Source organism: Sorex araneus, chromosome 10 (assembly GCF_027595985.1).
Source record: "Sorex araneus isolate mSorAra2 chromosome 10, mSorAra2.pri, whole genome shotgun sequence".
Lineage (NCBI taxonomy): Eukaryota > Metazoa > Chordata > Mammalia > Eulipotyphla > Soricidae > Sorex > Sorex araneus.
Window position 1 is genome coordinate 14,129,794 of NC_073311.1, and position 288,358 is coordinate 14,418,151.

Sequence of the window (288,358 nt, forward strand, 5' to 3'; positions counted from 1 at the left end):
CTGAATCCAAAAGTTCGTTTTATTTCTTTAGTCCATTTGCCTGATTTCTTTAGATGAGGGAAATCATGTATTGCTGAAGGACTACTGGAAGTGGGAACAGGCCATTTGCACCCGCCTTAGGCAATGGTTGTCCAGAGCCCAGAGCCTCTCGCCCCCTGGAACTGTAGTCAGGGAGAGAACGCTAAAATACCTGATTGGATTCCCTTCATCCCATCCCAGCCCCCCCCGCCCCCTCCAAGAGCAAAAAACGGTCTGTCTGATCCGCATCATTTTACTAACGGTGATTTCCAGAGGTTCCTAGAACACTAAAGAGAAATAATTCCTCCGACTTCCCCCACCTACCACGAATTTCGAAGGCGGCCCTGGAGGGCTTGCTCAGGGCTGGATTTCTTTTGGCGATAAACCCCAGCGTTATGATTTTAGGGCAAAAAAAAAAAAAAAAAGACGAGCCACGCGTTGTGTGTCAGGGGTCCGATAATGCAAGTTTTTCAGGGTGTGTGTGTGTGTGTGTGCGTGCGTGCGTGCGTGCCTGTCTGTCTGTCTGTCTGTCTGTCTGTCTTTCTGTCTGTGGTATTCCCTCCATCCCATTCATTATTTGTTGTGGGTTGGAAGGAATCGTGCGGCATCGTCGGTCCCGGCTCTTGCGCCCCTCGGGTTGGATCACTCGGACACGGGAAGGGCAAGAGGGGGTCTCTGGTCCTCGGCCCCGGGCTGAGCTCTCGGGAACTGGCCCCGGGGCGGCACGGCGGGAGCTCCCAGCTCACGCCCGCCCCTCGCGCCGCCTGCAGCCCGGCGGCCGGGACTGGGGGGGAGAGAGGGCGGGGGGCGGAGGAGGGAACGTGGGGCCGGGCGGCGGGTGCCTGGGAAGCGGGGCTGCGCTGACGTCACTAGGCGCGCAATTCGGGCTGGAGCGCTTTAAAAAAACGAGCGTGCGAGCGGAGATGCTGCTCCACACGGCGCAGGCGGCCGGCAGCACAGCGCGCTCGGGCCCCTCCGTGGCTGCAGCGACGGCCGTTCGGGAGGCCCGCGTGGCGGCAGCGGGCACGGCCGGGCGCCGCCGCATTTCTCCTCGGCGCCCCCGCCGGGGGTCTGGAGCGCGGCTGCCGGAGCAGCTGGCGCCGGCTGAGCTGCAGAAGCCCGCCGAGCCGCGTCCCGCTCGCCACGGTCCGCAGCAGCCCCGACGCTGCCCTCTGCCCGCGTCCGGCTCGCAGCCCCTCGCCCGGACACCATGGACACCTCCTGGGTCGGCGTGCTCCTGTCCCTGCCGCTTCTGCTCCAGCTGGCGGCCGGGGTCGGCTCCCCGAGGCCGGGCGCGCTGCTGCGGGGATGCCCCGAGCACTGTCAGTGCGAGCCAGACGGCAGGATGCTGCTCAGAGTGGACTGCTCCGACCTGGGTCTCTCCGAGCTGCCCGCCAACCTCAGCGTCTTCACCTCCTACCTGTAAGTTTATCCTCCCAGCCCCGCTCCTGGAAAGGAGCCAAGGGGAGGTTAGCTCAAGGGCAGGCCGAGAGGGCTCCTGGGCTTGCGTCTTCTTTGGACGCGGGAGCACGACTTTGCAAAGGGCATCTTGGCCCGACGGTTCGGACTCCGGGGAGATGCACGTGTCGGCGCCCGGAGCATGCCAGCGCTCGGGGCCCCAGGGGGAAACTTCAAGTGCACCCTCGGGGAAGCGCTGGTGCGCCGCAGTCCCGAGGCTCCAGGGCTAGTTTGCCCGGGAGGATCATTTGCCTGCAGGGTGGGTATTCGGGTCCCCGCGTCTGGAACCGGTGCGCCAGATCCGCGCTGCCCACCTGCCTCTCTCCAATCTCGTCCCAGGTCGAAAAGGACTTTTTTTTTTTTTAGAAAAAAAAAAAAAAGATGCGTTTCCTCCAAGGACAAACCCAACTTGCCCAGCTTCAAAGAACTTCCTTTGCATCCCTTGCACGATCCCGTGATGTAACCTTTTTCTTTTCTTCTTCTTTTTTTTTATTTCCTTTAAAATGAAGTGTTAAAAATGTGGCAACCACAACCCAGGTTCAGAGCTGCCAGAAACGTTATCTTTACCTTTGGCTACCCGCGCCGCCCTTTGAAGTGCCCGCGGCCGCGGTGTAATCTTTAACCATCGCCTCCTCCCGCCGAGGTAGAGGGAAGTGGGCTGAAGGCGGCGGGGCGGGTAAACAGCGGCGCCAGCTTCCAAGAGGAGACCTGAAGCTCTCCGCCATCCATCCTTAGGGATCCACCCACCCCTTCTTTCCCACCGCCCACCCACCCACCCCCACCCCCAGCGCCCCTGTCTCGGGGAGGAGACTGCGACTCATTTCGTAACCCCCCCCCCCCGCCGAAAATCTAGGCTTGGAAGGTAACAGGTGGTTGGGTAGGAGGAATGACCGGAGAGGAACCGGATTCTGGGGACCAAAGGGGCTCCCCCACTCCAAGCCCGCCGACCCCCGTGAGGAATCTGGGGCTCGGTGTCTTCAGGCAGGAGAACCGAGAGACCAGTCTGGCATGCGTGCGCTCTGGGCCGCAAGGTGACTTGTTTAATTTTAATTTGAGGCATTGCGGTGAGCCCACCCCAAGCCCCATGCAATCCCAGTTTCGGCTTCTCTGATGTACCTTGGCAGCATCGAGTTCGGATCTTTGTGAACTCGCGGTTTCCTCGGTTGAGTTTTCTCCAGGGAAGACACAGGGCTAGGAGGCTTGCACAACGCCCTGCCCTGGAGAGAGTGATTCTAGAGACAGTGAGGAAGAAAAGTTCTTTCTCTTTCTGGGCTCTTAGATTATACTGAGCTCAAAGAGAAGGACCAAGCTGCTAATATTTCAGATTGTAGCTGACAGTCCCACTTCATTTGCCATAAAACTAGTTTTGGCTGATTTTCTGTACCTGAAAGGTTATACGGTGATGGGTCTCGATACCCTCACGCTCCCCCAACCCCAGCCCATTCACTGCGTGCATAGGGGTGTTTTTGATGGAGCGGTGGAGCTGTTCTCTCCTAAATGTCACATTTCTTCCTCCTATCAGCTGTCCCGCAGATTGAAATCCTCCTCATCCTTGTCTCATAGTCCCCTGTGCTCTGTATAGTGAAATTCTGAAAGCAGTGAAGGAAATTTCCAGTTGAGATCCTAGAACTATTTTTTCCTCTTCACTCTGGAGAAACTGACTTTATTACATATAAAGAAGGTGTTCAATTCCCCCCCCATGCCATTTATCCTCGTTAACTCTAGACTTGTACTACAGCATGCACTAGAACGCGGAAGATCCATTTATGAATTTGTGTCAGCACACTCTTTTTCCTCCCTCTTGAGAGAAGGAATATTTATTGGGCTTTTGTTACTCAAAGTTGGCATAAGAACCTGCTTCAAAACATTTTCCACATACCGCAAATGCATTTAACTGTATCGTCCCTCTGCTCAGGCCATCGTGCCACCGTCCCCGTTAGCACTGTGGGTACCCTCTGGAGTTGAGACACCAATAGAAAGTTAATTTCCGTAGGTTTTGTCTATTTGTTTGTTGCCCATGCTATTTAATGACAGCCTATACTCTACCTTGGAGAAAATTTTCTCAGTGCCTTATAAAATACTTAAGTATTTGTGTAAAGGGACATGGTGAATGTTACTTTTTCCTAATGGTTAACATTTCATGAATATGAGTTCTAAATGGAGAAATCTATCATGCAATAAATGACCATATCAATGTGCTTCATAATGTGTGACTTCAGAATTGGGTCTTCTTGTAAATTAAAACTGCCAGGGGTCATGAGGTGCCCTTCCATTGTAGATGGGGGTGGGGAAGGGAGTATTTTTGAAACCACAGTAACTGGAGACATGAAGGATAGATGGTGCCCTCTTTTGGTTAACCCTAGAATTAAGTGACCACTTCTTCCTTCACTTGTGCACTCATACAGTGTAAGAGAATTTTTTTTTTTACTCGTGTGCAAATGTGTGTGTGTGTGTGTGTGTTTTCTGGTTTTGTTTTTGAAGAACTTAAAAGTGCCCTCTGTTCATGAAAGGGAGCACCGAATTAGAGATCCATTCCACTGGGCCCAGGGGTGGTTAAACTTGGATGAAAAATCGGCTGTGTGCAAAAGCTAATGTAGGTGAAAGGCCAGACAACTATCTTTTAATGTTTATAGTAGGTTATCACCATAATTTTGAATCACAATGTTATCTCTCGATCTTCCTTCCCTCCCCACAAAAGAACAAGCATTTCATTTTCTTCTTCGGGCTGGCTGTTGATGGCAAGTTTCAGCTGTACACATTTGGCAAACAAATTTGCCACGATCTGATAGCGGGCTAGTCAGACTTGTAGGTGAAAAAAGTTTCCTAAACGTCTTCATAGAGGACTGGAGTGATTTGCATGACTCTTTCTTTCCCAGAAAAACCCAATCTTAAAATAGTGTACATATTAAAATATGAACTCTTTTCTTACTGAATTGCATTCCCTGGTAGATCCGTAACTGAACCACTGAGTCTGGTGGAAACCTTGGGGAAATCTCTATCTTAAATCCTCCCCCCCCCCCCATTGACATGTAAAAACAGACAGCTATTTCACAGTGTTTAATGCGTCTCAATCTGCTAGCAGTAATCTGTCAGAAATGAAGTACTTCTAGCATCTAATCTCATTATAGGTAAGTTATTTTAATACATCAAATGTGGACACACTTGCTAATAGGGTCTTAAAAATTAAGCTCCCCTGTGCTACTTTGATGTATCTTTCATCCAGTTTATGTGCCATCTACAAAGAACTAAATCCTAATGTGACCCCAATATTGGAAATACACTTCACATTGTTAATATCAAACAGCCATTTTATTTTTTTAAATGAAAATTGAATTTTCCGTGCTGTTGCTTAGAGACATGAACATTTCATCCACAAGCAAATTCTTGTCACAGGAGAACCAAAGGAAATAGGAGAAAGTATTTTATTCAATTTTAGATTGGTTACTTTTCCATATGTAACTTTGCAGCAAAATTTAATTTTGCTGATGATTACAAAATATTAGTATTTATAAAAACTGCTCAAAAACCTCAGCTAGCTAAAATGAGTTGGATATGGTATCATACATGTGTTTTGAAGTATTTAAGTTGTGATTTTAAAAATCGAGTAGCAGAATTTTCGTTGAAAATGGTTTAATTCTCCATCCCTTCAAAGTATTTCAAAAGAAAACCATTTTAAATGATGTATCTAAAAGTATTGCTTATACTTTAGCAATCCTTCCAAAAGACAGAACTTTCATACCGGTATTAAAACATTGATCAAGTTCAAAATTTATGGTTTCTTATACAACCTACTTTTATTTTATTTTGCTTTTTTGGATCACACCCAGCAATGCACAGGGGTTACTCCTGGCTCATGTGCTCAGGAATTACTCCTGGTGGTGCTCGGGGTACCATGTGGGAGGCTGGGAATTGAACCCGGGTCGACCGTGTGCAAGGCAAACGCCCTACCCGCTGTGCTATTGCTCCAGCCCCACAACCTACTTTAAAATTTACTTAAAATGCAATAGTGTACATTGCCCTGAGTTTAACCTCCGGTGCTTCAAAATTATATCTATCTAATACATGTTTTATATCTATTATGTCAGTGATTTTTCTATATTTTATAAAACTCTTCCCTCTCTCTGATTCCCATAGTTTGTTAATAGTGTTTTTGTTATATGGACAGTTATTGAAACTGACTCAGTCTGTGTGCTTTTTTTTTTAAATGTAGTGTTTCTGATTTAAATAGTTTGTGATAGAGAGATTTAGAGTACAGGTTTTACTGAGTATGTTTAATATGTACATGGAAAAATTACTGTGACAATAATAAATTTTTAAACATAATAAATATGGCCACCAATCTTTTTCATCATTATGTACTTTCTTAAAAATGAATCAGTCTGATAAGCAATAAAACATAGCAATCACAAATGAGTTAGATTGATACTAAAAAATAATTGTACCGTCATTTAATTTTTTATTTTTTATTGAATCATTATGAGATACAGTTACAAAGCTTTCATGTTTGAGTTTTAGTCATTCAATGATCGAATGCCTATCTCTCCACCAGTATACATTTTCCACAACCAATGTCCCCAGTATCCCTCCCGTCATCCCCACCCCATCCCACTCCCTGCTTCTGTGGCAGACCATTTCCTTATTCTCTGTACTTTTGGGCCTTATGGTTTGCAATACAGATACTGTGAGGCCATCATGTATAGTCCTTTATCTATTTTCAGCACACATCTCCCTTCCTGAGCGATCCCTCCAACCATCATTGACTTAGTGATCCCTTCTCTATCCCAGTTGCCTTCTTTCTCAGCTCATGAGGCAGCCTTCGAACCATGAAGCAGTCTTCCAGGCCCTTGTCTCTACTGAAGTATGGTCATTTTAAATTGTGCTTTATAATGGGTACATTCCCACTGGATCTATTTAAGGAAGTTCAGGAACACAAAGCTGTTTTATGATTTTCCTTACTTTTATTCATGTGATCACTGATTGGTCTTAATTTCCCATCATGACTGTCAGAGGCATAGAGATTTTGCCAAATTAATCAGGTAACCCAATAAAGTTACAAAATTAAAGACACTGCAGGATATCTATATTTTATAAAATACCTCATATCTATTTTAACTGAGTAAGACATATATTTGGTTGTTTACAATACGTGGAGATGCTTTTGGGGGTTTGCCTCTGGAGGTGCTGGAGAACCTTACAATGCCAGGGATTGAACCCCAGATGTCTCCATACAAAGTATGTACACTCGTCCTTTGAGCTATCTCCTTGGATCCTTTATGTTTCTTCTATTAAAGTCATACATTTAAGTCAATAGCCACATATTTAAGTGTGCCTCCAATTACTCCAAATCAGATGCAATAGATAGACATTTAAAAAGTAGTGAACTTTGTGTTGTTTTATAAAATAATTGAGGAGTTAATTATTTACATAATTTATAGTAATGTTAAATGACTCTCATTGTAAATACCCCACTAGCAGATATTTCTGCTAATTGAATTCTTCAAGAGAAGGCAAATTCCTTCCTATGAGATTCAACTGCCTTACTGACTACAGTGTTTTTCTTTATAGAACCTCACTTGTAGTAGAAAGATTAATCAGACCATAGATTATTTAGATCTATTGCTGTTTGTTGTATCTTGCTTAGATTTTATTTATAATTTACTTAGGATTTTGTTAAATCTACCCATGAATTTTAACCTACTGCAGTTCTTTCATTCTACGATCAGTTAGCATGAATCCACATTTTTAATCAGTTATTATGTACTCCAGCTATATGCTCACCATCACCTTTAAAGTTCATTATCATTGGGAAAAGGTAACATTCATAGACTATAATGTGGAGCTTTTCACAAAGTTTTCCTTACTTCCAAATTGATTTTGTTCTCCATAAGTTACAAGATAGAAAACAGACTCATTCAAATCCATTGAAATACTGACATTTTGTCACACTTCTTCTGGTGAAGTTTTTGTTGTTGTTGTTACATTGATTGAACCAAATGAGGATACCCTTTTTGGCATTGGTAGATAGAAGAATACTAATCATTCAATTTCAATAAATGGAATGTTATTAGAGTATAGTAATACTGAAAGACTGGCAAGAGGGTGCTATTAGTTAATAAGGGGACTGTTTAAAAAAGATGTCCTGGATATTAAGGGGATTCAGATCGGAAAGGAAGAAATCAAGCTCTCACTATTCGCAGACGATATAATGCTATACCTAGAGAAACCTAAAAGCTCTAGTAAGAAACTCTTAGAAACAATTGACCTATACAGTAAAGTCGCAGGCTATAAAATCAATACCCAAAAATCCATGGCCTTCCTATATGCAAACAACCAGACAGAGGAAAGGGACATGAAAAAAGCAATCCCATTCACAATTGTGCCCCAGAAAATCAAATATCTTGGAATCAGCTTAACTAAAGAAGTAAAGGACCTCTACAAAGAAAACTATAAAACTCTACTCCATGAAATAAAAGAGGACATGAGGAAATGGAAACATATCCCCTGCTCATGGATAGGGAGAATAAACATTGTCAAAATGGCAATACTCCCAAAAGCATTATACAGATTTAACGCAATCCCTATAGGGATACCCATGGCATTCTTCAAAGAAGCGGAGCAAGCAATCCTGAAATTTATATGGAACAATAAACGCCCATGGATAGCTAAAACAATTCTTGGGAAAAAGATGATGGGAGGCATCACCCTCCCCAACCTTAAACTCTACTACAAAGCGGTAACAATTAAAACAGCATGGTACTGGAACAAAGGCAGAGCTGCAGACCAATGGAACAGGGTGGAATATCCCCACACACAACCTCAAATGTATGATCATCTAATCTTTGATAAAGGAGCAAGAGATGTGAAGTGGAGCAAGGAAAGTCTCTTTAACAAATGGTGCTGGCACAACTGGACAACCACATGCAAAAAAATGGGCTTAGAACTCGACCTGACACCATGCACAAAAGTCAGATCAAAATGGATTAAAGACCTCAACATCAGACCACAAACCATAAGGTACATTGAAGACAAGGTAGGCAAAACCCTCCAGGATATTGAAGACAAAGGTATCTTCAAAGATGACACGGAACTAAGCAATCTAGTAAAAACAGAGATCAACAAATAGGACTACATTAAACTAAAAAGCTTCTGCACCGCAAAAGATACAGCGACCAGAATACAAAGACTATCTACAGAATGGGAAAGGATATTTACACAATACCCATCAGATAAGGGGTTGATATCAAGGGTATATAAAGCACTGGTTGAACTCTACAAGAAGAAAACATCCAACCCCATCAAAAAATGGGGCGAAGAAATGAACAGAAACTTTACCAAGGAAGAGATACGAATGACCAAAAGGCACATGAAAAAGTGCTCTACATCACTAATCGTCAGAGAGATGCAGATCAAAACAACTATTAGATACCACCTCACACCACAGAGACTAGCACACATCCAAAAGAACAAAAGCAACCGCTGTTGGAGAGGATGTGGGGAGAAAGGGACCCTTCTACACTGCTGGTGGGAATGCCGGCTAGTTCAGCCCTTTTGGAAAACAGTATGGACGATTCTCAAAAAACTAGAGGTTGAGCTCCCATTTGACCCAGCAATACCACTGCTGGGAATATATCCCAGAAAAGCCAAAAAGTATAGCCGAAGTGACATATGCACTTATATGTTCACCGAAGCACTGTTTACAATAGCCAGAATCTGGAAAAAACCCGAGTGCCCTAGAACAGATGACTGGTTGAAGAAACTCTGGTACATCTATACAATGGAATACTATGCAGCTGTTAGAAAAAATGAGGTCATGACATTTGCATATAAGTGGATCAACATGGAAAGTATCATGCTAAGTGAAATGAGTCAGAAAGAGAGAGACAGACATAGAAAGATTGCACTCATCTGTGGAATATAGAATAATAGACTATAAGACTAACGTCCAAGAATAGTAGAAATAAGTACCAGGAGATTGTCTCCATGGCTTGGAGGCTGGTCTCTCATTCTGGGCAACTCAGAGAAGGGACCACCAAGTAAAATGTGGTTGGAGGTCATGTGGGGGAAAGGTGATGCGGGCTGAATACAGACTAGAGACTGAGCACAATGGCCACTCAACACCTTTATTGCAAACCACAACACCTAATCAGAAAGAGAGAACAAAAGGGAATTCCCTGCCATAGTGGCAGGGTGGGGTGGGGGGAGACGGGACTGGGGAGGGGGGGGGATGTTGGGTTTACTGGTGGTGGAGAATAGGCACTGGTGAAGGGATGGGTTATCAAACTTTGTATGGGGGAAACATGAGCACAAAGATGTATGGATCTGTAACTGTACCCTCACGATGACTCTCTAATTAAAAATAAACTAATAAAAAAATAAATAAAATAAAAGAATAAATAAATAAATAAAGTTAAAAAAATAAAAATAAAATAAATAAAAAAGATGTCCTGGTCGCAAGAGTTTCCCTCCTATGAAAGCCCATTCTCAGTGTGTACGGTTAGGTTTGGAGGAACTGAGTTGGTTTTTTGTTTTGTTTTTTGCTTTTTGGGTCACACTCACTCAGCAATGCACAGGGGTTACTCCTGGCTCGTGCACTCAGGAATTACTCCTGGCGGTGCTCAGGGGACCATATGGGATACTGGGAATCGAACCCAGATCGGCCGCTTGCAAGGCAAATGCCTTACCCGCTGTGTTATTGCTCCAGCCCCGAAACTGAGTTTTATATAGAGTAAAATTCCAAGGCTACTCAGCTGGTATTCAAAGGAACCAGCTGAGCCCCCACACAGATCTTCATTAAAGTCCTTTGTAAAATACCCTGAATGTAACGAGGAGTTCTTTTTCTTCACGATTTATCCTTATCACTAGATGATGAGTTCCTTCAGGGTAGGAAATTTTCCAGGTTTTTTTTTTTTTTATCCTAACTGCCCACATCAGTACTTGACACTTAAGGAATATTTGGTGAATATTTATAATGTTGAGTGATTAGAATTGACTGAACCAGGTGCTGAAATCCCACTGGCTAAGCAAAGAAAGATAGATGAGAACTATTGTCTGCAAATAACAGAAGACAAGGCTACTAGTCTCCCACAACTTGAAATTCAATTAAATTTTGCTCAGCTGTAGTGATACAATGACTTGTTTAACAGGCACCACAGAATTTAAATATCTGAATTACCTTATTATTTTAATAGCAGTGATCCCAGTTGATATTTATATCATGCTTCCTCTGCCAGGCATTATGCTAATGTTTTACTCAGGGACTTGTCCCAGCCTGATCTTACAACAGAGATATTAGCATCCTTATCCTGAGAGCTTCTCAGTTTTTTTCAAGGTTATCTGTACCACTTAAAAATACTTGGGAGAGAGGGGTGCTGGATCGATAGTCGGTGGGCAGGGTGCTTGCCCTGCATGTCGCCAACCTGAGCTTGATCCACAGTATCTGATACGGTCCCCCTCCCCCCCACCCTGGCCAGTTCGCCACTAGTGACCCCTGAGCACAGAGTCAGAAGTAAACCCTGAGCACTGCCAGGTGTGGCCCCAAAACAAACAAATTTTTTTTTGACTACTTGAAATTTTTTTCAGGGTCAGTTTAGCAATTATACATGAAAAACTGCCTTTTAATTTATAGTCAGACCTCATATCAATCGTTTTGATACAGAAGTATTCCAGCACATTTTTTTCAGGAACACATTTTGTGAAGTTCTAATATCAAAACAATTTCTTCTGGGAATGATAGGATATCTAAACTTTAATTTGTAGTAAAATAATAATACATAGCTTAGGACCACTGTTTGACATTTGGTGGAGATCTTTTCATGTATGTTTTCTCACTACCACAGAAACAATTTTTCTTGTCTCCAAGTCAAAGTCAAATTGGGGTGGCTTCCACTGCCATCCCGTTGTTCATTGATTTGCTCAAGCGGGCACCAGTAACGTCTCCATTGTGAGACGTTTTGTTACTGTTTTTGGCATATCGAATAGCCACAATTAGCTTACCAGGCTCTGCTGTGTGGTTGGGATACTCTCGGTTGCTTGCCAGGCTCTCCAAGGAAGACGGAGGAATCACACCCGGGTTGGCCACGTGCAAGGCTAACCCCCTATTCGCTGTGCTATCGCTCCAGCCAATTTTAGAAGTAGTGTTGGTTTATGTCATTGTATATGTCTCAGGAGTGTGTTTACAGACCTCTTCAAAAGCAAGTTGTCACACCACCTCTGTCTCCTTCTAAGTACCAACATCCCTGTACCAGTCTATTGGGACTCCTTCCACCACTCGATGCTACACATTCCACTTCTTTTCTTGGTAGCCTCAATTTCCACAGCTCTCGGGTACCCATCTAAGAGTTATCGTGAAATTGATTTTCTTTCTTCCCTCCCTTTTTTTTTGTTGAATCTCACATATTAGCAAATCATCCTATGCTTGTATTTCTATTTATGACTTATTTTGCTTAACATGATACCCTCCAACTCTATTCATGTTATCAGAAATAGCAAGATTTCATCTTTTCTTATAGTCTCAGTAGCATTTCATTATGTGAGTATGCTACATATTTTTATTCACTCATTTTTCATTGGACACTTGGACTATTTCTTTATCTTGGCCACTGTAAATAATATTGCAATAAATAGAAGGGAAAATTACTCTTTTTAAATACATGTTTTTATATTTGGACCTATATCTCAAAGTGGATTTGCCATATTGTATGGAAAATCTTATTTTGTAGCATCTTTAGAAATCAGAATTACTGAATTCCACAGAAAGTTGACCTTATCTCTATGGAAACAGTACAGATAATGTATAAGGGTGATACATAAGGTTCCGTGTGTGTGTGTGTGTGTGTGTGTGTGTGTGTGTGTGTGTGTGTGATACCTGGCTATTCTCAGGGGTTACTCCTGGCTCTGTACTCGGGAATTTCTCCTGGCAGTGCTCAGGGGACCATATGGGAGGTCAGGGATCAGACTCAGGTCGGCCACATGCAAGGCCCCCACCCTACCTGCTCTACTATCACTCCAATCCCGACATGAACTTTCTTAACAGACCAAGTTTATTTGAGTTTATATTCAACTTTAAAACTAATAAATTTCAGTGCTATTTATAATAACCAAGATCTGAAACCAATCCCAGTGTCCAGTGATAGTTGAGTGAATAAAGAAATTGTGTACATAAAGGAATACTACTCAGTCATAAGAAAAGATAGAATTTTACCTTTTTCTGCAACATGGATGGAATTAATTCAAACAAAAAAAGAACATTTTTTTTTTGCTTTTTGGGTCACACCTGGTGATGCACAGAGATTACTCCTGGCTCTGCACTCAGAAATCACCCCTGGCGGTCCTCAGGGGATCATATTGCATGCTGAGAATCAAAGCCAGGTCGGCCTCCTGCAAGGCAAATGCCCTACCCGCTGTGCTATTGCTCCAGCCCCAAGAACATTCTTGGTTCATCAATTTAATTTCTTTGGGTCTTTCATTGATTTGCCACTACAAACCTACTCTGTAGTTCAAAGGTATATAGTCAGATGGAGACTAAGAGGTTTATGTCAGAAGAAGTATAAATACCAAATGATCTCACTCATATGTGAATTATAAATAAATTAACTAAATAAAAAATGTTTTAAAAATAAATTAAGCAAGGGAGTAGCCATTGCCCAGTGCTAATAAACCTGAGAACTGAACTGATATTATCTAAGAGAGCTGGGGGAGTCAATGAGATGGATCTTATGGACTGTATATAGTGGAGGGTTGTAGATACTTTCATGTGGTGCATTGTATGGGAATATTGTACCCCTCAAGCATATAAACACTGAAATAATGGTTATCACACTGTTATCAGATTGATGCCAAATGAAGAGTTATTTCAAAGTTCTCTCTATCAATCTGCTGTATTTCTCTGTTCCTTTTTCAGCTATGCATGGTTTAACAATTAAGCCAGTTTTATAGACTTCTGTGTAAATTAGAAATCTGAATAAGTCAGAGGAAAGTCCCCTCCTTCAAACAAAAAAGAACATTTTTTGATTCATCAGTTTAATTTCTTCAGGCCTTTCATTCATTTGCCACTATAAACCTACTCTGTAGTAATCATTTATTGTATTGCCAAGTCAATATGAAAACCATTTCCTAGATGGCCAATAAATTATAAATTATATTTAGTGTGAGCCCTCCGTCAAGAACTGATGTTTCAAAGCTCAGAATGTACTAAGATATACTCCCTAAAGTCTTTTAAAATAATATTTTCATGCTCTTGCTTTCTACTGAAATTACTAATTTTAGATTATTAATCAGTCCCTAATTTTCAAGTGTCACATTTTTCAACATATGCACATTTTTCCGTGTTTACTTTACCCTCCTTACCTTCAGCGAAGGAGTTTTGTTTTCATCTTCTAACAAGGACTTCAAGGAGGAAAGAATCTCATGCATACACCAATAAAAGACAGTGTCCCATGCTGGGGGAAAAGGCAGCTGAGATAGAGAAGGGAACACCAAGTAGAGGATGTTGGGAGGACCCATTCGTGTTGAAAGATGCGTGCCGAAAGTAGACTATAGACCGAACATGAAGGCCACTCAATACTTCTATTGCAAACTACAACATCCAACAGGGGAGAGAACAAAAGAGGATACCTTGCCACAGAGGCAGGGTGGGATGGTGGGGGATGGGGTGGGGATGGTGAGAGGGATACTGGAATCATTGGTGGAGGTGAATGGGCACTGGTGGAGGGATGGGTAAAGGATCACAGTATGACTGAAATGCAAACACAAAAGTTCATAAGTTTATAACTGTACCTCACAGTGATTCACTAATAAAAAAATTTTTTAAAAATAGACAGTGTCCATTATGGCATGTGGGATACCATGGAAATCTAATGCGTTTTGGGGGAGAGACAGAGGAGCCAGCTGAATGAAGGCACCTTCAGTCCAGTTCAGAAGACGAGATGTAGAAGACAATCACTCTGGCCAAAGGAACCCGCTCCAGCCAAGAATGCAAGCCCTGAGCTGACCATCCCTCAGCCTGCAGGACAGCAGCAGAGACCAAGCTTTCAAGTGGTCCTTGTCAGCCCAACCTTCTCCCCAGCATTGCTCATCTTTCACAACTGGAAGCCAAGTGTTCCGAACTGTTACTCAATTTTGCAGCCAAATTCCTTTATTTCCTCTTTCCACTCTCTTCTCTCTCCATCCCTCTCCCCTGCCCCACCTCCAACACACACACACACACACACACACACACACACACACACACACACTTTGATGGTTAATCCTCATACATGCCTTTTTTTCCAAAGTCTAGACTAAGAAGATAACTTAAGAATTGTCATGTTTTACTAACAGACAGGTAAACATTTTTGTGCTGATTTTTTCTTAAAACCTTGGTTAAATAGAATAAGGATGTCTACAAAAGATGTCTATTTGCAAAACTAACCTTCCTTTGATCAAAAAGCCACAAAAGTGTACTTCTCAGGAAAGTAGAAAACCACACATGATCTCAAGTGGAAAAAATATAAAGAATTTGCTGAATTTTTAACCTTAGTACATAACAAAGATATTATTTTAAAGCTGGTTGGTTAATGTGGGCTATGTTAGAACTTTCATTGTGTTGTGTTTGGGTTTACCCAATGTTATTTTAATAAGTTTATTGGTTTGACACACAAAATGGCCCTTGAAGTTTTAAAGTTGTAAGTTTTCTTGTGAGGCATTTATTTAAAGCAACTGTTACATAATCTATTCATCTTGCAGTCTATCAGCATAGAAACAATACTTCACTTTTTGTAAATATACAAGTGAATTATTTAATTATAAAAACTAAATTAAAATTCTCAGATGAGTTTTAATTCTTAACCACCTATTTTATGTTATTCATATACATGAGTGTGTTTCTATATATGCAATATATGTAGAGAGAAATTTTTCCAATAAATATGTATTTTTCAATGTCTGGTAAATGAATGTACAGAATGTATTTGGAGCCCTTTGGTAAATAACAACTAAGCTAGGAAATCTCTCTCTTTATTTTCTCACCATACTTTCTACTTTGAAGGTGACCTTTATGGGATGCCATCACTGGGCAGTGGGTTTACTCAATAATTGTAATGATGTTAACTGCCCAACAGAGTCAAACCTAGTTGGGGAAAACTGCAGGGGAGTTGGGAGGAAACCCAAGGAACAGATAAGGCAGAATTAAGAGACTTCAAGACTCCACTAAGTGCCCTGAGCCCAGATGGTCCACTTATTCTATGTCTCTCTTTATCCTTCTTCATCCTCTTCAAGATAACATCAGAGGAGAGCTAGGAGGATGCACTCTCTTATCTCAGCTGTGCCCCTGCCTTCCAGCACTTCTACCTACAAGATGAAGGCATATTGAGAAAGAAAGGTCTTTGGAATTAAAGCGTCAACTCTAAGCACACCAAAAATTGGGGACTTTGATTTTAATTTGGAGAAGTCATATCACTCTTCCTGTGGTAGGAGACCTTAATTCACAGAAGCCCCTCTCACAAGCAGCTGTTGTTCTCTGAGATTCACATTCATGTATAGGAGGAAGTTCAAGATCTTTTTTCATAGAGTCTTCAAGCTCGGGTGGCAAAAGGAAATCCTAGTTAAACCAGATTCTCCCAAAGTGTAAGCCTATCTCACTTGAAGATCTCTAAAGTTTTAGCTACATGATTAACTGACAGCAAGTATCCACCTTCCACCTTCCAGCTGCTGGCCTTTCCATATGAAGCCCACTTCCCCAGGGTCTTATAATTGTGAGAACTGATAGGTTGATATGTTCTGTTCCCAAATGACCATTCCATAGTAATTTGAAGCTCCCATTGCATGATCTGTAGAAACTTCATAAAATATAGATAATTTATATTGACTACTTTTACTAGATTTATTTAATGATAATAGAACAAATGAAAAGCTACAGCTAGCAGCTAACTATATTTAGGATAAATTCTACTGTAAAGAACTAAAAGGATAATCTTTTATCCACAAATTACCAGAATGACTAAGCTGTATACCTAAGGTCACATTACACAGTTTCAGACTGAAATTCAATCATGATTGCTGGAGCATTACCCTAATTGCCCAAATAAACGAAATTAAAATCATTTAAATGGGTTGCAGAGGCTTTTGATGAGTCAAAAGCTATGTCTACCCATGGGATTTAGAATGTAAAGAACCTTGGAGGTTACCTAATCCCACACCGTCATTTCACAGATGATGAAATTCACGTTCTTAAGAGGTAAATAGCATCCCCAGGTCACATAGCTGGCAAAAATGGAACTGGAACCTAGATCTTCTGAAAATCACAATTGACTGTTCCCTCTTGTTACTTTTTTGCTCCAGCACCAGATTCTCACATTTTAGAACTCCTGGTTGCTCTTCTAGATGTTGCTAGGTGTCCAGTGACTTGTGCATGTTATGTGTGTTGATATCTAGGTATGCGACTGAACTTTAACTTAATCTCTGGGGCAGAGCAGTTTTAGACACAGGTACAATGTATTTTATTTTTATTCACTCAAAGTCTGCAGGACAGAAGCATGCAGATTAAGTTTGAGAATAATTTCTGTTCATAAAACACTAAATTTGATTTGTGATTTTAATTTGGCTCAATTTAGGTTTTCTTGAAGGGCAGCAGGGCACACCCTTAGTGCTCAGAGGCTATTTCTGGCTCTGTGCTCAGGAGTGACCCCTGGCGGTGCTCAGGACCAAGGGTTAGAAGCAGGCAAGCCAAGCACTGATCCCTCTTAATGCTTCTCGTGTTGGTTCCAGCTCTCTTCTATCTCTGAAATAGCTCATGTCCTTTTCCTATTTTGCCTGGATAACTATGACAGTCTTTTGTCTTGGTTTGCCTGGATCCCCCAAGACATACATCCCCGCAACTACTCCAGTACTTTGTTGAAGATGCAACTCTGGTCACATCTCTTAGATTCAATCCGTCAACGGTTTCCTGTGGTTTTCATGATAAAGTTTAAAACTTTTAGCCACAAAGCCAACTACTCTCGCCTCACCCCACTCCCGGTGGGAGCCCTGCTGACACTTCCCAGCATATCTTCTCTCCAGTTCACCAAACTACACTTTCTCTCTATGTCTCAGCCTCCAGGGGTTCGTTCACATGCGTTCGTCTCTCTTCATGGATGCATTTCTTCTTTATCTGACTATTTCTGATGCTTGCACATCGTGCTGAACAAACCCATCATGAGATGCGCCTCCCTTGATCACCATAGTTGATCCACATGTCTGTTTCTACTCTATAGGGCTGTATATCCCTTTAATTATTGTGTTGGGGTCAAAGAAAAAAAGCAAGTTCCCTGGATTTGGAGCAAAGCACAGAATCCTTGTGTACTATATTGGTTTTTATTTCTGGGTTTATGATGCTTGGATAGTCTGGAGTCTTGCTAATCCAGAAGAAACCGACTTTCCCACAGATACGAACGCAAAGACTTAGCAAATGATTGTTCTGCCAGGGTATCTTCCAGCCAATCGAATCCACCTCATGAACCATCTCCTCTATGGATCTTGCAGGACTTGGGCACTTTAGGAGTATATTCTCTGTCCTAGTCAGTCCAGGACCAGGTCCTAGACAACTCAGGACAGTCCTATTCCCTGGACACTACTGAAATTACTGAAATAGCTCATTCAAAATTTTCTTTCCCTGTCTATTGCATGGAAACCACAATTAAAGTTCTTTCTCACGCTTTTCCCCAACTCCTCTGCCCTTCTGCCTCTTGACTGACTCTGGGGCTTCCCCATGTGACCTGATGTTCTCCATACTCTTGAGAACTGTTACTAATAAGTGATCTTTTCAGTAGTGTTTGCCTTCTCACCTATTGGCTGCATCATATCAACACAACATGAAATCTACCTTTTTAAATACCCAGTGACATTTGTGGAATATAAAGTAGCATAATATGAGATAAACACCTAAGGACAGTAGAGATAAGGGCCAGGAGGATCACACCATGGTTTGAAAGTCAGCCCCATGTGCTGTGGGAAAAGGCAGTTGGGACGGAGAAGGAATCACTAAGTAAATGATGATTGGAGTGATCGCCCAGGATGGGAGAAGAGTGCTGAAAGTAGACCAAGGTCAAACACGATGACCTCTTAGTATTTGTATGGCAAATCATAATGCCCCAAATTAGAGAGAGATTAGAAGGATGGTACCTACCACAGAGGTGGGTGGGGGGTGAATGGAAGCTGTGAACAATGATGGTGGAAAATGTGCACTGGTGAAGGGTTGGGTGCTCGAGCATTGTTTGACTGAAACACAATCATGCAAGTTTGTAACTATATCTCATGGTGATCCAATAAAACTTCTTTAAAAATAAATAAATAAATAAATAAATACCCAGTGTCCATGCATGTTGGTGACTAGGCATATTCAAAAGGAGTTTGTAATGAGGGCACACGAAGAAAAGAGTCAGTTTCCTTTTCTCTTTAGGAGACCCACTCTTGTCTCCCCAAATTCCAAGCCTCACACATTGTTCCCACTTTAGTGGTTAGAGAAAGGTGTCATTTTTCTAGCCACTCAATGTGTTTCAGGTGGTGGGATAGACTAATTTGATCCCTGGTAAAACCTTATAATGAAGGGGGGACAGAGATGTCCTTTCCATTCAACCTGAAGACTGCATTGTGAATGCCGGAGAATAGAAAAGCAATTTTTAAATGCTTTTAATTTTTTACCTAAATTTCTCATATGGCCATCTTAACAAACAGTAAAATAATTGCTACTATTATTACTTTAGAAACAAATGCACCTTGATATGAAAATCACAATTCTATTTGGACAACTTCGGTAGGTTATACTGTGCCTCCACTTTCTCATCTGTAAAAATGGCAGTAAATAATAATGTCATCTTTTCACTCTGCTGTTGTGAAGATCAGCACAATAATGCATGGGAAATACTTTATTTCAAAACTGCTGTATACATCAAATGGCAGGTGCTATTGCTTTTACTGATGATAAAGTTACAGTTGTTAGAACTATACTTTTCAGATATGCAATGTTTCCTCTTATTGCTAGTCCCCTAAGTCACTTGTCCTGAAATTCTACAATGTAATTTTTGTTATATAATTTTTTTTGTTTTTTGGGTCACACCCAGCAATGCACAGGGGTTACTCCTGGTTCTGCACTCAGGAATTACTCCTGGCAGTGCTCAGGGGACCATATGGGATGCTGGGAATTGAACCCGGGTCGGCCGTGTGCAAGGCAAACGCCCTACCCGCTGTGCTATCGCTCCAACCCCCTATTATATAATTTTTTTTTTTTTGGTTTTTGGGTCACACCCGACGATGCACAGGGGTTATTCCTGGCTCTTCACTCAGGAATTACCCCTGGCGGTGCTCAGGGGACCATATGGGATGCTGGGATTAGAACCCGGGTCGGCCGCGTGCAAGGCAAACGCCCTACCCGCTGTGCTATCGCTCCAGCCCCATAATATTTTTAAAATATTAGTAACAAGGAAAATAACAGAGTTTCCTAATAGGTAAAAGAACAGAGGAGGTAAAAAGAGTGGATATCTCAAATAAGTAGGGCCAGCATCATCCTGCCTTTATTTTAGAAAAGTATTCTAATTTTCCTTTCTGTATTCTATTTTTTGGAGGAGGTGGTCATACCCAGCAGTGCTCAGAACTTATTCTGGCTCTGTGCTCATGAATCACTCCTGGCCATGCCCAGGAGACCACATGTGGTGCCAGGGATTGACTGGACAGTGGCATGCAATACCACTGTGTTAAGGTTAAACTCCTTAACCACTGTATTATCTGTCCCATCCTGAAGTTTCTTATTTTCACATAGATGTAGAGCATCATGTGAGCAAGTGAGCACTGAACAAACATCTAGGTGATTGATAGCAAATGTCCACTTTGTGATATTGGAGACTGGTACTTACGGTTACGAGATTACTCCTTAGACACAACTTATTGACTCACCCATAATTTGTGGCCTTAGACTTGAATTTTATTTTTTTAAGGATTTAAAATTGATTTAGAATATACTAATGGCAGTTGATCACCATAGTGATTCAATTATTTGTATACGTTGCAAATATGTCTTATACCCTACAATAAGTCTAAATATCCCTCATCATTCATAATTATAAAATAACTTACCCACTGAACTATTGCTCCAGCCTCAATCTTGTCATTTTTCATCTAACCAATCCCCAATGAGTTGTTTCTAACTGTGGGAATAATGCATTTTGCTAACTTTGGGGGCTTCTAAAACTTCTAGTCACAGAAGAGAGAGAGAGAGAGAGAGAGAGAGAGAGAGAGAGAGAGAGAGAGAGAGAGAGAGAGAGAGAGAGTGCGAGATGAAAGATTGGAGGGGAGGCAGGACTAAGAGGAAAATAGAAAATCCAGCCTTTACTCACAGCCAAAGAGGCAACCAGGAAAAGTCAAGTTTTCAGCATATCAAAAATGTGTTTGATTTACTTTTTAATATTAACAACTGAAAAAACAACTGTTCTAAGACTCAAAGAATAGGCTTTAAACAACAGGCTTCTATCAATCGGAAATATTTCAAATCAATATAAAAAGCCAAATTTTTATGAGGAATTTCAGTAATCTGTAATAAGGAAATGGTTCTGCACAACCGCAGGAATCTTTGCTGTCAGGAATGATAGTAAGGCTGAAAGTATTCCCCCAGGAATAGAAGAAAATAGTAGGAAAGGAGACTCAGAGTTAAATAGGGGATCAGGAAGATCACTTGGCTTGTATTTGAACAGGAAACCTCTGGAATTCAACCCTGTGATCCCCAGCAGAGCGGAGAGCCAGATGGGCAGTGATGGGATGGAACAGTCTGTAATTCGGCTACATGAACCTGTGTTATCACCACTAGAGTCTCTTTGCTTCTCTGCAGAGGCCGTGAGCTGCCTCAGACATGATCATCGGAATCAAGAGAGGAAACTGGAAATGGACAAGGATATCACCCTTGTTGAAACACCTCTATTTCTTACTCTGTGTCAGAAGATGACTGGAATTCTCAAGTGTCTACTGAATTACTCAATGAGGAAGCTGGTTGATTTTACAGTCTTAAAGCCAAAAAGTCAAAGAACTTTTAAGCAGACATCTATAATGTGTTATCCAGCCACAGAGATTGAAGAAATGGAATCTAGCAACCCAGCTTTATTAAGTAATTTAAATACTCACCAAATCAAAGGGAAATAGAAGACAGCAAAAGTCAAGCTATTTCGAATGAAGAATTGCTCTCAGGCAAGGGGAAATTCTCTAGGAGGAGAAATGAAGCAAGAAGGAAGCGACAGCCTAGGGGAACTGTGGTCAATAAGTTAAGAATTTAGAAAATGATGGAAAAGGCCACTTGCCTTGCACGTGACCAACTAATCCCCAGCACCACATATGGTTCCCCGAGCACTGCCAAGAGTGACCCCTGAGGGGCTGGAGCAATAGCACAGTGGGTAGATCGTTTGTCTTGGACGCAGCCAACCCGGGTTCAATTCCCAGCATCCCATATGGTCCCCCAAGCACTGCCAGGAGTAATTCCTGAGTACAGAGCTAGGAGTAACCCTGTGCATCGCCGGATGTGACCCAAAAAGAAAAAAATAAAGAGTTACCCCTTAGCAGAGGACCAGAAGTAGCCCCTGAGCACAACTACATGGCTTCAAAAACAAACAGACAAAAAATGTCAAGAGGGATTCTCACTGTCACTGTCATATCGATTTGCTCAAGCGGGCACAAGTAACATCTCCATTGTGAGACTTGTTGTTACTCTTTTGGCATATCAAATACACCACGGGTAACTTGCCAGGCTCTGCCATGCGGGCGGGATACTATCAGTAGCTTGCCAGGCTCTCCGAGAGGGACGGAGGAATCGAACCCGGGTCAGCCAGGTGCAAGGAAAGTGTTCTACCCGCTGTGCTATCCCTCTAGCCCTATCAAGAGGGATTAGGAGGCAAAATGAACTGCAGGCCAGAGAGATGAATGAAGCAAGAATATAAACTTCCATGCTTGGCGTAGTGGCAAAAATCAGGTCTTGGCCACTGTCTCTGCTCTGGAGGTAGCTTATGCGATAGGCAAACTTCATTCTTTCCAGGGATTCATACCCACACTCACAAACACATGTGGGCACATCTGGGCTTATCTCTATACCTCTGTTTTAGATTTTGGTGAGGTTTTGCGGCTTTTGTGTTTGGTGGGGTTTCTGTTTGGGTCAGTTTGGTTTGGCGTGAGGGATTCAACCCAACGCCTTACACTTGCAAGACAAATGCTCAGCCACAGAGCCACCTACCTCAAGAGCTACCACTGCATTTTTGCATAAGAGAAACAAAAACCTCTTTTGAGGAAATCACCTGAAAGTCTCAAAATGTATGTTTCTATATACAGGCTGAAAAGACAACTATACACTTCTTAAGAACTGGTACATAATTAACATATTAGTGTTGTATACTGCATACACTCTCTCTCTCACATACAGAGAGAGAGAGAGAGGGTTTTAAATGCAGGAAAGCAATGTGACAGATTGGAAATCTAAGCGCAGATCATATACCAAACCAAATTATAATATTGGGGGGGAGAAAACTAGATACACACCCCAAGCAAATTCAACATGCTATTAAATTTTGAAAGTCACTGAACTAGACCGGGTTATCCCTCTAGTTAGCTCTAGAATCTCTGGCAAGATGCATAACCTCTCCTCCCCACCCGCCCCCACCCCCAGTGGTTTGCATCTATAAAATAAGAGAGGTGAGCACTCGCTCTGAGGGATCTCCTAATTCAGTTGTTCTATGAATGTATCAGCTTGACATTTGTGGGTATTGTTATAAGGCAGGTGTAGCAGGATTGTGGAAAATGGGAGGTTTCTACACACCCACACCCATTTTGTGCAGCAAATCTGGGAGTATTGTTTACTCTCCTGAAGTGAGCATTACTTAAAATGACTTTATTTGTTTTACAGTTTAGAGGGCCTCTGTAGGTAGCCTCAGGAGCCCATTCATTTCATTAACATTAAATCAACAAGCAGACCTTCTTTCTGCCCCTTTCCTGCAGGATTAATGGATTTTAGCCTGATTTGTGCATCTAGCAGCAAAACCTCGTGCTGAGAAAGCTAGCAGGCTTGACTAATTCCCAGCAGTGCTAACTTCATAAACTTACTTTAAGCTTTTAACTTTGACTGAAGATTAAAGATAATGACCTCATGCTGTTACCTTTGAATGCACGATATTCAGGATGCATAAGAAACTATATAAAATGACAAACTGATCCATTAACATATATGCTTGTGCTTATACATGCATACCATATAAATTATTTTTGTACTTATGAAAATTCTACCAATGTAGAAAGGGATCTTCCCTCCAAAACACTGAGATTTATGTAAAAATTATTAAATAACTAGAGGATTGTAGATGCATATGTAAAGTGTAAGCATGAGAACCTATTTAAAATATTATAAGTAAAAAATAAATAAATAAAAATAAAATATTATAGATATGCTAGTAGAGGGCCCAGTTTTATGTGCAGCTGTAACATTATGGGACTGTTGAACAGGAATAATCTTAAGAAGCAAAATTATTCCATTCCATAAGACCTATCAGTTATAAAGATATTACCTATAAAGGATTCCACATATGACCAGGGTAATAGTTTTTTTTCTTCCAGACAATCCTAAATGAAATAAAAAAAAATTCAGAGAAGTCTGCATGAAGAAGGGAGGAAGGGGGGAAAATACAATATTTCCAACCCATCTGACGAGACTACATGAAAAGGTTTTGATCAAAGGGTCTTAAGTACACTTTACTGGTGTGACAAACAACATTTTTATCCCTTTATTAGATTTATTTTTCTTCTGAAAACTGCAGTGACCAGGGTATGGTTTGTGAAAGAAGCTGGCAGGGTTGTGTTCTTTGATTCCTAATTAACACCTTCAGTCTCAAAAGAGAACCAACAGAAATACCATAAAATGTTGCAGCTGCATTGTGATTCCGCTTGGTTGGTTTGTTAAAAGTCGGCTGGGCATTGGCAGCTGCAATAAAGGGAAAGCTCAATGGATGTTTTGTATTGTACCCACTGGAGTGAAAGAAGGCAACCATTTTATTTTTCAAATGGGCAGCTGCAGAGGGAGGTTTAAATGGAGCTAAATACAAGATTTACTGTTAATTTATAAGAAATAAATAAAGAAACTAAAATCCAACTTTCCCACTTTGACACGCACATAACAAATTTTAAGTGAGAAAGGATTAAAGATAATCGTCGTGAACATTTTAATAACTGATGGGGGGGGTTGACAACAAGGAATAGCATTCATTTTTAAAATCAAAATTGCCCTTTTCAAAAGAGCTGAGTAAGCCAAAGCTTTAGAACTGGACATTTCCACTTTGAAAGGTAAAGGTATATCTTTCCTGTGTTTGGTAATGTAACCCTGTCCTCTGACTGTATTGAAATCCTAAAACTTGTACAGATCGGATTTGAGTACGAATCAATGCTCCCCCACCTCACTTGTTTTCTTAAGAGCTTGGAGTTGAATTTTGCTTTGGGTAGGGGAATAAAGGAGGCATTTAACTCTGGTCAGATAAATCTCACTCACATTCAAAAATGCAATTAAGGAAATATGTAAATCTAGATGTTTCATCAAATGCTAGCTAAGGGGTTACTAGTTCTTTTCAAACACAATGACTGAACTAAAGAACTTCAGTGTCTGTGTAAGAACCATTGTCTGAGTCCCAGTCCCTGTTGGTAACAGAGTCTGCTCTGGCCGTGGGAAATACCTACATATTTGACACAGGCCCTATTTCTGAGAGAAAGGGGATGGAAGAGAAAGTATGGCGATTTTACTGTTGCATTCTAATCAGCCATGATCTGCCTAATTTGCTTTGATCAGGAAGATAAACTAATTTTTCTATGGGGTGGATAAAAGTAATTAGCAAGCCAAAGCTTTTCATGTCCTTTCAAAAGAGCTAAAAAGTAAAGAGGATCAGAAATTGTAATGGTGGGAGCTAAATACATCTTTTCGGCTCATCTAAGAGCATTGTTAATTCAAAATAGGGTCCTGACACAGAAAGGGAACTTCCACTAAAGATAGTTTCATGCACTGCACAACCTTTGTGAACATCAGGATCTACACAGTGACATAACTTAACAGAATTGCCGAAGGGTGATTTATCACTGGTGTCTCTGTCCTCGAGCCTTTATCTTTTGTGAGGTCACCTTTTCCTTCCTGTGAAATGGTACCCCAAAGCTCATTATTTAAGGTGCTGAGTTATTTATTTGAACCCTAAGTGTTTGTACCACAAGAGAAGAGCCAGTTTGGGGTTCTACAATTCTGACTGCAGAACAGGACCTGAAATCAGACTCCAAAAGTTCATCAGGAGTCTGATCCCATAGATACTTTGATTTCGCAGCCTGCTTCAGCAGTTTTTTGATGCCAGTTACCAACTTCAGAAATACCACTAGCTGCTTTCCCACCGCCCCCCCAAACACTCAAGCACATGTAGTTATTAGATGAGAAGGAAAGATTTGGGAACATGGGGTTTTGTATCTGTTTTTTAACCTGCTATTTAGTGTTTCTTTTCTCCTGTTGATATGACCTTTGCATTATTTCCTTTTCCAAGCTGTTGTACTAGATATGGTATCTGTAACCCTCCTGTAAACTTAATTGCTTTTTTGGCTACTAATCTCTTTTACTTGGTTTCTGAGATACCAAGGTATGCATTTCATGTCACACTCAATGTGTCTTGTAAAATAAGTGGATGTTTTAAAAGGAGGGTAAATCCAAGTAAACTAGAAAGCATGATTTAAGACCCCTTTAAAATCTACATTGTTTTAAAATTACTGAAAATAATGTGCTTCGGAGGCTGGAGTCCAGCAGGTAGGGTGTTTGCCTTGAATAAGCCCAATCTCCAGCACCACATATGGTCACCCAAACCCATCAAGCCCCATCCCTGAGCACAGCCAGCTGTGCCCCAAACCCGTCACTCCTTCACCCCCAAATAATAATGTGCATCATTTTTTTTATCATGTTTTTCTCCTCTTTGGGGAAAATAAGTCAACAAACGTTTTAACTTTTTTTTTGCAAAGTAAAACAGATTTTACTTGGAGTTTTTTTGTTATTGTTGTTGTTTTTTGGGTTTTTTTTTTTGCTTTTTGTGTCACACCTGGCGATGCACAGGGGTTACTCCTGGTTCTGCACTCAGGAACCTCTCCTGGCGGTGCTCAGGGGACCTTATGGGATGCTGGGAATCGAACCCGGGTCGGCCGCATGCAAGGCAAATGCCCTACCCACTGTGCTATCACTCCAGCCCCGATTGGAGGTTGTTTTATTTTTTTTGAAGGGGAGCAGAGAGAGAGAGAGAGAGAGAGAGAGAGAGAAATGTATCCGAGGGAGAGTGTGAGCTTCCCCAAAGACAGAGAAGCCCCTACATATATCCCAGCATTAGACATGAAAGCATGAAAGTACACCTCTCAGGAGGGGAGATGCGGGCCACACATGTGCTCGGCCACATGGGCACAAGCAACACATGAGCTCAGGCAGCCTATGCGCCCATTTTAACTATTTTAGACAACGTTTTCAAAAGTCTTAGTTATAGCACAGTTTAAAATGCAAATTAAGGGGCCAGAAAGATCGTACAGGGATAAAGACTTGACATCTGCTTTTGGTGGTCACAATTTAGTTGAGGAAGACAGACGAGTGAGCCAAGCTAGTGGTGTATAGGGTATGCATGTACCAGGATGACGTAGTAGAGAGGAGTCTCAGGTCACTCTTTGTTGGAATCTGGTACTCTCTTCTTTTCTATTGGGCATGTTAATGAACTCTTCTGTAACTTGCTTTTCTCATCTGTCAAAGAGATTCTGTGAAACATTCTGTGAAAGAGAATGTTTCTCACAGACTAGTTCGTGTGGGGTTTTATTTTCAGAACAGTTAAAAAGGTGTCTGCAGGTAAAAAAAAAAAATGCAAGGCAAGGTTAGCTATTACTATTAATAGGTATCCTTACAAAGTCCTGCGGAAACAGAGAAGAAACCAGTTTGACTCCTGGCATCGAAAATAATCTGTAGAAAGGGATGCTTTTAAAGGGATGGAGAGAATTTCACCACATGCATGGGCTTGTCCCTCAGCATGAAGAAACAAACCACCACACAGCAGAAGTGCGGAAAACACCAAGGGGAGTTTACAGACTTGGTAGGCACGAGGCAGCAGCCACCGGAAATGAGAGCTCGAAGGAGAGGACACAGAAAACATCCAGCCACAGGAATTCATACTTTAAGACTGAGAGTTGAATCCCTCAGTTAGAGAAATTTGCTTAAGGGGAGTTCATGAAGACTTGGTGTTCTTCAAATGACTGGAACCTCCACAGTAGACCAAGTCCTTGAGTCCCAAGGCTGGCAAATGCTCTGCCACTGATGAATCATATGACTGAGATAGCATTTGTGCTTTCTGATCTATTTGGTTATCTGCTTGATGAGAGACTTAACCTAGTCGCCCATTGAGTGTAAATTTACCCTGGATTAACTCTGTGTGCTGGAGCGTTAGCACAGCAGGTAGGGCGTTTGCCTTGCATGCAGCCAATCTGGGTTCGATTCCTTTGTCCCTCTGGAAAAGCTACTGAGAGTAGCCTACCCGCACGACAGAGCCTGGCAAGCTACAAGTGGCATATTCGATATGCCAAAAACAGTAAAAACAAGTCTCACAGTGGAGACATTATTGGTGCCCGCTCGAGCAGATTAATGAGCAACAGGATGACAGTGATACAGTGACAGTGACATCATGGAATATTTGCTTACAAATGAATGCCCTATCTTATTTAATGCACAGACATTTTAAGTTCCCAAGTCAGTGAAAAATTGGAAATAGGAAACAGTTGGGGTCTCCTTCCTGTTCACCTTCTTCATAGTCTCTCTCCTTTCCTGACTGATAAGTGCTTCAGCTAAATCCACAGCTGAGCACTACCTTCACCCTCTGCTGGCGTGTCTGCCCTCCCTAGCCTCTTACTTCTGAGTGAAATGTCCTACCTCTTGTCCAAAGATGGGTCCATCATGGTTATTGGATTTGCCCATTCCCTTTTCCAAACTTGATTTTGTTGTTGTTGTAGGGGCAACACTCAGCCACGCTAGGAGTCATGAAGGTGGCAGGAATCAAACCCAGGCCTCACGCATGCAAGACTTGTGCTCTGCCACCAGAGTCCTGCCCGCCCCAGCCCACTCCATTCCCTCTGATCTCCTGGGTCCCAGGCTTATTCATTGTGAAACTTTCAGTACTTTTGGTGAGTGTCTGGGATACCAAGTGCTAAGGAAGGCCACAACGATAAGGACAATGATCCACTGATCTGGTGTTAGAAGTCTGAAATCTACAAGGATTATACCAGCCCATATTTATTAAATCTGAGCGTGGGTTTTCCATGAAAGATGCTTATTGCCACAGCATCCTCTACTTCTTCCTCTTTTATCCTTTTCTTCTCTACTACCTGACGTAGTTTTCGATGCATATAAATGTAAAATAAATGTTTCCTCTGAGTGGCACGAGGGAGCCCACAACACAAAAAGCAGAATACCTTCCCTCTGCTCTGACTTCCGCAAACCGCTTGCTTTTCTGCTTTCTCTCAAAGCCGAAGAGGAGACTGGATTCACTGTCATTTCTTTACCTCCCACTCACTCTTTCATTCCTTTTGCAACCAGCCGGCCACCCCCACCATTCAGCTGAGATCACTCTCTCCCAAACGCAACCAAGGACCTCCTGCTGCCAAATCCAAATGGTCTTTTCTCAGCCTTCCATATTCCGGCTGGGTCTGCGAATTAGACCCTGCTGACGCTCCTTCTCCTCCTTCCTGGGGGGGAACAAGCACTGCAAGGTGCAATCTCCAAATGCTCCCAGTTTGGAATTGGCCAAGTCTGGGTTTGGCAGCTGTCCAGTGCTCAGTCTCCTCCTTATCTATAAAATGGGGCTAATAAAGCCTGTTATCTGTGTCTGGAACACACACACACACACACACACACACACACACACACACACACACACACTCCAGCCCTGTGGTTGCTCTCTGCTCTCACCTCGCACGGGCGCTGCTGCCAGATGAATTTTCCTGAACTTCCTGATGGTCATGTCACTTCCCCTGCGCAGGAAGCTTCAGTGGCGCCGCTGGAGCCAAGAGCTCCAAATCCAGCGCCCCGTGCACAAGATCCCACCGCCAACGCAGCTAGATCATACAGGGCTGTGCTCCAACAGCAACAGCAGTCCCGTCGGAGTGGAAACTGGAGACCGTTCCCTGGTGGCTCTCACTAGTTGCCTTTTAACATCTCTTCATCTCCAGTGTCTTCATTAACAGATTGAAGTGGTCCCTTATTTAAAGCTAAATTTTCTCTTAGCCCTAAGAGTCTCCTATTTTTCCCCTCTGACCTTATTTTTCCACCTTTCCCTTCCGGTTTCCTCGTCTTCGGACCAGCTGGAGAAGGCCCCATCCCCCACCCCCACCCCCTCCATGCTTCTTGCTTCCGTCCTCTGGAACCTCTCTGTCCCCAGTCTGCCTGCCTGGACCGTTTTCCCATCCCCACCTGTCAAATGCTTCCATTAGGTACTTTTTAGGTGTCCTCTCCTCCTCTGGGGCCAGGAGTTATCATTCCCCCCTCCCCAACCCCTGTCCCAACGCACACACAAAATGATGCCTGCCATTCTCGTTTCAGTTGTAGTCACATTAGTAAGCCCTGATTGGACCACTTCGATTTTCCCTTCCATCTTTCCTTTGGTGCTACTGGTTTCCCTTTGTACTTTGGCCAGTTATCTCTTCCGCCTGCCAGCTTTGGCTATGCCTTGCTCAGGGAGCCCCATTTTACCCAGTGTCTCAGATTCAGCATCTGTACCCACAGCTTCAAAACCCTTCTGTACAGTCTCCCAGGCGGCTTTAGTTCTCTCGTCTCTCAACTATCCATCAAAGCAAGTTTAAGCCCCCGTCGCCAAGTAAGAGAGCTCACTGAGGCCAAGGCACTGTAGGGACTTGAAATATTTTCCCTTTTTTTTAAGTAGCATGGACTGGAGCGATAGCACAGTGGGCAGGGAGTTTGCCTTACACACGGCTGATCCGGGTTTGAATTCCTCCTTCCCTCTCGGAGAGCCCGGCAAGCTACCGAGAGTATCCTGCCCACATGGCAGAGTCTGGCAAACTACCCTGGCAAATTCGATATGCCAAAAACAGTAACAGCAAGTCTCACAATGAAGACGTTACTGGTGCTCAAGCAAATCGATGAACAACGGGGGAACAGTGCTGACAGTGCTACAGTTTAAGTAGCATTATTCCGTAGCATAATACGGATTTTGGGTGTGCATTATAAATCAACACTTGTGTCTATACAAAATAATGTTGAAATTTGTACTCTTATGCCATAGACAAAGTTAGTGTACTTACAAGAGAGTATAAAATTATCAAATAAGCAAAGTTTTATTTTTAAAAGATTTTCATTGTTATATTTTCTTAAAATCCCGGCTGCAGTTTTATGATCTTAGCACTCTTAACAATTTTACAAAAAGGGAAATTCTATAAATAGTCTAGTGCATTAAGATGCTTATTCCATAGTTTATAAGTGGGAAAAGTTTAGAATCACTTAGGGGCATTTTTCTCCCTACTTTTCTCTTGCTGGGTGATTGGGATTTTCACATGCACGTGCTAGTGGTGCTCCTTAGGGGTCACACACATTATTTTAGGTGCCTGTGCGTACCTACGTGTGGTACAGCAGGCGTCCTAGCCAACAGAGCTGCATGGCCTGTGGTCGGCACACGTCCAGTTTAGGGTCAAACTGGGAGTTGAATTTCTAGCCTGATGCTATCAAAGGAAGTGATTTTTTTTCATGTGCCATCCCCAGATCCCTAGGGATTTTTTTTTTAAGTCCATATGCCTGGATGGACTTTAAAAAATCCAGGAGATTCTGATTTGGTAAATCTGGGAATGAGCCCAGGTCACTGAGTTGTTGTTTTTGTTTTAACAGTGTCAGATATAATCCAAATTGCTGGGTCATGTAACTAGGAATTATGCAGAGCACAGCTGTGCAGTGCCAAGAAGCTTTCTGATTCATGTTACATATTCCTTTAGACTTTGTCTTTTCCCCAGACATTAGCATCAAGACACTTGTGTTGGAACCTTTGCTTAATCATTTTGTGTGACTGAGCAAATTATTTTTTCTGTCTAAACCCCAATGTACACCGCTGTAAGATGAAACAATGATAGTACTCAGTGTAGAAGAAGATAAAATTGAGTAAGAGTGAATCTACAAAGCCCTCAAGATAGCATTTGACATAACAGAAGCAAGTAATAAATATCAACTGATAAAAATGATGAGTATTTAATTCCTTCTCTCCAAATCTTAATTCAGGTTCAATTTACATACTATTACACTTGCTGCTTCTCTGTAGGTTACTGCAATAAATATTAGCATATGATGGTGATATGACATTTTGTATATGTAATTTTATTTTGTATGTTTATGTGTATATCTTTGTGAATATAATCTACAAACATCAAGTGACTAAACTCAATTGTTGACTATTTCTGGCTCTTGACCCAAATGTTTCTGAAGGCTTCTATATATTAATGTTAAAAATACTGGTTACTCTTCAATATGTCAGTCTTTAGCCAAAGTGATATAGAATTCTCTGCCAGAATATATTATTAGTAGTAGTGAACTTAGTCTTATTAAAATTTTGACCATATTTTGTATCAAAATACCTTTCTTTTAGTTGTACTTGTTAATCTGTATTTTCATTGCAGTTCTATTTTATTAAAATTAACCATGAATTCATTACATTGAAGACATTTATATCTGCTTCCATAACAAGTGTTTTCATGTTAGACTTCAGAAATACAGGTACTAAATGTTGAATACTTTTGAATCCCTTGCACCTGGCACAGGTGCCTGCCACATAGTACAATTAAATATTTATTGAGTGAGAGAAAGAAAAGAAGATGAGAGAGAGACAGGGGTGAATTTACATGTTTCCACATACTTTTCACAGGACTAGGATCAGTGCACAAAATAAACTTTGAATTCACACTTAAAATAAACTTTGGGTTCACGTATAGATGTGAAGTATTAAAAAGACAAGGCAACTCTACCCACCAAAGCCTACAACACACAATCTAGAGGCATCTGACATTCAGAAATATGTACCTTCCAGTCCACTTAATACATGTTTTTAAGAAGATGATGTCCAGGTGGATTAACATAAATAGAGGAGAGATTGTGCTCTGAACACAATCTAGAGGCAGAGTGAAAAAGACTGAATAAATGAGCAATTTAGAGCAATCAGAATTATATCATATAAACTATCATATAGCCCTCTGAAAGGAAATAGTCCTAAATCCATGTTATAGTGATTTTCAATAGGCCTGGTGGTATGAAGATATTTATGTAGTTTGAATAAGTACATCTCTATCATAATTGTCTTTCATTCTTATAATCATTTGAAATTCTTTGAGCTCTAAATTTTGGCATATGATTTCTGTGTTCAGAAAACAGGAATATAGACTGAAGAAAGTGTTTTCTGAGACTCTGGTTCAGAGTTGGTGATTTGAGTACCAAATGTTTCCTGGAGCATGTCCCAGTAGCAAACCTCTTGGGGCTGGAGCTATAGCACAGCAGGTAGGGCGTTTGCCTTGCATGCGGCCGACCTGGGTTCAGTTCCCAGCATCCCATATGGTCCCCTGAGCACTGCTGGGAGTAATTCCTGAGCACAGAGCCAGGAGTAACCCCTGTGCATTGCCAGGTGTGGCCCAAAAAGAAAAAAAAAAGAAACACCAGTAGCAAACCTCTAAGGAGAAGCGGGGAGTGAGAGTCAGGATTCAGCAGAGGGAGGTGCAGTTTACTACCAGGTCCTGGGCCAGTCCTCCCGGGAGCTCTGACTTGAGGGTGCTCTTCAGAAGTATCCCTTCATATCACACACGGAACAGTTATTGGATATAAGACTTCCTCTCTTACCTCCCCCCAACCCCAAAGTGTGGCCTTTAGCTAGGAGGCTCATCATAAGCTCTCTGTAGGGTGACTCAGCTGGAACCCCAGCTGAGTGGATGAGAGATTACTTTCTGAATGGTGGCATCTAGCCAACACACTGTACCATCCCCTACAGCTGGTAAAGAAGGATTCCATCCTGAAAATAAAGGGAATGGCAAGGCCACCATATTTCTCTGGAAAGAAGTTGACCCACTTCAATGAGGCAGTGCAACTCTGAGAAGGGCCGATCTCAGAAGGCTCCTGAAAATGATTTCAGATTTTAATTATCTTTCTCCCCTGTTTCCATTTTCTTTCCCCCCTATTCCATATTCATTTTACTTTCTAGCCATTTCCTTTCCTGTCTAGATTGTACATATCTATGTTTGTACATGCTGCTACCCCAAAGAATGTTTATGTGCTTTAATTTCCCTCCACCTGTCTTTTAAGCATAAATAACTCTGCCTCCTAGCTTTCCTTAGGGAGCAACCCAAGAGCTTCAGAATACTACCATACTAATCCATCTCCATCTCCCAATCAGCTGCATAAACTTCCTTTCTTCCTACATTTATATTCTGCTGGTCCATTGAGTAAGCCTCCTGCCATTGAACACCTGGCAAAAGTATGTTTCTCAGTTCCTCTATTAGAAACTTACCTCAAAATTCCCTTTTCAGGTAACCTAAACTGATTAACTGGAAATGAGAAAACAAGCAGTCCCTGATAATCCACAGCATTGAAGTTATCAAATGGCCACTTCCTAACCACTCAGACAAATCTAAATAAAAATAAGTCAGTGAAACAACAGCAGCAAAAACGTTTTGTTGGTCTTCAACTATGAACTCTTGAAAGGCAGTAATTGCACCTGCTCTGTGCTCCTTTCCATTGCACAATGTCTAGCACACTGTTAGAACTCAATAGAATGAGATAATTTTTTTATCCAATACTGCACCTGGGAAGACTGGCAGACTGCCACCAACTAGATGGCTGGTGTACTTGAGTGATTCCTGCGTCTTTATGGAGAAGTAGAAAGTCATGAATTACAGCCCCTAGACAGACTGCTATGAGGATTATCCATTGAATAGAACAGGTTTTTTGTTTGTATTTTTTAATGAGGACAATATATACTGGTATAATCTTTCTTTATGAATTAGGAGGAGAATTGGAGGAGTAAGGGGGATTATGAAATTATGTTACTTCTGTATCATCAACCCTGAAAGAACATTCCTTCATTTCATTTTAGCAACGATCATCATTTGTTAAGCAGAGTAGAAAATTTTAGGAGTTCTTGAGAAGTTGGTGGTAATTCATAACTTCTTGCTTAGTAAAATGCTAGATGATGTGCAATTGAGGGTATCATCTGGGGAAAATCATCTTGCAGTAATGCCTTTAAATTTAGTGGGAAAATCGTGAAATAGGAAGCTAATATAACTTCAGCAAAAAATATATTTAGTCGGTAAAAATTATATAATTCAAAAAGATTTCTGTAACTCTGATTATTATTTTAGAGTTAGGTTTCCTCCTAAAAACCAAAGTGGACTCTGCATATAATTAATAATATCCTCTGTCTGTCTTAGCCTTTTTTTCTTTTTTTCTTAGGTAGTAGTTAAAAAAGATCCTGCAGATTTTTTTTTAATTAGATAAGTAGAATGATTTCTTAGGTATCAAAGTTCTGGTTGTCAGGTTTTCCAAATGTAAAGAATCTGAGCAGATAGAAATATATGGTTAAGAATAAAAATATGTTTCTTTGAGGAGTTATTGCTTAATGAAATGTCCTTTAACAACCTGTTCTTGGAAATAAGGAGAATACAACTGATTTTTACTTTACAATGAATCTTCAGTAATGTGAGAATTATTATGAAATTATTTGAAGTGGGGTCTAGAATCTTAAAAAATAGGGAAGACAAAAAGGAGAATAATATAGACCATATTTTGCTGGGTTTATTTTTTTAACAAAAATAGCCACCATTTATGACTTGCCAGATTTCCCATGTGTTATCTTATTTACTCCTATATCAATCCAGTGGGATTTGTTATTTCTGTTCCATAAATAAAGAAATCAGAGAAAGTTAAGGAATGTACCAAGGTCATAAACCTAATAAATACTGGAGATAAAGGATTTGCCAAAAAAATCTCGATTCCAAAGTTGATGCTTTCCCCATGACACCAATAAGACATTCCAAATGTGAACCTTGCCTTAATATCAGTAGTAATGACTCTTTGAGTTTGCTTTCAAAAAGCTGAAGGTTTGGGGCTCGAACAATAGTGCAGCGGGTAGGGCATTTGCCTTGCACGCGGCCAACCCAGATTCGATTCCCAGCATCCTATATGGTCCCCTGAGCACTGCCAGGAGTAATACCTGAGTGCAGAGCCAGGAATAACCCCTGTGCATTGCCTGGTGTGACCCAAAAAGAAAAAAAAAAGCTGAAGATTTTATTTATAAAAACTTATTTGTGTGAGTTGATGGAGGCTATTGTCAGGATGGAGCCCAGTGGTAGAACACATGTCTCACATGGGTGAGATACTGGGTTTGGTCCCTGGAACCACAAAACAAAAATAAAATATACATGAGAACTTCTTATTCTTTCCTTCTCCCAGCCCCTGGAAACAAAAAATATATAAACAAATAAAAGGTGATGAAGTAAATTGTACAGATGACAGAGAAGTGACAGAGAAACTATATTGGAATGAGAAAGTGCTTTTGGAATTAATTTGTCTATTGTGATACATATTAGGGACTTAGTACTGAAGATACTTCCCATTTTTTGTCATTTTTATAGCAGCTATATGATATCATTGTCAAATCTTGTCTCTGTTTATCAAATTTGTTTGTTTGTTTGCCTGTTAATAGTGCCTTTTCCTGAGGAGAGTTCTTGCTTATAGTTATCTGCTTATAACTTCAGTGACAATTAGAAATATCAAAAATTTCTTGAAATGATGATAAAGATAAAAGATAATATTTTTTATTGAACCTAAGGAGTGAAATAAATGATTCCACTTTGGAACTACATGAAAGTGACATCAACAGCAATTTTAGGTACCATAATTCTAAGTACTGTTCTAAAACATTGTTCACATCATTATCACAAAATTGCTATAAATTCTAGAGATGATCCCTTAGAATTAAGCAGAGTCCTTCAAACGTGTGCCTCTGGCCTCATGAAAATCCAAAGTATTTTGTTGCTGAAACTTATAGTATACCACTGTATCCCAAAATCTTTCAAGACTTATCTGAATTTTTATTATTCTCTCAGTATTTCTATTGAGATAAAAAATTTTAAGAAATATTTAAAAATTAAATATACCAAAGTACTTTGTGTAAGCAGATAGATTTTTTTTCTAGGCATTATGAAGTTAAAAATGATTATCAAATATTTGTACTACTTTAGGCTTCATTTGTTTAACTTGTTCCTATGTTTGGTTGTCAGAAGCTATGATGTAAATTGATAAACTGGTAAGAAAAACAGTACTCAAGATAGTTTCATATACTTTGAGTAAAAATACTGGGTTTCTTAGAAAAACAAAATGAGATGTCTGTTTTAAATAGTAATAGTTGTAATGTTGTCACTCTAGGACTTCTGTTTGAACTGATTACACTTGATAAAAAATAACAAGCTATAACAAATAGAAGGGCAAGATTTCAGTAATTCACTAAAGAATGTCTTCACTCAAAGCTTTGTGGCAAAAAAGTCTTGTTTGGGGCACAATTGCAGAGTTGAAATAACAGGCCATGAATACCCTAGAGAAATGACTATGTACCCAAGGTGAATGCAAAAGCCTTCCCTCTTGAATGAGCCTTTTAATGAAGGCATTATCTAGGCTCTGAAAAAGTCTTCAGTGGTCCTACCTAAAGATTAATGGGAAATGCCGAAACTGAGTTGGCCTATTTGCAGAAACAATTTTAAAGATTTACTGATGGTTGACAAATGCCATTTAAGCTTTCAAAGCCAGCCATATGCTTTTGAAAAGGATTTAAAGGAAATCCTCCCACTATAGAAGAAGACTTTGAAGGGTCTCTGTGGTAGCCTCTGGTTTTTAGGTGTGTGGATGTTGTTCAGTTTTCTCTCTCCTAACTGCCCCCAACCGCCCCCCCCACACACACACATATCTTTGCTGAATTCCTAAAAACATGTAGCTTAGAAAAAGAAGTTGGTCAGCCTTCTGTTGACATATTTCTGTGTTCAAAAGGTCATCATATATGATTGTTTCTTACAGAAATTCTTGCCAATTATACCTATGATGTGTCTTTCTCAGCTCCTTTCTAGGAAATAGGAACTGTAAACAGCACCCGAATATTGAAATTTAATGTAATATCCAAATATGATTGATGCATTATAATTCTTTTTTGATGGGGACAACCAGTGGTGCTCAGGGCTTATTCCTGGCTCTGCATTCATAAATCATTCTTGACTGGTACTCAGGGGACCACATGCAACGCCTGGTATTGAACCTGGGAGGAAATTGTGTAACGCAAGTGCTCTGTCCACCATACTCTCTCTCCCACCCATAATTAATGCTTTTTAACGGTGTTTGAATTTTTCTTAGGTTTACGTCACTATGTAAATGCTTTAGCTTTCTAGAATGTCACTGCCACATACATTTTAAATCAAGTTTTCATGAAGATGGGCATCCTTGTTCTTCAACCTTTGTTCTCTAAGGCATCTTCACATTGGGTTTTTCTTCTAGCTAAAATTTATTCAGGCTGAAGAGTAACACATTTCCAGAAAGAGCCATTAAAAAAAAAAAATCCTAGTGTAATTTTAAACTCTCAGTCAATCATACATGGACTAGAATCAGTCCCACTTTTTTCTTTATCATCAGCTTCTTCTGACTTTAGTGGTCTCGAGGTGGTTTCCCAAGCGGGCTGAGCCTTCTCTTGCTGATCCCCAGACCAGGGGTTCAATCTCTTGGTGCAGGGCTTGGCCTGCCCCAGCGCTGGCCCCGGTCACCCCGAGTTCAGGGCCAGTCTTGTGCCTCCATTCCCCCCAGTCGCTGACAGTGATCTGACAGACAGTGACACTGACACAAAGAAGCCAAGAGGGACAGGAGATGGGGAGGTGAGGTCAAAACCGAGAAACTGAGAAAAATCCGGTGAAGCGGAAGCTGAAAGGATCAATGCTCGAAGGCTTAAGGCTGGTTTCCCTCAGCTCACTTCGGGCGGCCACACCTCCCCCAGACACAGGGAGGGAAAGGCCCCCACTTCAGTGCCTTGGTAACAGTGAAAGGCCCAGTGCCATGAAAGAAGAGTCTGGGCGCGGAAACCTCCAATCCCTCCCGCAGCAGCTAGGAAGCCTAGTAGTCAGTTTCCTGTTCTTTTCAAAGCTGGAACCTAATTAAGGGGTGATCACCCAGAGCCAGGGAAGCTTTGCCCCACGCACTACCGCTGTTGGTCCACCACGATTGCTCTTTTCTCACCTGGATTATCTGAATGACCCGCCCCCACCCCCTAGGTTGACTGTCCTCCAAAGATCTCACCACCAGGGAGGTCTCTCTGGAAATCTCATCCTAACACTATGAACCCTGAGTGAGGGCCAGACAATACAGCCATTAAGGGGCTCGCCTTGCAAGTGGCGAGCCTGGTCAATCCCTGGAACCTCATGTGGTCCTCCAAGCACCACCAGGAGTGACCCCTGAGCGCAGAGCCAGAAGCATGCCTCCAGCACCACTAGGTCTGACCCACTCCCCACTCCTACAGAAATCCTTCTTTGAGTCCCCTGGGCAGACCCCTTATCCCCAGAAATATCTGACCATTGCTGCTGGTGGTGAAATCACCACACAGTGAGAAAGTTACTCCCACCCATCACACAGTGAGAAAATTACTCCCCTTTCATTTTCCTTTGAGTTTATCAAAGAGAAAGCTGCATGGAGGACTGGTTGTTTTCACCAGCTCTCTCATGTGCGCTAAATTCCCTTTGCATCAAAAGAAAGATAAGTTTCAGGCTCAGTTTGACTTGGCAAATATAACTAGGAAATTAGAATTTAATAACATCATTTGGCTTGGGTTCGTTTATACTTGGACAGATTGTGTATACTTTTACGACAGGGAATATTGGTTTTCTACTTAAGGTAATGATAGAAATTGTCCAATTTAATTACATTTATTTAAGGTTTTGATGTTGTTTGGGGGAACACCTGACTGTGCTCAAGGATTATTCCTGACTCTGTGATCAGAGATCACTCCTAGAGAGCTTGGGGAACCATAAGGGGTGCCAAGGATTGAATCCAGGTAACCAGATGCAAAACAAGTGCATACAAGCACCGAACCCACTGTACTATCTCTCTGGCCCTTTATAGGTATTTTAAATCTGCACTGCACTGCACTGTCATCCCATTGTTCATCAGTTTGCTTGAGTGGGCACCAGTAATGCCGCCATTGTGAGACTTGTTACTGTTTTTGGCATATTGAATTTGCCACGGGTAGCGTGCAGGCGGGATACTCTCGGTAGCTTGCCGGGCTCTCCAAGAGGGACTGAGAAATCAAACGGGTCAGCCGTGTGCAAGGCAAATGCCCTACCCATTGTGCTATTGCTCCAGTCCATTTTAAATCAATATAAATAGGTAGATAGATACATCTCTATAAACATAGAGATATGTTCTAATATATATCATATTATATATATCATGTATAACATATATACAATATATAAAAGAGGGACGGAGGAATTGAACCCGGGTAGGCCATGGGCAAGGCAAATGCCCTACCCACTGTACTACCGCTCCAGTCCAATTTTCCTATAAGGGAAATCAATATAGACTAGTTTTTCTCCTCTACACTGTATAAAAGAATAGTTCCATTATATAGCAAAATAATGAGTATTTGGGAAAGAGAGCTATGAAAAAAATCAAGCTTCCCACAAGACTGCAAAATTCCACTCCAGCCTTTCTATTTCCAGGCAGCCCACTGTCTCCACTGCCTCATACCCAGCTTGCCTGTGACAAACCTGACAAGCCTTGGGTGGTACATACCAGGGTCCTTTGTAGAACATGTGCTATCCCTGCTTCCTAGATTGTTCCTGCTCTTCCTTCATCCCTCAAGATGCCACACTAGTGTCCCTCAAGGAACCCTGTCTCTTTTGTCATTACAGTCACCTTGCTCCCTGATTGAATTGAAGTCCCCATACTGAACGCACAGCATCGTGGCTAAATATTTATCAGCACATCCATTGCACCTGTAACTCTTGCCTCTCTTGCCTCCTATTCTATAAAGCTAAGAATAATTTATTATGAAGAATGAATGGTAGTAGAGCTTTGGTGATGGGTGATATTAATTCATTTAACAAGATGTGAAGCTACCAGAATGTACACAGTTTTGTAATTTTTCATGAGAATTCCTGAAACACCTGTTTGGAATACCGTGTTTACTCAAAGTTTGATGAATGAGCACATATGTTAATCTGGCAGGCATACAAGCAAGATGTTGAATAATCAAAATTTTAATAATAGTTCAATAATTGATTTCTAAATAATGTTCAAAAAAGCAGAAACAGGGCTAGGTACAGGGCTACAGTGGGTGCACCCTGGCCTTGCCTGCAGTCAACCCAAGTTCAACCGCTGGTACCCCAAAAGTGATCTCTGAATTCATAGTGAGGAATAAGACTTATACGCCACTGGTCATGGCCCCAAAACATAGAAAATTCAAAAAGCAGAAGCAACTCAATGTCCATCAACTGATGGATGGATAAAAAACACTGTCACTTTTCCACATGGAATATTTGTTGATAATTGAAAGGAATGAGGTATTCATACATGATACAGCATGAATAAATCTTGCATCAGGCTCCATTTATGGGCATCCCTTGCTTTACTATGTTTCCTTTGACTGCACTTCACAGTATCGAATGTTTTACAAAGTGTAAGTTTATAACAATGTTTCTGGGCTTTTTTGTAAATGGCAGTACTAAAGGCATGTGACCCACAGGTCAGTCCCCTTGCCACTCCCTGGTACAAATGTGCCCACACCCAACAAGAAGCGTAATCACCCCTCTAGAGGACGGGCTGAATGGATATGATGGGCTTCACAATGCTTTCCTTATATAAACACACCTCCCACATCAAACTGCCACAACAGGCCCTCCTGGCTTGTCTGAGGATTTACAATAAGAAATATTCTTTTGAAATGGAAAATAGGCAGAGCCTTTGTCTTGAGAAGGCTGTTAAACAAATATAACCTGAGAAAGGATAGTCCTGGGGGGTCTGGACCACAAGGGTGTGATCCTTGTCTCTCAACACCAGCACTACGACACTATTAAGAGGACTGGCTACACGAGTGCATCTAGCATCTGACTTCAATCACTGCAGTCAGTAGCAAAAAATGTTTTACACATGGCATACGCATACCACAACAGGAGTTGATTGTATGAAGCACATCTCATGATCAAAAAGGACAATGGAAAACCAATCCTAAGTGGGTAGCAGAATTTGCTTGGAACATCTGGAAGCAGACTTTAAGACTTCAGGTTAAAATTTCTCTTTCCAAGAGTATCTCGTGAATCCAGAGGTGAAGGCTTCAGCCCCTGTAGTCATACGATAATTAATTCGTATGTGAACACACTCATATTTTAGCATCCAATTCTCACAACGTCTCTGTCTTCAAAGATATTGCAATTTGGTCTAGGAAAAAATAAGATTTGGTTTTAGGGCTGCACCTCATTGTGCTGTGGCGTATTCCCAGCTTGGTATTTAGGGAATCATGTAGTACGAGGCAGCAAACCCAGGAATCCGCATGCAAGGTTCAGCCCTTCGGGCTATCTCCCCAGTCCCAGAAACATAGGTACAATTTCTGGGAATTGTGTTGTTGTTGTAGTTATGTGTGATACAGAAGGTCTGAGTCCTACCGCTGAGTCATGTACCTTGCTCCTGGCAGATTTGCAAGTGTCCATATACTTACCAGATTTGCATTCTCAACAATTTTTATGGATTTATTTTACGGAAGTTTCTCAAGAAATGTTGACTGAGTCAATAAATGACTGAATGAGTAAGTGAATTATGATCTGGGGAAATTACATAATTTATTAATTCATACTCATTTAACACTTATAAAAATGTTCATTCCTAATTTATTAAACACTGAGAATTGGCTTTTTATGAATTAATATATCAAGCTGAATTTTCAGAAAGATAAAAAATAAATAACATTTTCATTAACTTCTGCTGTCCTGTCTAATTCATTTAAAAAGGAATTTTGTGTGTGTGTAGGGTTTTATAATGTGATTTTTTTAAAAGAAGGGTAAATTTGGGGAAATAACATGTCATCCTTAATTTTTAGGCTAATATTATTTAAGTTACCAAGTTACTTGTGTTTATTCTATAATGTAAAACTAAATTATAAAGCAGTTTTTTTAATGTATATGTATATATCTTCTCACCCCAAAATTATGCTCTTCGTGTTCATCTTCAACTATTAAAAAGTCAGATAAATTCTGGATGAATGAGTAATGCCTTGCTTTCCCAGAGGTCAGTCTTCTAGTAACTTCAGCCTCTTAAAGTAGAGCCAAGAAATGAAATAGGACTCTGAGTGTCAAGTATTACTGTACAAATCCCATACACTTAAGCCTCTTTTAAATGGAGCCTTTGACTCTCATTCACATTCTATTTGTTTTCTTTTACATGTAATCTTGATAAACTTGATTACTTGGCTTCTGAATACATGTCTAGTATAAATTGCAATTACATAAAACCTAAACCACCAAGAAGTCTTTCAATGTTTATTGCATACTACAAGATTCACTCACTAGAAAACCCAGTTAATAGAAAAGGAGCAAAAATTCCCAAATTCGGTCCCTAAATAAAATGAATTTGGTAACTCACTTAATAATTTGAAAAAATATCCCAGGGCAGGTACTGGTGTTTATATAAAGCAAGTATGAGTAACCAAGAAAAAAATGTAAATTCTATTTTAAGGAGGCTGTGTTGAATAAACCATTTTTAAGTTCTTCTGAAATTTAAACATAGCAGAGTTTAGGCATTTTAAAAGATAAATTTTAATTAGGTTGGAACCCACATATATATAACATTTATTCTAAAATGGATCTAGTAAGTAGGGAGAAATTATTTATTTTAGCCTCTAAAGATGATAAATCAGTGGTTTACTTCCAAAATATTTTAAAATACCAGCATTAATAAAACTATTACAAGGCAGTAGAAAATGTTAATGCACTCTATGCTAGGTGGGTGTAGATAGCAAAACCAATATCTTTTGTGACACTGGAAAAATCAATTTACTTAGCTTTAAGCATGTAAGGTTTCTTTTGGGTGCTATTAAAAACTATAAACAATGTGGCAACTGACCATTTACAAGAATAAGGCTGATAAAACGTGAATTATATAATGCTGGAACTTGGAAAAGGAGGAAAAATACATCATAGCATAGAGTTACTTTAAAGCTTTAATGTTGGCCAAGAGAGATTAAATTGCCTTTGGGGTGTACAGATGCAGAAGATTCCGTTGGTGTGCTTTTCAAAGCAAAGACAGATGATATTAGGAAATAAAGCATGAGGCTTCTGCTTTAATCTATCCACATTAATGTTTTGATCTATGACTAATTGGAATTGCAAGTAGGGTTCAAGCAGATTCTTACAGCCAGCCTGAGACTAGCAGACATGTAAGCCTCCTAAAAATGCATCTAGGAAGATTGCTTGACCACAAAAAGAATGAACGTGTGAAGAATTGCACTAATTTAAGGCTTCTGGTGTGTCTAATTCAAATTAATATGGAATAGGCACAAAAATGACCTCACAAATCAGTATTTACTACCGGGAAAGAAACTATCCTACACAATATCCAAAAATAAAACATAGCTCCCATTTTAAGGTTTTATTTAAAAAAAAAGAAAAAGGAGTACCACACAAGAGATTTAGTAAATCCACAGATGACGTCATTTCTCTGCTTCAAATCCTGCCGTTGTTCATTCTCAGAGCCTCCAGGATAGTATGAACTTTATAGAGCAAGCTTGATCTGATTCTGGCCTATAACTTTCAGACCATTTAAAGGATGGCTCTTGTTGTTTCTCTCTCTGTCTCTGTCTCTCTCTGTCTCTCTCTGTTTCTCTGTCTCTCACTCTCGTTCTTGCTCTCTCCTCTCTGTCTTCTCTCTCTCTCTCTCTCTCTGTTCTCTCCGAATTTGACTTTTTTAACCTATAAGAGCTGTGATAGTAGAAATATTATGACTAAGTATTCGACGTATGCAAAATAAAAAGGGGGAGAAGGGGTCCTTTGAGAGTTTAGTAGAAGAGATTAATTTCCAGTCAGCTAAGATCTAGAATGGATCCTATGGGAAGATTGTTTTTCATTTTATACCCCTTAAGGAACTATGGCAGCAGGCAGGGGGCAATAAAGGGTAGACAGGGAGAAGTGGTGAGTCATACCCAGCCATACTGAAGGGCTTTTCCTGGTTCTGTGCTCAGCAGTGACCCCTGGCTGTGCTCTGAGGGCCATGTGTAGTACTGAAATGAAAACAGGGTTAGCCACATGCAAGGCAATTCCTTTCCATGTTGGACTATTTCTCCAGCGCCAGAACTAAGAAACTAACCATTTTTTAAATCTCACTTAGCAAATGAAGGCTTTTATTTTATTTAATTTCCTTTTAGGAGATTTTGCTTCTCCAAATGGTTCAAGCTTGAGTATTAATTTGCAACAGTTAGTACGACAAAAACATCACCAGTATGTCAGTGACTGAAGTAGAGACCCTCTATTTAGAAAATTATTCTCTTTGAGCAAAAGATCAGATGGAACACACTTGTCAGTGAGGGAAGAAGAGATCATTGTCCTATCAGCCACATCAACAGGTGGGCAGCAGAGCTGCCCAAACCCACTGTAGAATTTCAACCACATTCTCTGAACAGCCCGCTTATATGATGATGATGATGATGATGATGATGATGATGATGATGATGATGACACTGAAAAAAATGCTAGTGAATTCTCATCTTCTTCGAGAAGTCTTCCTCAATTAATGAGAGGTATGTTTTCTGGACTTGCAGTAATTGATACCTGTTCTGTGGAGGCATACACATTTATAAGTGGAACCATTCTGGGTAAATTATTTAATTTGTACCCAAATCATCTCTACTTTTGGTTCCAAGCAGGACTAGGAAAAGGTTATCTATCTCAATGACCCATACTCAGTCTAAAAAAAACTGCCCAACTGCAAAAGTTTGAGTCTAGAGCAATGGCGATAATGGTGGTGTTGATGGTGTTGGTAATAAGAGAGCCCTGGGAACTTTTTAGTATCAGGTACAAAATGCCTCTATTAAGCATCTGGGGCATAGTTTACCTATCACTGAGAAAATCTTGATATCACCATAGCAAGTCACAGCAAAAGAAGGCAGATCCCTTTCCATGGTCTAAAGAACTAGTTCCTGGTATACAGATGAGTCATCTCAGAAAGGCTGGAATTTCCAGAATAATTTGGGTAAAGCACTGCAGCACTGTCATCCCATTGTTCATCAATTTTGCTCGAGTGGGCACCAGTAACGTCTCCATTGTGAGACTTGTTGTTACTGTTTTTGGCATATCGAACATGCCATGAATAGCTTGCCAGGCTCTGCCATGTGGGATACTCTGGGTTGCTTGCCGGGCTCTCCGAGAGGAATCAAACCCAGGTCGGCCAAGTACAAGGAAAACGTCCCACCCGCTCCAGGGGGGTTAAAAAACTGTTTGAGACAAAAGTTCTTATTTGTGATTTGTGGGCAAAGTCATGTAAAAATATGTCATGGTGCCTGTTTTTCATCAGGCTGGTATGGATTAGAAAACTAAAACATTACACCTAGAGCAAGTAGCTATTGAATTAATTAGTAGATGGTTTGGGCTCAAGAAAATATCAGAAAGACTTAGCAGACTGAACACACCTATATTACATATGGCAGTAATTAATTGAGTCATAAACCTACAAAGATAAAAAGAACGCAAGAGAGAAATATAACGGACAGGTTGTGTTCACAAATTTGTGAAATGACCTGCCAGAGAAATTGTAAGGAGCATGTTAGGAAAGAAAAGGAAGCTAACTCCTTCATAAAACACCAGGAAAGGGGTTTGTTTGGGTATTTTTCAGGCCCCATGTACTGTTAAAACATCTCCCTTGGCTCACACAACTAGACAATTGTGCCCTTACTGTCTAACCTCCACCACAGACATCATCCTGGTAGCAGACTGGAAAGTCTGGCTGGTCTGAATAGCCAGCCTGCGGAGAGATGCCAGACTAAGAGGAGAAAGTACCTCTGGGAAGTGAGATTCGAGTTCGGGTGGAAGGGGTGAGACGAGCAAATTTACTTCTGTTTCTGGTTTTTAAATATAGGCCTTGTGGCTAACTAAGTATATATATATATATATATATATATATATATATATATGTGTGTGTGTGTGTGTGTGTGTGTGTGTGTAAACTCATATATATTGATAGTATATGCATCATCTATGTTCACATAGGCATGCATGCTTACATTGATTTGAAGTTTTAATTTTAGGGATGGAGAGATCATACAGTGGGTAGGGCTCTTGCCTTCTTGCCTTGCACACGGCTGACCTGGATTCAATTCCCAGCATACTAAATATGCCCTATAGTCCCCCAAGTCCCATCAAGAGAAATCCCTGAGTGCAGAGCCAGGAGTAAACCCTGAGCACAGCTGGGAATGGTCCAAAAACAAAGAAGCATAAAATGAATAAGTAAATAAAGTAAAGTTTTAATTTTAAAGAAGTGAGATGACTCATGGTAAGGTGCCATAAGTGTACATCAAGACCTTTAAACCATACTGCCTAAAGTATAATCATGACGTATATTTTATATAAATATTTGTTTTGGGGGACCACTCCCATTCTCAGTACTTATGCCCAGTTCTATGCTCAGGAATCTCTCCTGGTGGTACTCAGGGGACCATAGAGAGTGTAGGGGATGGAACATGGGTCATGGGTCATCCACGTGCAAGGTAAGTACCTAACCTATGGTACTATCTCTCCAGCCCTAATGGTTGTATTTGAAAGGAAAGAAGTGACATAAGGTTGGAGAGATGTACAGTGGGTAGAGGCACGTGACAGACATGGGTTCCACTCTGAGCCCTTCTAGGAGTCATCTCTGAGCAGAGTTAGGAGTAAACCCTGAGCATTGCTACATGTGGTCCCCAAACAAACAAAAATTGACATAAAGGAAAAATTGTTTCATACTCTTGAAAACTACACTAAGCCCAGAGGCACGGCTCAGTGATAGAGTGAAAAGATCATGAATGTGAGATCTTGGATGTGATTCACGGCAACACAACAAAGTATGTACCAACCCCCACTCAGAATCCCTGTGAGATCTTGGATGTGATACACAGCAACACAACAGTGTGTACCAACCCCCACTCAGAATCCTCACAACAAAAACACTACACACTACTGTCTGGATAAATAAAACTCTTACCTTGTCTCTGGGGATGTAATCCACTCTCTCCTAGGAAACTTTCTTTTTGCTACTGGCCCCTTTGCATGACACTGAACTGCCAGTTCTCAGGACGTAGTAAGCATGGTAGCCCCACACAGCCACACAAGCTGAGCTGCATCCCACACGCCACCCACCCCACCAGCTCCAGGGTGGTTGGAACTGCAGTGACGCATTAATGCAAAGTCTCATTCCATCATGGTAAGTATGTCAGAGCTTTCCTTCTCACTGCTCAATTGGTTGTTAGATTGGTAAACTCACTTCCAGAATTCTTCCAGCTTATTGATGGATTTTTCTACAAGGCTTTCCAGCAGTGCTCAGGGGATCGAGGGGCTATTTCTGGGGTCTTCAGCCAACAAATCTGAAGGATTCAGAGATGCTCAAGCCTAGTGGTGCTGGGGCCTTAGGGGCCACACCCTGTGTTGTTCTGGGAGCCTGTCCAAGCATTGCTCAGAGGGGTCTCAGGCTTCATGCCTGCAAGATATACACACTCCAGTTCTTTGAGCCATCAGCCCTCCTTAGCTCTATCAACCTATTATCAATGTGCTCTTATTATGTTTCCACCTTGGCACACAGATCTTTTTAAAAGAATTAACTGTAATGATTCATCGTAAAGATACAGTCATGGATTTTTCCAGTTTTGAGGTTTCCCGAATTCTTTTTCCTCTTGCATCTTTTCTCAGTTAATAATTATAATAATTATACATTTTATGCTCCTCACACTGATATTTTGAAATTCTGATTCTATAAAATCAAAATTGGTCTAAAACACACTACATGTTAGATTTATTTTTAAATTTTTCTAAACTTTGTAACTCATTAACAAAGAATAATGAATAACTGTGCCTTTGGTTATTTTTTAGAAGTTCATTGGTCACTTATTGGCTCTGGAGACACTTGTAAGCATATAAATGAATGTCCAATAGGAAATTTAAGGAAAGGCAGGTAGTTGTCTTTAGACCAGCAATATTTCACATGGTAAATGGATAAGCTACTTTTATAGGTAGCAAAACAGGCTCATACCTATTTTTCAAATTAATTCATCATTTGACCTTTTCACTGTTAGGTGTTTGAATTTTTAAAATCTCTCTTCTCTCATTGTTGACTTTGCTCCCTCTACTGGAATCTTGGTTAAATTGAATAGAAAAGCATCTGAAATTGAATAGTGTCTTTCAGCCTCAGATTGAAGACACATATGAAGCTAAAAAGACATTCTCAGAGTGTAATTTTAAAATATCACTGCAACCTGGATAAATTTTTTTCTAATGCAAGCCAGAGTTCACAGAAATATTTAAATTTGAAGAAATTAAATGTTAAAACTCTGAATTTATTCAGAGTTTATTTTGTGATATTTTGTTCTTTTGGAGAATTCCGTTTCTGTTTTTTCCTATGTTCCTTGGTGTTTGAAATGCTTGAGAGCGTGGCAAAATAATAAGAGCTAATTAACTATACTGTAGGCACTTCAAAGGATCTCAGAATATGTTTAATAAATATTGTATTCATGTTCCCTGTATTGTGAGTTAAAAGCAGTAAAGAATCTTCCACTGTGTGGAAGGAAAAAAACAATTTAGAGAGAAGTTTGTGTGTCTGTGCAGGCTCATAAATTTTATTCAACAGAAAAACAGGACTAGAATCAATTAGACCTCTGTTTTAATTTTAAGTACATTTCTGCATCTTCCATACTTAACTGGAAACTAGCTGAGAAAAGCTAATGAGATTCATAATATTCCTTATTATTTTTTCTTGTTCATCAATATGTTTTGATAAATGTGTTTTTATTATGGTTATTTTTTCAATTCATGTTAGCCTCTTACTGAAAGGGAACACAAGTAGACACAATAGTCTGTAACCTGCTTGCCCTATTCTCTTCCAGGACTCAGACAAATGTTCTTTGTAAAAATAATCCACCTAGAAATAAGAAAGCAAGGGACTAGTGCCAGAAAATGCCACATTCATTTAACTGATCAGTCAATCAGCAAGAGTATTTATTGACTGTCAACCAAATGTAGTGCTAAAAGTTGGTGATTTTACTCACCCCTAGTCTCATAGCATTCAAGGAGGAAAAAGTGAAGTAAAAAGAGATGTGACCATAGACTATTCTAAATAAAAAGAATGGAAATGGGTGGTGGGCAAAGGGAGAATTTGGAGAAAGCAGAAAGAAAATTAAGAAGCAGTGAGAAAGGACCTATTCTACGTTGGAAGAACAAAAGCACGCATCTTGTTCTTCCAAGATACAAATAACATTAATGAATAAAGAAGACCCAGAGGGAAGGGCACAGATGAGCATCCAGGCTTACTAAGTGCGTAGAAAATGCCTGGGAAAAGAAAAAATTATTTAATCACTATTGAGGCCACCTACTTATACTAGTATGTCTTTCAGGGGTGCTTTTACACAGCTCTTCCAAAGTAAGTTGCCACATCAAGCCCCACCAATGCACCCCACTGAGATGTCTCCTCCTCCCCGCCCCTGACGGCCCCTAAAATCTTGCCAAGGGAAAGCACTTGCCCTCTAAGAGGCACTGCAAGGTGGAATGTGTAACCAACGTGGACTGAGCCAGGAAACAGTAAGTCAGAATGAAAACGGAGGGTTCCGCAGGAGCCAGATTATCCAGGGCCTTGTCAGTCATGCTAATGCATTTAGATGTAATCAGAGCAAACAGAACCCACTGGAGGATTTCACAGACAGTGCCAGGGGACTTTCTAATTCTGTTCAAAAAGCTAAGTTTGGCTGCAGCGTGGAACATCTATGGAGGGGCCAAGAAAGGGGGCAGGAAGTGGCAGTGCAGCTCAGGAATGAGGAATGAGAGGGGCTCAGGCAGCGAGCATGACTAGGAGAAAATGATGACTGCTTCTCTGGAAGGAGTCTGCGCCAGGCACTCGACACAGAGATTCATTAATCTGTACCACCCCAAGGAAGCTTGAGTACAGGAAACCACAGGGTAGGTTTCCTCCAAATCCCTGCCCTTCACCAGAAATTTTATTAAAATATACCTCTTGTGTCAATCTGAAGGGTAAAACTTCAAGATACGCTGGGAGACTAAAAGGCAGTCTAGTGATACTGTAATGTAGACTCCAAAGAGGTATAGCAAGAAAAACCTCATCCCGAGGACTAGGAATCCACCATGGAGGCCTCAACCAACCACCAATTGGGCCCTTTCAAGTGCCAGGCTTTAAGCTAAGGGCATTCACTTCCAGTATCCCTTTTAATCCTTATCATTGCCACATGAAATACGTGTTATGATACAATGTTTGGAAAGAAAAACATGCTGAAGCATAAAAGTCTCAGGTGTCTCACAATGAATTGAGTCCCATCACTGTGACATTTAAGGCCCTGAATGTTTTTCCAGATCTCTAACCTGTTTTCCTTTCCTTGCACCACTGTAAATTGATAACATGGAGCATCCATACTGTGGCTGATGGGCTACCAGCAAAGACATCTTGAATCTGTGGGATGGGGTTAGAGGTTAAGTGGGGATGGGGAGGCTGGAGCAATAGCACAGCAGGTAGGACGTTTGCCTTGCGCACGGACGACCCGGGTTCGATTCCCAGCATCCCATATGGTCCCCTGAGCACCACTTGGAGTAATTCCTGAGTGCAGAGCCTGTAGTAATCCCTGAGCATCGCTGGGTGTGACCCAAAAAGCAAACAAACAAACAAAAAAAAAAGAGGATGAATCAGATTCATCTTGACAGATAATAATCCAAATCTTTCCGTGTGCTTTGGGTTAACAGAGGGATATGAATGGCAGAAAAAATTTCATCCTATCTGTACCTATATATTCATTGCAGCACTGTTCACAATAGCCAAAATATGGAAACCACCCGAGTGCCCTAAAACAGACGACTGGTTAAAGAAACTTTGGTACATCTACACAATGGAATACTATGCAGCTGTTAGGAGAAATGAAGTCATGAAATTTGCTTATAAATGGATAAACATGGATTATCATGCAAGTGAAATGAGTCAGAAAGAGAGGGACAGACATAGAGGGACTGCACTCATTTGTGGAGAATAGGGTAGCATCACATGAGGCTGACACCCAAGGACCATAGATACAAGGGCCAGGGGGACTGCCCCATAGCTGGAAGACTGCTTCATGAGCGGAGGGGAGAAGGCAGATGGAATAGAGAAGGGATCACTAAGAAAATGATGGCTAGAGGAACCAGTTGGGATGGGAGATGCATGCCTAAAGTAGATAATGGACCAAACATGATGACCTCACAGTGTCTGTGTTGCACGCTATAATGCCCAAAAGTAGAGAGAGAGTATGGGGAATATTGTCTCCTATGGAGGCGGGGGGGGAGGGGGGGTATACCCGGGATATTGGTGGTGGGGAATGTGCACTGGTTGAGGGATGGGTGTTTGATCATTGTGAGATTGTAACCCAAACATGAAAACTTGTAACTATCTCACAGTGATTCAATAAAATTTAAAAAATTTTAAAAAAAGAAAAAATCTCATCCTGTTGTTATGAAGGGCTACCATAGCCCACCACAATACCCTAAAGTGTTTTAGCATCGTGTGCTAGGTCTATGGGTCAAAGTGATGGGACACATGCAAGGTCCTAAATTTGGGGAGGTTTTTTGGTGTTTGTTTCCCCCAATGCCCAGCGCATATCTTTAAAAATTAATTATTTCAACATTTTATCCATTTCACAGGTTAGGGAAACCAATGGGAGCGTCTGCCTGACTGAAATAAAACAGATCTAGTTTCTTTAATGAAAGCTTGCATCAGTCTTTCTTTGAAATATTGCTTGGAGGTCCTCTCTGTATGATTATTGTGGAGCCATTAAGCACAGCTATAGCACCAGTACTATTTAAGACACTGCATGAGTCACTCTCTGCTTTAGAGATGCACTATATCTTAGTGCATTTTGTCTTTCTTTAACTTAATACTTTCGTTCCACTAATAAAATAATGAGATTATTGGCTAAAAGGGATTTGTGGTATACAAAAAAAATGTAGGAGTAAAAAAAGAAATCATTAGAAACTTACTTTTTCTGTGACTACTACCAGCAAAATTGCTAGTTGTCTGTGTGTAATTCTTGTGTTCTACTTCAGTGATTCTCAACCAAGGGCTTTTGAACCCTAGGATGCATTTTGGTGGGCAGTGTTTCCTATTAGTCTGTTAGGGCTGCCGTAACAAAGTCACACAGATTTGGTCCTTAAGCACCAATGGTTTATTTTCTTCTAGCTGTGGAAGCTAGTAATCTAAGGTTAAATTTTCTCCAAGATTGTTTTCTTAGGGCTCTCCTGGGCTTGTCCATGATCTCTTTCTTCCTAGGGATTCACATGGTCTTTCCTCGGCCCCTGGCTTCTTCTTTTCATATTGGAATAAGCCCATCCTTGCGGGCTCGATTTTAACTTCCATCTTTAAGACTCTATATCCAAGTAAAATCACTTTTTTGGTTGTTTGTTTTGCTTTTTAGGTCAGACCCAGTGATGCTCAGGGGTCACTCCTGGTTCTGTACTTAAGAATTACTCATGGAGTTGCTCGGGGGACCATATGGGATGTCAGGGATTGAACCCAGGTTGGCCCTACCTGCTGGACTAATGCTCTGGCCCCTCACTTTCTTTTTATAAACTATATTTAAGCACTGTGGTTTACAAAGTTGTTCATAATATAGCTGTTTCAGGCATTCAATGTTTCACACTAATCCCACCACCATTGTGACATACCCTCTACCATTGTCCCCAGTTTCCCACCCACTCCCCCAAACCTGCCCCCTTGTCAGGCACAAAATAACTTATTTTATATTGTTTGTTACAAATGGCAAATGGAACTATCAAAACATAGTTCAGGGGCTGGCACAATAGCACAGCGGGTAGGGTGTTTGCCTTGCATGCAGCCAACCCGGGTTCGATTCCCAGCATCCCGTATGGGCCCCTGAGCACCGCCAGGATTAATTCCTGAGTGCATGAGCCAGAAGTAATCCCTGTGCATCACCGGGTATGACCCCAAAAAAAGCAAAAAAAAAAATAGTTCAGTAAAAGAAAATTTGTGAAAATTGTTACATCTCACAATGGGATCATTAAAGTGTTTTTTTGGGGGGAGTCTGAGGGTTTACTGAGCTACTTGCTGCTAGTTGAGCCTTTTGTGGTTGGTTTGTTTGCTTACTGATCTTAGCTGGCTTCTATGCTACTTTCTCATCTAATTTGCCATGCTCCTATGGGGTTGTCTGTATCATGGAGTTTGAAAGTGTCCAGGAGCCCCAGTAGTCCCGGGATCTGGAGAACCGGGATGCTTCTCCTCCAACCTCATCATGAGGACACCCCCGAGTTTGTAGCCCAAAGATTGGTATGCCCATTGCATCTGTTTGACTTGGTGTCTCTTCCGAGCTTAGTCATAAAACTGACACTGGGGAGTGGCAGTTTAATGACTCCTCCACTCCGAGAAGACCCCTGAGTTCTCAGCTCAAAAATCAGTGTACCTGGGAGTTTCCTCACATTGGCATCTCTGCAGAGATTAGTCGTGAGCTGCACAATGGGGCCATTGGAAAGGCAGCAGCTGTGGGTTGTGGGTAGAGCTGCTGGGGCTTCGGCAGTGTGGGGTCCTGGCCTGCCCCTCTGCCAAGGCCTCCCTGGAGTTTTCAGCCCAAAGCCTGTACCCATAAGTTGCATCAGCTTGGCTTGGCATCTCTCCAAGTGTAATCATATTCTGTAGGTTATGAATCTACATACAAATTTAGGAAGTTCACAGGAGTCTTGGAGAGTTCATGGTTGTCACAACTGGCAGCGTGAGAATCCCCCTGGCAGAGAGTGGTTAGAGCCAGGGCTGCTGCTGTTCAACACACTATGATCCCCTCTTACCTTGGGTGGTTGTTCAGTCCTTGAAGAAAGTGGCCTCCAACCTTTTTGACATCTGTAGATTGGTATCAGTCTGGAGACCATGGTTGAAAACACACTATATTAAAATACATTTTTTTCTCAGACTAGTAGAAAATTTTGCAGGCTGGCAGTAGAAAATCAACTTTGAAATTATAATTAAAAAGATCCTACATAGCATTGAGAAGGAAAAAGCTATTGCTATGTGCCACACAAGAATATATCTCACAAATATAATGAACAAAAGAAACTTGGATAAGATAGAAAAACTATCACTGTCACCGTCATCCCATTGCTCATCGATTTGTTCAAGCGGGCACCAGTAACGTCTCTCATTGTGAGACTTATTGTTACAGTTTTTGGCATATCGAATACCCCATGGGTAGCTTGCCAGGCTCTGCTGTGGGGGGTAAGATACTCTCAGTAGCTTGTCGGGCTCTCCGAGAGGGGCTGAGGAATCGAACATGGGTCAGCTGTGTAAAAGGCAAACGCCCTACCAGTGCGCTATCGCTCCAGCCCAGAAAAACTATATTTTGTTTTACTAAGGAAAAGAAGTCAACGTTAAAAAAAAACCTGCATACCATAGTATTTTAAATATATGAGATTCTGGAAAATAAAATATGTAGGCATATTTCAGTAGAAAAGTTAAAAAGATAGAGAGTGAAGGGAGGAAAAGATGAATCACGGAGGATTTTAGAGTAGTGAGTACAGGGTTGCAGAGATAATACAGTGGTACAGTGCTTGCCTTGCACTCAAATTAGATCCCTGATAGCACATGTGGCCACCCGAACACTTGTAGGACTGATCCCTCATCATATAGCTAGAAGTAATCCCTGAGCACCAAAAACAAAGAAGTAAATAACAAAAATAGAGTATGAAAGTCATTTGTGTGATTCTGTAGTGATAAAATCTGTATCGTTAGAAATCTATCCAAACCCATAGAACATACCACACCGCTAGTGAATACTAACTACAAACTTTGGCTGAAAATGATGCATTTAGTCATCAGTTGTAGCAGTGGACCACTATAATGGGTGTATATTGATACTGGGGGAGGCTGTGCATATGTGGGGGGTGAGTTTTGCAAGTATAGGGAAAAATCTCTGTACCTTCCTTCAATTCTGCTCTAAATCTAAATTCTCAAGTATATGCTCTATATAGTTCCACTCACAGTCCAAAAACCAAAGAAAATAACAAAGTTTTGAAGTCAGTGAACTGGCTTCTTTTGTGGGGATTAGTGTGTGGAGGGGACTAAGAGCTCTGAGGCAATGGCCGAATTCTCATTCTTGATTTGCATTCTCACCCAAAAGTCAGAAACCTGGACATTTAGGACTCATACATTTTCCCATATAAATTATAGTTGAATAAAAACAATTTTTCAAAGACGCATTGTTTTACCACAGCATGAGAAAAGTACCTAGAAATGGTTCTTACTCTCTACGTCAACTTGCAGCTTTCCCTTTGTAGTTCATGAAAGGGCTTATCTCTTGTCTCTGATGCAAAAAGTGATCAATTTTAAAGTGTCAGAATGGCCCTAGTCTGGACCAGTATTAGCAAGGTATCTGGTGGAAAGCAAAATGCTACTGGATCTCCTAAAACAGATGTCAAATTGTTGTGCTCCAAAGAAATAGAAATTACATGGTGCTATTAAACAAGAAAATATTTACCTTCAACTGCAGCCTAGATTAAGAAAACATTTGTGTTGTTGTTTCATTTGTTTAGTCTAAGGAACGGCCTCTTTGTACTCGTTGATTTATGTGCTAAGTTTCAAAGATAGATAGTATGGTTGGATTTTAAGATAGAAAAACAGGTACCCACACTCTCAGAAATTATTGGAGAGCTATTTTTATAAGAGGAGGAGAAAAAGAAAATAGAAGGAAAGAGGAAGAAGGAAAAAGAAGGGAGAAAAGGGAAAGAAAAGGAGGAGGAGAGGGATGGGAGGGGAGGAAGGTGGAGGAGGAGCAGGAGAAGAATGTGGCTGTACGAGTTCAGGTATTCAAACATAGGGCAGAAGGGCCCTTTCATGGGATGGGAATATTTTAGGACTCCCTAGGAAAAAAAGCAATGAGCGAACTGAAGAGAGAAACCACAACCTAAATGTGATCATTGTGGAAGACAGGCACACACACAAAGTACATTTTGTTCCCCCAAGTGTTTTGTAACAGAAAGGTTGCATACCTCACATAAATCACCCTGTAGCTATTTAATAAGAAACATGATTTCCCCACCACCACCACCGCTGTGGATTGGGTAAGATCATATGTTCCCAGACAGGAAGGAAGAGGGCTTAAAGCAGAAGAGTTTTAGAAGAATCAGTTCACCATTAACTGATTATCTTCTATATGGCAAGACTTAGCTAGACATGCACAAGGATGAAACACTGGTCATGGGAAGTTTCTGCTTACTCAGAAGAAAGAAACATAATCTTATCATTTCAGTGTGATGCCATTCAACACACAGGGTGATGCAGAATAGCATTAGTCAGAAGTGGTGACACTCAACTGAATCTTGAACAATGAATTAGAACTAACATGCCAGAGTGGGAACAGGTCGTTGTGCTACACCAGGGAGCCAGTATGTGAGACCAATGAATACGGACCTCATTTGGGAAGTGATAGAGTAATTGAGAGGTTTTAATTGGAGTAGAGATTTGGTTAACACTGTATTTTGTTTTACTTGAATCACTGTGAGATTTAATGTTTGAGTTACATTCATACAATGATCAGACACCCATCCCTCCACCAGTACATATTCTCCACCACCACCAATGTCCCCAGTATAGCCTCCCTTTCCCACCCTCCCCTGCCTCCATGGCAGACAATTTCCCCCATACTCTCTCTCTCCTTTGGGGCATTATGGTTTGCAATACAGATACTGAGAGGCTATCACATTTGGTCCTTTTCCTACTTTCAGCACACATCTCCCATCCCGACCAATTCCTCCGACCAATTCCTCCAACCATCATTTTCTTAGTGATCCCTTCTCTATTCCTGCTGCCTTCTTCCCTCGCTCCTAAGGCAGGCTTTCAACTATGGAGCAATCTTCCTGGCTCTTGTGTCTATTGTCCTTGGTTATCAGTCTGATGTTATATTATTTTACACTCCACAAATGTAACACTGCATTTTTAATAGATTTGTTTTGCTGTCAGTTGGAAGGTGGATTTGAAGGAGCAAAACTAATGGCAGGGCTTGAGAGAGAGTTCAGCAGGCCCAGAGTCTAGCGCCACCACATGTTCCCCAAGTGGCTCCCAAGCACAGGGCCATCAGTTGCCACCGAGTACTGCTTAGAATGGGACCAACATAAAAACAATAATAATTATCATAATGGTTAATATTATTTTACTTCTTTGAAAAGAGACTGATAGTAGAGACCAGCCTAGAGCCCCTGTCTCTCATGTGTAAGTGCCCAGGTTTTGTTTCCAGCACCAAGGAAAACTAAAAGGATAATCCCAATAACAGGCAGCATGGAGCTGGAAGGGGTTTCAGGTAACTGAGTCAGAAATGGCTAAGCCTGGAAGGGGGAAGAGTGGCGAGGAGAAATGGATGGGGCGAAGCAATTTTTCAAAGGTAGAAGACTTAGGTAGATTTGGGCCTTTTGAGGAAGATGGTGGTTGCTATCAACTCAAAATCAGCTTATAGGGAAGGAAACAAGTTTGGAATAGAAAAGAATTATTTTTATTTTGGATGTGACACAATAATATTGCTGTGCAGGCTTGTCCAGAGAGTTATATATATGATTCTAAAATCTAGGAGAGAGATCAAGGCTATGCATATGGGTGAGATGGGGGCGAGAGCTGTCACCTCATAGAGGGGACGAGGCCCATGAGCTAGACAGAACAAAGAGGAAAGGGTTAGTAAAGCAGCAGAGAACAGAAGAGAAGAAGCATTTGACCTGTTTTTTGTTCACTGGTCTAAATCCCAGTCGTTTCTATGGAGTAAGAAGAATGGCAGAGCGTGGTTGTTGGTTAAAAGGCTTGAGACAAGTGGTAAAAGTTGAAAACTAGCTATGGAGTGAATTGAACAACCAGAATAGCAGAATTGCATAGTAATGATGAGAACTCCCAGACTATAAATTTATGTCACTAATCACATATGTAAATTTTTCTTTTCTAGCAGTGCTCTGTAACTTGGATTATTGACAGAGGTGAATCATGGTGTGTTTTTTCCCCCCAGAGCTGAGAATTGGCCTGGGGTCTAAAACAAAAGATGGGGGATAAGAGAATTGAGGGTGCTGGTGGGGGATAAGAGAATTGAGGGTGCTGGTGGGGGGGGCAAGTTGCAGGTGATCAGTCATGATCTTAGAGTCAGACAAAGCTTTGATAATGGAAGTATTAAAGACCCATAGGTTGAATTCAAAATAATAGTGGAAAAGGGCAGTGATGGTGGAATGGTGTAATGGTGATGGGATTGGAGTTGAAATATTGAATGTAATCAACTAATGTGAACATCCTTATGAAAATAAAATTTAAAGATAAAAAAAAAGAATTATAGGTTGAAATAGAGGAGGTGACATAAGAGGTGAGGTTAGAAACACAGTGGTCTGTTAAGTTAGATCCTGAAATGTGTGTGGGGGGGAGGTGATGGAGTCCAGGGGTAATTTGAAGAGAGAGTGAAGATAATACATTCTTCTGAATGAAATTTGCATATGTAAAGACAGATTCAAAGAGAAGTGATTACTGGTGAGCCTGCTGCATTGAGGAAAATAGCATAAGATCAAGATGGACACTGTATTTAGTCAGACTCCGCAGAAGTTAAGAAGTTACGGGCATTGTGAGGCCTGGAACCAATAGTTCTCAATGAGAAAATCAGGGCTGTCTCATAGCCTATGAGTGCTTAGGATGTGCTCTGCCTGCAGGCTCCTTTTGACTCCAGATCAAGATTTGCTCTCCAGACCATTCACTCCTCTCTGTGCTGCTGCTGCCACAGCAAGAAGAGTCAGCAGCCTATAAAGACCTGACCAGCAGTGGCAGCCGAGAAAGAAGTGAGGTCAGCCACAGAAGCAGGCCCTGCTGTAGAATTATCTATAAGGGACACCTTAGGGCTATAGGCATGGCGGGAAAGGAACTAGCCAAAGATGACTCAAATTTATTCCACACTGTGTCCTAGACCTAACCACACAACGAATTTCAATTCATATTTATGAAATGAAGAAATAATAGTAGATCTGCAAGCAATAAAATCATTTTCACAAACTGGAAGTATCTGGTTGGGTGGATCTCTCTGCTCCATCTAACTGTGCTTTTAATCATTTTAAGCCTACTAAATATTGTGCTCGAAGTGCACATCTACAAATTTTTCATCACTTCTCGGCCTTTTGGCTAAAATCAAGTGCAGTACAAATTTTTCAGTTGTTCCTGCATACCAATTCTTACCCTTGTTTGAAAATTTAAATAAATCTGAGAAACTTTTTAAAAATCTCATTGTCCATACTGAGCCTGTTAATTCAGGAACTATAAAAATAGAATTCAGGGGGCTGGAGTGATAGCACAGCAGATAGGCCATTTGCCTTGCACTTGGCTGACCTGGGTTCAATTCACAGCATCCCATATGGTACCCTGATTACCAATAGGAGTAATTCCTGAGTGTGGAGCCAGGAGTATCCCCTGTGCATCACCGGGTGTGAGCCCAAAAAACAAAAAACAAACGCACAAAAAAATAGAAGTCAGGCACAATATATATATATATTTTTTATTTTTATAATTTATTTATTTTTAATTAGAGAATCACCGTGAGGGTACAGTTACAGATTTATACACTTTTGTGCTTATACTTCCCTCATACAAAGTTCGGGAACCCATCCCTTCACCAGTGCCCATTCTCCACCACCCATAAACCCGGCGTCCCTCCCACCCTCCCCAATCCCATCTCCCCCCCACCCCACCCTGCCACTGTGGCAGGGCATTCCCTTCTGTTCTCTCTCTCTAATTAGCTGTTGTGGTTTGCAATAAAGGTGTTCAGTGGCCGCTGTGCTCAGTCTCTAGCCCTCATTCAGCCCGCAACTCCCTTCCCCCACATGGCCTTCGACTACAATGTAGTTGGTGATCGCTTCTCTGAGTTGCCCTTTCCCCGGAACGTGAGGCCAGCCGCGAAGCCATGGGGTCAACCTCCTGGTACTTATTTCTACAGTTCTTGGGTATTAGTCTCCCACTCTGATATTCTATATACCATAGATGAGTGCAGTCTTTCTATGTCTGTCTCTCTCTTTCTGACTCATTTCACTCAGCATGAAACTTTTCATGCCCATCCACTTAACTACAAAATTCTTGACTTCCTTTTTTCTAACAGCTGCATAGTATTCCATTGTATAGATGTACCAAAGTTTCCTCAACCAGTCATCCGTTTTGGGGCATTCGGGTTTTTTCCAGATTCTGGCTATTGTAAACAGTGCTGCGATGAACATACATGTGCAGATGTTGTTTCGATTGTACTTTTTTGCCTCTCTGGGATATATTCCCAGCAGTGGTATTGCTGGGTCAAATGGGAGCTCAACCTCTAGTTTTCTGAGAATCGTCCATACTGTTTTCCAAAAGGGCTGAACTAGCCGGCATTCCCACCAGCAGTGTAGAAGGGTCCCTTTCTCCCCACATCCTCTCCAACAGCGGTTGCTTTTGTTCTTTTGGATGTGCAGGCACAATATATATATTTTTAAGGTTCCTTATTGTGATTCAAAGTTACAGTCAAAACTGCTCCCATAGATGTTTGCGGCCCTATTCTAGATTTCTGCATGTGGTCATTAACACAGAATAGAGAAGAGGTGAAAGAGCAGAGAAAGAATGGGTAGCAATATTTAACTTTATTACCACAATAAATCTTCTACATATTTTTCTTTTTTCTTATTTTCCTTTTCTGACCACACCCAGCTATGCTTGGAGATAACCTCTCAGCAGTGCTTCAGGGATCACATGGTCCCAGGGGTCAAACCCAGGGTTCCTGCATGCAGAGTATGTGCGCCAACCCTTTGAACTATCTTACCAAATTATTGCTTCTACAGTGCAAGACACTGAACCCAGAACCCTGCATATGTGACGCATGCACTCCAGTACTTTGCCTATCTCCAAGGTCCTCTATTCTTATGAAACTTTTTTATGTGTGACCAGTTCTTCAAAATTAATTCCAAATCCTTGGCAAAAGATGAAAAAAAATACATAAATCCATGACATGGCTTTTTTGTCTCTAGGAAACACAATCATAGACAAATGTGGTAGAAAATAGGAACTTTTGCAAATACTCATTTGAAAAGTAAATAAAACACAAGCATCAACTGGCTATTAAGACCCCTCGCTCACTGCTAAGATTATGTGCCTTCCACAATCAGAAAGACCGAATACTAGGACCCAGGCAATAGAACTCCATGGTGCGACCCAAGTTGGAGTCAGACACCATATGATCCCCCAACACCACTAAATGTGACCCTGCAGGCATGGGAGCACCCCCAGGTATGGCCCACAGAGCTGGAGTACAGCTCCACTTCCTCAGACTCAAGCTAGAACCTTCCTGCCTTTGGCCAAATATCTCCGAGGGATAGTCCCTGAAGCCTTGAGCATAGCTCAGATTAAATAAAATGATTTTTTAATGGAAAGACCAATTACTATAGAAAATTATAGATTTTTTTTTAAGAATTTGACTTAGGATGAGAGTATATTTGTAATGGCTAGGAGGCTCAAAGAAAAGGAAAAGCACAAAAACCTAGCATAGGTAGAGAACTGAATTCAGGACTGGGCTTTCCCTCAACTCTGCCCTGTGCCAAGAGGCCTCTCCATGAGCCTCATCTGTATCCTTCATCAAAGTGCACCTCTAAGGGCCAGAGAGATAGTACAAAGGGGTAAAGGTACTTTCCTTGTATATAGTCAACCTCAGTTTGACCCCAGCATCACCGTTATCTGAGCATCACTGGAGGTGGCCCTGGAGGTCATTGGAAGTCCCAGAGTATCACCGGGTCCTCTGAGTACCACTTGGAATGCCTCCCCTCAATAAAATTAAGTAAAAGGAAATAAAATACCCCTGCCCTCTCAAATGCAAGTCTTCAATAGCAGTTGAAACTTCCTATTGTCTCTGAGCTGGTTAAATGTTATTGAAGCATCACCTATCTTGGCATGAAAGCAACTAAAGCTTTATTAATCAAAAAAGGGCTCAGTCATATCTGTTTTTACCCATCCCTAGCAGAAGAGAATTTGAGAATAAAACTGTAAAAACTTTTATAGTAGTTAAATAATCTCCATGAAAAAGCATAGCAAAATCTTTTGTTTTGCTTTTTTGGGTCACACCCAGCGTTGTTCAGGAATTACTCCTGGCGGTGCTTGGGGGACCATATGGGATTCTGGGGATTGAACCCAGGTCAGCCGAGTGCAAGGCAAATGCCCTACCACGTGTGTCCCATAAAAATCTTAAGACATAGTTTGTATTTGCTAGTGTTCTTTATTTAACTTTTCTAGTAATTGTTATGATTTTTATGAAAATATGACTACTGCAAATGAAACATTTTTTAAATTGATACATCTCTATGGATAGTTTGTGGGTGCTGAATTGAAAGGCACTGTTAGATCTGAACAGCAACACTAAATGTGTACACACAAGAGAATAAAAGTGAATGTAGGTGCTGGGAGGTATTCAACCCACTGGCGTACCACTATGAATGCAGGAGTCTCCAGCTCAGTCCCTACCACTGCACAGTTCCCCAGGCATACCAAAACATCTGAGCACTGAACTAGGAGCAGACCCAAGCATTGCAAGATGGAGCCCCCCCCAAAAAAAGCAAAAAAGTATGTGAATGCAGACAAATTAAGTTTTACCTTAACCAAGTTAAATTATTGTTTCAAAATCTAATTTTTTACCGTTTGTGGCCACACCCAGTGATGCTCAGGAGTTACTCTTGGCACTGCACTCAGGAATTACTCCTGGCAGTGCTCCAAGAACTGTATGGGATTCAGGGAATGCAACCTGGGTCGACTGTGTGCAAGGCAAGGGCCTTACTCACTGTACTATTGCTCTGACCCCTAAAGATCCATTGTTATTTTGGTAATTTGACTTTAAAATGTTATTAGAGTTGTTTTATGCTGTGGGCATATACATACATTACTAAAGGTTTCATAAAAGGAAACAGCCTTATAGGAAACCGGTGGTTTCACAGCAACCTCTGGCAAGCAGCACCAGCCTAACTTGTGTCTAAACTGGGCAGTGTGTGTGCAGTATCACAACAAAAGGAGGGTGCACATCCAGCGAGGTGCGAGCACCCCCCAATGTCTGCACAACCCACGCTGAGCTCCCCAGCTGATGATGTGAGACTGTTACAACCCCCCATCATCACAACAACAAACAATGAAGGGAAGGGGGCAAGAAAATGAAAAATACAATTTTTAAATTCTCCAGAAAACAGGTAGTGAAGGGTTGGATTAGCAATGCTGGTTCCTTTTCCAAAGAAACCACAATGTCAGTAGCACAGAGAAGTTTTTCATTCCTGTTGGGAAAGGGTGGTGCTCTCCTTTTTTAAGAAGAAAGTTAAGTCAGTCCCTTCTGATTTGGAAACAGCTAATCATAGGGTTTCAAAAGATTAATGTAGTTGTTTAAACACAGGGAAGCCTGTACAATGAAGTTAATTTTCCCAAGATCATGCAGCTAGTGAATGGAAGTACCAGGATGCAAATCTCAGCACTGGGCTCTAATCATTCCTGCTCCCTCTTTGCCCTTTGCCATCCCACCAACAGAAGAGGTTCAGTCGGTGCCTCAAAAGTGAACGCTCATAAGTGAAATGAGTCAGGAAGAGAGGGACAGACAGAGAAGGACTGCACTCATTTGTGGAATAGAAAATAACATAATGTGAGACTAACACCCAAGGACAGTAGAGACAAGGGCCAGGAAAATTGCTCCACAGCTGGAAGCCTGCCTCATGAGCTGGGGGAGAAGGCAGCTGGAATAGAGAAGGGATTGATAAGTCAGTGATGGTTGGAGGGATCACTTGGGATGGGAGATGTGTGCTGAAAGTAGATAAAGGACCAAACGTCATGGCCTCTCAGTGTCAGTATTGCAAACCATAGTGCCGAAAGTAGAGAAAGAGTAAAAGGGAAATTGTCTGCCATAGAGGAAGGGTGAGGCGGGGGGGGGGGGGGGTGATTCTTGGGATTGGTGGTAGAAAATGTGCATTGGTGGAGGGATGGGTGTTCAATCACTGTATGAATGAAACTCAAACATGAAAGGTTTGTAACTGTATCTCACGGTGACTCAACAAAAAAGGTGACTCAATAAAAAAGTGAATGCTTATATCAGTTCACTTCCAGGTACCTCAAATAGGAGTAATAGATATTAAAACACTATGGAGTGCTTATGAACCTTCTTAATATTTAAAGTTCCTTGTCCCTTTTGCACACAGACAAAATCCATATTTGGTCCAAACTGATTTGCACTTAAAATAACCTTTCAATTCATAGTACCTTTTACCTGTGAATTTTTTACATAAGCTTGGGTATAGAGATGAATATAAAATGGATATAGATATACAAATTAACACTTTACTAACAGTAAATCATAAGAAGTTTATTTTCACTTTTTCTCTTCTAGAGAAGCCTTGGTTCTCACTCTCCACACATTTCTATAAGTTTCTTTTAATGAAAACTATTTTGCTTCACTAAACAAAATTTTAAAATAATTTTAAGTTACATGACCCTATATGGAGTAAGTTTAAGAAACTCAGGGTTAAAACAATGAAAGAAAATAAACATATTTTATTACATTGATGGCACAAATCTTCAAGTCTTTCTAATGTGAATGACTCTTTAAAGGCCGAGTGAACATAATACTCACTTCTTAATAATACTGATTGGGGGGCCGGAGCGATAGCACAGCGGGTAGGGCGTTTGCCTTGCACGCGGCCGACCCGGGTTCGATCCCCGGCATCCCATATGGTCCCCCAAGCACCGCCAGGAGTAGTTCCTGAGTGCAAAGCCAGGAATAACCCCTGAGCATAGCTGGGTGTGACCAAAAAAGCAAAAATAAATAAATAAATAAAATAATACTGATTGGTATTTGATTAAAAAAAAAGCCAACCTACCAATATTGGAATCAGTATAGTGGGGGTGACCACCTCAATAACAAGAATGACTCGAAGTTTTTAAAAGCTTAATAATGAGTGAAAGCGGTCAAAAGATACTAACATCCAGTTATAAGATAAATAAATCCTGGAATGTAAAATCCAGCATGGCGACTATAGTTACCAATACTGTATTGTATTTGAAAGTTGCCTTACACGAGCACACAACACACACACACACACAGAGTAAACCTTAAAGGGTCTTATCCCTTAAAGGACATAATTGTGTAGCTCTGTGATGATGGAGGCTAACTAAACGTACTGTGATAACAATTTTGCATATATATGGGCATCAAATCAAATCATTATGGCGTACACCTAAACCCAACCGGATGTTACATATCAATGAGATCAATTAAAAATAATAACAAAAAGAAGGTCATTATCTTATCTCAAGTTAAATTTCAAGTATGTGCACGGTTTGAGATAACAATGGCCTCAGTCAAGTTTGAGCAATGAGTCATTTTTCAAGTCAACGTTCAGCCGCCTGTTATGTAAAGTCTGAGCTGGTGTTGATAAGAATCACCCAGCGGTCGGTCTTTTGCCTCTGAGATGCAGATGGCACATACCAGTGATGCTAAAGGATTATGGAGGAGACAGTAAAGAAATAGAAAAGTGAAAACAGAATAAAATCTAATTACACGGCGTTTCACTTAAAACAAAAATTGATTGAGTTCTGCCCAAAGTAGCTTGTTGTTTCCTATGCCGGGAACTACTGTGCGGCCCAGCAGGAAGTGTGTTACAGAGCAGGATCACATTACACCCTTGTTTTATGGTTCATTTCACTTATTTAATGCAATCTGAGAACCTGCAAAAGGAACATGTTAGAAGGAGGGAATAGGCTTTTTGTCTTGTTTTGTTTTTTAAGTTTCCTTGAATCAAAACATTTGTTTTTACAAGGTGCTTACAGTCCCAGAGAAGCCGGACGCCCAGCGTTACATGGGGAAGACATTTCTCTTTGTCACAAAACTCAAAGCAAGACACCGACTTGAGTTATGGCAAGGGTTGAGTTATGTCTTTTTCCCTCTGCGCTCCTCCTCCCGTCATTTTCGACATGAAGAATGGCAACCATACCCATGAACGGTTCTGAGTCACACTGAATTCCACAGAAGCTCCTGCTAGGGTCTCTAGGATTGGACTGAGAGCCAGTGAGGTTGGAGTGAGCTAAAAAGAGAGGAGGATATTTGATGCAAAACAGTGATTTATTTGTCAAGCCCAGGGCTGAGTTCCTTTGGCTGTACTGCGTGGAAAAGTGCGAAGTGAACAGCTGGTTTTCCTTGTGGTGGCACAGAGCACTCCTCACACACTGTCTGTTTCCCTCCCCAGAGACCTCAGTATGAACAACATCAGTCAGCTGCCCCCAGAGCCTCTCCACAGCCTGCGCTTCCTAGAGGAGCTGTAAGTACCACTGAAGTCACGGTGCATCCAGTCCGCGCCGGACACATTCCTGTGTTCGCCTTTCATACTTACTGTGGGAACCTGATAAAACAAGGCAGAAAAGCTGTCAGCACCAACAATTTGGGCACATGAGGAAACACTTAGTTGGGGGGTGGAGGGGGGGCGAATTGCTTATGATTCTGGAAATCAACTTATAAAAGAGTTTACCATGAGGCTACAACTTTCTAAGGTAAGACTGGGCCAAACAAATTAAAATGTTAAAACAAAGGTTGTTTAAAAGAGCTGGATGGTTCTTTGGAAATAGTTAAGCAGCAGGATATTAAAAGTTTGAATACCGGTTCATGTTTATTAAAATAGCAAGTAAGGCTATAATCAAAACCAAAAACTGCCACTTGGTTCAGTTTGTGATGGGGAGAATTGAGTCCACATTTCGTCGCACCGAAACTTCTTGTCCTAATCACTTTTAATTCCTAGTTTCCTATTTTTACATTTAGCTTCCCTCAAGGCTTGAACAGAAAAACATAAAGTCCACAGTACTTAAAAACTGGGCCTTTCCAAACTCACCATAAAATAAAATTGGAAAGGAGGAAGCTAAAATTAATTAATGGTACACAGAGGAATCTTGATTAAGTCTAGTAATCACTTTACAGAAGATGAAAAGGGATTGTATAAACCTAAAATCTGCCTTCAAAAATGTATTTGATCTTCTTCCCTTTCTGAATGATGAGGATGAAGGAAGTGATATAGCATTGTGGTCCTCGTGAAGCAAGTTGGACCCCAATCTGTTGAGTAAATCCTCTGACTGTTGATTAAAGGAACTATTTAGGCAATGACCTCTTTCAAAAATGTTTCCTTTATAAATGCTAACGTAATGGCCCAATTTGGGGAATAATTTATAGTATTGATAAACCACAAGATCCACTATGGGAGATAGAAAGAACAATCACACAACATTGATTTTTTTTTTTCAAGAGGATAAGATCCTCATGATTTTCCCATCTAGAGTTTTTTTTCTAAAAATTGGCATTTTAGTTTCTTGTTTGCTTGAGTTTTGGTTTTAGGTGTTTTTTTTTTCAGAGGGAGAATGCCTGGCAGTACTCAGGAGTTACTCCTGGTTCTGTGCTCTTGTATCACTCTGGCAATGTTCAGAGAAACATATGCAGTGTGAGGGATTAAACTGGTGTTGCCTGCATAGAAGGCAAATACCCATACTGTCTTTCAGACACAGAATTTTTTGGGAGGGAGGGTCACACCCAGCGATGCACGTGGGTTACTCTTGACTCATGCACTCAGAAATTATTCCTGGCGGTGCTCAGGAGACCATATGGGATGCTGAGAATTGAACCCGGGTTGGCCGCATGCAAGGTGCTACAGCTCTAGCCCACCAGAATATTTTCTTTTGGCTTTTTGTGTCACACCCGGCAATGCACAGGGGTTACTCCTGGCTCATGCACTCAGGAATTAACTTCTAGCGGTTCTCAGGGGACCATATGGGATGCTGAGAATCAAACCCAGGTCGGCCGCGTGCAAGGCAAACGCCCTACCCTCTGTGCTGTCGCTCCAGCCCCCCACAGAATATGCCCAGATTTGTTGTCAAGGAAAATTGTAGAGAAATTTGAATTCCAGTATTGTACAGTAAATTTTTAATCATTCAAAAAATAGCTTTTACTCTGGATTATCCAGTTCCCTATTTTCCTCTCTTCCTTCTGACTTTTTTCACTGTTAGAACTTAAACTTCACCAGTTTTGGGAGCATGCCTATCTTATTCATGACTCAAAATCAATGCATGTTTGACAAGTTAATGTATCAATAAGTAAGGGAAATATGTAAAAGAAGATTTTTTACTTGAGTTAGAAAACAGGACCTACACATTTATGTATGTTAGAAATATTTTATGTATTCTAGGAAATGTAACACATTTAGTTGACGTTAGTCAATATATATATATATATATATATATATATATATATATATATATATATATTTTGCTTTTTGGGTCACACCCAGCAATGCTCAGGGGTTACTCCTGGCTTTGCACTCAGGAATTACTCCTGGAAGTGCTTGGGGGACCATATGGGATGCCGGGGATCGAACCCGGGTCGGCCACGTGCAAGGCAAATGCCCTACCCACTGTGCTATCGCTCCGGCCCCAGTCAATATTTTTAAAGATTATTATTAGTAAACTTCACTCAGGGTGGGTTTTTTTTTGATAGTTCTCAACCAACATCCCATATCAGAATTAATAAATAATATTCCTGGTTACTCTTTTCCTATCAGTTTCTCCTTAATTTCCTTATAATTTGCTGTAGCAAAAGGCTTCCATTCTCCCTCAACACACACCTCAATTGTAGACCACAAACTGAATCAGTAAGTAATTTATTTCCCCGAGGACTTGATTTAATAGAGTTCCCCCCTCTGCGACCCAATTCATTCAAAAATAACTCCTCTTTCTTCATGAGGTGAATGTTAATTCTTTTCCAAGGCCAGTTTTTCAAAGCATATTTTAGAAAAACTAGTGGGGAGGTGGGGGCTGGGGGGTGGGGAGGGGGGAGGTACCCTTTGGAAAAAAATGCTATTTTTTGTATTGTCTTATTTTTGTGTCTGGAAATTCCATCAAGTATCTTGACCATAGAATCAGAGAATTTCAGAAATAGAGGGCACTTTTAAAGGCTATTCATTCTATTTTCTCATTCTGTTCTGGAATTCCCTCTGCTGAGCTAGCCAATTTGCTGAATTGAACACAAGAATACTTTCCCTGTATATAATTCCGTGTTGCATCTAAACGATGTCTTAAAGACATCATTATTCATTTAATTGCAACAGGGGATAGTATTTATAGAACCTGGAAAAATGATCAACTCTGCTTGGTTTATTCCGCTTCCAAGGCTAATTTAGGGTTTTGTATTTTTTTAAATCTATTCAACAGCATTTTGTTTATACTTTAATTATGTTGCTAATTATTTGTTACACCTAGCGTTTTTACATCCATATTATTTTTTAAAGTATTAAATATTTTAAATTATAGTATATTATTATTTTAATGACACTGTAATAACTTTCTTTGTACCAGGCAGTGTTCAAAATTCCTTACACAGATTATCCCATTGAATCCTCTTATCAACCCCATTGAAGTAGATTTGATTAGAATTTCTAACTCACAGTTTTTAAAAATCTGAAGTACAGAGAAAATAAGGAATTTACCCAAGACAGAGGAGTTGGTAAGAAACCAAAGTAAGATTCAAATGTGCTTTCAAAGCCACATTTTGAAAGGTGGAAGAGGAAAAGAGAGAAGTGTAAGAGGGAAGATAGAGAGCAGAAAGAGAAGAGGTGGAGAGAAAGAGAAGTGAGAAAGAAAAAGAAGTATAGAGGGGCTGGAACTATAACACAGCAGGTACGGCTTTTGCCTTGTATGGAACCAACCCGGGTTCGATTCCCAGCATTCCATATGGTACCCCAAGCACCCCAAGCCCAGGAGTAATTCCTGAGTGCAGAGCCAGGAGTAACCCCTGAGCTTTTTAAAAAGAAGTATAGAAAAAGACAAAGGGGAAACAAAGAGTCAAGAATTTGTAGTGGTTCAACTATCCTTTTCTTTGCCCCAATAGTTCTTGATCAAAACTTGATTGAACACAGTGTGGTTTAAACAGTTTTGTAATGATCATTGTGCATGTCTGTATCCTTGTGTGTGGGAAAATAAAAGAGAAAGAACACTATCTAGAAGGAAGAGATTGGACATTGCAGTCATTATTTCACTGACATCAACTACTTGATATGAAAAAATTATCACGAGGGGCTGGAGTGATAGCACAGCGGGTAGGGCATTTGCCTTGCATTCGGCCAACCTGGGTTTGATTCTCAGCAATCCATATGGTCCCTGAGCACCACCAGGAATAATTCCTGAGCGAAAAGCCAGGAGTAACCCCTGTGCATCGCCAGGTGTGACCCCAAAAAAAAAAAAAATGATCACGAGAATTTCTAAGGGCAAAAGTCATGATGGTATACCACCTTAATCAAGGTGGTATAGTTCAAACTCCTGGGAGCCATCAAAGTCTGAGAGGTATCCACTGACTTATTGTTTAAGAAATGTATTATGGCAACCCTGGAATCAGTGCCCGTCTGGAGAAAATATTTGAAAAGAAGAATGAAGTATTCACAGCCAATAGTCTCTTTCCCTATCTCCTAACATCCTGGGTCCCTTCCTACCTGTGTTACATGGTTGGGCATAGGCAGGTCATGTTTATTATTCTTTGATGTCAGAGGACACACCTGGTGGTGCTTAAAAATGTATCCCAACTCAGTGGTTGGGAGACCAGGAAGTACTGGGGATCAAACTCAGGACTCCTCCATGCAAAGTATGTGTTCCAGCCCATTGAGCTTTCTCTCAGGCCCTCGTTATTTTTTATAACTCTATAAGGTGAGCAGTTATGAATAAGTCAAACATCTTGCTAGTGTGATGTGAGAATAAGGAGAAGGAGAGTCTTATTCTTGTGAAAAAAAAAATGCTAACCCATATCTGAGTATAGTGAGTCTGTATTATCCAGAGAGAACAAATTAGAATTTCTGCCCTGGCTCTGTCATTTGCTAGTGGATAATCCAAAGTAACTTAACTGGCCTTCAAAATAATGATGAGAACTGCTCTGCCTGTGTTGAGATATTTCTGACGATGAAATGAAATGAAATGATGAAAGAACATTGGTAACCTATAATTCACATATTCAACTTCATTTGTCAAATGAAAACATCTTCAAAAAGGTTCTAACCTCACTCTTTCCTGTTTCATGAGCCTGATTTTGCAGTAATCAAGAATCTTGAATTAGTGAGGAAAAAGCTGCTTCTGATGATGAGTTTTAATGGATATGGGCAATTAGTAGAGATAGGTTTGGTTTGAATTTAACCAAATTTTAACATCACAAGCAGTGCATTTCTCTCCAGTAGTATCTCTTCCAGTGCTATTTCTTGAGTTCTACTGGGGACCATTTATTCCCTTTGGAGCTAATGTCAGATGGAGCTAATACTGACATCTACAAGAGCCACTAACCCTAGATAATCTGATTAAACTAGAGGGGAAAATAAATTGTTGCCATTTTTAAACCATCTAAATTAAAGGCCTTTATTTCCAAGTCTATTTTTATATCTTCCCAAATTTGAGTGCTATTGGAATGGAATACACGATTTAGGAAGGAAACTTGACACACTCTGGGGAGGTCTGTTTTTAAGTTACTATTGTTCCCTGGAACTGTTTGCTCATATTATGGTTGGACTTGAAGAATCTCTATATAAATAGCAGATATCTATTATTGCAGTTGAAATTTCTGATGAGAAGTACCACCAACTTCCTGAAAACCCAGTGCACGCTTGTTACTGCTCCTTCCTCATCATGTTGCTGACAACACTGAGAGCTGCTCTGTTGTCTCTGGGGATGTTTTGTTTGGTTTGTTGGTTGGTTTTATTTTCCTGAGTATCAAATGAAATGATGATGAAAGAACTTTGGAAAGCCGTAATCCTACTATTGGACTGTGTGAGTAAAGTGAAAACTCTTTCATGCCCAAGACTCATCTTCCGAGCCCTGGACTTTGTCACACTCTCAGTCTCTCTTCTTTGTCAATCTGGGAATTAACTGTGTATATGTGCATCACTTCTTGTTACAACACTTCAGACACTATTCAGAAAGTAGGTCCAGAGTGACAGCACACAGCAGGTAGGGTTCTTGCCTTGCACAAGGCCCACCTGAATTAGATCCTCAATTTATCCCAGGAGTCAGCCCTATGCACTGCCAGGTGTGTTTCAAAAGCCAAAAAGAAAAAAGACATTACCACTAATTCCTAGGGGATTCCAACACTGCTAGTTTAGAGATCACACTCTAAGATCATCAACAACCTAACAAATGTCTCTACCTCCCAACCAACACTTTAAAACTCAGCAAGCGCAAAATAAGAATTCAAGCTTCATCCCAACACATGTTCACTTCTCTTTCACTCCATTTGCATTTGTGATTCACTTTCTTTCCCCTCCTATCAGCCAATTTCCAAGTCAATTCACATCTCCAGGCCCCAACCCAGATTCAATGAATCAGCGTTTCTAATGCGGGCAGGATTTGGAAATCTTCGTCCCAAGAAACATCTGGGATGGCTTTTATATGGGTAGAGAAGCACACTGAGAAACGCAGCCTATAACCTGTTTCAAAGGTCCTCCTGTGCCCTAGAACCTTCCTCAATCACCTTTTTGTAAACAACTTCCGAATCATCTCTAGAACAGATTCATCATATCCAGGTTCACATTCAATTGTATAATTGTAATTTCCATTTGCGTGTCCTGCTGGCACCTCACAAAACAGAACCTGAAACAGAAGTTATCTCGCCAGAGACTGTCATCAGTTGTTCCCTTTGAATTTCCTGTTTCTATTGACAGTGGCTCCTCAGTCTCCTGGCACCTGTCTCATAACCTTGTTCTGAGTTGTCTCTCTTCACATCTCACTTTCAGTCGTCTCTTGGCTCAACCAACTGATGAGTCCCTGACGGTCTCCTCTGCTCTGAATGCTCTCTGTATCCCACTGGCCCTCAGTTCATTTACTGAGCTTTGAAAAGATGCCTAAGTCCCCAGTGAGACACATTGAATCAGAGTCTCTAGAAATAAACCTTGATAATTAGTAGATCAAAAAGGCTTTTCTTTTTTTTTAATTGAATCACTGTGAAAAATACAGTTGCAAAGCTGCTCATGATCAGGTTTCAGTCATGAAATTTTCCAACACCCATCCTCACCAGTGTACATTTCCCACCACAATGTCTCCAGTTTCCCTCCCCCACCCTTCGCCCCAGCCTTGGCAGACTCTTCTTCCTCTTCTTCTCTCTCTCTCCTTCCCTCCAAGGAATTCAAATGCATATTAAAATATGATAATCTCTGAAATAGTTCATGATTATACTTACTAGGAATAAACCTTGATAATTAGTAGATTATAACCCTTTTATACCTTCTGATCCCCATCCCCACTGACAATGTATCACTTCTTTTTTGTTTGTTTGTTTGTTTTGGTTTGGTTTTGGGTCACACCTCGCAATGCTCAGGGGTTACTCCTGGCTCTGCACTCAGGAATTACCCCTGGCGGTGCTTGGGGGACCATATGGGATGCTGGGAATTGTACCCAGGTCAGCCGCAAGGAAGGCAAACGCCCTACCCGCTGTGCTATCGCTCCAGCCCAACAATGTATCACTTCTTAATTCTTAGAAGAGTTAATAGAAGTGATAACTTTATGGATTTTAGTAGTTGTCAAAAGAAAGCATTAAGATCTTGAACTCAGTGTTGAAAAACGTTCTTGAAAAAATAGTAAGGCAATAAAAAAAAGATAGTAAGGCAATGTGGAATTATGTGCTCTAGAACTTATAAAATTAACTGGTAGGGAGGAAAGAGAAACAAGATGAAAATTACAGAGGGAATGATAGACACCATGATCACATGTTTGAATCATGATGATGGCAAACAGAAGAGGCAAGAGGAAAAGCTTGTTCAGGTGTTTGTGCGTGTACATTCGCACATATACATACATGAATTAATCCAGTTCTACATTTCTTAAATTTTAAGGTATTGGTGGGGTAAGTGGAGATGTTGCTTAAACTGATTATCTTAAATTTGGGTCCTCAAACTAGCAGAGTCAGTATCTCTTGAGAATTACTTATAAACACTATTTTTTTCATCCTTCCCTCCTACCCCAATCTGCCAAGTCAATGTGGTGGGTCCAGCAACGGGTGGTTGAACAAACGCTCCTGACAATTTTGGTGTCACTAAAAATCACTGACCCTGAACAGTAATTTCTCAATGATCAGGTATCTAAATCCCCTAAAGAACTTGTAAAAACGTTTTCCTGAGCCCATTCCCCATTGTCTGATTCACTTGATTGGATTAGGGCGCACACCTTGAGGGAGTAACCAATTCAGAGGTGGTGCCAATGATGGAGATTCAGGAAACACATTTTGAGAACTGCTGATCTAGTGAGATATCTGAACTAAAATATAGGTTTGGAGGTCAGTGAGATAAGAGAAATAGTTTATATCTTAGGACCTTCCCCAGATGATTGCAGTTGTCTTTTTTGTTTTCTTTTTGGGTCACACCCAGCAATACACATGGGTTACTCCTGGCTCTGCACTCAGGAATTACTCCTGGCAGCCCTCGGGGGACCGTATGGGATGCTGGGAATCAAACCTAGGTCAGCTGCATGCAAGGCAAACTCCCTACCTGCTGTACTACCGCTCCAGCTCCTGCAGTTGTCTTTTTATAGATCTGAACCACCCCCTAAATGGGTCTCTATGTTTCCATAAGTGCCCTAATTTACTTCATATGCAAAAATCAGATAAATCTTTTACAATAATAAGTGCTGTTGCTTCACTAGGTCTCATTTGAGTTCATTTGAACATAACCTGATTGGTTCCGTATGATTTGGTCTTTGCCTTCCAATGAAAAGAAAAACAGTTAATGGGATGTCATAATTCTTGCATCCAAAGCTGCTGAATAGCCTTCAACAAAGACTCCCAAAGATGAGGATCAAGAGAATTCAACTCAATATTTTTGCTTTTTCTAGTCTGGGCATCTATTGAAGAAAACCTACTCTGGTGGGCTTAATCAGTTTCAGTGATGATGCATTACTGCAGGGGAGGCAAGACTGGTAGGATACATCTGACTGATTTGTACACAAATAAGACACAAATCTTATTTGTGTCTAACTCTTCTTATAATCCATACCAGCAGAAGGTTCCAGTTTGGATAAATCCAGAATCAAATCTATAATTGTGATGATCCCTAAAGCAAGAAGAGCACTTATAAATTGAATAGAATTATAAATAATCAGTCTCAATAGTCTGTTATATTTATATTACATTCACATATAACATGTATTATATTTGTATATAATATATGCATATAATATAAAATGTAGATTATGGTTATATATAGTACTATTATATTTGTTTCTTATTTTATTTTAAAAGTCATTAATTGCAACATTGTCATGACTTTTGCTATCTTTATTTTAGAAGAAGTTTTACAGGAATATTTTTATGGAATAGGAGACTTCAGAAAATGTCATAAATAGCTTAACTACAATTATTCAGGTGAATTCTAACTCAGGAGATTGAAAAGAAATTCAGAAAGAGTAATAGAACCACCATGATTAAAATTGTTTATCACAGAGAAGAAAATATTAATAGAAAACTAAAAATTAAAAAGTACCCCCCAGATCTTTATTATGGCAAAATGGGGGAAACTGCTATTACTTAGATGTTTGTGCTTATAAAGTTTCTAGAACAAATTAATTTAGCATAATAGAGATTTTACACATACTGTAAGTGACATGCACTTTGTAAAGCTGTTGGGAAATGATCAGCAATTTCTAGGATCCAGTATGAGATTCTGGAATGTTTTTATGTTTATGATGTGAGATGTGCCAAGGAATGAGCCCAGAAATTCTTGTATGCAAGGCACGTGCTCCACCGCTGAGCCACAGCCACAAAACGTTTTCTTTTACTTTTGAGGTGCTAAAAATAGAACCCAAGACCTCAAATATGGAAGACAAGAGCTCTACACTGAGCTCCATTCCCAGCCCTTTGAAAAGATTGTCATATTCGAGTTCATTCTGCTTTGATTAAGTAGCACTGTGGGACCTGGAGCGATACAGCGGGTAGGACATTTGCCTTGCACAAGGCCTGCACAGGTTCAATCCCTAGCACCCCATAGGGTTCCCTGAGCACACCAGGAGTAATTCCTGAGTGCAGAGCCAGGAGTAACCCCTGTGCATCGCCGGGTGTGACCCAAAAAGCAAAATTAAAAAAAAATATAGCTCTGTGATTATATAGCTTTCATGCTCCAAAAATACTAGGCTATGTTTATGGACATGAGAGTTAGTATGAAGGTTAAGATGCTTGCCTTCAACACAGCCAACCCTAATTCAATACCTGGCACCATGTATGGTCCTGAGCACTACCAGGAATGACCTCTGAACACAAATGCAGGAGTAAACACTGAACAGAGCCACAGTGGCCCCAAACAACAACCAAAATACTATGTTGTGTTTAAATAAAATCAGGAAGGGATAATTTTTTACTTTATTCAAAGTCTTATGAGTTTTGGTATTTTTATCTACAAAATCTGGACAATAGTAACCTCTGATCTATCTTCTGATAAAAAGTATGTGAAAGTCGATATTGAAGATAAAGGTATCTTCAAAGGTGACACGGAACTAAGCAATCTAGTAAAAACAGAGATCAACAAATGGGACTACATTAAACTAAAAAGCTTCTGCACTGCAAGAGATACAGTGACCAGAATACAAAGACTATCCACAGAATGGGAAAGGATATTTACACAATACCCATCAGATAAGGGGTTGATATCAATGGTATATAAAGCACTGGTTGAACTCTACAAGAAGAAAACATCCAACCCCATCAAAAAATGGGGCGAAGAAATGAACAGAAACTTTACCAAGGAAGAAATACGAATGGCCAAAAGGCACATGAAAAAGTGCTCTGCATCACTAATCATCAGAGAGATGCAGATCAAAACAACTTTGAGATACCACCTCACACCACAGAGACTAGCACACATCCAAAAGAACAAAAGCAACCGCTGTTGGAGAGGATGTGGGGAGAAAGGGACCCTTCTTCACTGCTGGTGGGAATGCCGACTGGTTCAGCCCTTCTGGAAAACAATTTGGACGATTCTCAAAAAATTAGATATTGAATTCCCATTTGACCCAGCAATACCACTGCTGGGAATATATCCCAGAGAGGCAAAAAAGTACAATCGAAACAACATCTGCACATGTATGTTCATCGCAGCACTGTTTACAATAGCCAGAATCTGGAAAAAACCCGAATGCCCCAGAACGGATGACTGGTTGAGGAAACTTTGGTACATCTATACAATGGAATACTATGCAGCTGTTAGAAAAAAGGAGGTCAAGAATTTTGTAGTCAAGTGGATGGGCATGAAAAGTTTCATGCTGAGTGAAATGAGTCAGAAAGAGAGAGACAGACATAGAAAGATTGCACTCATCTATGGTATATAGAATAACAGAGTGGGAGACTAACACTCAAGAACTGTAGAAATAAGTACGAGGAGGTTGACTCCATGGCTTCGAGGCTGGCCTCACGTTCCGGGGAAAGGTCAACTCAGAGAAGCGATCACCAACTACATTGTAGTCGAAGGCCATGTGGGGGAAGGGAGTTGCGGGCTGAATGAGGGCTAGAGACTGAGCACAGCGGCCACTCAACACCTTTATTGCAAACCACAACAGCTAATTAGAGAGAGAAAACAGAAGGGAATGCCTTGCCACAGTGGCAGGGTGGGGTGTGGGGGAGATGGGATTGGGGAGGGTGGGAGGGACACTGGGTTTACGGGTGGTGGAGAATGGGCACTGGTGAAGGGATGGGTTCCAAACTTTGTATGAGGGAAGTATAAGCACAAAAGTGTATAAATCTGTAACTGTACCCTCACGGTGATTCTCTAATTAAAAATAAATAAATTTAAAAAAAAAAAAAAGTATGTGAAAGTACTTTAAAAATATTAGTCATATGTCACCCAAGGACAGTAGATACAAGGGCCAGGAGGATTGCCCCATAGCTGGAAGCCTGCTTCATGAGTGGTGGGGAGAAGGCAGATGGAATAGAGAAGGGATCACTAAGAAAATGATGGAGGAATCAGTCGGGATGGGAGATGTGTGCCGAAAGTAGATAATGAACCAAACATGGTGACTTCTCAGCATCTGTGTTGCAAGCCATAATGCCCAAAAGTAGAGAGGGAGTATGGGGAATATTGTCTGCCATGGAGGCAGGGGGAGGGTGGTAAATGGGAGGTATACCAGGGATATTGGTGGTGGGGAATGTGCACTGGTGGAGGGATGAGTGTTTGATCATTGTGTGATTGTAACCCAAACATGAAAGCTTGTAACTATCTCACGATTCAATAAAAATTTAAACATATATTAGTCATATGCAAGTTAAAAAAAAGTAAGTAAAAGGAAAATGAGGCATGATGGGATGAGAGATAAACAAAGAGAAGTAGGAAATGTAATAGCACTATAAAAAAAAAACATTTTAGGACTGAAAAGGCCCTTAATGGGAAAGCCCCTGAATGTAAGTGTAATGAGGCCCAAGGAGGTTAAGTGTCTTGCTTTAAGTCTCACAGTAAATCAATGGTGCAAAGAAAGAAAATGAAAAAGGGAAATGGGGAAAAGACTCTAAGAATTTGAAGTCAAAAATGTTCTCACAAAACTGACCCAGGAGGCCTGCTAAGAACTCGTCGGGCTTCTCGCTTTGCTTGGAAAACGGCAGTGAAGTGAAAGCCTTTGGAACTCAGCCAGGGGTCACATATTGGACCTTGGTTCCCGCAGTCCTTTGCCCAAGGGTCTCAGTCAGAAAGCCAGCGCAAGCACCCTTCCACTCTCAGTGCTCACCCTCGCTTTATCTGTGCAGCTCTCTTCAGTCCCAAGTCTGAAGAAAAATCTGAGGGAAAATCAGCACCCACAGCTTTGCTCTTCCCTTCACTAAATGAAGTTACACCTCACCCTCTCCAGAAAAACAAAGTTTCTTCAGATTACATCAGAGATTCAAATTATCTCAGAGATCCAAAGCAACATATATTCTCAGAAATATGTTCATTGATTGTTAAAGCAGTGAAACATCTACTTAATTGGTAATTTGAAGAAGAGTGCATCTCCTTGACTTGATCATAATGTATTTTTTTCTTTGTATGAGAGGTAAGTGAGTAAAATTAAATGGCTAGACAATGGTCTTGTATGGGGCGATAACTTTAAAAATAAAACCTTTAATATTTTATTAAAAAGAAGAGAAGTTTTCCTTATTAAGTTCTCTCTTGAAAAGATGTTGATGAAAGAGATATTTCCCTGAAATTATTATAGAAACAAAACAAAACATAATCTCTGAACCAAATGGTATGTGGGTCTCTAGAGTTGGAACATAGTTGCCCTGAGATTTGTTAGTTCGAGTCATCACAGAAAAGATTTGTGAGCAGTCAAGTAATTTGTGCACTTACTTGAAAGTCCTTCCCCTGTCCCCCTGTAGCCTATATGTAGTTAATTTCAAAATTACTAAAAACCATCCCATATGGTAAAGAAATAAGATAAAAGGATGCAATGATTTCCTTAAATTGTTGTTTTTGTCAATGAGATAGAGCTTCCACCAGTCCAGAAAATAGCTGATAGCACATCATAAATTCCTTTGCTTGAAGACAAACTCCCCTGATAACACAGGTCAGTGGTTCCACTCTGAAAGTTCTTGCCTAGAAAAGGAAAGCAATTTGTGTTAAGTGAGCTATTTCATGAAATGTACAGAAAATTATTTACCCCAACAATAAACTCTAAACAGCAGTTTAAAGAAATGAAATATATAAAAATGTTGTACTTCATCATTTCCAAAAGCAGTGTTTCTGCAACCAGAAAGCTACTTGCCCCTGAAGCAGCGGGAAGGGCAGATGAGCCCCCATCTGAAGACTATGTTCTAGAATTCAAAAAGCTACTGTTTAAGTCATACTATGAACAAGGTAGCACTATAGCATTGTTGTCCTGTTGTTCATCGATTTGCTCAAGAGGGCACCAGTAACGTCTCCATTGTGAGACTTGTTGTTACTGTTTTTGGCATATCAAATACACCATGGGGAGCTTGCCAGGCTCTGCCATGCAGGCAGGATACTCTCAGTAGCTTGCCGGGCTCTCCGAGAGGGATGGAGGAATCAAACCCGGGTCGGTGGCGTGCAAGGCAATGCCCTACCCGTTGTGCTATTGCTCCAGTCCATGAACAAGGTAGTCAGGGATATTATGGTTGAAGTAACAATTACTAGTAGATTTAATCTGATCAATTAAACCATCTTTGATCAAGCAACCAACTGAGTCTATTTTAAAAAGCAACTCTTTCATATCACTATCATACACGAGTTTTTGCATTTCTTTTTACCTGCCTTGGGAACAATAAGGGTAGTGATATGGTCCAAACTGACTTCACAAAGAATCAATGAGTGTACAATGAGTGGGAGCAGGGAGCCTGAATAGGAAGAAACAAATGAAAGTCTAATCTGAAGAAGGTTTTCAGCTAAGAGAATGCTATAGGAAATAAAGAAGTAACCATGATAAAATATTAGCTGAGGGCCAGGAATCTGGTTCAAGTAGCGGAGTATATGCCTTGTGTGTGAGGTCCTGAATTCAGTTCCTAGCCCCATATGGCCCTCTGTGCATCACCAGGAGTTACCCCTATTTAATATATATGCATAAATATGTATAAATATATGTAAATATATATTTGTCAGATTACATGTAATTAGCATATATTTCTAGAATGTCTATCTTGCTCTCGGCTAGATCTTTCAAATCTTTCTGGCCATATTCAGAAGAAATTCATTTCTTCCCCTCAATCTGGTTTCACAAATATATTTGGAAACAAAGATTTCAAAAAAAACAATGCTTTTCTAATAGAGTAGAAAATGCATCCTGTTATTTTTTTGTTCTTTTTTCTTCCCTAATTCCATCCTGAGGCAGTAAATTTATTTATAGCTTGAAAAACACTTCTTGAGGCAAGAGGAGAAAAGCAGGATGAATACAATTCAGGAGCTATCTGATTTTTTTTAATAATTACATCGTGAAAGGAAGGAAAATCAGGTACAAACACAAAACAAGGATGGGAAATGTTAGAGCCAAGGAGCTAGAAACCAAATGGTCTTAACATTTTACATTATTAAGGTGAAAATGAGACTCAAAAATATTGACTAACTTAACAGGTCAAAGCAAGTTAGTTCAATTGACCCAAGGTAAGCAGAGCCTCTTGGAAGTCTCTCTGTCCCTTCCAGATATTCATAACTCACATATGGCTTACTTCAGTCTTGTCAATGAGTCTTTGGGTTTAGATGACCTCTTATATGAAAACAGTATCATATATTTATACATGTATATATATAAAAATTTGAGGTGATAGGCCTTCAAAATAAGCTCTTATCCAATGGATCCTTCCCATGCTTAGCCCCAAGCCCAATATTCATCAGTGCATCATCGTGTCTTGATCCCCAGTTCTATTCACTATTCTAAGATGTGAGTCAGTCTCTAAAATAGTCTTCCCTCTTCTGAGTCAGCTCAGTTGTTCTTGAATTTTCTATTTTGTGACACCATGAAAAATTGAGGTCACAGCTTTGATGTGGCTGTTCAAAGTTCCAGAGGCTTCTAGTACCACACCTAATTAAACTTTGTGTCTATTTGAGTGCTTCCTGCTAAGAAAAAAAGGTAAAATGAATTTTTTAATTTTATTAGTTAATGATGTCAAAAATTTTTATCAAATAAGAAGTGCTAATATCTTCACACTAAAAACTTTTAGCTATTGTTTTTCGTGTTTTAAGGCATTGCTCAATAAAAACATGGTAAACTAATTAAGCTTCTCTACCTTTTTCTGGTCAAGTTTAAATGAAACTGACTTTGGTAGTCTACATTCTTATTTTCCAAATTTAATGTGCAAGTTGGGTATTTTATGGCATAATTGCCACAGAGATATTTATGATTATTTAGTTAATTTATGTCCATAAAGTATAGTTTACAAGTCATATGACATTTTGACATTATTATTGGGGGATTACTATCTGGTGTTAGCTTTTGTACAAATATTTTTTGTAACAGTTTTATATATTGGGGCTGCAGTGATAGCACAGTGGGTAGGGCGTTTGCCTTGCACGCAGCCGACCCGGGTTCGAATCCCAGCATCCCTTATGGTCCCCTGAGCACTGCCAGGAGTAACTCCTGAGTGCAGAACCAGGAGTAACCCCTGTGCATCGCCAGGTATAACACAAAAAGCAAAAAAAAAAAACAAAACAGCTTTATATATCATAAAGTATTAAATGATTTATTGCAAAATAGATACTATATTATAATATATTTCTTCTTTGGCACTTCTTTTTGCCAGCACTTCATTTAAGCAATTTATAGAAATGTTTGCAAACTATAACAAAACAAGGCTGCTTACAGTTGCTTTTTGCATTTGTGGTTTGAACATAATTGCATTGCATTTTTTAACAACTAAATGAATTCCCCATGAAGAGAGCTATGCTCACTCTCTCTCCTCTTCCTTGAAACCCACAGACGTCTTGCCGGAAACGCTTTGACATACATTCCCACGGGAGCATTTGCTGGCCTTTACAGTCTTAAAGTTCTGTAAGTAAACGGGGGATATTTGTTGTATTCTGATGTTAGTGCCAAATGGATGCTAATTAATTTGCAAAGATCAAGTCCCTGTTATAAGCTACAGAAAGACATGGGAATAAATCATCTGAATTCTTGTTTTCCTTAGTACCAATGAAACATGCTACATGTATGTGAAAACCATTTCATCTCTCCTTTTCTAACTATAATATCTAAAATTGCTTGCTCTTATATAGTCAACTTAATAACTCAAACTTGTATAGAAGTTCCTTCTTTTCTCTGTGTGTTCTAAAAAATGGGAAGAGTTTATGTATTTTGATCATTTACTAACTTAATCTCTGTGATGCTGACATAGTGAGAACCCACTTCCCCACTACCTTCAAAGTTTTCTTATGATGCACTCAGTAATACAGAAAAGACAGGAAAGGTCCTGGTTATAGGTAGTAGTAGTTCATGGCCAAGATACAGGTTCCTTATTATATTCTAGGCATGATGGGGAGCCAAGAAAGAGATGTGAACAGGAACTGGCGTACCCACATATCACAGCTGAACACGATCTCAATGTGAGGATGAGGCAAGATTTCTTGCCAGGAACTCTGTTTGCTCTTCTCTCTATTGTGCTGACTTAAAGACAACACTATAGAGGCAAATTCAGTTGTAAACCTTTTCAAAGTAAAACCGACTCTTGAGCAACTTGGGGCTAGGGATACCAGGAAAAATCCTATCACTTTTGATTTCCTAAAACAAACAAAAAATTGTTTTATTGGGGCCATACCCAGCAATGCTGGTAAGGAATAAGATAGGGCTTACCCTTGTCTCTGCACTCAGAGATCATTCCTGGTGAGTTTGAGAGACCATAGTGGATGCCGGGGATCAAAACCAGGTTGGCCACATGCAAAGCAAGTGCCCTACCCACTGTACTATTGCTCCAGCACTGATTTCTTCAAAATGTAACTATTAATCTAGCCCACTGAAGACCAGAAGTCTTCACCTCCCATAGTCAAGTAATACATAACTTGCCTCTTAAACTATTATCTACTGCATTCTTAAAATAAAGTGGGCTAGACAAAAAAAAGCATTATAAGAAAGAGAAAAACACATTTGCAGTACTTCCTGTCTTTATTGAAAAACATTTGTGTATACTTATACTCACACCGTTTGAATTCATGTTATTCAAACACCTTATTTCAGCATTAGAGCCAGGTTCTGAGCCATGGCTGCTATGCCTGCTGCAAAATGCTTTTGGATATTTGTAGGGATATCCTTGTATTTCTGGATGTTGGCTGTAGTAAATTGTCCTGTGAGCTGCTACACAGACCAGCATAAAGCATTCTCTTACATTCTCTCCTGTACTATGGCTCCCATGGAACATTTGCCTTGCATCACTCTGACTCGAGTTCAAATCCCCAGTACTACATATGTTTTCACAAGTACTTCCATGGGTCAGTCCTGAGCACAAAGCCATGAATAGCCTCTGAGCACTTTCTCTTGCTTTCTGTTTGACTTCTGACTATCCTTCATACCACAACAAATCACTGTCACTGTCACTGTCATCCCGTTGCTCATCGATTTGTTCGAGTGGGCACCAGTAACGTCTCTCATTGAGAGACTTATTGTTACTGTTTTTGGCATATCCAATACGCACAGGTAGCTTGCCAGGCTCTGCCGTGCAGGCTCGATACTCTCGGTAGCTTGCCGGGCTCTCCGAGAGGGGTGGAGGAATCGAACTCGGGTCAGCCATGTGAAAGGCGAATGCCCAACCACTATGCTATCGTTCCAGCCCACAACAAATAAAATCAGTAATATTTGTTATTAGAGAGAAAAATGGGTCTCATCAAGTTGATAACCACCAGTCAGGAGAAAATAATAAACAAGATTATAAACAAAACCTGTCTCTTCCCCCTCTTGGAAACTCAAATGTTTTATAAAGTCTGAAGTCATTTCGAGAAAGAAGTAACTGATTCTAATGAATATGAGAAAGAAAATGTAAAAGTAATACTTATCTGGGGCTCAAACCTGTATAAATAAAGAGGACATGAGGTTAAAGAAGAGAAAAATAATAATCCAATCCATCAAGGTGGAGAAGAAAGAGAGTAATAGCCATCCAGAGATAGGGTCGTTTGAGGACCACACCTGGTGGTCCTCAGGACTTGCTCCTGGCTCTGGGATCAGGGATCACTCTTGTTCAGGGGACCCTGTATGGTCCTTGGGATCAAAGCCAAGTTGGCTGCAAACAAGGCAAGTGTTTGCCCCTCTGTACTCTCTCAATAGCTCCAGGGCCATTTTTTTAATTTAAAATCTTGTTGCCATGGTTTTGAAGAGCCCTAAGATTTAAGATTATTCATCTCATAGTGTTAGCCATTAAAAAAAATATGCTTTGACTTTGTGTTATAAAATACTTAATCCTGTGAAGCTCTGAACCATGCAGTCCCCAGCAGAAGACTAAGCTGTTCAGGGATGGAGTTTGGCCCTGACATCCTCTGCCAGAACCAGAGCTTCATGGCCATGATGGATGAAACTAACCATACAAAAGTCACCACTACCCAAAATTCCCTGTCTCATGTAAAGTCCATGTAGACCCAGAATAGAGTATGAGTAGTTTAGTACTTTCTTGGTATCTAAACAAAGAACAATTGGGCTAAAGGAAGATCGAAAACTCAGGCCATCAATTCTAAAGTCCCCTTTCATCTCCTTCTACTTTTCTGTATTCTTAATTAGGTCAGTTGGCCAAAAATAACTCATACCCCCACCCAAAAAAAGTGTCAATAAAATAACATAAGGATACTGTATGAAATAGAGAAGATTTTCAAGCTCCTTCGTGTAAGAAATAAAGAACATATGAAGTCATCATTTGCTTCTAGAGAATGTGTCCCATTTTATTTTCTTGCCCATCAGTGAATGATAAACATTAAGTTCTAAGTATTCAGCTCGTGGTACAGTCTGCTAATATCCACTGGACTAAGTGAAAAAATATTTGCAAAAGAAATCAGCAGCCATGTTGTGGATGTTTTCTGTTTTAATTGCACCCCATAGTGCTATAAACCCTTTAATTGTTTTGTCCCCCATAGGAATATCTTAAACAAAAACCAGAATTTTCTAATTAACTCACTGGAGACTTATAAGGATATACTGGAGATAACTTGTTCTTATTTTGTCATTTGAAAGTAATTAAATAAAAGTTCCTTAGGAAAACATCAGAACTTAAGTATTTTTAAAAACACTGATATTTTTACTGCTAGAAGTAGTCAAAAAGGTCACTGGAAGATCGCTCAAGCTTGCTTTAAAAGTTATCATTATTAGGTACTCAAGCATTGTAAGACTGAAACACAAGCACGAAAAGTTGTAAGTCTGTAACTGTACCTCACGGTGATTCACTAATTAAAAATTTAATTTTAAAAAGTTATCATTATTAAAGCTAGATTAAGCTACATTTTCTGAAGCCAAACAAATAAAGCTACTGAAAAAGTTTACATCTACTAATAACAAGAAATGATCTAAAAATCTCTTAACCTCATTAATTGCTTGGCAGTAAATTTAAGCAAGATTTTTCATGGCTAACGTAATGTAGTTAATATGTATGTCCAATTATAATGCTGTTCAGATGAAATCAATATCATATTTGTTTGCTTGCTGTGCCAGGGATCAAACCCAGGGCTTCACATGGGAGACCATGAGGCGTGTGCTTTACCACATCCTCAGCCTTCTATAATGATTTTAACCAATGTTACTTCTATGAAAATCTTAAAAATGAAGAGGTAATAAGTATCTTTACCCCTTTACTCCAATTTTTTAGCTACTTTATTTTATTTTATTGCTATTTTTATTTTATTTGGAGTGATAATTTGGGCCACACCCAGCAGTGCTTGGGATTCGCTTCCAGTAGTGTTTCAGAGACCGTGCAGTACCACATGCAAGGTAAGCCCCCAAAGCACTGCATTATCCCTGTAGTCATTTCCAAATGTTTTAGGGAAATCACATTTTTTTTCGCTTCTTAGTGAAGCAACAAAGAACAATTCAATGCATACTTTTTATTGATGATACATTCCCTACGAATTGATATATGTAGACATCAATTAACTATATTATTTTTAATCTTACTTACGTTTATCATAATTTACATGTGAATTGGAGTACATTTTTGTGAAGTTTAAATTATTTGATATATTAAATTTTTTGGGAGAAACTAATATAGAAATGTAAATTTTTAATATTTTGGTAATTATGCAAAACATGTAATTCAAGTTATAATTTTCTCAAACTGGACAGTGAGATAATTGTGTCTCCGCTATAGTTTGCCTTTCTTCATAAGTTAGTTAAATGTTAGTTAAATTCAATTTTTAGAGGTTTTTAGGAAGGTAAGAAAGAGACTACCCGGCTGGGAGGAACTTACCATAGGACTAAATTCTGAATCCAAATTTAACATAATAAAACAACTTGAGTCAAACTAGTGGAATGTAAATGACAATTACATTATTTAGAAAAAAAAGAATCTCAGCACTGGTAAGAAAAAACATGACTATTAAGATCTCCAAATATTTTTCACAGTTCATTCGTCTATGAGCTCATATTGTATATATTAAAATGTTATAAAGAACCTTCATCTTTTAATCCTCACATGCCTTACAGGTCAAATGATTATTCTTTTTTTTTTCTTTTTGGGTCACACCCGACAATGCACAGGGGTTACTCCTGGCTCATGCACTTAGAAATTTCCCCTGGCGGTGCTGGGGAGCCCATATAGGATGCCGGGGATCGAACCCAGGTCGGCCTCATGCAAGGCAAATGCCCTAGCTGCTGTGCTATCGCTCCGGCCCCTCAAATGATTATTCTGTTTCCACTGTGTACATAAAGGACAGGAAAGCGAATGGTGTCCTTGTTAAGTCTCAAAACTGAGTCTGATCTCTAAATTCCATGAGTCCTCAAGTTCAGGTGAAAATGTTCTATTAGACATACTTCATATGGTATAGAGCTACATATACTTATATAGATTGTGTGTGTGTTTGTGTGTGTGTGTGTTTGTGTGTGTTACATCACCAGTACCTAGGAGATTACTAAAACTATAAATTCTATGACCCTTACCCAGATCTGTCGAACCAGAAACCTAGGGCTAAGGCAATCTATGTTTCAATAAGTCTTTTAGATTGGATGGAAACTCAAGTTTGAGAACCATTGACATTAATTTTTTCTTTTTTGGCAGTCTTAGTAATTGAAATGTCACATCCACTATATGTTCACACTAGTTATTTGAGAAGGCATACATCAATCAAATCAATTCATACAAAAAGGGTCTTACCTTTATTGAATGCTTCCCGTGTAGCACATATTGCTCTGTATACTCTCATTCATTGGATTTTCACAACAAGCCCCAAGAGTTGGTTACTATAACTAGTGACCGAGATTTAGAGAGATTGGGTGATTTCCCTAAAGCCTCCCTGCTAGTTTCAGGGAAGAGGCAGAGTATATGAGAACCCATTTGTGAATCTTAGCATTTGTATATTCAGCAAATATTCCCCAAGAGAGTGATCCAAAGTGTTATAAGAAGTTCATCAAGCTTTGGACTTAAATCCCAGCTGGTCACCTAATGAAAATAAATTTAACTGTGAAGATGAGAGAACCAGGCAAATGTCTTTGGAAATCCAAGTGCAAGTATATGATCTAATAAGTAGAAACATTTCTTTAAAGTGCCTGTTTTCCTAAACTAGTCGTCTACTTCTGGCTTACATGGACCATGAAATTTTAGGGGCGGAGTGGAGTAGAATGAGCTACAAAATTATAGTGTTATATAAGCATTTATGTATAAGGTAGCAAAGTACAAGAGATCTGCTAGGAACATTTCCCGTGTTATTTTTCCACTCACGTGATATATTTTTATTTTATGGCAGCCAGGTGTTTCCATTCTGTAATCCCCATGTTCTGAGAAAAAGCTATTGAACCTCGGAGAGGAAAAAAATGCAAATATTTCACCAGAAGAAGTTAATTTCTATCAAAACATGGCCATGTTCAAGAAGCGAGGCTTTAATTACTTCCTACTGTTCTCCTCATTTCCACTTTGTCTAATCTATGTAGTCATCGGAGAGTAATTCATCTTTTAAAAACCTGGGATCACCTCATTTTCCTTAGGACTTAAATCCTTCCAAAGTTTCTCCTCACATTTGAGATAAATCCTTACTGTGGCCTGCAAGTCGCCCCAAGATGTCCGAGGGCCTCTCTCCCAGTCCCTTGTTCTCACTTCCTCCTCTTCATTCACGACTAGTTTTGGGCTGCTCCTTTGATCAATGAAGTCAGCTCCGGCCTCACAGCCTTTGCCCCTATTCTTTCCTCTTCTTCGGCAACTCTGCCCAGATGTCCACAGGATTTGCCAGCTGACTCCCTTCTGATCTCAATTCAAATTCACCTCCCCAGAGATACCATCTCTCACCAAAATGAAATCTCACTCTTACTTGTCATCTAACCCAAATCCGTGTTTGTTTGTTTGTTTGTTTAAGTCCTACGATCTCTCAATTGCTTCATGTTCTGTATTCATTTGTTAATTCTGTTCCCCACAGAAATTTAATTTCCCCTGTATCAAAATTGTATGATTTGCTCTGTTATTTTCTAAACTTCTATAGAACTGCCGAGCAATGCTATGGTCAGTTACTACTACTAATTATTATCATAATTATTGTTAACTTTAATATTTTTTAAATTTGTTTTAATGTGCAGCATGCTACAGAATAATCATCTCAGACAGGTACCCACAGAAGCTCTACAGAATTTGCGAAGTCTTCAATCCCTGTAAGTATGGCTGAAATTTTAAATGTTCTCAGGATCAATTCGGGGAAAAGCATAGAAATGTTCAACTGAAGCTTGCCACAGAAGTGTGTGTGGAAGGGGGCAAAGGGCAGTTAGGGTAGAGAAGGGATCAGCATGATAATAATACCTGAAAATGGCCATTTTGGACAAGAACTGAGTGTTGAAAGTCGGTAAAGGGATATACCTTATAACCTTTCATTATCCATATTTCGAACCATAAGGCCCAAAAGGAGAGAGAGAGAGACAGAGAAATAGAGAGCGACAGACAGACAGAGACAGAGAGACAGAAAAACTAGGACCATTTGTGGGAAATGTACACTGGTGAAGGGGCGGGTGTAAGAACATTAAATGACTGAAATCCAATCATGAACTTCGTAAATGTGTTTATCACTGTGATTCAATAAAAAAAAATTTTAAGTGAAATATCCAATGGAGGGGCTGGAGTGTTAGTACAGCAGGTAGGGTGTTTGCCTTGAACATGGCCATCCCAGATTCAATTCCCAGCAATTCTCACATCCTGAGCCCACCAGGAGTAATTCCTGAATGAAGAGTGAGGAGTAACTACTGAGCATCACCAGGTATGGCAAAAAAAAAAAAAAAGAAGAACAAAATAATTCCAATTGACTCAGAGATAAATAGATGGATTGGAGTGCATGCAAGAGGCCTGAGTTTGATCCCTGGCATTGCATATGGTCCCCTGAGCACCACCAGGAGTGACCCCTCAAGAATGGAGCAAGAAGCTCTGAGCTTCTATCCAACTGTCCAATTTAGTAACTTCCTTACTTGGGGACCTAAGTAAGTTGTGAGTGAAACTTTCCATTAGAGCAACAATTCATATAATCCCTAAACAATACATGTGAATAGGACTAGCGTTAGAATTAAGAACAGAGACTTAATCATAACACTTCTAATCAGCAGCCTTTTCTATAACCCGGTATCTCAGAAAAAAAATATCTATTTCTATGATCATGTCCTGCATTCCTCTATAATTTTTAGTTCCTGAACTCAAATTATAAATAAAATTTTCATATGTCTATTAAAATGAGTGTCACAATCTAGACATCTTGACATCTCAAGTTATCATGTTTTAAATTAGCTGAGCTGCCGTGTGTTAAAATTTCCTGGGTCAAAAATAAAACTTGAGTTCTGTGTATACATTAGGGATCCTCACATCAGTAGGTCAAAATCTAATGGTCTATCTTTTGTGGGGTTTTTTTGCTTTTTGGGGGGCCACACCCAACAGTGCTAGGCACTTATTGCTGACTCTTTTATTTTCAAGTGTAGAGCACATGCCTGCCTATGTGAGATGCAGGGTTTGATCTACCTTCAAATGGCCACCGGTACCAGAACAACAACTCACAAACTCATACTCACAAACAATTTCACACATACATATACATACAGCTCAGGTTCACATACCACATATAACCACATACAGGCCCAGTTAAAAGTGCTGGTATTTCCTACTGAAACCACCCAGTTTTTCATCTTGAATTCCCACTCTCCAATGACTAAGGACCTCTGAATAAAGAAACAGTAGCTACTACAGAAAGAACTTTCATACCAGTTAGATGTTTTCAAACTTGGGCGGTAAGAGCTTTTCAGCAGTGTTTTATTAGAACTATCCCTTGAATATTTGGTCAATAGTCTTCATCTCATTGGTTGTGTGTTTTCAGTGTATTGCCTGATTTCTTGTCTATTTAGGTACAAATTCTGCTCTCATCTTACCTAGACTGTGATCTCATCTGTCAACAAAATACTGGGTTCTGCTTGAGAATGCTGTGGGACATAAATGCATTTTTAAAAGAAATAAATATTATAGATGCTAGTTGAAAGTCACTGTAAAGAAACCATTGGTTAATGATTACTTATAGTTTGCTTAATGCTTGTAACACACAACAGAAAAGAAGAAAGAATGTGAGATTTGGAAATGATACTTTCTTCCTTTGATCTTCCTTCTTCTTCTTCTTCTTTTTTTTTTTTGAAAGCATATCTGCACTTGAGATCATTTGAGCTTTTTGCTCCAAACAGGATCACTTCCTAGGTTTCACCACCTTATAGATAAACAAGCCCACAAGGGTCCCTTTGTAGCAATCAATAGGTTGTGGCATTTTCAGGAGCTCCTTAATGACATCACGGTATCATTCTCCCTTTGTTGCACAAGCCTTTTCCTGAAGGGAAGAAGCCACAGGCAAAGAATCTAAACTCTCCCAAGTAGGGTTGCCTGTGTAAGGACACAGGGTCTAGTGACTGAATTGAAAGCAAGATAATAGCTTTGGCCAAAAGGGACTTGAAACAGCTGTGAGGCAGGCAGAAGATAGAAGGATAAGAGTATGTAACCAAAAGCCACTATCAGCTGAAAGAAGATCACAAACAGAACACACACAGAAGTGAACTCTTTGAGAAAGAGAAAACCATGAATCTTTTGTTCACTCGAGCTGGGTGGTGCCTCTCTGATAAAGGTGTTCAGATTCAGTTTCTTACCGTCAAGATCTCTGCTGTTCACCAGGTGTCTCTTGAATTTGGTTTCTGGTTCACAAAAGCAATTACGCTTGAAACCTTATAAGTGTGTACTCCCTGTGAAAAAGCCAAGGGTTAACTTTCCAGTCTGTCACTTATCACAACCAAAATGAAGCATCTAGATAGATCCTTAGCCCCTAGCGTGGGTCACATCAGCTGGTCACGTAATATTCGTTAGAGGTCCCTTTGCTCAAGGTAAATATCTACCCATGTGAGATGATAACTGTTGGCAATGTGTGCTGCTCTGCCACTTTCCCTGTGGCACTTTGATATAAGAATTAGGATTTGGGACCTGGCGAGCACACAGCCTTGCACATGGCCAACCTGTATTTGATCTCCGGTAGCTCATATAGTTCCCCAAGCACTGCCAGGAGCGATCCCTGAGCACAGAGCCAGGAATAAGCTCTATTCTATCAAGAAGGAAAAAAATACCTTAAAGTTTTACTTTTGTTCAAAACATTTGGTAGTGCTTCTTCTGCTTCCTTTAAGCAATTTCAAATTCTAAAGCATTAAAGTCAAATGACCATTACAAACATGCATTTCTTCACCCAGTCTCCATTTTCTGTGCCATAGTTTTGTTTTCATTCTACTTCCTTGTCAGTGAGAATAGCAAAGACTATCTCATCCTTTTTGTCAACACTCAGGAGGTGTTACCCAGCTCCCTTCGTTAGCCAGCTCTTGTTGCTTAGACAATGTAATGAGCCATTTTACCAGTGGTTCCTCCTTTTCCTCTGTCTCAAATTTAGTCCATCTTAGAAGTATCTGACATTCCACAGAGGCTGTGAGCATATTGCTCTACACATAACCAGACTGTGCCCTTTTAAAGGGGGCTTCTTTACTCTGGGTGTGGAGTAACATCATCTGCTGAGTCCCAAAGCCAAGGTTGCATCCCAGATGAACTTGAATCAGAATCTCTGAGCATTGCTGTTGTGCAGCTGGTTTAGCTATTAGACTTAAATGCTTCTTCCATGCAAACCAAGAAGACTAGTATTCTGTAGCTTCCCTTGGTGATCTGAAAATAATCTGAACTCATCATATTCCAAATATTTTTGAAAACCTAAACCACAAAAATCATGCTTTGAATTTCAGTGTAAACAGATAATGCACATAGAAGATGAACTAAAACTCAGGCATCACCTTGTTTGTTTTAATTGATACAGTTCACATCTGCTTCATCACTCTACTGATTGCTGGGGCAGATAGAGTTAGACGGTCACCAATTAATCTTCCTCTGCCATCCATTGGTGCCCATGGACCACAGCAGCCTCTCAACTGCTCATGAAATGAACTTCCCCTCTGTCTCTCATCATCTGAAGCATCATTTTAAGAAAATCCCCAGGTTATTTGTCAGCACAATGCTTTTGAGAAATTAAAATAGTTTGTGTCCTTTGACACCAGCAATGTGGTCTACAAGACAAATGTGGTTGAGAACTTCTGAAATGGGTCACTAGTCTATTTTGCTCCTCCCAGCTAGACCTTGCTTCCTTGACTAAAGTTTCAGAAACTTGATATATTGACATTGGCAATATTGCTGTGAGGAAGAAATGTATTGTACTGATGTTTTAAGGGATGTAATTTTCCATGTATTTTCATATCAACAGAAGATGGTTTGCTTCATTCATCATGAAAGTATATAGGTGTATTTGTGCGCATTTAACTCTCTCCTGATGTTTATGAGTTACTCAGACAGAATCAAAGGACAAGCCATGGGCCAGAACCCAGTAGCCCAGAGCCTGCCCTGTACAATACATACACAACAGTTACTGCCCAGACCCCAAATGATTTATTTGTAATGTAATCAAATGTAACTTAATTTCCGTTCTATTTTTTGGAGGGGGATAGGAAATATAATCAGAAGTCACAGTGAACCACATTTTAGTAACAAACCTTGGGCCCTACAGTCATTTGAAGACTGTGAGATTATAGTGATTTGGTGAAAATTCAAAACAACCCTCCCATGCCCTCACACCTTTGTATAAATAGTTATGAAATTGGTCTATAAAAAAAGCATTGTTTTACTTGTTGCTAGTCATTAACAATGTTCAAACATCTGTCATTGGTTAAGTTCAAAATGATCAAAGAGAATAATCTATTCCTGTTTGTCCAGTTAACCAAAGTATTATTCAATGCAGGCTGGCATTCACTACAAAACAGCACTAGTACAGCTCATTGTGGAATATGCACAACCAAAGAAAAAAAAATGGGTGGATTGGTGAATGGCAAATGTGAGCAGCAAAAGTTTCTTTATTATTGACTCCAATTAACTAATATTCCTCTTCAGAGTTTAAGACTGAATTTAAAACCCCAAAGAATATTTAATTCCTACCTGGAACAGGATGTGCCCATATGTCCTATGTTGATATCAGTTTGAGAGCTGCACAATGCACCTCTGGACCCAGTGATTTGTCCTTGTCTGTGACTTCAACAAGACTCTTCATAGGGACTGGAGCCATAGGACAGTGGATAGAGTGTTTGCCCTGCACACGGCTGACCCGGGTTCAATTCCCAGCATCCCATATGGTTCCCTGAGAACCGCCAGAAGTAATTCCTGAGTGCAGAGCCAGGAGTAACCCTTGAGCATCGCCGGGTGTGACCCCAAAAGCAAAAAAAAAGAAAACAAAAAAAGAAAGACTCTTCATAGTTGTATTTTGCTGATAATTGGGAGGGAGGGAAGCAGGGAAGAGGAAAGGAGGGAGAGAGGGAAAGAGAAGGAGGAAGAGTTAGGGAATCTTGGTACTGAATAGAAAGAAAGTAAGGCAAGCCTAGAACCAGCAGCACTTTTTTCCTATTAATATCCAAGAGCCTATTGGGTTTCAGCGCCAGGATGTAGAAAGGAAAGGAAGTAACAGAAGACAAGGAGGTGTGAGCAGACAAAGAGAAAGCTAAGTGAGGTAACCAAGAGAATAAAGATTAAAGGATCAAAGGGGTTAAAAATACAATGGTTTTAGTATTAATGACATTATTCTTTCCACTAAAATAGTCTCCAGAAAAGGAAATTTACAAGCCACCTATACGTCTGTGGTCTTGGTTTGTTTTGTTTATTGTTTTTACAAAAGTGCCAACATATTAGGAACTTATTAGGACAGAACTGGATTAAGACATTCTAAAGGCCAAGGGTTTTATCTAATGAACTGTTTAAGAGTTGATTTCACAGACCCATGTGGGAACCAGTACCTAGTAAACTCTTATGAAGAGAAGTTTTGCCTTGGACTCCACTCCCAATTTAAACATTAGAAAAAAATTCTTTTCTGAGGCAAAGCCCCATCTACAGAGTGTTTGCAAGACAGAGCTCAAACTGGAACATGGTCTTTGAAATCATATGAAAAAACTATGACAGCTGTATGCAAAATCCCATACATGAAAAGTTTTTACATCAGGTTATCTGCCAGCAGTATGATAAATCACGTATCAGACAGTCAGATCGGATATATAAATAACTAAAAACATAACACGGATCATATGGAATGAGAAGTAAAATAAACTGTTTTTGTCCTGTGACCTGAAGTGAAGGTTAACTTGGAAAGTTGACTCTAGAAACTTGTAAGGATGAAGTCTGAGGAAGATCATTCATGACAATGATGTATTCCCCCTTGCAGTATAGAAGGGGTCTGTGATGAAATGTAAGAAGGCACATGGAGAATCATTAGAGCATGGAAAAATTAGCAGCATAAAATGAGAATGTGACTCATTCAAATCTTATGTTCCAAAAGCAGGAGCCACTGATACAAGTTGAGCTCATTTATCTGCGCCCTATCACCCATTCATCCTCGTAGCAACTTCTTTTTTTTTTTTTTTTTTTTTGCTTTTTGGGTCACACCCAGCGATGCTCAGGGGTTACTCCTGGCTTTGCACTCAGGAATTACTCCTGGCAGTGCTTGGGGGACCATATGGGATGCCGGGGATTGAACCCGGGTCGGCCACATGCAAGGCAAACGCCCTCCCCGCTGTGCTATCGCTCCGGCCCCACGTAGCAACTTCTTGAAGTAGGAACCCAAATGATCATTTCCTTACTGATAAGGAAGCAAGAAGCCCCTAAGTTAATCAACCTTTTCAAGATCACATGGTTTAAGATGGATCAGATTAGAATTCTAATCTTTCTAGTTCTAAACGCTGTCCATATTACTAACAAACTATCTTGTCTCCCTTAGAAATAGTTGATAAAGATAACTAATTCAAGATGCTAAACAGACAGCTTTAAATACAGATGTAGATTTCAAAAAAGATGACATTTGGAGTAAGTCCTCCTATTATCCATATTTCTCTTTATCCAAAACTCTATTGTAAGGATTTGATTAGCTACTGACCATTTAGGAAAATATCCTATAAAATTTGAAACTATGTTTTTCTAGTTTACAGACAAGTTCTTAGCACCAGGTACAGATTTTAGGCAAAGAAAGTATTCAAAAAGATACTGAGCTAAAGCAGAGTTGAGCTAAAGCCTCCAACTTTAATAACATTCTAAACAACTGCTCAGGTTCAGCTAATATCCCATAGTTTGACTGTGGCCTGAATCTACTGATTGCCCAGATCCTGGACTTTCCTACCTATAAAATCCAGTTTCCTTTCCAAACTGAATTGGACCCCACTGGTTCCTCTGGGGATTTGTGAAGTTGATCTGTCCATAAGATTTAGATTTCCATTGCCTTAGCTGAATATTTTCTACTACAAGAGTACAGTTCAGCTTTGTAAATCATGGCTCTTTAATTAAAAAAAATTAAGTACAGTTCAGGGAAGACTCTTAAAACTAAGTCTTAAAGGGCTAATGAGATGTTGATATGCAAGAGGCATGGATGCACATAAATATAAGACCCAGAAATTAGAGCTCAAAAACATGCTTGACAAGAAACAGAAATAAGGAAGAAGAAAAAGAACATTGATTATATCAGGTGTATGAAGAGCTTTGAAAATCATAATGGGAAGTTTGGGTTTGAGAATAGTGATAATGTAGAACTGTGTGTTCCTAACAGGTGAGTGATACAGTGCTCAGTTTTAGAGAGATTAATCTGGCAGCAGCCTACAGGATTAATTGAAGAGATAAGAGATCAAAGGCAAGAGGACCAGCTAGAGGGCTGTTACAGTAATGCAGGTGTGAAGAGATAAGAGACTTAACTAGACAGTGGAAATGGAGAGTCTGGGAGATGAAGATAAATGAAGAGAAACTGGATGGGAGGCAATGGAAGATCCAAAAAATGACCCCAGATTTCAGACCCTCCTGGTACTGGCGAAACTAATGATGCTCCTGACAAAAATAAAGGTCTTTGTTTTCTATGGAGAAAAATGAAATAGAAGATGTCAAGCTCATATTACTTGATCATCTAACTGTTAAAAAATTCACAGAAGTGATAATGTCCGAGAAACTGGGCACTTTATTGTAAGTTGGCTTTATATAGCGAAAAATATACATACACATGTTTTTTCTGTCTTGCTAACATAAATAGAGGCTTGATTCTGTTAGACCTTGTATCAGCTGCTGCCAAGTCAGGCTAGCAAACCAATCTCCAAATTACTGCACTTAACTGAAACTTAGGCTATCTCCCTCTTGAGTTGGATAGATGGGGAGACCCCCTGACCAAATTAATCCCAGGCAATAACTTTCTCCCTGGTTTATTTTAAGTTTACCAATAAAGAAGATGGAGATTATAAAGTCAAGTTCCGAAATTCCTACATAAGCAATCATAGTATTTATGTGAAGTCTGGTATATTATTTAAGAAGCATATATCTTCTTAGATGTGAGTGGAAATTTCTTTAAGTTTCCACCTCTTATCACTCCACAAATATTAAATAACAATAATAAAAACAAAAAATTAATACTATTAGGAATAATTTATATACATCAATATGAATCCAAATGATAAAAATTCACATAGATTAAACTCTATTCCAGTAAAATAGCACTGTAGCACTGTCATCCTTTGTTCATCAATTTGCTCGAGCAGGCACCAGTAACATCTTCATTGTGAGACTTGTTGCTACTGTTTTTGGCTTATCAAATACTCAATGGGTAGCTTGCCAGGCTCTGCCTTGTTGGCGAGATACTCTCGGTAGCTTACTGGGCTTTCCGAGAGGGACGGAGGAATCAAACCTGGGTCAGCCACATGTGAGGCAAATGCCCTACCCACTGTGCTATCACTGCAGTCCTATTTCACTAAGAAAATTATAATTATTCTAGTAAGATAATTATAATAAATTACTGACACACTTAATTCCAGTGACTGACTGGCTCTTATACAATCAGGTTTCCAAGCCATAAAATTTCACCACAATAAGAATTTAGGGGTCCAGAACAATAGTACAGTGGGTAAAGTGTTTGCCTTGGATGAAGCTGACCAAGATTCAATTCTCAGTACCCTGCACGGTCTCTTGAGCCAGCAATGATCCCTGAGCAGAGAACCAGGAATAAGGCACTGCAAGGTGTGACCCAAAATATATATATATAATTTAGGTCCCTGTTCAACTGTCTAGTACACAAGTGTGAAGTATGATTTTTATTTCACAACCAGAGAATAGTTGAAGATTCTTTCATTTTATAACTTTATAAATGAAATCACTTGTAAAGTCAAAGTGGTCCTTTAACTCTAGACATTTACTTCAAATTGGTCTTACAAAATAAACAAGTGTATATGAATAAAAGTTGATCATTTTTTAAAAAAATTGTGTGAATAAAACTGCTCACTCCATTGTAAAACAGCAGTACCAGTACGAGACTCACGTGCTTCATAGTTCTGTTTATTGCAAGAATCTCTGTGAACTGTACAATACCTGCAGCTGCAAGTTTCTTCACACCTTTGACTTTTTCTCCCCTTTGAGTCATCCATGTTAATAATTGACATTTTTACAGTCATCTCTGATAGGGAATTAGCCAAGATCAATGGCTTATCTTTTGACTAGCGCTTTCTTCCTTATAGTTAATGGCTCATCAAAAACATTCTCAAACAAAGAAACATGTTTGTGTGATACATTGGCAAGGTATCATGTACAAGATGTATATAAAGGACCATTTTCTGAAACAACAATGGCAAGAATGATCTCATAGATTTTATAATCCCTACAATGAGGCCATTTATAATTCAAAAATTCCTTTCATGGGTGTGAAGCAGATCTGCAAAACGTTTCGCTTTAAAAAGAAACTGTACAATTAACCCCTTGTATGTGAAAACATTAAAGAAAAACTTTTGAACAGAGGGCCAAAAAAAATTTTTACCATTATCTGACACAAACATTAATGGGTTTTTTCCCTATTACCTTCTCACTATCATGGAGACCGTATTGATATGACAGAACAGTATTCACATGACCATTCACATCTGTATAATAGAGAGTTTATATAGCATAGGTAGTATTCATCCCTGGTCATGTATAATCTCTATCTTCCCAGTGACCAGACTGGAATATCAAATCCCAGTCATGGCACATCTGACAGGACATCACATTCTGCCAGATTTATTTGATATTTGTCATATCAGATCTTCCTCACCATTTTCATGCTCCATTCAAACACTCTTCTTTTCTCACTCTTATCACTTTGGTCACTTCCTTTCCCACCATTCACCCACACACACTCTTCTTGGGGTAACCTTCCCACAGCACACCAATCAGTAGGGTGTCCCATCAGGAGATAGTACAACACCTCTGCCCCAGAGAAACATGTGTCTGCACATCTTAGAGATTTCTTGGGAGAAAGAAAGATATTAAGTAGCCTAGAAACTTTCTGGAAGCAAAGTTATCCAAGCTCTAAATGGTTCCATTGGATACATGATGTTACCATAACCTAGCAGGTGAAACGGATGGTCCTGACTTGTCCCAGTGGTAAGGAAAGACACCCTGAGGTCCCCTGAGAAGATGCCCCCCTCAGCCAAGCAGTGGGTGCGGCTAAATCCCTTGGGTCCTCCTTCCAGAGGTGTTATCATGTCCCCCAAAATCAGGACCAAATCCATTTCTTGCCCTTTGTAGCTTTCTAGGGAACATTACACAAACTCATGCCTAAGGAGAATTCTATTCTTACATCAGATGATGTCATACTTTTACTCGACAACATAAACCTTGTGGGACTGTTTTGTACTTCTGCTAGCCTAACATAGAAGGGGTGGGCCTCTCTCTTCTTTTTCTTTGTGATGGAGGCCTTCTGATAGTATTAGTCAAAACATGCAGTATGACTACTGAACATACACCTTCAAGGATGTCTGGTAAGGAGGAAATCAAAATTGTACTAGTTTATTGAAAGTGAGGGAGGGGAAACCAATCTCCTGTAGAAATATTTGAGTGTTTAAAGGTTCAAGAAACTTCCAGAAGAATCAGATGATTATTTTAGGGAGCTTGGGGTAATGATCGTATTTCCTAAGCATGAAGATTTTCCTTAAATAACAAAGCCCAACACATGTAGAATGCTTTACTCTTCACAAGACAGTCTTCATAAACTTTTCACTTAATTCCACGGCAATTATGTGATGCGTTGTGATTTGTCTTTATAGGTGTGAAAAGTTGCCCCTCCAAGAAAATTAATCAGCATTCCCATGTATTTCAGATTTAACTAAGAGGCCAAGTTTAGCATAAATTGTTGACTCAATTCTCTTAATTTAGCTCACTTTCCAGTTTATTATACATTCTTCAGTTATGTGGTTATAGACAGCACAGGAAGTGGGGTACATTTTTATTATATCACTTTGCCATCAATTGTGAGTAACATGAGGAGCATGAAATGGGTACCATTTCCCGTTTAATGATTATTTTTCAGATTGCATTTCAACATCATAATTAAGAGCTTTCATTTGTCTGAATGAAGGTAAGGCCACTCCCATTGCTCAAGTGCTTTGTTTTGCTGCAATAACTGTAGGCCTGTTTAGGTCTGCCTCTGTCATATTATTGATGGATGCTTAATTGCCAGGATCATTACTGGAACATTCTCTAAGAATGTGTTCTCTCTCACGTCACCACACTTCTGTGCTTTCTTAATGAAGATGGCATGAGTAGTAAGATATCGTGAACAAAACCACCAGCCTTTGTAAGATAAATACATAATGACACTAAAGCTTGCAAAAAAAAAAGGGGGAGTGATTTCTATGAAGTCTCTTTATTTCTGCTTTGAGGGATGAAAGAACTAGCCTGTATTTTTTCAAACTGAAATTCAATAACACTGAGCACTCATTTTATTCTTTTTTAATCTAGACTTATCTTTTACTGAAGTAACATTGGCTTTAAAATCTCACATCATTTCAAATATATTGCCAATCTGCACTCAACACCAAGTGCCACCCTTCCACCTCCTCTGGAGTTTCTGTCCAGCCTTTCAACTCCTCCCCTCCTCCCCTGGATCTCAGCACTTCCTCAGTAACTTTTCAGCAAACTAAAATTTGAGTTTTCTGTCTCTCTCTCTTTCTTTCTCTTCTTTTTTCTCTGTCTTTCCTTTTGAGCACTTTGCTTTGCAATACAGGTACCGAGAGGTTATCATGTATATCCCTTTACCTCCTTTCAGCACTCAGTTCTTGTCCAGAGTGATCATTTCTAACTACCATTGTCACAGTGCTCCCTTCTCTACCCTAACTGTCCTCCTTACCTCCCCACGCATGGCAAGCTTCCAACTGTGGACCAGTCCTCCCAGGCCTTGCAAAAACAACTTTTAATCGAATTCAAATAATACCAATTTCAAATGTTCAAGAGACTTTATAGTTTACAAAGCCCTCTTGTGTTATTTCCTTTAATCTAAGTAAGATAGAGAAGTATTATCCTCATTATACAGACTGAAAGCTGAGGTCTCACAGCTGAGGTCTATGACAGTAGCTTGAACCTGAGACTTCTTATTCCGAATCTTAATGCTAGTTCACAGATAATGGTCGATAATGGTCGGTCCCCACCCCCCATACACACACCCTTTGACATCTGCATAAAATAGAAAAAATAAACACTGATAAAGCTTTACTTTTAAAGCTACATGGTAAGCTAGTAATTTGTCCCTTCTAGTAATAGACTGTGTGTGTTTTCATGTACTGTTTTTCTTTCATATAGAGATGTTTCCCTTAACCGCATTGCTCAAGTGCTATATTTTCCAAAAATGAAAAGCAATTTTCTAATTTGTCAAAGAAGTGGATTGTGGGTTTACTCTCTCTCTCCCCCTTTCTCTCTCTCTGTCTCTGTCTGTCTGTCTGTCTGTCTCTCTCTCTATCTCTCTCCCAGAAGATTAACAACACACATCTAGCTGGGGTTCAATCCTGGCACTACATCACCTTCAAAGCATTGCTAGGTGCACCCTTGCAGCCGCTGAGTGCTGCTGGCTAAGGTCTCGGTGGTCCCTGGCATTGCAGGGCCCGAGCAGCATTCCATCCTTGGGTCTAGCACTGGTTGGGCAAGTATTGCCTAGAGCGGAGCCCTCAGCCTGCAAAAAACAAATTATTTTGGGGGAGCACCCCCCAAATAAAGGAAAACACAAAAGTGTATTGACAAAATCTACCAGGTGTGGCCCAAGCCCAAATTAAAAGCTCGTGTTTATTCACTAACTAGATATGACATGTGCTCTGCCAGTTCCTTTGCATACAGTATGAACCATGGTTCTAAGAACCCCTATATTAAGTGGCTGAGTAATTAATCTCATGTGCAATCTTGTCCTGGGATCTTCTGTTAAGATGAGGTCAGATAATGCCTTTGAGGACGACCAATATACCACTCTGATTGAAGCTTGGACCATGAAGAATAGGTGGCTGTGAACTTCAACACTGCACTTAGAAAGAATCTCATTTACTACTTATGTGAAGAAACTAGAGAGAGACTTTTTAATGCTGCACTTAGAGTATCCAAATATGACATGTGAAAGTATTAATATTTCCAGCACTAGGATGGTACAATTCATTTCATTTTAGATATCAAATTGATCTGGAATGACAGTGAAGAGGCAGATTACATCCTTTGGAGTGGGACTGAAGGGTATGGGGTGGGGAAGGAGGTAGTGTTATAAACCACCCATCTAGGGAAATGAACTGAGTTGCCTTGGAAACTGATGCCCAGTTTACTTTAAGAAACAGCTAAATCTTTGGTGGTTGTTTAACTATTGAAGGTCAGCCCATGACATGATACTGAAGGAGCCTTTTCTATCTCTGAGTCCCAGCATTCACACTGAACTTTGAGGGTGGTCATTGCTGAAACTCACAGAAGTCACTTGGAGCTTGAATGCATAAGCAACTGGCAGTCATCAGACAACATGTCAACTGAAACAAGGAAGCACATATTATTTAAATAAAGTCTTCATTCTTTAATCAGTGTGATCGTTAAGGAGAGTTTACATATGTGCTTTACCTCATCAAACAAAAATAATCACCTCCTCCCTCCCCCACCCTCAGTGAAATTATACCCTATTTGAACATGGACTGAGCCTGTTGTCATTGAAGAGAGAGAAATGGTGTTGAGTTTTCCTAGCATTTCCAGCTCCATTTGTTGCCAGAATCTTGAGATATTTGGAAGCAGAGTTTCTGCTCTCTACACTGATCATTATACTGATAGAAATTCGACTGAGTGCACTGAACTCTTAAAGTTTGTTCCAAGTGACCTTATCTCACAATCAAAACTTGGCCATATCTTGAAGGACTCATTTATGTTCCATTTGATTTGTGGAAATAGCAGCCAGAGGAGAATGGGGCAATTTAGGTGACCAAAGTGAGGAAGCCTCTTTCCACCGAGATGAATCCTCACCATAGAGAATTCTCTCCATCTCTAAATTGTATGAATTTGGTTTGCAGAAGATTATTTTGGGATCCTAGTGTGCTTCCTGATTCTGTTTAGTCTTATAAGCTTCTTAAAATGTTTCTCAAAATCCACTCGTGATTTTCTAATCTTTCCTCATACATGAACTGCAACTCTTCTGCTTTTCAATCTTAGCTGTGCCAATGCAAACAAATGTGTGAATCTTCAGAACAGATTGGGGGAAAAATGACAACTATATCGAGCATAGCTGAGATGGTGGTCCTACTATTCATGCACATCACACAAAATTGCAATTTGCTTGTGTAGGTTCCCTTCAATTTAAAAGAAAATAAAAAGTTGAGGTGTTGTCAGATAGCTATGATTTAGGTTGAATTAAGGCAAATTAAATGTCATGCACTCCCTCTGCTGGCTTTGAAACTACAGCAGCTCACTAACCAGGCCTATTTTTAGATGTGTTTCCCCATTAAAAAAAAAAAAGTGGTGAGTGGGGAAAGGAAGCAAAAACCAGGAAAGCTGTTAATTTTATTATTCATTTAAAATGTCAGGAAAAACAAGTATCAGCCCAACACAAGTGGTCAGGATGAGCAGAAATGCCAGTAGTTTTTAAGGTTTTCAACACTGTCTTGAGTAAAAAAGGGAGGCTCTGGCTCTCCTCTCCCCGTGGCTATTTCTAACAGCCTTTAAAAATTAGTCAGGCCTTCTCTAATAGACAATTCCAGAAATAGTCTTTTTCCCAGAGTGGAATGAACAAACTAGTAGATTAGCATGTTTAGTGTGTTCAAAACAACCCAGGAAAGCCAAGACATATATTTGGCATGGGGTGGAGGGGGGAAGGAGGGTGTCTTTCTCTTGGTGTCAGAAAAGAAAGCTAAAAGATCATCACCCTGAAACTTTATACCCTGGGGGAGGCCACTTGCGTGCAGGAAAGCATATTACCCACAAGCTTGGAAGAGAATCATAGCATCGTGGAATTTTACAGCCAAGGGGACTTAAGAAGCCATGGTTCTGCTTCTACCAAGAGCAAAATCCTCCAGATGTCAAAGGATTCAATGCAGGCCCACGCCATCTTCCACTCCTGTCAATCAACATGCTGAGGGATTTTTTGCCAGGCTCACCTCTTGCCTAGGCCTCGCTCCTTTTTCCATTCTTGCTTGTTTTCTTCCCCAGGCGTCTGGATGCCAACCACATCAGTTACGTCCCCCCAAGTTGTTTCAGTGGGCTGCATTCCCTGAGACACCTGTGGCTGGATGACAACGCTCTGACCGAAATCCCTGTCCAAGCTTTCAGAAGTTTATCAGCCTTGCAAGCCATGACTTTGGCCCTGAACAAAATACACCACATACCAGACTATGCCTTTGGAAACCTCTCCAGCTTGGTAGTTCTGTAAGTTTTATTGAGATCTCTCTCTCTCTCTCTCTCTCTCTCTCTCTCTCTCTCTCTCTCTCTCTCTCTCTCTCTCTCTCTCTCTCTGAGTTCTAAATTCACTATAAACCATTGACCTTATAGTACTAGGCCCTCAAACCTTCAACAGGTACATTTTAAGGGAGGTCACCCTTGGCCCCTCCCAAAATGACTCATACATATTTTAATTGTATTAGAGAATTAAATCACATTTATGGAGTACCGGTAAAGCACCAAGCATTGTTGGGTTGTCAAAAATAATAAAATATGACCTCTCCCTAGTGAAGTCCATTGTGTTGTATATAACCAACTACCACATTGTACGATGGTACAGTGACCCAAGTGAGTAAAAATACTTTGTTTCTGATAATAATTTATAATTCAGACCAAATTGAAATATGCCCTTGTTAGTATTGACCTTCTTGAATTCCTATCAAAGAAAGAGAACCCAAATGCCTTTGTATGGCATCTATCCATCCACTCCAACTGGTTTTAGCTTTTATTATTTTATAAATCAAAATGATTTTCAAGTCGTCATTAAAGGGTGTAACAATACAAGGGACCAGGGATGTAGCTTAGCATAGTGTTCATAGCTTAGCTTAGAACACTCCATCTTATTTGTGTGAGACGGTGGGTACAATATCCAGAGGGAGAAATGCAGTAAATAAGGAGGGTCAGAATATGCCCCCATACATTTAATAGTCAAACAAGCTGATCGGGAAGTCAGAAATTCCTTGATAGATTCCTGCATTAATTCTCCTTCACTTCTTGTCTGCCTACTGGCCCATGGCTACCTTTCATTATTCCACTTGACTTGTCTCTTGCACTGTACTATTTATTCCTCGAGTGCTGGACTGCATCTTAGCCATTATTTTCAATTCCCTGCAGCATCTTTCCCAAGTGTTAAAAAAGATCCTCAATAAATGTCACATAGCTCTCACATGAAAACAATATATATTTCACAGAACTAAAAATAAATAGTATGGAAGGATAAGAAATTTGTGATACTGTTCACAAATTTCTAAGCTGAATCCCACGTAGAAAGATCCTGCTACAGACCTACCATATTTGGGTAGGTGCTTTAATATTTTCTTCCACTAGAGGGAATAGATCTTTAGAGATTCAGCTACTCTTTCACCATTTTGATAAGTCCATTTTGGATACGTCCCTTTGGGATTGGGTCCAGTTTTCACTGTTGTACAGCCGTTTTCACTGGTCCTGGTATGAATGATTTATCCTTGAGCCAAAGATGACAATTACACACATCAGGACTATGTCAAAAGAGCTCATCTCTTTGGGCAGCTAAAAATATCTGGCCACCATTATCTGCAGTTGAAATGATTGTTTCCTGTTAGTCTGTGTCCTGGCCCTAGGGATGAAGCTATTGTAATACATCAGCTTTAATAGAAAATGCTCACCTCCATGCTCCATTTTCAATGATGATGATCAATATCTCTGCTTCACATCTCAATCCCAAAACCAGACTGAACAACATGAATTTTCTTCGGTCAGCCATATTGTCCAGATTATATATACTCCCTGATATCTCAAACCCGAATGGTAAAACTCTGTAACTACTTAATACAGTCTGCAGTAGACTTCACATGAAGAGTGAAAGAACTTAAGACCATTTTTAAAAAGTTAAACAAAGCATGTCTTCTTGCATATAGTCAGGGCATTCCTGGGGTATAAGTTTCCTTGAATTTAAGGGATCTAAATGTTGCGCCTACGTTTCTGTGTGCCTTCATGGCTGTCTATAACGTTCTTTTGCAGGCATCTCCATAATAATAGAATCCACTCCCTGGGAAAGAAATGCTTTGATGGGCTCCACAGTCTAGAGACTTTGTAAGTTGACCTTTTATTTGTTTCCCTTTTTTCAGTGTTTTCATGAGTATTCTGAAGGACTCAAAATAGCCTTAAAGTCAAAAGTGCTGTTTGGTTTGGTTAATTGCATCAGCTCTAAACAGATATTAATGGTGGCTTTATTCTACACATACATATGCACATACCCCACAAAGCTAAACAATAGAACTGAGATTTTATTTTAATCGAATGAGGCTGGTAGATTAGTTAGCATCATTATCACTAAATGAGATGTTCTCTACTGAGGGGTGACTGTTTGCTTAGGAATGTGTGTCTCCTGTCAAAGATCAATTCTGTATTGTCACTCAGGCTCACTATTCATGAGTCTAATCACCCCCACTGAATGAGAGGATTTGCCAGAGTAGGCAAATGCTCAATCTGAGATGAACAGGAATCTCATTAGCAAGCAATGAGGGTTCCCAAAAGCAACCAAAGACTGCAAAGTGTCATTTGCTACCATTTATTTAATAAGTATATCTACAATCAAATACTGCACTGATCATTTAGCATACATGCTTTTAGTTCATCCTTAGATCCTACCTATGGGAGAAACCACTACTTATCCCACGTTAGAATCGATTGATAAAGTTGTTATGCCAGAATGATTTGCTTTCTTCCCCAGTTTGCTTTTGAAATCCATGTTTACCATCTTACAGTACTTCCAAAGAAAAGGCTGGACATTCAGTTCTGAGTTTCTTACAACAAAAACAGAGTTGAGAGAGCTGAGTCACATCATAGCCCTACCCAGAGCCACTGTGAGAATGTTCTTAAGGGACACACCGAAGTCAGCCTTTTCCCAGAAAAGGTGCTATACCTCATTGCCATGTTGCCTGAAAGGGGTAGGGAGAAGGTGACAGGCATTGAGGGTCCTGGGTATATTGGGAGAGACTGTAATGATGTCCCCTTCTCACAACTCCTGTGTCTTTAAGACTCAAATACAGCATACCACACAAGGCTAGTGTGACTCTGCAAGGTGGAAACTGAAGAAGAGGATGAGCAGAGACCACCTCCAAAAATCTTGGAGTTCATTATTCAGTAACAGACGGAATTCAAAATGTGTAGCTAGCAGGTCAGCTTTACCACCAACCAAATCTGCATCCAAGAGTTTTTGAAGTATCATCTGTTGGTGGTCTTCTTGGAGTCAATGAGCACTGAGAGCTTTCTTTCTAGAATGAAGTGACCTTGTGTTTGGGTTAAAAGGAAAGAATCATTGTCCTGAGGAGATGCCCAAGATGAGCTTGTCCGGACTGGACTTTGATGTCAGTTGAATGGCCTAGGCCAGCAGTTCCTGGCCAAATGCAAGGAAAAAAATGAGAATATCCTCTTTATCGCTATGGGGCTGGGCTGGGGATCTTAGCCATGGAAAGCACCTTCCAGTCCTTTTGAACAAACAGGAACTGAAAATAAGATGGGCTTTGATAATTAGTTCCATAAATAGTCTTTCCCTTTTTTTCTCCCCTCCCATGTTTAAGGTGAGGACCCAGGATTGCATACAAATACCACAGAGCAAAATACTTTAGGATAAATTCATAAGCATCCACTTGTTCCCCACTCCCCCACCCTTCCCACCCCCTTCACCTAGCCCAGGGCTAAAGAAGATCAGTAAATTGGTTACTCCCAGCCTCTTCCTTTCCCTCACTAGAAATCCAAGTAATTTATAAGGCCCAATCCTCGTTTAATCAAAACAGAGCATCTGGAGAGATTTACAAACAGGAAGAAAATTTATGTCCACAAAAGACATGAGTTTCCTGCCTGTAGTATAGCTTAAGGTTGCTTTGTGCCAGACAAGTAGGAATCTTGATTCATGTTTAACTCAGGCAAATTATCTCTCTTAAAATTAAATAGCAATTCTTCTCCACAGAGGAAGATCTAACCACATTGATCTGATTGCCTGACCAAAAGGTTTTTCTGCGTCATCTGGGAAATCTGCCATTCCCAGAAACCAGGAGGCAATTATTTTTTCATACAAAAATCTAGATATGAGGTGAAGTAAGTCTACAAAGCGCTTGCGAATAGCAGAATTAAAGGCTGTTTGTGTCATAACAGAAATTAATTATTTGAGACTGGTCATTCCGTCTCTGCGGGTGAAGGATAGATAATAGAGAACCTTGCCACACGGACCAAGGAAAACATCATATTTCTGATCTGAATAAGTAGTTGGGATACTAGAGGAAATTTTAGACTTGGTCCTTCCTGAGAATGCACAGTACCACATGAACTTTCCAGAAGCCGGTCATTTTCACGGACCTCAGGCTGGGAGACATATGGGTCTTCTCAAGAGGAGCAGCTCTTCAAGATGTTCTCTCCATGGGAGTGAAAAGGAGAGCGGAAATGCCAGAGGGTGAAACAGGATGTGATTCAGCAGCCCCCAAGGGGCACACACACAAACCGGCCAGATTCAGGAGAAGAGCCACATTAGCGTGCACGCATCCCTGAACTCATAACCCAGAATTTCTCTGGATTCCTGCAGTTACTATTTGAATGTGATGATTCTGGATAGATGGTGGTCAGCGTCTAATTCCATCAAGGAAAGGATTGAGACTTTCCATCAGTTATACTGGTCTTTTGGAATAGCAAGTTAGCTTTCTTTAAAGATATTGTAGGGGGGCCAGAGCGATAGAACAGCAGGTAGGGCATTTGCTTTGCATGCGGTTGACCTGGGTTCTATTCCCAGCATTCCATATGGTCCCCCAAGCACTGCCAGGAGTAATTCCTGAGTGCAGAGCCAGGAGTAACCCCTGTGCACGCTGGTGTGACCAAGGAAGAAAGAAAGGAAGTAAGAAAGAAAGAGAGAAAGAAAGAAAGAGAAGAAAGAAAGAAAGAAAGAAAGAAAGAAAGAAAGAAAGAAAGAAAGAAAGAAAGAAAGAAAGAAAGAAAGAAAGAAAGAAAGAAAGAAAGAAAGGAAGGAAGGAAGGAAGGAAGGAAGGAAGGAAGGAAGGAAGGAAGGAAGAAAGAAAGAAGGAGCTGACATTAAAAAAAAGAAAAGAATGTAAACATGAACTTTTTGTAAAAAACTGAAAATATTTTTTATTTACTTCCAGGGACTTAAATTATAATAACCTTGATGAATTCCCCACTGCAATCAGGACACTGTCCAACCTTAAAGAACTGTAAGTATTTCAGGATAAATTAAGTCAGGAGAACTCTGTTCTTTGTGAATTTATTTCTAAATATGCATGATTCCTGTACATAAGATGACTTGCTGGAAAATATCCAAAGCTTATTTTAACTACTCATTATAAAGTTCATTACAAATAACTGCTAAATACACTTGAAATATACTTTAATGGATCTTATCACCAGCAAAATCAGGTAATATTTTTTAATTTTTTAATTTTGTAATGGATTTCTCTAATATGCACATATCAGAAAATATACATATTTATCTGAACCTTACTCTTTTATTTTTGTTTTTGTTTATTTGCTTTCATGATTATTTGGGGGCAACACCCAGTGGTAGTTAGGACTTATTTCTGATTTTGCACTCAGGGATCACTCCTAGTGGGACTCAGGGGACCATATGGGGTGCCAATGATAAAAAACAGGTGAGCTACGTGCATAGCAAGCACCTACCCACTATATTATCTCTCCAGTCCCCCTTCTTTCTTTTTCTATGTTATATTCCCCATCACTTATGTATTTCAAAATTTTTCTGAGTTACCTGAAAATTTAGTTATCTAATGAGTATTTTTAAGGATAAACTTTCCTAACTTCAAAAAACTGTATTACAAAATGCATATACCTGTAAAAAAATACAAAAGCGTGCACGCGCAGAAGGGTGATGTGTTGTTCGCGGGCTCTCAGGGTAGTGCTCTCTCTCTCTCTCTCTCTCTCTCTCTCTCTCTCTCTCTCTCTCTCTCTCTCTGCTTGCGTTCGGTGCTCTCGAGCTGCTGTGTATGGACTGGATCCAGATGGTTCCTCCTTGTGCTCTGCTTCTGTGTGTGCTGCTGTGCTCTCTTCTGCCTGTCTCTTTGTCTCTGACTCTGTCTCTGTAGTCTCCCCTCTGGTCTCTTCCAATCTCTCTTCTTACTCTCTCTCTCTCCAGAGACCTTCTGCTTCTCTCTCTGGAGCCCTTCTTGCTCTCACTTCTGACTCTGTCTCTTACTTCTGACTCTGACCCTTACTTCTGACACTGACCACTACTTCTGACTCTGACTCTCACTCGCTTTGTGCTCTTTCTTTCTCCTGATTCTGGCTCCGATGACAACCCGATTCTCTTTCACTTTGTGCTCTGCTTCTGTGTCTTCTCTCTCTACTTCTCTTACAGTTTATATAGCAATCACATTTGTATCACATGGTGATACAAAGGTGGGTTGAACATTAACAAATCAACAAAGAGGGGTAATACCACTCTCCCAGGAGATTAACAAAATCTCATCTAAGGAGATTACTCCAGATTACTAGGAGATCTGCTCAAGGGTGGGATCCAAACAAAGGTGTGTCGCTTTCTTCCATCCTCAGCTAGTAATTCACTTAAATAGTTGTAATAAATCTACTTCTAATATTTCTAGCAATTTCATTCAGTATGAGCACAGTAAGATATATATAAAACTTAAAGTTTGGTTCTTTGTGAGTACATCTCACTGTATATTCCAGACCACAGTCTTCAGACCAGGTTAGTCTTCCTAACCCCAGCAGGGTCCTAGTCTCGTTGTTACTTTTGGATCATAACAGCATTTGTCTATGACCATGCTCTCAACTTATAGTTGAGTACTTTGGCGCTTTGGCCTGGCCCATTTTGATGCCAGGGTAGCTCACAGCTTGCCCTGGGTCCATTCCATCCCTCGTTGGGACCCTGCTTTTGGGTTGCTAGGAACTAAAGGCAACTGAATTGAGAAAGCAGATGCCCAGGAGCAAATATTATTGGAGTCAATCAACTCCCAAGTTACAAAGCATAATATTAACTGTCTTCCTGTGACCATACAGAAAGGACATTGCTTTAAGGTAAACCAAGCTCCCTGCGGCAAGGCTAAAAGGACAAACCCTATGTTATCCTACATATACCTATGATTGTGCTTGTTGCATTTACATACTTCTTTATATCTTAATGACTCATAAGTCTAATTTTTTAATTTTTTATTTAATTGTCATGATTCACAAAGTTGTTCATAATACAGTTGTTTCCAGTATTTGTTTCCAGCATGTTCTAACACCAATCCCACTGCCAGTGTGATCTTCCCTCCACCAATGTCCCTAGTTTCCCACCCCCTCCCAAACCTTCCCCCTTAACAGGCACAAATTTACTTAATATTGTTTGTTACAAGATGCAAATGGAATTTCAAAGCAACAAATCAATAAAAGTCAATTTGTGATCCTTTTTATATCTCACAATGTTACTAAAGTTATTGTCTGAGGATTAGTTGAGCCTTCTGTGTTATTGTTCTCACTCATTGAGTTTGGTGAGCTTCTAGGCAACTTTCCCATCAAAAATGCTGTGCTCCTACTGGGCTGTTGGTACTGTGAAATTTGGGGGCATGGCACAGCTACATCTGTGGCTATGTGTTCCAGGAGCTACGGAGGTGGGATGATTTGGTGGCTTGGTGACTTGATGAAGTTCAGTTGTTGAGCAAGGTCATTTACATGCCGGAGGATGCTGGGTGGGGCTGGGGGGTGCTGGGCCTTCTCCCTGTTGCTCTCAGGGAGGGGAATCTACCCATCCCCATTCCTAGAAGGCCCCAGAGTTCTCAGCCCGAAGACCAGACTGCCTGGAATGATTCAGCAGCTTGGTGTCTTTTCATAAATATAATTCTTAAAAACAGAGCAAAACATGAGCCAAGGAAGATAGTACAGGACTTGGGTTGCATGCCTTGCATGTGACTAAACCAGGTTCCGTCCCTAACACCAAAGGGTGTCTCGCACATGCATCACCAGAATCACTCTGGAGACCCCAGGTACTGCCAGGATGGGGAACTGGTGTCCTCCAACGGTCCCTGGCACCATGGGGCTTGAGCAACATTGCATCCTCACTGAATTGACAGCTCCGTTGACTGACACAGTATCTCCTGGGCCCCCTGAACACAGCTTGCAAGCCATCCTTCCCCCAGAAAAAATGACTTTACTAAAATAAAGCTAACTTTCAGCTATTAGATGCATATATTATCATTTATGAGTTATAATTTAAGTAGCTTTTTTTGGTACTTAACACTATAAATAACCTAGTATAGAAGGGTCATATACTTGGAAAGGAAAATAAACATAGAGCTTAAGTCTCTTGGCAGAGGGAAATTTAACACGCAACTAAGGAGATAGACAGTAGGCTTGTTTATAAGAAAAAAGCTTTAGGTGATTTCTGCCTCCGGAAGCCCCACACGTGATTTAGTGAGAAGTCATCATTGTCATGGTCTGGGAGCCCTCAACTGCCTTTCACCTCGAGAAGCACAGGCCCAGGCAGGACCAACTGATTCTGTTCTCTGCCACTCAGGCATGAACACCAACAGATGAGAATCCACTTGCTAGTACAGATTCATTGAGCTGGGGCACCTTCCATGAGCTCAAGAAATTTCCTCTTCATAAGGAGATTATTTAAACCTCAGCCTCAGTGCAATTTAAGGCAATTTTCTCTTCTAGCTTCCAAAGGGGTCATCATAATCTTCCCCCCAAAAAAGGTTCCCAATGACTCAAGTTGCTATACAGTGGTGCCATAGTGGATATGAATTAATGAATTTCCTCTTTATAACATTAGGTTGTTAGTTTCCATAAGGCATAGTTACTATTTTCTGGTTCTTTACTCCTCTTTCAAAATTGTGGTTTGCATACTCTGGTTTCTCTTCAGATCATATAAATTTTTCGCCTTTTACAAAACAGTGGTTTGCAATTTCTTTTCTCCTAGAGAGTACATGAGGGTATGTAAATTTCAATATGCATAGAGAAATTAAGCTTGCCCTTAGATACTAAAGGTGTGCATTATCACCACTGGGGTTAGAGAGACGAATTATTAGATCATTTTACTCCATATACTGTTTTCTAAAAATTGGTTTTTGTCTCTTTCTAGAGGATTTCATAGCAACAATATCAAGTCCATACCTGAGAAAGCATTTGTCGGCAACCCATCTCTTATTACAATGTAAGCAGTCATAGATCTTTATAAATTTTTCATTCTGAAATAACATGTATTTTTTTTAAGGTCAGCATGCATTGTATGCTTGGTAGAGTCAGATGCCTTGTCAAACTCCACAGTAATCCTTTGACATTTGTGAATAAAATGAAATAAAAATTAATTTCTGAAGTAGAAAATTTATTTTTAAAGCATCAATGCCCAGGTCACTCAAAGTATTCATAACTTGGACCCAAGTAGCCTAGAAATATAGATTATTATAGTCAGTGTTCTTCCACAAAAAGAAAAAAGTTTGATGGATGTATCAATTAATTAGATGATGGGAATCCATTCACAATGCATGTGAAGATCAAATAATCATGATGATACTTTAAATACCTCATGGTTTTTATATGTCAATTATTCCTCAATCATGCAAAAATGTAAGCATCTGTCTTATTACATGCAAAGAGCACAGAAAAATAGACTCCAACCAATTTCTTTCTTTCTTTTTTCTTTTTTTCCAGTACCAGAGACTGAGTCTCGTACATTGAGAGGAATATTGCTATATGCTAAGTCTCTGTATCCATTCATTATCCAGCCCAAGCTTTGAGCCACATTATACAAACTAGGATATAATTCTGGAAAGGAGTTCTAGAAAAATACTTATAATGATTATTTATATGTTGTAACAGCATAAAATAGAGCTAAAACCTAAAGTATCTTTAATTTGATGTTTTACATTTAGTACAGATACAAGATTGATCACGAGATAAGTGAGAAGATGAAAATATCTAGTTAGTAAGCTGGGCGTTAGTTATAGAGCCTCGGGATCTGGGGGCATGTGGAGGTTTGGGGTCCTGGGATTGGGTGAGGTGTCTCAAACACAGAGGAGAGGAGAGAAGGAGCATGACTCTAGGGCCACCATAGAGTGGGCATTCATTCTGTGCCAACTTGATTGAGAGGCTTACTGGAAGCCTGTATCATTTGTCACAAATGAGCTAGAGTTCAAATTAGACCTGACAACTGGGGAAAAAAAAAATTAAACCATTCATCATTTTTGAAATGTTCTGGCGGTGTGTTGGCAAACTCAGGGTTTTAAAGTTTATTGGCAATAAACATTAGTCCTCATTAGAGTGCATTTACATAGTAAGAGGCTGCCAAATTGCTTTGCCTTTGCTCTTTTTCCCTGCAGTCACAGGACTATTTTCTTAATCACCCTTTTGATATGCTAATGCCCCTTGAGGAAAACTAGCAACCCTTAAAATTTATTAACACTTCTATCTGGATTTGATGCTGCCATTTTCTCCCTGCAACCTTCCTGGTCCTCTGCCTCTGTTTCGATCTTTGTCACTGTCGCCCCAAATTCTGTTCCCACCCCCATGTTCTTGGTTTCTATAAACTTCCCACCCACCCATCCAACCTTTCTAACTCTGTAGTTCCCATCATCTCCATAACTCCTTTTCATCCCTACTGCAACCCTCCACCCTGGGAGCCATTACCTCTAGCATTGACCAGTCTGTGGAAGGCTTTTGTCCCTGCCTCTCCCACTATCCTGGTCATCACTACAGCCACTGTACCTACATCAGGATGGTCTGCCCACATTGAACACTGACTCCCTATGCTGATAACCAAGGCCTTATGTGGCTATAAGTGAATCTCCGAGCCATCTAGGCAAATTCACACAGCAAAGCTCTTTCTTTGTCAACCCCTTCTCTATACTTGCCAAAATTCTTCCTGGGGCAGGAAGATCACTCCAGAAGGACTAGAGTACATGCTAAGCAGATTCCATCTAGAACATGGTACCCCAAGCACTAAACAAGGTGTAGTATTCAAGCCCCCTGGAGTGTTCCCATAAAAATAAAATTCTGTTTTCTCATGACATTTTTCTCATGAAGTTATTCTTTTCCTTGGTGGCGAGGACCACACTCAGCTTACGCCTGGGTCTGTGCTCAGGAATCATTCCTGACAGTGTTCAGGGGACCATATGTGGTACCTGGGATCCAAGACATGCAAAGCAACTCCTAACTTGCTGTGCTATCTCTCTAGCCCCATGAAGTTGTTCTTAATCTCTTGGGAGAATTCTCTCCTGAAAGCCCATAGAGTCTTATTTGTATTTGTGGTATTTGGGCTTTATCATACAAGGATGTGTATATTTGTATCCAATGTACATATATGTATGTATACATGGATGCAATTATACACATATAAGCACATAATCAGGTAAGGGAGAATGAATATTATGAGGAAAACTCCATGTTTTAATAACAAGATCTATATTCTAACTCTCATTCTCTTGCCATTATTTAGTCCAATGGGAAATAAGATACCAAGGGCTAGGATATTGCACCTAATTTTCATATGCTTTAGCTCATTTGATGTAACTAAACTCTATAGTCAGTTTAACAAATTAGAAAACTAAAGCTCTAGAAGATAATAAACTAGTCAGAGTACCAGAGTCTAAGGTTTTTCTTGGAAGAATGAGAGAAACAGCATACACCACACACACATACACACACACACACACACACATTATCAACTATAAAGTGAGATAATGTCATTTGTTTTATCCCACCTAATTTCAAACTTCTGTAAAGCTGGAACATTTTATCCTTCTCCAGACCTACAACCCAGCACCTCACAGTCCCCTGAGCACCTCTAGGAGCAATTCCTGAGTACTGCAGGATGTGAGGAAGAAACAGAGAGATAAGACAGAGATTAAGGCATTTCCCTTGCACGTGGCTGGCCTTGATTCATTTCCAGCGACACATATGGTCCTCTGAGCACTGCCAGGAGGGATCCTTGAGCACAGAGCCAGGAGTAACCCCTAAGCACTACTGGGTATAGCCACCAAAACAAAAGACAAAACAAAACAACAAATACCATTACAAAAGTAAACAAAATATTTTAAGTTCTAATAGCATCTTTTTTTTAGAGTAATAACTAATCTGTTTGTTGTAATATTACATAACACACTAAATAGCTCTTTTCTCTGTAGATAATTTGAGAAGCACCTTGTTTATATTATGATAAGATCCGATCAAAGAGGGACTGGGAATAGAGCTCAGTGGAGGAGCATTTACCTTGCATGTGTGAGGCCCTGGGTTTGATGACCAACAATACCACCACACCTCCCTCTTACATACATACACACACACACACACACACACACACACATAACACACACAATACAACCAAAGGTTTAACCTGTATGTAGATATATTGTACTTTATCTTTCTTTAACTAATGAAATAATTGCCAACATCTTAAATGACATTTTTACTACTCATCCATTGGATATTACACAGATGTAGGAGACAAAGAAAGATTGTGTGTGTGTGTGTGTGTGTGTGTGTGTGTGTGTGTGTGTGTGTGTGTGTGAGACCACACCCTGTAGTACTCTGGAGACCATGTTGTGCCAGAAATCAAACCTGGGACCCCTATGTACAAAGCAAACGCTCCAGTTCTTTGAGCCATCCTTCCCACACCCACCCCATCCACAGACATAGATCGTGTGTGAACATGTGTGTGTTTTGTTTGGGGGTCATACCCAGCAGCAGCTCAGGGTTTCTCCAGGCGTGGCACTTGGGAGACCAAACCTTGGGATGGAACCCAGGGCACCAGCATACAAAGCATGCTAACACCCTGGGTTCGGCCCAATGAACCATTATCTCCCTGCCTCACCTTACCCAAGAAATATGTTTACGTAAAACTATTGACGGTTTGCTGGCTTTTCTTCTTAGTAAATATGATCATCTGCCTTGATGTCAGAAATTATTTTATAGAGTAGGATATTTTACAAAAAGTGCCATAATATGTGTAAAACATTTTTGAAGACCAGAGAAACTGTTCCATGGATGGAGTGCATTCTTTGCATGCAGGAAGCCCAGGTTTGAGCCCTTCCCCAAGCACCAGGAGTGACCCCTGAGCACAAAACACAGAGTAGCTCCCCAGCACCAGTGGGTATGACCCAAAAAACAAAAGTAAAGTATAAAAAGCAAAAGAACCTTTTGAGGTTTTCCTGGAACCAAGTGATCAGTAATGTTTTATAGCATGCATATAATCAAAATCACATACATAAATTTAATGTATTTGTTGAAAATTTGAACAGATATTCATTTATCATTCAAGTTTTACACTCAGACATTTGTGTTTGAATTTTCTCAGACATTTCTATGATAACCCCATTCAGCTTGTTGGAAGAGCTGCTTTTCAACATTTACCTGAGCTAAGAACACTGTAAGTTTTTATTTCTCTTATAGATCAGTTTCCCTTCAGAGTGTTGCTATGAAGACCAAATGAATATTATAAGTTGAAGTACTTTGAAAATGGCAGTTAAAAAAGCACCCTTTTTAGAATCTTCTCCCAATAATACTCATGTACTCCTTTTTCTAGGACTTTGAATGGAGCCTCACAAATCACTGAATTTCCTGATTTAACTGGAACTGCAAGCCTAGAGAGTCTGTAAGTACCTAAGCAGGCTCCGACTCTGCCCAGAACTTGGACAGCCCCAAACCCTGACCGGGCTTAATGTCATTGATGAAAATATGCCACTGCCTGATGCCTGAATAGAAGAACTGTGTCTGGTTTGTGTTTCAACAGGACTTTAACTGGAGCACAGATCTCATCGCTTCCTCAAACCGTCTGCAATCAGTTACCTAATCTCCAAGTGCTGTGCGTATCAGTAAGGCAATAATGTTGTGTAAACAGGCAACTTCCATCTAGGGGTGAAATGGTAGACATTATTTCAATCACCCTTTAAAAGGGAGAAAGTTCTTTCCTTGCAGGTCTCCAGAAGGTCAGGTCTCTTGTGCCTGCTCTGGCCAGGGAAGTGGTACTCAGCTGTGACCTTGGCAAAGATGGCATTGCATCTTTTGTTTCCAAGTCCCAAACAATCTTCTCTTGGAAGATTTTCTTTCAGAAAGTGGACTATGAGCAACCCAAAATAGCTTTCCTTCCCCCTCAATGATTGTGCAGAGAAAGAAAAGGTAACTTAGTAGATCAAAAAAATCCAATATGGATTCAAAACAAAAAATCAAGTTACATACCCACACAGTCCTTCATAAAGGGCAACTAGACATTTTTCCAGTATAGTTGTGGGTGCTGTCTTCTAATATTTTATATAATACCTAAACAGCTTTCATATGTTATTTCGTTTAATCGGGGCTTTTTCTTCTGTCCTTCCCATGTTTTACAGAAAGTAGTCAATAGGAAATTGAAGAGCCTTGTTTTGCCTTTCATGTTCAGTTTCTTCCTCACCTCCCACTCAAGCATTTATTGGCCCTTAATGAAAGGACACGTAGTCTCTTACTCTGGCTCTATTCTCACATAACAGACCTCTGTGGTAGTTCAATGCCTGCAATTCTACCAGAGTCTCTGCGCAGTAGCAGGACTACAGGCAGCACCACAGATGTTAAGTGCAAGGATGGAAATGTCTGCCTTGATGAATCTGCCCTCCCCTCTCCCCAGCTCACTCCATCACTCCACCCCTCAGCTGTTATGTGATGCAGGATATTAGCATGAAATAACAACTTTGTAGTCTGTCACACACATATAAAGGAAGGGGATGCAGAGCCAATCTCTCCTCTTCTTCACCAATCAACCCATGAGGTACAGAACAGATGAGAAAACTGTGCATGAAGGAAGTTAATCTGTCAAAGCCACATGTCAAGAGTCCAAATTCAAATGCAGACTGATGAAATACCTGCCTGTATACCAGGTCATGGAAATCTTAAAGAGCCATCTTGGAATTCCACCTACCATACCCAGAATCGGTATAATTATCCTCATTTCTTTGAGGAAACTGGCTCCATATCATGACTAGAGCTTTGCCCTGTAATTAATCAATAGGGAACCCATGCTTAATTGCAGCTCCCTGATGCCACACACAGTGACCCTCTGGTCTCCCAAGTTTAGAAACGGTATCAGTGGAGGCTGCTTGGCAGATTAATCAAAAACAAAATCACTGGAACCCATTTTGGCTGGGTCAGAGTGTTGTTTGTCCCCTCTTAAGTGTGTTATTTGTTCCCTCCAGGTCTTCTTTTCCTAATCAGGACTGGGAAAATAGATTCGTACCTATTTCCTTCAGTCAGATGATCTCCATCAGGATTAAATGAGTTAACATATTTCCAAAACTTATACTAGCACGTGGAACATCAGGCATTGTTAATTCTTGTCATCTACCTACTGCCTGCGTGCCTTCCTTCCTTCCTTCCTTCCTTCCTTCCTTCCTTCCTTCCTTCCTTCCTTCCTTCCTTCCTTCCTTCCTTCCCTCCTTCCTTCCTTCCTTCTCCCAATTAGTACTGAGCAGTGCTCAGCTGGGGCTACTCTGAGTGGAATTGCTGACTGACCATCACTGTATTCTGCTTTACATTCTGGACATCTAAATTTGAGCACTCCTGGGGCTGGAGTGATAGCACAGCAGGTAGGGCATTTGCCTTGCATGAGGCTGACCCGGGTTCGATTCCCAGCATCCCATATGGTCCCCTGAGCACTTCCAGGAGTAATTCCTGGGTGCAGAGCCAGGAGTTACCCCTGTGCATCACCAGGTGTGACCCAAAAAGCAAAAAAATAAATAAAAGTAAAAATAAAATAAATTTGAGCACTCCCTCTGTCATAAACCATCCTCTAATTACTAAGATTACATGAGAGCATTTTACTCTACAGAAATGATTTTGCTTCAAGTAACTTTACCTTCTTGTGATTTACTTGGCAATACACAGCTTTTCACCTTTGCTAATTGGTGATCTTAGGCAGGTTATTTTGCATTGTATAGTGTCTCCTTTATAAGACCACAAGGATTCAATGAAAGTATTTCAGTTTAATCAAAATTGTGATGTCTGTGTGCAATGAAAATTTGATCAATGTTAGCTATGAAAATTATTAGAAGTTGTATCTTTACATAGGTTTGTATACCAGCTACTAAGAGGTATACAGGAAAGCTTTGTTCCCTTGCCATCTATGGAGAAGAGCAAGCCAAATTATGATGGACAACATGCTTCCACTTTATCTCATTCACTACTTTTCAAAAACACTCACATGTTGGTAGGGATAGATGTGGTAAGAGGTATGATTAGAGGTGTTCTGTCTTTGTTTATTTGGCTTGGTTTGCTTTGGTCCTTAACATCTCTAGTATATAAACTACAAATTTGCATTTGCTACCAGCTTCTGAAGAATTATTGATATGTAGCAAATGAACTATATTTTTATCTCAATTCCATTTATTCAATAAATGTAGAATTAAATGATCAACTATAAGAATAAAATAACTTAAAAGTCTCTTAGGCACTATAAATTTTTCAGTTGCATAGTGGTGATCTGGTTTTAAGAATTAGAATCAGGCATGAAAATGTGTTAGTTGATTAGCTGATAATTTTTAAAACATGACACAAGATTTTTTTTATATCTATGTTACTTTATCTACCAGATTTCTTCTCTAAGCTTTCTGCAAATTACCATGGCTTGTTTTAGATTAGTTATATTATACTCTAAATATGTCCAGATGTTTTTGTTACTCCAAAATTTGTTGAGTTTTGGCTGAAAACTTTCTTAGATTTCTTACCCTTCATAATGATTGCTTTCAAAGTTAGTGCTATATTCTAAACGGTTGAGCTTTTCTGGTTTTTGGGTTTTTTGGTTTTTTTTAAGTTGATTGGAAAAGAACCAACAATGATTCTCATAGCTGTAAGGACATAGCAGCTCTTAGAAACAGGGGCACAATTATTTAATTTAATTTGTATTTATTTCAGTAAGATAATAGCTAGAAAATTATAGATCATCACTAACAAAATATAAATAAAATCATCATAAATTACTTAAATTAATTAAGGACATCTAATAGTTACATTTCAGTAAATATTTCATTTTATTGCTTAATCCAATAATGTCTGGGATTACCTGCTGCATGCCAGGGTTAGGGAGCATTCAGACTTTTGAGACGATAGACCATCTTGAAAGGGAAAGAAGAGCATAGCATGTTTCCTTATGATTAATATGTAACAGACTTTCTGTATTATTCTTTGTTTTTCAGAGACCTATCTTACAACCTGCTAGAAGATTTACCCAGTTTTTCCATCTGCCAAAAGCTCCAGAAAATGTATGTCCATAAGGATCTTTAAGTTTCCTATGAAAAAAAACACAAGACCAAAACTCCATTTTGGGGAGTCACTGGTTTGCTTTTGATTCTCAGGAGACACTTTGCCTCATACACACTGGTGTGACTGCAGTGAATAGCTATAAAGTTGGGCAACATAGATAATATTATTTTACCTTATACCACACTTTAAGCAACTCATTTCTTACGCATTCAATTTTTTCCTCCCACCAAACTTGGGGTAATAATAAACTGGGTTAGTTTAAGCTTTGGAATTTTTTTATCCTGAGTATATAATGAGTAGTATTATTATTTATTAGGAGGAAGGCACTTGGGTTCATTTATAGGTTTGTTTCCAACAGTCATCCTTAGAGGAGGTCTGTTTGATATAACTGAGATGTCATTATGTGTGAAACATTTTAGCACTTCCTTTTTAACATTTACCTCCTCAAAATTTCACCTGTATTGTTATAAGGTCATAGTTGCTTTTGGTCAAAATGCTATTAATCATCTGTCCTTTCTCCCTGAAGCCTTTGGGTGATTAAGGGAGTAGGTAAAAATCAGTCTGTAACAGGAACTGGTTTGATTCTCCTAAAAACACTCAGAGAATATAAGAAAGGGTCCCCAGACAAAGCCATCAGAGCCATTCTCCAAGAGTCTGAATGGTGTTTGGGACAAGGTTTCAGATCCACCAGGCAAACAAACAGCTGCTGGGAAAGAGAGGTGTATACATGAGGGTGTTATCTTAAAACGAAACAAATTTGTTGAGTTTTTTTGGAGGGAGGGTGGGGAGCCACACCTGATGATGCTCAGGGCGTACTCGTGGCTCTGCACTCATGGATCACTCCTGGCGGGCTCAGGGGGAACTATAGGGGATGCAGGACATCAAACCTGGGTCAGCTGCATGCAAGGCAAATGCTCTGCCCACTGTTCTATGGCTCTAGCCCCAACAAAGCAATATTTTTTTGTTTTGATCACTTGATAGTCGGACTTCAGCTGTACCCTTGATTAGGAGTATGTAAGTTCTCTGAAGGGTTGGGAGGGAGGAGGTGTACTAGAAGTGACATGGGGACAGTGATGGAGGGTCTGGGGCACTTCGTTAGTGGTGAAGGTGCAGTAACTTTGCATATCAAAATCATAAACGTTAAGACTTAATTGTAACTACATTACCTAGACTACATTTTTATTTTTTGGTTCTCAAAAGTCTCTTTTTTTAAACTGGACATTCTGAAATCAGTCTTTGGACTCTATCGTTCCAGTGACCTCCGACATAATGACATCTCGGAAATTAAAGCTGAGACATTCCAACAGTTGTTTGGCCTCAGATCACTGTGAGTACTGCCTTCCTGTACCTTCCCAACACAGGGAAGTCTGCGGGGAGGGGTGAGGGGGAGGCTCCCCCAAATATTTTCTTAACACTATATATCATTTTGTGGGATTTTGTACAAGTGCTTGCTATGGAAACACCAAGCTTTTGCTCGTGATTCTGTCCTGGAATCAATTCCAAAGTTGTTCATCCATTTGCTGTCTGCCCGCTGCCAGTCAGTCAGCAGATGGTTCACTCAAAGAGGCCTAAAGGCCGGTGTGGCCCGGGAGCAGGCTGGGGTGTGGAGCAGAAACCCACAGCAAGACAAACACTGGCGCTGAAGGGACGCCGGGAGGAAATGGGATTTCCAAACTCCAGGACCAGCTGAGGCCCAGAGAGGGCAGGAACACAATTCCAGAACTGGGATAGTGAACCACATGTGCCCCACCCGGTCTCTCCTGGGGGGCTTTGCACTGGGAATCCAGCTGCTCGCCTCAGGGCCGGCCCTACGCAGCAAGCCAGGGGAAATGCCTCCTCCAGGATGCAGGCCAACGTGGAGCCAGGGAAGGATGGTTCTTTGAACAAGAAAGTTCTCCCACGTTTCCATAAAACCCTATTAAATTGAAACAAAGCCCCATGGCAGGACTTGACCTACACTGCTGGTATTACTCTCTCTGAAACTCACCTACGTATAACAGATGGCATGATTTGTGACACTCACTGGACACATGTTTTATGAACGGCTCAACAGAAGACAGTGTTGTCAGTCACCTGACTGCCATGTGTACTTCTCACAGTCTTTCCGTGTCATTCCCCTCGTTAGCTGCACTTTTCTTCTGTTCTGGGATCAATGAAAGGCTTAGAAGAATAAACCTGCCAGCTTCTTCCGCATAGGGGGCTCGGCAAATGAGAATGCCAAGAGTCTGTGAAAACCATTTCTCTAAGATAGTCAGAGGGCCCAAGGCCATAAATTAATGACTTGCCAGCACTACAGAAATGGAATTATATGATTACTTTCTATTTACTCAAATGTCTACACCTAAGTTACCCTTACTGAGCATTTTAAAATACTAGCTAGAAGTTCATTGCTCCTTTTTAAAACAAAGTGCAGATAGATATTCCAGCCAAATTATCTATATTTTGTAATATGCGTGCCAGCAACCGGTATTTATCCACAAATTACAGATTTTCTTTGTCATCAAAAAAGGTTCCTAAACATACATTAACTCCTCGGCTAAGATTTAAATGTCTATTATTCAGTGGGAATTGGGGATGGGGGGGAGGGAGAATATTTCTGTATTCCTCTTAGGGCCTGAAATACATGGGCACCGCGCACTAAGTCTTACTGAGTTTTATGACATATCTAGAGACTTCCTAGGGTTTAAAATTTACTTTCTTGTCTAGACAGAAGAAGACAAGGTCGCAGAAGTTCCTGTCTCTGTCCCTCCCTCCCCTCCCACCTCATCTCAGAACAACCCCAATAAACTTTTACAACTATGCTGAGGTTAACTTTTTAGCAAGAGTCAAGAAAAACTGATATCCACCTGAATAACTTTTCCTTAATTGGTTTAAACAAGGTTAACTAGAAATTTTCTCTTTAATCACTTTATACTCTGACTGTCTTTGTCTGAAGGGTGGTGACTTGCTAATTGTTCTTGCCCTAAATGGAAAGCAAATCTTGGTAGAAGATATATATGGAGAAAGAAAGAAGAATATATATATATATGTGTGTGTGTGTGTGTGTGTGTGTGTATATATATACATATGTATACAAATATATGTTAAACTCATATCTTTTTTTTCATTTAATTATTTTATTTACCTTTTTCTAAAAATAGGAATTTAGCTTGGAACAAAATTGCTAATATTCACCCTGATGCATTTTCTACTTTGCCATCTCTGAGAAAGCTGTGAGTATTTGATTACTTGTTTAATACATACTTTTAACAACTGGGAGCCATAGGTTTTATTTTTAAAACATATATATATATGCATTATATATATGTATATGTATATATATGTGTGTGTGTATATATATATATATATATATATATATATATGCATTGGTCCCCTCCCATTCTGGAGGGAAGCAGACACAGGTAGAGTTGGAACACTGTATGCATAAAACCCTGTCATTGAGAGCATTGTAAATCATGCCTCGAATAGAAAAATAAAACAAAAGTAAAAATACATTGGTTTTGCTGAAGAAGCCGAAAATACACTGTGCTCAACTCCCCTGACATTTTCAGCTCAAGAGTCCTGTTGGACCAGAGAAGATCCCCCTTCCCTGTCCGGCCCGACAAGGCCCTAGGTGGATCATTGAAGCTCTGTGTGACAGATCAATTATCTACCAGGATAATTCCATTTCCGCTGAGTGATCAGGTGGACTGGACTACAATGGCAATTTCATTCTAAAAGTTTTTGGGGCTCTGGAGAGATTGTACAGCAGGTTAGGTACTTGCCTTACATGCAGCCAGGCTGGATTTTATCCCCAGCACTATACAGAGTCTCAAGCCCTAGCTGGAGTGATCCCTGAGCATAGACCCAGGAGTCATCCCTGAGCACAACTTGGTGAAACCTGAAACAAAAAAAAATAAAATATAAGGCGTTTTGTCTTAGCATTTGCATCCTAATTGACAGAAAAGTTTTCTATTCCTCTTCTTTTATTTTCACCCCTTTCCACCTCTCTTTCTACTTCTCCCTCTTTCCACTTCTCTTTTATTTAATAGAGATAAGGGGCTGATCTGACAGATGTTAGAGAAAGAAGGAAGGGCATAGAGACACACACCTATATTCACCCCTAACAATCTAATCAGCATCACTCTTGGGTTTTTTTTGCTATGTTGTGTTTGTTTGTTTTATGGGTCTCAGCTGGGAGTACTCAGGTGCCACTCTTGGCTCTGCTCAGGGATTGATCGAAGAGGTACTTGAGGGACCGTGTGTTGCTGAGGATTGAACCAGGGTTGATTCTGTGCAAGTCAAGCACCTTAATTCCCCTACTACCTTCCCAGCCCAGCATCGCTTTTGAAATTAAGTATAATACCTTCCCGTGATTTTAGTTGTGCCCACCTAGGAAAATTAAGCTGAGTATTGCAGTATAAATCACCATTTAGATGCCACTGAAATGTTCCCCCAACTCTCCGCAGTTCTGATTAAATATTAAAAATTTTTCAGGAGCTAAAACCAAAATGGCAACTTTGACCAATAACAATAAGGATCCTGCTCAGTTTTTATTGAGCAGTGTAATCACCCTTTGGTTGCTTTTTCAACATAAACGTTTTATGCTAACAGACTAAAAGCCAATTGCTGTTTGATGTTTTGCAGGGACCTATCGTCCAACCGCCTGTCGTCCTTTCCTGTAACCGGGTTACATGGTTTAACTCACTTAAAATTAACAGGAAATCATGCCTTACAGAGCTTGATATCATCTGAAAACTTTCCAGAACTCAAGTGAGTTTGTCATTAAAACTAATAAGATACATTTGTGGTCATGTGAAATAACAGACGTGTTATAGTGGTTTTCAAAATTTATGAGGTCATAGGACCCTTTTGAATTGCATTTCATGCCCTCAAGTCCCCCCTCCCTTGGGCATTGTTAGGACAAGCCCTGAAGTGGGAGAATAGATCTTCCTGACCATATTTCCTTTCTTTTGCAAAGATGCCTCCCGGAATCAGAGGGTTCATGGAAAAAGTTTAAAAACCACTGATCCATGGGATCTAAACAAAGACATGTAATTAAATAACATTATAACATTATCATACTCCTGTTTACGTTTTCTAATTCATCTAGCTTGTGTGTATGTTCTGATAAAATGTACTGAATTAATATTTGCTCGAGGAAGTAATGCTCTTTAAAACCTGCTATGCTTATTATCAGTAAAGAATCCCTGAAAACTTCTCTCTATATAATTTTCTTTATATAACTATACATATATAAATATAAAACTACAGGCTGGCAAGCTACCCGTGGCATATTTCATATGCCAAAAACAGTAACAACAAGTCTCACAATGGAGATGTTACTTACTGGTGTCCGCTCGAGCAAATTGATGAGCAACAGAATGACAGTGACAGTGATACAGTGATACTTTTTTACATATTTTATATAACACTGAAAGAAATATTGAAATGAAGAAGGAAAAAACCTAAATGTACTTTCTAAACAATGTCCATGTTATTACCTTCAAGACTTTTTTTGTAGTGTGTTTGTGCTAGAAATACAGGGCTGGAGCGATAGCACAGCGGGTAGGGCATTTGCCTTGAATGCAACCAACCCGGGTTCAATTTCCAGCATCCCATATTGTCTCCTGAGCACCACCAGGAGTGATTCCTGAGTGCAGAGCCAGGAGTAACCCCTGAGCATTGACGGGTGTGATGCAAAAAAAAAAAAAAGAAAGAAATACAGTATGAACGCAAATTTACATCATGTTTCCTTCACTTGCATGTTGTTCATAAATATTTTTTACAGTTACTACAATTTTCTGAGCAATCATTTTTAACCTTTTTATTAAACTAATAAATTTTAAACACAAAGAATGTGATAAATAATCTAATATACCTAACACTAAACTTTAGCAATTGTGTTTCATACTAATAACTTTTAATTACTATTGTTACTATAATGAACGTCTTTGTTCACATAATTTATACTTTAGATTATTTAAGCTAAAATATAAAGAGATAATTAGTGAAATAAACTTTTTAGTGAATCTATCACAAGAAGAATATTATGTGGTGCGTCTACACCCAGCAGTGCTCGGGGTAATACCTAGCTTCGTGCTTGGGTGTCGCTACAGGCAGTGCTCAGAGCACCATGCAGTGACAAGGGATCAAACTCAGACTTCCACACGACCACTCCTGTGCTCAGTCCATTGAGATATCTCTTCAGCCCTGAATATTACACATGGTGATTTATATTTTTGTGTGTTCTTCATTTGCTCTTATTACTTTAAAGGGTTATCGAAATGCCTTATGCTTACCAGTGCTGTGCGTTTGGCGTATGTGAGAATATCTATAAAATTTCCAATCAGTGGAGCAAAGGCGACAATGGCAGTATGGATGACCTTCATAAGAAAGATGCTGGAGTGTTTCAAGTTCAAGGTAGGACCTACTATGTCATGATGACAAAATTGTATATGTAAGGTCATTAGAGGCCAGATCTCCAGATAAGCAAGTCCTGTGACTACCTAACCATGTTGGGAATTGTGAATCCACCCAACTTTTTAAAGCCTCAAAGACAAAGAGGAAGCTCCCTTGGGATTCATTCTAAAACTTTTCTTTTTTTCTTTCTTTTATTTAGATTTCCATCTCTCCATCCCCTTTTCCTTTGCTGCTATTGATGCTGCAACCCAAGGATCTCTGTTTTACTGTCTGTCTCTGTCTGTCTCTGTGTCTCTGTGTCTGTCTCTGTGTCTGTGTCTCTGTCTCTGGGTCTCTGTCTCTCTGTCTCTGTCTCTCTCTCTCTTTCTCTCTCTCTCTCTCTCTCTCTCTCACCCTGTATCTCTCTCTCATACACATCTATACACATGCTTGGCTGTGATGTTCACACATGCCTGGCTATGGTCCTTCCAGAGCTCACACACTTAACTGCTGTCAGGGAGACTAGACAGCAGTGCTACCAGAATCATGTTTAGCACATGCTTAGCAACAGATATCAAACTCATGGTCTTCTGCTTGCAAATCAGGCTCTTTTTTGCCAGTAAATCATCCCCTGGAACCCATTTTTTTGGTATGTGAATTCTTAAGCACTTATAATAGATCTCCCATAGCATATAGCAACCAGAGGAATCATTTTTCATATTGACATCAATACTCCCATAAAGTTCAAAAGGGATCTCATCCCTGTAGAGACTATTTTCAAACATGCATCTGGATTTTTTTTTCTTCAAAAGATAAAGTTTATTTCTATTCTTATGACCTTGGGGAGTAGAAAATAGAAGCATTTCAGATGCCTCTGTTTCAGCAGTAGATCTTAGGAATCCAACTCCTTACCCCACTAATTCTGAAACATTCTCTCCTCCTAACCCCCCAGAGGGGCATCTGTCAGGAAAGTGAAATGAGATCATGTCTGTAAAGCACTTGGCTTTCCTTGAAGACCTGACTTAAACACATAGCAATGCACCTCACACCACACCTGCGGTAATGAGACCTCCAGGCAGCACCCACCTTTCTTTCCTGCCAACTTTACAAGTTTGCACAGATCTGAACAGACCGGCTTGTCTTCCCTTGGACCTTAATGATTTGTTGATTCCAAGCAAGTATGATTTCATCTGTCTGCACATTTTCATAGCATCTCTTCCTGCACACATATCACTGATATTTTATTGCTTGACATCTTTTGTTTTAAGCCACAGTGCCTACTTTGTTCTTGTTTTTGTGGGTTTTCTTTTTCTCTCCTGCTTCACTGGCCCTAATTTCTACTATTTTTATTCACTTAAAAAAAAGAAAGGAAGGAAGAAAAAGGGAAGGAAATAAAGAAAGAGAGAAAGAGAGAAAAAAGAAGAAAGAAAGAAAGAAAGAAAGAAATAAAGAAAGAAAGAAAGAAAGAAAGAAAGAAAGAAAGAAAGAAAGAAAGAAAGAAAGAAAGAAAGAAAGAAAGAAAGAAAGAAAGAAAGAAAGAAAGAAAGAAAGAAAGAAAGAGAAAGAGAGAAAGATAGATCAGAGTTCCTTTCATGTCAGGCACTGTTCTAGACCGGGACATAACAGACAAGAGAAGCAAAGCCCTTCCTGGGGCTTATTTTGAAAGGCAGTGATTCTCAACCCTTGACCCCCTTACTGGAATCATATGGTAGCTTTTAAAAATACTGATCATGAGACCAGAAAAATGGCTCAGCTGGCCGAGCCATCATGTTTGGCATGCAGAGCCCCAAATCTGACCCCAATGCTATATGGGTCCTGCAAGTACAGAACTAGGAGTAGACCCTGAGCGCCAAATACTCTCTGCTGATGAGCAAGCTCCTCACCAGACCAATTATATCAGCATCTCTGGAAAGTTGTGTCGTAACACAAAAACTCCTGTTTCATGGAGAGAAATATTAAATGCCAGACAGCAGTGCACAGCAGAATTCCCCCAGGATGGACTGGAACTTGCTTATGTCTGACTCTCCCTTTCATGCTCAGATAACACCACCCAACACAGCTGAGCATTAGAAAACTGGCTCGGGGGGTTCTCACACTGAATAGAGGAGCTCACTGAGCCCTCGTTGAGCTCCATGCACTGTGGGACATTCTGAGATCCAGGGAGCAAGAACGACTAAAGCTTGGATGTTCTGAGCAGGGGTCTGGGATCACTTTCCCTTCTATGCTGCTGGGATGCTCTGTCGTGTAGTAGCACAAGCACATCCAAAGGCAACTTCATCATCAACCAGTTAGAAAGCCAGAGTCCAGGAAACAGGGGGATGCCTGACCAGCAGTTCCCTCTGCCACGCATCAGGGGCACTTCAGGGCTCTGCTCTCAGGGGCTTGGGCCCCTGGGAAAGAGAAACAGAACTAACTATCCCAGTCCTTCTCTTGCAGATGAGCGTGACCTGGAGGATTTTCTGCTTGACTTTGAGGAAGACTTGAAAGCACTGCACTCGGTGCAGTGCTCACCCTCGCCAGGTGAGAGTGGTGTCAGCAGGGCCAGAGAGATAGCCCTGTGGGGGGGGGGGGAGGGTAAGGCTTTTGCCTTGCATGTGGTCAACCTGAGTTCAATCCCTGATACTGCGTATAGTTTCCTGAGCACTACCAGAAATCATTCCAGAGCATCAGAGAGCCTCTGCAACAGAAACCCCACCCCCTCCCCACCACACGCCACCCACACACACATACTAACTTGGAGGCCATTGATCATATTCCAGCTATACAGCAACACAAAATCTGTGCATCTTTGGGGCTGTTCAGTGTCTATCTTCATGGGGAAACATAAATGTCACTAGTCATTCCATGGAGTAAACAAACTCATAAACAGGATGTTTGGGTATGGGACCAGAGCTGGCGCTCAGGTGGTAAAGTACATGCTTCTCATATACATGGCCTGGAACTCAATTCATGGCACCAAAATAAACATTAATGAATCGCAAATCAGAATATAGTGAGTTTTTTGCTTCCAATTTTAGGAAAACTAAAGACTCCAACATGTAGTTGGAAGAATAGGTAAATTTTCCCCTGGTGCCAGGGATCTAAGCCAGGGTCTCATATATGTCAGGTAGGTACTCTACCACTGAGCCTTGTCTCAGACCCCCCCATACTCTGATTGATTGATTGACAGATTGAGAAAGATGTTTATTGACAACAAAGGGACAGGTGGAAAAAAGTAACCATCTTGCCTATATAGTCACAGGAAGTGGTTTTTATAAGAAAAGAGAACAGAATAGCATATTTTAGGGAGAGTGGGCACCAGAGTGACCAATGAACAGCCACATGGGTTGGCCCCAGAAGGTGCCTTTCCATTGCCTCTTCTGCATCCATCTCTGAATGCTACAGAGATGGATCTGGCAGCCTGAAGCCAAGAGAGAGGACCCCACCTCTGTTCCCTCAGATTTGCTCACCTCAGAAAGAATTCAGAAGGGGAGTCTCAAAGACAGTTTAATTAGAGAGAAAAATAAAGGGCAACGGAGCGCTTGGGGAAAGAAAGTCCCTATTATTTCAAAATGACATTAGCAAGTTAGCCTGAACTCATACTCATCTTGTTTCGGGGAATCACTCATTCTTAAACATGATTTTTTAAGTATTTGCTAAATAGTTTTTGGTGAAAGTAAATGATAGTTTGTATAGATTTTTTAAAATCTATATATCCTGACTTCACTAATCATTTCCTCAAAATAGCATGAGTCAGTTTTTAAGGGGGTTGAGGGCGTGGAATGTAGAGAGAAAGCACAGGAGTTAAGACTTGGCATTTAGCTGACTCTGTTTCAATCCCCAGTATCATACATGGTCTCCTGCGCACCACAAGGAGTGACCCCTGAACAAAGAGCCAGCAGTAGCTCCTGAGCACCCCTGGGTATAGCCAATCCCTGCAAATCCTGGGAAAAGTTGATTTTTCATTTTCAACAACTAGATTTTCACTTGCTCCCATGCATCAAAATCTGATTTTTTGACTGGGAGGGTGAGGTTGGGCTTGGAAGCCACATAAAACAGTTCTCAGGGGCTACCCTCTGCACAGGAATTATGTCTGTCGGTTCTCAGGGAACATTATGTCATGCCCAGGATCAAACTGGAGTTGGCCACGTTCAATGAAAGTACCTTAATCCCTGTACTATCTCTGTTCCCCTGAATGCTAATTTAAACCTAAGAATGAACTCTCATCAGATTTATCCTCATGCAATTTATACTTATAACAATCTGGATTATTTCCTTTAGGATTCACTTACTCTGCTTTCCTGACTTTTTCAAAAACATTCTGAAAATATATCTATAATAAAAAAAACAGATAAGTTTGGGGGAATAGTATGAGGGTTAAGGCACTTGCCTTGAATGCAGCCAACCCCAGTTCAGTACCCAACAATGTCACCAAGTGTCACTGGATGTGGGCCCCCTCCCCAGGGAAAAAAATTAAGAAAGTAGAGCTCATGAGTTTCAGGTGGATATGCTAGAAGCCAAGGATGATTGACTGAGCCCTGAGCCAAGAGTAGCTCCTGAGCACCTCCAAATGTGACCCAAAAACAAAACAAAATTTTAATAAATGGCCCCAACATTTCTGTTGAAGGACCTTAAGCAAGTGATGTACGTGTCTCCAGTGCTGGGAAATGTACACTGGTGGAGGGATGGATGTCAGAATACTGTATGACTGAAATCCAATCATGAACAGCTTTGTAATCTCACAGTGATTCAATAAAAAGGTTAAAAAAGAAATAGAAATAGTGGTGTGGCTGGAGTGATGTACAGTAGATAGGGTGCTTGCCTTGCATGCAGACAACCAGGGTTCAATCCTCGGCATCCCATATGGTTCTTTGCACCCACCAGCAGTAATCCCTGAGCACAGAGCCAGGAGTAAGCCCTGAGTTCTGCCAGATGTGGCTCAAAATACAAAGGAAAAACAAAAGAAAGAAAGAAATAGTAACCAGGGACCAGAGAAATAACACAGTGAGTATGGTGCTTGCCTTGCACACAGCCTACCAATCTTCAGTCTGAGTCACCGGAAACACACCAGAAGTGATTCCTGAGCACAAAGGCAAGAGTAAGCCTTGAGTACCACCAGGTGTGGCCCAAACACCCAAAAAATGAAAGGGGGAGGGGGAGGGAGGAAGGGGGATGAGAGAGAGAGAGAGAGAGAGAGAGGAGAGACAGATACAGAGAGACGTGTGCACTGCATTACCACGGTTGCTCCTGGCTTCACTGTATTGGTGTCTTAATAGGAGAAACATGAAGGCAATTTAGCAAAAAACTGCCAACCCTAATTTGATGCCCGTTCTTCTTCCTCGGACCTCCAGGCCCCTTCAAACTCTGCGAATACCTGTTCGGCAGCTGGCTGATCCGCATCGGCGTGTGGACCATCGCGGTTCTGGCCCTGACGTGTAACGCGCTGGTGACCTGCACGGTGTTCCGGGCCCCGCTGTACCTCTCGTCCGTCAAGCTGCTCGTCGGGCTCATAGCGGCCGTGAACCTGCTCATGGGGGTCTCCAGTGCCGTGCTGGCCGGCGTGGACGCCTTCACCTTCGGCAGCTTCGCCCGGCACGGTGCCCGGTGGGAGCAGGGCGTGGGGTGCCAGCTGGTCGGGTTTCTGTCCATGTTCGCGTCGGAGTCCTCCGTGTTCCTGCTCACCCTGGCAGCCCTGGAGCGGGGGCTGTCGGTGAAAAGCGCCACCAAACTGGACCCGAAGGCCCCGCTGGCCGGCCTGAAGGCCGTGGTCGCGCTGTGCGCCGCGCTGGCGCTGCTCATCGCCGCCGTGCCCCTGCTGGGGGGCAGCGAGTACAGCGCCTCGCCCCTCTGCCTGCCGCTGCCCTTCGGGGAGCCCCGCGCCACCGGCTACATGGTGGCTCTGGTCCTGCTCAACTCCCTCTGCTTCCTGGTGATGACCGTCGCCTACACCAGGCTCTACTGCAACTTGGAGAAGGGCGACCTGGAGAACGCCTGGGACTGCTCCATGGTGAAGCACATCGCGCTGCTGCTCTTCACCAACTGCATCCTCTACTGCCCCGTGGCCTTCCTGTCTTTCTCCTCCCTGCTGAACCTCACGTTTATCAGCCCTGACGTCATTAAGTTCATCCTGCTGGTGATCGTCCCGCTGCCTGCGTGCCTCAACCCTCTTCTCTACATCCTCTTCAACCCCCATTTTAAGGAGGATCTGGGGAGCTGGGGCAAACAAAGCCACTTCTGGACAAGATCCAAACACTTGAGCCTGATGTCTCTTAATTCTGATGACGTGGAGAAGCAATCCTGTGACTCCACCCAAGCCTTGGTGACCTTCGCCAGCGCCGGCATCGCCTACGACCTGCCTTCCACTGCCGCCGCGCCCCCAGCTTACCCAATGACTGAGAGCTGTCACCTGTCCTCGGTGGCCTTTGTTCCGTGTCTCTAAGAAATAGGTAAAAGTTTTCAGAACCGTGAGAGTGAGGACAGCGAAAAGGGACTGATGGAAACTTGATGTTTTTGTTTGTTTGCTTAAAAAAAAAAAAATCTCACTAGGAAAAAGAGCTGAATCCCTATGATTACTGCAGAGTAAAGAGAAAATCTAGGGATGGAGAGATAGTACAGTGAGTAAGCCAACCCGGGTCCCATCCCCAGCACCATTTTTGGTCCCTCGAGTAACACCAGAAGTGATCCCTGAGCACAGAGCCAGGAGTAAGCCCTGAGCACTGCTGGGGTGCCCCCAAAATAGAAACAAAAGCAAAAATTCCCCAAATTTTCACTGATTCTCTGTAAATTCAGCAGTCTGATGATTCAGGTTGTGTGTTGAGGGCAAGAGGGCTTAGGATAGGCGGGTAACCCAAAGGAAGGGGGTTGAAACTCAAAACTGAAATGATGAGGGAAAATATTAAGGAACTTGACTTGAAGCGGTCCATATTTCTAAAGAAAGGTTGTGATCAGTAAGAATTCATCTGAAAGATCACACAGAGCTCTTTTCATCCTCTTTTGTCTCTGCTCAGGAAGAGTCCTCCCAGGTCCTCTGCTGGATGGACAATGTGAGACATTATTAACTCAGATGTGTCAGTTATTTTATTTACTGACATATTTACATTATTTTCAGAGATACCAGAGATATCAGTTCTAGATGGTTCACCCACAGTGGAATCAAACTAACAATTATTTTTAAAGGAAGATGAACTAAAAGTCTTACATGGCTACTAAAGCAATCATGTACAGGTGAGGTTTGCCTAGCTTAATTCATTTTTAACTGCTTGGTGCCCAGAGCTCGGAAGAGAAGTCCATTGCTGGCAATGGTAATACCGTGAAAAGTTGGTAAGCAACCTGGGATTTTTTTTCTGGGTGAGTGCACTTTCTTTTACAGGAGGTTGATTTAGAGAGATGTGCATCTTAAAATCATGACCAAATGCAGACGCAACATAAATGAAATCCACTGACGCCAATTCTCATAATTCCTCTAGTAACTCTAGCAAGCATGCCTGAAACCATTTTGGACTCAACAGAGACTTAGTGACATATTATCCAGTTTATTAAGCTTGGTTTTAGCTGTGTTATTTTAGATCAGCCTACCTGATGTCAAGAACATGACTTCTCTGCCTATTCCATATTTTATGCATGCATTAGGTATATTAAGAGGCAAAATTATTAAACACTATAGTGCGAAAAATGAATTCAGAGTGAAATCAAACTTCTATCGTCCTGCATTGGCTTCAATACAACTAAACCAAAAGATGATTAGGTAGATTTATTTTTATATAAGCATGTTTATTTTGATCAGATGTTTTAAGTTGAAATTGAAAAAATACATTTATGAGATGTTTTATAAGATGTGTAAATATAAAACTGTATTTATTACTACAGTGAGGGTCAATAACATTAAGGCCTGTAATAAACCGTGTACAGAGGCATTTTCTTCCCTATATATTGTTTCTCTGCCATTTTTCTCTAAATTCATTAAGTTGTGTAATATATGTAAATGTATAGTACTTGTAAATAAATTCCAAACTTCTTTTCTATTGGGTGCAAAGTAAAAGAAATTTGTAATAAAATGTGTCACTATAAAACAAAATATGTCAATGTCTTTATTGGATCCATAGGTAAATATAAAGTCCCCTAACTATTTTTCCTTTTTGATATGTTGGTATGTAATGTTAGCTATCTAAGTATCTGCACGTCAATGTTTTTGGTATTTTGAACTGAAAAAGTAAATATTTCATAAGAAGAAAAGTTGGGGACAAAAGGGAAGCTCCAGAGAGTTAGTACAGTGGTGAGAAGTTTTACAGGACAACTTGGGTTTGATCCCCATCATATATGGTCCCCAAAATCCTTCAGGAGTGATCCCTGAGCACAGAGCCAGAAGACAGCCTAAGAAGCACCAGGTGTGGCCCCAATAAAACAAAAAGCAAGCAAACAGAAGTTGGGTGTGTGTCGGGAGGAAACCACAGCTCACTTTATTACCAAAATCTAGTTAAGATATAGTACTTCTTGGGGCTGGAGCAATAGCACAGCGGGTAGGCGTTTGCCTTGCACGTGGCCAACCCGGGTTTGATTCCCAGCATCCCATATGGTCCCCTGAGCACCTCCAGGGGTGGTTCCTGAGTGCAGAGCCAGGAGTAACCCCTGTGCATCGCCAGGTGTGACCCAAAATGCAAAAAAAAAGAAAAAAGAAATAATACTTCTCACACAGAGCACTGCTCCATTATGTGTCTGATCTGCTTCCCACATTGGAATTATATTCACAAGTAATAAAGAAAGGTATAAAAGAGTGTTCAGAGGGGCCTGAGCGATAGCACAGCGGGTAGGGCGTTTGCTTTGCACGCGGCCGACCCGGGTTCGATCCTCGGCATCCCATATGGTCCCCCAAGCACTGCCAGGAGTAATTCCTGAGTGCAAAACCAGAAGTAACCCCTGAGCATTGCTGGGTGTGACCCAAAAAGCAAATAAATAAATAAATAAATAAATAAAAGAGTGTTCAGAGAATAAATAAAAAACAAAACAAAAAAGTTAATTGAAATAACAGGTGAGTCTAGAATAAGTGGTAAACAAATTTATTTTCAAAATTAGGATTATTCATTTGGGGCCAGAGCAACAATGCAGGGGATAAGTCACTGCTTTGCATGGAGTTAACCCAATATGATGCCAGCACTGACCCTTGAGCATCACCAGGAGTGATCCCTGAGTACTTCCAGGTGTAAACCAGCCCCCTCCAAAGAAAAAAAAAGGTGAGGGGTCACTCATTCAGTAAATATTGTATGCCTGCTGTTCTGTGCTTGGGATAAAAAAAAATCAAGGTGTGGGATTTATATCCCAACAGAGGGAAAGAAACCAATAGCAAACATAATAAGGAAATATCTGATAGCACCAATAACTAAGAAAATGACACTGAACAGCATACAAGGAGAAACTGGCATGTAAATTTACCACTCAAGAAAGATCTTTCTGGGAAGATACCTTCTAAACTAAGATCTTGGGGGCTGGAGTCATAGTACGGTGGGGAGAGTGTTTGCTTTGCACAAGGCTGACCCAGGTTCGATCCCTGGCATCCCATATGGTCACCCAAGCACCACCAGGAGTAACCCCTGAGCATTGGCAGGTGTGACCCAAAAAAGCCAAAAAGAAAAAAAATGTAAATGAAGATCTTATTGTCAAAAACAAGCTACCTTAGCATTCAATTACATTAAGAAAACTGATCACTTTTATTTCCTCTGCTGGTAAGTCACCTACAATAAGTTGAATGACTTTTTAATATAAAAGTATTAGATATCTGCTATTGCCACCAAAAAAGTTTATTTTGGTGAAAATCACACTAAAGTATGAACATTTTCGATTTAATTTTGATCAAAAATTGAAAAGCAAAGTAGCAAAAGGAAATTAGTAATACCCCATTTATTTGGAATTGGGTCTAACATCAAAAAATATATAACAATGTTTTATTATTTTCTGGTTCCCATTAGCCAACCAGAAAATAAGTACCTAGATGAATAGTTTTTTTTGTAAGCCCATACATACTTGTCAGCATCTGGGAATTTTAAGCAGAACTATGCAAATGAGGGTATCTTCTGGGTTGGGGAAAGCTGCGGCACATGCTTAGCAAGTGGGACCCCAGAGGTCAGCCTAGAATCATGTGGCACCCCAAGCACCACGGAGTACTAAACCCAAGAGGAACCCTGCTAGGTATGGCGTACAATAAGAGAGAGTACTTTTTTTTTTTTTTTTTGCTTTTTTTGGGTCACACCCAGCAATGCACAGGGGTAACTCCTGGATCATGCACTCAGGAATTACTCCTGGCGTTGCTTGGGGGACCACATGGGATGCTGGGAATCGAACCTGGCTTGGACACATGCAAGAAAAACACCCTACCCACTGTGCTATCGCTCCAGCCCCAAGAGAGTACTTTCTTCTAATTCACTAATCGGACAATTCTCTCTCAGGTCAAGAAGTCCTAAAACACAATTAGCTTCTGTAGCTTTTCTTCACAAGTGAGCTTTAGGAGCTCAATAACCACACACACACACACACACACACACACACACACAGACACACACACACACACATGCACACATATATACACACGCACATATATATATTCTCCCTATATATTCTCATATATATTCTCCTTATGAGCATTTCTAAAGATACGGAACTCAGATTCTATCTCAAGCTACTCATCTTAATTACAGGATGATAAAGCTTAGAAACTGGGACAAAATGCATATGAAAAACTAGAGAAACATTGTGGAATGTAGGGGCTGGAGCCATAGCACAGCAGGTAGGGCATTTGCCTTGCACGTGGTCGACCTGGGTTTGATTCCTAGCATCCCCTGAGCACCACCAGGAGTGATTCCTGAGTGCAGAACCAGGAGTAACCCTGTGCATCGCCAGGTGTGACCCAAAAAGAAAAAAAAAAAACATTGTGGAATGTAGTTTGAATGACACTAGGCTTAAATAAAAAATTTCTCTTCTATTGGCCTAGCAATAATGATGCCGAGTTGAAGTCCCCATTTCAAAGGTCTGTCAGGCTGATCCTCCTTGCTAAGGTTATCAGCTGTGCCAGGAGGCTCTGGAGACCCCACCAAGGCCCCACGTTCCTAGAAGTAACCTAGATACCCCTGCCTTATCAATTTGGCCCAGCAAGACATACATCCTAAGCCTTTGTCACCAAAACTCCTAGAATTGGCCACAATATTTTCTTGCACAAATAGGCTAGAATTATTTTAGTATCTTTATGAGGTTGGCTAAGAACATTTCACAGTTGATCCAAATGTATGTATTTCTTATGCTTCTTCTGTGATTGACTTAGAGTATTTTACATGCAATTTACTTTTTCCCCCAAATTGGATACATGTTTCCTGCTCACCCCCTCCCAGGACTAACAAATCTATAGAAGCAGAAGTTTCCCTCCTAGAGCCTCCCAGATAAAGAGCCTCCCCTCGGATGCTAAATGGGCCTCTCACTTCTGAAGCCTCCGCCCTGTGAGTGCACTTTCTTGCAATAAACTGACTTTTCTCTGCTTAAACCATCTCACTCCTGACAAATTCTTTTTTGAGTTTTTGTTTTGTTCTTGATTAAATTTTATTTCGTCACCATGGATTACAAAGTTATTCATGATTGGGTTTGGGGTACGCAATGTTCCAACTTCAATCCCTTCCCCAGTGTCCACTTCCCTCCACCAGTCCGCCCGTTGTGACAGGCACTTTTTTTTTTAAATTTCTGGCACTGTGGCTTACAGTACTGCTGCTGATAGTAATACTGCTTCATGCATTACACTTTGTCCCCTATCAGCACCCCTCCCCCTCCACCATGGCGGTAGCAGTCTCTTCCCTGTCCTATCCCTCACCCATCTCCACTCCCAGACCCAGGGTGACCTGAGCTTGAGCACTTCCTCTGTACATTTCAATTACTACATTTTAAGTGGGATGCTAAGGTTAATTGGAATAAAAATGTTTATGTGTTTTACTGGAACAAATGGCAGTTGAAATAAAACATTTGAAGTATTTGAGTACTTGAAATCTGGCAACTGTTCTCTTAAGTACCAGTTCATGGCAGATCAAATAGTAAAACAGATAAGGCCATTTCCTAGAAGACATCAAATGTATTTGAATGTATTCAAATCATAGTTCTACTACTACATGACATGACTTTTATCAAGGTAGCACTGTAGCGTTGTCATAGCACCGTTGTCCTGTTGTTCATTGATTTGCTCTAGCAGGCACCAGTAACATCTCTATTGTGAGACTTGTTACTGTTTTTGGCATATCGAATACACCACGGGTAGCTTGCCAAGTTTGCCTTGCATGCGACCAACTAAAGTTCAATCCCTAGCATCCCATAGGGCCCCTGAACACTGCCAAGAGTAATTCCTGAGGGCAAAACCAGGAGCACCCCCTGAGCATCGAAGGGTTTGACCCCCCAAAAGCTGAACAAATAAATAAATATAATATGGTCATCATTTTCTTCCCTTTTCTGACAACGCAGTGGCATGACCAAGCCAGGACTTGTCATCTTACAGATGAAGGAAGAGATCAGAACTATGGTCCTAAGGTCAAAATTGAGGAGCTGCGATGGAAACTTGGGTTTTATTTAATTACACTTGAAAGGCAGCCATCAACTGAGCTGATTTATGTTTTTAAGAACAAGAACCTTCTGGGGGGCAATTCTAGGAAAGGGTCAAGTTATCCTAAGTAAAATTCATCCATCAGATTTCTTGGATGCCAAAGGAAGTACATTTATATTGATTGCGACACTAAATCCAAATAACAGCTAGCTTCTTAATGCATCTTGTTTTGTTTTTACTTAATAAAGTTTTTGTTTTTCAAAATGTATAGTTAGGATCTGCTCAGGCCTCTTACCCTGCAGCTGGGGCATCCCCACCCTTGGTGTTTCTGGTGTTAATTACTTCAGCTCTGTGCTTTGAAACCAATTTTAAAAGTCCCTTACCAAGGAGCCCCTGAAGGCCGCTCTAGCCAAGGACGCCTGAATCCTCAGTCTCTTCTGACACAACAGCAGGGGTTATAGGCATATAGTTGGGGACTTCCTCGCTTAGCTTGTCATAGGTGATGAGGTTTCTGAGCTTGTGCTGAACTTTGCCTTTGGACCACTTCTTTTTTACCTTGCCCCTGGATTTGTTCACTGGGTCTTTGTGCTTCTTGGCTGATTTTACAGCATCTTCCTTTCTTCCTTTTTACCTTTCTTTCTTTCTTCCTTCCTTTCTTCCTTCCTTTCTTTCTTTCTTTCTTTCCTTCTTTCCTTCTTTCCTTCCTCCTTCCCTCCCTCCTTTCCTTCCTTCCTTCCTTCCTTCCTTTCTTCCTTCCTTCCTTTCTTTCTTCCTTCCTTCCTTTCCTTTTCTTTCTTTCTTTCTTTCTTTCTTTCTTTCTTTCTTTCTTTCTTTCTTTCTTTCTTTCTTTCTTTTTTCTTTCTTTCTTTCCTTTCTTTCTTTCCTTTCTTTCTTTATTCATTTATTTATTTCCTTTTTTCTTTCCTTCTTTCTTTCTTTTTTCCTTCTTTCTTTCTTCCTTCCTTTCTTTCTTTCTTTCTTTCTTTCTTTCTTTCTTTCTTTCTTTCTTTCTTTCTTTCTTTCTTTCTTTCTTTCTTTTGTCATCTTTGTGAGGCACTGTAAATCTTGGAGGGCAGCAGCCACCACCACAAGATGTCAGACCAAAAAAAGCTAGCTTCTTAATTCTTGGAAGGGGATGAAGGGAGAGGATGTTGGACCACACCTAGTAGTGCTTGAGGTCTACTGGCTCTGTGTTCAGGGATCATTCCTAATAGCACTTAGGGGATCCTGTGTGGTGCAGAGGAAAGAAAGAGAAAAAGAAAAAGAGAAAGGAAGGGAGTGAGGGAAAGAGTGTGAGAGGAAGGAAAGAAGGAAGGAAGGAAGGAAGGAAGGAAGGAAGGAAGGAAGGAAGGAAGGAAGGAAGGAAGGAAGGAAGGAAGGAAGGAAGGAAGGAAGGAAGGAAGGAAAGAAGGAAGGGAGAAAGGAAGGAAAGAAGGAAGGGAGGGAGGGAGGGAGGAGGAAGGAAGGAAGGAAGGAAGGAAGGAAGGAAGGAAGGAAGGAAGGAAGGAAGGAAGGAAGGAAGGAAGGAAGGAAGGGAGGGAGGGAGGGAGGGAGGGAGGGAGGGAGGGAGGGAGGGAGGAAGGAAGGAAGGAAGGAAGGAAGGAAGGAAGGAAGGAAGGAAGGAAGGAAGGAAGGAAGGAAGGAAGGAAGGGAGGGAGGAAAGAAGGAAGGAAAGGTCTATAAATATAGATATCTATACATCATATATATATATCCTGGCTCAGAATGCATATACATATATACAATGAATTTCCTAAATTAGGAGAACTATGAAAGGCTTGTTTGTTATGTTTCTGAAATGACTTTGGGAGTTACTAGGTCACCTAGTTACCATGCAATTTGAGATTTGGAATGTTCAGTGCCCTAACTCCAATTCCACACCTTGGGAGCAGAGAGGGACTAGAGAGTGGGCTCTGTCACCAATGTCCTGTGATTACTTATCCCTAAGTAACAAAAATCCCATAAAATCAGCAAAAGAAGACGATCAGAGAGCTTCCGTGCCGTGAGCAGGTGAAGGCTTAGGAGAACAGCCTGTCTGCAGAGGGCACACAGCACCCCACACCCTGATCTGCTGTATCTCTCCCACACAGGCCACTCCTGAGTTGTGTCCTTTACAGTAAGCTGGTCACCTAAGAGAAAAACATTTCTCTAATATCTGTGAGCTCCTCTAAATAATTAACAGAATCCAAAAATGTAGGGAGACAGATCTTTGGAACCTCTCAACTAGAGCTGGTTTGAAGTACAGAAAACAATCTGAGACTGGCACTTGGCATCTGAACCCGGAGGCAGTGCCCTTGAAACAGCACTTAACTTGCTCCCAGTAGACCCATATGCAATTCCTGGCACTGCATATGGTTCCCAAGCCAGCCTGAGTGCAGAGCCAAGAGGAAAACCTGAGCATTGCTTCATGTGGCCCCCAAAGAGGACAAAGATGTAATGTATTCCAGAACTATTGAAGGAATTTTAGAGAGTTAGGAAATTACCATGGAAAGGAAGGAGATTTAAATCAACGTTCTAAAACTAGAGCACAAAGCTATGAGTAACAGGCATTCAACCAGTTCAGTGATGATGACGGAGGAGAGAGTGGGACTTCCCTGAAAATCTGGCTAGTCCCTCAATTTCTCCAGCCCATCACTGATTTTGATGTGCTCATATACTACCACTAAAATGGCATGAACTTTAGCAGTTAGGCAAAAAAAGATATCAAGGGATAACAGATAGGAAGGGAAGCAGTCAAGCTATCACTATTTGTGAGTGATATGATACTATACTTAGAAAATCCTAAAAACTCTACAGAAAAGCTCCTAGAAACAATAGGTTTATATAACCTACAAAAAATTGCTTTATAGTGGCAGTCTACAAAATCAACACCCAAAAGTACATGGCTTTCCTATATACAATGAAAGAGAAGAAAGAGATATTAAATAAACTATCCTGTTCACAATAATACCTCAGGAAATCAAGTACCTCAGAATCAGCTGAACTAAAGAGGTGAAGGACCTATACAAAGAAAATTACAAAACACTACTTCAAGAAATAAAAGACGACACTAGGAAACGGAGACACATCCTCTGCTCATGGATAGGGAGAAGTAACATTATCAAATGGCAATACTTCTCAAAGCATTATATAGATTTAATGCAGTCCCTATCATTTTTCAAAGAAATAGACAAAACACTCCTGAAATTCATATGGAGTAATAAACCCTCAGGAATAGCTAAATCAATCCTTGGGGAAAAGAAGATGGGTGGCGTCACCTTCCCCAACTTCAAAGCAGTAGTAATTAAAACAGCATGGTATTGGACTAGAAATTGGACTAGACTAGGAAAGGGTTAAATATTTTGTCACAGACTCTCAAATATATAATCACTTAATCTCTGATAAAGGAGTAAGAAACGTGAAGTGAAACAAGAAAGCCTCTTCAATGAGTGGTGATGGGAAAACTGGACAGTTACCTGCAAAAAAATGAATTCTGATCTCTGTTTAATGCCAGGCACAAAAGTCAGATCAGGGGCTGGAGCAATAGCACAGCGGGTAGGGTGTTTGCCTTGCACGCAGCCGACCGAGGTTTGATTCCCAGCATCCCATATGGTCCCCTGAGCACAGCCAGGGGTAATTCCTGAGTGCAGAGCCAGGAATGACCGTTGTGCATCGCCAGGTGTGACCCAAAAAGCAAAAAAAAAAAAAAAAAGTCAGATCAAAGTGGATTAAAGACCTCAATATCAGACCTGAATACATAAGGTACATGGAGGAAAATGTAGGCAGAACCCTTCATGCTAATGAAACTAAAGGCATCGTTAAGGATGAAACACCACTGACCAAGCAAGTGGAAACCAAGCATAAACAAATGGGACTACATTAAACTAAGCAGCTTCTGCACCTCAAAAGAAACAGTGACCAAAATACACAAAATGGGAAATAATATTTACCCAATACCCATCTGATAAGGAATTAATATCCAGTATATACAAGACACTAGTAGAATTGTATAAGAAAAACACCTCCAACCCCATCAAAAAATGGGGAGAAGAAATGAACAGAAGCTTCCTCAGAAAAAAAATACAAATGGCCAAAAGGCGCATGAAAAAATGCTCTATATCACTAATCATCATGGAGATGCAAATCAAAGCAACAATGAGATATCACCTCATACCACAGAGACTGGCACACACTCAAAAGAACAGAAGCAACCAGTGTTGGTGTGGATGTGAGGAGAAAGGGACGCTACTTCACTCTTGGGAATGCCGACTAATCTAGCCTGTTTGGAAAGCAATACGGGCATTTCTTCAAAAACTAGAAAATGAGCTTCCGTATGACCCTGCAATACCACTTCTAGGAATATATCCCAAGGGTGCAAAAAAGAGCACGGTAAAAATGAATCTGTACCTGTATGTTCATTGCAGCACTGTTCACAATAGCCAGAATCTGGAAACAACCTGAGTGCCTGAGAATAGACGACTGGTTAAAGAAACTTTGATACATCTATACAATGGAATATTATGCAGATATTAGGAAATATGAAGTAATGAAATTTTAATCTTCCCCGGTGTTTAATCTCAGGCTGTATGTGTTGAACAATGAGGCACCAGATTCTATGAATGTGGTTAGTGTCTTATGCTTGTAAGCATGAGAATAAAGAGCAGTGAGGAGACACATGTGGTATGAAGAAAACCAGAAGTCTCCTAGAAAACCAGGGATAGGAAAACTGGGACTTAAGACCTCAGCATGATGGTGGATGATGGATTTGCTTTAAAGGAGCCCTGGGAATGCAGCACTCTTGTTACCACTTCAAGTCACAGCATTCTCACCCTTAGTCACCCAACTTTTGTTGCTTTTTTTGTTTTGTTTTGTTTTTTCGTTTTGGTTCATCTACTTCTATTCTGCCAATTCACCATCATTTCCATTTGTAACTTTTCTCTGTTTTGTAGCTTTATGTGCAACTCTGTCTGCACACTGTTTCACATGTTAGTAACTTTGTAAGCCCACTGAGCCGAACACAGCATACACACCCAGTTTCACTTTATGGCCCACATGTAGCCTTCTCTATTCGGGTATCTTCCAGTTTTACTCCAGAAAGGAAAGAATTTTATTTATTGTTGACCCTAAGGGGCACAACTTTGGGGCTAGGATATCCAGAGCTTCACCCAAGTGCTGGATAGACTTCAAATCCAATTAGTCTTGGTGGATATAGGGAGAAATTGGGATCACATGGTCAAAACCCTGACCATCGACACCACAAGAAACTGCCAACTTCACCTTCTCAACCAAGAGCAAGAATCCTTTAGAAGAATCTTAGCAACAAGGTCTTAATTGGCTGATTCATTTCACATGATGAATTTTTAATTTTCTTACTTAAAGAGACAGATTGAGGAATAACTGAGACAGATTGAGGAATAACCAGCCCATGGTTGCTCCCAAATTTACAATTGCTTCCCAGCCATACCTCCTGTCATGTTCTCCCACTTAAGCCAGATGAATCAAATACTCCTTCCAAGATTTTGGAATTAGACACTGAAAGTATCTTTCATTAGATGATAATGGAATGGGCAATTGAACTGAAAGAACAAACAATTTTGGCTAGCACTGACACCATGAGAAGCCAAAACTAAGTGAAATCTGGGGAAGTATAAAAGAGCTTGAAAGAGAAAAACAAATGACTTTCTTAGTTAGCAGAAAGGAGAGGTGCCAGCAACCCCTTGAAAAGTCGACTTTCTAGGAAGTTCCATTCTCTATGTAGTCTGGTCATGATTTTTGTCCTGTAAGAAGTCTAGGAAGTTGTTTTCCTTTTTAAGTAATCTCCTTCTCACTGAGCTAGATTTCTAGACTTTTTGTTCCTCTGCGAGCTATATTACAGATTCACCACCAGGATCTCACCATTCTACAAGGAAATTATCATAGATGTAAAGAGAGGGGCTCAGCAGGGTGATACCATTTCACCAAAACTTTTCAGTGCCACACTCAAGAACATCATGCGATGACTGGAATGGGAAGGAATGAGAGTGAAGATAGATGGTCGGCAACTACACCACCTCTGCTTCGCTGATGACATCGTTCTAATAACACCAAACATTAGCCAAGTGGCACAAATGCTGGCCAACTTTGACCGCAAGTGTGGAAAGGTCAAACTGCAGCTGAATCTCACCAAACCAATGTTCATGAAAAACAAACTAGTCCCTGACATTCCATTAGCTCTCAACAGAACAAACATCTTTGAATGCAGCAGCTATGTGTACCTGGGTTGAGAACTCAACATGAGGAACGACTTAGCGCCAGAACTGCGCAGGAGGAAGAGAGCAGCATGGAACGCCTTCAAGAGCAGCAAAGAAGTGGTTAAGAGGATGAAGAAACTCCAGCTCCAGGCACATCTTTTTGACTCCACCATTCTTCCCGCACTAACATACACCTCGTCGACGATCAAGAATCAGGGACGCTGTCTTGTTTGCCAAGGCATCGAAAATCAGATGGGCTGGACACGTAATGCAATTTAGAGACAAACACTGGACTAGAGCTGTTACCGATTGGATTCCACGGGACGTCAAAAGAATGTGCGGCCGCCCACCTACGAGATGGTCAGACTTCTTCATCAAAACCCTGAACGAACGGTTTTGAGGCTCTTCGCATTCCTGGAGCGAGCAGATACCATTGAGCTACAAATTCTTCCCAACTAAAATGCCCATCCCCAGTATCCAAAGTAATTTTAAGAACAACTATTTTGCTTCCCAAAGTGTCTGAGTAAGATCTTTTCCTCCATCTTCCCACTGAATCATAGAAGAAAAATTAGTATATTTTCTCCATTGGCATAGAAGAAAATATACTAATAAGCCACCAATTCCTTCTCTAGTAGTACTTTTTCCACCATTTAATTTGTTGTGGTTACTTTTTATTATTAGTGCTTATATATATGTGTGTGTATCATGGGCTGGAGCGATAGCACAGCAGAAGGGTGTTCATCTTTCATGAGGCCGACTGGTGTTCGATTCCTCCGCCTCTCTCGGAGAGCCCGGCAAGCTACCAAGAGTATCGCACCCGCACAGCAGAGCCTGGCTAGCTACCCGTGTTGTATTGGATATGCCAAAAACAGTAACAATAAGTCTCTCAATGAGAGACGTTACTGGTGCCCGCTCAAGCAAATCGATGAGCAACGGGATGACAGTGACAGTGACAGTGACAGTGTGTATCATATATATACAACCTCTAAAATGAAGTAAAAATTTATATTAAAATTTTTATGTATATACATATGGAATATTTTTTTCTTTTTGGGTCACACCCAGCGATGCACAGGGGTTACTCCTGGCTCATGCATTCAGAAATTACTTCTGGTGGTGCTCGAGGGACCGTGTGGGATGCTGGGAATTGAACCGGGGTTGACCCTGTGCAAGGCAAATGCCCTACCCACTATGCTATCACTCCAGCCCTTATATATGGAATTTTTACCTAAAACTCTAAACGATTTTTTGTGGCTTTCTGGAGCAGGAATAATAGCACAGTGAGTAAGGTGTACTTGACCCAGGTTTGCTCCCAAATCCCACCAGGAATGATCCCTGAGCACAGAGCCAGGAGTAAGCCCTAAGCACAGCTAGGTATGACAAAAACAAGATAAAACAAAAGTGCCTTTCTGTCCTCAAATAGGATTTTGAAGAAGGAGCCTAGTAGAGCCGCAGGTCCGATAGCCATACATCTGAGTGCTGACATATACCAGCTCAGGGGGCATCTTCCTTAATTCTGGATGGAAATATCACTTAGTTCCTCAAAACTCCCACTTCTCTAAAATAAATATAAGAATAGCATCTTCCTCCTAGCTTACCTTGAGAGATTTTTAATATGCAATAAGGGCTCAAAACCTGTTTAGCTCTTGTCTAGAGTTCAGGAGGTCTCAATAAATAAAACTTTTTCTGTTTTTGTTCTGAACCTGCTGAAAATCCAGAGACCAACAACAAGGAGGTCAAACATCACCTTTATTACTGATAAAGCTGATAAAAGGCAATAGGGCTGTCCTCTGCAGGCAAGCCGGCCTCCCCGCTCGGAATCTGAGAAATGGCTAACTTGTCTGAGTCACAGAGAGCATGGGACCTCTGCAGACCCTACCCCCACCCCCACAGGCTTGTTTGTGTGAATTCCAGCACTTGAGGACAGAACCAAATGTCCGCTTGTGGGGCAGTAACAGGAGAAAGAGAAGACCAAGTTCTTCTCAATTCCAGTAAGATAGGTCACTTATCCTTCCTGTGGCAAAAGTTAGTGAGACAAGGAAATGACACCAGGGGTATTACTCTGAAAGAAACCACTCTATGTGGGAGGAAACGGGAAGGGAAACTTTGCTGTGTTCTCTTGGTTTAATTCAATTCCCTTGGTTTAGTTTAACTCTCTCAGTCTTAAACTGGAAGTTGCAGTCAACCAGAGGTGTGGCTACCTCTCAGAAGAGGATGTTCGCCAAATCTCCTGGCAGCTTTATTCCCAGCTTCTTAAACCTGTTCCCTCCAACAGCAGACTGACAAATCAGTCTGGATATATCTCCTGGATATATCTTCCCAGGACTTTGGGGCAAGAGACTGGATCTCCAGGTAGAGTATTATCCTGTGATACTGTACTATCTCTAATACTGTCCTTTCCCAGCTTGTGAATGCTTAACTTGCTTAAGGCCAGTGAGTCTGTATGAAACTGACCTGGGGCCCCACACTGTAAATCTCAGTAATCTGCCAAGGACAGGATACCACCCTGCTGAAGGTTCAAACTCCAAACAGAACTTTGAGGCGCTTGGCAAGTGGCATCCTTTGTCTCGGCCTGAGTTCTAAGGTAGTGAGAAATTACTAAGAGGACTCAAAAACGTTCCTTCAAAAAAAAGGTTTTTGCACACCTATGTTTATTGTACCTATTTACAAGATCCTGGACTGGAGCTATAGCCCAGCAAGTAGGGCGTTAGCCATACATGCAGCCGACCCCGGTTCAATTCCTCTGTCTCTCTCAGAGAGCCCAGCAAGCTACTGAGAGTATTTTGCCCGCACAACAGAGCCTGGCAAGCTACCCGTGGCGTATTCGATATGCCAAAAACAGTAACAACAAGTCTCACAATGGAAACATTACTGGTGCCTGCCTGAGCAAATTGATGAACAACAGGAGGACAGTGCTACAGTGCTACATTTACAAGATCCAAGATCTGGAAATAATCGAAGTGTCCAACATCTTTAATCAAGATAAGCAGGTAAGGGAAGTGTAGGGTATGGGACTGGAGAGAGCTCAAAGGCTGGAGACCCCCACATGGGGGTCTGCACTCCACATCCCAAGGGCCTCCGAGCACCACTGGGAGCAGGGTCAGGAATAGCCTCCACCCAAAAGAAAGAAACCATAGCATTTTTACACAGCAGAATATTTCTCAGCTATATGAAAATATTAAAACTTCCTTGAGGAGATAGAAGTGGGTCACAGTTTTGTGCTATTGAGAGTTTACTCCAGTTCTATACTTAGGGATAACGCTGAGCAGTGCCCAGAGGACCATGTGTGGGACTGGGGATAGAATCCAGGTTGACTGCTTGCAATACTAGCACTTAACCCCTGTACTCTTTCTCTATCTCCCATAAGATAAATTCTTGCAGCTTGGAGGGTCTGTTAGGTTAAACTAAGTGAATCTGAAGGAGCAATACAAGTACAAATACCAAATGATCTCATTAACATGTGGGACATAAAGAAATACAGTAAGAGAATGGACAATGAAAACAAACTCTGAGATTCTACCAACAGAATTAAATTTGCCGAGCCCATGTGAATGGGGAGTGGGGCGTGGGGGCAGGCAGTGGAGGAGAAGTGCCTTGGGTCAGTGGTGGAAAGATATTGGCATTGTGGTAGGGCTGGTACATTGTATGCCTACCACAAAGATTGTTGTAACATGAGACCTCGATTAATAAAAAATTTTAAGGCTGGGGCTGGAGCAATAACACAGCGGGTAGGGTGTTTGCCTTGCACACGGCCGACCTGGGTTCAATTCCCAGCATCCCATATGGTTCCCTGAGCACCACTAGGAGTAATTCCTGAGTGCAGAGCCAGGAGGTAACCCCTGTGCATTGCTGGATGTGACCCAAAAAGCAAAAAAAAAAAAAATTAAGGCAAAAATGAATCAATCTGTCACAATTTCTAGAAATAATATAATATAAAGTAGCTTAACTATCTCACCAAGTGGGCTTTCCAGAGTAGCCGTATTCTCTCCCCATAGGCAGCATTGCACGACCACAGCTCCCACTGTGGACACAGCCCCACCAGAGTGATCCCTGAGCTGAGAACCAGGAGTAAGTCCTGAGCAACAACAGCTGTGCCTTCACCCAAAAAAAGAAAAGAAAAGAAAAGAAAAGAAAAGAAAAGAAAAGAAAAGAAAAGAAAAGAAAAGAAAAGAAAAGGAGAAAAAAAATAAATTCACATTTCTCAGATCTAATTAGAGACCCACTGAACCAGAAGTAGGAGTGAACCATTTTAACCAGTCTTCCAGGTGTTTCTGAGACAGTTGAAAATTTACCAAAATAAAACAACATTTTATTCACCTTCCTGAAAGAGCTAGGTCTTTTGGGGAAAATAAGCTATCCCTTACCCATATGGCAGGGAGAACTGGAAGCAAAAGGAAAAGATGAATGACTATAAGAATGAGAGCAAAAGAGATCATAGGACCAGGAAGATGGCTCAAAGGACTAGAACACATGTGTGAGGTCCAGGGGCTGATCTTCAGCATCACATGGCCCCCCAGCACAATCATACGTGGCTTTGGGAGTCCCCAAGCACTGCTGGGCCAAATAGCACCACACAGTGTGGCCCAAGCACTGAAGGCCAAGGCAGGCCAAGATGAGTATTGCTGGGAGAGACACTGGTCTTCGAGCCTTCTTGGAAAGGCAAAAATACAGCAAAAATCTAACACTTATGCACATGTACACACACACACACACACACACACACAGCAAAAGGAAAGTAGGGAACCATGAAGGCTGACAGGAGAAATTTCCTTAAATTTTTTTTAGTGATAATGTTGGTCAAAGTATCCACTGGGAGAAATATTTATAGAACTCTGGAAATATCTCCATCCTCTGTTTACATTAAACTTCAAGGAATTTACGTGGCACATATTTGTAGTCATTCAATTATTTAGTAAACATGCGTTGAGTGGTTTCTTCGAGGGGGAGTATCAAGTGGTGGTTGAACAACCAGGTGGCCTGGGTTTCAACCCCATCCCCATCTCTAACCCTTCATGGCTGCGTAGCCTTGGGCACTCACTTCTCTGCTTAACACAGGGCTTGAATATAGAATGAATGCATTAATTTGTGGTATATTAAAAAAGTATATATAGTAGAAGAATATCCAAGGCCAGGGAAAACAGGTGTTAGGAAGACTGGTCAATGGTTGCAATTAACCACAAGTGTCAGGGGGGAGGGGGGAGCTGAGGGTAGTTAAGATAGAGAAGAGACCGCTATGACAATAATAGCTGGGAATGGTCATGTTGGATAACTTTCAGAATCAATATTGCAAACCATAGTGTCCAAAAGGAGAAAGACAGAGAGAGAGAGAGAGAGAGAGAGAGAGAGAGAGAGAGAGAAGAAAAAGAAAAGTGTCTGCCATAGAGGCAGGCAGGGGGTGGGGGGTGATGGGAGGGAACCTGGGGATACTGATGCTGGGAAATGAACACTGGTAGAGGTATGGGTGTAGGAATACTGTATTTATGAAATCCAATCATGAACAGCTTTGTAAAAATTAATTAATTTTATTAAAAATTAAAATAAACCTAAAAAAAATAGGGCTTGAAAATCACCGTGCCCTGTCTGTCACCAACATTCATTTTCCAATGAATATAAAAAGGAAGAGTAAAATGAAGGAATGAAGAAATAATCATAGAAATAATTCACTGGAGAGATTCGCCGTTCCACGTATTCAATGTTTGTCAGATCAGCCCCTAAGAGTTGTCTTTGCTTGGGGCGCGGCACTGCTAGCAGTGCTCAGGGTCACCACTAGGGGTAAGACAGACAGATTATGGGCACCAGGGCTGTGAGCCATCTCCCTGACCCAGCTCCTCATATTAAAATCATCACTCTGCATATAAGTGTATCAACATGGAAAGTATCATGCTAAGTGAAATGAGTCAGAAAGAGAGAGACAGACATAGAAAGATTGCACTCATCTGTGGAATATAAAATAAAATAACAGAATAGGAGACTAACACCCAAGAATAATAGAGATAAGTACCAGGAGGTTGGCTCCAAGTCTTGGATGCTGGCCCCACACACTGGAGGAAGGGGCAGCTCGCAAAGAGAAGGGAACACCAGGTAAAGTGTGGTTTGAGGACCCGCACGGGATGAGAGATGCGCGCTGAAAATAGAATATAGACCAAACACGATGGCCACGCAGTGCCTCTGTTGCAAACCACAACACTCAAAAGGAAAGAGAGAACAAAAGGGAATGCCCTGCCTCAGAGGTGGGGGGTGGGGGAGGGCAAGGAAGGATGGGGTGGGAGGGTGGGAGGGATACTGGGAACATTGGTGGAGGGGACTGGGCACTGGTGGAGGGATATAAACAAAATGCAAATGTGAAAGTTCATACATTTGTAACTGTAACTCATGGTAATTCACTAATAAAAAAAATTTAAAAAATTAAATAAAATCTCTAGAGTTCTCTAGTCAGACGAAAAGATCCTGCCTGACCTTTTGCTCCAAACTTGCTAACCATTGAGAGATTTGTTGGAATCAACAATAAGGAAGCTGTCCACAAAATAGAAGAAATAAACACCCTTGTACTTTTACCAAGACTTTTTGTCTTAACAAGAGCAGAATTGGCCCTCTGGGGTATTGGAGGGGACTTTGATCTAAAGTAGAACAAATGTCATTCTTTCTGATTAGCATAACTTTATTTTTCCAATGGAAAAATGAGAATTCTTCATATGTTACTTTGTTGTAATAATTAGAAAAAGATTGTGTAGCTGATTTTGCTTGCTACAATCTCTAGAATATTTGGTAGTTTTCCTCTAGATACCTTTGTAATGAGGACGTTTCAATACATTTCGTGTATGATTGAAGTCAATTATCTTTCTCAGCCAAAATTCCTCACAGATGGACATTAGCTCTGCTAGACAACTGAGCCAGTTCCTCCCATCACCCCTGGAATGGCTGGCCCAGTGTTGGGCAAGAGGAAAATAGGGCAAGAGAGGATGTCCGCGCTGCAGGGAGCTCCTAACCTCCTGGGACAACCAAACAGCGTCAAGCCTCCTGCGGGTGAGGCAGTATCCCAGGTTAGCACAAGTAGGCAGTCAAGTCAGGGAGAACTTCTGAAGATGAAGTCTTGGTTCCAGCCAGACCCTCTGGAACCCGTGTGCCTGGGTCTGCCTGCAGGACTAATTGAAATTTTTGTTATTAATAGTTTATGGAAAATGGTGCAACTGTGGGGATTGGGTCTGTCATTTCATGGTTCAGCGTGGGAGGTTACAAAGATGCATAGAGCTCATCAACAAACCTTTGGAATCTCCTGGAGGAAGTCGGCTCGTTTCAATGACAAAGGGTAGCAAAGTGATGACAGAAGCTTATTTTACTGTCAGCAGGGCTGTTCATAGAGGCGTTGTGAAAGTTTTTCTAGCATTTGGTTATACTCATTGTTCATAACTTCTGTCTCCTCATCAAAAAGGCCAAACTTTAAACTGGAAAGTGCTCAACTGGATGAGAGCAGGCTTTGCATGCAGAAGGTCTGGGTTCGCATTCCGCATTGCACGGTCGTCAGTGCACTTCCAGAAGTGATCCCTGAGCACCTATGTGGGAATAGATTCTGAGCACCAATGGGCCCAGAAAACAAAAACTCAAAAAGGTCAAACTTTTATATGGAAAGTTTATAAACACATCATTTCTGTTGTGTTTAAAAGATTTGGGTTGTCTATGTTCAAGTAAAATGTTTTTCTACTTCTTGACACAATTTTTTTTGCGGGGGGAGGGGGTCACACTCAGCGATGCTCAGGAGTGACTCCTGGCGGTGCTTTGGGGACTGACTATATGGGATACAGGGATTGAACCTAGATCAGCCGCATGCAAGGCAAATGCCCTACCCGCTGTACTATCACTCAGGGTCCCTTGACACAATTATTGATTAAAGAATTGTTGGAACTGCTGTTTGTATTTTTCATCCCCCAAAACAAAGTTTCCACTGAATAAGCATTCTTTGCTTTTATGTCACCCCATACCCACTTCTCCTGCCACCTTATTATTAGACTTTAAACTTGGGCTTTGGCTTAGGAGCCCATGAAGGAGATTAAATGTGGGTATAAGAATTTAATGCCGGGGGCTGAAGCAATAGCACAGCGGGTAGGGCATTTGCCTTGCACGTGGCCGACCTGGGTTCAATTCCCAGCATCCTATATGGTCCCCCAAGCACCGCTAGGAGTAATTCCTGAGTGCATGAGCCAGGAGTAACCCCTGTGCATTGCCGGTGTGACCCAAAAAGGAAAAAAAAAAAAAACAAGAACTTAATGCCAATGTTTTAGTCTCCTCCTCTTCATGGGGAATGAGGTTTCCAGCTGGAGCTGTTGATAGGTCTCGTTGCTCGAAGGAGAGCTGTCCCTCCATAGCAGGAGGCAGGCTCTGAGACGGCCCCTCACCCATCTCCACCTGCTGCCATTCACACCCTTCCCGGCCTCTACAATCCCTGCATCACCTACAGCACACGGCAGAAATGACGACCTGTTGTTTCCAGTGCAAGGTTCCAAGAAATTGTAAGAGACTCTGTTTTGCTGTCCCATTTTTGTTTTTTCTTCACCTGCTCTGGAAGCCAGCAGCCATGCCACAAGCACGCTGAGGAGACGTACATGTGTTGAGAAACTGAGGCAAACAGTTGTGTGACTAAACTTGGAAGTAGATCCTTCAGCATCAGATGACTTGACTTCAGCCCTAGTCAGCAGCCTGACACAATTTCATAAGAGATCCTGCACTAAACACCTGGCTAAAACTCATTTGGATTTCTGGTCCTCAGAGACTGTGATAATAGTCTTTTGCTAAGCTGCTTAATTTGGGCATAATTTGTTACACAGCAAACCCTAATACAACCTTTCTGTGTTAAATGGGGAGTCATAATTCACTTAAATATTAGAGTACTTAAAGATTTCAAACCTGGGTGGCTGGAGAACTAGTACAGTAGGTAGGGTCTTGTCCTGCACGAGGCCAACTCACCCAGAATCCCTACCTCTACATATAGTTTACAGTTACCTGAGCACTGCCAGTAATGATCCCTGGGCACAGAGTAGGTAGTAAGCCCTAAGCAATGCAGGATGTGTCTCCCAAAGAAAACAAATAAAACTCGGGAAGCCAGAATAATTCCTTAGCATCTGTTTAGAATAAAGAGCATTCATGAGAATGAGTTGAGCGTTAGTACTGTTTCTGATAGCTGGTAGGTCCACACCTCATAATGAGACAGAATCTAAAAGAAAAATTTTGACTTGTAGTCACTTGGATTCCAGACATTGAAACAGATGTTCCAGTGTTTTGAAGCTACATTTCTTCATGCTTTTACGTTTTAAACAATTTAAATCCTCCATTTGTCCCAAGCCTGAAGCAGCCCTTCTTAAATTTTATTATACAGAGAACCACTAGGGAATGTTATAAAAATGCAGATGCTGATTCAGTAGGTCCAACATTTCTAACAAGTCCTCAGGTGTTCCCGAATCTGTAGATCACAGAACCACACAGTGAGTTTCACACGAGGGAATCTGTAACAGTTCATCTTCTTCCAAATGCCAGTTCTATCCATCAACACTATTTCGTTTCCAAATCTTCCCTCCTAGAATGTTACTTTGCCAAGTAGCCTTCCAAACAAAATCTTACATGAAACATCTATTCTTTCTCCCAACTAGTTCTTCAAGTCTTTCTGAAGCTTTAGTAATTTGACTCCATCCCCACATGCCTTCTCTTTTTACCCAAAGGCTACCTATCCGCTAGCACATTTTTAAGTCCCCTTCCTTCAAACTCCTTCAAGCTGACATCTGCTATAGCTAGCTAATGCTAACCCAGGCCCTGTACTATGACTTTAATCTGTTATTATAATGTGAAGTGAGATAAATACTTGTATTAGCCATATCTGACAAAGAAATATTTGTTTAAAGGTATTGAATATACACCCTGAGGCTAAAGGAGGATCCCCACCCCCAAGTACAGAAAATTAAACTTATTTTTCTCTTTTTTGAAGATTCCTTCTGCTGTCAGCCCTGGTTCCACATAGCTAAACATGCAACTCCCATGGTCTCTTATTCCATCTCCTAATTTCAACGTAGAGTTAGTTAATTCTCATAGTTCTAACATCTCATTCCATTTCTATCTTGTAATTGTTGATGAAAATCAGGCATAGGTCCACAAAAGTATAGCTGAATTCAGTTAACCTATGTTGAGAATAAAAACCTCTATTGACCTCAGAGAGTTATTTTTTTTTTCTTTTTGGGTCACACCGGCGATGCTCAAGGGTCACTCCTGGCTCTGCACTCAGGAATTACTCCTGGCGGTGCTCGGGGGACCATACGGGATGCTGGGAATCAAATCCGGGTCGGCCGCATGCAGGACAAATGCCTACCCGCTGTGCTATCCCTCCAGCCCCTGACACTTAATTTTTAAGGTGTGTGTGTGTGTGTGTGTGTGTGTGTGTGTGTGTGTGTGTGGCTAATGAGAATAAAATATTTGGGAGAGGGGCTTTGAAGCCATGTCTCGTTGTACTCAGGGATCACTACTTCTAGAGCTTGGGCAACTATATATATAATATATATATTACATATATGTACATATATGCATGTAATAGGGTGGTGCCAGGAATTGAACCTGGGTCAGCCACATACAAGGCAAGCACTTTACTAGCTGTACTATCTCTCCAGCACCTCAATTTTTGTTTTGGCTTTGGTGTCACAGCTGGCAGTGCTCAGGGCTCAGTCATGGCAGTGCTTGGGGGATCACATGTGGTGCCAGGGATCAAACCCGGTGATTCATGTGCAGGGCAGGCACCTTACCAGCTGTACTCTCTCCAGTGAGAATGAAAATTTTAAATACTTAACAGTTCCAGAAGTGTTTGATTTCAAATGCAGCGAATTCTTCTGCCACATATGGTTCCCTAAGAAAGGTTCGATAACACTTGATTTTTACAAAAGACCTACTTTACAGTCTGTTTGAATCAGCTCAGACCAAGGCTCTGGCAGCAGCACCCACTCCCCACCACTCTAGCTACACAAAGGGCTCAACTCCACCGCTCAATGAATATTCTCTGCAGACATTTATTCCCTGAATTATCTCAGCACCGGTGCCAGACACCTTCTGCTGCCACTTTGACTCACCTGCTCAGACCATAGATCTGGAGGTGTCTGGACTACCTGGCAACATGTGTGGCCATGTGACACCTCTGGAAACCTGATAGTTTTGGGGCCATACCCGGCAATGCTCAGGGATTACTCCTGGCTCTGCACTCAGGAATTATTCCTGGCGGTGCTCAGGGGACCATATGGGATGCTGGCAATCGAACCTGGATCAGCCACGTGCAAGACCAGTACCCTACCTGCCATGCTATTGCTCAGGCTCTAAAGCTCAATAAATTCTTCGGTAAGGACTTATCACCCCTACAATGAGATATAACAATGTTCACATAGATTCATTTTCTAGATTTATTGATTTTAACATTGCAACTTTGTTCTCTAAGCAATTCTAATCCTAGAATTCTATCACCAGTTGCCGTTTTATATTTTCGGAGCTTGGGACCACACATGGCATTGCCCAAGGCTTACTCCTGGTTCTGTACTCAAGATTCATTCCTGCAAGGTTCAGTCAGCCAACCATATAGAATGCTGAAGAGTGAACCCAGTTTGGCTTCGAGCAAGGGCAAGTGACCTAACTCACTGTACTCTCTAACCTCAGAACTGAAATTTTAGTGGCTCATCGTTAGTGTGTAAAACAAGCTATAGGTTTGACTCCAACCTCATCCTATTTATGATTTAGTGTGATGGCTGTGACAGAAATGGTTAGCTATCCCCATTTTGTACTCTTTCCTCCTTCCTTATGAATCTCTGCTGTCCACATAGTCACAGGAAATGAAGACGACTTCCCAATTTCCCTTGCAGTGACCAAGTGTCTATGTTCTGAGCAATGCGGGGAAAGCAGATTTAATACTCCGCTGTGGGAAGCACTCAGGAGAGGTTTGCCCATATTCTTCCTTCCTGCTACAGAGCATGAACAAAGTGGGGTAGAAAAGCCCCTTAGCAGGACCACACCCAGATTATGCTTGAGCAATCAGGGAAAGCCCTCCCCACTGCACAGGAATTAGGGTCCTGTTCAACCCTTTGTGTGAATTAGAAAAAGGGCCCTTCTGCCAGGTGCCCAGCCAATACTCAAGAAGGCTTGATAAATTAATAATGGGCTTAATTTCAGCCCTTAATCTTTTAGAGAAATCTCCACTTCGGTCTGTTTTGATTTTTCGGTTAAATTAACATAAAGCTCACAGACCAGGTACAGGAAGCCCCAGATTTTACTCTAGGTTAGGTCACGTTCTTCCCACATGGTGCTCTCTGCCCATGTCCCCCACAAACTCCATCACATAGCTTTTGTTATCGTTCTGATTTTTTTTTTTTTTTGGTTCCTGGGCCCCACCTGTTGCAACTGGGGAACCATATGACGTGTTGGGTACTGTATCCAGGTTGACCAAGGCAAGAACCTTACTTTGCTGTATTCTCTCTGCCCACCCCCTGCCTCCTCTGCCCCTTTTGATCATTTGAGACAAGGATTTCTACCTTGTCCCTAATTTAGTAAGTTAGCCTAATTACAGTAAAAAGTAAAATCAATTCCCATCTCTTTAAGTAAACTCCTGAAGAGCTGTCTTCCAGCTTGGTATCACACAAACTTTATGCAGGTCCTCTTGCCTAGCTAGGTCATTCTATTCAGTCTGGGAGCGGGGCGGGGAGTAAGCTCCAACTGCCTGTCTGTACTGCTGTGCTCTCCCATAATCTCAGCAAATGTTGAAAATAGCTTGGATTACTAGTTCATCTCTGCACTCAAATAAGATCGAATGCTTTGAGTCCCATAAATAAAAGAAAACTGAGTCCTGAATTAAAGTCTTTATCCTGTTACACCACAAGAACTCTGCTAACAAGATAAAAAGCATCAAAATAGAAAATAGAAGCTGAGCAGACCAGACTTTTGATAGTAATTTCTTTTGACTTAACCCAAACACCATCAACTAATGGGTATTTTTACCCTTTTTGGCAGCAACACTAGGAATGAGTCACTTATTTTTTTTGTTTTTGTTTTTTTACAGAAATGAAGAACTTGACTTTTATTATTTTCTAACAATTCCCTTTGCCATTCTTTTACGTTTGTTGGAACAAGTAATATGAAATAAATTTATTATATGCCTGCAAAAGGGGTAGGCTTGAGTGAGGGAGGGAACCTGGGGACATTGGTGGACAGAAATGGGAATAATCTAGGAGGTAAATAGAATGAGATTATTTTTTTTTAATTTTTTATTAGAGAATCACTGTTATGTATAGTTACAAACTTATGAACTTTTGTGTTTGCATTTGAGTCACTTAATTTAAATGATAGTATGCTACAATGAATTTCTCAAAGTACGGACTCATTTTAGTAATAATAGGACCATAAGTTCCAATTCATGATTCGGTTAAAAAATTTTTAAATAAAACTAGTTTCAAGCATCCCTTCTCTCAAAATTTTAGAAAATGATCCCAAACTCAAGAAATTACTCATTTTTAAGAGACAATTTATTCCCTCTCAACAACTCTGACAGGGAGGAATGAACTGGGCTCAATGTTAGTGACTGGGCTAAATCTAACTTCCAGATCTTTTAGATAAATGTGCTTTTCTCATTACTCACATAGGTTCACACTCCTCTATTTCCTGAAACTATTTCTTTGTAGCTCTTTTCAACAAGCATGAAGTGCCAAATCTATCTGCAAGGCAGTCTCATAATCTTGAGGCTATAATGTGCCGAGTGTTTGTTTTAGCTTTGGCAGCAGATGTCCTGATTATCTCTATTAATGCAAATAGCTCACCAGTCCTCTAATTACTCTTCCTAATTGGTTCAGCTCCCCTAGGCTATCATTGCCTATCACTGTTTCATAAAAGTTACATCATTAGGTAGGAACATTTTCAAGATTTAATTTGCTTGATCAACCAAGCAGTATCATAAACCCACCTCTGATTTTGGCAGAGTCGATAATCAATCTTGAAGCTTTTAAATTATCAAGTGAAGGGCAAATGCAATATATTCTCTTCCAGAACAGCTGTGCAAATAGTTTTCATGTTTGGGTTTAGGCTTTTACTTAATTTCTAGATGCCCCTTGAAGAGTTCTGTTCATTTATATTTTGGGTGATCTCCAAAATGTATTAAAATCTTCGATAAAAGCATTCAATTATTCTATATTTGTGGCACAACTGACATTTTCTCAACATTCTATTTATATGTGTAGTAATTTACATAGTAAATTGTGTCTTTAAAAGAAATAAGACCCACCAACACTCATGACAAACTATTCCAGGAATTGATCAGAGATATCGATCTCAAGTTCGTACACCAAAGGGACCGCAAGAGAAAGGCTCTGTGGGTGGTGGTGGACTGGGGATGGAGGGCAAGGCAAATGTCCTTCGATGGTTCTCTACTGGCCTCCAAGTGAAGAACACCTTGCAAAAAAAAAGGGGGGGGGACTTTTCTTATGTAAATTCAGCTAGGAAATCTGGCTGGAAAACTTATGGCAGCTTTGAAAGATATAGAGCCAACTGGCAAAGTATGGAGGAAAAAAAAGGTGCAATTGAAGAAATGTTCCATAGACACATGGCTTTTATAGTTCTTATTCCAAAATGTTCTATATTTACTACTTATTTGCACCAAGGGGCAACAAAAAATTCACAGGCATAATACCCAAATCCAAAAGGTCATAAAGTTCTATTTGTTTCTTTATCCCTCGCTCTGTTCACACACACGTATGAAAGCTGAATTAAGGAAATTATGACTTATCTGTGGATACACGATGGCTCTAAGCGAGACTATTGAACCTGTTCTGTATTACAGCCACATGTTCCTCTTTTTCAGCAACCTTGAAAAACAAATATTTGAACTACAATCTTCAATCAAGTCCCTCCACATTTGTTGTCAGTCTTAATCACCTTTTGCTTGTCTGCTTAGGGCCTTTAGCTCTTAGAAGTTGCACCTGGAGATTCTTGCTTACTTTATGATGCAGGTTTATATGCTCTTTAATTGAAAGCAAACCGCCTTAGATAATCCAGTGACAACTGTGTTACAAGGTCCACTTTCCGTTAAAAGGCAAATAGAAATATTAGGTTGTTCTTTAAAATGAAGAAAAACATAAAAATACACTGAAATCGGCCATATCATTTTCTTTACCAGAAAGGCCCCCACAGGTTTAAAAAAGCCTCTTTTGTACATCTTCCCCATCTGGAGAGAAGGCATGGGCATAAAAGACTGCAGTCTCCATGACTTGTCTTTTTTCCAGTGTGTGACAATTCTCTGCCCAAAGGAAGAATCAGTGATGTAATGTTAAATATTATAGTGTAGTACCTATAATACATTAAACAACTTTAACCAAGTTTTAACATCCTAATTACTACATGTATTTAAAAATAATCAAAACTGAGAGATATGATCCGGAGCTGCGGCGCGAGAAATGGACCCTCTGCTCCTAAAGACTTTGATCAAGAGGTCTTCTAACCCATTTTGGCACTCAGAGCGGCTTCTTGCAGCTATGCATCTAGACTGTGAACTGAGCTACAACCTTGTGCCGCCCGGGGAGGGATTTTCCCTCTCTGCCCTGTTTTTCTGAATGAAAAATGGCAGCGGCGGCAACATCCACGCGGCCAAAGCCACCCTCTAAGACCCCCCAACCCAGAGGTAGGACTTTATAGTGACGTAGCCTGTAGGTGGTCCTGGGAGAGGGGGCATTACCGGCACGCCTTCCGCCCAGATATGATCCAGAGCTGTGGCGGGAGAAACGGACCCTCTGCTCCTAAAGACTTTGATCGAGAGGTCTTCTAACCCATTTTGGCACCCAGAGTGGCTTCTTGCAGCTATGCATCTAGACTGTGAACTGAGCTAAAATATCAGAAACCCAAAACCACGCAGCCGCGACGCTCAGAATCTTCACTGTCAGCAAGGAAAAGAAATTATTAAATGATACCTTTTCAGCAGGCCTGATAATTGGGGAAAAATTCCAAACAATAATTGTGAGTTCTCTATTGAAATATTGAATATATTCAAAGTATAGAGAGAATAAAGTGAAGATCATTAGCTACTTAGTTGAGGAGTGGGTGGTGAGAGGGGTATACTGGGGTTCTTGGTGGTGGAACCTGTGCACTGGTGAAGAGATGGGGTTTAATCAGTATATGACTGAGACTTAAAAAAAAGAAAAATAAAAAAAAATAAAAGTAATCAAAACAATAGATTCAGGATGAATGACCGAAACATAGGCAGAAGTTTCTGTATTTTCGTGGAGACTAATACAATTTTAAAGTGACATAAAGAGTAGCATAGAGCAGGAGTGACAGTACAGTGGGTAAGGCCTTGCATGGGGCAACTTGGGTTCTACCTCCAGGTCCCCTGAGCCCGCCGGGAGTGATCCCTGAGCACAAGAGTCAGGTATAAGCCAACCATTGCCAGTTGTGGCAAAGTTATTATAATGAGTGGCTTAAGAAAGTGTCTTTAATACAATTTCTGTAAGATAGCTTCATGATTTTAAGTAGCAATATCACAACTATGTTTTTACATAGAAAGAGCTGTTGGGGCTTCTGCCTACATTATCATGTGAAGAGCACAGTGTGTGTAGCTGGATCTTGGAGCTGCATGTCCAGTTCCAAGCCATTTCTGCATTCAGCATATACATCATACATGGTTGTCTCTTCCTAAAATGAGGTATTAGTTCCCATGGATGGAGTCTATCAGTACCATAAATATACGAAAGCCTGAATCTCAGCATGGTCTCCAAAATTCACTAAGACTTCTCAGCTCTTATGATAGGATTACCCTGGTGGAGGGAAAAAGGAACAAGAAAGGCAGACTGAAAATATCTAAGTACCTATAAATGATTTTTAGATAAAAGCTTTCCAGATTATATGTATATGGTGAAGGGAGATCCTCTAGACCCAATTTTCTTTTGGTTTTAAAACTCATTGGACGTTTTTTGGCTTAAAGACACGAGTTCCATTCTTGAATCAACCTCATATACTCTGAAACACATACTTCACAGCAGGCACAATGAAGGGCTTCAGATCCTAAATTAGCTTTGGGTGTTAGCGTGGGTATCTCTCAGCAGTATTGGGGACCGCGACAAGGCTATACCCGACAGTGTTTGGTAGGCATGCAACGCCAGAGCTGAAGCAGGGCCTGCCTCGGGCAGGCATGGACTCCAGCTCTTTGACATATTTCCCCAGCCCACAAAACTAAGGATTTTACAAATATACAAGTGACCAATTTGTCTGATGTCCACTCAAATGTCTACTGCTCTGCCTCTAATAGCTGAACTACATTTTAACTGTAAGAACAGGTTTCTGGCAGTCTGTGTGACATTAAAAAGTTTCCTAGTAGATGAAAAACTTGTGTAGGCTGAGAAGAAAAAAAAAAGCCCACAAACAAGTCTTTATATTTGATTATACAGAAATTCAACATTAAGACAGTATACTGGGCCTGGAGTGATAGCACAGAGGAAGGCTGACCCGGGCTTGATTCCCAGCATCCCATATGGTCTCCCGAGCACCGCCAGGAGTAATTCCTGAGTGCATGAGCCAGGAGTAACCCCCGTGCATTGCCAGGTGTGATGCATAAATACATAAATACATAAATAAATAAATAAATAAAAATTTAAAAAATAAAGACAGTATACTACTAGGTATACTTTGAAATCATTCAAAGATAACACCTGTGTCTTTAAAGTGAGAAATTTAAAGGAGTTCATCAAACCAATCTGTTCACTGTCCTTAAAATAAAACAGGTTTTGGGGTTGGAGCAATAGTACAGTGAGTAGGGCATTTGCTTTGCTCAAAGACTGACTCGGGTTCTATTCCCGGTATCCCATGTGGTTCACCGAGCACTGCCAGGAATAGTTCCTGAGTTCAAAGCCAGGAGTAATCCCTGTGCATCATCGGGTGTGACCCAAAAAAAGGAAAAAAAGATTTTAATAAATAAATAAAATTAAAAAATAAAACAGGTTTCATCTTATGAAGGAGAAAGTCACTGGAATTTGAGGTGGGGTATTTGGGCCATATCCGGCGGTTCTTGGGGTTACCCCTGATTCTCTGCTTGGGGGTTACTACTTGTAATATTTTGGGGGGGCTCTGTACTTGGAACATTTTCATGGGAAAGACATTCATGGTAAGAATATAATGATAGTATGAATACATGTATCTCCTACTTAAACCCTTCCCCACCAGTGTAAAAGTGAATAAACACAGCAACATTTTTAAAAAAAGTTAACTTATATTAAAAATACTGTTTATAAACAATTTTAATACCATAAAGTATTTCAATACAAAGCAGTTCAAATATTAACTGTTCTTTAAACTGTTAAACTTTATTATAAATTAAAATTTCTTTACAAAAAAATTGCACATAATATTTGACCACTCTTAGGTTCTGATGCACTGGCATTTGCAATAGTTTCTTTAATCTTCAAGTTAAACAGTCTCAGCAAGGAGTCCAGAACGTAGAAAGGGCAATAAACAACCCTGTTAGAGCATTCAAGTGCAACTAGCAGACTTGTGGCCATGGCAGTTACACTTTCCTTAAGATGGACTGCTTAAGTTTTAAATCCTGAAATGAAGAATCTCAAAAGATTTAAAAAGGTAGAACTAAAAGGGACTGCCTGCTTTTTTACTGTAAACACGGCCCTGGAAAATAAATCCCAAACGAGAATCTCTCAGGCATCAGAGAGTGTCAAGTGAGTCAGGAATAGCACAACGTAAGGGAAAGGGGAGAGGGGAGGGAGTAAAAAATAAAAACAAAACAAAGTAAAATTAAAATAAAAGTCAGTCACTTTGAGGAACTATACTTACGTACATGATGTTATGAGAATCTGGCAGGGCCTAGAAGCAGGCCAAACAGGAAGTTCATTTATCCAACCGAAGAAGGTCATGTTCATTTGCTTCCGGTTTTGAGGATAGAATATTGTAGGGGACTTGATATGATCAGTAATGCTTGTCTGCCTTACACAGACCTTAGCCAGGGATCAGCCTAATCTTGAAGGATCATTCAAATAATTTTGGCAATTATTTTAAAGGACTTAGGACTGACTGCACCCAGTGTTCAGTGATTCTTGCTTTCTGTTTTGTAACTGTTTAAATTTAAGAGCTCATTTAGGCTGACTCCAATCTCTTGGCACTTGGAAACTAGTTTTCTCAGGTTATCAGTTTTACCTCCTTCTGATGCTTCAAACAAGAGATGCTGCAAAAGACAGGGAAGCATAGAAGTAAGACTTGGCTAGATTTTGAGCATTACCACATCAATGGATATGGCACATGCAGAAAATTTTTACGAAAACTTCAAGATAAAAATAAAAGATAAAAAAGCATTACATCTTTCCACAGTGATGCACAAAGAGGTAACTTCTGTAAGGCTCTCTGATATAAACGGTGGACCTACAAGATAGATATACACACAATTCCATCAGGAAATATAAAAAAAACTTCATAATCCTAAAGACTCCTAATTCACAATACAGTAACATAAAAAAGTCAAAACGGTTACTTTCAGTTTTGGAGTTTCCAAATAGTTTAGTATTCTTATGATGTTAATTTCCTTGCTTTAATCCTTTTAAATTGAGAAGCTGACATAAGAAAAAGAATTGCTTTTTAAAAATGAACACTCATCTGATATTCAATCATGGCTTACCTCTCTTTGCCCCTTTAGAACAATCTCAGCAGCAATGGCTCTAAGAAAAAAAAAAGAGGAATATAGAAAAGGGAAAAGAAAAATTTATGTATCTCTGAACAAAAATAAGGTACTACCACTGGCAGAATACTGACTGTGGGAATCTGAGTACAAAACTTCCTGAAAGTAACAGGCTAAACTTCCAAGGAGGATAACCTATAGTGAAAAGAAAAATTCAACAATTTTTATCAACTTTACAAGAATAAAGTAGACCAGTGTTTTGAACATAAATAACGTTCAGAAAAAATATTCTTAAATACTAGTTTAAAAACAAAAAAATAAAAAACCTGACACTAGCAGAAGAAATAGGAGTATAGCAGGGGGAATGCCCCATATCTAAAAAATATACATGAACAGACTTATCCGTTTTGTAACAAGTACTATATCTAAATAGTCTCCTTCAACACTTGATCTTAGCCAAAAGGCCGAGAAGCAGTATTATAGTCTCCTTCAAAGACTGTTAAAACTATTTTGCTTCTAGTGTGTATTATTAAAGAATACTCCCTCACTCTTTTTATAAACTTCAGCAGGTGCCAAAAACAAATCTAAATTAGAGTAGAGATCTGTCCAGGGGGGTGAAAATGTCATTTCAGATTTACCTGTCTGGAGCAAACCTTATATATAAAAGCAATAGCTATAAAAACAGGTACATGATTGTTGCATTACATTTTCCAGGTGGCCAGGCATGTTGGAATATTATATGTAAACATCTTGGCTTGGAGTTTCAGAATCTGAACATTGCTTTCTTCCCATTCATGTTGAAGTAGCCTGTAAAATATATTCAGGAAAATGAACAAAGTACTACAAGTATAAAGGACACTAAGTGTCCTCTATCAGCAGACAGATGAGTCATTAATTTCTGGTCAGATTCCATGAAGGTTATTCAACAAGTATTTGTAGAAAGCCTCTTACAAAAAACGCCCTAGGATAGGAATGTGCAAAGCTCCAAGAAGTTGAGTCAAGGCCCATGCTCTCTTTGAAAAAATTAAAATAAGGCGCATTTATTCCAACATGATTCCAAAGCATCCTCTCCAAACCACACTCCACACATAACCCTCCCTCAAAGTTTCAAAATTAACTGTATGATATATTAAGACCATTTCCTGGTATCTTTCTTTTTAAAACACAAGAAATACTTAAGAGTAAGTGTACCTGAGCTAAAATGTGAGTACAGTGGCTAATTTATAAGTTCTCTACTCTCCTGAAAAAAAGGACAAGGATGACCACATGGAAGAAACAATACAGAAACAGCTTTACCAACAAAGCCAACAATTTGACATTTTGAAATTCAAGTTATACTAATAGAAACTATTAAAATAATGTACTTTATCATAGATAATATCTTATATTACAAATTTCTATACCTAGTTTTTGTAAATCAGCATGCTTATTGATCCTTATTACAAAACACTGACAATATTTTTGTCACAAATGAGTATTTTTCAGTCTGGTATACCATTTTCTCACATACATGATAAATGGAATATAATTACTTTAAAATGCAAGAAATATTTGATAAATATTTTAAGAACCTTTGTGTCTGAATATTTTTAAATTTCTTGGATTATAAGGTTCTTAAATGCAGTGAATCTAATGCAGTGAATCTAATGCAGTGAAAATGACTATGCACCTACAAGCCAAAGTGTTAGCTTGATGGTGCCTTTCTGTCTTTAAAAAAAAGCACAAGTCCTGAGAGTGAAGATGGGTCTACTGTATCAGAGATACCACATGTATCTTACAAATTTCCTTTAGAAATTTTAGAAACATTTTGAAATTTCCTTAAACTGAATGCATGAAATCCTCAGATGAATGTTTCTCAAATAAGGGCTCAAGCTTAGAAATCAGAATTGTTTTTTTCTTTGAAGGGCTGGAACCAACCATATCTGGAAGAGCTAGAAATGGGGGTAGTGCCACTCCTGGCTCTGCCTCAGGGGACAGTGTGGTGATAGGGACCAAAGTAGGCCATGATGAGGCAAGCACCTGCTTTCCTATATTTCTCTGGCCGAAATCTGCACTTTAAATTAACATCCCCAGAGATTCTAACATGTTATTTGAGAATAACTGATCTCTATGAAAACAAGTTCTAGTGAACAAAATATGTATAGCTGCCTGCAATCTCTTTAATACCTTAAACCCCAAAACACTTATTTGACATGTGAAACATTCCCATCATTCATAATGCCTGTACTCAGGTCTGTCTTTAGGCAACATAGATGAACTTGACTTAAATTATGTGCCCCTTCGTAAGCTGCAGTTCTCTGAATTTTATATTGTTTTTATATAAAAACAACATACTATTCACTAACTCAGATATTAATAATATGTCCCTAAATACCACTAGGCATGACCCAGAAAAAAACATAAATGAGAAAATATGAAAGGAACACATCAAGTTTTCAAGGACTTTACATGAAGAGACTATACACTATATTCAATTATATTAAGGAACTCAAAAGAATTTTATATTTTCTTACCTCAGTGCAAGTCCAGAATTAGTTGGCATAATTGAGCAAAACCGTTCCAAGGTTTTGGAATGCTGAGTCTTTGGAACACAGCTCAAATAAAAGAAAATAACCTGTAAAGGTTGAGGGGGAGGGGAAAATGAATGCAACCCAAAATGTGAAATACAATTATTACCTTATGTGTTTTACTGATAAAGTCTAAAAGGTCTTAAGACACGGATGCATAAATTAGAATTCATAATGCAGTAAGATTCCTACCAGTAATTATACTAGGGGCTTTCCAAATATGAATTAGGAAACAGTCTACTGATGAGAGCCATGGACTGAGATCCCTGGCAAGAAGCCAGGAGTCCAGGTTTTCATTCCTGAGTCTACTTTTTCTTGCTGTATAGCTGGGCAAGTCATAGGGCTAATAATACCTGCTACATCTTGCTCATGGTATGCCCGTGTGTAAATGACTTAATGTTCATAAAGTGGTTTGAGATCCTGGGATAAAGAATGGCATAGAAGTATAAAGCATAGTAATTGGTTAATCTGGTTAGCAACAAAACCATCCCACCCAAAACCAAAAAAGCCCATGTTTTAGTTTGCACTGAAGTAGTGGCTTTAAAGGATCTTTGAGCATAAACAAAAAAAGTTCTGTTTCACTGCTAATATCATCAAATTTCATGCTTAAAATTCTAAACAGTGCCTAATTTCATGCTCATTTTTTAATGCCCTATGTCTAGTTAGCTTCACTTGCTTTAAAGAGTAGCTATACGGTATAAGCCCATCCTTTTTTTGCTTTTCGGGTTACACTAGGTGATGCTCAGAGGTTATGCTTGGTTCTGCACTCAAGAATCACTCCCGGTGGTGCTCAGAGACCAAATGGAAAGTCAGAGACTGAACATAGAAAACGCCCTTCTCACACTGTACTATTGCTGCGGCCCCTACGCCCACACTTCTTACGTTTTCATGTTATAGAATTTTTCTGAGTAAAACCTCCAGCTACTCAAGCAAAACACTAGATTACTGCAATGGAATCCTTTTGATGTTTCTTCTTTTCTATGTATTGAATCTTAACATCTCTTCTATTATGCTCCAATGATATATCCCCCCCTCCCAAAATAACAATCAATATGCACACCTTAACTGACCCTTAAAAATCTCTGTTCCTGGATTTTAAAGAGATAAGTAGGGGAAAATGATCAAAACAAACAGCAGCTGCTTGAAGGGTCCTTGGGATAGCTCTCCTTTTTAAGTTCTCTTAACATTATATAAACATTCAAAGGGGAAAAGTTTCAAATTCTTACCCTATTATGAAATTCATAGTTGGACCAGTAATCGGCACTGCTAAAAGGAATGGGGTATCGTACAGGGACTGTAACCAAACATCTATTTACTAAATCGGTAAAAAATTTGAATTCTTGGACTTTGTTTCTGGATCCAGCAGCTCTATTATTGGCAAACACAAGGTAACTGCCGAAAGGAAAAAAAAAAAAATGGAGTAATTCTGAATCACTAGTTTTCTTACCAAGAAAGCTGATCAACCCCCTACCCACCACATCTCCTTTATTCCAAATCCCATTCTTACTGAAAATAAGAACTGAACTTACTCCATCCAAATCTTCTGTACTATATCAGATCTCATAGTGACCCCTAATGCTGCCTCATATGACTCCACGGTCTCTTTAATACTTGACTGAAGAGGATGACAAAGGCTGATTTAAAAAAAGAAGAAAAATGATATGTCAACAGCTCAATTTTATTAACGAAAAAACAGTGAATTTAAGCACTATAAATATTATAATAAAATCATTTTTAAAATTTTGAGTTTGGCTAAAACTCAGCATCTCTTCAATTTTAATTTTGCTTCACTGATTTTAACATCAAGTTAGTTTCAACACATTGTAATTCAATAAAATAACAAAAGGTAGCCTAGTGGGAAGGATTTCTATCCACAGTAGATAATATCTCACCAGTAAATCAGCCACAAATAAGGAACTTGATGGTTAAACATCTCATCATCAAAGTTCTCTTTGCATAAATGGGCAGGAATGTCAAGTGGTCCTGGGATATTTAAGAGATACCTGAAAAATATGTTTGAAATTATATCTAGTACACATGAATTATTAATATTGACTTTAAAATTGTTTCCACTTAAATTTTCTTAGAATACAACATAAAAAAAGCAATTTCTTTTATTTTTTTGCTTTTTGGGTCACACCTGGTGATGCACAGGGGTTACTCTTGGCTCTGCATACTCAGGAACCACTCCTGGCGGTCCTCAGGGGACCATATGGGATGCTGGGAATAGAACCCAGGTCAGCTGCGTGCAAGGCAAACGCCTTACCCGCTGTGCTATCGCTCCAGCCCTGAGACTTTATTTCTATGTAGAGATCATAACCACTCTGGTTTTATCTTTAATTTCACATTTATTCTCAATTTTATTATTTTATAACTTCCCTTCTAAATGAAATTTTTACTCAATCCCCCAAATTTAACTAGATAATTATAATTAAATTATTTTAATTAACTAAACCTAATGAAATATTAACTAAGTCAACTAAATAACTAAAAAAAACTAATAAAAAATCAACTAAATCACCATAATCAACTAAACCTAATAAAAAGTAGACAATGAAACATGTATCAAATTTACCCATAAAATCTTTACTACCTTACCCCCCAGAAAGTCCAAAAATTACATATTTTCTACAACTTCTCAAACACACACATTCTTATCTCTAAGCTAAATTTTATATTCAACACACAAAGTACAATCTGTAACATATTGGTCATATGTGATAGATATATAACAAAGTGGGGTCTGTGGAGCTGGGGCTGGGCCTTAAGTCTACCAGATGCCTTCACATACCACATGCCCATCCCTCGGGCACTGTCAGGCATATCTTTGGTGGCCACTGGGAGAACCTTCTGAGAGAACCATGATTGAATAAGACTGGAAAATACTGCAAATTATAGTCCCCTCTGGAAAGTAGCAATACATATTAGGTATTAAAGGTTCTAAGAAGTTTAACCTTTGCCAAGATTGGTAAAGATACCCATTTGAATTTAACTAATTTAGTTCCTACCCAATATTTTCAAACTTGTATAATATTTACCAACATCTTTGAGAATAAAACTTCAAATACACTGACCTCAATAATGACAAGAGACAGAATGACTGCTTACCTTAACTTTTAAAAAACAAACAAAAGACACTGACAGTAAGTTTTAATGATCAGAGTGGCTGTAAGAAGACGGGGGATGAAGGGATGGGTGTTTGAGCATTGTATAACTGAGACTTTAACCTGAAAGCTTTGTAACTTTCCACATGGTAAATCAATAAAAGAATTAAAAAAAAAAAAAGACGGGGGAAGGGAAATCAGAAGAAAAGGAGGGAGAAATGAGATTTCTAGAAGTCAGATAATTAATTATACTGCTATATCAAGAGAAACCGTTGGGGCTGAAGAGAATACAACACGGAAGGTGCTGCCTTGAACATGGCTGACCCGAACTCAATCCTTGGCACCCCGTATATTCCCCTGGGCTGTCCAGAGTGATTACTGAGTAGAGGCCAGGAGGAACCCTGTTTCACTGTAGGTTGTGGCCCAACCCCCCTACCCAAGAAAAAAAAACCTTAAAAAAAAAAAAAGTTAAATCCATGAACTTCTGATTTTAGTTTGTGCAACTAAAAAATGAGGTAAGTCAGAAGAAGGATGACTTCAAATCTAATCCTAACTTCAGTAAATAAAATCCCAAAGCTAATGATTATCAATCTTCAGATTGACTAAAACACATAAAAATGATTTCATGTATTTATCTTTATACTAGTCACATAAAAATGAGAATTCAACTCCAGATAAACATTATCAATTCTAAGCATCTTGCTTAGAATATTTCACCTATTAATCCTTTCTAATAATTAACTCAAAATCTATTTCTTTTTGTTTTGTGGCCACACCCAGCAGTGCTCAGGGCTTACTCTTAACTCTGTACTCACAGGACTACTCCAGGGAACGTTGGGGAGCTATGTGGGCTGTCAAGGAATCGAACTTGGTCTGTTGAGTGAAAGGCAAGCATCCGACCTGCTGTACTATTGCTCCAGCCTCTTAAAATAGATTTCTTAAATAAGGGCTTTAGTATGATTTAAATACACTAATCACATAATATTTCTAATTTTTGATGAATTTAGAATTGTAATCATTCTTATGAAAGTAATTTATTTTTTAAATTTTATTTAATAAATTATTAAATTAATTTATTAAGCAAGACAGTTTAATAAACAATTGACATTTATTCTGCTTCATAAAGTTGGCATCAGAACAATCTGAAGATCTTTTATTAGTTACAATGGGCAGATACTGGCAGCATTATCTTTTAAGCTAAGCCAATTAATAGTTCCATGCCCAAGGGAAGACCAGAACCAACAAGTATGTTTGGCTCTGCCTTGGACTCGTCCTCAGCTTGAGTTTGAGAAGCTAAAGCAATAAAATTAAGAAAGAATGGGGAAGCAAAGCAATTCCTTTTACAATGGCTTAAACTATTACTCTGCATTTAAAATTACTATAATTATTAGAAGATAACACAAGTCAACACAATGTAAGTTATCTTATTTTTCTGAGTGTCAAATCTAGGGATCAAATCCAGGGCAGTCTACCACTGAAGTGTATCCCTGACCCCCTATGTGGTTTTGTTGTTTTTACACAACACTGCTGTAATCAGGAGATGGAAGGAGGACGGAACACCAAAGCACCAAAGAAAAAAAATTTGCAAGCACATTAGAATTACACAAATAAAGCCATTAATTTTTTATCTTTACGTAACAGTATTTTCCCTGAGAAAAATATTTTAGGAGTCATTTTTAAATTTAGGCCTTCCTCTTCAAATGTTTTCCGAATATTAAGTAGTATCAAAGAGGCCAGAGTTATAGTACAGCAAGTACAGGTTTGCCTCACATGTACCCAACCTGGGTTCAATCCATATGGTCCCCCAGCACCACCAGGAGTAATTCCTGAGCATCACTGGGGGTGACCCAAAAAAGAAAAAGAAAAGAAAAACACAAACAACAGTATCAAGATAAAATACTATACTACCTTCTGATTCTTTTTACTTAAAATTTCAAACTATGCCCTTTATAAAGTTTATTGGAATACAGTCATGTTTATTCACATATTTATGGCAGGTTTTTGCCACAATAGTGTAAGTTGTGACAGATGATTTATTAACTTGAAATACTCTAATAGTAAGCCTGAAATATCTGACAGTAAATATCTGATTTCTACAGAGGAGAGCCAGGGAAAAACCCCCCAAAAATCATTATCCATAACCTGCTCTGGTAGCCTGTAATGCCGCTACAACTCACAACACAGCAAATGAAGGCAGCAACTCTAGGACTCTACGCAAGTTACTGACAAAGTGATGGCTGAAAAACGAACCCTCGAACATAGTATTTCCCAACCTTTTTCTGTTGTGCCATCCTTCAAGTGTTGCTTCCTTCCTATACCCCTCCCATTACTTATTAGCCCCTATTCTCATGCTGTGCACCCCTCCCATTTGTGGAATTTTCACCTGTGGACCCTGTGGATTATCTTGGGAACCCACAATGGGCCACATGAACCCATATTAAACAACACTGCACTTCACAGTTAGATGAGGCGCACTGCCCCAAGGCTCCCCCAAAATAAACACTAGTGTTTATCAAAGTGGGAGATACCCCCCTTGAGCGCACTGAAAGGACAGAGGGAGGAAGGCAAGCGTAGCCATGATCATAATGTGTGGGGGTGGGGCAGTGGGGAGAGAGGCCCAGGTGCTTTCAATACTCTCACTGTGTGTGTGTGTGGGGGGGGCGGGTTGGACTTGTTTTTCTGAAGAAGGGGTGGTAGGCCAGTAAGTATGGGAACTTCTAAAGCCTCTTACTCAACAAAAAAGTAAAAAGTATACTGTTTTACATCTACTCTAGACCATCATTTAAATCATCTAAAACTCAACTCACTCTTTAATAAAAGCACTTAGATTGAGAATAATTCATCTCACAGTATAAAATGCTGAAATAAACAATATAGTAAAAGAAGCAGAATAAGTTACCACAGAGGAAGACACTCTTCCTGTAATACAGTAAGGAATATGTCACTTTACATCTTCATTTTTATTACGCTCCATTGCCCTCTTAACATTTCTGGAAAGAGGGTACTGAAGTATTTTTAAATTCTTTCTAAACGTAATCTACAAAAGTATGCGTACTCTTCCCATTAAACTATACTACAGCTGATTCCTTGACAAACCAAGAGTTCTACGAACTTACCGAAACAGATCCAAGTTACTATATTTCTCAAACCCAGGTTTAAAGAAGGATGCAATAAATTTCCGCAAAAATGGGAGAAGATTATCTCCTTGATTCTATTTTAAAAAAAGGGGAAGGGGGAGATACATTAGTGCTTTCAAAGGAGGTAAAGCTTTTTAAAAAATTCACTCATAAAGTTTCTTGAGCAGCTGAGGGTAGAGAAAACTTCTGCAATCTGATATTCAAATTAAACTCAACTAACCACTTAGCCACTTAATATCCAATGAACCACAGGCTGAAGTTTCATCCACCAATTACCTAGTAAGCTTCTATATTATATACTCAGCAGTGTGATAGATGTTGGAACGCCATATAGAACAAGATATTGTCTCTGCTCTCAAGTAGTACTTAGCATAGTAAATAAAGCAAATACTGACCCAATTCAAGGCAATGTAGGTAGTCTAATTGTAGAACTATGCACAGAGCATAACAGACTGGAAAGGGCAAAAGAACCATGAAAACTTACTGGAGCAGCTGACACCTAAAGTGTCTTAAAGGATGAATATAGAAACACAAAACACAAAAATTCCCTAAGAATGACTCCCTTTTATTTTACCTGTAAGATGAAGTATTTGCATGTATGATAAAAAACCTCTGCATTCTGAGGATTTTTTTCAAATGCAGCAAGCCACACTGCCCTGGCTTTATCAGGCTGATTTGTTTGCAAATATAAAGCAACAAGGGCTTCCAACAACTGGCAGTTCGTGGGACATGATTCCAATAAACATTTACAAAGCTCCACTGCAGCCTCATACCTTAACAAGGGGAAAAACAAATCTCAGTATGTGAGAAGACTTTTTAACACAAGGTTAACCATTTGGCAATTAACTTTTACCTCTCTAGGAGCTGGTGCAGAGCAATCATGTTTGTATACAGTGGAACACAGACCTCTATTCTTTCCTCGGTAGGAACACTCTCATCTGTGCAAGCTTTTACTGCATCTATTTAACAAATCACAAAGGGATGAATAAAACAAAGTATTACTCAAATAAGTTAAACTCCAGAGCATAAGAAAGATATCCCTTTACTCTGACCATTATCTTATGCTGATTGAACTTTATTAGCTATTCACACATATTTAGATAGCTCTAAACTCCTAAAATTAAATCCTATAAATCATACATCCTAGTATTTTCTGTGAGCACAGGCTATACACTGAAACAGTCATATGGCCTTTTATGTATTTAATAGTTATATCAAACATATTTTACCTTGAAGCAAAAAGATAGGAGATTTATAATTTATGAGTTCCTTAACTTACACTATTTGGAATACAGCAGCATAATCAAACTTAATAAGAAGATTATACTTACTTGAAAAGTTGTAATACTCTAAGTCTTCATCTTATTGTCTTAAAAAAAACTGATTCTGATTTAATCAACTCAGTTAATAAATGTAACCTGTAGTAATTATATACTTAGCAGATACCCTTTACCAAAAGCAGAACACAAATTACAGAATGATGAATAGTTCCCATCTTTCATAAACATCAATACTCATTTTTATCTAATTAAATCCTTCTCTTTCAAACTTACATATAAAACAGTGTGAAACTATAATTTGCAGTAAATAAAAATTTGTTCCCTGATTTGTGAAGAACTCCAAACAATCATAATTATTTGACATACTACATAATTCACAAATATTTATACTTACCTTCAAACAGTGCTAACAACATGTCAGGATTAGTTTTTACATCTTGAATTGCTTGCCATGGCATTACAAATGGTTCTGTGTTAACAATTCTTGAAGGATTGGCATTAGATGGATCATAAAATTTTGCAGGGAGAATGTTGAATTCAATTAAATGTATGTAGGCCAGCCATGCCAGACAACGATCACTTGTTTTAAGGTACTCGGCTACTATTCCATCATTAGCCAATTTCAATGCATTCTACGTTAAAAAAAAAAAATCCTAAGTATTTTGAATAATAATGCCCATTCTTAACAAGAATCAAATGTAAAGGCAGAAGCATTTAATGTTTTTATTTGAAATGGCTCTTTCAGTAACTGCAACAAAACTGAATCATCCTTCTAATTTAAAAAAAAAAAAGGTTCAATCCTGGGCTGGAGCGATAGCACAGTGGGTAGGGCGTTTGCCTTGCACGTGGCTGACCCAGGTTCGATTCCCAGCATCCCATATGGTCCCCTGAACACAGCCAGGAGTAGTTCCTGAGTGCAGAGCCACGAGTAACACTCCCGTGCCTCGCCAGGTGTGACCCAAAAAAGCAACAAGAACAACAAAAAAAGGTTCAATCTTATAAGATAAATAATTTTAACATAAAGATTAAGCTAGTTATATATTTTAAGTACCTTAACAGTTAAAATCCTGATAGTTAAAATAAAACTACATCGATATAGAAGATCTTCACTATGGGATACTTTTTTCTTTAAAGTTTGAATCTTGAGGATTAAACTGGCAGATAATATACATTATTTCAATTCAAACCTCATGAGCATTCCAACAATATCCCCAACTAAACAAATGAGAAAAGAATCATAAATTTACTCAACATCACAGGTGATTATTATATATGAAACAAGGATTCAGAACCTGTGCTCTTATCACTGAACAATGCTATTTTATTTTTTTTGGCTTTTTTCGGTCACACTCAGAGATGCACTGCACTCAGGAGTTACTCATGGTAGTGGGGGGAGGAAGAAGGGGGAACCATATGGGATGCTGGGGATCAAACCCAGGTTGGCAACGTACAAGGCAAACTCCCTACCCACTGTGCTATTGCTCCAGCCCCGAACAATGCTATTTATACATTTTGCTTTAGACCATTCACAAAATCACTATAAAATGTAATTAAATGTTACAGTAAATGTTTACCTGTAAAATTGCAAGTGCACTCTGGCATCTTCCGGTAAATATGTGCAGCTGAACTCTAAACAGAAGAGCCTCTAAAAGCTGAAAAGACAGAATATCTGATGCTTCCCGCTTGGCTGCTTTCATCAGAAATTCGACCATTCTCTCACATACGTAATCTTTTTCTTCAAAGGTGCTTTCTAGGTGTAGAAACTGCCCAAAAGGGTTCACATAATTAATCCTGCTTCATAAAAATAATTATAAAGCTACAGATCTTTTACTTTAAAGACTGTCCTATATTAAATCTTCAGTTTCTGTAAAAGAATAATTATAAAAATATATAAACTCATCTAGCTTCTCCTTCTGCGAGGAAGGGGGAGTTCAATTATCCTCAGAATTGCCACTGAAACAATAATTTCATCTCTTCCATCTTTCTTTAACAGATTAATGCCAGCAAGAGCACAATGCATCTCTGCAGGCTCACATGTTGGGACTAGGGATGTGGCACAGTGGCAAAGCACCTGCTTGCAGGTATGAGACCATGACTCTCTACCCCAGGACCCCGACATGCCCAGGCATGATGCCAGTGGCTCAACCATTTGTAATCCTTTGTGCCATAACAAAATTTAAGACATCCAGGGCACTATAGTCAAGTACATACAGCCTCTAGCAAGCAAGACAAGTAAATGGACAATATTTGCAATCAAAACAGAAAACACAAACAACAAAAAGAACTACAAAATTAGCTCAACAAGCTGGGCTATACGCATTATATGCAGGAGGCTCACGTTGAACTCTGTGCACTGCATGGTTCTCTGAGAACTAAGCCAGAAGTAGGCCCCAAACCACACACTCACACACCCACACACATCCTCCCTCAGACCCAACACACACACATATGGGAGGAAGTAAGATCAAAAACAAACTTAAAAAAAAAAACTCCACATATATGATTATATAAAATTTGTATTAGGCTAATGACTGTATTTATGAATACAGAAATACACAGCAATACAATTTTTAGAATCAAGAACTGAAAAGCCTTTGAAGATCAAAGTTAGAAAGTAAAGTGAAATTTATCAGTTACTCAGGTGGGGGTTGGGGGAGTGGGGGGGGAGGGATGGGAGGTATATTGGGGATTTTTTTGGTGGGCACTGGTGAAGGGATGGTTGTTTCACCATTGTATAATTGAGACTTAAACCTGAAAGCACTGTAATTTTCCACATGGTGATTCAATAAAAATAAACAAAATAAAATAAAGGTTGAACTAAAAAAAAAAGTTAAAGGAAAATATTGCATTTTTAAAATTCCAAACACATGAACTTTATGATGCTCCATTAGCTTCAACTATGCTGTATAGGCTCCAGGTGAAAAAATCATTAAAAATGATTAATTACTTAGCCAAAGTTTGAATATTTTCCCTATATATGAGAGACCCTGGGTGCAATCCCTAATACTCCAGGAGGGGTGAGCGGGGAGAATTCTCTAGCTATCTAGCTAAGTCTATGCTCAGGAGGTAGCTGGAAAGTTTAATAAGGGATATCATGTTTCTGGTTTTTAGGACCATTCCCAACAATGCTTGGGACTATGGGGTGCCAGGGATCAAACCTGGACCTCCAGCAGGCAAAGCATGTGATCTAACCCTTTGAGCTACATTATTCAAATAATGAAGTTATTAAAAATCTGTTCTGAATTTCAATGAGCAAATAAACAACAACAAACCAAACATGAACAGATGTATCTGAAAGCTTATCTAAATCTAATGGTTTCTGAGTTCTGGTAAAATTTCTTACTATTAATGATTATTTACTTTACAAGTCTGTTATTTTTAGTTTAAGCCTGGATAGGAAATATCCCACACTCAGGTTAACAAACCATCTGTTCCCCACAGAATTTTGTATCTTAACAAGTTTCTAAATTAGGATATTTCAACTTTGGGAGTGACCCAAATACTACTACTACTACTACTACTACTACTACTACTACTAATAATAATAATAATAAATTAACCCTGACCCAAAGAATATATTTTGAGATTACTAAACACCCTTTATTTGTGTGACTGTATGTGACTCTGTGCGTGAGTGTGCGTGTGCGTGTGTATTTGATGGGGGGTGCAGGAGTTTACTGGTGATCTCCTACTGAGTCATATCCCAAGTTACTAAACACTTTAAAGTTACTACAACTATATGCAGATAAATCATATGATTAAAACTGCAATGATGGAGGGAAGTGGGCAATCAGGTAGAGGGTAATTATTTTGGAATGTGGACACCTGAAGCCTCATCATGAACAGTAGTAAATCACAGTACTTCAAATAAATAAAATAAAACTCCCCTACTGATGAAAAAATAGTAATACATCAATATTTTCAATGATCTAAAGAATTAAGAACACACAGAGGGATATAGTAACTCTTTTCTACTCACCGTCCAAAAACTTTGATAATCAGGAGCATATTCAACAGCTGTTTCGCACATTTCCTGTACTTCCTCCTTGGTTCCTCTTTTCGAGAATAATCTGAGGTAATGACACCAAATTTCTGGATTGTCTTTGTTGTTTTCTAGAGCTCGAGCCAGAACATTTAAAGCAGAATCCAAGGATTCTGAACACAGCCTGTATGTTTAAAAGAAAAGCAGGAGCATCTTTTAAAAAATGCTTTAAAATATTTGTAAATAATCTCATTTTTCATTATTTAATGTCATTTACTGTTGAATCCTCTGAAGAAGTTTAAGTCACCTATAAATAAAGGATGATAGATTGAGATTTTTAATCATGTGTCTCCCCCCTGCCCCGAAACGATCCTTGATTCCCACAGACTCAATAATTTCTTTTTAAATAGATGTTCAATGAGCATTTATCAGATAAAAACACAGTGCTATAAAACTCTAGATTATAAAACAAAGGTTCAAATGTGCTTTATGTCCATAGCCAGCAATACCTTTTATGATTTATAGTGGTTCAGGAATTGGAAAAGTTTAACAACTCACTTTCAAGGCCGGCTATTGCCAGCACTAAATATCAAAGCATTCAATACAATAGTTCTTTTCAACAGTCAAGGGCTTGCTATCTCTTAGAGAAGATAATTGTCTCATGATTCTATTCATAAAATAATGTACAGTTCTTTTGGCTCTCACTCAGTAAATGAGTCAGAAGAGAAAACACTGTTATTTATTCCATTAACATGGAAATAACACACAAAGAAAGTTAAGTAATACCATACTAAAACATGTGAGGCATATACCATTTTGCACTGTCCCTTATTTTAATAAGGGATATCATGATTCATTCACAGTTTCTCATATAAAAACAAAAACATCCTGAATTATTTAATTGTTGTAACTTTAATAATAAAAATAAACAGCTGCTACTGATTTCTTACTTTCAAAAGGTAGGAACCAGGATATTCATATACAAAGGAGCTGCTTATTGTGATATAAATTACTGTTTATATTATTTGAATATGCAATATCACAGAAAACCTCAATTCATTAGGATTTAGTTCTTAGATGAATCTTCAAAATCAACATAAAATTTAAGCTGTTTTGTTACTTTAAGATACTTTTGAGATATTTACTTAACTTTTAAGAAATTATAATCCGAATGCCAACGTGAATTTATCATTTTTTACTAATCTTTGAAAGTCTACTGAAATGGAAAAAAAAAACTTTTAGCTAACTTATTACCCATATACTATGACATGAACGAAACTCAAGATCTAAAACTCTTTCTAATAGCTTTTAACAATAAAATTCTTCTCTTTGTAAAAAAAAAAAAAAAAACAAACACAAAGGCAAGGCTTCACTGATAATAAGAAAACCACAGGCAAAATGATATAATAACATTAATGAGCAACAGTTTACATAGGTTTGAAGTGGACGTACCCCTCATTCTGATTCAAATACTTGTATGCAAGCTTGAGCCACAGTTGTACGTGAGAAGGATTTTCAAGCACACTTGCTTCTAAATTAGCAATGTCATCCGTTTCATTTGTAAAATATCTGACATCATCTGGAGTGACAACAGTATCCAAAGCTGGTACATGTATTTGGTTCTCTGGCTGAAAGGCTATATGGGAAAGGTAGAATTAGCTTTATACTTTCTCTAAATTACATAAAGGCCCAATAAACAACTGACCTCATCTTTAAAAGAATCTTTAAATTCTAAGGGCATGAAGTAAAGTTCATAGTAGAGTAATCATATAATTTATTATTCAACCATGAATGACATTTCTACGAGTGAAAGAGTAAGCCGTTAAAAAATCATACCAGAACAAGTACAAAGACTCTGCTAGACAAACCGCAAGTATGATCTCCCTACTTTTAAAGGTAAGAGACATCACCTGTAATAAAGGGTTCCTTAAATTCTAAGAGAACATTACAATTAATGAACATGATTTAATCCACTAAATCTGAACTGAGAAAAAGTGTTCTATCAGTATAATCACCAGAATCTACACTAATTGGATATCTGCTAATTCCACAAATAGCAAACTATGTTATGTAAATTGAGGTTAAAATGCAAGCTGTACATGAAGACTTACTCTTTACCATTATTTTGTTCGTTAATACTTGAGCCTAACTTATGGCAGAAAAGACAGGCTCAAGGATGAATTAAAATAAAACACCTACCTCTCCACAAGAAGGATACAAGCTAGATAATGATCACCTTTGCTCCTCTCTCCTCAAATATTTAGCAATATTTATTTGTCTTTAGGGTCATGCCCAGCAGTGCTCAGGTTACTCCTGGCTCTGTACTTGGGAGATCAAACTACGGGTGGGGATCAAACTTGATTGGGCATCAAACTATGGCCTCCCAAAGGAATGTGCGTATTCTAGCCCATTAAACTAGCTCTCCAGCCCCTCCTTAGGAATATTTAAATCATCATATTTATTAAAGAGTGATCCTGTATTCACTGGGCAGAGACCATGACTATAAAATGTCCTGCAATGTTAGGGCAGTCACATAAAATAAACACTATTTCCTTAAATACCAAATGGCATCATGTTTTAAAAAATAGAAAAATGGGCTGGAGAGATAGTACAGGGGCAAGGTGCTTGCCTAGCACACAACTGACCTGAGTTTGATCCTGGCATCCCATTTGGTCCCGAGTACCTCCAGAAATGATGCCTGCATGCAGAACCAGGAGTAATCCCTGAGCATTTCTGAGTGTAGCCCAGAAACAAAATAGTAACAACGAAATAAAGAAAAACAACTAGCTTAGCTTGAAAATGAAAGAGATTACTGAAGAGTTGCTCAAAGATGGGGCTGGAGCCATGGTACAGCAGTTAGAGCAGCTTGCCTTACAGACAACAGAGCCAGGTTCAATCTCTGGCACCCGATATGGTTGCCTGCATCCCACCAGGAGTGATACCTGAGTACAGAGCCAGGAGTAAGCCCCGAGTAATACCAGGGTAGCCCAATAACAAACAAACAAACAAGTTACTCAAAGATGGAGCATCACAATTTGATTCTGGATCTTGTCAGTTTATTTTCTTTTACCGTATTTTATTGGTCCTGTAGACTGTTCATCATCACTACTGAAGCTATTTTCTGAAACAGGCTTTCTCCAAAACTTTGGTTTCCATTTTCTTTTATCTTTGTAGGTTGTAAATGGAGGTGCTAAAATAAACAGGATAGGACTGTTAGTTGATATGATTATCATCTACAAAATCGAGGAATACCCAAACAATACTTACAAAGAACTACATTAAGAAGCTCGGGGGGGGGGGGGGGCGGAGCGATAGCACAGCGGGTAGGGCGTTTGCCTTGCACGCGGCCGACCCGGGTTCGATCCCCGGCATCCCATATGGTCCCCCAAGCACTGCCAGGAGTAATTCCTGAGTGCAAAGCCAGGAGTAACCCCTGAGCATTGCTGGGTGTGACCCAAAAAGAAAAAAGAAAAAAAAAAAAAAAAAGAAGCTCGGGGATAACTTAGTGGGCAGAGTAAATGCCTTAGAAAGTGTGAGGATGGCATTCCATATGTTCCCCCAAGTACCGACAGGAGTAATTTCTGAGTGCAAGAGCCAGGAATAAACCCTGAGCATTGCCAGGTGTGACCCAAAAACATTAACAAAATAAAACAAGAAGCATAAGGCCAAGTAAACCATGAGTGCAATCCATGGCACTGCCCCATGATGCCTAAGTGTAAACCCATCAGCTCTGCTATTTTGGGGATTCCAGTGCCACAATGGTGTGCAGTCTCTAGCACACTATTCCACTGTAACCACAACTGGGTTTATCTGACCACCATGACTAAGATATACAGTCACTGGAAAGCATTACAAGCAAGTGAGTCTAAACCCCATCACTGCAACAACTACCAAGGAAAGAAAGGGAAGGGAGAAGTTAAAACTTAAAAGAAAAACTACAAAAACTCAATTTATTCTATATGATAGCCAGAAATCACACATTTTATAGAAAACATGATGCCAAACATTTGCAATCATAAACAAAAATGTCTGACTACATGTGTATTTTTAGAGGGAGGGAGAGAGAGAGAGAGAGAGAGACAGAGAGACAGACAAACAGACATATAGGACAGAGGGACAGATACTTACTATGGCCTTTACTTTCATTAATATTGCTAACAAGGAGAACAGCCATCTGGTCCATAGACATTCGATCTTTGTTTACACCAAAAAGTTTCTCAACATATTTTTCTGAAATTAGAGAAACAAATATTCGTTAAAAATATATAAAAGCAAGAATTACAGAGATGAGACTAAGAATTACGAAGTCAAGACCAGTTTAAGAAGGAAAGTAGATGGTATTAGACAAAAGCACTACAGTCTTTTCTTAGTGGGCAAAGACTACATCTTGCACCCAAATGAGGCTAGAAAAATTTGTTCAGAAACAAACTAAACAGTCAAATGAACAGTAAAGTCCTACATTGGAAATGGCTAGATTTAGTGACGTTATAATGATCTGAACTATGTTAGCTTTATCTGGATTGTGATAAATTCAGTAAACACAAGTAACTTATTTATGAAAGATGTACAATTTTTAGTTTACTATTAGACAAAATCTGGAGGAAAAATTATTTATTCACTATGTCTGACAGTAATCTATTATAGTGTCTAAGTATATGAAGTTCTTTTTATTTAATTGCATAATTTGAAGTCACTCTTAACTTCCAACCCTACTTTACTTTGAAAATAATAAACAAAATCAGAAGTTGATATTAAATTCATTTGTAATATTTCTATGCAACTATTAATATGTTACTCAAAATAAACCAAATTATTTAGATTGAGTTCCAATCTAACCTTTCCTGCAATAACCGAATTTATCTATACTGTCCTATTGGTGAAATGCACAAGTGGGTTTGAGCACTTGCAATGTGGCTAGTGTAATGGGGAAGAAATTTTAAATAAATCTAAATAGCAACATACCATTTATACTAAACAGGGTAGATTTAATAAAGTATCATATGTGAAGGTACTGAATTACTATAGCTGTTTAAATATACCAACATCACCTAAAAGTAAAATTTTCAAATAGTCTAAATTCAAACTTTCACTTGGGGAAAAACAAGAGGTATTTAAAAACCTGCTGCAGCAGCAATTTCTTCATCAGTGCTTGTCTCTGAACAACCAATCAAAGACAGATTATATGACAGAATGTCTTGGAAAAGCTGTTTTCGGCTAAGCGTATAGTCATGTGTATGCTGCCTAAAATAAAATGACAAAAAAAAAAAGAGACCATCATACACAGATCCAAAGCAACTAACCAAGACTAACTTATGACTTTTTCCTTTGGGGGCAAGAACTGGCAGCGGGCTCTGTGCTCACTCCCAGCTGCGTATCTGGAACCATACAGGCAGGATAAAATATGGGGTTCCACGTGAAAAGCATTGCTCCAGCACTTCGAGCACCACCCAACCTAAAACATACTGTTAAGTTACAAAATGTTCACATAAACTACTCACCACTGACAATCATCATCGTTACATGTTCCTGTTAAATCAAAACGGCAGAAACACTGATCCGGTTCGATCATATGACTGTAGGATACTGAGCTGAGGGGAAGTTTTTCCTTGGTTCTATAGTATGGACTAAATCTAAGGAGAAGAAAGACAGATACATTATGCTCCATAATCCTCAGATTTTTCATTTTCCCAATTATTTCTCACTGATATTTACCTAATTGTTTAATACCAAAATGAACAACAGTGACAGGAAAAGCTATTTTCAGTTTTCCTTTTTTTCCTTTCTCTTCTGGGCCTCCAAAGTGCTCAGGGGCCCAGTGTCACGAGGGACGCCTAGCAACGCTCAACCCAATGTGTGAGCCAGACTGTTCAATGTTCAGGCCGTCTTGCTTCGGTCCAGAAGTACTGGGGGTCACGGGGGCTACCGCCAAGCGGTGCTGGGAAGGCAGGATAACCTAAGTAATGCTGCGGCCTAAACACAGGGCTTCTGCATGGTAGGCGTGTGCTTCAGCACTCTAAGCCAATGCCTCAATCCAGAAAAGTACTTTTATACCCCAAACACAGGATCTGAAATGGGGGCCGAAGAGAATTAAGTATTCAGCAGGCAGGACGTTCGCCTTGAACAGTCGGAATCAGCCCTGAGTGAGCACTGCCAGGTAGAGGCCAAAAGCAAAGCAAAATAAAACAAAAAGATCTAAAATGGGAAAAAAAAATTATATGTCAAAGTGGCATTTTGACAGTATGTTAAAATGCTACATAATATTAATATTTCTTATGATTAGCAGCCAATACAAAAATAAGTAAAGCAAAGGAAAAAGTCTGTACTACCTTGTAGGAGCTTAATAATTAAATCACACATATTTAAGTCTCACAACTTCTAGAAACCTAAAACAAAGTTAATTATCTGTAAAAATATAAATTCATTTTTGAAAGCTGTCCAATGCATTGCTTAGACTGAGTAAGAGGATGAAAGAAAAACACCAAAACAAGACCAGGTTGGGGAGATAGCCCCAAGGGCTTGAGGGAGAACATGCTTTACATGTGGGAGCCCCAAGTTACATTCCCGGCACAGTACAGTCCCCTAAATGCAGCCAACAGCAACCCCAAGCACCAAGACAAGTGTAACCCAAAACACAAAACAAAGCAAAATTAAAAACAGAAGGATTCCTAAGACTCCAGTATTCTTGGGCTGGAGAGATAACACAGCAGGTAGGGTGCCTGCCTCGTACACAGTCAACAGGGGTTCAGTTCCTGGCATTCTATGTGGTCTCATGGCCAGCAAGGAGAGATCCCTGAGCATAGAGTCAAGAGTAAGCCTTGAGCACTGCTCGGTGTGACCCAAATAAAAAAATAAAAACAAAGAAACTCCAGTATCCTTCCAAGCAATCTTGACAGTACTGCAGAACACTACAAATTCCAACCGCCAGAAATTAGAATTACAATCAATAAACCCAAATATGAGCTATATACATAAGACAGAAAAAAAAAGCTTTCTTTTCCTGCCTTAATTCTGATAACATACTATAGACACCATTCCCTAAAAGAATAAGTTTAATTTTTTACTTACCACAAGGCAATGCTATTCATTATCATCAAATAATTAAGGTTAAAATAGTATTAAATAGTATTAAAAACAATGACTATTTATAAAATTCAAGATTGCAGACTTTTTTCCTCCTTGCAGTGCTAGGAACTGAACAAGGCTGTCTGCATACCAACAGATGAGCACAGCTCTGAGCCATATCCCAGCCTCCCAAGTTTATCGAATTTTTAATACCTGTAGGACCTGAAAACTAGAAGAGGACTATGGTACGGTCTAAATGGACAGGGCTTCACCTCTGTTGTTTTACTCTGTGCTATGACAAAATCCACATCCACAGAAATCTCCTACGAAATAAAAAAATAGTTTCCTAAGAAACATAGGCAAAGGTGAATTTCAGCTTTGAAGAACAGTATGAAAAGCTCAATTACCTGACCATGCAAAACATTTTCTGTACTGCCTGTGGTACTTTTTAAAATCAGTTGTTTTAAGCTATCAGCTTTTAAATATAAATTTTGCAATTCCCCAATTTTTAACCCTAGAAAAAGTTCTGGCTTTTCTACAGTATTCTTAGTAGGTTTGTTTAAGCATTCTTTGTTAGGCGTATCAGTATGCTTAAGATTAGGTTTAGTAAAAGAATTGGACTCTATAAAAGATCTTCTTCGTTCTCTGTTTGAACCAGATGAAATTTCATCATCAACATCATTTTCTTCTGTGTCTAGAGTTAATTTATCCTGTGTCAGATCATGAAGTGAGGGTTGAGGTAAAGAAAATTCAGGTTCTTCTTCTACAACTGGAGCAATATTTTGTTGTTCTTTTGCTTTAAGAGCTCGAGCTTCTTTTAACTTTTGAATTTTAAGGGCATATTCATATTCAAGCTTTTGTAATCGTCTTTTTTCCATAGCAATTAGCTCTGCTGAATGTTTTCTTGGACTTGATAATGGAGAACTGTCTAGTCTCATCATTTTGTTTGGCTGTAGAAAAAAAACATAATCCAAAGTAATTTTATATACAATTTTTGATAAGATAAGAAAGTTTTACAAATGTACAGTTTTGCTATTCAAAATCTGCCAAAAAACAAAGAAAAAATAAGCAAAAAAACAAGCTTCCCCAAAATGTGACTGTCATTGAAAAAATAGCCTTACTGTTATTCTTCTTTAATATGCAAGAGTGAACAATTTCATACATCTTAACCCCTGAAGAACCATAAGAACCTTCCACTTGTGAAAAAACAAAATATTTCTACAAACAACTTACTCCAAGGCGATCCTGTTCCAGTTTCCGTTTTCCTATTTCTTTACTAGCCACTGCTTTTGCCCGAGCAAGCTCTTCTCCATACTTAAGAGTCAAAGCTTTCTTAACTGTAACACGCTGTTGAACTCTGTGAATCTGAAAATATAGGATAATTTCAGAAAAATCCTGAAAATATAAATAAAAACCTTAGATCTTCTTCCTTCATACTTCTACAGTACTTACTTTGGAGGAGCCACAAAGGCCGTGTTCAGGGCTTACTCCTGACTCAGAGATCGTCCCTGGCTCCCTGGCGGGATGTTGGGGACGCCAGGAGGCTGGGGATCAAACTTGGGTTGGATAAGTGCAAAACAAGCACCCTTCCCACCGTGCTATCTCTCTACCCCCAAAGTCTGATTCTTAAACTATATTTAAGAGCAACAGCTTTAAGGAATTCACCCGAAAATTAAAATTTACCAACAAGTGTCTTAATGAAAAATAAGGCATACATATTTTGATAGCGTTAGTGTATTTTTAAAAATAGACCCTAAAATGCATAGTGAAAATAAGCAGCATTTTAATTTTTTAATTACTTGTTCTTGAAGCTTTTTCAAAAACATTCTATTGACAGTGAGAATTTTCTCTGTTGCTTGAAGCTGTTCTGTAAGCTTTGTAATCTTCGCTTCAGCATTTCGAACAGATTCTTTCTTCTTCGCTTCCTGTTGTATTAGATTCTTTAAAACAGATTCATCTTTCATCAAGAGAATCCTAATTGGAAAATAAATTTCTAATTAATACATGCCTAAACTAGTATATTAAACAATCAGAACTTTAAATGTATGTACAAAGTAGTTGCTCACTTAAAATATGTGCTAATAGATGAACATCAAAGCGAAAGAAAATTTCTGTCTTTGTTAGACACTCAGATATTCAAAATGCCACTGCTACACTGTATAAAATCAAAGTGGTCTGATGTTATTTTTTTAAACAAGCTACACCCTATGATGCTGGGATTGTACACACCCTAAAAACAAATCCAGGGCATTGAAGATATAAGGCAAGAGTTCTAGTTCTAGTTCTTGAGCCCTATCACTAACGCCAAAATCTGATTTTTACTTGGGGAGTAGAGGGAATAAGGGAATAAGGAGTTTGGTCTATACTCAGGGGCACTCAGGAGCTACTCCAGGCTCTGTGCTCAGGGGGTTACTCCTGATAATGCTTGAGAGACCATGTAGTGCCAGGAATCTGAGATCAAGGGAATGCAACATGTATCATAAGCCCTGCACTGTCTCACCAGCTCAACTTGATCTGTCAACAAATCAGAAGATTTACCTTGTACGAAGCTGACCTGGGTTTGATCTCTGGCACCCCATATAGTCCCTGAGCCCACTGGATGATCCCTGAACATAGAAGCCAGAATTAAGCCCTAGGTATAGCTGACTGTGACCCACAACCCAAACCATTAAAAAAAAAAAATCTTTTAAATCAAAAGAAATATGTAGTGGAAAATTACTAACAACAAATCTTTACTGATGGCTGACATTAACCCTATGGTTCCTAAAAATGTATTAAACAGAACATTGCTGTCCAGCTTCGTTTATGCTCGTCTTAATATACATATAGTTAAATGCCTAATAAACATAACCAGGTATATTTAATTAACTACAAGTCTCTTAATTCATTTTCTGAGTAAGAGCAAGGCAATAAAGGAGAAAATGAAGGCTAATTTTTAAATAATTACATAAATGCAAAGTTCAGGATTAAGTAAACAAAATGCAAATTTATTGATGCAAATTAACTTCTTTGCGACTACTAATTATTTGGTTAAAAAAAGAGAGGCAGGGCAATAGTACAAAGGTAGGGTGGTTGCCTTGCATGCGGCAGACTAGGTTTTATCCTCAGCATCCCATGAGATCCCCTGAGCTTTCCGGGAATGATTCTTGAGCATAGAGCAAAGAATGTATGCTGAGCACCACCTGGTGTGGCTCAAAAACCAAAAGATCATCTTTGGGCCAGGAAGGAAGTACACTGGTAAGGCGGTGCACCTTGCGTGCAGCCCACCCAGGCTGGATCCCCAGATCTCCTTATGGTCCCCAGAGCCCAACAGGAGTGATTACTGAGCTCAGAGCCAGGAGTAAGTACTGAGCACAGCCAGGTGTGTCCCCCAACAAAAAACTAAGCATTTGGGTACCCTGGAGGTGGGTGGGTCGGCGCAGCAGTACATGCCCAGACGAGAGCCCTGGCAACCAAAAGATCCCATACCCACAATCCCCACCATACTCCCGGAATGTTCCCACTGCTCAGGATAAGTCCCATCCAGAAATCAGTCTGCTAAAATACTCAGATGTGTGGATTTTATGGCTGAAATCTCCAGGCTTTCACAGATTCAGGGTGGGCTAGCTCCCCCCCAATATCTCCCTGTACTTCCAGAAGCCCTGGTAGCCACGCACATATCCCAAAGCTGCCACCCAGTTAAAAAACTTAACTGCAGCTGTATCACCACATTAAAAAAATTGCCTTCCTGGAGTGCGCAGCCGCATTTGCAGCTGTGCAACATCTCAAGCTCTACTGATAAACCAGTGGAAACATACCAGATTTAATAGGATATAATGTAGAAGGCAACCAGTCTCAATTAGCAAAATAGAAACACCTGCAACATCTTAGTCATCTCTGATACAAGGACTTAATGGTCCAAAGTGAGATTCAACAATCTTCACTAATTTTCTTCTAAGGACACATTTTTGGATCATTCTTTTAGCAAATTATTGATAACAATTTTAATAATATTAAAATATTATTGAGGGCCTAACATGGGGACAGGTTCAAGGCATGGTTGGGAAAATTGGAGACAATGGGGGAAAAAAGGTGTAACGGTGGTGGGATTGGTGTTGGAATACTGAATGCCTCTAACAAAGTGTTTACATAAAGTCTAAGGGAAAAAAATGGGGAAAAGCAATTTTTTTTTTAAGTGCGTTTTTTAGAATAACACAATTTCAACATTTTATCTTAAAATATGGTAGGATAGTCAAAACAACTGCTATTTTTGAATCATAAAGTCAGAAAATATGTAATGGGGGATTAGAAGCAAAAAGAGTATTTTTTTAAGTGCTATGAACATTTCTAGAGAATTAGAACTCAAATAAATGTATTTCAATATCTTTAATACACTACACAATACAATTTCCTACTGATAATTTTAGAGATATATAGTCTACTTACTAGATAACAGTGTTCATAAATGGAGACAGAACATATTCTGAACATTAAATATGAAAACTTAATTACTACTTTCCTCAAATATTCGTTCTTATGAAAAACACTTCAAATTACCTTCAATTCTCATGATTGGAAAAATAGACTACAAATCCTGCTAAAATGTTAAAAATGCGGGGCTGGAGTGATAACACAGCAGGTAGAATTCATCAGATAAGACCTTAGGACCTGGAACAGTTTAGCAAACTCATTCTGTGTGCACGTAATGCCTTGGCCATAAAGAAGGCATCAGATATATGTAGGAAGGGATCAGACAGAAGTAAATGCTGCAATTAAAGATAGTTTGAGGACCAGAGGAAATAGTACAGTGGATAGGGCACTTGCCTTACACCTGGTAGATCGGGGTTTGAAACGAGCATCCTATATGTTCCACCAAGCCCAGCAGGAGTGATCCCTGAGTGCAGAGCTGGGAGTAAGCCCCAGGCACTAGGTGTACCACCTCTGCCCCCCCCAAAAAATGTTCAAGAGAAAATTCTAGAAGTTCATATTGAGAGTTATAAAAAAATGGCCAAACAGTAACCATGCATGTTGTAAAGGTGACCAAGAGCCAAGACCACAGCCAGACATTGTCAGTTATAGATCAAAAGAACTGTACTATTTTTAGCAGGTGAGATGACCTTTCCACGTTTATGGACACACAATTAACTGAAGACTATGTGGTTTCCAAAAGTCAGTTTCTAATCTTGACAACCACCTATAGTCATAACCTCTCATCTAGGTCATATTTTCAAGCATGGAGATATTAAGTGTGTGATAAATGAAGGCATGACAATTTACTGGACACTGTGTAAAAGGGATGGCTGAGCAACACTGGGTCGGCAGTCTACAAGGAAAATACCCTAACCACTGTACTATATTTTTGACTCCCAGGTCAGCTGCATGCAGTACCAGCCGTACTATTTCTCTGCCCCTCCCCCCCTTTTTTTTAAATGTTTTTGAAAATTATTTCATTCATTAAGTTTTGGGGACACAAAATACTTTTATGATTGAACTTAATAGCCACATACTTTATTTCACAAAATGTATCGAATTTTTGATGTGGTTTTGTGTTTCTTTGGTTTGGGGCCACACCGAGCGATGTTCAGGGGTTACTCCTGGCTCTGTACTGAGAGGTGCTTGGGGAACCATACAACACAAGGAATCAAACCTAGATCAGCCACCTGCACAGCAAGCGCCCTACCTGCTATACTATCTCTCCAAGCCAAAACCAGAGGTTTTAAAGAAAAATTTTTACAAAGAAAGTTAGTTTCATCAATGTTTTCAAGCATATGTATATAAATCTGAAGAGAAAAACTTGTCTTTGAAGTCTTGATATTTTCACTTAAAAACTACTACTTATATAACTATAATAAAGTTAATTGGGGGCTGGAGCGATAGCACAGCAGGTACGGCATTTGCCTTGCATACAACCAATCCGGGTTTGATTCTGAGCATCCCATATGTTCTTCCGAGCATCACCAGGAGTAATTCCTGAGTGCATGAGCCAGGAGTAAGCCCTGTGCATCGTCAGTGTGACCCAAAGAGCAAAAAAAAAAACCAAAAAAAGTTAATTCACAAAATTTACAAAGTATGAAATAAATGTGCAATATACTTCTGAAATACATCACAAAAATAAATTCCACTAATATTTGACCAATTAGATAAAAGCAATATTAAATAACTCACCTATGTTTTTTAAGTTTTGCTTCAGCATCTGTAACCTGCTTAGTAACCATTGCTATTCTGCCAATCCCATCTATTTCCACATCAGAACTTGCAGGAGATGATGAACTTGTCTTCAGCTGGTCTGATTTAATTAAACGCTGTTTCTCTCGACTAAAATAATATGAAAATTAACTACATCAGAGAAGAAACTGCAATTTAAAGCTGTGCCACAGAATTTTAAAAAATACTGTCTTTTATTGCATAAGATAAAACTAAAGTCTGTATTAAAGTGAGTATGATGAAAACCAATAAGCAGGAACCAAGCTTATTGAACAATGAACAGTACTGCTCTCCTTTTCTTATTATATCTCAGTGCATCAATAAATTCAGCCCTGGACATGTTCACCTTTGTTTACGCTATAAAAACTAACTCTGGGGGCAGAGAGATAGTACAGCAAGTAAGGCCCTTACCTTACATACAACCAACAAAGTTCAAGCCACAGAGGGGCCTAGAGCCCCACCAGGAGTTCCTCGAGCACAGAGCTAAGAGTAAGCCCTGAGCACAACTGGTCATGTATGACCTCAAACTACTCCCTCCTAAAAACATTAACTCTGCCTAAGACCAAACCTTTACTCCCTGACAAATGCTAATGAACTGGTCATGTATGACCTCAAACTACTCCCTCCTAAAAACATTAACTCTGCCTAAGACCAAACCTTTACTCCCTGACAAATGCTAATGAGCTATATAGAAACCAACGTATGTTTTTTAATTCATATACCTGTAGAGCTCTAGTAAGGTACTATGACCTGTATAGCTAATTACAAAAATAACTTACTTGGCAATCTCTTCCTTTAACAATCTATATTCAATTTTCTTTTCTTCAGGCAATGCTTCAGGTGTACGCATGGGATCATTTTCTTTTTCAGATTTCGGTGGTACTTTTGGCTTTGAAGCCTGCTAGAAAACATGTGTAGCCAACCAAATTTATATCTTTCAATAATCTAACACTGATTTACACTATTACATTGCAGTTCAGTGCACATTTACATATTTCAAAATAACTGATAGCTTCCATCTTTTCTATTCTTATATTTAAAATAATGCCAACTATTAATCACCAAACTAGTTGTACTTAATTGTAAAAGTAGTCAAGACCTACAATTTAAAAGTCATGAAACTATTTGGCATCTATCCCCAAGACACAAATACGGACTGGAGAGATAGTACAGGAGGTAAGGAGCTTGCCTTACATGAAGCCAATCTTGGTTCAAATGTTCTGCAACACATATGGTCCCCTGTCAATCCTGAGCACAGAGCCAGGAATAGACCCTAAGCACTACCAGGCATAAACCAAAAACAAAAATAAAACACACAAAAAACATTAAGACATTAATTCAAAAGGATATGTGCACCCCTATTTCCACTATGTGCACCCCTATTTCCACTGTAGTTCTAAACACAGTAAGCCACAATATGGAAGCCACCAAATACCCAACAACAGATAAAACAGATTTTTAAAAAAAGGTTGTGGCAGATAGACGCAATGGGATACTATACAGCTGTATAAGAAAATCTTGCAGATTACTGCAACAGATGAAACAGGAGGACATCATGTTAAGGAAAATAAGTCAATGGGAGGACAAATACCAGATGATCTCAATCATCTGTGGCATAAATAGAACAACGGAACAGACAGTATCAGATGATGACAAACTCCCAGCACTGGATTACAAAACTGAGATTACAAAACGGTGGGGGTAGGAAATGGGAGAAAGGAAGCTAGAAGTAACATATGGACAGCAGCAGAAAGTCTTGGGCAGTTAGTTGATTGTGAAAGGCCAGAAATAGCACAGTGGTTAAAGTGTTTGCTTGCATGTAGCTGGCTGCATTTAGATTCCTGGCGCCTGATGGTCCCCCAACCATCACGAGAAACAGCCTTAGAGATCCCCCAAGCAGTAGGACGACAGTTCCAAAACTGAACTGTCAGTTCAGTTGACCAAGAATTTCCAAAAGGGGCCTCCATGCCGCTAAACACCACTTGGGGGAGCCAGAGACATAGTATAGTGGGTAGGGCATTTGTCTTGTCTTGCATCAACCCAGGTTCGATCCCTGGCATCCCATATGGTCCCCATGCACTGCCAGGAATAATTTCTGAATGCAGACCCAGAAGTAACCCCTGAGCATTTCCAGGTGTGACCCATAAAGCGAAAGATAAAACATTAAAAAAAACCACTTTGGAAGTGATAAAAACCCAACCCTGATGCTACTGTAATCAGATTGATACCCAAAGTACAATAATTTAAAAAATAGTGCTGGAAAGAACAGAAGTTGAGGTGCTTGCCTTACAGGCAGTGAATCCTATCCAATCTTCAGCACATTATCCGAGTACTAATTAATGAGAGTGAGCCATGAGCACAGCCGGGCACAGCCCCTAGAACTGTCATATGTGGCCCAAAAATCAAAACAAGAATTTTAAGTAAACCAAAAAATAAGCATTTATTAAAATCACATAGCTTCATCATATCTAAATAACTGTTACTATAGGTATAGGGATAATAGTTATATAAAATATTTTAATAAAACTATTTTTTGGGGGGCCAGAGCGATAGCACAGCGGGTAGGGCGTTTGCCTTGCACGCGACCAACCCGGGTTCGATCCCCGGCATCCCATATGGTCCCCCAAGCACTGCCAGGAATAATTCCTGAGTGCAAAGCCAGGAGTAACCCCTGGGCATCACTGGGTGTGACCCAAAAAGCAAAAAAAAAAAAAAAAACCAAAAAACTATTTTTTGGTATTGTAACAAACAATAAATTTCATGAGTAAAAAAAGACAGCAATTTCCTTAATTACATCCCATTAACTCCCCCTTTAAATTAATTTTTGTTAATTTTTATTTACCTCAGCAGTTCGTCTTGCTTCTTTAATCATGGACTCCAATCCACCAAAAACACTATTTGTTGACTTGGAAGCCTCTCCCTCAGATTCACTGTCATCTGAATCATTTAGCGTTACAACCACTGATTTATGTTTTGGAAGCTGCAAAGCAATATCTATTTATAACTCTTAAACATAAAGATATGTCTACTCTTAAAAAAATATATATGTCTTCTCTTGAACTGGCTCTACCTCAATTAACCACGTGCCCTTGAGTAAGTCACCTTGTTTCTCTGAATTTTGTTCTGTAATAAGAAGTTCCAGGAACTGGAGTAATAGTACAGTAGGTAGGGTGCTTGCCTTACACACAGCCAACTTGGCTTCAATCCCTGGCACCCCAGATGGGCCCCCAAGCCCTGCCAGGTGTGATTCCTAAAAGCAGAGCCAGAAGTAATCCCTGAGCACTGCCAGGCATGGCCAAATTCAAAATAATAATAACAAACTGCAAGCAGAATCTTAGAGTAATATACCTAACTTTGTCCCACCTTCACTAAAACTGATTTATATTTCAAAAATATACTTATTCTATTGTCCTTCTAGATAATACTATGTTTTACTTTCCCTTTCTCCAACTTTACAAAAAGTTGGTTTACCTAAATAAAGCAAGATTACAACATGATTTTGCTCCATTCTTTGTACGCCAAAGCCATTAAAAAACAAGATACTGTCTTTTTTATCTCCTTAGTAAACACCTAAATTCTTCCATTACAGCAGGGTGATAAATTTTTTTAAAATATTAGCTAAGTATAAATAAAGATGGGAGAAATAAAAAAATACAATTTACTTTGATTATAAGACAGAAAATTTAAATGGAATTAGAGAAATAAAAATTAAGGAAAGAGCAAAGAAGGGTATGTCACCATAATGAAAATAAAGCTTCACAAAAAAAAATACCACTAAATCCCACCAAATTTTCAAGAAAAGCTGTTCCCAGCTTAGATTATCTACAGGCAATATTATCAAAAGTAAATTCTATCTGCACATAAATCTATGTCTATACAAACAATCCAGGAAGTGGAAAACAAGACAACAAAACTTCAAACAAATATTTCACAGAAGTTTGAGTAATCACAGAGATTAAATATTTTATCTGTACCGATATTACAGTTCGTGGAAGGCGAGGTCCTCTGTGAAACTTTGGATTCTGTATTCTAGGCTGAGAAACTGTGTTAATACTGACAATAGATAGATTGCTTCTTGGCACAGGCTGTGAATTGTTCAGAACTGGAGGTGAGGGTGGGTCACTGTTACTGGATGTTTCCTACATAAGAGATACAAAACATCTTTAAAGAAAAGGAAACACCTGTCACATTTTAAAACAGGTTAGTCCGAACTTATCCCTACTTTACTGAAAGGTCCAATGAATCCCAAACAGTCAGTAAAAGAAAAGTGATCTAAAAATAATAATAATAAATAAGCTCAAGAGCACCACCTAGAGTTTCAAATATCTCAATTACCTCTGGCTTAAAAGCTCTTTTACTGGCTAGAGATTTAAGCAGCTCTTCTCGAAGCAGCATTTCTTCCTCCTCCTCCTCATCTGCAAAAGGTGGTTTCGGAGGCTGCTCGGGATCCTCGGGAGGGAGAGGCGGTAACGGTGGTGGAGGAGGTAGAGGCTCATGAGAAACGCACAGGCCTTCCACATAGGGCTGGCTCAAAGGAGGCATAGACTGGTAATTTTTAAAGAGAAATAAAAATTACAATGTAAATTTTACATGAAATCCAAATGTTTATCTCTGAAACAATAAAATTATAAAAGGTCAATTTTAGGTTTAAATTTTATTATAAATAAGTGCACTGTACATCTCAAAAAATTAACAGAACATTCAGTCAAGAAAAAAATTACAGGGGCTGGAGCGATAGCACAGCGGGTAGGGCGTTTGCCTTGCACACGGCCAACCCGGGTTCAAATCCCAGCATCCCATATGGTCCCCAAAAAGCAAAAAAAAAAAAAAATTTTACAATTTTGGAAAAAATACTTAAACCATTTATGAATTTCAAGGTAATAATCATTACAAACTTCCCACTTGGCTCTTCCTTAGCATTTTTTTTATTTATTTATTTTTGCTTTTTGGGTCACACCCGGCAATGCACAGGGGTCACTCTTGGCTCTGCACTCAGTAATTACTCCTGGTGGTGCTATAGGATACTGGGAATCGAACCCGGGTGAGTCTTGTGCAAGGCAAATACCCTACCTACTGGGCTATGGCTCTAGACTCTCACTTAGCATTTTAAAAGGTAAAGAATTCAAAGTTTATTTGGGCTTTCCCACTAAATGTGTAAAAATAGATACTGAAAACAAACACCTAATCTTTTTTTAAGTAAATAAAAATTATAAACAAGAGATTCTGGAGAATACTATAGAAAATTTTAAGAATTAAATGTCAAGGAACATGGGGCCGGAGCGATAGCACAGCGGGTAGGGCGTTTGCCTTGCACGCGGCCGACCCGGGTTCGATCCCCGGCATCCCATATGGTCCCCCAAGCACTGCCAGGAGTAATTCCTGAGTGCAAAACCAGGAGTAACCCCTGAGCATCGCTGGGTGTGACCCAAAAAGCAAAAAAAATAAAAAATAAAAAAAAATAAATGTCAAGGAACAGGAGCAATAGTCCAGTGGGTAGAGTTTGCACGTGGCCAACCAGGGTTTGATTCCTGACACCCAAACCTGCCAGGAATAAGTCCTGAGCACTACCAAGGGTGGCCCACTACTACTTCGTTAAATCCCTATAAATTACCTATTAGAGATTATCTATAAATAATCTAATCAATCCATAAGTTTAGATGTGTCTGCTTCAAAGACCTTGTATTTCTCATTTAGCTTATACATTCTCCCATTTCCCAGAGGAACACATTCCATGAAAGGAAAAACCTTCTTTCATCTCCAATAGTTTTCTTATCCTAAATTTCCTATAAGGGCACCTGTCTAGGAATTGTCAGAAAGCAAGGTCCTGCTAACCTACTGAGAGAGATTCCTGAATATGTCTCCAAGAATATGTCTTGGAGATTCAATCTAGAAATAATCCAGAACTTTTATTCTGTGATTCCACCACTTCCTTTTTTTTCCCTAAGAAATGGGGGTGACACATGTAAGGCACGAGCTCTAGCACTGACCCACACTCTCAGCCCTCCCTCCGTATTTTAAAGGTAGCTCTGAATGGAAACAAAATATGGGAGATAGGAAACAAAATATAGAAAGATACAGTTATCTTCCATCAGCCTATTTACTTCCAATGACAATGTTTTTTTTTTTTTTGCTTTTTGGGTCACACCTGGCTCTGCACAGGGGTCACTCCTGGCTCATGCACTCAGGAATTATCCCTGGCGGTGCTCAGGGGACCATATGGGATGCTGGGAATCGAACCCAGGTCAGCCGAGTGCAAGGCAAATGGCCTACCCGCTGTGCTATCGCTCCAGCCCCAACAATGCTCTTTTTGAGCTGAATTTTCAAATTAATATTAACTGTGTTAGGGCAAGGAATGCCTTAAATGCTTAGGGCTCTGAATTCTATCCTTAGCATGATGAATGTCCCCAGTCCCCAGGCACAGCCAGGAGAACAACCAGGAGTTGTTCAAAAGAGGAGAAAGTAAAGAATTTCTAGAAGCATCCTAAGATACTAATTCCAATTCCCAGAAAGGTAACCGAGAATAGTAGATAATCCTCACTCTGCTTTGGAATAAACCTTTTATATAACTACTGACAAGGAAAAAGAGTTCACTTTTCAAGCCTGTTTTTCCTTGAACACATATTTTGGTTGCTTGTCTCTGTCTAGTTCCTAGTCTTTTTAAGGGAGTGGGAGGAGGTTGGGGCCACACGTGGCGGTATTCCGAGATCACTCCTGGTGGGCTCAGAGGACTGTATGTGGTGCCAGGGATTGAACCAGGTCTGACACAGCAAAGCAAGTGCCCTAGCATGGTACTAGTGCTCCAGCTCCACATGACTGTCTGCTTTATCCACTCAGAGCCTATGCTCTCTCTTGAAAATGTACTTTCTCTCCCCTCAAATTTCAATAAAAACTATCTTGCTTCACAAACACACACACACAATAAATGAACACATTAAATACTGAAAACAGGAAGAAACTGAAAATTAGCTATCGATTTTGGCAGAAAAAAAAAATCTACCAAATAAAACAAACTCAAATAAATTTACTTCAAGTTCAGGGAGGTTCTCACAGGTCCAGAATGCAAGCTTTGACTGTGGAAACGCAGCAACACATGGTTCCCTGAGCCATCATGAGGAGTAACCCAAGCCAACAGCTGGGCATCATACCAACACCAACAACCCCCAGCCCTGAACCCCAACACCACTGGGGGTGGACCAATTGTCCCTCCCAAAATTATTCCTTTCACGGGAATTATTTTTACTAAATAATTCTGATTTGATAAGATCTTTTAATAGCATTATTCAATAGACAAGTCCGTTTTCAAAATAAATTAAAAAAGAAGAGCAACACCCTTTTCTCTGATATATTAATTCTCACTTACAGAAACCTGAGGTGGTGGAGGCAAAGAAATAGATGGTGCTGAAGAAAAATACCCCAATGAACATTCCGAGAAGAATGGTGGTTGCACCGGTGAAGGAGCTATAAAAAAACAAATTAGTTTAATAACAGAGAATTTTACAGGAATATGTTAAGCTTATGGATATTTTAAAGAAACATAGATCTAGATAGAGTACAGATTAATTTTATTCATCTCTATTAAAATCTTTATGCTCTATGAAACGATTTCCATGTACTTAAACTTGTCCTTGAGTCTTCATAAAATAAGTCTTCCACTTAAGCTGACAATTAGATTCTCAACCCTGTTCCCTTTTTCAAATGATTAACAAGTAACGGAGCAGAAAAGGCAAGAAGCATATTAAAAGAAAAAAAAAATCCTCTGAATCTAAGAAAAAGTTCTACCCAAAGGAAAATAATGCAGTGGCTTCCTCTCCTCAAAAGTGAAGAAAAAGACTATCATGTAGAAAGTAAGTAGAATAAAAATGAGATCTACTCAATTTGATCAATGAAATGTACATTCACATTTTAATATAACTCTGAATAGCTCTGATGCAAATCAGTTAAAACTATTAACACTTCTTTGATAGATGAAAATAACTATACATTTATTTTCAATCGTTTCTTAAGATGGTGAAATACAGCACATTCGAAGATTATTCTTGCTATCCAGTAACTATATACTTATTCAAGCTAAGATTTCTTCACTGTCCTAATAATCTCACAAGTCAGCAAAATATATTAACCACATTTTCTGACCCAAATAACACCATCTGAATATATATTGACCTTTAGAGTATTTTACCACCTCAAAATATAATTATTCAGGGGTAGGAGTGGTAGTAGAGTGGGTAGGGCGCTTGTCTTGCATGAGGCCAACCCAAGTTTTATCGCCAGCACTCCATATGATCCCCTGAGCCCTGCCAGAAGTGATACCTGAACACAGAGCCAGGAGTGAAATCTGAGCACTGTCAGATGTGGCCCCAAAACAAACAAACACATACACCACATACAGACACATACACCACATACACAGACACAAACACACACACTCACAATTATCCATAATAAATATGGCAAAAAAATTAAATGAGACAAAACTGAGTAAGGAGCATATTCTCCATACATTGAACTTTTTCATACATTAATTTTTTTCAAAATTCCTCAAGGATTTTTATAAGTACAGATCACAAAGTTATTTTCTGGAAATAAATATATAAAAAAATAAATATAGATAATAATACTATCAAAATTTGGAAACAAATAATTCATCTCCAAGAACATAAATATAACAAAATTCAAGATTAACCAAAACATTAAGTTATGAAATCAACATAAATAAGATTATCAAACATAAATTTAAAAGCAACAACCTGAAAATAGAAACCTAAATCATGAAAAGTTTACTTTTATTTATATTAGAAACACTGAAAATTGTTTCAAGTTCTAATCCAGCAGTCTAATCATAAGGAGAAATACACTCATCACGTAATCTCTCAAGTACAGCATTCCAGGTCCTGGAATACCAGCTGAACTCAGCTGTCTGCATCAACAGTGTATGTTTTAATTGACAGAACAGTTCCTCACTTCCAAGAGCACCTGATTATCCACTAAAGAAAACCTATCCCCTGGGGGGCGTTACCAGCACGCTCTCCGCCCAGATAAGATCCAGAGCTGCCAGCACAAAAGGAACCCTCTGCTCCTTAAAGACTATGATCCGAGAGGTCTTCTAATGCATTTTGGCACCCAGAGCAGCTTCTTACAGAAATTCAACTAGACTGAACTGAGCTAAAATATCAGAAACCCAAATGAAGAGCTCATGGAGACTTCATTCTCAGCAATGGAAAACAAATTATTAAATGATGACTTTTCAGCAGGCTTAATTATTGGGGGAAAATTCCAAATAATAATAGTGAGTTCTCTATTGAAATATTGAATGTATTCAAAGTATAGAGAGAATAAAGTAAAGATCATTAGCCTCTCAGGTGGGGGGTGGGAGGGGGGCATATTGGGGTTCTTGGTGGTGGAACATGTGCACTGATGAAGGAATGGGGGTTTAATCGTTATATGACTGAGACTTAAACCTGAAAGCTTTGTATTTTTTTCACAGTGATTCAATAAAATAAAATTAAAAAAAGAAAGAAAACCTATCCCCAAGGAGAGTTCACATCCTAGAATATGCAGTCTGACTGATGTCCAGTCCTCATCAATTCTGATGTGGCTTTCCAGAGAAGCTATTAGTATTCTCTTCACAACTCAAAATTCTAACAATATTTTCTCTACAAAGCAGATGGAAACTAAAAGTTATCTTCTTTTTGACTAAAGCAAAAAAATATCTTAGAAAAAAACAGGATCTTCTTTCACTACCTTCACTATTTAAATCAAATAGGGAGAAGTTTAAACACGTTTATTTAAACACTATCTGGTGTGTGCCGAAAGTAGACTGTAGACCGAACATGATGGCCACTCAATACCTCTATTGCAAACTGCAACACCCAAAAAAAGAGAGAACAAAAGGGAATGACCTATTGCAGAGGCAGGGTGGGGTGGTGGGGGATGGAGTGGGGGTGGCGGGAGGGATACTGGGAACATTGGTAGAGGAGAATGGGAACTGGTGGAGGGATGGGTAATCGATCTCTGTATGACTGAAATGCAAATACGGAAGCTCATAAGTTTGTAACTGTACTTTATGATGATTCACTAATAAAATAATAAAATAAAATAAAAAATAAACACTATCTGGAAACACAAGATACACTATAAATTTTATGTTCCTTCTCAAAAGTATTCACAGTAAGAAATGTCTGTAATTATACAATGCATCAGCCAATAGCACTCTCATTATGCATTTATTTGAAGGTTTGGGGTATCTTTATGAACATTTTTCTATTTAGTAATTGTGAATATGCAAATTTTTAAAGTTTTATTCATACCTGGAGAATTGGTTTCACTATCTGTATCCATAGCAACTTCTTCATAGTTATCATACTGATAAATCCCTCCTCCACTATCAGTAGGTTGCTTATCTAAGGATCGTCTTAGGTCAGGATCTGAAGACTAATCACACAACATTTTTTTTTTACATTTAAACCACCTTCTGTCTCCATTTATACTTAAGAAAAGACATTATAAAGCAGTATCTAACTTTTAGAAAATAGTATCAAAAATCATGGTGATGCTCACCTATCTCATCTGAGAAATCAAAGTACATGAAGAGTATAAAGTAATAGACAGTTTTAGTTATTAGCTGAAACGGGGCGGGGAGGGGGAGGGGGCCACACCCAATGCTCTACCAGGGGCCAGAGCAATCTTGCAGTACTAGAAGGGGCATGAAGTGCCAAAGATCAATCCCAGGGGCTCGAATATTCATGTCATGTGTCCAATGACTTGAGCCACATTCCCCAGGCTCTTTTAAACAAAAGTTAACCATAGACTATGCTAGACATAAAATACTCCAATCAGCTGAGACACTAAATTGATTTCTCTACAAAATAATCTGAATACTTGAACAGTCCTGAATACTTACAGCCTCTTTCTACATAAGAAAGCAAATTCGGATTTTTTTTCATGAAAGTTTCATTCACAGACATTAGTTTCATACTTAGCAAAACCTATCCAGATGGTTTTAAGAATAATAGAAGATATGACACTTTCATTGGTGGAGTGTGGAGGGGGGTGGGCAATATTCTACTAACGTGCTTTTGAAAATTCAATCAGTTATGCTTCTTGCTTAAGCAAAACCAACTCCCTATAATCAAGGAGAGGCCAGAGATAGTATACCAGGCAAGATAGTTGCCGGGTACACAGCTGACCTTGGGTTCGAACCCTCAACCACATTTGGTCCCCTAAGCTTGCCATCAGTGAGCCCTGAGCTCCGAGCCAGGAGTAAGCCCTGAGAACCACTGGGTGAGGGCCAAAAACCAACCAACCAACCAAAACACTCTTCAGTACACTCATTCTTTAAAACACTCAATCCTGTCATCTTCAAGTTCAGAATTATGGTGTCATTGATAATAGCACAAGATTAGCAGTTTTGGTTTTGGGGGTCATACCTGACAATGGTCAAGGGTTAATCCTACCTCTGCACTCAGGAATCACTTCTGGTGGTGCTTAGGAGACCATATGGAATGCTGGGAACCCAACCCAGGTCAGCTAGGTCAGCTATAAACAAGGCAAGTGTGCTGTACAATCTCTCCAGCCCAGCACAAACTTAATATTTGTTTTATTTCCTGACACCAATCCATAGAGAACAATGATTGATCTTTTTTTAAAGTAGTCCGTATCACCTAATCATGAACGATTTCAAGTTCTACATTACTAAACAAAAACATTACTAAGGAATTCTGCCCATGTTCTTAAGGAATAGTCATTTCTATTCCCTAAGAATGGTAGGACTTATAGAATATATAGAATATATACAATAAGAAGAAAGCAGGATTACTAACCATCCTTCCATTACTTAGTAATCCTAAGTAATCTAATATTTATAATTTTGTTTTTGTTTGGAGGCCACACCCAGAGGTACTCCTGTCTCTGCACTCAGGGATCACTCTTGATGGGTTCAGGGGACCACACAGGATTCCAGGAATCAAACCCAGATAAGTCTATGCAAGGAAGAGTTTTACCAGCTGTATTATGTTTCCAGACCCCTGCTTTCTTATTAATAAAAAGAAAGAAAAAAAGAAAGGAGGAAAGAAACAGGAAGAGGAAGGAAGGAAGGAAGGAAAGAAGGGAGGAAGGGAGGGAGGGAGGGAAGAAAAGAAGAGGGAGGGAAAGAGAAAGAAAAGAAAAAAGGAAAGAAACAATGAAAAGAAAGAAAGAAAGAAAGAAAGAAAGAAAGAAAGAAAGAAAGAAAGAAAGAAAGAAAGAAAGAAAGAAAGAAAGAGAGAGAGAGGGAGGGAGGGAGGGAGGGAGGGAAAGAAAAAGAAGAAAGAAAGAAAGAAAGAAAGAAAGAAAGAGAGAGAGAGAAAGAAAGAAAGAAAGAAAGAAAGAAAGAAAGAAAGAAAGAAAGAAAGAAAGAAAGAAAGAAAGAAAGAAAGAAAGAAAGAAAGAAAGAAAGAAAGAAAGAAAGAAAAAGGAAAGGAGGGAGGGAGGGAGGAAGGAAGGAAGGAAGGAAGGAAGGAAGGAAGGAAGGAAGGAAGGAAGGAAGGAAGGAAGGAAGGAAGGAAGGAAGGAAGGAAGGAAGGAAGGAAGAGCTAAGAACAGGCATCAAACTCAGGTCAGCCGTCTGCACGACAAGCACCTTACCTACCATACTATCTCTCCAGCCATGTATTCTTCTTAAAAATAAACAATAAATAATAATAATGATGATGATAATAATAATAAAAAGCAGCTAAAAGCAGGCATCAAACTCAGGTTAGTCATGTGCAAAGCAAGCACCTTTCCCACTGTACTATCTCTCCAGTCCCCTGCTTTCTTATTAAAATAATAAAAATGGAAAAGCTAAAAGCAGACACTTGCCAATAACATCTTTAGTCTTTGTGTCTCCTACTTCTAATATTTATAGCTATGAGAGATTCATTCTCAATTATAAGTACAATTGTAAGAGTTGTATAACAAACACAAAAACCTTAACCTCCTCTTAGCCAAATGACTTAATAAAAAGCATAAAGACATTTTGACCAATGCTTTATCATATTTTTGCTTTTCTTACTTTACTTCTTGATCTCCTCTTTCCACCAACTAATTTCATGAATCTATTATATTGCTCTTCCTGATTTGAAAGATCTCGAATTTTTCTGATTTCTTCTTCTCTTTTCCTCCGCTCTTCTTCTTCAGCTTGTTTCCTCTGATCCTCTTCTTTTTGTCTTTCCTGTTCTTTTTGTTGCTGCAATTTCTTCCAGGCTTTTGTTTGCTGTTTCCTCAATGCTTGCTTAGCTTTAAGTGGGAAAACACAAAAACATCAGTATCTATAGTGTTAGAATTTCCCAGAGGATTAAAAAAAAACCTTTAGAAAGTATTTTCATCACAAAGAAGCAATACTTAAGCTGCCTGACCCTGCACATGGACAAGCCCTGCTTCACCTCCAGCACTGCTAAGTCCACAAAGCACCCCTGGGAGTCACCCCAGCACAAAATGAGGAATAGTCCAAACACTGTCAAGTATGGCCCAAAAACCACCCTCCTCTCCGGAAAAAAAAAGGGGGGGGGGCTGGAGCAATAGCACAGCGGGTAGGGCGTTTGCCTTGCACACAACCGACACGGGTTCAATTCCCAGCATCCCATATGGTCTCCTGAGCACTGCCAGGAGTAGTTCCTGAGTGCAGAGCCAGGAGTAACCCCTGTGCATCGCCAGGTGAAACCCAAAAAAGAAAAAAAAAAGAAACCTCATTAAGTCATATATGCAGCCATTCCTCCAAACTGTTAATGTAATATTAGCCTCTAATCAGGTCCCTTTTATAGCCCAAAATAAACTTCCTGGATAAAAGTCTACAAGCTTGGGGCTGGAGCGATAGCACAGCGGGTAGGGCCTTTGCCTTGCACGCGGCCGACCCGGGTTCGAGTCCCAGCATCCCATATGGTCCCCCCAGCACCACCAAGAGTAATTCCTGAGTGCATGAGCCAGGAGTAAACCCTGTGCATTGCCAGGTGTGACCCAAAAAGCAAAAAAAAAAAAAAAGTCTACAAGCTAAACTAACATGTAGAATAAATAAAAGAATTTAACAGAAATCATCACCTGTAGTGCTAACTTTTTTGGCTGAATGCGTTTTTGTGCTAGTTTTAACTTTTTGCTGGACAGTTTTCATCTTCGTCAACTTTTCTTTGCTTTCTTTCATCACCTGCTGTTCTTTCTGTTGCCATTTTTTACTGGCTGACTGAAGAGCCAAAAGCCGAAGTTGTAGTTCAGATAGTTCCTCTTCATCTTCACCTAACGTCTTATTCAAAAAGAGAAAGAAATTGTTATACTTTTAAAATTCCAATACTTGACCTTAAAAAAGGTTTTTTTTTTTTTTTAAGGTCAAGTATTGACTTCAAAAAAAAAAAGTTTATCAAGAGACAAAGATATGGTTCAGTGGTAAATCACATAGCTTACATGCTAGGTGAGTCCTGAGCTCAATCCCTGAGAGTGAAAAGAGAAATTTTTCTACCAATTCAAATCTTTGAGATGAATTGAAACCTTTCAGTTTAAATGAGTTTTAAGGCAAATGTTCAAAAAGAACATAAAAATATTCTAAATCATTTACCACAATCCTATACCCTACTTGATCTGTGTATAGTTTACATTTATATAATTTAAATGTGTAGGGTTGGGGGAAGGGGAGAATAATAAAAATGATGATGCAAAAACTGGAAATTTAGACTTGCTATCTGCATTCACTGGTCTTCCCAAATGAGAGAATGAATAACTGATGGCATCAAATTCAATAAATCAACCCAGGAGACGAGAAATAAAGAATAAAGTGGTTCCATAACCACCTGCTAACCTCAGAACTGTGCTGCTTTCTACATCTCTACTAAAATATAACTACAAACACAAAGCAACCTAAGCAGACATTCTTAATTTGACTTCTTGGACTTGGGAGAGAGTTGGTGATGAAGTAAAGTGGCTCTCAGACCTCTTCAACTCTCAAAGTCTGCAAAGCTTTGTTTTTCCTCTCTATTGTGTGTAAAGGGAGAAAATGAATCTAAGTCTCAAAATGGTGTTGGCGTAATCTCTAATGAAATATTCTTAGGTAAGCTGTAATCAATTTTTCTAAAATCCAATCAAATTATTAAGCAAAAAGAGGCTAATAGATCATACTGAATTGTTTCACTTTAAAAGAAAAAAACAAAGAAAAGAAAAAACAAAGAAAAAAAAGAAAAAAAATGAATTGTTTCACTTTAACAACTGAACTACCATATGCTAGTGCTTTAGTTTGCCCAAACTATAACTACCCTTTCCACTACTGAAAAATATATGTAACAAATGACTTGAGAATTATGACGACTCTGGAGCAAAGAGCTAGTCCAGGCTAAAGCCATCTGCCCTGCATGTGGTCAACTCTGGTTCAATTCCCAGCATATGGTCTCCTGATCCTCACTGGGAGCACCCTAAGCACTGAGCTGGGAGTAGCCCCTGAGCAAAGCCAGGTGTGGTACCAAAATACAAACAAAAAATTAGTCATTCTTTTCCCCTCTACGTCTTTTAAATAAACTAAATTCTATCGCCTGATCATGTTCTAGAGTCCTACTCTATACAGTGGTATGAGCCATATGTAGTTATTTACATTTATTTGAATAAAAGGTTTAGTTTCTCATGGGGCAGAGCCATAGTACAAGAAGTACGGCACACCGTGCACACGGTAAACGTGGGTTCAATCCCAGGCACCCATACGGTCAGTCCCCTAAATCCCCAGGAGTGATTCCTGAGCTCAAAGCCAGGAGTAAGCCCTGAGCACTGCCAGGTGTGGCATGACAGTACAGCAGGTAGGGCATTTGTGTTGCACGTCACCAACCCTGGTTCTATCCCTGGCATCCCATTATGGTACCCCGAGTACCACCGGGAATAATTCCTGAGTACCAAGCCAGAAATAACCCCTAAGCATAACCAGTTGTGACCCAAAAAGGGAAAAAAAAAAAGTTTTAAGGTCATACTAACCACATTTCAAACGCTTGGTAATCAAGCTTTGATACTAAAGAGTACAGATACAAACCATTGCCACTACTACAGAAAATTCTAGAGCCAAGGAGAGAGCTTAAAGGGGTAGAGAGCATGCCTGGCATGCGGAAACCTTGGATTTAATGCCCAATACCATGTGTTTACTTAAAGTAACAACCAGGTCTCCCTTGGGGCCCTCAGAACTGCTGGGGCCAAGCAGTGCTCAACTGAGTATCATGGAGTAGCTTCCAGGCTCTCTGAGCACTGCTGGGTAAGCCTCCCTAATCCCCTCCAACCCCACAGACATTCCCAAATGCAGCAGATGAGGATTCCTTTCTCCCCACATCCCTGCAACACTGGTTGCTTTTTAATCTTTGAAGTGTATTCCAGTCTCATTGGTATGAGGCACCTCAAGGGCCCAAACACTCTATTCAGAAAAGATATCTGTACTCCTAAGATCATTGCAACACTAGCAGTGGCTACTGTGTTCATTCACAGAAGCCAAAATCTGCAAACAACCCAAGTGTCTGAGAACAGATGACAGGATAAAGACAAAACCATAAAATTTGTTGCCATGGGCGGAACTAGAGAGTATCATGCTGAGTGTTAGAAGTTAGAAGGATAGGGACAGATAAAGACAGATAGAGAGGGACAGATATAAATGATCTCGCTCAAGTGTGTGACATAGTAAGGAAACAACAAATACCCAAAGGCAACAAAAACTGAGCAGCGTGGGATGGAGGAGATGGGGGGAGAATAGGACACTGGGACAAAGGTAAAGGAAAGTTGATTCTGTGGCAGAGGGGGAGTATTAAAATATTTCATGCACAAAGCCCTGCCATTATCAGTACTGTAAATGAGTCTAAAATTTTTTTTTAAAAAAAGTAATACAAGGGGGCTAGAGCGATAGTACAGGGGTAGGGCGTTTGCTTTGCACTCGGCCGACCAGGGTTTGATTCCCAGCATCTTATATGGTCTCCTGAGCACCGCCAGGAGTAATTCCTTAGTGCAATGCCAGGAATAACCCCTGTGCATCATCAGGTGTGACCCAAAAATCGGGGGGGGGGGGGGACAACAACCAATAGAAATCTTCCTATGTAAATGTTAGTGCTACAGTAATTATGCTACCTAAACTCTTAAAAAATTTTTTAATTGCAATTATGTCAGCTCTCTATGTGAGCAAAAGCAGGCTTGCGCTAGTAAGCATAGTATATAATTCTATACACTAGCATCCTGGGTTTCCCAAAAACCTAACAACAAATTACTGAATGGGCTGAAGCACACACTCTGCACACAGGAGACCCGGGTTTCAAACCCAGCATCACAAAGTCTCCCAAGCATCTCTAAGAGTGATTCCAAAAACAGAGCCAGGAGTAATCCCTACAAACCTCAGTTTGTGACCCAAATAAACCTCCCACCCCTCTCAACACTGAGTCCAACAAAGGTTAAATAGCTTACTCAAGATCTTTCAGCTAAACGGAACTAGAATTTAATACTGTCTAAACCAAAAGACTTCCAATGCAGGATAATGCCCCTAAATTTAAAAAGAAAAAAAATTTATGGATAAAAATTTGAAGTTTGAGACAGAACAATAGCTCAACGAGTTGAGTATATGTTTTGATGTGAAAAGTCAGGATTTCATTCCAGTACCACATGGTACTCCAAGCACCACTGGAAATAGTCCCTGAGCATCATGGGTATGGCCTAAAACCAAACATAAAAAAAATGGTGGTGGGGGGGAGGGTTGTTCTAAAAGATCACCTGTAGATGTGTATCTACATATATATTTATATATATATATAAATATATTGTGTACGTGTATGTGCATACACTGGGTTCATGGAAATTATATTTAATTGAAACATTTTTAAACATATGCATAAATATAACATTTCAATTAAATATAATTTCCATGAACCCAGTGGAAAGATACTCTAAAACTTCTTTCCAGATTAAGAATTGTGTTCAAATGACAAAACAAAGTGAAAAGCAAGAATTTCCTTTTAAAAAGAACAGCATAAAGCAGCATAAGAGTCAATCTTACAGGATATCCCATCATATAAAGCCGAATCTTACCTTTTCAGATAGAATATCTGAGCTACTAACTCTTCTTGTTAAATGTTGTTCTTTATCTTCTAATCCTTTTAAAACAAAAAGCATACTTTGAATACTCCTTAGGATAGCAATAGTAACCAGTCTAAAATATAATAATTAGCAGTAATTATTTTAAAGGGTCTCATTTTTCTCACTCTCTCAACTAAAAAAATACAGCTAGGAAAATGAAAATCTGACTAAAGATCTTGCTATTAGTCTCCTTCTAGAAAAAATGTGCAAAAATGGTTCAAAATTATTGAATTAAAACTGTACTTTGGGGGTTGGAGCGATAGCACAGTGGGTAGGGCATTTGCCTTGCACGGGGCCAACCCGGGTTCAATTTCCAGCATCCCATATGGTCTCCTGAGCACCGCCAGGAGTAATTCCTGAGTGCAAAGCCAGGAGTAACCCCAGCGCATCGCCAGGTATGACCCAAAAAAAAAAAAATTAAAAGTCTACTTTGACAAAATCACTTCTGTATTACAACTATTTAAAACAAAACATGTGTAAACAGTTAAGAAGCAAGAGTTATTACAAAATAAATAATACACACTGATGAAATGATTAGTTTATACCTCTGAAGTTTAATTCAACATTTAGAAGTTATAATAGAAAAATGGCTCTACCACTTATTTAGAAAAGCGCCAGCAAAAATAGTTTAAATGTCAAAACAGGGTTGGAGAGATAGAATAGCAAGTAGGGAGCTGTCTTTGCACACAGTAGATCCAGGTTTAATCCCCAGCACCCAGTATGGTTCCCTGAGCCCAAAAGGAATGATTCCTGAGCCCAGAGTCAAGAGAAAGCTCTAAGCACTGCCAAGTGTTGCCCAAAACAAAACAAAAATCAACGTAAAATCATCCACATATATTACCTACTAAAAACCTAGAGCCCAAATTTCTGAAAGTAATTTACAAAATCTTATATATAAAAATCTAAGAGAACCTGAGGCCAGAAAGACAGTGCAGAGATTAAAGTTCCTGCCTTGCATGTAGTACATCCCAATTTTATCCCTGTCATCACTTGGTCCCCCAAGCACCATCAGTAACAACCCAAAGAGTACACGCTTGCATGTGGAAGCTCCAGGTTTAATCCCTAGCATGGTCATGGACCACCACTTGGGTGTGACCTAAAAAAAGAAAGTTGAAAAGCTAAGGCACAAACTAAGCTTAAACCTCAAACCAAGTTTATTTTATTTATATTACATCTTTCTATGCTACAAATACCCGAGTTTGACTGCTCAAGCTGACCTCTTATAAACTTATTCAATAGAGAAATTACTAGAAATATTCTAGACAAAATATATAAAACCACCACCAGTTTTTTATTTAGATCAGTAAGGCTTATTCTGAATGTGACTTAGCTGAAACATGATTGACAAATTAGAAAATAGCTTCAGCATAACATAATTTTAATGTTTGCTTATGAGCAATTCAGCTCTAAGAAATACTAAATAAATGCAGAATGGGCACCAAGGGCATCTATCTGTGCCATTCACACTTTGAGCATCTATTAGCTACTTCAGTACGTGGTGATGAAGTTACATCATACTATCCAATTTCAGATAATCTTCCCTTTTAAGCTTCAATCTTCCATACATCGACTTCCCACACACTTGCTCTTCTTCAAGCAAAATTACTATAATATATTGAGCATTTTTATGAAATTCCCTCCTCCCTTCTTTTTTTTTTGTCATCGCAGTAACGAAGGTCACACACTTTAATTGTGGTGTCTGCACATACTTGGTTGTGGAAATCAGATCCAATGTTGATCATACTGGAGTCATGTGGGATATTACCCCAATTCAAACTTGTGGTTTCTTGTTTACACACGTGTTTGCTGCTGAATCTTAACTCATCCCAGAATTTTTAAAAACTTACAAAGCTGCACGACTTATTGGTAGTAAGTTCCTTTTTTTGCTTTCAGCAGCTTTTGAGCTATATACGCTTCAGTGCCAGAGATCCAATAGGAGCCAGCTGCCTATAAGACAAGCACCTTCTCCCTAGTACTATCTCTTCAGCTCCCATGTGTCTTTTTTATTTTTTATATGCCAATGACAAAGTTTTTGAGTGTCTTATTTCCCTAACTCCATTTCCCCCAGAAGCCCTATAGTTTTATACTGTGAAATACTGTGGAATGTATTTTTAGGAATGCTTATGACATTGAAGAAAAACTGCTCACAGTTCAAAGAACACCAAATAGTAACTATCAGGAAAAAACAATTTAAGACAAATAAACTTCAAATACTAAGTTCAGAAAAGGTTAAACATCTCTCTCTGATCTGAAACCTGAGTTTTAGTAGGGCATTAAACGTCTATCATTTGAAGATTTCTTAGATATAAAAGGCGGGAGCACTGCTCTGAGGTAGCAGAGACCAGGATCGATTAAGCAGGCAGGTACATGAGGAGCATAACACTACTTTAAAAATAAGCAATAACCACACATTACAGATAATGCAGTTTATATAGATCATGAAATATCTATAACTACCCAAACATGTAGATTTAGGTAAGCACTGTTCTCCCATAGATCTCTATAATAAAATTACTTAAATGTTTCTTTTTTGTAGGGGGTCTTGCAGTTCGGTAAACACCAGCAGTGACTAGGGACTTCTTACATCTTGGTACCAGGGAGTCCTTGGAGCTCTATTGGAGGACTGAAGTTCAAGCTACAGGGATTGAACTTGGGACTCTCGTATGCAAAGCATGCATCCAGGCCCTCTGAGTCATCTCTCAACTCTTCTTTACCCTGGGGTGGGGGGAGAAAAACTACTCCCCTGCAGTGCTCAGAAGACCCGCAGACACTCCAGCAATACTCAGACCATCTGATGCTAGGCCTGACAGGTGCTCAGGCCAACAGTTCTGGCTGGACTCAGTGATACTTGGAGCCACCAGGGTCACACTCCATGGAGCTTGGGAGACATATGATGCTGTGACTCAAACTCAGAGCCTGACACATGCAGTTTAAATGCTCCAAAACATTCTGAGGCAACACTTAAAAACCGGTCTTGTGCGGTGATGAAAAAATTTTAAATTACCCAAAATTCTAGACTGCTGGTTGGTCATCAGGATATAGGTGACTGTGAAAATTGTAATTAGAAATGGAAAGAGAATGGAAGACTAAGGGCATAAATAGTAAAGAAATCATAAAGTATTTTTAAATGAAAATCAGTTATAATAAAACCCACACATGAAGCTGAAGAGACAGCTCAGTGGGTAGGGTGCTTGCCTTGCACACGGCAGACCCAAGTTTATACCACATATGATCCCCCAAACACCACCAGGAGTAATTCCTGAGTGCAGAACCAGGAATAATCCCTGAACACCAATGGGTGTGGCCCGAAAAATAAACAACACCTTCCCCAGCCTCCAAAACATAAGTATTGTTTAAAAAATCATATACACTATATATCAGTGCTGGGGATATAGCTCAGTGGTAAAATACAGATCTCACACGTAAAAAACCCACAGCAGAAATCCTCAAAATTTCAATCCTGAGTCAAAATTAATTAAACAAATACATAAAATAGCCTACCTACAGCTTAAAGAAAACCTGAATTCCTCTGCAAAACATTCAAGGCTCTTAGGAATCCAATCAGTACTGCACTTTTTAATTTGTACTCGGTCATTCCCAGAAACATACCATTTACACTAGGTTACACTTTTCCCATCTGCTTGCCGGGAGTCACGGTGCTGAATTAAAGAGGAAAAACCCTCCCTGAGAATGTGTAACTAGAGTCAGTCACCACTCAGGTTAGACACTGGTACCACTTGAGTGGTTCTGCAGCACTACAAATATAAAGTATTCCCTGGGCAAGACGCTCCTCAGCAGCTTGGCAGCTGCAAAAACAAATCTGCTCTGCAGATTCCACCTTTGTCCTAAGACTCGACCAATTCCAAGGAAAAAAATTGAAAAGGAAAATGAGCATGACAAGAAAAAATTAAGTCAGTCACTAAATATTTAAGAAAATAATATTAAAATGTCAAAAATATCAAATCACCTCACGGTGATCCACAGATATTGGGAGGAACAAAATATCTAAGGTTAACATGAAGGGGGGTTTTCTTTGTTTTGTTTCGCTTACTCCCAGCAGTGCTCGGGAGACCGTATGGGGTGCCTGGTGCTGAAGGCGACTGGCCACGTGTAAGGTAAGCATACAACCCGCTACTCTATTGCTCTGGCCAATGTTAACATGCCTGAAGAAATAAAATTAAATCTAAAAGTGTGAAGCAGGGTTCGGAGTGATTACACAGTAAGGAGTTTGCCTTGATGCCGCCAACAGGGGTCCAATCCCCAGCATCCCATATGGTCACCAAGCAATGCCAGGAATAATTCCTGAGTGCAGAACCAGGATTTACCCCTCAGCATTGTCGGGTGTGCCCCCCTCAAAAAAAAAAAGAAAGCCTAAATAAAGAGTAAAGCAAAAAAATTTATTTAAATGATTTGAAAACAAAATAAAACTATTGTTTTAACAGCTTTGCATTAAAGCTGGGGGACTGGAGTGATAATACAGTAGGTAGGGCATTTGCCTTGCACTCTGCAACCCATATGATCCCGAGCACCACCAGAAATAATTCCTGAGTACAGAGCCAGGAGCAACCCTGAGCACTGCCCGGTGTGGCCACCACTGAGTGTGACCCAAAAAGACTAAATAAATAAATAAATAAAACTGGGGCGGGGGGGGGGGTGGCAGAGAGTACAGGGCTTAAGACACTTGCCTGGGCATGAGGCTGACCTGGTTTGACCCCAGCTCAATTCCTGGCTCTGTATGTCTTCTGAGCACATCCAGGAGTGATCCCTGAGCACAGAGCCAGAGAAAAAGCCCTGAGTGCCAACAAGTGTTCAAATAAGTGCATGAAAAAGTAAAATGATAAAAAACTGTACACTGCATCCTTGGGCGTGATTAGCTGAGAACTGCTTGGGGCCCCAGGCCCCTTGCAGCTCCCCCCCCAAAAATATATATATACATAAACTGCTAACTGAATTTTTAAGACATAATCAGTAGGCTGGAGAGATAAAGTAGCAGTTCAAGTTCTTGCCTTGCATGCTGCCAATACAGGTTTGATCCCCAGCACCACATAGGTCCCCTGAGCATTACCAAAAAGAAGCTCTGAGCAGACAGGTGTGGCCCAAAAGTTAACAGCAACAAGATAAAAATAATTGATGAGCTTATGCACATTAGACACAGCTAAAGAATCGATGACCTGAAAAATGCCACATAAGAAACTTGTTTTCAAAGAATACAAAGTTACAAGAAGCTAGAAAGTTTAAATAGAAGATAAACTGAGAAAATTTAATATAGCATACATCTATAGTTTCAGAAGGTAAAATATTACTTTATCATTGATTTCTCAAAATTAACAAAAAGTACTGCAAACTCAACTCCATGCTAGTAAGCAAAAAACTATAATCAACACAGCCTGGTAAAAGGCAAATTTAACAAACTCAGTAAAATACTGAGCTGTTTGTTAAAAAGGCGGCTGGAGTGAAAGTATAGTGGTAATGTGCTTTGCCTTGCACATGGCTGACCCAGGTTAAATCACAGCCACTGCATATGGCACGCCAAGCCCTGTCTGGAGTGATCCCTGAGCATAGAACCAAAAGCAAACCCTGAGCACACCAGGTATGACAAGGAAGGAAGGAAGGAAGGAAGGAAAGAAGGGAGGGAGGGAGGGAGGGAGGGAGGAAGGAAGGAAGGAAGGAAGGAAGGAAGGAAGGAAGGAAGGAAGGAAGGAAGGAAGGAAGGAAGGAAGGAAGGAAGGAAGGGAGGGAGGGAGGGAGGGAGGGAGGGAGGGAGGGAGAGAGAGAGGAAGAGAGAAGGAAAGAGAAAGAAAGGAGGAGAGAGGGAGAGAGAAAGAAAAAGAGAGGAAAGAAAGAAAGAAAGAAAGAAAGAAAGAAAGAAAGAAAGAAAGAAAGAAAGAAAGAAAGAAAGAAAGAAAGAAAGAAAGAAAGAAAGAAAGAAAGAAAGAAAGAAAACAGACTGGAGATATGGCCCAAAAAAGGTGGAGTGCACACCTTTACATGACAGGCACTGTGCTCAACTTCTAGCCTGGCATGATCCCACACAAGAGTAGATCAGCTGTAGCCTGGTAACCCCCACTGGGCTCAATCAGCAGAGCAGTGAGCCTCAACACTGGACCAAACTTCACTGGAACTGATCTGTTTCCACCCAACCCCACCAAATGAAGATCATGAAAATTTAAAACAAACGATCTAATAATCTACACATTCATTTCAAAGCATAGAACAGAAAGACTGATCACCTACAAGACCAGCCAAAAATTCCACAAATATTTAAAAGGTTAGTATCCTTTTGTGGTGAGAGTTGATACAATGGATAGGGCACTTGCCTTGACATGGAACCTGGGTCCATCCCTGGCACCACATATGGCTGTACCTTCCTACCCCCAAGCCCTGCCAGAGGCGACCCCTGACTGCAGAGCTAGGTACCCCTGGGTGAGGCCCCAAAAGCAAAAGAAAAAAAGAAACAGATTGGTATCCTTTAGATCTCATTCTCTAACAATATCATTGACTTAGAAATCTTTTTGTTTTTAAAGAAAAATATAGATAGAAAATCCATATTTGGGAGTTAAGAGACACTTTCAAATGGCCTACAAACAAGTAAAACTAAAAATACATAGAATAAAAGACACTTTACACATCAAAGTGATGTAGTTAAAGTGAAATTCGTATAGCCCTAAAAGATATGAAAGGCAAAAAGAGTTAATGATTTTTAAATGCTATTATGCATTTATTTCTAAGGAAACTTTTGGTAGGGAAGGCACTAAACCTGGAACTAATTTCATGGGGCAAAAAGGAATTGACTAATAAATGATATAGATGATAGAATTAGGGGGAAAAAACTTATTTTGCTTGATTTGGGGCCACATTGGGCTGTGCTTGGGGATCACTCCAGATGTTGCCAGGGTTCAAACCCAGGTTGGCCATATGCAAGAAAAGCGCCTTACCTGCCCTACAATCTGCCCCCAGATTGTATACTTAGAGACAATGAATAAACAAGATAAATACATTTTACCCAAAATACACTACCCAGAATTTGAAAGGAACAAGTAATTTAAAACCTTCCAGAAAAAAACTATATCCAGGTTTTCACCAATAAGCTGTAAGATGTACCAAGAATGATTCCAATCTCACTATTACAGAGGATAGAAAGGAAACCACTCAAAAATACATTTTGAGTATCACATCCTTGTATTAAAACTAGGCAAAAATGAAAACCAGCTCGAGAGAGATAGTACAGGCGCTGAGAGAAAGGGATGGACTTATGGTGCTTGCCTTGCCAACCCTGTTCCATTCATGGCACTGAATATGGTTTTCTTCCCCCACACCCCTACCCTCAATACCACCAGGAGTGATCTCCGAGCACAACTAGGAGTAAGCACCTCCAGATTAGCACCCCCTGCCCCACTCCCCCAAAAAGAACAGCCACTGAGGTGCAGAGAGAGCTCAAGGGCTGGGTTCAGTCCCCAGCACCGCATGTTCCTCCCTGCACTCAGCTGGAAGAGACCCCATCACTCTACGCACAGCTCCTCAGAGCACTGCCAAGATTACACACGCATTACATGCACCTAGATGAAGATCCTTAAAAGAACATCAGCAAAATTTTACTTAAAATCACACCAAACTGGAAAAACCTATGATGATGATGATGATGATCACCAAATAAGCTAAAGGTTAGGAAAGGGAGGAACTGGCCATCATAGAGCGGTAGGTAGGGTTCTGAGAATTGATGAAATTGTTGTCCATCTTTATGTGCTATTTCTATAACCTAGGAAATTAGGCAAAACATTCATTGTACCACCTAATTATACCTCTAGCTCTTGTTTCTCTTTCGTAACTGGGCGGCAGGTGACATCTATACAACTGTTTGGTCAAAAGAACTAGGGGCCAGAGCAATAGTACAGCGGGTAAGCCTTTCACACAGTCAACCCGATTCCCCAAGATGGTTCCCGGAACACCACCAGAGTGATCTCTGAGCACAGAGCCAGAAGAAAGCCCTGGGCATGCCTGGGTCTGACCCAAACACCAGAAAGTTAAAAAAAATTTTTTTTTAAACTCAAAGACCTATAATAACTAAATGGGGTAAGTTTTACTGTACATAAATTATGCCTTCAGAAAAATAATTAAATCTAATCCATTAACTTAAAACAAATCATAAAATCCATTATGGTAATAAATTATAGATGAAAAATTAAATGCCCTTCTCAGTTATGAAGAAAATAGATTTACTAAATTTCAGCATCTATTCATGATGAAAATTGCAAACAAAAAATACTGGGCAAAACTCCATTAAATAAATTTTTTTAAAAAGTTTAAAATATCTCTCTCCCCTCCGGGAGAAGGCGTGGTGTCCGACATTTTGTGGGTCCGTTGAGAAGGTACGAACTTGGTGGCGCGGGGGGAAAAAAAAAAAAAAAAAAAAATGTGTGCTTTGAACTTGAAACAGCCGCAGGATACAGAGCCAGCCCTAGTCGGGCCCGTGCTCGGCTCCGGCCGGCCGGGTTTTCGGCCCGGGCGCCCATGCCCCTGCAGAGCCGGTGGATGTGGAACAAGCGGGAACCAGAGACAGCTTTAGGAACTGGTTTCTGGCAGAATTTTCCCAGGACTTTATACAGAAATCCAAAACCGCGCGGACGCGTCAGCGTCCGCGCGACTTAACATTTATAATTGTCATCAATGTGAAACCGTTCCATTTGAACAGGTCAGACTTGGGGGGGAAACTCCAAATAATAACAGTAAGTTTTTGTTGAAATATTGAAGATTCTTAATGTAACAGCCACCTCTGGACTATGAGCTAAGCAAAAGCCCCACGCTGGCCAACGTGGCGTGGAGTACACCATACTATGAGGCGCAGGAAGGGGGATGAGGGGGAAAAATTAAAAAAAAAAATGGAAAAGGAAAAAGAGAAAAAAAAAGAGAGAGAGAGAGTTATGTCAACTATAGTGAGTTTTGTGTTGAATTATGGAATGTAATCAAGGTAAAGAAAAAATGAAGTGAAATTCATTAGTTATACAGTAGGGGGTAGGGGGTGGGGGCGGGGGGTAAACTGGGGTTTCTGGTGGTGGAATTTGGGCACTGGTGAAGGGATGGGTGTTTGAATATTGTATAACTGACATATAAACCTGAGAACTTTGTAACTTTCCACATGGTGATTTAATAAAAATTAAAAAAAAAAAAAAAAAAAGTTTAAAATAACTGTCAAGGAGCCAGAGAGATAATACAGAGGATAAGCCATTTGCATTGCATGCTGCAGGCCTGGCTTCAATCTCCTGTACCTCATTTGGTCGCCTGAGCATGCCAAGAGTGATCCCTGGGCAAAGAGCCAGGGGTAAGCTCTGAGCACCATCAGGAGTGGCACAAAAACCAAAAATATATATATATAAATGTCAAAATACCTTTAAGTTAGGTAACAAAGATATTCATTATCATTTAAATTTGGAAACAAAACTTGTCAATATTCAATGACTGTCTACATAAAAAAAAATTTCACAATTAAAATAAGTTAATGAAATATACTAACAAAACGAGTTACCCCTAGAATTTTATAACTAATTTAAATCTCTAATTCCATTACCTTGGCTCGATTCTGTAGTGTCCGGTTTCAGGGAAAGCTGTTTTGTTCCATCTTTAACTTTTTTCAACCGGTTCTTATCTCCTGGTAAAGTTAATTTTTGCCTGAGTGGTTTTAATTCAAATGCCTGAAAAGTTTTGACTTGGGTTTTCTCCTCAGGAGCTACTTCCTTACTTGAGTCCTTTGTAATACTGACAGTATCAGTGCTAGTTTGGTCCTCACAGTTCAATGTTTTAGGATCTTCCTGCACACTCTCTTCTTTGCTACTCAAAGCTAGTTTTTCATCCTTATTGATACACTCTAGTTCCAACTGTATTTGTTTATACTTCAAAAGTAAATCTTCAAAAGTTTCTTCCCCACAGTTCTCACTTTTTGATGAGTAGCTCTGTTTTCTTGATGGGGATCTTCCAAAACTTTTGGCTGAACAGCACATTAAGGAAATCAGTGTCCAAAAATTTTCCAGTTACTTTAACAAAAACACAGTAAGTTACAGATGAATTATTTCCCTTTCTAATTTGCTTTTCAATAAAAATTGACATTTTTAATCAGATTCCATTTAACATGTGCAATTAGTGACCATTTTCACTAATGTGACTATACTTCAAAATTTAATAGGTATACATATAAACACCTTGCTTACAAAACCAATTAGTAATTAGCTACAGTATCCAAAAGTATCCCCGCTTATTTAAGTTATAGCATCTTTCCTTTTTAGATACCAGGAAGGCTTATAACAAGCTGGATATTACAAGATTTTCTCCTGAAGGAAGAGGGAGAAGGTGAATGGCTTGTCACCAATGTGGGTAATTTTCTTCTTTTAAATTTCTTCTCATGTTTCAAATTGGAAAAAAAATAAAGGTTAAAAAGACGACACTGACAAAACTTATTTACAAACAAGAAGCATTTTCTTAAAAACCTAATCATAACAATCATAACTCACAAACTAACATTCCACACATGACAAACAATGAACAGTTATATAATTTTTAAAAGTCTTTTTAACAAGGACTTAAAGATTTTTCATCACTTTTCTTCTCTAACATAGAGGAACAGCAACAGGATTTCTTCCTTGGGAATGGCTACAATATTTTTAATTATAATTTTTAGACAAAATAAATTACTTAAATCATTTATGAGATTTGTTACATCATTTTCCAGCCCCAAAATTACCAAGTAAAAGCACTTTAGAAAGTTTTCACACAACTTGTCATTTAGCGACTTGTAGACCAATTCCCAGTAGGCTAGAATAGTATAGTTCCCTAAATATACTTCTCTTTATGACAATTTACAAGAACAATTTGTGAAGATCTCGAACTTCCCTAATTCAAGAATGTAAATCACCAGCAAATACTACAGAAACTGTTCACTGCAACTGAAAATCTGTTAAGTCTACAATGAAACTTCTAGAAAAGTTTTGGTTCTCTGAGCTCATCTATTTCCAAAGAAGTTTCTTGAGATTAGTTTCTGATTACCTATCCTACTCTTGAACCAAATATAATCTGGCTTCTGCTGGTATTATTCACCAGGCTTCCTAAACCTTATTCCACCTGCTAATCTCTGCTGCACTGAATACTAAATCACTTGCCTTGGCTTCCTTACCACTTTGTTTTTTCTTTAAGTCTTTATGATTCCTCCAACTGCTGCAATAATGGTGCTCTCCAGGGAGCTTAATTTAGCTAACACTTCTCTCTTTTTCAATTTTATTTTAGGCATCATGATTTACAATAGTGTTAATGGTAGGGGGTTCGTACACAAAACATTCCAGCATCACACCATCCACCAGTGCATCCTGCATTCCTATACTTTGTCTCTTCATTTTGAGCAATTATAAGTATTTCCAATAGTTAGACACACAACAACTTGTTTTTGAAAGACATGGAATTCTGCCTTCCACAAACCCGTTCCCTCATATTTGTAACTAATCTTTCTGGTATATAAATCTGATCAGATAACTTCCATTGTTTAAATCTAAGAGCCCAAAATCCTTAAATCGCATAAAATGACTTACTTCAGGGTTTGACCTATACTTCTTTTCTAATCTCAGTTTCCTTTTCATTAAAGTATAGTTTTATGTTAGATTTTTCTGCTCTTCAAATTGACTCAATCCAAATTTCACCACTTAAAGAAGAGGATTACTTGCTTCCCTCATTCCACTGTTATGTACACTTGCATATTAATTGTGTAAATAACCAGCATTTATCTTTTAGTGGAGCTATCTAAAGTCACAACCCACAGGAACTAAAGAAAAGAACCAAAGTCTTCCAGAAAAGTTTGTAAAGGCAAGAGTAAATACACCAACAAAAAGGGGAAGATGAATGTAACTGAGTTGTGCCTACAACTTATTTACTTCAAGGTTAAATAAATTTTATTACTGACAATATAAAACAGCTAGGATGAAACTAACCCTCAAAAGATTTGCTTTTAAGCTGTAATTTCTAATTGAAACCTGGTTTTAAAAACAGCTATTTGACCTTTACAGCTGTAGGTCAAACCTGAAGGATTTTCTACTGATGAGATGCTGGCATAATTGTCAGTTCTTATCAGACTTAGAAGTTTAAAACAGCAGTCCATTCAAAAGTTAAAATAGATTAACAAACATCTTTTGCTATGAAAAAGTAAGAAAATAGAAAATAGGAACTGGGGTAGAATCTTTTCTTCAATAGCTTTAGTTTTATCCATGTACATTATTACAGAAGAAAAAAGCTTAAAGAGTAAAATAATTCACTGAGGCAGGGAAATAATTCCAAGGGCTAATCACTCGCTTCGCATGCTGGAGGCTAGAATTTTATTGGAACATGTTCCCCAAGCACTGAGAGGCAAACCCTAAGCACCTGAGCTTGCAATAGCTTCAGTACCTGGATGTGGTGGGGGGTAGGGGGAACCACACCAACTACCTGTACTAATGTACTTCACACTGTTAGAAATGAGCCACAGAGTAACTCTTATTCACTCTTTTTTTTTTTTTTTTTTTTTTTTTTTTTGCTTTTTGGGTCACACCCAGCGATGCACAGGGGTTACTCCTGGTTCTACACTCAGGAATTACCCCTGGCGGTGCTCAGGGGACCATATGGGATGCTGGGATTCGAACCTGGGTCAGCCTGGGTTGGCCGCGTGCAAGGCAAGCGCCCTACCCGCTGTGCTATTGCTCCAGCCCCTCTCTTATTCACTCTTTATGCAATGTTTGTAAAACAATATTATAATAAGCATACAGTAGACATGACTATAAGTGAGTATGATTGATTTTGAAAGAATTTGTATTACAAATTTTGTTTGCTCACATTACACAAAGTGTCTGGTAACTAAGCTTTCCTTCACAAATTCTTACAAAGAATACCACCTCAAGGATGGATTACTGATACTTCATAAGGAAAACAATGGGCAGAGGATCAAAATAAGCATCCTTAATTCTTAAGTGCAGCACCTGTGAAAAGAAAAACAGCAAACAGCTCATTCTGAACAGTTACTATAGCAATTAAACTTAATATTTTCCAGTACTTGTTTCACAGTATAAGCCTGTTTCTGTGTAATCTTAATAAACTAATACAGCAGAGGCCAAATTGATAATATATTAATGGACGAAATAAGACTGCATTATAAGCAAACCAACTCATGAACTCCCTTCTCTAACGAGTAAATAAAAAAAATGATTTCTTACATGGCTCAATTTAAATTTGTTGTATTCAACTCGAATTTCTTTCTGCTCCAATACAAATTAAAAGTCTGGGGGTGCTCAAAGTAATAGCACAGTAAGATCCTTGCCTTGACACCACAGACCAGGGTTCCAAGCACCAGGGGCAGTTATCTCTCAAAGCAGAGCCAGCAATAAGACCTGAGCAAAGCTGGGTGTGGCCCAAAACAAGTTTAAGCTTTGCATTAAAAAATACACATATGTATGTGCTTAAATAGCCCTTCTGCTTTCAGACTCAAGAATACTCGCTTTAAAAACAATCCTGGGTCTAAGTTTCATAACTTGATGGGCCAGGGCAACAGTACAGCGGGTAAGGCATTTGCGTTGAACTCAGCCGACTTGGGTTCAATCTTCGGCATCCCATATGGTCCCCCCCAAGCACCGCCAGGAGTGATCCTGAGTGCCAAGCCGGCCGTAACCCCTGAACATCGGTGGTAGTGGCCCAAAAGCCAAAAACTAAATAAATAAAATTGTTGTCCAACCGTTCTCTTCCCGCCCCACACTGTTCAGCACTTCAGAGTTGCAAAAAAGATAACTTCAGGAATAGGGAGGCTAAGGAGCGTCAGGTTTCCCAAAAGGACAAGAATTTAAAAGCTCAATGTTACTAAGAGCCAGCCTGAGACACAAAAAGAAACAGGCTTACACAGAATGAAGCTTCACAGTTTTCAATGCCAGACGGCAACACAATACAGGAACAGGATTCCCAAACGTCTGATGATTACACATCCCGGTTTAAACCAAGTTCACGTAAAAGCGAAGTTCCAGACCCGCAAAACCAAGAACTGCGATCTGGACTTCAGAACCAGATCTCCGTTTGGGCCCCCCTAAATTTAAGCCCAATCCGTAATACTTGGGGGGTGAGAGGGAGAGAGACAGACAGAGAAAAAGGGGGGAGGGGGAAGCATCGTATCCAAACCAAGTCATCAGCAGGCACCACCCCACAACGTGCGCCGCGGAGAACACGGAGAATAACTCACTTTCTGCTGACACTGCCAAACCAGCGGTTCGGGCGGTTCAGAATAGTGACTTGTCCCCGGGACCTAGGAATGACGCTACGGGGAACTTTAGCAAGTGACACACCCAGGGCGGCCCGCCACGTTAAGGATACAACTCTTCCGAGGCGGAGAGGGCTCTCGCCAGTTCTGGCCGCCGCCGAATCCGGATCCCGCTCCTCCTCCCAGCGGAGGTCGGCCCCCGGGCTTGCCTCCGCGCTCCACCCCGCCGCGCCCCCGACTCCAGCGACTCCCACCGCGGTAAGGCCGGCCGCGAAAGCGGAAACGGTCCAAGGCGAGGTGGCTCCGCTCCCAGAAGGACGGCCGGGGGCTGCTCTCGGACAGCGAGTTCGAAGGCATCCGCACCGCGGGCGGGTGAGACCGGAACGGCTCTTTGGGTCGGTAGCTGCTGTGTCCCCTGAGGTGGCCCCGCTCCGACGCGTGCCGCGAGCGTGAGAAATTTCTCAGCTGCTGCTGCTGCTGCTGTTGCTGCTGCTGCTGCTGCTGCTGTTGCTGCTGTTGCTGCTGCTGCTGCTGCTGCTGCTGCTGCGAGGAGGACGACGACGAGGAGGAGCCACCGCCTCCGCCCGATCCACCGCCCCGGGCCGGGTGTGGCGGCCTTCGGCGCGGGTACGGTAACAGCCCGCCGCCGCCGCTGCTGCTGCTGCTGCTCCGGCTCCGGATCTGACTGTTATTATCGTCGTCGCTGATCTCCCCATCTTCCAGCTCCCCTTCTTCCTTAGGCGACAGGCCGCTGGAGGCGGGGACCGGAGGGTCCGCGGTCGCCATCCGGGGAGCAGCGCCTGGCACTCAACCTTAGCCCTCCGTCCGGGGATCCGCCCGACAATTGCCTCCCTCCCTGGTTCCCTTCTTTTCTAACGGACCCGGTCAGTGCGGCCTTACCCTATTTTCGGATACCCAGCGGGCTCTGCTCCCCAACTTCCCCGCACCCCAGCTCTTTCTCGCCGGGCCGTCGCAACCCAGTTCCTTTCCCTAGCGCCCCCTTGCTCCTCCGCGATCGGGGCTCTTCCGCCTCGCGAGAAAGGGGCTCCGAAAGTGGCCTGTCCAAGGCGTCACTTCCGGCGGCTCGCCGGAAATAAGGCTCCCAGTTCTCGCGATAACATCGGGATAGCGTGATGTTGTCTGGGAATTGCAGTCTCTCTCTCTCGCTCTTCCCTCGCTCCCCGAGGCGCCCCTTTCCAGCCTATCGCCGACGTCCGCTGCGGGGCCCGGCCCGGACATTGGCGAAGCGGGGCTCGGCGGGCGGGGCTTACTCTGAATCTCCGCCTCTTGGGAGTTTCGTAGTAATCGAAGTCGGGAGTGGGGGAGGCCTCTTTTTAATTGCTCGGAGGGCCGCGGCCGAAGAAGCGCGGGTGTGCCCTCCCTCTCCGAGGGGCCGGGGAAGGGGCGGGCTGTGTCCGCCATGTTGGTGAAGGGAAACGTAGGCGTCTGGGGCTCTAGCGGTGTCGGCTCTGCTGGCCCGAATCCGCCATATTAATAAAGAGAAAGCAGGTTGACGTCCACACACACACACACACACACACACACACACACACACACTCACTCACACTCACACACACATACACGACCCCTCCTTCCCACCCTGTCCCCCCGACTCAGCTCGGTAGGTGCCCCCCGCCGGCCCCCTCACGCCCTTCTTGCCCCTCTGCCCGAAGGAACGGTAGCAGGCTGCGCCGAATGAGGGGGCGAGGGAAATGCCGACCAATTGCGCCGCGGCGGGCTGTGCCACCACCTACAACAAGCATATTAACATCAGCTTCCACAGGTAACGCGGGCAGGGCGGCGGGCGGGGGCGCGGGGGCTGCTGCGGGGCGGCGGGGCCGGGGGCGCCCGCCCGGCTGCCCAGCCCGGAGACGCGCTCGCCCTTTGTGTGTTTCTCAGTCTGTCCGGTCTCTCCTTGCCTCCGGGGACGCTTCCTCGCTTTCTGAAAGAAACCCAAGCCCTGTTCCGTGGTGTTTCTCCCCTAACCAGGGAAGGTGACTGGAGGATGCTCTAATTTTTTCCCTTTTTACTCCTCTCTATTAGACCGAGTCTTGACATTAATTATGCCATAAGAGGAAGAGAGGCGTTCCTGTGCACGTCAGCAATCGTCTTTAGAGCCTGCTGTGTTCCCGTTAAACTTAGCAGATGCTCACTAGCTGAATTTACGTGGGAAGTGTTTGAATTTTTTTTAACAGGCACGGTAACTCGGATAAAATGTCACTAGTAGCCATGGGATTAAGCGATATTAAGGCAGATGACAAGCTTTCTAGTACAAGAGTAATGGGATTTGTTTTGTTGTTCCTTTGTTTGCTGGAAAAGCAATTAAAATTCTGTAGTTCTGTCAAAGCATACTTCTTGAAAGCACTTTGATCACTACAAGTAAATGTGCGTCTTCTCTGCAATTACCTGCCGTGTACCTGAAGAAAAGAAGCAATAATTTAAATGAAAACAGTTCTGGTTTATATACCTCTCAATTTAAGGAAATTACATCCTTGACCTTTTCCCCACTTCGTTATATCCCCATATTAAAATCTGCCTCTTTAAAGCAAACACAACAACTTGTGATGTTTCTGTTTTTCAGCTGCTCCATGCAAATGTAGTGCTTCATCCATCCATCAAAAGTCTACAGATTATTGCCTGACTTTGTGTTAGGGATCCAGAAAGTCCTTAGCCTCCTGGTGTTTAGTGTTAATGGGAAAGAAAGACATAATTACTGTGAAGTGTCAGAGAAGAGACATTCAGGGAGATATAAAGTGACCTTGGAAAGTCAAAGAACAATTTACTTCTCAAAGATGTGAAATGTCAAATGGGTTGAAAGGTTGACACATTTGCTCCTTTATGCTACTTTGAATGGTTTTCTATTTTATATGAGTATTGAGAAGCTTTCAAAGAAGTTTTTTCAAAACTGGTCTTTTTCGATGTACATGTTTTTTAAAAAACTGACTGCCAGTACAGCAATAGTACAGTGGGTAGGATGCTTGCCTGTGGCTGACTCAGGTTCTATCTCTGGCACCCCATATGGTCCCAAGATGGCCAGAAGTGATCCCTGAGCACAGAGCCAGGATTGAGCCTTGAGCACTGCCGGATGTGGCCCAAAAACTAAAAATAAGTTAAAATAAATTAAAAACTGTTTGCATTATACACAATTATTGTGCTAAAATGTTGGTCAGGCATCATGGAGAGGATGAGTCTGATGAGAAAGATTATTACAGAATGATAATTTACCTATTTTCTCCTTCACAGAGAACTCCCACTACAGTGTCAGCAGAACTAAACAGTGTATTAAGTTGCTGGCACAACTAATTTAGAAGATGTGACAGTTGATAAAGGAAAAAAAAGTTAGAAATACATGAAAACCAGTGAGTTTTCATATGGGAGAAGGAGTCAATATTAAATCTTTAAAAGAGGGGCTGGAGCGATGTACAACATGTAGGGCATTTGCCTTGTACATGGCCGACCCAGGTTCAATCCCCGACATCCCATATGGTCCCCCAAGCACCGCCAGGAGTAATAATTGAGCACTCTGCCAGTAGTAACCCCTGAGCATCGCTGGGTATGACCCAAAAAGCAAAAAATAAATTTTTAAAAATAAATTTAAAAGATGCATAGTGTATACCTTTATGTACTTGACTGTTTACTTAATATGAAATTAATTTTTTCATGTGAAGCCCCTGCAACATTTAAAAATTTTATAATAAAAATGCATTCCTATCTCATAAACACACCTAACTTTTCTCCCAGGACATTAGTAGACTTATTTATTCCTACATGCAAGTTGTGTTGCCTAAGTTTACTGTCACCCTTTTTCTTCTTACCTAGACCAGTCCAGTATAAATCTTGTTAGTTATCTGAAATTGCTCTTGTTAAGATGAGTTGTTGCTCTGAATTCACTTTCATAGCATAGCATGTGAACATTTTTCCTTGAAATACTCTCTACTTTCATATTATTTGAACCATTGGCTATAACCTCTCCACTCTCCTTTGCTAGCCCTTCTCCCTATATCCTGACCTAGGTCTGTCATCAAAGAATTGCATCGGTTCCTCTGGTTTCACTATCCACTTGCCTATGTCTCCCAAGTAATTCTTCAAGTAATTCTTCAGAAATTCCCAAACTTATATGTCCTACCGCCCCTTAAAAAAAGTTCAAATATGAAGGATTAATGTCCTCCTGGAAATCTGCCATCTTTTTTTTTTTTCTTTTTGGGTCACACCTGGCTATGCACAGGGGTTACTCCTGGCTCTACACTCAGGAATTACTCCTGGCAGTGCTCGGGGGACCATATGGGATGCTGGGAATCGAACTCGGGTCGGCCGCGTGCAAGGCAAATGCCCTACCCGCTGTGCTATTGCTCCAGCCCCAAAATCTGTCATCTTTAAATAAAGTGCACATCAATTGCACTGGTGTCTTCTACTAACACCCACCTGGATCATGTCAGTACTTACTCACCCCTGCCCCAAGTGGTACGCCTACTTTGGGGCACACTGCACTGACAGGTTTTTCATTAGTTCCTCACTTTCACCAAATCAACACTGTTAGTGAGGGACAGAGACTGAGGCTCAAACCATAGGGCATATGCCTTGCATCTGCGGCCCTACATTAAAATCCCCACTTCTAGCACCTCAGTAACAAAATTATGTACTTATTAATCTTCCAAGCCTGCTCCACTTCCTATATGCCTATTCTCTGTAGATGAAATCACACAGAAATTTGAAGGTCAGTTTCCCTTCTTACAATTCCCAATAATTGTTTGGGGTTTGTTTTGTTTTGTTTTGTTTTTTAATTTTAGTGAATCACTGTGAGATAGTTACAAGTTTTCATGTTTGGGTTACAATCTCACAATGATCAAACACCCATCCCTCAACCAGTGCACATTCCCCACCACCAATATCCCGGGTATACCCCCCCTCCCACCCTCCCCCTGCCTCTAAGGCAGACAATATTCCCCATACTCTCTCTCTACTTTTGGGCATTATATCTTGCAACACAGACACTGAAAAGTCATCATGTTTGTTTCATTATCTACTTTCGGCATGCATCTCCCATCCCAACTGATTCCTCCAGCCATCATTTTCTTAGTGATCCCTTCTCTATTCCATCTGCCTTCTCCCCTCCGCTCATGAAGCAGTCTTCCAGCTATGGAGCAATCCCCCTGACCATTGTATCTACCGTCCTTGGGTGTCAGCCTCATGTGATGCTACCCCACACTCCACAAATGAGTGCAGTCCCTCTAGGTCTGTCCCTCTCTTTCTGACTCACTTCACTTAGCATGATACTCTCCATGTTTATCCATTTATAAGCAAATTTCATAACTTCATCTCTTCTAACAGCTGCATAGCATTCCATTGTGTAGATGTACCAAAGTTTCTTCAACCAGTCATCTGTTTTAGGGCACTCGGGTTGTTTCCATATTTTAGCTATTGTGAACAGTGCTGCAATGAATTATATAGGTACAGATGTCATTTTTATTGTCATTACCCAGATGTCATTACCTATCTGATAAGGGATTAATATCCAGGTTATACAAGATACTTGTAGAACTGTAAGAAAAAAAAACCTCCACCCCCATCAAAAAATGGGGAGAAGAAATGAACAGAAGTTTCTTCAAAAAAGAAATACAAATGGCCAAAAGGCACATGAAAAAATGCTCCACATCACTAGTCATCAGGGAGATGCAAATCAAAATAACAATGAGATATTATCTCACACCACAGAGACTTGCATACATTCAAAAGAACAAAAGCAACCAATGCTGGTGTGGATGTGGGGAAAAAGGGATGCTCCTTCACTGTTGGTGGGAATGCTGACTGGTCCAGCCTTTCTGGAAAACAATATGGACAGTCCTTCAAAAACTAGAAATTGAGCTTCCATATGATCCCGCAATACCGCTTCTGGGAATATATCCTGAGGATTCAAAAGAACACAGTAGAAATGACATCTGTATCTATATATCGCAATGATTGTTGATTGGATTACTGCCTTTTTAACGATACCGTTCTGTTCATGCACTGCTTTGCAACTTTTTCGCAATGAGCAGTGTGTTGCTAAATGTTTAACAGCTAGATCTCCAGGAAAGAGGAAAAGTCCTGATTTGTAATGAATGTTTAGCCAGTTTTCATGATATAACTGATTTTCAGGATACCAACATGACACTGATGGTGAATTTAGGAAGAAATGTACAAACTAGTCTATAGTGTTTACAGCATACAGTTATAGTAGACATAATCTTAAAAGTAGAAGCAACAATAAAGAAATAGGGTTTTATTATCCTTGTTTTTAGCATTTTGTATTTACGTAATTTAATTTAAAAATGGCTGTGTTTAGCAACCACTTAAAACATTTTTTGTTGACTGTCGGCTTTCTAAATTTGGTCTTTCAACAGCTTACCAGTGTCATTTTGGATAAACTTCAAAATTACTCAGCAACTTAGAAAGCCCTCCAACATAATTCTGTGTCATTCTTCTGGGTCTATAGGATACCAGGCACTTTACTACTCCTAATTTTGTTTCCCTAGTTCCTGCTCCCTTAACACCTTTCTAGATTAGACTTTCTGTTTTATGGTTCTATGTGACCCTATACATACTAATTTGTAACACGCATGACACTTGTAATTATTTAATATCAAATAACATGTCACTATCATTTACTGTGCATTGGGCTAAGAATTCACTTGCTTTCAATTCAAAACTTTGAGCCACACTAGAAATCATTATTATCTACTTTATAGGTGACAAAACTGAGATCTAAAATCATTCAGCCAGATTACCATGTGGTTTTACTCCAGACACTTTTCTTAGACAATTTTCTACTCCATCAGATATTCAGTTCTGTACCTTTTATATAGTATAATAGGAAAGGTTCAGAAGTAGACAGTAAGTATACTTCCTATAGTTTACTACTATACACAGTAAAGTATAAGAAAGTAGACACTGTAAAGAGTTTAGTATGAGAAGGTAGGCTCTGTAAAGAGAGATTAGTTTTCTTTATCACTATATCTTCAGCCCTTAGGAGAGTAAGACCCAAGCAAAATAGCATTGTTTAAACTGGCAGATTTTCCAAAGCTTTTAATGTTCTGAAAGTCTGGTTCTAATATTGTATAACCATCTGTTACCACCATGTCAATTTTGCAGTTTTGCACAGGATGATTTTTTTATTGAAGTCGGCTTATCAAGTATATCACCCTTTGAAAGTGCCAATAAAATCTGAATAACATGCAAAAATGACTATTGTTAAAACTATTCAAATCAAATTACAAAATTAACTGGGTATTCCAATATAGATCATCTAAACATTATTAATATCAAGCCCCATTGGTTTTTCCATTCATTCATTGAGAAATATTCATTGAGTACTTACTTCATAGGATAAAGTATTGAAAACAAGAGCTCCTACATAGGAGAAATTTACCACTTAGTCACAGAGACAGAGAAAGTAGTGATTATAATACAATACATTTAGTTCTATGTGATATAAGAACATCTAAAGTAGTCTTCTGATAATTAAACACTTGGTTTGGAAAGTGAAATTTCCAAACTAAAGGGTTTTATGGGGGGAGGGGCTCTTAGGTGGTACTCAGGGTGCCTGGGGCACTTCCAACAATTCGTGACCAATTGCCAGATGGTTGAATGTTAAGGGCTTTGGATGCAGTGCTGCTCAGAAGGATGCTCAGGGCTATACCAGAAGTGTTGCAAGGGCCTCATGGTGCTGAGGATAAACTGGGATCCAGTACACGCAAGGCATTTGTACTCACCTTTTTTTTTTTTTTTTTTTTTTGGCTTTTTGGGTCGCACCTGGCAATGCACAGGGATTACTCCTGGCTGTGCACTCAGGAACCACCCCTGGCGGTGCTTAGGGGACCATATGGGATGCTGGGATTCAAACCCGGGTCAGCCGCATGCAAGGCAAATGCCTTACCCACTGTGCTATCACTCCAGCCCCTAGAAGCTTGATTTTTAAGCTCTTACTAAGGCTTATGAAAATTTTCCAACCTATTAAATATTGAAAGATATCTTTGAAATGAGAATACTTGACTATTAATAGTAAGAACTAAGCAAATAGATAATTCACTTTAAGGGGACTATAATGAAATAGAAATCCATATGAATTGTGGAATGACAGGCAAATGTTAATATCTTCAGATCACAGTGAGTTTGCAGTTGGAAGGCTAGGAATAGAAAGGTTGAATTCCCAGTACCCGATATGGTTCTCCTAGCCCCTCCAGCAGTGATCCAAGAGTGCAGAGTCAGGAATAAACTCTGAGCATCACTAAGTATGACCCAAAAAAGAAAGGAAGATGTTTACCAATAGATCTGGACTTCCATTTCTTTGTGTCCATGTAACTCTGTGAGTTAAGCAAACCTATCGTATTGGATATACCTGAAGCTGATACCTGCTGAGCTACATGATCTTCTAACATGAATGTTTCTTTTCAAACCCTAGTCAGTACAAAATTTATTCTTCAAAGAAAACTGTTGACTGAGGAAGTGGCTTAATGGGCTTATACATGCTTTGCATTGCAGAATCCTGGGTTCATTCACTGACACCACTTGGTTTTCTCTCACCACCCCCCACAATCCCACACACAGCATGTGATATGACAAAAAAAATACTAAAAAGTTAAACAGTACATGTTAATGATTCTCACACTGCCAGATCAGTCAACACTCTTAACCACTAGCATTTTCAGACAGCCTTTATTTGTCTCAACAGGTATACAGGGGCTATAAAACAGTGTGTTCTTCATTTGAAGTAAATATGAAAGGAAAAACATTTCTTCTGTATTCGTCAGCATTTTACTTTTTGTAATAACTACACTTTCTACTGTACTGTGTAACTTGAGGGTGGTGGGGGGGATGAAATGCTGAACTAATTTCAGCCACATGAAAAACAAGCACCTTAGCCCTTGTACTATTTTTCTGGCCCAGCTGGAATTTCTTTCTTTGTTTTTCCCCTTTTTTGTTTGTTTGTTGTTGTTGTTTATGAGGCACGCTCTACAGACTTGGGGCTTACTCCTAGCTCTGCTAAGCGATCACTCCTGGTGGACTTTGGGGTCCATGTGGGGTGCCAGAGATTGAACCCGGGTTGGCCACATGCAAGGCAAACAGAGTCCCCAGTTACACTGAAGTATAGAGTAATTTAATAGTCTACATGCATAGTACCAAATCTTTCTAAGACTGCTAAGAGTTAAATATGTGAAAACAAAATAATCCCTTGTTTTGTAAAAGCAAAATCATGTATTTCACTGGATACTTAATAAAATTATAAAACAGTGGTATCATAACAGGAACACAGGAAGGAATTTCAGAATCTTCCTCTAGGCTTTTCTTGATAAAATTTAGTCTGTAGATAATCTGATTAATAATCTGGATATTGTGGTTTTATAATGGTTTCTTTACATTTTATTTTATTATGTTTGATGTCAATGAGAAACACTTAGTTAGCACCTTTTAAATTTTTAGGTGCAATCAGTGTGCTATCTGAAATTTAAGTTGCCTTTTTTTTTTTTGGTAAAGGTTTCCTTTGGATCCTAAAAGAAGAAAAGAATGGATTCGTTTAGTCAGACGCAAAAATTTTGTACCAGGAAAACACACTTTTCTTTGTTCAAAGCACTTTGAAGCCTCCTGTTTTGACCTAACGGGACAAACTAGACGACTTAAAATGGATGCTGTTCCAACCATTTTTGATTTCTGTACTCATATAAAGTCTATGGTAGGTGGTGTTACTTTATATACTAATCTTTATCAGTTTTAAACTCTGACCCCTTTTTCTTTTTTTTTTCTTTTTCCCCCCTACCCCCTGACTCTTTTTTTCTTTATAAAGTGGAATAATTTTGCATGCATTAAAATTGATATATAATCATCTACCTCGCAGAAGATGCAAAATTTCATTTGTGAAGTGAAAGTACAGTCTAGAATTAGTGTGCGGGTCTCCTGACTTTTATTCTTTCACCAAGGCAAATTATTTTATTATAATGATACTTTTCACTACTATCAGTTATTATCAACAGTTGAACTGTGGTTTTAAAAAAAAGAATAATGAAACCTCTGACATTACTCTGATTTTGAGAAGATCTGAAGGTCATTTGTGCTTCTGTACTTGGAAAATTTGGTCATTTACTGATTCAACAAATATTTACTAAACTTTACATTATGTCAGCATAATGTAAATTAGATTCTAGAGTATGTTGTACTGTAGTACTGTAGTCCTGTTCATCGATTTGCTCGAGCGGGCACCAGAAAAGTCTAAGGAGATATAATGAACAAAAATAGAAGGTTCGCGCGACCTTTTCTAAAAACTGAAAACATACAATCTTTTAATGAAAAACTAATTATCAAATGCTTCCTTGGTAGTAGGGCTGTCTTTCTTGGGGGGAAACTCCAACAACAATAGTGAGTTTTGTGTTGAAATATGGAACGTAATCAAGGTAAAGAGAAAGTGAAGTGAAATTCATCAGTTATACAGTTGGGGGCGAGGGGGTGGGGGTGGGGGGTATACTGGGGTTTTTGGTGGTGGAATATGGGCACTGGTGAAGGGATGGGTGTTTGAATATTGTATAACTGAGACATAAACCTGAGAACTTTGTAACTTTCCACATGGTGATTCAATAAAAATTAAAAAAAAAAAAAATAGAGGGTTTTACACTGAAGAGGAGGACAGGATCCTTTCTCAGAGGAAAAACCACTACTTGAATTATTTGTTACAGTTAAATTTTAAATTCATTAGTAACAACTTGGGAAGGTTGTGTAAACTAGTTACCACAGATTCTGAAAGTTTCTAACAAGGCAACATTGTCTTTTTGATGTCTGAGAACCTCCTGTACTGATTAATACCTACAGTACCCTGTTGAAATTGACCTATACCTATTTTTGACAGGAAAGTGGAAAATTTGGTCATTTACTGATTCAACAAATATTTACTAAACTTTACATTATGTCAGCATCTAAATTAGATTCTAGAGTATGTAGCACTGTAGCACCAGTAATGTCTCCATTGTGAGACTTGTTGTTACTGTCTTTTGCATATCAAATACACCACAAGTAGTTTGCCAAGCTCTGTGGTGTGGGCGGGATACTCTCAATAGCTTGCCAGGCTCTCCCAAGAGGGACAAAGGAATTGAACCCGAGTCGGCCACGTGCAAGGCAAATGCCCTACCCACTGTGCTATCACTCCAGTCCATTCTAGACTATAAAGATCAAAAAAGAGTGTCTGCCCTTTCGGCCAAGTAGAAGCAATACCATTTGTAGGTTTCATGAGCACAAGAACCATATTTGTCTTAACTCTTCACCATTGTATCCCTAGGAATTCATAAGTGAATTCCTATATGTTTCAAAAACAACAGATGTTTTCAAAACAATAAATGTTTATTGACTTAAAAATAAAGCATGAGGGGCTGGAGTGATAGCACAGCGGGTAGGGCGTTTGCCTTGCACGCGGCCGACCCGGGTTCGATTCCCAGCATCCCATATGGTCCCCTGAGCACCGCCAGGGGTAATTCCTGAGTGCAGAGCCAGGAGTGACCCTTGTGCATCGCCAGGTGTGACCCAAAAAGCAAAAAAAAAAAAAAAAAAAAAAAAATAAAGCATGAGGTTATAATATAGTCTGGAAACTAAACACAGTTTTAGTATTGCTGAATATAATTCAAGGTAATAAATGGTCAAATAAGATAAGGTACTAAATGGCTTAGTCTGATGGGGGAGGGGACATTTTCTCTTGATAATGAAGTGCAAAGAGAAAGTTTTCAAGTGTAGAAGCATCAAATCTGTTAGAAAAATTATTCTCATGGCAGAATAGGGATAGTTGGGAATCAGAGTGAAGCAAAGATCAGTAAAGTTTTTAAAAACATATTAAAGCTAGATATGATATGGGCCTGATGCGGCACTGACATGAAGAATAATGCAGAGGCCAGACAGATGGTACAGTTGAGTCCACTTGCCTTGCCTGAGCTGACCTGGCTTCTGTAGCCAGCACCACATATCCAGCACCTGAGCCCCACTTAAAAGTGTTCCTGAACTTAGTACCAGAAGTAAGCCCAGAACACAGCTGGTAGTGACACAAAAATGATGGAGTATGTTAGGGACGTAATTCAGTGGTAGCATATATCTTACATGACTGAGGTTTTAGAGGTGGAGGGGAAAAATCCATGCTACAGATATTCAGGAGGTAGAATTAATGGAAATTTGACAACTAGTTGAAAGAGTTAAAGGGAAGCCATTTCCTAAGGTTTCTGATTGGTGGAGGAGGACTGGAAGAAGTAACTGAACAATTAGTAAAATTCATTCAGGAATTTAGTATACTGGGAGTATTTTTTATTAAGCAAAACTCCTGGCATGAAATATAAGTAAAACTGAGAGAGTTGCATTTGCTTAAGAGAAAACTTAAACCAGTATTACAGATATACACAAGATGTATAAATACATCTTATATTGGACTGAGTGAGAACATTGCAAAAAAGTTTTAAAGACGCCACAGAAGTATACTCAGTAATCTGGAAGAGACCTAATATGTCCACTGTCTTATTTCAAAATTAGTGTTTTTATCTCTGAGAGGAAATGGACAAAAATAAACATAACTAAATATTAATTTATCTAGTTGAGAAATATTAATCCATGAAAGCATGAGATAGGCTTCTGAGGTTTTCTCTCAAACTTTGATTTTTTTTAAGATAAGTTTAATTACTATTATCCAGAAGTGGACAAATTTACTTTTTGGGTATATTTCATAATTTATGTTCAACCCTCTAATTTTATTTGGCTCAGAAACTGAAGTCAAGGAATCTTCTGAAGAAAAGCAACAGTTGTGTTCCAACTGGACCATCTAATTTAAAATCAAACGTTAGTAATCAGCAAGTACTGCTTGAACATAGTTATGCCTTTAGGAATCCTACAGAGGCGAAAAAGAGAATAATTAAGCTGGAAAAAGAAATAGCAAGCTTAAGAAGAAAAATGAAAACTTGTCTACAAAAAGAACGTAGAGCAACTAGAAGATGGATCAAAGCCACTTGCTTGGTGAAGAATCTTGAAGCAAATAATTTATTACCTAAGGGCACATCAGAACACATTCTTCCAACTGCCTTAAGCAATCTTCCTGTGGAAGGTTTTAAGATTCTTGAACAAGATCAGCAAAATAAAATACTACCAATTCTTTAGGACCAAGTACCTTCATTAAACATTACTTTACATAGAACTTGATGCCCGTTCTTCATTTTATTCAAAAGAAAAAATATTTAAGAAAATTATGTCAAAATTGGGTATTTAATAAAGTTTTACTTGAAGCTACACTATTACTGTATAGTTTATGAAGACTTGAATACAAAATAAAAAGGAACTTTTGGTGAAATTTACATTTGAAAAGGAATGAAAGTGCCTTATATAGGAATTATGAGTTTAAATTTTTTCTACAAAATTGTGCGTTTACAAAGTGTTTTGTGTTTCTGTCTTTTAAAAATACTTATACGGGATAATCTATGACAAGTAATGTGTTTAGCTTATTTTAGAAAAAAAATCTCTACATACCAAAGTTGGCATATTACATTCTAAATAAGATGCTAAGTAGGAGTTAACCAACATTAAATATGATTGTAAAATCACTGGATTTTATGCTAATTATTATTGGAACTATGATTTGGAAATTTACTTAAAATTCTGAGGTTTACAGAAAGTTCTCTTATTTAAAATTTTTGTACTTTTTTTTAATCAGTAAGAGTGGCCTCCAAATATTAGCTTTTAAGAAACATTATAAAATAGTTTGACCTAACAGTTATAAAAATATATAAAATATCCTTCAGTCATCCAAGCTAAGTAAGGCATCAAGTAAATCTGGTAGCTGAATATATACACTATCTCAGATAGCACATTGTGTTAATATAAAGATTGTGATCTATCTTTAAACTTAATGAACAGTTAGATAAATATATGCTAACCTTTATCTCATAAAAATACATTTTCAGTTTCAAAATTGATGCATTAGGAGCAGACACCCCATATTAAAAATTAGTCCAACCCCTTTCTACTCTCATATTGATACCAAAACTCTAGCTTTTTTCCCCAAAAAATTTCATGGGCAGAATTTAGTCACAGAAAATCACTTACAGTATTTTATCTTCACAACTTACAACTTAAAATGGAACCACTTTATCTTACACATAACTTGCTTCTGACTCCTTTTTTAGAAAAAGTAAAATAGAACAGCTGGAGTGCATAAGAGAAATAAAAAACAGTTCTCTAAAAATACATGTGTCTGTGATTAAGCTATGCAAGTGCTAATTATTTTACAAAGCAGTTTATTACAATTATTCTTGCAGCTGTTACTTAAACAAGTAAAGGCTTTCCCTTTTCACTAGATAAACATTTAGTGGAATTCCGTTCCTTCAAACACTAAGTCAAATCATGTAAAAATGAGTACACGTGGGGCAGACCAGTGTACAGTAGGTAGGGCGATTGCCTTGCGTGCAGCTGATCTGACTTGCATCCTCAAATCCCATATGGTTCACTGAGCACCATGAGAATTCCTGAATGCAGAGCCACAAGTGACCCTTGAGCATCGCTGGGTGTGCCTTCCCCACCCCCACCCCCTGTCAAGAATTTTTTAAATGAGTACCTGCAAAAAAAAATTTTTTAATGAGTGCATGCAAAATTAAGTAATTTGGTCCTCCTGATTGGAGCTTCTGACTCATTGATATGAAAATATAACAATATGTAAATTGTCACAAATTTTTCCTGTAAATTAATGGTTACTTTAATGATTTTTTTTTCTTTTTGGGGTCACACCTGGCGATGCACAGGGGTTACTCCTGGCTCTGCACTCAGGAATTACCCCTGGCCGTGCTCAGGGGACCATATGGGATGCTGGGATTTGAACCCGGGTCGGCCGTGTGCAAGGCAAATGCCCTACCCGCTGTGCTATCTCTCCAGCCCCTACTTTAATGATTTTAGAGTTGTTGGTTTATTTTTTGCCTAAACCCAGGACTTCACATGTGCAGGGCAAGTGCTTTCACACTCACCTGCAAAATTAAATCATTGACCCTTGTTTTTGTTTTTGCCAACTATTTAAATTGCTGTGGTTTTTTATTCTTTAAATGAATATTTGCTTGGATCCTGAAATGATCTTCTTACAATAGTAGCACCCATTCTTTTAGTAAGGAATACCTTCTGTGCAACTAGATTTTGCAAAAGCAAAAGAAATCTGTTTTAGTTTTCAGACACTTAAGATAACTATTAAAATCTTTTTATGCATACCTTGTTAGTCATTTTATATTTGTCTTAATTTTTGAATATACTACCTTGAAATTGATTTTTTTTCTAGTATCTTCTTTGGGGTTGACTTTGTTTTTTGGGTTCTTGAGACACACCCAATGGTGCTTGGGGCTGCTCCCAGCTCAGTGCACAGGGGTCATTCCTGACAGTCCTCAGGAGACCATGCAGTGCAGGAGATTGAACCTGAGTCTTCTACGTGCAGTGTATGTGCTGCAGCTCATCCAGCTATCTCTCTGGCCTGTTTCAAATATCTTTGCACTAGTATATAATCACCAGCACACTAATTATTTCTACTTCATAACTGAAAATATTTAGTAAAATAATCATTTGACTATAAAGTATGTTTTCCAAGTATAATTTCCATGTAGTTCAACATCCTTCCCCAATACAAAATAAAAGATTAATATCACTGGTTTCTACCTTCAGTAAGTAATAGCTTGCCACTATAACATTATAGTTTTATTTGGGGGGAGTCAAACCCCACGATGCTTGGGGGACCATGTGGTTCCAGGGATCAAACCTCTGGCTCCTGCAGTCAAAAAAGCAAGTGCTCCAACCTGCTGAGCCACATCCAAAGTCTGTCAACATTTGAAAAATCACAAAAGTAAGACATAGTAAAATACATAAGCCTTGATGCTTAATCATCATGAATTATAAAACTATTAAATACACTGGCACTCCGCAATTTGGATTTGGGAGGGCCAGACCTGATGGTCCTCAGGGTCTGTTCCCAGCCAGTGCTCGGGGGACTGTGCAGTCCTACCTACTGAATCCAGACCTCCTACACACAGATCTCCGTCCCACTGAGCGAGCTCTCCAGCCCTACATTCAGTCATTTTTATATTTTTCTTTTGATTTGTTCATACTATTTTCATGTTACTGACCTAATAACATGTTCCAAATTTTCTCTGCATGAAATTGTTTTTTTATGAGCATAAACTGTCTCTACCTCTGTTCATTCTGTGTTTGGTCATTCTTTCCTTATGTACTAGGTATTAATCTCAAAGACCCAGTCCAAGGCAAAGACTTGATAAAAAGGTGACAATGACACGATTTTATGCTTTTCAGTTGCCCTAAATTCCTGAGAAGCATTTTAATTTTAAATGTAATTTTTTAAATGTTGTAAAGAAACTAATGAGAAGTAAATGGTGTTAAATTGGAAATTAATGAGAACATACAGGCTTTAGATTTTCTAATAAGTCGTTTCTTTAAAACAAACAAAAAAAAAAACAAACAGATTTTGGGAGCCCAGAGCAGTAGTACAGTGGGTAGAGTGTATGTTTTTTTTATTTGTTTGTTTTATTTGCTTTTTGGGTCACACCTGGCGATGCACAGGGGTTACTCCTGGCTTTGTACTCAGAAATTACTCCTGGCGGTACTCAGAGGACCATATGGGATGCTGGGAATTGAACCCAGGTCGGCCGAGGTGCAAGACAAATGCCCTACACACTGTGTTATTGCTCCAGCTTCTAGAGTGTATGTTTTGATGTGACTGATCCGAGTTTGATCCCTGGTATCCCATATGGTTCCCAGAGCACCACTGGGTGTGGCCCCAAAAATGAACTAAACAGGTTTTATGAATGCCTTACCAAAGAATGTAAAAGACATTGATGACATCTGAATTACAGTGTTCACTAAAATTGGTTGTAAGGTAATTTTCCCTCTAAGATGTACATAAATTTTTTCTTAATATCTATCTTTATTGAAGGAAATTGTAACTGAAAAATTACACTAAAACAAAGGAATTGAGTTTGATATTTTGTACAAAATAACCCTACTAACACAGGTTTTTTATAGGGTTTTTGTTTGTTTGTTTGTTTGTTGGTTGGTTTGCTTGCTTTTTGGGTCACACCAGCCATGCTCAGGGGTTACTCCTGGCTCTACTCTCAGGATTTACTCCTAGTGGTGTTCGGGAGACCATATGGTATGCTGGGAATCGAACCTGGGTAGGCCGTGTGCAAGGCAAACTCACTACCCGCTATGCTATCGCTCCAACCCCTATAAAGATTTTTTAACAGCACTGTGGAACCTACATGTTCTCGTTCTTTACAAATATTCTCTGTGTTAAATGATATTAGCTTTAATTTACAGATGTGAAAATTCTCTTAATGAGTAATTTACTCATTCAGATATTTACTATGTACCAAATGGCTGCAAGAAGAGAAATGCCAATAATATAAGAAGTTTTATATTTAACAAATGTTCATGCTCCAAATTTCCTCATTTGCTCTCAAAATTGTAACCCTTTGTTAAACAAATTATCATTATTTAGTAGGACAAGTAGATATATAAAATAAATTAAGAACCAGATCACTCAACAGAATGGAGCATATGGTTTGCATGAAGGAAGCCCAGGTACAACCCCTGACATCTCATGGTTCCCCATGCACTGCTAGCAGTCCCTGAGCATAGAACCTGCAATACCTCCTGAGCACTGCTGGGTGTCACCCAGAAGCAAAACAGAAAAACTGTAAAAGATAGTCTGTGAAGTCATTTTTGATGTCTAGGTAGGTGTAATGATGTTTTGTCTCATTCCTCAATGTTAGAACATGGGTAAATCTTCATTTTGGTATAACAGAAATAGGTTCATTTCTATGCCACAATATGGAGTTCTTTGGGTATTAGAACAGTTGAAACTCGCTAAAAGTTATTTTATAATGTGTGTTTGAAAATTGAATATTGTGTTTACAAAACATTCCAAGTATGTTGATATTAAAGATTTTTTTCTAAGAAAATTTCTGTCATGCCTGTTATTTTCAAAATATGTACATAAACATCTCTGTGGAAACTCTATTCATAAATTGAACCCCTAAAATACGTGAGTAGATATCTACCTAAACTGAATCACCAGCAGTGCAGTCCCCAAAGCTCTCTAGGAGTTTCCAAACCCCCACTACACCCCCACCAAGCAACAGGCCATGAGCAGCCCTGAGCACTCCGGGTATAGCCCAAGTAACAAAAAGAAAGAAAAATTCTTCCTAAAGTGAAGCAAGTGTAAATGAAACAAAGATGGGAGCCTGAAGAGGCATTTTTTGTCTGTGTGTGTGTGTTTGTGTGTGTGTGAGTGTGTGTGTTGTTTGGGGGTCACATCTGTCAGTGCTCATGGGCTACTTCTGGCATAGTCCTTGGGAGTCATTTCCAGTCGTGTTCAGGGGATCAAACCCAGGCTTCCTGCATGTAGATCATGTGCTTAGCCTCCCGAGCTATCTCTTCAGGCTCTAGTTTTGTGTTTGTGTATATTTGTTTTTTATAGGCTAGGTGGGAAATACATAGAGAAATAACTACTATCCAGTCATCTCTCCCAGCCCCTGTCTTACTGTCCCCAAGTTTAATTACCAGAACAGGGTAATTACCAGAACAGTCCTGAACTATGCTCAACACCTTGGTTAATTTTTATTTTTATTGTCTGTTATGTACATAAACGGGCTAGAGCAATAGCAGAGCGGGTAGGGCATTTGCCTTGCATGCAGCCGGCCCAGGTTCAATTCCTCCATCCCTCTCAGAGAGTCAGCAAGCTACCGAGAGTATCCCGCCTGCACGGCAGAGCCTGGCAAGCTACCAGTGGTGTATTTGATATGCCAAAAACAGTAACAATAAGTCTCACAATGAGATGCATGCTGAAAGTTGACTAAAGACTGAACAGGATGACCACTCAAAACCCCTATTGCAAATCACAACACCCAAAAAGAAAGAGAAATATCAAATTGGAATGCCCCACTACAGAGGCGGGGTGGGGTGGGGGGATGGGATTGAGGGGGTGGGAGGGATACTGGGTTCATTGGTGGTGGAGAATGGACACTGATGGAGGGATGGGCTCTCAAACATTGCACAAGGGAAAAACAAGCACAAAAATGTGTGAATCTGTAACTGTACCCTCACTGTGACTCACTAATTAATAAATAAATAAATTTTTAAAAAAACAATAAGTCTCACAATGAAGACGTTATTGGTGCCTGCTCGAGCAAATCAATGAGCAACAAGATGAGAGTGACAGTGACAGTGATGTACATAAATGTATTTATTTGTGCTATTTTAGATACTGTTTATATCTGAGGGATGAACAACTAGAAAAATATTTGTTCTGACAGTAATTTGAGGCTCACACAAAGATTTATTTGTAGGTCAGATTATCAAAGTGTTTTAATAAATTACAAAATATACATAAGATGTGACTGTTATAATTATAAAACATTGTCTTGAAAATTGGGGGCTGGAGAGCTAGTACAATGGGTAGGATGCTTGCTTGCCTTGCACGTGGATGATGTAGGTTTGATCCTGGCATCCCATATGGTGCCTAATTATCATTTTTGCTTGTTAAAAGAAATTGTCACCCAAAAAAGAGAAAGGCATCTTATAGTAAGGAGTGTCAGAGGTGAAATTATTGAACTGAAAATTCACCTAAGACAGAAGCTCAGTGATCCCTGAGCACAGAGTCAGGAGTAGGCCCTAAATACTGCTGGGTGTGGCCCCCAAACAAAAACAGATTCAAAAATCACATTGAAAACTTCTCTGAGAAAAGTTTACAGCAAAATGCCAGTTATTTTCATAACTTCAAATCATATATTTATTCCCAAATTACTCCATGATTGCACAGTCTGAATAGGTGTAAAGATAAGCATAATATTCTTATCATTTTGGTCAGCGGCTATATTACTTCTAGAATTTTCCTTCATTTGGAGTTCTGCATCTCCGCCCTACTCACATGCTTCTCAGTATGCCAGTCGCAATCTGCAGGGCAAGGGGTGGTTGGCATCTACTGTAGAGGCCTTGGTAGCTTTAACCGCTCTGGAAATGATGAAAGATGTTTCTGATATATAGCTGAATATAATGTTTAAAAGCCTTTTTGATCTGGTATCTAACCTCAGGTATAAGAATAAAGGTATCAAGAGATAATAAAGGATTATTCATGTATTCTGGAAAGTTTAGCTTGTTAGAACCTCAATTTAAATTGCTTTTAGTTGAGAAGCCAGGAAGACAGGTGAAAGGGCTGGAATGCACTTTTGAACATGGGAGGCCCAGGTTTGATTCCTGTGACCATGAGAACTTAGGTTTGATCCCTGCACTGTAGAGAAGATCTTTGAGATGAAAGTCAAGAAACTAGACATATGCTTCCATCTCAGATGAATTTTCAGTTGAATAGTTTTGAACTTGGCTCTGACACTTCCTACTACGTGACACTTTCTTCTCTTTTTGTGACACTTTAACAAACCAAAATAACAAGTACTTTTCTCCTTGAGTTCTATTTTATACATAATTTGGATTAAATCACCATTTACTGTGTAATTTTCTACATACATATTTTCATCCATATTCCTTCAATGTTATGATTGTGTTGGTGAGGAAAGATCATTTTTATTGAAACCACATAGAAAAATGTGAGGAGAGAGTGGGAGGGAGAAGTGTGTGTTCAAGAGAGAATTTCTCTAGAGTAGGAATAAAAAGGAAACAAGAAAGTAAGGTACATGTCCAAGGGATAACAGGGGCTTGAAGAGCAAGCCAATGCCTGGATCTATTTTTTCTATTGGTGCCTCAAGGATCTAACAAATATACCTTAGACATTAAAATATTAGATTCTAGAAAGTCAAAACATTTCTTTGTCATAGATTTAAAGGAATCAAATGGAGTCTTCAGATATTTGCCATGTTTTTCTAGCAATGGAAAGTGTTTTTGTCATTGGGTTTCTTTTTACAATTATGTTAAATGCCAAATGTCTATGCCAGAAAAATTCAAATTTGGAGGCTGGAGTACAGTGGGTAGGGTACTTGGACCCAGGTTCCATCCATGGTATTCCATGTGGACCCCAGCACTGCCAGAAGTGATCCCTGAGCACAGAACCAGCAGTAAATCTTGAACACTGCTGGGTATGGTCTAAAAGCAAACCAAATAAATACAAACTCATTTATATTAAAGAACAATTAAACCTGAATGGTATACCTATTGTAAAATTAATTAAAGATTACTAATGTTAACAACACTTGTCAGTAGAAATTCTTTAGTTCATGATTTCTCAAATAGAAATCTGATTGAACTGCTGCAAAGAGTTAAACAAAGGTGTTTATGTTCCTTGACTTTTTGGAGCCTTTTTAATGCACTCACAGTTTTATGAAGATGAAATTTCCCTCCTTCCTTCCTTCCTTCCTTCCTCTTTCCTTCCCTCCTCCCCTCCCTCCCTCTCTAACTTCCTTCCTGGGGGTGGAACACATGGCAATATGATTCCCTGCTTGATGAGGAATAAAATAACTATATATTAAGGAATATCATTTAGGAGATGCTTAATCAGAAATTCTAAGTTGCTAGGAATTAGTTTTAAGGAGAGAAATTCTTTGGTCAGGAAGAGGCTGAAAGTGCTCTGTATGTAGAAGCCAGTTTGGACCCCCAAACAATGCTAGGTATGGCCAACTCCAAAAACTAAATTGATAAAGTAGAGAAATACTTGAAATTTCCTTTCCTTGGAGTCAGAGAGTGTGGGAGTTTTAGAATCAAGGCCCTTGCTCGGCACATAGCCAACCCCAGGTTGACTCCCACCCCACCCCAACTCCATACTTCATGTGGTTGCCTAAGCACTCCAGGAGTAATTCCTGAGCACAAAGACAGAAGTAAGCCCTGAACACCATTAGGCTGGCAGCCCCTTAACTCATTCCCTTTTCCTTTTCCTTTTCCTTTTTTTTTTTTTTTTTGATGTGGTGTTGGGGATAGAATCAGGGCCTGACATCTGCAAGGCAAGGCAAGTGCTCTACTGCTAAGCTATACCCTTGGTGCTGTTGAAAATTTTTTAAATTTTTGTTTGTTTATTTTGGGGTCACAGCCAGAGGTGCTCAGAGCTTGCTCTTAGCTCTGCACTCAGGGATCACTCCTGGGAGCCTCAGGCACTATATGAGGTGCCAGAGATTGAACCTAGGTCTGCCATGTGCAAGGCAAGTGCCTTATCACTATACTATCATCCAGTTGAATTTTTGTTTTGTTTTGTTTTGTTTGTTTTGGGGACACACCCAGAGATCCTCAAGGGTTAGTCCTGTCTCTTGCCCCCAAGGAATCACCCCTCGTGGTGCTTGGGGGACCATATGGATTGCTAGGGATCAAACATGGGTCAGCCAAGGCAAGTGCCTTATGTGCCATATTATCTCTCCAGGCCCCCTGTTGAAATTTTTTAAGATCATCAGTCACTGTCACTGTCATCCCATTGCTCATCAATTTGCTCAAGCGGGCACCAGTAGCTTTCCACTGTGAGACTTTTTGCTACTGTTTTTGGCATATCAAATATGCCATGGGTAGCTTGCCAGGCTCTGCTGTGCAGGTGAGATACTCTCGGTAGCTTGCCAGGCTCTCTGAGAGGGGCAGAGGAATCAAACCTGGGTCAGCTGCGTGCAAAGTGAAGGCCCTACCCGCTGCACTATGGCTCGAGTCAAGATCATCAGAGTCTGTGAAAATATCAAACCAGGGCTAGAGAGAGACCTTGATAGACTTAGTGAATGCTTTGCATGAGGGAAGCCTGGATGTGTATCCCAGCATTGCATAATCTCAACCTTAAGCACAGAGCTGGTAGTAACTCCTGAACTCTGATGAGCTTGCCCCAAAATGAAATAAACGAAGACAAAAAAAAAATACCTCAAACATTAGGGACCAGAAAGATGCACAAAAAGATCTAAAGAGCGAATGCTCAAGTCCCAACTTCTATCCTCATGATCACATGATCCTCTGAGCTTGGCCTAGGGTGATCCCTGAGCCAGGAGTAGCCCCTGAGTCACACCCGGCGATGCACAGGGGTTACTTCTGGTTCTATACTCAGGAATTACTCTTGCCGGTGCTCAGAGGACCATATGGGATGCTGGGATTCGAACCTGGGTCGGCGGCGTGCAAGGCAAACGCCCTACCCGCTGTGCTATCACTCCAGCCCCAAATCCACAGGGATTTTTATAGCAATCTTTTACTACTAATGCAGACACTAAAGCAGTATCTACAATATTTTTAATATGGATAAAATACTTCACTTTTATATGCCTACTCAGATTTTACCCGTTACATTTCCTTAATTCTTTTCACTAACTAAATTTTACATTTGCAGGTTTTGTGCATTTAGTGCTTACGTATTTCACGTAAGCACTAAAATACCTTAGCATAGAAATTTTCATTTTAAGCTTTGCTTATGACAGGGAAAACATGTAATTACCATGATAAGAACCACATACAAAATTAAATGGAATGCAATATATTTTAGATGCCAGAGTTGGAAACTTATCTCTGTAAATGAGAATAGGGTTTATATTCTATTGTATGATCTTTAATTACACGGCTTAAAAATTACAAAACAATCATCAAAAACCGACTTTTAAGAATATCTTCTGACAAAAAAGTACAATCGAAACAACATCTGCACATGTATGTTCATCGCAGCACTGTTTACAATAGCCAGAATCTGGAAAAAACCCGAATGCCCCAGAACGGATGACTGGTTGAGGAAACTTTGGTACATCTATACAATGGAATACTATGCAGCTGTTAGAAAAAAGGAGGTCAAGAATTTTGTAGTCAAGTGGATGGGCATGAAAAGTTTCATGCTGAGTGAAATGAGTCAGAAAGAGAGAGACAGACATAGAAAGATTGCACTCATCTATGGTATATAGAATAACAGAGTGGGAGACTAACACCCAAGAACTGTAGAAATAAGTACCAGGAGGTTGACTCCATGGCTTCGAGGCTGGCCTCACGTTCCGGGGAAAGGTCAACTCAGAGAAGCGATCACCAACTACATTGTAGTCGAAGGCCATGTGGGGGAAGGGAGTTGCGGGCTGAATGAGGGCTAGAGACTGAGCACAGCGGCCACTCAACACCTTTATTGCAAACCACAACAGCTAATTAGAGAGAGAAAACAGAAGGGAATGCCTTGCCACAGTGGCAGGGTGGGGTGGGGGGGAGATGGGATTGGGGAGGGTGGGAGGGACACTGGGTTTACGGGTGGTGGAGAATGGGCACTGGTGAAGGGATGGGTTCCAAACTTTGTATGAGGGAAGTATAAGCACAAAAGTGTATAAATCTGTAACTGTACCCTCACGGTGATTCTCTAATTAAAAATAAATAAATTTAAAAAAAAAATATCTTCTGATTATTCCCTTTGCCATTTCCTTACGTTTTGCTGGAGCAAGCGACACTGAAATTAATTTGCCAAGGGAGCAGGGTGGGGGTGGGAGGGAACCTGGGGACATTGATGCATGGAACCGAACTGGTGATGGGACTATTGAATGCCTGAAACCAGTCTATTATGAACAACTTTGTAAATCACGGTGGCTACTAAGAATAAACTTATGAAATTTTAAACGAACAGACCTCTGTGCCCTAGATGAGCCAACCCCGACCGCCTGCCCTTGGGGCCGCCCTTTAAGCGCTCACGTGAGCGACGTGGGCGGGCCACTACGGCGCATGCGCGTCGGGGCTGCGCCGCCCGGCGAGGTGATCAGGGCCGCGGGGGGCCGGCGGCCGAGACTTGGACACTGTGACCTGAGCCGGGCGGTCGTGGGCGGCGACGTGACGGTACTCCGCCGCGCCAGATTCGCGGCCAGGGGTCACCTGGATCTCGCTTACCACCCAGCCCCTGGCCAGCGAGCGGCCCGCAGTCGGCGGTCCCGGGGCGGCGGGGGCGGAGCTCGGCCTGCGCCGACAGCCCATTGGCTGCCTCCGTTTCCCCTTCGGCTTCCTGCGGCGGCGTTCAGGTGTGGGCTGGAGCCGCCGGGTGCGCGCCGTCTGGGTATTCGGGATGCTGCCGAGCGCTCGCGGGAGGCTGTGAGTCTCGCCTCGACCACTTAGTGCTCCACCCGCAGCCGTGTCCAGGAATAGTTTGACTCCATCGCTACTTTGTATCAGTCCTTGGAAGATGGCACAGTTTGTGTACGGCACTTATGTTCCAGTGGTTTGCCGGCGGCGTAAATCGATTTTATTTATTTGATTCTCTCAGAAACGCCTTGTGTTTTCTCCCCCAGGTGCTTGTAATCCTTGATTTCCATGGCCAATATTGACGACGGCATATGCAAAAAATACATAAAGATGATAACTAATATTGTTATATTGAGCCTGATCATTTGCATTTCCTTAGCGTTCTGGATTATGTCCATGACTGCAAGCACCTATTATGGTAAGTCTTAGTGTTCACGATAGATTTTTTTTTTTAATATCCTAATAGGTGAAACTCCAATTTGTACAATTGTGACATTTGGAATTCACAACCTTTAAATAGTTAGGAAGTGTTATGCTCACAATCTGAATTTAATTTACCAATTAGAAAGTCGAATCAGTACCTGGAACATTGTAAACCATTCCTCAATCTGTGTGGTTTTGTTTGGTCCGTCTTTTTGTTTTTTGTTGTGTTAAGGTTGGAACCCAGGCACTCTTCTCCTTCACAGCCCTGGCGCACCACCGTATATGTCTTAAACCAATTCCAAAATTAAAGTAATTCCTAGTGATTACATCTCCCTTGGTTAAAAATAAGGTGAACAAGTCTTGAAATGCAACTGCAGTGGTACTTTTTAATGAAGTTTTAATCGCGTAGTTTATCAATGTCAAAAAAAACTGAAAATAAAATGTGGTATGATATTTATATTGGGAGATGTGGAGTATTTGTCTGCTTTTCAGTTAACTGAACAGGCTAGTTTTTGCATATATATAAAGTATTAAAACACTGTGTCTTCAAATCTTTAAGGTTTTGAAGCTGCATCAGGATGTAAGTATGCCAGGACTAGAGCAATATAGTATATATATTATATAGTATATATCAATATAGGATAGGGGATCAGGCCCTTGCTTTGTATGGGTGCGACCCAGGTTTTATCCTGGCACCCCGTATGGTCTCCCCAGCCTGCCAGGAGTGATCCTGCCAGGAGTGATCCCTGTGTGCAGAGCCAGGAGTCAGCTCTGAACACTCCCCTTTAGCAAGCAAACAAAACAAAAAAGTTATTCAGGGTGCTTTTGCCAGACTTCCCTGCTACTTTATAGTAGTTTTGTTCAGCTTACAGGAAAAATGTGAAAAGTAAACAGAGAAACTTCTTACATGTGGTTATGTGATAAATGATTACCATTTCAGATCTTAGTCCTTTGGCCAAGAGCCATATGAACAATCTAGTGGTTGTTCTCCAGTGTTCAAAAGCTTCCTGAATCGTTCGTGATGAGTAACAGTAGGGGATGAAGTTTTGAGGTGGAGAGGTATGAGAGTAGATTACCTTTAATTCCAGTTTATCTAAGACTCGAACTAAATCAAACTCAGTATTTGTCAACTGAAATGTTTCTCGGGGCTCAGAGTCTTAGTGCAGTGAACTAAGGCACCCAGCTGTGTCTATTAAAGCACGTGGAATAATATTCACTACTAGAAACAGAATTTTCCCCTTTTGTTGTTGTTGTTGAACATTAGGCCCTCTTTGTTTTATATTTCACCATTTTTTCACAAACACCAGCACAAACTATAGTTTCCCTTCCCACCCGCCCACTCAGCTATAAACATTCAGGCTGAGTAACTTTATTTTTTAATTTTTTTGGCTTTTGGTCACACCTAGTGATGCTCAGGGGTTAATCATGGCTCTGTACTTAGGAATTACTTCTGTTGATGATCCAGAGATCATTAGGCATCAAACCCAGGTCCCCCGTGTGCAAGGCAAATGCCCTACCTACTGTACTATGGCTCCTACCCCAGGCTGAGTGGCTTTTTTTTTTCCCTATTTTCTTTTTTGGGTCACACCCGGTAATGCACAGGAGTTAATCCTGCCTCTGCACTCAGGAATTGTTCCTGGTAGTGCTCAGGTGACCATATGGCAATTACTCCTGGTAGTGCTCAGGAGACCATATGGGATTCGAACCCGGGTTGGCTGTGTGCAAGGCAAACACCCTACCCACTGTGCTAGCGCTGCAGCCCTTTAAGTGGGAAATCTACACTCTGTATAAAGGAATCAGTCTGTCTTCAGAAGTTCTACCATGTGGCCTGAGCTCCCCGTCTTCAAAGCAGACACCAAGAATGTGATTTTTTTTAAATATCTCCTAATCTTGAGATAGTGACTCAAATAATTTGAAAACTTTTGCTAGCCAGAGTGTCTCTGAACAGGAGTGCCATTGTTTTATTTATGGGGAGAATCAGTTGCTAAAATATTGACTTTGTTTTTTTTTCTTTTTGGGTCACACCCGGCAATGTACAGGGGTTACTCCTGGCTCTGCACTCAGGAATTACTACTGGCAGTGCTTGGGGGACCTTATGGGATGCTGGGATTCGAACCTGGGTCGGCCGCATGCAAGGCAAACACCCTACCCTCTGTGCTATTGCTCCAGCCCCAACATTGAATCTTAAGATGTGTTGCCAGTAAGAATAGTTATTTAAATTAAAAAAAAAAATCTCAGACTGGGGCTAGTGGTAGAGCACTTACCTTGCATGTGTGAGACCCTGGTTCCATTCCTGTCACCACATGGTCCAAAAACAAAGGCAAAGAGTTGTAGTTAGAGTCTACTAAGAAAGGAGTTTTCTGTAGTTGTTAGGATTAAATGTCTGACTCTTGAAAAACAGTGGAAAGTGTTAGAACATAGAGGAGGCACCTGGCCTGTGCCACCAACCTTGGTGCTTCATGCGGTCTCCCAACACCTCTAGGAGTGAGTCCTGAGCTCCGAGCCAAGAGTAGCCCTGAGCATCGCCTTGTGTGGCCCCCAAACTCCCAAAATAATAATAACCAGAAATTCATTTCATATCTCTAAATATGTATGAAAACCCATTATTATAGTTATACATACTTTCCAAGTTAACTTTGGTTACTTTTTGTTGTTTATGACAGTACTTTAATCCAGAATACACTTATCAGGTCTGAGGATCAAGATTAGCTTAAGCAGGATTGAGACAATTAATGTTCTGCTTTTGTAACTTCCCAGGTAACTTACGACCTATTTCTCCCTGGCGATGGCTCTTTTCTGTTGTTGTTCCTGTTTTGATCACCCTCAATGGCTTTAAAAAGAAAAGTCTCGATCACAGTGGGGCTTTAGGAGGTATGTTATATTTTGAATATTTAACCATGTAAGTGCTTTCGTATATGATAGAAACTCATGTTTCTATCATATACTCTGGATATGACTATAAATCATGATTAGTAATTAAACATAAACAATGCACTTACTATTCAGCATTTATGCGTCAATGTTTCAGATGCTTAATGAATCTCTTAGTGTAATCTACAAATGTAACTAGTAAACGTAAATCAAATTCAATTGATAGCAAGTAGAAAAATAGATATATGAGAACCTTGCTAATGTTGCACCTTTAGTTAAATAGTCTGCCAGCAGAAATATTGGAGAATTCCTCCTAGTAGATGAAACTTTGGACAAAATAGACCTTGGAAATTGCTAGTAGAAGTCTCAAGAAGATTAGTCTAAACATTGTTACAGTTCATTTCTCAGGGCTTAGTTGGGGGTCATTATTCTGGCTACAGATATTTTTGAGTACTTACTGTGTTTACACTTCCTAAAAGCATTCTTCCTTTCTTCCTTTGGTATCTCAAGCAAGAAACAGGTTCGAGCAAGAAACAGGTTTCAGGGTTTTTTCATTTTGTTTTGTTTTGGCTTGTGGGTCACACATAGCGATGCTTAGGGTTTACTCCTGGCTTTGCACTCAAGAGTTACTCCTGGCAGTGCTTGGATGACCATATGGGATGCCAGGGATCTAACCCAGTTCAGCCGTGTGCAAGGCTGAACCCTATCCGCTGTACTATCGCCCTGACAGAGCATAAGACTCATGTGACCAAAAAGTAGTGAAAGGAAAATCTAATGAAGTATGGAAGGGCTAGGTAGTATGGAGGTTTGTGAGACACAAGATAAAGATTCTTCCAATCTGGGTGGAATCCATCAGCCTCAAAGCTGGAGAATGGTTTGACCCAATTTGACACTGGGATTTTCATGTTCTACCAGTGCTAAGGGACAAAGACATAAGAACAGAGTGGATGAAAGTCCACTATAGAGAACTCATATATCTAGGGAGCGAAAGTGTGCTAAAGCAGAGCTTCTTGAAGCATTTAATTCCTAGAAGGAGGTGCTGTAAGTGCAGAACAAAGAAGTATTAGGGGAAAAAGTGATTGTGTTCTATGTGGACTTACAGAGGAGTTCTTAACTCTCTCTCTCTTTTTTTTTTTTTTTTTTTTGCTTTATGGGTCACACCCAGCGATGCTCAGGGGTTACTCCTGGCTCTGCAATCAGGAATTACTCCTGGCAGTGCTCGGAGGACCATATGGGATGCTGGGATTTGAACTCGGGTCAGCTGCATGCAAGGCAAACGCCCTACCCGCTGTGCTATCACTCCAGCCCCTGTCTTTAACTTTTCTCATAAAACTTCATCATGACGTGAAAAGCTTTATATAATCTATTTATTCATTGTATGCCTGTCCTAATAAAAAGCACATAGAAACTGAAACCGGTTTCTTGCTCAGAGCTATCTGAACAACAACAACAAAAATATTTACAGGGAAAGTGAAACATAATCATACTCAATAAATATCTGTAGTTAGGTATCCAGAGTTGATCAGAGACAAGAAAACTGATTCATATGATGCTTATTATCCCAAGGTTCTGACCTATGTGCTGGAATATCACTTTTAAAAAACCGAATAATAGAAAGTAGAAGGCCGGTTGGAATACAAATATCACTGTTCAGACACACCCTCTCTTCCTGTGCTCAGGAGGTTGCTTTGGTCAAAACAAAGTGAGAAGTAGTACCGTGAACTCACAGATTAGGTCTCCTCCCTTCTACAGTGTTTGACAAGTCTCCCAGTATTTCATTCTTTGGCCTTCAGGTTTTATATTTTGATTCCACACTTTTTCTCTTGGCTAATTTAATATGAAGCAGTTGATTAGATTTGAGTTTATTAAATTATAAATTGACACTTCTGCCTCCCAGAGAATAGACCCAGGTTACACTGGTGGAAATTTGGGATGTAATTCCATTCCCACCATAGAGACATTTGTAAACAGTGGTGTTTCACTTCTCCAATGGTATCTATTAGGTACAGAATTGACCAGCTTTAAATTCAGGGGCCAGAGTGATAGTATAGCAGGTAGGGCTCTTGCCTTGTACAGGGCTGACCCAGCTTTGATCTCTGGCACCCTATTTGGTCCCCCGAGCACTACCAGGATGGATCCCTGAGTGCAGAGCTAGGAGTAAGCCCTGAGCACTGCCAGGTGTGGCCTCAAGCCCCCACGCCCCCCCCGCCCCCCCAATTAGTACTCACTTTATTATTAGAAACTCATGCATTTGGGTCCCACACCCAGTGTCACTCAAGAAGTGCTCATGGTGTGGCTGCCCACATGTGCTGAATGTATCCTGGCTACTCTTCTGTGTGTGCCTGGCACCACAAGCCATTTTCAGCTGCACCATGGGCAGGTGCGTGCAAGTACCGCAACTGAAATGCAGTTCCCTTGGCAAGCACTGAAACTCAAGAGATGAGCCAGCACCATGGCCAGGAATATGGACTCCAGGCAAGCACCAGAGCTGATAAAAGAGTGTCACCTGCAGTGAACATATGTGCATGTATCACAAGTAAAGGAGTGCAGCCCCAGTACAGAACCATAGCAAAGTGTGCCAGCACTACAGTCTGATGTGTGACACCTCCCCCCCAGCAGCACGCAGTCAGACGTGTATGCGGCCCTCAGTCGCCCCAGTATCATGAGTGGGGCAGCGGGGAGGGAGGGGAAATAAATAAAAGCAATGTAATTGGGCTATCAGAATACAAATTAAGGTTATATCTGGGAGCCAGAGAGATCACTCAAAACGCTGGGCCAGACGGTGCAGGCAGGAAGCCCAGGTTTTAACTCCCCAATGCTGTGTGCTGCCCTGTGCACCACCAGGAGCCACTCCCATGAGGCATGACACGAAAACAGAAACATGTTCCTTCATGAGACAGGAAGCTTTGCTATATGAGAATTGGCAAGTTTTTCCTTGAAGTTAGTTCTTCAAGTGGTTTCTCCGCCCCCTTCTCCCCCTCTCCTCTGGGACTCCCAGATGCAGTTGATTCCATTGAAGATTATCTCCCAGGACCCTAATGCTTTGCTCAATTTTTTCTTTACCTTTTTCTTTCCATTTTTAGACTCAGTGATTTTCATTGTCATGAAGTCAAGTTTGCTAGTTCTTCTGTCTCTTCAAATATGCATTTAAATCTATTAAATTTTTGAATCTCTAGTGAAATCTTCATTTCAGTTACTCTACTTTTCAGCTCCATTTCTTACCATTATGGATGACACTTCCTATTAGGGTTTTTTCATTAGTGTCCTGGTTTTGTGTACTTTTTTCACTTCCTCTTTTAGTTCTTTGAACATCTCTAAGACAGTTGTTAAAATGTTGAAGTAGGTCTGCCATCTGGCTTTTCTCAGTATTTATTTACTTGACCCCCCCCCCCTTTGGGTCTTGTATTTTTCTGTTTCTTGTATCCTTTGTGACATTTTAGTTAAAACTAGGCATTCAAATTTAGTACCAGGATAACTGTGACAATCAGATTCTTCACTGATTTGCATGTTTTCGTTTTGTGATTCTCACAGGCTATCTCTCCGAAGGGTCGTCCCAAGGGTATGAGGTTTCTCAGCCTTTTCTGAGTTCACACTTCTCCTGGCTATACGCATTTTCCCCAGGATATGCAATTGTTTAAGTATTACTTTTTTTTGTTTTTTTGTTTTTGTTTTTGTTTTTTTGTTTTTTTTGCTTTTTGGGTCACACCCAGCGATGCTCAGGGGTTACTCCTGGCTTTGCACTCAGGAATTATTCCTGGCGGTGCTTGGGGGACCATATGGGATGCCGGGGATTGAACCCGGGTCAGCCGAGTGCAAGGCAAACACCTTACCCGCTGTGCTATCGCTCCGGCCCTTTAAGTATTACTTTTGTTCTTATTGTCTTGCCCCCAAATATTTAACACATTTCTCATGAAAGGGGGTTGGGGCCAGCCCATAAATCCTCTGGAAGCTGCTTCAGCCAGACCGGGAGGGCCTGGCAGCCGAGGGGTGGAGTGGCACAGGGGCTTCAGTCTGTCTCGAAGCAGCAACCACGGAACAGAGCACAGACCCTGTGGTTTGGAAGCCGAGGTGCCTCCCACCTGAGAAGCTGAAACAGACCTTGTCAAGTACTGTCTTCCCTTCCAGCGCCCCGTGCAGAGGCAGGCCTGGGTTCTAGAAGGCCAGCTGGAATGCTGTTAGACCAGGCGGGCGCTGCCTGTGCCTGAGCAGATGGGTTCACGGTGCTTCTTACTCCTCCAGCGCCTCGAGTCCTCATTCATCCCCCCGCTTTCTTTCCCTCGGTTGTTTCTGTGACTCCGGAGGGCTCCCTGCACTGAGTTGTGCTGATTGCACACGTCTTGTGTGCTCACCATGGGTTGCGCACATACTTGCAGGGCTCACACACACTTGGTTGTGGGGTGGTGAAACCACACCCCCTGGGGTTGTAGCACTGGGGAGCCCAGACAGCAGGTCCGCTGGGATTAGCCGTAATCGCCCTTGCCAGGGAGGTTCTTCACTATTGAGCTGTAACTGGACTCCTCTGATTCATTTTTGTTGGGTTCGCTTACCACTGTGGTAATGGGAATAAGAGTATTTTATTTTTGGCACAGTGGGGCGGTGGGGTGAGTATCCGTACCCAGCAGTGCTCGGCGACAGCTACTAGCTCTGTTGCTCAGGGTTCATTCCCTCAGTGCTTAGGGGATCAAACCCGGGTCAGCTGCCTGCAAGGCAAGCACCTTAATTACTATCTCTCTGGTACCCCTTATGTCTTTATTTACACCATCAAGTTTTATTCATTTTAGATTTTTATAGTAAAAAGCCTTTGAAGATTATCTGGGTGATTTAAAAAGCCACTTCCAACATCTGTTTGCACTTTCCCTTGGCTTTATAACATAAGTAACCTACAGTTCTCTAAGTCCCAAGCATGTCTCACTTAGCATTTGATTACATTATCCTCTTACTGCTGTGATATCAATAGAACAACACCCCCACCCCACCCCTCAGTCTCACATCCACAGTGTTCAGGGATTACTCCTGGCTCTGTGCTTAGAGGTCACAAAAGGTGGGGCTTCAGGGACCATATAGGGTACCAAGGATCAAACCGGGTTGGCTGCATGCAATTCAAGTGCCCAACCTGTTGTACTATTGCTTTAGTCCTCTTTCCCTCTCATATCATGAAATGTAAGAGTCTATATTTGTTTCCTTCTACATTTGAAGGTGTGATAAACTTTCCTTGAAATTGGTCATTCTTATAAAAATAGAGGATATGTCCTTCTTTGTTTTACCAGACAAAGGAAAGAGAAATCTGAAAATCTAAAATTACATAAAAAGACATATTATGGGGGCTGGAGCAATAGCACAGTGGGTAGGGCGTTTGCCTTGCACGTGGTCAACCTGGGTTCGATTCCCAGCATCCTATATGGTCCCCTGAGCACCACCAGGAGTAATTCCTGAGTGCAGAGCCAGGAGTAACCCCTGTGCATCACCAGGTGTGATCCAAAAAGCAAAAAAAAAAAAAAAGACATATTCTGTTTTTAGCTCATTGTGAAATCTAATTATTTTTATAGATTAGTGTACAAAAACTTATGTACTATGTAACTAATCTGTGAGGGTCAGGAAGAGAGTACCTGAGAGGTCATTGAAAAGAAAAATAATTTGCCATTTGGGGCCAGAGCTATAGTATAGCAAGTAGGGCATTTGTGTTCATGCAGCCAACCCAGGTTCAGTTCCGGGCACCCCATAGAGTCCTCTGACCACTTTCAGGAGTGCTCCCTGAGCACAGAGCCAGGAGTAAGCACTGAGCACCATCAGGTATGGTCCCCTCCGAAAACAAAAAATGAAATAACTTGTCTTTTAATTTTCATAATAGAGCAGGTAAAGCTATAATGGGGTTGGGATGGACATGGGAGAAAAAATGTGAGAAACTATAATCTTGCCTCCCTGAGAGAGCTACACTTTGTTTGAAAGTAGACTGTCTACCCAAATATAACAGTGCATACCTCTTGATGATAAAATTCATTGTATTCTACAGTTTTATTATTTTAAAATATCTCTAAAATGAGACATATCTAAAATGAGACAAATCTGAAATTTGATTATTTTAAAATGTGTCTCTAAAATGAGGTCAGAATCTGCATCTCAGTTTAATGAGACTCACATTCAGTTTACTGTTTCGTTAAAAAAGTAAAATGTACATTTTTTGGTAATAGTATGTCAACTTTAAATTTTCATTCCTTTTTCATAGAGTTGGTGTATGAAATAATTATAATTATATCTGTATGTGTTTCTTTCAGGGCTAGTGGTTGGATTTATCTTAAGCATCGCAAATTTCAGCTTTTTTACGTCTTTGCTTACATTTTTTCTTTCTTCTTCAAAACTCACTAAATGGAAAGGAGAAAAAAAGAAACGTCTAGATTCAGAATATAAGGAAGGTAAATTGAAGTATGTTTGATATGACCTCAAATAATAGCCTTTATTTCATCCTAATATACAAGTTTTAATATCATAGTTATAATATTAACACTGTTAAAACAGATTCCTATGAGTACTACCTTATGTAGTCATCTAACTTACTATTGCTTCATCATAACAGCAGATAACAGCAGAATTTGAGCAGCATAATCCTGCCATTAACCTGTTGCTGTCAGCCTGTATCACTGGTGGCTCACACTTGAGTATAAATTGCAGCACAGATATCACTGTGTTAATGATTATGAAACACTGAACGTGGGAGCCAAAGCAATAGTACAGTGGATAGGGCACTTGCCTTGCATGTGACATTTCAGGGTTCAGTCCCGGCAGCCCATATGGTCCCGAAAGTACTGCCAGGAGTGAATTCTGAGCACAGAGCCAGGAATAAGCTCTGAGCACCGCTGGGTCCAGCCCAAAACAAAACAGACAAACAAAAGTACCATATCACTTCCAGATATTTAAGGACATTTTTAGTGATTTTTCTCTTCTGACACTTTGAAATAGACATTCCTATGACTGCATGAGTTTTCTTCTGAGACAGAGTTCATGTGCCTTTACTGAGTTTGCTGTTCCTAGGTGGGCAGAGAAACTGGCTTCAGGTGTTCTGTAATGGCGCTGTGCCCACAGAGCTGGCCTTGCTCTACATGATCGAGAATGGGCCCGGGGAAATCCCCATCGACTTCTCCAAGCACCATACGGCCTCCTGGATGTGCCTCTCTCTCCTGGCCGCCCTGGCCTGCTCTGCCGGAGACACGTGGGCTTCAGAAGTTGGCACCGTTCTTAGCAAAAGCCCACCAAGGCTGATAACAACCTGGGAGAAAGTTCCAGTGGGTGAGTCTTCGGTTGAGATTCTTGAAAAGACAAAAGTAAGAAAACTCTCGACTTACTGTGTAGCTTGCTTAAGAGCCTTTTAAGAATTTTAAGCAGTCTTGGGGCTGAAGCAGTAGAACAGCAGGTAGGGCATTTGCCTTGCACGTGGACGACCCAGAATCCCATATGGTCCCCTGAGCACTGCCAGGGGTAATTCCTGAGTGCAGAACTAGGAGTGACCCCTGTGCATCGCCGAGTGTGACCCAAAAAGCAAAAAACAAAAAACAAACAAAGAATCTTAAGTAGTCATAATTGGAAAATTGCCATAAGATATTAAGTTGATGATATTTTGTGTGTATATATATATGTATATATATGTATATATATATATATATGTTAGCAAATTCTAGGTCAACAGCATAGAACATAGAGATTGACTTAGAGTCTGGCCATACCACCCTAAACACGCCAGATCTTATCTGATCTTGGAAGCTAAGCAGGGTCAGGCTTGCTTAGTACTTGGATGGGAGATTCACCTAGAAACGTGTCAAAAAAGGAAAAGGAATGCAGTACTAAAGTCATAAGATACTATTTCTTGTGAGCCTATTAATGTGGTTAGGACTTTAACATATCTGAATTCCCTCTTTCCATTATTATTTTTTTCCCGATTTTATTTATTTATTTATTTTATTTATTTATTTATTTATTTTTAATTTTTTTTAAAGTTTTTATTTTATTGAATCACCGTGAAAAAAATTACAAAGCTTTCAGGTTTATGTCTCAGTCATATAATGATTAAACCCCCATCCCTTCACCAGTGCACATGTTCCACCACCAAGAACCCCAATATACCCACCTCCCATCCACCCCCCACCTAAGTAGCTAATGATCTTCACTTTATTCTCTCTATACTTTGAATACATTCAATATTTCAATAGAGAACTCACTATTATTTGGAATTTTCCCCCAACAATCAGGCCTGCTGAAAAGGTATCATTCAATAATTTCTTTTCACTGCTGAGAGTGTCACGGCCGCACGGTTTTGGGCTTCTGATATTTTAGCTCAGTTCACAGTCTAGATGCATAGCTGCAAGAAGCCGCTCTGGGTGCCAAAATGGGTTAGAAGACCTCTCGATCAAAGTCTTTAGGAGCAGAGTCTTTCCATTATTATTGACCACTTTTGGGTTATGTTTGTTTGTTTTGGACCCCAGTAGTGCTAGTAAGGTGCTGGGGTTCAAAACCAGGCCTCTCCCATGCAGAGGATACACTCCAGCCCTGTTCCTCCTACCTCACTTTCCTTCCTGGTTTTCCTCTTTTCATTTTTTTCTTGTTTTCACCCTATTTGTTTTCACCTTTTATACCTCCTTTCTTTTTCTTCCTCTGCTTCATTATTGTGAAGCATATTCCAATGCTTCATTACCATCTTAACTGCTAACATATCTGAGTACCTACTATATACAAAGCACTGGCGTTGGGGTGTGAGAGGGTGTTCTGTTTGTTTGGTTTTGTTTTGGGCCATACCCAGTGGTGGTCAGGGCTCTGCACTCAAGGGTCACTCTTGGCAATGTCAGTGCTAAGGGGACCGTATAAGGTGCTGAGGATAGAACTCCAGTCAACAACATGCAAGGCAAGCATTCTACCCACCATTTTATTTACCTAGTACTATACTGTTTTAAGTGTTTTATATAGACTATCCTTTTGTATGCACCATGGTCATCATAATCACGTGAATTTGGTCTTTTTGTTATTTTCATCTTACAAAAAAGGAAAACTGAGCCATAGAGAGGTTAGGTACATTTTTGACAGAAGCAGCATGGAAATAGTAGAGCTAAGCTTGGAACAAAGAAGTATATCCCCATTTATCTCATCTTTTCTACTTAGAATGTCAGAAGTTTTTCAGCATTAAAGATTTCTTTCAAAGTGGACTGTGGTCTTTGGCTTGCATCAAAGGCAGCCTTCTTTTTTAAATTGTTCTGGGTTACATAAGTACCAAATTGCTTTTTTGGGAAAGGCCCATACCTGGCAGTACTCAGAGGTTACTCCTGGCAGTGCTCAGGGGACCATATGGGATGCCAGGGATCGAACCCAGGTCAGCCGCATGCAAGGCAAGCATCCTACCTGCTTGTACTATTGCTCTGGCTCCAGAACAAGTCCCAAAATGTTTTGCTTGCTTTGACTTCTTGTGTTTTTTGATTGTTCACCAGGTTGTTTTGCCCGTGTTTGTTTTCTAGGGACCAATGGAGGGGTGACAGTGGTGGGCCTGGCCTCAAGTCTCCTTGGCGGCACTTTCGTCGGCATTGCTTACTTCCTCGCACAGTTGGTCTTTGTTAATGATTTGGACCTATCTGCTCCCCAGTGGCCAATTATTGCATTTGGGGGTCTGGCTGGATTACTCGGATCAATTGTGGACTCATATTTAGGAGCTACGATGCAATTTACTGGTAAGAGTATCTTATAGCAACTTATTGGCATTGTCTTAAAGAAATGGGAAGGAAAAGATAAAAAGATATCACAATAAAAATTGCTCCTTTTAAGGCATAGGAAATTGAATGATCAAGAATGATAGGACAAAGTTTCTCTTATGTGTGTATGTTTGTGTGTTTGTGTGTTTCTCCTCTGACTCATTCCATGAAGAGGCCGGGGGTGTGGAGAAAGATTCCTCACATAGAGCATTTCCAGGTCATTCATTCCCCAAGAGCGTATATTTTGACATCCCCTCCTCCACCCTCTCATCAGTCTCTATGCTTTGTCATTCTCATATAAGGAGGAAGGGCAATGAGAAAATCTGAATTTAGTACATACTAAAGGATCAGTAACTCTGTACACTATTTAATGTCCCTGTGTTTTTGGTATATGTTGAACTAAAAGTGCCAATGTGATAGATAAAATTATTGTTTGTTTAAATCAGCTGTAGAGACAGATGTGATAAACATTTATAAATGCTTCTTGCCAGGTGAAATAGCCAAGTATTTTACAGTTTTAAAAAATAATTAAGTGTTTTACTCCATGAAATAAAAGAGGACATGAGGAAATGGAAACATATTTCTTGCTCATGGATAGGGAGAATCAACATTGTCAAAATGGCAATACTCCCCAAAGCATTATACAGATTCAACGCAATCCCTATAAGGATACCCATGACATACTTTAAAGAAATGGATCAAGCAATCTTGAAATTCATATGGAACAATAAACGCCCACGGATAGCTAAAACAATTCTGGGGAAAAAGATGATGGGAGGTATCACCCTCCCCAACCTAAATGTTTACTACAAAGCAGTAACAATTAAAACAACATGGTACTGGAACAAAGGCAGAGCCTCAGACCAATGGAACAGAGTGGAATAGCCCAACACACAACCCCAAATGTATGATCATCTAATCTTTGATAATGGGGCAAGAAAAGTGAAGTGGAGCAAGGAAAGCCTCTTCAACAAATGGTGCTGGCATAACTGGACAACCACATGCAAAAGAATGGGCTTAGACCTCGATTTGACACCATGCACAAAAATCAGATCAAAATGGATTAAAGACCTCAACATCAGACCACAATCCATAAGGTACATCGAAGGCAAGGTCGGCAAAACCCTTCACGATATTGAAGCTAAAGGTATCTTCAAAGATGACACGGAACTAAGCAATCAAGTAAAAACAGAGATAAACAAATGGGACTACATTAAACTAAGAAATTTCTGCACCGCAAAAGACACAGGGACCAGAATACAAAGGCAATCTACAGAGTGGGAAAGGATATTCACCCAATACCCATCCGATAAAGGATTGATATCAAGAGTATACAAAGCACTAGTTGAACTCTACAAGAAGAAATCATCCAACCCCATCAGAAAATGGGATGAAGAAATGAACAGAAACTTTTCCAAGAAAGAGATACGAATGGCTTAAAGGTACATGGAAAAAATGCTCTGCATCACTAATCATCAGGGAGATGCAGATCAAAACAACTATGAGATACCACCTCACACCACAGAGAATGGCACACATACAAAAGAACAAAAGCAACCGCTGTTGGAGAGGATGTGGAGGAAAAGGGACCCTTCTGCACTGCTGGTGGGAATGCCGACTGGTCCAGCCCCTTTGGAAAACAATATGGACACTTCTCAAAAAATTAGAAATTGAGCTTCCATTTGACCCAGCAATACCACTTCTGGGAATATATCCTGGAGAGGCAAAAAAGTACAGTCGAAATGACATCTGCACTTGTATGTTCATCGCGGCACTGTTTACAATAGCCAGAATCTGGAAAGAACCCGAGTGCCCAAGAACAGATGACTGGTTAAAGAAACTTTGGTACATCTATACAATGGAATAGTAAGCAGCTGTTAGAAAAAATGAAGTCATGAACTTTGCACATAAGTGGATTAACATGGAAAGTATCATGCTAAGTGAAATGAGCCAGAAAGAGAGACATAGAAAGATTGCACTCATCTGTGGAATATAAAATGGCAGAGTAGGAAACTGATACCCAAGAATAGTAGTATATAATACCAGGAGGTTGGCTCCATGGCTTGGAAGCTAGCCTAACACGCTGGGGGAAAGTCATCCCAGATAGAGAAGGGAACACCAAGTAAAATGTGATTGGAAATCCCGAGCAGGGAGGGAGATGCACGCTGAAAGTAGACTAGAGACTAAACATGATGGCCACTCAATACCCCTATTGCAAACCACAACACCCAAAAGGAGAGAGAACAAGTTGGAGTACTCTGCCACAGAGGCGGAGTGAGGTGGGGGTGGATAGGATGGGGAGTGGGAGAGATACTGGGTTCATAAGTGGTGGAGAATGGACACTGGTGGAGGGATGGGCTCTCGAAGATTGCATGAGAGAAAAACAAGCACCAAAATGTGTGAATCTGTAACTGTACCCTCACTGTGACTCACTAATTAAAAAATAAATAAATTATTTAAAAAAATAATTAAGTGTTTATTATAGCTTAGGTAATATGGGTATAGTCTTAACGTGTGGTTTTGGTGTACAAAGTGACTGCACCTTCATGACTCCGAAGGTGCCCAAGACCCTCTGTCCTTAGGTTACTTATAGTTCACTTCTTCCTATCCCCAGTGCTTGAAAATCTTAGTTTTATAATCTGGAGCCAGGGTTTGTCATTGTTTAATACCGTCTATTCCTTTGTTTTGTTTCTCCCTGTAGCACAAATGAGTGAGATGATTCTGTATTTATCCTTTTCCCTCTATCTTACCTTGCTTAATAGGGTACCCTTCAGTTCTATCAAAGTTGCAGCAACTTTGTAACTGTAGTATTGTAACTGTGTAGTTTTCAATGTGTACAAGTAACTCAGCTCTAAATCATTGTATCCATTGTTGGACATTTGTATTGTTTCCATATCCTGACTATCTTCTTAGAGTTGCAGTGAAGGAATGTTAACATGTAACCTTTTTGAGTTGTTTCTGTCACTTTTTTTTTTTAATCAAAGAGCCTAGTTTTTGTTCAAAACTGAGTTGAACTGAGGAAACTTCTGATCATATTGAGTGAGGTCCCGTGCCAGGAGCTAACTGCCAGCCCCAAACCAGGAGTAGTCCCCGCCAAAGGAGAGAACACGGTACTACAGCATACTGAGGGCCATGTATTCAAGAGGCCTCTTAGAATCAAGAGACCACAATGGTTTATGCTTCACCATCTCTCTCACTATGTGGATAATACATTAAAGTCATTTATTGTTTCTTTAGAAGGTGCAGAGTGGTGGGAGGGCTGGCGTGGAAGGGCTTCAAAAGTTAATTTTATAGGTAGTTGTGAATCTTTCAGAGATGATCCTCTTTGGAGGAGAAAATCTAATTGTTTTCAGTTTGTTCAGATTTCCCATCTCACTCTCTTCTTTTCCACTCCAGGTTTGGATGAAAGCACGGGCATGGTGGTCAACATCCCGACCCAGGAGGTGAAACACATCTCTGGGAAACCCATTCTCGACAACAATGCAGTGAACCTGTTTTCCTCTGTTCTTATTGCGCTCCTGCTCCCAACAGCTGCTTGGGGCTTCTGGCCCAGGGAGTGAACTGTATTTCCTTTCCAGCAGCCCTGCTAAATTTACCGTTCTTTGTTCCATCCCAAGAAGAATGATAATGACTAAGAGGAAAGGCCAGCTCCTGTCACCTTCCATTGTGATGGAATTCCACAATTTTCCTGCCATCAGTTCCTTGGAAATAATCTTTCTTGGACGTGTAAGAGTACTGATCAACTTATTTGCTCTGCTAAATGTGACTTCTTAAGCAATGAAGCTGTATAATTTTTCTTTCTTTTGGTATATATTGAACTGAGAGTTCCAACATGATAGATATAAATGTTATTGAAGTTAGTTGTAGAGGCAAATGTGAGAAAAATTTGTAAATGGTTCTTGCCAAGGAAATAGACAAAGTAGTAGAGCACCTGGCTCGCCTGTTCATGGCCCTGAGTTCCACCCATGCAGCCCTTTCCCCACCAAGAAAAGCGAAAGAGAAATGGTTCTCAGTTCGTGGAGAGAAATACTTTTGTGTCTGTCACCCAAATGTTATGTCCGTTTTAAGTGATTTAAATTGGTGTGTTTGAAATCTTCCTTGTTGTGTCCTGGATTTTTCCATGACTTTGCATTTGCTGGTGTCAAAAGTGTGCAGTCTGGTGCCTCCTGAACTATGAGGACTATTCCACATTTGTTCTTCCTTCCTCAGGGCTAGTGATTAAAAAAAGTAAATGTGTTTTTTGCATATGGCCATTAGAAAAGCATAAAAAAGTTATTTCTATGTGAAAACAAAAGATTTCTTTTGTATTTAAAAATTCTGCACCTTTCTGTACATTTTAGTTGATCTTCAAACATAAACTATCTCTGATTTAATGTTTTTAAAATCTTTTCTGGTTTTCTTTGGAATTTGAAAGAACTTTGTTAACAGGAACTTTGTTTACTTTTAATATCCCAAATAGTTAAAAATTCACTGGAAAATTATTGTAGTTTTTAATTTATTATTCTAGAATTCACTGAAAGGTGCTCCACTTTACATTATAAAATATAATTATTGTATTTACATTATAATCTAAACTAATGTGAATTCTCCTTTTTCAGTTTTGTTCTTCACCATGCTTTCCTGTGTGCTAAAAGAGTTTGATGTGGTGTGAACTGTTTTGCAGAAGGAATTTTAAATATTTCTCAAGTGAATTCCCTGCCCTTTAGGCATCCTTGGAGAAATTGGGGTGAGGGGTGGGAGGTGGAGAAATTGAATTATTAGGCCTGAGGGATAAAGAGGTTTGAGATTTCATCAGGGATAACGCTTGGGATTCTTAGAATCTGAGATTTCATCAGAGTGAGGAATTAAAGAATTCAAATGCTGTACAACTGTCTTGATTTAGAGAGGAAAAGGCGTGAAACAGTTCATAAGACAAGTGACAAGCAGCTCTATAGGTCTGTTATTTCTTTACACCTTGAAATACCTCAGAATCACCTCCACATCTTTTAAAAAAAAATTGTATCTATGCTTTATCCACAAAGATTCTCACTTACCTGGTTTCACGTGGGGAGTTTTAAAAAACACTGTCGCCAACATTCCTGAGAGATAGCGCAGTGAGTAGGGTGCTTGCTTGCATCTGGGTTTGATCCTCGCATGCCATATGGTTCCGGAGTGCAGAGACCGGAGTTACCTCTGAGCACCATTGGGTACATGCCCATAGCAAAAAAAAAATAACAAAAATAAAGTAAAATATTCTACTTAAACTCCAAAGAATTTAGGGTGGCGCCCCTCTTCAATCACACTAATATGTCTGTGGCAAAATTTAAATAGTTTAATCGCAGCTGACCTGGGTTTGAATTCTCCGTCCCTCTCAGAGAGCCTGGCAAGCTACCAAGAGTATCCTGCCCGTATGGCAGAGTCTGACTGACAACTACCTGTGACGTATTCGATATGCCAAAAACAGTAACAACAAGTCTCACAATGGAGATGTTACTGGTGCCCGCTCGAGCAAATTGGTGAACAGCAGGATGACTGAGACTGTACAAAGAGCTTCATGTCAGGTCACTGTCACTGTCATCCCGTTGCTCATTGATTTGCTCGAGTGGGCACCAGTAACGTCTCCATTTTGAGACTTGTTACTGTTTTTGGCATATCGAATACATCACGGGTAGCTTGCCCAACTCTGCTGTGTGGGTGAGATACTCAGTAATGTCAGGTCAGGTGACATTTTTATCACCCAATTTAGAAACCTGTTTTCAAGCTTTGTTGAGTATAAAAAAAGATGACATATTGTGACTTTTAAAAAAATCTCATGTAGGGGGCCGGGGGGATAGAACAGAAGGGAAGGCACTTGCATGCAGCCGACAGTGGTTCCATCTCCAGCACTTCATATAATCCCTGAGCTTCACCAGGAGTGATCCCTGAGCACAGAGCCAAGAGTACGTCTCAAGCCCACTGGGTATATCCCCCAAACAAAAAGGAGATTCATGTGATTTGATAGTAATGTTACCATCAACAGCCACACCTGCTGGCTCTCTGGGGCTACTCCCCGACTCTGGAGGGCCTCATTATTCCAGGCTGCACAGTCAGCCACCTGAGCTCTTTCTCTGGCCAAGTCCACAAGATCGAATCTGCACATGTGATCCCTCTGGAAGTGCCATGTGTCAGGGTTGTCCTTCACAACAAGCAGTACCCAGCCTCACCCCAGCCAAGTGTGTGTGAGCACAGCAAGTGGCAAGGGTGTCGCTCTCAGGGAGCCCCTCTGCTCAAAAGAAATGGGAGCACTGTGACTAGGAGTGTGACTGCAGGAAGACATAGGTGTGGGTACTGAGCATCATCTGGTGAGCACTAGAGCCTGATTGTGTGGGTCAATATCACAACTTAGTGAGTAGGAACCCTCACCAGTACTCAGCTAAATGTGTGAGCACTGCAAGCAGTTGTGTGTATGTGTGTGTGTGTGTGTGTGTGATCCCCGCTCATTACAACAGGAAGGGGGAGGGGAATTAAAAAAACCAAAACTTCACCGAAAGGGCTCATTGTAATGGTATAATATGTGTGGTCTCCCGAGGCATGCTGAAGATGTTGATACCATCTCTTACTGTGCCACACGGTAGAGAAGAGCAAGGTACATATGTCTCCTGTAAACTCCAGAAGGAGACCTGCAGGCTTGGAGGAGTAGGGTTGAAAGTTGCATCAAACTGGGGCCGGAGCAATAGTCCAGCGGGAAGGGTGTTTGCCTTGCACGTGGTCGACCTTGGGTTTGATCCCTGGCATCCCATCTGGTCCCTTGAGCACTGCCAGGAGTGATTCCTGAGTGCAGAGCCAAGAGTAACCCCTGAACATCACAGGGTGTGACCTGAAAAGCCAAAAAGAAAAAAAAATGGCATCAAATAAAGAATAGTTCACTGGAACAGGTCTTTCTATTCTTTGTGTCTATTCTTTGTTGTTGATGTTGATGTTGATGTTGATGTTGTTGTTGGGGGGGTTAAGGAGGGGGAAAGTTGATACCTGGTGATGCTCAGGGCTTTCTCCTATCTCTGTACTCAGGAATTACTCCAGGTGGTGTTCTACGGACTGTATGGCATGCTGGGATATCTAACCCAGGTTGGCGGTGTGCAATGCAAATGCCCTACCTGCTGTACTGTCTCTCCAGCCCTAGGTCTTTGTATTCTTAACCTTTCTCATGAAGCTTATTTAGCCTTAGCTAAAGTGCTCACATCCCTATCTCATTTCTAGCTGCTGTATATAAAGTAGTACTCTGGCTCAGAAATAAGCTGTCACATTTCTATTATTGGGCAAAGGCCTAGCACGGGGAAAATCCTGTGAGGTTAGGTACTGTAAACTTTATCCCCTATATTCAGTAGAAAGAGTGCTGCCTATGAGGCACAGTGCACATACTGTTCTGATATTTTATTTATTTTTAAAATTTTTTTATTAGTGAATCACCATGAGGTACAGTTACAAACTTATGAACTTTCATGTTTGCATTTCAGTCATAGAGTGATCGTTTACATCCCTCCACCAATGCCCATTCTCCTCCACCAGTGATCCCAGTATCCCTCCCATCACCCTCACCCCAACTCCCACCACCCCACCCTGCCTCTGTGGTAGGACATTCCCTTTTGTTCTCTCTCCTTTTGTGTGTTGTAGTTTGCAATAGAGGTATTGAGTGGCCATCATGTTTGATCTATAGTCTACTTTTGGCATGCATCTTTCAACCCAAATGGGTCCTCCCAACATCCTCTACATGGTGTTCCCTTCTTAGAAAGACCTCACTCATCTGTGGAATATAAAGTAACAGAATGGGAGACTAACACCCAAGAGTAGTAGAGATAAGAACTAGGAGGTCTGCCCCACAGCTTGGAAACTAGCCCCACAGGCTGGGGGAAATGGTAGCTGTTCTGATATTTTAGCAACTGTTCCTAACGCCTTCACAAAGGACAAAAACCCACTAGAGAGATAGTACAGTGGTTGGGGTGATTGCTTTGTATGTGATCAAGGAAGGGAGAGGGAGAGAGAAAGAATGAAAGAAAGAAAAAGGGAAAGAAAAAAAAGGAAAGAGAGGAAAGGGGAAAAAAGAGATGAGAAAGATAGTACAGGAGGTCAGGCCCATAATTGACCCAGGTTTGATCCCCTGCACCCCGCACAGTCCTTTGAGCATCGTAGCACAGCAGGTAGGACGTTTGCCTTGCACATGGCCAACCTGGGTTCAAACCCCCCATATGGTCCCCTGAGCACTGCCAGGAGTAATTCCTGAGTGCAAAGCCAGGAGTAATTTCTGAGCATCGCTGGGTGTGACCCAAAAAGAAAAAAAAAAAAAGAGTGATGGAGAGCTTGCTCGGGATGGGAGATGCATGCTGAAAGTAGACTGTAGACCATACATGATGGCCACTTAATACCTGTATTGCAAACCATAACACCCCAAAGGAGAGAGAGAGTAAAAGGAATGCACCAGCCGCAGAGGTGGGGGTGGGGGAAATGGCGTGCAGGTGGGGAGAGGAATACTGGGAACACTGGTGGTGAATGGACACTGGTGGAGGTACTGAATCATTGATAACTGAAACATAAGCACGAAAGTTTGTAAGTCTGAAACTGTACCTCACAGTTATACATTAAAAAAAAATGTGATCCTTGAGTGCAGAGCCAGAAGTTGTCCTAGTTGAGCCATGTGTTATTGTTTTGTTTACTGAGTTTAGTTGTCTTCTCTGTTACTTTCCCCTTTTTTTCAGTGTGCTCTTCTTTTCTTTCTTTTCTTTCTTTCTTTCTTTCTTTCTTTCTTTCTTTCTTTCTTTCTTTCTTTCTTTCTTTCTTTTGAAGGGGAGATGTTTGGGTTACATCTGGCTCTATGCTCAAGGGTCACTCCTGGTGATGCTGGGGGGCACCAGATGACGTGCCAGAGATTGAACCGGGAGCAGCTGCTTGCAAGGCAAACTCCTTAACTTTTCTGTTTTGTTTGGGGCCATCCTCGTGTTCAGGAGAGGCTCTAGATCCCATCTGGGGTGCTGGGAACTGAACATGGGTCAGCCTCATGCAAAGCCAGCACCTTACACAGTTTACTATCTCTCCAGCCCCAAACTCCTTAACTTGCATATTTATTTCATCTTTCATCTGAATGGTAGTGTGATTTTGTTTTGTTTGGGGGCCACACCTAGTGATGCTCAAGGCTTACCCTGGCTCTGTTCTCAGGGATCACTCCTCATCCTCACACATGCAAGTCAAGGGTCCTACCCTCTGTAATTCCACTTCAGCCCATGTAGTGATTTTTATTTTCACATGCTTGGCTCACACTGCGTTTACAGATTAACCCCTTTTATTCTTAATACTATGATGAAGGCATTTTCTCTTTACATTAAAAAAATTTTTTGAGGGGCTGGCATGATAGCACAGCGGGTAGGGCGTTTGCCTTGCACGTGGCCAACCCGGGTTTGATTCCCAGCATCCCATATGGTCCCCCAAGTACTGCCAGGAGTAATTCCTGAGTGCAGAGCCAGGAGTAACCCCTGGGCAATGCTGGGTGTGACACCCCCAAATTTTTTTGAGTAGATTTTGAATAGCTTGGTCCTATTCCAATTTAGAGAGCACTACACTTCAGCTTAATTAATGTTATAATTTGTATGAGAGGTTTACTTTTTCCAAAACGTGTGAATAGGGGCACAGCCGGTAAGACATTTGCCTTGCACATGGCCAACCCGAGTTCGAATCCCAGCATCCCATATGGTTCCCTGAGCACTGCCAAGAGTAATTCCTGAGTGCAGAGCCAGGAGTAACACCTGTGTATCACTAGGTGTGACCCAAAAAGAAAAAAAATAGTGTCAATAAAATAACATTGTGATGACTCGTATGTAACTCAGTGGTAGAGCACATGCTTAAATCTATCATTCCCAGGTTTGATCCTGATCCTAGCACAAAAATGACAGAAAAATAGCAAGCAGCACTATGATAATAGTTTTGTGGAATCCTGTGATTGCTTTGTGGAATTATTGAGTCAAAGGCCACAAAGAGCATTGCCTGATCGCTCTGTGGAAAGATATTAACTGCTGTAGCTTTAACATAGTATATGTGTGACTGCTGGTCCATTGCAAAGCCAGTGGCACTGTCCTTGGTTCCTTAATATTTTATTTTTAAAGTAGTATCTGATTATTTTAGGGGGGAAAAGTCATTCAGAAGGACCACCACACACAGTGCTTGAAAGGAGAAAAGGTACAAGAAAAATGCCTGCCATGGAGGCAGACTGGGGGCAAGAGGGGAACTGGGAGCATTGGCGGAGGGAAGTGGACACCGGTGAAGGGATGGATACTTGAACACTGTTTTCCTGAAATTCATTCGTGAACCACTTTGTGACTGTGTATCTCACAGTGATTCGATTAAAAAAATGAAAGGACGACCTCATAGTCTATGTGTGGGTGCCAGGGATTGACCCAGGGTCTCACACATGCAAGGTGTGAGCTCACCACAGAGCAACGCTCTCAGCTCCAAAAGTTCTCTCTCTCTTTTTTTTTTTCAGGGGAAACACTCCCAGCAGTGCTCAGGACCATATGGTATATCAAGATTTGAACCTGAGTCGAAAACCCAGGGCCTCACTGTGTGATATTTCTGTGATATGTTACTTTTCCACTTTTCAGTTCCTTTAATTTACAAGCCCACTTGAAAGAGAGCTTTGCAGGTAGTTGTGAGCTATTATAAAGAAATATACATGTGTACTATCTTAGCAGTACTCAGCTTAAAAGGACATGTTAGAGCAACCTAAAATAATCTATTTGAAATACCTCTTTGTATTACCCAATTCCTAGTGTAGGACTGGTTGCAAAAATTATCAGGCAAGTTTTACAATTTTAATGTTTTGACTTTCCCCTTCATCTTAGTTATAACTTTGTGGCTTTCTCTAAATTCATATAACTTTCTATAACAATATTACAATAGTACTTGTAGCTTTCTACAACTTAATATAACTCTCTATAACTTAATATTATAATAGTACTGGTTTCTTCAGTATTTCCCTGTTGGATTTTGTGAAACAAAAGCTTTAGGCCAAAGTGGAAGAAAGGTCACATATTTCAAGCATAAACATATGGGGTTCCAAAAGATTTCTATCTCTGTATTTGAACTTGACTATTTTTTTTCATTTTTTTTCTTTTTGAGTCACATCCAGCTATGCACAGGGGTCACTCCTGGCTCTGCACTCAGGAATTACTCCTGGCAGTGCTCAGGGGACCATATGGGATGCTGGGATTTGAACCTGGGTTGGCTGCATACAAGGCAAATGCCCTACCCGCTGTGCTATCACTCCAGCCCCTTGACTATTTTTTAAAATCTTTTTATTTTATAAAGTATTTCACAACATTTTATTACATTTAATATTCAAACACCAATCCCACCACTATTATACCTTCCACCACCATATTTCAGATGTTTCCATCCCAAACCCCAACCCCCTGCCCCAAAGCAGAACCAAAATAATATATTTTGTATTGTTTGTTATGAAAAACTACTGAAAATGCTACCAAAAAAGTATCCTTAGAGGAAAGAATGTGGAGGTTGTTGTATTTCACCCAGGGGCTATTAAGCCCTTATATAAGAGATCACTTACATGTTGTTAAAGGTTGAGCCTTGTGTGCTTTATATGTGTGTGTGTGTGATGTATGTATGTATATACATATATATGTAAAATATATATATTTCCCTCTAAGATTGGTTGCCTCCTGCTTTGAACCCTATCAAATGTAGTACGGTACTCTTGGAATATGAGTAGGGTATGTGGATTGAAGTATTGTGCAGTCCAGAAATAGATTCACTCTTGGGTGATGCTCGGCCTGAACATATGGAGAGTGGCCATGGGCATGGTGGCAACTGGGTTATGGAGGCTTTCAGCTGCCAGGGTTGGGTCTTTTGGGGCAGGGAGGGGTCTCACCCATCCCCCCTTTGGGGCGCCCCGAGTAAAACAGCAGGTGCGGGGTCTGGTGGCATGGTTATGGCAAGCAGTCATGCTATGCTCCCTCTGGGAGAGATGGACAGACATGCGATCTGGTTGGTGGCCGGTGATGAGATTATCTGGCGCCAGCCAGAGGCAGTTTATGGGTGTGACTGCTGAGTCAGGGGGGTGTGGGCAGAGGATATCCATTTTTTTCATCCTGTTGAACCCAGTGTTCTCAGAAACTTAACTATTCTTGTGCCTATTTCACGTTTAGCAATGAAATTTTACTTAGGCAGCCAATATGCATTCTGGTGTAATTCATGACTCTCGTGCACAACAGCTGACATTGATACTAGTATTATTATTCAGTTCTATGTGCTAGAACTCCTTTTGTTGTTGAAGATGTGAATAAAATGTTGAATTCAGTTTGGTGTCATTTTTTCAGTTTTATTTTATTTTGTAAATAAAATAGTTTTACACAGCCTCTCAGCAAAACGCCTAGTGACCTGGAGAGATAGTACCGCAAGGAGAGTGCACACATGCTGCTGGCCCAGATTCTGTCCTAGCACCCGATATGGTTCCTGAGTCCCACCACGAATGGTCCCAGAGCACAGAGCCAGGAGTAATCCCTGAGCACCTCTCCATGTCTTCTCTGCCTAGGGAACTGTGACAGAGCTCAGTGGGCTAGAGTGTATGTTTTACACATGGAGCCATGGGCCCCTGAGCACTGTCAGGACAATGTCTGAGCAACTAAGCTGGGAGAAGCCTCCTAGCAGCATCGGAAGTGACCCTGAAACTGAACAATAAAACCAAACCAGAAAAATGTGACTGGGATGATTTTCTCACTGTCCACTTTCCTCTACCAGATGTTTATGTGGAGCTTATCTCATAATGAAGCCTTCAAAGGATATGAACGTGCTTATAGTTAGAACTGTAAAGGAAGAAAAGACAAACTTGCAAAGAAAGCAATCGGATGCTTTTTCACAAAAGTTTGGTTTCATCATTTAACCTTTTACTTGGAAATAGTCAAACACATACCAAGTAAATAATTACATAAGGACATGGGTAATTCAGATTCAACAATGACTGATGTTCTGACATTGCTATTTATTCTATACTACCAACATCCATGATCTCCACTTGATTATCATCATCATTATCATTATAAATTTGATTTTGTGGTCATATGCAGTGGTTCTTGGGGGCTATTCCTGGCTCTATGCTCAGGAGTTGCTCCCTACAGTGCTCAAGATACCATGTGGTGCCAAGGATTGAACCCAGACCTCCCACAACCAGTTGAACTATTTCTCCAGTCCCTTACTAAATTATTTTATTTTTATGGTTCTATTTTTGTAGGTAAGTTAGCCTACATTCCAATACTATAAATATTTACAAATATTGTAAATTGTACAGCTTTGGTGGGGCAAGGGAAATGAATTCAAAGGGCAAGAGAATGTGCTTTGTAGGTGGGAGGGTCAAATTAGGTCTCTGGCACCACCCAGAAAAACTCCCAAGCACTTCAGGTGTGCCCCCCATAAACCAAAACCAAATCCAAAACCAATGAAATGAAATCGCACAACTCTCACAAATTGATATGACACCTCTCTCAAGATGAGAATATTTCTGGGGCCAGAGCAATAGTACAGCAGAGAGGATGTTTCCCTTGCTTGTGGCTGGCCCAGGTTCTATCCCAACACTCAATCTGGTCCCCTGAGCCCGACCAAAAGTTTCCCTAAGCACAGAGCCTGGAGTAAGCCTTGAGCAGCTCAGAGCATGCCCCATAACCCAAAAAAAATTTTTCCTGTCTGATTCATAGACCAGTTTTACCTGTTCTAGCACATCACTTAAACAGACAATATGTTCCTTTTTTTTTTTTTTTTGCTTTTTTGGGGTCACACCTGGCAATGCACAGGGATTACTCCTGGCTCTGCACTCAGGAATTACTCCTGGTGGTGCTCAGGAAACCATATGGGATGCTGGGAACCGAACCTGGATCGGCTGTATGCAGGGCAAATGCCCTACCTGCTGTGCTATTGTTCCAGCCCCTGTTCCATTTTTTTATGACTGTTTGTTTGGGGCTCATATCTGGCTCAGGACTTGGATTTACTTCTAATTCTGTGTTCAGGGTCCCAGCTGGCAATGTTCCAGAGACTATATATTGTGCCAGGGTTGACCACCACAAGACAAATGCTTAATTTCATTCTATCTCTGTAGCCTCCTACTCAAAGATTAGCTTTACCTGTCTTAGCATGCTATGCAAATGAAAGTATACAATGTATTCTCTTATTATATTTTTTCTAAAATTTCTATCTGGAGCAACCCCCAAATCAAACTAGGAGTAATCCCTGAGCACTGCAATGTATAGCCCCCAAACAAATTATTATATTATAATTTAATCTATAGGGGCTGGAGCGGTAGCACAGTGGTTGGGCGTTTGCCTTTCACGAGGCCGACCCGAGTTTGATTCCTCCTCCCCTCTCGGAGAGCCCGGCAAGCTACCGAGAGTATCAAGCCCTTGCGGCAGAGCCTGGCAAGCTACCCGTGCATATTGGATATGCCAAAAACAGTAACAATAAGTCTCTCAATGAGAGACATTACTGGTGCCCGCTCGAACAAATTGATGAGCAATGGGATGACAGTGACAGTGAATTTAGTCTATATGGTTGCATTAAAAGTAATTTTAAAAAAGTGTTTGGGTCACACTCAGCGATGCTCAAAGGAATCACTCAGGAATCACTCAGGTGGTGCTCAGGGGATTATATGAGATGCTGGGGGTTGAACCCGGGTCTGCTGCATGCAAGGCAAGTGCCTACTTGCTATACTATCACTCCAGTCCCTAAGAGTAATTTCTTACTGCATCATGTTGTAAATGACCTGATTTAGACCTCTAACATTTTTAATAGTTCTGAATCGTGTTACCAAAAGAAAGAATATCGAGGAAATAATGGTTTATATATTTTGAGGCTAGAAAGGCCATTATAGTTTTCACCTCGCTTCTCTTGGCTCATATATTCTGGATAAAGCCAACTACCATTTTTCATGAAAACATTTCAGCAACCAGTGGAGAGGTCCTCAAGGGGGAGAAAAATGGGGTTATTTGCCAACAACCAGCATGTTGTAGCTGGTTGTAGCTCCTGCAACCCTTGTTACGCCATTATCCTGGACAAATTCTGTAATGCAACCATCAGGACTCCAAGACTGAGCCACCAAATTAAGCTACTCCTGAATTCCTGACCCACTGAACAAAGTTCATGAGAGATACTCACTTTATTTCATATAATATCTTTCACTGGCTGGTGTTAGGGTATTGCTTGCCTCAGAGGGGGTCAGAATATTAGTCCCTGCTATTTCTCCTTCCCAGCCCTCGCACACACACTTTTTTGTTTGTCTGTTTGTTTTTGTTTTGGGGCCAGATCCAGCCGTGCTCAGGGCTTACTTTTTGACTCTGAGGTCAGGTCTCACGGGGATATATGTGGTGCCAACAATTGAACCGCCGTCAGTTACTTGCAAGGCAAACTCCTTAAACCCTGTATTATCCCTCCAGCCCTCCTTTAACTTTAAACTGAAAAAAAAATCTTTCCCCTTTTCGTGGGGGCTCAGGGAGATCTTCTTCCAAGCAGTGGTCAAGGAACCCAATGACACAACGTTGCTCCAACCCAACAGTGCCAGAAACCACCAACACCATCCCAGTGCTGCTTAGGGAGATCTCCGAAATTAGTAGGACCCATACGAAAACCACCTCACCAGCAAACCCAGTACTCTCTGCATTAAAAGGTTGTTCATTATTAATTTAATTTTTGTGAAAAAAAATACTTAGGTGGGGTACCCCTGGTTCTGAGCTCACAGTCACGACTGGTTATGCTCAGGATCCACTCCTGGTGGTGCTCAGGGAACCATATGCAGTGCCAGGAACTGAACCACAGTGGACTGCATGCAAGGCAGGGGCATTATCCCCTGTTCTAGCTCTCTGGGCCTAATTTTAATTTCCTTGGTAAATAGCCTTGTTATAGAGGATGCCACCTGGGTCTGGTGGATTGCATCGACTTGTGTACAGACTTTGGTGATACCACTCTCACAATTGAGAGCTCTTCATTGTACAGCTTAAACAGGTCACTTCCACCTCAAGGATGGCAACCTGGATTGCAACTACTGCTAGCCTCTACTCTCTTTCTTGGCCCTCCCTGTTTTGCCATCTCTATGGTCTGTGCTGAGGTCTTACTGCACTGTCTGCTCACACTGCCTGTCTGGTCTGAGGTCCGCTGCTTCTGTCTGCTGGTGCTCACTGCCCAGTTGCTCTTTTTTTTGCCCTTAGGCGTGTGAGAGGGAGCGTGACCTACCCAATATCCTGCACTAAGATCCTACTTATCCCCCGCCTTAGGCGTTTCTGTTATCTGACTGGATAGATTCCAAGCAAGTGTGATTTTAAATGACCAATGTGGTCGTCTACACTGGCCCCTTGCTCTACTTCCCTCACGTCATATGAGAAGTTATTTTCACTCCTTATGTGATTTTTCATAAATTGTGTCTTTCAAAGACTCAGTTCATTCCAAGTCATAAAATTAATAGGAAGAAGATTGTTTATATTTTTAAATCATCCTTTTCATGTCCATGAGATTAGCAGTGATGGAATCTCTTTTTCTTTTGGATCTCAGCAAACTGTATCTTTTTTTCTCTTTTTCTTTCTGTCTTTTATTTTTGGTGCTGGGGGTCAAATCCAGAGCCTCATACAATCAAGAACCATTGAGCTATAGCCTCCGCCTGTCATTTTATTTATTTATTTATTTATCTATCTATTTATTTATTTATTTTAACCTAGCACTGTAGCAAAGTCATCCCGTTGTTCATCGATTTGCTCGAGCGGACATCAGTAATGTCTCTATTGTGAGACTTGTTACTGTTTTCGGCATATCGAATGCACCACGGGTAGCTTGCCAGGCTCTGCTGTGTGGGCGGTATACTCTCAGTAGCTTGCCGGGCTTTCCGAGTCGGATGGAGGAATTGAACCCCGGTCGGCTGCATGCAAGGTAAATGCCCTACCTGCTGTGCTATCGCTCCAGCCCTATTTTAATCTACGGGATTTTTTTTCCTCTTTACTTTTTTCAAAGGATGAACTTTGGCTTTTAAATTCCTTCCATTGTCCATTTTTCTGTTTTATGTCTTTTATGTCTGACTTGCTGCTTCTTGGTGTTCTGTTGTTGTTGTTGTTGTTGTTAATTGAATCTCTCTGATATATACAATTACAAAGTTTTTGTGCCCTTCTGCTCCATCCCCACATCCCCACCCTACAGCCTGCCTCTGTGGTAGATACGTCTCCCTCTCTCTCTCCCTCTCTCTCCCTCTCTCTCTCTCTCCCTCTCTCTCTCTCTCTCTCTCTCTCTCTCTTAATTTACTTTTAGGCACTTTGGTTTGCAATACTTTTACTGAAGATTTATCACGCACATCACTTTACCACCTTTTAGCATTCAGTTCTTATCCCAAGTGATCATTTCCAACTATCACTGTGGTCCCTTCTCTGTCCAACCTGCACTCCCCCTCCCCCTTTCTGGCGAGTTCCCTACCATGGACCAGTCCTCCTGTCCCTTGTTTCTGTTGTCTTTGGGTATTATTCTCCCACTCTGTTTCTTTTTATATCTCTCAGATCATCAGATGAGTGCAATCATTCTATGTTTATCTCTCTCACTCTGACTCATTTCACTTAGCATGATACACTTCATGTCCATCCATGTCCAAGAAAATTTCACGACTTCATTTTTTCTAGCCTCTATGTAGTGCTCCATTGTGTACCCATACTATAGTTTCTTTTTTTTCGGGGGGGAGTCACACCTGGAGATGCACAGGAATTACTCCTGGCTCTGCACTCAGGAATTACTCCTGGCAGTGCTCAGGGGAGCATGTGGGATGCTGGGAATTAAACCCAGGTCAGCCGCGTGCAAGACAAACACCCTACCCACTGTGCTATTGCTCCAGCCCTGCCATAGATTCTTACAGCTATGGAATGCTTCATAAATTTGCATGTCCTCGTTGCACAGGGGGAATGCTAAACTTCTCTGAATCATACTTCTCTAAATCTTAGTATATGTGCTGCCAAAGCAAGCACTAATGCTATCTTGATTTTCTTGTGATGCTGAGAACTGAATCCAGGGCCCCAAACATGCAAAGCCTGTGTGCTACTACTGAGTTCTATTTTGCTTTTAGGATTACATTTCTTCTGCTTTAACTTGCTTTTGATTTAGTTTTTTTCTTTTTCTAGTTTTCCTAAATTAGATGATTAGATAATCAATTTATCTTCTTCCTTCCTTCCTTTCTTCTTTTTCCTTTCCTTCTGTTAGCAGGTAGGTAGTTGTAGGAAAGATTTTGGCAATGATTTTTTTTTGGAAGTAATGAAACTAAGCTGTCATTTAAAGAAGTTGCCTGTCACTCATCCTAAGGAAGCCCAAAGGCACAAAGGCACAACCCCTTTGGGTATAGTGAAGCAGGACTGATCAGACTAACTGGGAATATCCAAAGAAGAGTGAGCCCCCTCAAGGTTAAACTTCATGAGAAACAAAAGCCTGTAATAATAAAAGAAAGATCATCACAACTCAAGGCTTGAGACAGGAAAGTGATCAAGAGTTGTCACACTTGGTTTTTCTAGTTCTAACTTATTTTTGTGGTATCTATTCATGTCCACAGTCCAGCATAGCCAAGGTCAGGGACCACCACATGTATTCAAACCCCTTCACCCACTCATTCTGAGCCTGGGGAGATCCAGAGGCAAAATGACACTTTACAGATGTGATGGTTCCTCTGTGTAACTTTATAGTTAAACACTCCTTGAAGCAAGTCCCCTACTCCTGGCCTCTCTGCTTTTGTACCAGGATTGACTTCTCAGATATCCCCTGAGGGAGAAGCCTGGAAAGGAGGAAAAGGAGAAAAAGTGTGTAATGCCTATGTCCCAGGAAATATTGGCATTCAAGGATGTGGCCATAGAGAAGGGGTCATCACGACCATAATAGTTGGAAACGATCATTCTGGACAAGAACTGGGTGCTGAAAGAGGCCAAAAGAATATATGTGACAACTTGTTGGTACCTGTACTGCCAACCATAATGCCCCAAAGGAAAAAAAGAGAGAGTGTGGGCTGGCTGGTTAGAGGGAGAGGCAGGCTGCTGGGGCGGGGACTGCATTGGTGAGTGCATCAGTGGGAGGTAAACATTGGTAGTGGGAAATGTACACGGGTGAGAGGGTGGGTGTTTGAACATTGTATGCCAGAAACACAATCATGAACAATTTTGTGACTGTGTATCTCATGGTGATTCAATTAAAAAAAAAAGATCTAACCACAGAGTTCTTCTCAGAAGGAGAGAATAGATGTGCTCAGCACCCCACTCCATCCCCACAACCCCCCCCAAAAAAAAGAAAAGAGAAAGAAAATAATGCCCAGAACTGTCTGTTTCTAATAAGGCCGCCCCATCACAAAAACTATTTTATCAGTCTAACTGGGGTTTTGCCAAAGCTTCACACACCCGAGGGACAGAAGACACTCCTCTCTAGCCTTGTCGAGACTGCCACTGTCGCTGTCACTGTCATCCCGTTGCTCATCGATTTGTTCAAGCGGGCACCAGTAACGTCTCTCACTGTGAGACTTACTGTTACTGTTTTGGCATATCCAATATGCCACAGGTAGCTTGCCAGGCTCTGCCGTGCGTGCTGTGCCACAAGGAAAAGGAAATTCGCAGCTCAAACTGACTGAAACCCTAAGAATTAATTATAGGATTAAGGATCACTCCTCCCATGCCTTGGGCACCACTCCAAAGGGCTCCCGCAAAACAAGGGGACTGTAGCACTGTAGCACTGGGTTCCATCAATTTGCTCCAGCAGGCACCAGTAACGTCTCCATTGTGAGACTTGTTACTGTTTTTGGCATAGCGAATGTGCCACGGGTAGCTTGCCAGGCTTTGCCGTGCGTGCGGACGGGATACTCTCGGTAGCTTGCCGGGCTCTCCGAGAGGGGCAGAGGAATCGAACACAGGTTGAGCACGTGAAAGGCAAACGCCCTACCGCTGTGCTATCGCTCCAGCCCAAGTGGACTGTAGTTCCAGGAAACTGCAATTCTCAACCCTATTCTTAAATTCCACTCTAGACAAGGGAGAAAAAAACCAAGAGCTCAGGGGCTGGGGGTAATAGGGCGGTTGGGTGTTTGTGGCCCACCTGGGTTTGATTCCCCAGCATCACAGATAGTCCCCCGAGCTTACCAGGAGTTAATTCCTGAGCTTAGAAGCAGAGTTAACACTGAGTGTGGTCCAAAAACCAAACCCCTCCGCCCCCACCACCCCAACAAAAATTAAAAAGGAGGAAATTTTAGCCGCTGACATCACAGCAAATCACACTTTAAACACAGCCTGGCTTTCAGCCACGTAAGTAGAAATCCTATACTAAAACTGAAACCTGGCCCATGTCCTCCACCCCCCCCCCATCACATTTAGTGCTCTAGAAAACAAAACCAAACAAAAACCCCACAAAGCCCTGCTGAAAGGCAAAACACCAGTCTGAAGTGACAAAGTAAGCACCTAACTGGGCCGAGATAAGGTAGAAATTTTGGAATTTGCAACTTCTGTAGCACTGTCGCCCCACTGTTCATCAATTTGCTCAAGCGGGCACCAGTAATATCTCCATTGTGAGACTTATTATTGTTTTTGGCATATCAAATACGCCACAAGTAGCTTGCCAGGCTCTGCTGTGCAGGCAGGATACTCTCAATAACTTGCCGGGCTCTCAGAGAGGGATGGAGGAGTTGAACCCAGGTCAGCCACGTGCAAGGCAAACACCCTACCGATGTGCTATCGCTTCTGGTCATACCCAGCAATGTTCAGGGGTTACTCCAGGCTCTGCAATTTAGGAATTACTTCTGGTGGTGCTGGGGGACCCTATGGGATGCTGGGGATTGAACCCAGGCCCGCCGCAGGCAAGGCAAGCGCCCTCCCCACAGTACTTACTACTCGGCCTCAGATTGGAAATTTAAAATAGAACAAGGATGTTTACCACCCTTATTGCCTTTTGTTCTTTCCTTGAACATGGTAAATGACCCATTTAAAACAGTGAAAACTGTTCAGCGCCCAAGAACGGAGAGGCTGAGCCAAATGCTTCAAAAGGGAAGGAGGGAGGCGCTCACTTCTTATTAGCTTTTTAAGTTTCCACCCCTGGGAGGTTTTACTATAAAAATAAGTCCACAGGTTCAGTAGGTGGGAGGTCCTGAGGACACCCAGACTGGGTTTATCTTGTCTCCCCCTAGTGCAGTCAGCAGTCCCGGGTCTCCGGAAGGGTGAGCCCATACAAAATTATGCTAATTTTGTAGAACTTGTAAAACCTTAGGCCGGCATGAAGAACATACTGAGCATTCCTGTGTGCCTGGTGACAGTCCTCCTTTTAGCGCACAGTTAGAAACTGTCTCAGAGGTCACAAAGGCTTTAATAACAAAGGTGAGTGGCAGGGAAAACAGACGCACAAGCACAATGTAAATAGAGTTGGAAGCTCTTAGGAAAGAATGAAGAGGAATGGCCAGAGGGACCGGGGCACGTGGGGAGACCCGGATTCAATCCTTGCACATGGTCCCCTGAGCACTGCCACGAGTGATCACAGAATACGGGTGAGGGGTAGCTTCACTGAGCAGCATCACACCCTCCCAAAACCACACCAAAGGAAAACAAAATTTAAGATGAAACAAAATAAGTCACAAGGGCCTGGAGCGATTGCAGAGCGGGTATGGCGTTTGCCTTGCACGCGGCCGATCCGGGTTCGATTCCCAGCATCCCACATGGAGTTATTCCTGAGTGCAGAGCCAGGAGTTAACCCCTGTGCATCGCTGGGTGTGACCCAAAAAGTAAACAAAACAAACAACAAAAAGTTACAAAAATTTGTGGGTTTCAGTGTACGTACAGAAACAGTGCCTGGGAGAACCGGTTAAGGCACTTGCTGTGCCGAGGCGAAGTTCAAATCCCAGCACTACCTATGGTCCCCTGAGCACCTCTAAGACAGATTGCTGAGGACAGGTGGGAGTAAGCGCTGAGTACTGCTGGGTGCAGCTCTCTAAAAAGGAAATACACTTTTTTTCTGCGGGGTGTGGGTGGGTTGCGGGGGTCACACCTGGCTATGCTCAGGGATTATTCCTGTGCTCTGCACTCCAGAATTACTGTTGGAATCTCCCCGGCCATTTGACACTATGAGATGGAAACCACTAGGTGTGGCCACCAAAACAAAAATAAAGCAAACCAAATTCAAATGAATTAGACAATCAAAAATCTCTATTATGACTAAATTTCAATATCCTTATCACTGATTAAATTTAAGAATGACAAGATGTAATTTATTATTAAAATGATGGCTAGAGGAACCAGTTGGGATGGGAGATGCATGCCGAAAGTAGATAATGGACCAAGCATGATGACCTCTCAGTGTCTCTGTTGCAAGCTAAATGCCCAAAAGTAGAGAGAGAGTATGGGGAATATTGTCTGCCATGGAGGCAGGGGGAGGGTGGGAAAGGGGGGGTATACCAGGGATATTGGTGGTGGGGAATGTGCACTGGTGGAGGGATGGGTGTTTGATCATTGTGAGATTGTAACCCAAACATGAAAACTTGTAACTATCTCACAGTGATTCAATAAAATTTAAAAAATTAAAAAATTAAAAAATTTTAAAAAATAATTTATTAACTATTCATTAGCTATTGCATATATTGTACCATCAGGGATAATGCATTGAGATAGGTAATAGAACAATAAATATAATGTTTGCAAGCCTAAATAGGAATTAGGTGGGGCTGGAACGATAGTATAGCGGGTAGGGCGTTTGCCTTGCACGAGGCTGACCTGGGTCTGAGTTCCAGCATCTCATATGGTCCCCTGAGCACTGCCAGGAGTAATTCCTGAGTGCAGAGTCAGGAGTAACTTCTGTGCATAGCCGGGTGTGACCCAAAAAGCAAAAAAAAAAGAAAAGGAGTTAGGCAACAATCCAATAGCCACAGAAGCAAATAAATAATTACATATGGGAATAGTGTGTAGGAAAACCACAGTGTTAAGTCCAGGGATGTAGCTTGGTGGCAAAATACTTGCATTGTAATCCTTGTAAGAGACCCTGGACTTCAAAACTAAACTAACATATGTATAAGCAACACTTTTAAAAGTCACTGTGGGTGAACAGTGGAAACTAAAGAGGATGGATTTTATTGGGAAACCAAGAAATATTCTTGGTTTTGCTTTTGAGTCACACCTGTCAATGCTCAGGGTTGCTCCTGGCTTTTCATTCAGGAATTACTGCTGGAGGTGCTCAGGGGAACAGATGGGATGGGGATGGAAACCCGATCAGCCAGAACCCAGGTTGACTACGTGCAAGGCAAACAACCTCCCCACTGTACTATCACTCTGGCCCCAAGATGATTTTTTTTCTGGAGAACGTACTTCTTTGTTTTAGGCAA

At 40.4% G+C, this 288,358-nt stretch overlaps 4 protein-coding genes and 3 pseudogenes across 9 annotated transcripts; 3 read left to right on the plus strand and 4 right to left on the minus strand.

Annotated features, from left to right (window-relative positions):
• The first annotated feature begins 943 nt into the window (after window positions 1–943).
• Window positions 944–137,050, plus strand: LGR5 (leucine rich repeat containing G protein-coupled receptor 5). 2 transcript variants are annotated; one of them, XM_004602671.2, is made up of 18 exons: window positions 944–1,440; window positions 66,997–67,068; window positions 83,180–83,251; window positions 89,942–90,013; window positions 105,405–105,620; window positions 107,412–107,483; window positions 110,543–110,611; window positions 114,493–114,564; window positions 118,702–118,773; window positions 118,930–118,998; window positions 119,137–119,208; window positions 122,564–122,629; window positions 123,886–123,957; window positions 125,771–125,842; window positions 127,257–127,382; window positions 128,887–129,032; window positions 131,448–131,531; window positions 134,342–137,050. In XM_004602671.2, exons 1-18 carry the CDS (start codon window positions 1,229–1,231, stop codon window positions 135,427–135,429), a joined length of 2,724 nt encoding a protein of 907 aa, XP_004602728.1. In that variant the 5' UTR covers window positions 944–1,228; the 3' UTR covers window positions 135,430–137,050. The 2 variants fall into 2 exon arrangements, with proteins under 2 accessions (XP_004602728.1, XP_054974579.1); XM_055118604.1 differs by lacking the exon at window positions 944–1,440 and adding an exon at window positions 1,612–1,735.
• A 4,781-nt stretch (window positions 137,051–141,831) lies between these two features.
• On the minus strand, window positions 141,832–154,627 carry LOC129399144 (40S ribosomal protein S25-like; annotated as a pseudogene).
• Window positions 154,628–166,078: 11,451 nt separating this feature from the next.
• Window positions 166,079–228,156, minus strand: ZFC3H1 (zinc finger C3H1-type containing). 2 transcript variants are annotated; one of them, XM_055118239.1, is made up of 35 exons: window positions 227,164–228,156; window positions 222,371–222,787; window positions 212,761–212,825; window positions 208,783–208,981; window positions 207,761–207,984; window positions 205,038–205,161; window positions 202,091–202,188; window positions 199,066–199,275; window positions 198,705–198,869; window positions 197,573–197,710; window positions 195,510–195,628; window positions 194,692–194,841; window positions 190,347–190,521; window positions 189,781–189,912; window positions 188,955–189,497; window positions 188,761–188,870; window positions 186,984–187,115; window positions 186,605–186,726; window positions 185,614–185,715; window positions 184,556–184,675; window positions 182,938–183,121; window positions 181,483–181,669; window positions 179,078–179,266; window positions 177,898–178,135; window positions 177,077–177,182; window positions 176,798–176,996; window positions 176,203–176,297; window positions 171,875–171,985; window positions 171,512–171,616; window positions 171,209–171,374; window positions 169,929–170,029; window positions 168,121–168,222; window positions 167,416–167,455; window positions 167,100–167,162; window positions 166,079–166,968 (listed from the first exon to the last, which is right to left on the minus strand). In XM_055118239.1, the coding sequence occupies exons 1-35, from the start codon at window positions 227,834–227,836 to the stop codon at window positions 166,831–166,833; spliced, it is 6,042 nt and encodes a 2,013-aa protein (XP_054974214.1). In that variant the 5' UTR covers window positions 227,837–228,156; the 3' UTR covers window positions 166,079–166,830. The 2 variants fall into 2 exon arrangements, with proteins under 2 accessions (XP_054974214.1, XP_004602731.2); XM_004602674.2 differs by having other exon boundaries at window positions 195,510–195,631.
• A 221-nt stretch (window positions 228,157–228,377) lies between these two features.
• THAP2 (THAP domain containing 2) lies at window positions 228,378–245,028 on the plus strand. Of its 2 annotated transcripts, XM_004602809.2 has the most exons (3): window positions 228,378–228,833; window positions 236,561–236,756; window positions 239,804–245,028. In XM_004602809.2, the coding sequence occupies exons 1-3, from the start codon at window positions 228,763–228,765 to the stop codon at window positions 240,191–240,193; spliced, it is 657 nt and encodes a 218-aa protein (XP_004602866.1). In that variant the 5' UTR covers window positions 228,378–228,762; the 3' UTR covers window positions 240,194–245,028. The 2 variants fall into 2 exon arrangements, 1 of the variants encoding a protein (XP_004602866.1); XR_008626938.1 differs by lacking the exons at window positions 236,561–236,756; window positions 239,804–245,028 and adding an exon at window positions 229,094–229,608.
• TMEM19 (transmembrane protein 19) lies at window positions 236,739–277,335 on the plus strand. Of its 3 annotated transcripts, none has more exons than XM_055118017.1 (7): window positions 236,739–236,756; window positions 252,271–252,422; window positions 255,185–255,298; window positions 261,571–261,708; window positions 262,325–262,579; window positions 264,790–264,999; window positions 268,417–277,335. In XM_055118017.1, exons 2-7 carry the CDS (start codon window positions 252,293–252,295, stop codon window positions 268,578–268,580), a joined length of 1,011 nt encoding a protein of 336 aa, XP_054973992.1. In that variant the 5' UTR covers window positions 236,739–236,756; window positions 252,271–252,292; the 3' UTR covers window positions 268,581–277,335. The 3 variants fall into 3 exon arrangements, with proteins under 3 accessions (XP_054973992.1, XP_004602732.2, XP_054973990.1); XM_004602675.2 differs by lacking the exon at window positions 236,739–236,756 and adding an exon at window positions 251,744–252,178; XM_055118015.1 differs by lacking the exon at window positions 236,739–236,756 and adding an exon at window positions 251,744–252,003.
• On the minus strand, window positions 245,545–245,687 carry LOC129399217 (small nucleolar RNA SNORA36 family; annotated as a pseudogene).
• Window positions 277,336–282,894: 5,559 nt separating the features above from the next.
• LOC129399201 (U6 spliceosomal RNA) lies at window positions 282,895–283,007 on the minus strand (annotated as a pseudogene).
• Between the last annotated feature and the right edge of the window lie 5,351 nt (window positions 283,008–288,358).

Bases quoted from the DNA above. Each gene is read 5' to 3' on its own strand.
- LGR5 (XM_004602671.2), top strand. From the start codon at position 1,229: ATGGACACCTCCTGGGTCGGCGTGCTCCTGTCCCTGCCGCTTCTGCTC. The intron at 107,484-110,542 runs GTAAGTTGACCT...ATTTACTTCCAG, and splicing joins CTCCACAGTCTAGAGACTTT to GGACTTAAATTATAATAACC. The intron at 131,532-134,341 runs GTGAGAGTGGTG...TCGGACCTCCAG, and splicing joins GCAGTGCTCACCCTCGCCAG to GCCCCTTCAAACTCTGCGAA.
- ZFC3H1 (XM_004602674.2), bottom strand. From the start codon at position 227,836: ATGGCGACCGCGGACCCTCCGGTCCCCGCCTCCAGCGGCCTGTCGCCT. The intron at 212,826-222,370 runs GTAATGGAATTA...TTGTTTTAAAAG, and splicing joins CACTACAGAATCGAGCCAAG to GATTAGAAGATAAAGAACAA. The intron at 187,116-188,760 runs GTATTAAAAATT...TCTTCTCCTTAG, and splicing joins CTAGTTTTCAGGTCCTACAG to ATTTAGTCCATACTATAGAA.
- THAP2 (XM_004602809.2), top strand. From the start codon at position 228,763: ATGCCGACCAATTGCGCCGCGGCGGGCTGTGCCACCACCTACAACAAG. The intron at 228,834-236,560 runs GTAACGCGGGCA...TTTTTGGTAAAG, and splicing joins ATTAACATCAGCTTCCACAG to GTTTCCTTTGGATCCTAAAA. The intron at 236,757-239,803 runs GTAGGTGGTGTT...TATTTGGCTCAG, and splicing joins GTACTCATATAAAGTCTATG to AAACTGAAGTCAAGGAATCT.
- TMEM19 (XM_055118017.1), top strand. From the start codon at position 252,293: ATGGCCAATATTGACGACGGCATATGCAAAAAATACATAAAGATGATA. The intron at 252,423-255,184 runs GTAAGTCTTAGT...GTAACTTCCCAG, and splicing joins GACTGCAAGCACCTATTATG to GTAACTTACGACCTATTTCT. The intron at 265,000-268,416 runs GTAAGAGTATCT...TTTCCACTCCAG, and splicing joins AGCTACGATGCAATTTACTG to GTTTGGATGAAAGCACGGGC.